Genomic DNA, 288,358 nt, shown 5'->3' with positions numbered 1-288,358 from the left:
TTTTGTGAAGGTGAGCGGTCACCAAAGTTGTAGGGTTTGGGAGGGGATATGGAGATTCAAATTCTTCTTGTAGACTGTCCACCTCCTCCTATTTTGAACCCAAGCTATCTCTCACTTTCAGAGGCACCCATGGCCTTCTGGAGTTCAGACAGGCAACTCCAGGTTGCATTTATCCTTTCCCCTCTGCAAGCTTGAGTTTCATTTCCCCCCCAACTTTCTTTTACAGTTACTCTTTCTCTTTTCAGATTCCCAAATTTGTTTCTATTATGACTTCCCGAAAATGGACTAATCTAGTACTAGTAAACTTCTCTGACTCTGTTTCCCAATCTACCAAATGAAAGAGCCATGTTTTCCTTTACAGCATCTGGATGCAAATCCTGCCACGTCCTTGCTTCACCCACATCATCACACATTCACCCTTTGCTGTGAGAGTCTCTGAGAGCTTCTGGCCAGAGCTGGGGATGTGCCAAAAATGCTAGTGCTTGACCTGAGCTGACAGTCAAGGCAGAAATGCATTGGTTTATTGGTGTTCCACGGAAAATTTCACAGAAAAAAGTGTTTCATATTTTTTTTATTACTGCTCCTTTTTCCAAGAGTCCTAGAAACAAATCCAGTCACCCACAAAGGGGATGAAGAAGGAAGAAGAGAAGAGAGATAAGCAAGGGAGAGAACAGGAAATGGGGGAGGGAAACACAAGGTAAGCTGCCTATTTTCCTGCTACATCCTTACTTTCCATTAAGGTGTCCTTGTCCCTTGTACATGTGACCATGCCCCAAGCGGGTAGACCTCACATCAAGGTGAACTCCCTGCGTGTTCCTTTCAGGCTCAGGCTAAAACTCCACAACACAAAGGTAAATAGTATGACAGCAAACTAATCACTCTCCTTGACTCAGTGGGACACAAATTTCATGTGTCTTTGATTCTTCTTACCCCCCTCTCCCTGATGAGCCTATTTCCATGATGATATCATTCCACAAGCTCAGTTTGCTGATGGATTGGGAAACTTACAAGACAAACCCCAGTGAGTTCTTTGAAGGAGATCAAAACACAGCTTTTGTAAACATGGATGTCATCTAGGCTCCCTGTTTCAAGGTTGGCAGCATAACTAACTTCCATATACAAGTCTTCACTTGGCAGTTTGGATTGCTTTGCCTCTGTCTGCAAATGAATTTCCTGCTCCCTTTGGGAACAGCTCACGCCACTCCCCTGTCCTACTACCTCTTTCCACACACACATGGAGTGTGGAGGGGCTGGTCCCATGGCTCTCAGGTCATGGAAGAAAAGCGAGTGGTGAGGCTAGTCATCCCAGGCCACCCCGATATGGGAATTGAAGTAGAAAGTTCACACAAGACACGTTGGAGAAGAAAGTGGGTTATATAAAAGGGTAGCAGTTGGAAGCTGAGAATAGAGAGAAAGGCAATAACTTTGGCCTTTGGGATCATTAAAGAAAAGTCAGTCTTGTTTATCATCAGTTGCCAGTCTCTGTGGATGACTTAGTGGAGAGATTTTAAAGGGTCTGGGGTTTGGGATAAAAATCCACGCAAATAGCCATGCTGGGGCTCACTCCCTTCCTAGCATACCTTCTAGAGGTCTCCCTGGAAGCCATATGTGCTTAGGTAAACCTGGAGAAACAGATAGGGGCTGGCATGAAGTTAACCTCACTTCTGTCAGCTCCTTCAGAATGTGTCTAACATTTTTCAGGCTACCATTATATCCAAAGCCTCTGAGATACTCCCCCACTGCCCTCCCATGACCATACCCAGAATCCTCAGCACAACACTGTCCCAAACAGTGTCTCAGTACCACATTCCAAAATATTCCATCTTTCCTAGATCCCAGGGATCTGATACCAAGCAATGATAAAAATGGTTTTAAACCATTACTCAGGATCACCATGGATTTTTTTCCCAGAAAAATAAGCTTACAACTAATTGATGGGAGTGTGGGAAGAAAGAGAAGCCAAGCATCATACTGTTATCTAAGAAAATTTGCAAGGATAACAGGTAGCTGCATGAGGGTCTACAAAACACAGCATGAACCAATCAAAAATCTTTCACTAATTGAAGAAAAGACAAAACTCCCAAGTCATAGAGATTGAAGTATCCCTTGGATAAGTCTCACCTGCTCAATGACATGGGATAAGTGGACAAAAATAAGTAACAATATAAAAGAAATTAACATTGTAATAAAAAACATACACTTTATGGGTAGGCATTAAACTTTAACCCTGATGATAGGAAATCCATTTTCTCAAGCACACATGGAATAGTAGTAAGAATAGATCATACTGTGTAACAAGAAAATATCAGTAAATAATAATAAACTTCATATGGAAAAGTAAGCATTCAATAATATCCAGGAAATCACCACAAAATAAAAACTTTGAGAGGCAACTAGCCCTATCAAATATTAAAATATACCACAAAGCTTTGATAATTAAAGCAGCTGTCATGCTGGTATATGAATGGAAAAACAGACCTGTGGAGTAGAATAGAATATTCAAAAATAGACACAAGTACATGTGGAATTTCAGTGTATAGTAAAGGTGACATCTCAAATCACTGGGGCAAAAATGGACTTTTTCTTCAGTGTTTTTATTGGGAGAGGCTGTTTAATTTGTTGAAGGTTTTTTCAGCATATATGAAGATAAGTATATATTACTTTTCATTCTCATTTCTTAATGTGGTGTATCATACTATGAATTTTTAAAAATTGAACCAACTTTGCATTCCTGAAATAAATCCCACTTGGCCACTGTGTATCGTCTTCTTAATATGGTGTTAGATCCTTTTTGCTAATATTTTATAGAGAGTATTTGCATGAGTATTCATAAGTGATTTAGGCCTATAAATTTTTTATTTGTATTATCTTTACCAAGTTTTAGTATCAATGTTATATTTCATACAAATAATTAGAAAAATATTTAAAGGCAAATTTACAACCTAGATTTTTCTTTAATATTTGTAGAATGCCAAATATTCTATTGGAATATGTTGGACTTTCCTGGATTGCTTCTTTGTATCTGAAATATATCTTATATTATTTATTCTCTCATTTCCTGTCTGACTATTCTAGTTTTAGGTTCTTATTCTGCATAGCATCTGGTCTCACTGATGATATTAGTTAGAACTATATAATCTCTATTTTCACCAAATTACCTATTTCCTTTGTATTCCCTTGTTCTGTTTATTCACCTTTTGATCCTTGTCTTATTTGGAGATCCTTAATAGTCATTCACATTTATAAAAAAGGGACTATGTTGCTTGATAAGGAAGGCTGATCTTATTTCTTCTGATATTGGTTGGTTTGTATCTCTGGCCTACCTATCCCACGTGACTTTGGTAACATGAACAGAATAACCCAAACCCTTCACTTTAAGTGTTTGGGTGTGGATCAGACAGGCTTGCTGGGTCCTCCCAAGGGCCCCCATAAGGAGAGTTTCACAACAGGATTGTGACTCCAGGGCAGTCTAATTACATAGCCTAATCAGTAAAAACTTTAAAATTTGCATATAACCTCAACATATGCATATTTATTCAATTTTAAATTGCAAGTTCAACTGTACTAGAAAATACATGAAAATATACAAATAGAAATTGTAAATGGATCTGCCAAAAATTCAGTAAATATGAGTAATTACTTTTAAAGATGTATTTGTAATGCTCTAAAAATATTTTTCTTGGGGCACTTGGATGGTTCAGTCAGTTAAGCCCCTGACTCTTGATTTCAACTCGGGTCATGATCTCACAGTTCTGAGATTGAGCCCCATGCTGGGCTCCACACTGGGCATGGAGCCTGCTCAAGATTCTGTCTCCGTCTCCCTCTGCCTCCTCCCACTCACTCTGTCTTTCAAAATTAATTAATTGATTAATTAAAAATTTCTTTGCTACCTATGATAAATGATCACAGAGAAGAAACTGAATGTGTACATCTGATGCAATTATCAGTATTCTCACCTGGCGACAAGTGCTGGCTTTGCTATATTCTGGTGGTGGATTTTCCTTTTATGGATTGGTATTATCTTTGATCTGTGATTTCTTTGAAGAAAATATTTGAAAACACTTGTCCATTTTGTGAGGGTTATATGAGATTAAACTAGACAATATAATGCATATATGCATTCAACAAGCCAATAGCAAACTGCACTATGCCACAATGTTCTGAAAGTGAATAACTAACTGAGTGAGGGCGCTGAAGACCTTTGCTGTTCTTATTCCCAATTTTTCCCTCAGGAGTTCTTGTGGGGCACCCATGACCCATAACTGTCAGACATAGACAGAAATTGAGGCTCCTGGGTTCAATACACATGGTAAATACTAATAAACCTTAATTTTTTATTTTCATAGAAATTGATATAAATTAAAGTCCTTCTTGCAGCCTAGTGGATTGCTTTGAACCTCATCTGGGATGCAGATTACCTTCTTTGGAGACCAGAACTATAGGAGGCCAACACCCACATGAGGAACCCTACTATTTTCAAGCAAATTATTATATTTCATTTCACCTTGGATCAAAGTCTGTTTCTTCTCCCTACACCTGCCCCCCTTCCCATTCATACACTAAGCCAGACTGAGCCACACACATGCTTTAGGAAAAAACTAACAGGGACCCCTGACATGGGGCCCGCACTCTTCAGTTTTCCACCCACCTCACTGCTCTCTACAGTCCTAGATTTATTCACATTTTTGCATTTTCTACCTTTGCTTCCAAGTTCAGTTCATCCAGTCTTTTTTTATTTTTTCATGTTTTTTATTTATTTCTGAGAGAGAGAAAGTGTGAGCAGGGGAGGGTCAGAGAGAGAGGGAGACACAGAAGCTGAAGCAGGCTCCAGGCTCTGAACTAGCTGTCAACACAGAGCCCAATGCGGGACTCGAACCTACAAACCGTGAGATCATGACCTGAGCCGAAATCAGACGCTTAACCGACTGAGCCACCCAGGCGCCCCCAGTTCATCCAGTTTTAACCAGCACATTGTTTCCATTTGCTCACACATCCATTCATATATTCAGCAAACACTAATTGAGGACCTACTATATGTTGCTCATTCCAAGCATGTAATGCTAAGGGTAATGAAGCCAGACCAGTCCCTGCTCTTACCGAGATTACACTCTAGATGAGAAGGTGATGGAGGTGGGGGTGATGAAATGAAAAATTAAGAAAGAAGGGGGACACAGTGATGATAGGAGAGTTTCCTCTGGATCAGTTGGGCAAAAAAGGCCTTTTGAAAGGTGACATTTGAACAGAAACCCGAATGACATAAGGGAGAGAGTTATGTGTGTATCTCAGGGAAAACGTTACAGGCAGGGAGAGCAGCAAGTGCAAAATCCCTGAAATGGGGATATGCCTTGTGTGTCTGAGGAGTGGCAAAGAGGCCAGTCGAAGGGAAGCTGTAAGGAATGCCATCCAAGAGGCTGATTGTTTAAGGGAACAGATCGCATAAAGTCTCGAACACAACGGTAGAAAGTTCGAGTTTTATGCCGGCTGGCATGAAAAGTCATTCAGAAGGCCTTCAGCCAAAAAGTTGATAAGGTTCAACTTAGCTTCTAAAAAGTTCACTCTGATTGCTCTGCAGAAAACTATAATTGGGGGCAGGGATGGGAAAAAAGGGAACCGGTTATCATATTTTTAAAATTCTAAGACACATATTCTTTTCACATTTTAACCTTTTCAACAATGTATGTCCTCTCTTGGCTGGTGGCACAGATGACACAGTTGTCCTGCCCCAAACCCACCCAGTTGGCAAAAGTGCCTGCATATACCTCCAAACAAGTGTCAACAGCTTATAAGAAAAACCTGATAGCACAAGCCATAGAGAGTAAAGGGCTGAGGAAAAGGGCAGTGGATGAGACGAATCAGAGACGGTTAACATTCTCAAGCAAAGATAAAAAGTGGGCTGGCTCAAATGGCTTTTTTGCAGAAACTGACAAGCTGATCTTAAAATTCATATGAAAATTCAAAAAGACCCAGAATAGACAAAACAATCTTTAAAAAGAACAGTTTGAGGAATTACATCTCCTGATTTTAAAACTTATTACAATGTTAACATGATATACTTTGCCAGTAAGTGGTACTGGCATTAAGAATAGATAGATCAATGGAAGGGAATTGAGATACAACCCCCGCCCCAAATCTCTACATTTACAGTCAACTGATTTTCAACAACGATGTCAAGAAATTTCAATGAAAACAGAATAGTTTTTTCCAACAAATGATGTTGGGAAAATTGTGTATCACAAGGAAAGAGGATAAATTTGGGGCGCTTCCTAACACTATATACAAAAATTAAATGAATCAATGATCTAAATGTAAGAGCTAAAACTCTAAAATTCTTAGATGATATAGGAGAACATCTTCATGATTTTGGGCTAGGCAACGTACAAGCAACTAAATAAAAAATAGATAAATTGGCCTCCATCAAAATTAAAATTTTTTGTGTTTCAAATGGTACCATTAGTAAGGTAAAGACAACCCATGAAGTGGCAGAATATGTTTGCAAATCATATAGCTGATAAGGGACTTGTGCCCAGAATATTCTTTAAGTTTTTAATTTTCATTCCTTTATAGTTAACATGCAGTGTTATATTGGTTTCAGGTGTACAATATAGTGATTCAGCAATTCCACACATTAACTCCATGCTCATCAAGATAAGTGTACTTTGAAACCTCTTCATCTATATTTACCCACTCACCCCCACCTATCTCTCCTCTGGTAACCATCAATTTGTTCTCTATAGTTAAAAGTCTGTTTCTTGATATCTCTCCCTCTCTCTCTCCTCTTTCTCTCTCTGCCTCCCTCCCCTCTTCCCTTTGTTCATTTGTTTTGTTTCTTAAATTCCACGTAGGAATGAAATCATATGATATTTGTCTTTCTCTGACCAACTTATATTGCTTAGCATTATACTCTCTAGCTCCATTCATGTCATTGAAAATGGCAAGATTTCATTCCTTTTCATGGCTAAATAATATTCCATTATAATATATATCATGTCTTCTTTGTCCATTCATCCATTGATCAACACTTGGGCTGCTTCCATAATTTGGCTATTGTAAATAATATATCAGTAAACATAGGGGGGCATGTATCCTCTTGAATTAGTGTTTTTGTATTCTTTGGGTAGATGCCCAGTAGTGTGACTGCTGGACCATAGGGTCATTCTATTTTTAATTATCTGAGGAATCTCCATACTCTTTTCCACAGTGGCTGCACGTTTGCATTCCCACTAACAATGCACAAGTGTTCTTATTTCTCTACATCCAGTTCTTTCTTGTGTTGTTGACTTTAGCCATTCTGTCAGATGTGATATCTCATTGTCATTTTGATTTGCATTTCTCTGATGATGAGTGATGATGAACATCTTTTCCTGTGTCTGTTGGCAATCTGTATGTCTTCTTTGGAGAAATATTTGTCAGGTCTTCTGCCCACTTTTTAATTGCATTATTTGATTTTTGGGTATAGAGTTTTGTAAGTTCTTTACATATATTGGATACTAACCCTTAATCAGTTATGTTATTTGTAAATACCTTGTTGATTGTTTTCTTGACTGTGCAGAAGCTTTTTATTTTAATAGATATGGTCCTAATAGTTTGGTTTTGCTTTTGTTTCCCTTGCCTCAGCAACATATCTAGAAAAGTTGCTACGGCAGTGTCAAAGAAGTTTCTACCTATGTTCTCTTCTAGGGTTTTCATGGTTTCAGGTCTCACATTTAGATCTTTAATTCATTTTAAACTTATTTCTGTGTATCATGTAAGAAAGTGATTCTCTGACCCTCCCCTGCTCATGCTGTCTCTCTCTCTCAGAAATTAAAAAAAAAAACAAAAAAACCCCCAAAGTTGCTTTGGCTATTCAGGGTCTTTTGTGGTTTCATACAAATTTTAGGATTATTTGTTCTAGTTCTGTAAAAAATGCCGATGGTATTTTGATAGGGATTGCATTAAATATGTAGATTGCTTTGATTAGTACAAACATTTTAACAATATTTGCTCTTCCAGTCCATGTGCATGAAATGTCTTTCCATTTCTTTGTGTCTTCTTCAATTTCTTTTATCAGTGTTCTAGAGTTTTCAGAGTACAGGTCTTTCACCTCTTTGGTTAAGTTTATTCCTAGGTATCTTATTATTTTTGGTGCATTTGTAAATGGAATTGTTTTCTTTTTTTATTAAAAATTTTTTTAACATTTATTCATTTTTGAGAGAGAGATAAAGTGTCAGTGGGGGAGGGGCAGAGACAGAGGGAGACACAGAACCCGAAGCAGGCTTCAGGCTCTGAGCTGTCAGCACAGAGCCCGACATGGAGCTTGAACCCATGAACTGTGAGATCATGACCTGAGCTGAAGTTGGATGCTCAACCGACTGAGCCACCCAGGTGCCCCGGGGTTGTTTTCTTAATTTCTTTTTCTGCTGCTTCATTATTGGTATCTAGAAATGTAACAGATTTCTATATATTGATTTTGTATCCTGTGACTTTACTGAATTCATGTATCAGTTCTAACAATTTTTTGGTACAGTCTTTCAGGTTTTCTATTTCAGGTTTTCTATATATCAAGTCATCTGCAAATTGTGAAGGTCTTACTTCTTCCTTACTGATATGGATGCCTTTTATTTCTTTCTGTTGTCTGATTGCTGTGTCTAGAACTTCCTGTACTATGTTGAATAAAAGTGGTATGAATGGGCATCCTTGTCTTGTTTCTGACCTTAAGGGAAAGGCTCTCAGTTTTTCCCCATTAAGAATGATGTTAGCTTTGGGGTTTATTTTATTTTATTTTTATTTTTTAATGTTTGTTTGTTTATTTATTTATTTATTTATTTATTTATTTTTGAGAGAGAGAGACAGCATGAGCAGGGGAGGGTCAGAGAGAGAGGGAGACATGGAATCTGAAGACAGGCTCCAGGCTCTGAGCTGGCTGTCAGCACAGATCCCAATGCGGGGCTCGAACCTACGAACTGTGAGATCATGACCTGAGCCGAAGTCTGACACTTAACCGACTGAGCCACCCAGGCGCCCCAACTGTGGGTTTTTCACAGATGGCCTTTTTATATACCTCTCTATTAGAGGTATGTTTCTTCTAAACTTCTGAGGGTTTTTTAAATCATGAAAGGATATTATACTTTGTCAAGTGCTTTTTCTATTGAAATGATCATATGGTCCTTATCCTTTTTCTTGTTGATGCAATGTATTATGTTGATTGATTTGCAAATATTGAAACACCCTTGCAACACAGGAATAAATCCCTCTTGATTGTGGTGAATGATTTAACGCATTGTTGGATTTAGTTTGCTAGCATTTTGTTGAGGATTTTTGCATCCATGTTTATCAGGGATATTGGCCTGCCGTTCTCTTTTTATAGCTGTGTCTTTATCTGGTTTTGGTATCAGGATAATGCTGGCCTCATAGAATGAGTTTGGAAGCTTTCCTCCCTTTTTTATTTTTTGGAATAGTTTGAGAAGATTAGGTCTGAACTTTTCTTTAAATGTTTGGTAGAATTTGCTGTGAAGCCAACTGATCCTGGACTTTTGTTTGTTTGGAGTTTTTAAATTACTGATTCAATTTCATTACAGGTGATCAGTCTGCTCAAATTTTCTATTATTTCCTCTTTCAGTTTTGGTAGTTTGTAATTTTCTAGGAATTTGTCCACTTTTTCTACTTCTAGTGTGTTGGCCTATAGTTTTTCATAATGTTCTCTTATAATTGTATTTTTGTGGTGTTGGTTGTTATTTCTCCTCTCTAATTTGTAATTTTATGTATTTGAGTCTTTTTTCCTTTTTTCTTGGTAAGTCTGGCTGGAGGTTTATTAATTTTACTGATTTTTTTCAAAGAACCAGTTCCTAGTTTCACTGATCTATTCTATTGTTAGTTTAGTTTCTATATAATATATTTCTGCTCCAATCTTTATTATTTCCTTCCTTCTGCTGTTTTAGGGGTTTTTTGTTGTTCTTTTTCTAGTTCCTCTAGGCGTAAGATTAAGTTATTTATTTGAGAATTTTCCTGCTTCTTTTTTTTTAAATTTTTGTTTATGTATTTATTTTGAGAGAGAAAGAGGGAGAGAGAGAGCAGGGGAGGGGCAGAAGGAGAGGGAGAGAATCCTAAGCAGGCTCTGTGCTAGAAAATGGACCATTTTCATTTTCATTTATTTCCATGTATTTTTTATTTCTCCTTTTGCTCCTTGATTGACTCATTCATTGTTTAGTAGCATGTTATTTAACTTCCATGTATTTGTGGTCTTTCAGATTTTTGCTTGTGGCTGACTTCTAGCTTCCTAGCACTGTGGTCAGAAACTATGCATGGTATATCTTCGATCTTCCTGAATCTGGTGAGGCTTGTTTTGTGGGCCCATATGTAATACATTCTGGAGAATGTCCTGTGTGCTCTTGAAAAGAATGTGTATTCTGCTGTTTTAGAATGGAATGCTCTGAATACATTTGTTAAATCCATCTGTTCCAGTGTGTCATTCAAAGTCATTGTTTCCTTGCTGATTTTCAGTTTAGATGATTTGTCCATTGACATAAATGGGATGTTAAAGTCCCCTACTATTGCTTTATTATTCTCAATTAGTTCCTTTGTTTGTTATTACTTGTTTTATGTATTTGGTTACTCTTATGTTGGGTGCATAAGTATTTGCAATTGTTCTATCTTCTTTTTGCATTATCCCCTTTACTACTATATAGTGTCCTTCTTTGTCTCTTGTTTGAATCTGTGTTAAAGTCTATTTTTTTCCAATATAAGTACTGCTACTATGACTTTCTTTTGATTTCTGCATGATAGATGTTTCTCCACCCTCTCATTTTCAATCTGCAGGTGCCTTTATGTCTAAAGTGAGTCTCTTGTAGGCAGCATGTAGCTGGGTCTTGCTTTTTATCCATTCTGTCACCCTATATCTTTTGATTGGAATGGTTAGTCCATTTACATTTGAGGTAATTAATTCAAGGTAAATACAGATATGTATTTATTGTCACTTTATGACTTGTTTTGTGGTTTTTTCTGAAGATTTTTCTCTGATCCTTTCTTGTTTTTCTCTTTCATGGTTTTCTGGTTTTCCTTAATGATATATTTGGACTTTTTTCTCTTTATTCTTTCCATATTCATTAGTGCTTTTGGGATTGTAGTTACAATTACGTTTGCATATAACCTCTTCTGCATATAGCAATCTATGTTAAGTTGATGGTTGTTTAAGTTTGAACCCATTCTTTGCTTCTCTTCTCCCCACATTTTAGTATATGGTGTCCTATTTTGCGAGTTCCTTGACGGGTTTTTATGTTTATTTTTTTAAATTTACATCCAAGTTAGTTAGCATATAGTGCAACAGTGATTTCAGAAGTAGATTCCTTAATTGTTCTTACCCATTTAGCCCATCCCCCCACACAACCCCTCCACTAACCATCTGTTTGTTCTCCATATTCAAGACTCTCTTCTGTTTTGTCCCCCTCCATGTTTTTATATTATTTTTGCTTCCCTTCCCTTATGTTCATCTGTTTTGTATCTTAAAGTCTTCATTTGAGTGAAGTCCTTGACTGATTTTTTTATAGAAATATTCATTTTTATTTTTTAGGGTTTCCTACTTCATGCTGTCACATTTGGTCTCTCCTTCCCACTCAAAAAGTCCCTTTTAACATTTCTCGTAGGGCTGGTGTAGTGGTCATGAACTTCTTTAGTTTTTGTTTGTTTAGGAAACTCTCATCTCCCTTTTATTCTGAATGATAGCCTTGCTGGATAGAGTATTCTTGGCTCCAGATTTTTCCCACTCAGCACTTTAAATATATTTTTCCCCTCCCTTCTGACTTAGAAAGTTTCTGCTAAAAAATCTGTTGATAGCCTTATGGGGTTTCCCTTGTATGTAATGTTTTCTTTTGTTTCGGTATTTTAATATTTTTTCTTTATCACTATATTTTGCCATTTTAATTACAATAAGTCTTGCTGTGGGTCTGCTTTGTTGATTTTTGGGGGGTTCTCTGCTTCCTGGATATCTGTTTCCTTCTCCAGATTAGGGAAGTTTTCAACCCCTCTTCTCTCTCTTCTGGGACTCCTATAATATGAACATTATTACGTTTCATGGAGTTACTGATTTCCCTACATCTATTCTCATTTTGCATAATTCTTTTTTCTCTCTTTTGTTCAGCTTGATTACTTTCCATTACTCTTCTAGGTCATTAACCTGTTCCTCTGCTTCCTTCAGCCTGCTTTTCATCCCACCCAGCATGTTTCTCGTTTCATTTATTAAAGCCTTGATCTCTGCTATTTTATTCCTTATCTCTGTGTTAAGGGTCTCACTGATGTGTTCCACTCTTTTCTCAATTCCAGTGAGTATCTTTATGAGCATTATCTTAAATTCTCTATCTGGCATATTACTTATATCCATTTCACTTAGTTCTCTTGCTGTGGTTTGGTCCTGGTCTTTCATTTTGGACATATTCCCCTGTATCTTCATTTTTGTCTAACACTCTACACCTGTTTCTGTGTTTTTGGGAACATCAGCAATGTCTCTTGCTCTTGAAGGTAATGGCTTTATGAGAAGTCCTGTAATGCCTTACGGTGCAGTGTTCTCTGCTCCCCAGGATCTGATGCTGCAAGCACTGTCTCCTATATGTATTGTGTGTGCCCTGCTATTGAGTCCTAGGCAAGTTTTTCTTCAGTCTTATAGTATACGGAAGCTCTCTTTGCCTGTTGTGGGCACTATTTGGTCCCCATTTGGCTCTCGTGCTTGTGCTTCTCTCAAAAATAAACCTTTTTTAAAAAAATAAATATAAAATTTCAGGCTTTATATTTAATTTTTAAATTTCTTGCTTGTTGTAAGAACTCATAAGATTTGCCCCATCTCTTCTTTTAAAAAATGTTTTATTTATTTCTGAAAGAGAGAGGGAGAGAGAGACAGCATGAACAGGGGAGGGTCAGAGAGAGAGGGAGACAAAGAATCTGAAACAGGCTCCAGGCTCTGAGCTAGCTGTCAGCACAGAGCTCGACGTGGGGCTGGAACCCACGAACTGTGAGATCATGACCTGAGCCAAAGTCAGACGCTTAACTGACTGAGCCACCCAGGCACCCCAAGATTTGGCCCATCTCAGTTTCAAAGCCAAATGTTATGGGGATTCACCTTCCCCATGAGGACTCCCTGGTGTGATACTGTATTTTCCCCTTCTCCAGGCACTAGCTCTCTCCCCACCACAAATGGTCACGGTCCATTTCACCCCCAAACTGTGTCTTTGCCCTTCCTACCTTCTTTGATGTGGTCTCTTCTCTACCTTTAGTTATGGAGTTTGCTCTGCCAGTCTTTAGGTCATTTTATGGGTGATGTGAGTGTTAGCTAGTTGTATCTGTGAGACGAGGTGAGCTTAGGGTCCTCCTATACTTCCATCTTCCCAGCTGCTGAGTCCAGAATATTTTAAGAACTCTTACAACTCAATAATAAAAAGATAAACAAGTCAATTAAAAATGCACTCTGTTCTTCCCCCAGAGAAATAAGAAAGTGGCCAATAAGCACACAGAAAGATGCTCAATATCATTAGTTATCAGGGAAATGCAAATCACAACTGCAATGAGATATTACTTCACACCCTTTGGGATGACTATAATCAGAAGGACTGAAAATAACTATCGACTTGAATGTGGAGAAACCAGAACCCTCATAACTTGCCAGTGAGAATGTAAAATGGTGCAGCCACCTTAGAAACCAGGCTGGCAGTTCCTCAAAATGCTCAATGTAGAGTTACCATGTGAGCCAGCAATTCCACCTCTAAGTGTATATCAGAGAAAAGTGAGAAAGTCTACAGAGAGTTATACTTAAATGCTCATAGCAGTATTATTCTTAATTTTTCTATTATTATCCCGTCAAAAAGTGAGGAAAACCCAAATATCTCTCAAATGGTGAATGGATAAACAACATATGGCATGTTCATATAATGAAATACTGTTCGGTAATAAAAGTAACAGTAACAAAGTACTGATACTTTGCTACAATGTGAATGAACCTCAAAAACATACTCAGTGGGGGAAAAAATCCAGATACATAAAGAATAGATACTGTTTGACTCCGTTTATACTGAATATCCAGAAAAGGCAAATCGATAGAGACAGAAAGCAAATCAGAATGGGGAGTGGATGTAAATAAGCATGAGATTTCTTTTGGAGCGATGGGAATATTCTAAGGTCAGTTGTGGCCATGGTTGCACAATTCTGTTAATATACTAACCATCATTAATTATGCATTTTAAATAGATGGGTTTTGTATTGTGTAAATTGCATTTTAATAAAGCTATTTTTTAAAGGAGACAGGGTCTGTATAATTGCAAAGCCAGTCAAGAAGTCCAGCACCAATGGCCCTTATTCTTTTATGGATTCTTGTTTAAAATGCTGCATCACCTAGACTTTTAATGGTTCAAGAAATTGTGGAAAAATCATGCACATTAATGGCTTTGAGTTAAAAAATGATTCAGAAGGGTAAAGTCTGAATATGATGAAGTATCAGTCATATCATAATCCATGTTTCTCGAAATGGGCCCCTGCACTAGCAGCACCGGCTCTGTGCCTGGGAACTTTACCTTGGAACAATGTAAATTTTGCCCCCCACCCCGAATCAGATGTCCTAAATCAGAAACTCTGGGGCTAAGGCCCAAGTATCTGTACTCAAACAACCCCTCCAAGTGATACTGATGCAGGCTTAAGTTTGAGAATCATTGCCTTATTGAATAGTTTCATATATATTTTTTTTTCATGTACGTGTAAGAGATAGGATTAAAGATATTTCAAAAAATTCTTTAAAAGATCTTTGTATAGGTGTAAAAATAAGAATTCTAAGTCTTCTTTTGAATGTTTATTTATTTTTGAGGACAGTGAGGAGGAGCAGAGAGAGAGAGAGAGAGAAAGGAAGACAGACCTGAAGTGGGCTCTGCGCTGACAGTAAAGAGCCAGATGCAGGGCTTGAACTCAAGAGCCACAAAATCATGACCTGAGCTGTAGTCAGACTCTTAACCAACTGAATCACCCAGGCATCCTAAGAATTCTAAGGGTTTTTCCCTCCTCTTTTTCTTTAATGTTTATTTATTTTTGAGAGAGAGACAGAGATAGAGTGCGAGTGGGGGAGGGGGAGGGAAAGGGGGAGACCCAGAATCTGAAGCAGGCCCCAGGCTCTGAGCTGTCAGCACAGAGCCAGACATGGGGCTCAAACCCACGAACTGCGAGGTCATGACCTGAGCCAAAGTCAGATGCTTAACAACCTTAGCCACCCAGGTGCCCCAAGAACTCGAAGTCTTAAGAAAGCGTTGCTTCATCACTTCATGAATGCTCCCTGAAGAGATGGTGGATCTCCCCGTAAGTGAAGTCTTGGGCGGATGAAATCTGTAGGCAGGCTGCTGCAGACGACACACAGGGCAGAGGACTGGGCAGCCATGGTGCAGCTACTCCATAGACTGACCTTGAGATTGTACCTGAATTTGCACCCTCACCCCCGTTGTTTGCCATCATTCACGCTAAGCTTGAGACTTCCTTGGGACCCCCAATGAGGAGAAGAGTTCCCCCATTTTACCATCTTTGGCACCAAGGCTGCAGAATCTTGCAGCAGTTGCTCAATATCTCTGGTTTTTCTCCATCTCCTTGCACTTCTTTATGCTCATTTCAAAAGGAATTAGGGGATAGCAAAGGCAAATGTGGGTTTAGTCTGACGTCTTGAACAAGAACACCCTATACTTTACAAGGAATAAATGGTTTTGACACTATACCAAAAAAACAAGAAAACAAACAAAAAATAAATAAATAAAACATAGAACCCTGATACCAAATCTGGAAGAAAAAAAGAAGGGAACAAAGAAGAAAGAAGGAAACCGCTACCCAAAACTCACTAGCAAATGTAGAATAAAAATAGCAGCAAATTAAATCTAACAACACAGTAAGAGTTGTGGCCGCCTAGAGTTTATCTCTGGAATGCAAGACAGTTGAATTACAATGTCTAATATTATGAAATGTCACAAAAACTAGGTCCAATAAGAAAATGATACCACATTTTCAAAAGACGCCTCAAAAGGCATATGTTGTTTAGTGCTTATTCTTAATAAAAGAAAATAACTAGAATTAATAACATTCTCCTTTTAGCATGATAAAGATTTTATATCTTGGGGCACCTGGGTGGCTCAGTAGGTTAAGCATCTGACTTTGGCTCAGCTCATGATCTCACAGTTTGTGAATTTGAGACCTGCATAGAGCTCTGTGCTGACAGCCCAGAGCCTGAGCCAGCTTCAGATTTTGTGTCTCCCTCTCTCTCTCTGCCCCAGCCCTGTCACTGCTCACATGCTATCTCTCTCTCAAAAACAAATAGACATTAAAAAACTTTTTAAAAGATTTTATATCTTACTTAAATAAGTCAACAGTAAAATTTACAGTATAGAATACTCTGGACTGGGGCATTTCCATAAAATCAAGAATAACACAAGCATGATTACTATTTTACAGTGCTGTGCAAGTTCTGCCTGATGCAAAATACATGACACAGACACAAATGCATAACTATAGTAAATATAATCACATATTGTCAATAAGAGTATTAGTACGTATTACCAAATACCTGCAAATTCCCAATGTGTCAAAAACAAACTGAAAGTTAACAAGAGAATTGAGTAAAGGAGGAAGAACTTTTAAAAATTAATCCTTTTTCCTTTAGAAAAAATAGTGTAGGAAGAGAATCTATTCAAAATGATCACAAGAAAACATCTCAAATAAACTGAAAAATTTTTTTTGATCAGATAATTATCAGTGTTGAGGTTGGATGCATTTTTGATGTTGAATCAGTTTTTTAAAATGTTTTTTATTTATTTTTGAGAGAGAGAGAGAGAGACAGCATGAGCAGTGGAGGGTCAGAGAGAGAGGGAGTTACAGAAGCTGAAACAGGCTCCAGGCTCTGAGCTGTCAGCACAGAGCCCGATGAGGGACTCAAACCCACGAACCGCGAGATCATGACCTGAGCCGAAGTCGGACGCTTAACCCACGGAGCCACCCAGGCGCCCCAACTTAGCGCTAATTCAAAACTAAATGCTCCTCCAACTGTCTACAACTCCATATGTTTTAATGTGACAGATATTTGTAAATTTCATAGTCTTGAAAATCTCTCTCCGGGTGTCTCCCGAACTGCTCCACTGGAGACCTGTTACCTTCTGGTCTTGGTGAAAGTGTCATTGTGGTATCCTCCGAATTATCATCGTTCTAAAGGGCCCCTTCACTTCCGTCCTGTGTTGGATGCCTGCTTTTTGGGTCCCAGCACATTCCCTGGTAGAACCATAAGAAAGCACATGGGTGGGGGTTGTATTCTGAGAACATTACCTGTCCAAAAATCTCATTTTCCCTTCACTTTAATGGATTGCTTATGGAATTGCTTGAAAAGCATGGCTGCTATTTTACAGTGTTGTGGCAGTTCTTCCTGAAGCAAAAACACTTGACGCAGAGTCAGAATGTATAACAATGGCAATAAAATAATAAATAGTTGCACACATTCTTATATACCTTAAAAGTCCAAGTGTGTCAAAATAAATCTTGCTATGAAATTCAATGTTGGGCATTCTTATGGACTGAATTGTGTTTCCCAAAAACTCACATATTAAAGTCCCAACCCGTAGTATAACTATATTTCAAGATAGGGCCTGTAAGGGGGTAATTAAGTTAAATGAGGTCATATAGGACCTAATCTGACAGGTCCGATGTCATTTTAAGAAGAGGAAGAGATGCCTGAGCTCTTTCTCTGTGCCTACGCAGAGGAAGGATCATGTGAGAACAGCGAGAAGAAAGCCAAGAAGAGAGGCCTCACCAGAAACTAACCCTGCGGGCATCATGATCTTGGACTTCCCAGCCTCCAGAGCAGGGAGAAAATAAACTTCTGCTGTATAAGCCATTTGGTCTGTGGTATCTTCTTATTTATGGCTGCGCAGGCAAATAATACAGAAGTCATTTTCCCTTTTCAAAGGAATTGCTCCATTTTTGTCCAGTAACCAGTCTTATATGGAGAAATTCACAGCCATTTTTTTCTCTGAAAACCTCTAGAATCTTATTTTTACCTTCAGTGTTCTGAAATTTCACAGTGAAAATTTCCCCCAGCCGTCCATCTAAAGTTTCAGCCCTCTCCTTTCTTGTTTAATTTTACTTGTTTATCTTGTTGCGTTTTGGCTGCTTAACTAGTCTGTGCCTGATGAGGGCAAGGACTTTGGTCTGTCTCTTCACTGTTGTGTTTCCAAAGCTAGACCAGCGCCTGTGTAGGGCAGGTGCTTGGGAAGCATCTGCTGGCAGAAGAAGGAAGGAAAGACCACGGTGTGGGCCTATTTGCATCTGTATCTTCAGTTCTGGGAATTCTTTGGAACTGTTTCTTCATTATATCCATTCTTTTTTTCTCTGTTCTCTGCCTCTAGAATTTCCATTATTGGGATATTGAACTTCTTCAACTAGTCCTTGAATTTTCTTATTTTTTCTCTCCTATTTTCAAACTCCTTTTGCTCTACTTTATGGCAGATCTCTTAATTTTATCTTCCAAACATTCCATTGAATTCGTCATATCTTCTACTTTGCTTCTAATTTCCAGGCATTCCTTTTTGTTCTTAGCCTTCTCCTCCTCCGCCTTCCTCTTCCCCTCCTCCTTCTTCTTAAACTTATTTATCTAAAGTGGGGGGGGGGGGGAATGTGCAAGTCGGGGAGGGGCAGAGACAGGAGAGAGAGAGAGGATCCCAAGCAGACTGCTCACTGCCAGTGCAGAGCCCCATGCAGGGCTTGAATTCATGAATCCCGAGATCATCACCTTGAGCCAAGGTTGGACACTTAACCTACTAAGCCACCAGGCTCCCCCTTCTTTTTTTTTTTTTTTAACAAAAAACAGCACCTTGTTCTATTCTTGCTTAACGAATGTATTACGCTCTCTCACTTCTCTGAGATTATTAGTGATGGCTCTTTTTAAAGTTTTCTTTTTCCCAGATTGTCTGTTTCCTCTGAGGTGCTTGCTGGTTGTCTGCATTATAATTTTTCATGTGAGCACATTTCCTTAGTCCATTCCTTAGTCCATCAGATGGGTCTTGATGTGACACTCGTGTTTAGAAGCTGGAGGCTAAGAAACTGGCTGGAACCTGGGAACTCTGTGACTATGACCTAACAAGGAAGGTGGTCTGGTTGGGCCGGTTCACCGGAAGTATCGTGATGTCAGGATCATAAATCTTTTTCCTGGGATGGTCAGGATCCTTAGCAGGAGGTTGCCTATAATATTGGAGCATTATTAGTAATATTAGTAAGAGAAGAAGGCTGAGGATGAGGCTCTGCATTCAGAATATAAATGTTCATTTTATTTCAGTATAGTTTACTTGCCTTAGATAGATTAGTGTTCGCTAACAACCACAATACTCTTCCCATATAATAAACGTCCAGTTGTCTGCTGGGGTGGAGGCGCAAAAGTGAGGACGCAATTGCTTTTTTTTTTTTTCTTTTAACTCTTTATGTTGAAATCATTTTAGATTTATATCAAAGTTGCTAAAATAGGGTAGACCATTCTTGTGCAGGCTTCATTCAGCTTCCCCTGATGTTACATGGTACTTAATCCTAGTACAGTGGTCAAAACCCGGATATTGGCATTGATACAATACTATCAACTGAACTACAGACCTTGTTTGGATTTTAACAGATTTCTATTTACTCAGTTGTTTTCTTTTCTTTGTTGATGTTTAGCTATATGAATTTAATGATACGTATAGATTTGTGCTACACCACAGCAATCAGGATACAGAACAGTTCTGTCACCCCTCAAAACTCTTTCATGCGATTTCTTTAAAATCACCCCCTCTTTCCTCTCCTACCCCTGGCAAACACAGCTCTGGCCTCCAATACTATAATTTGTCATTTGTAGAATGTTCTATAAGGGAGTCGTATAGTACATAACCTTTTGAGTTTGACTTTTCTCACTTAATGGAATGTCGTTGAGATCCACCCAATCTGTCCCATGCATCAATAGTTCCTCCCATATTATTTCTGAGCAGTATGCCACTACATAGACGTACCCTACTTCATGTGACCATTCATCTATTGAAGGACCTTTAGGTCTTTCACAGGTTTTGGCAATTGCAAAGAAAGGCTTTATAAACCTCTATGTGCAAGCTTGAGTGTGAACATACATTTCAATTCTCACAGGAGTAAAATTGCAGGGTCATTCAAACACTAAGATCAACTATTTAAGGATACCGACAAACTGTTTCCCTAAGTAGCTGTGTCATTTTGCATTCCTGCCAGCAGTGTGTGAGAGTTCCAGATTCTCCATATCCTCACCATCACTTGGTTTTGTCAGTATTTTTCATTTTGGTCATTTCTAACAGACCGATAGCGGTATCTCATTGTGGCTTTAATTTGCATTTCCCCAGTGGGTAATGCTATTGACAATTTTTCATATGCTTATTTCTTTTATCCTCGTATCTTCTTTTGGTGAAATATCTATTCCAGTCTTTTTCCCATTTTTAAATTGGGTTGTTTTCTTACTGTTGAGTTTAAAGAGCTCTTTGTATATTGAAGATTCAAGTCTGTTGTTGGATATGTGATATGCAAATATTTTTTAATTCTGTAGCTCTTTTAATTCTCTTAATACCATCTTTCACAGAACAAATTTTGATGAAGTCCAATTTATTTTGGTTTTTTCTTTTATTGATGGTGCTTTTCCTGTCATGTCTAAGAAACTCAAATATTCCAGATTACCAAGATTTTTTCCTATATTTTCATCCAAAAGTTTTACTTTTTCTCTTCATATAGATGATCAATTTTGAGTACCTTTTTAAAAAAATGAAGTGTGAGGTTGAGCTTGCATTTCATTTGTTGACCAATAGATGTCCAATGGCTCCAACATCATTTGTTGGAAAGATGCTCCATTGAATTCTTTTGCATCTTGTTCAAAATTCAATTGTACTTGTGACTGTTCTTGTGTGGGTTTAATCTACTAATATGTTTTCTATCTCCCTGACTATAGTTATAGTTATTGTAGTTTTTCTTTCTTTAATTGAGGTGTAACTGGCATACATTGTATCAGTTTCAGATGTACAACATGACAACTTGATATTTGTATATATTGTGAAATAACTACCGCAATAAGTCTAGTTAACATCTGAAATCATAGTTAGAGAATTCATTTTCTTGTGATGAGAACTTTTAAGACTTACTCTCTAAACAACTTTCAAATACATAATACAGTATTATTAATTATGGCTGCCATGCTGTATAATATATCTCATGGCATTTATTTTATAATTGGAAGTTTGTGCCTTTTAACTCCCTTAACCCATTTTGCCCATCTCTGACAATGCCAATCTGTTCTTATATCCATGAGTTATTTTGTTGTTGTTTTGGATTCAACATATAAATGAGATCAAACAGTATTCATATTTTGTGTCTGACTTATTTCCCTTAGCATGATGCTCTCAAGATAAATAGATACTTCACAACTTCTTTTCTTCTTATAATTTTTAATTTAAATTGTAGTTAGTGAACATATAGTGTAATATTGGTTTTATGAGTAGAATTTAGTATTTCATCACTTATATGTAACCCCCTGTGCTCATCATAACAAGTGCCATCCTAATAGCCATCACCCATCTAGACCATTCCCCACTCCCCTCCCTCCAAAAACCCTTAGTTTGTTCTCAATCATAAAGAGTCTCTTATGTTTATTTCCCACTCTCTTTTTTCTCTTTTCCCCCATCTTTCCCATTTGTTCATCTGATTTTTCCTTAAATTCCACATATGAGTGAAATCATATGGTATTTGTCTTTGCCTGACTGACTTATTTCATTTAGCATAATACATCGTAGTTCTATCCATGTCATTGCAAATGGTAAGATTTTATTCTTTTGGATGGCTGAGTAATATTCCTGTGTGTGTGTGTGTGTGTGTGTGTGTGTGTGTGTGTGTTCATTAGCCAATGGACATTTGGGCTCTTGTTTGGCTATTGTTGATAATGCTACAATAAACATAGGGATACGTGTACCTCTTCAAATCTGTATTTTTGTATCCTTTGGGTAAATACCTAGTAGTGTAATTACTGGATCATAGGGTATTTTTAAGTTTTTGCTGATTTGGATGCCTTTTATTTCTTCTTGTTGTCTGATTGCTGAAGCTAAGACATCCAGTACTATGTTAAATAGTAACGGTCAGAGTAGACATGCCTGACTTGTTCATACCATAGAGGGAAAGATTTTCCTCATTGAAGATGATATTAGCTGTGAGTCTATCATATTTGGCTTTTATGATGTTGAGGTATGTTCCATCTATCCCTACTTTGTTGAGAGTTTTTATCAAGAATGAATGCTGTATTTTGTCAAATCCTTTCTCTGCATCTATTGACAGGATCATATGGTTCTTTCCCTTTCTTTTATTAATGTGGTGTATCACGTTAATTGATTTGCAAATATTGAACCAGCCCTTCAGCCCAGGAATAAATCCTATTTGATCATGGTAAATAATTCTTTTAATGTACTGTAGGATTTGATTTGCCAGTATCTTGAGAATTTTTGCATCCATGTTCATCATTCACCTTTAATTCTCCTTTTTCGTGGGGTCTTTGGGAGTCTGGCCTTTTGTTTGTTGGGAGACTTTTGATTACTGATTCAATTTCTTTGCTAGCTATGGGTCTGTTCAAGTTTCCCACTTCTTCCTGTTTCAGTTTTGGTAGTTTGTATGTTTCTAGCAATTTGCCCATTTCTTCCAAATTTTCCAGTGTCTTTGGCATATAATTTTTCAGAATATTCCCTTGTGATTATTTGTATTTCTGCATATATCACAATTTCTTTATCCATTTATCTATTGATAGAGACTTAGATTTTTTCCATATCTTGACTACTACAAATAATGCTGCATTGAACATGGGTGTGCATGTGTCTTTTTAAGGCAATGTTTCCAATGTTTAAGGCAATACTATGGTAGTTCTATTTTTTTTTAATTTTTTGAGGTACCCCCATACTGTTTTTCATAGTGAGTGCACCTATTTACATTCCCACCAACAGTTCATGGGTGTTCCCTTTTCTCCATATCCTCACAAATTCTTGTTATTTCTTGTCTTTTTTATAGTAGCCATTTTAACAGATACAAGGTGATAGTTCATTGTGGTTTGCGTTTGCATTTCCTGATAATTAGTGATGTTGAACATCGTTCCATGTACTATTGGTTGTATGTAGTCCTTCTTTAGAAACATGTCTACTTAGATCTTCTGCCCACTTTTCAGATTAGGTTTTTTTTGCTATGGAGTTGAATGAGATCTTTCTATATTTTGAATATTATCAGATATGCGATTTGCAGATATTTTTGCCATTCAATAGGTTGCCTTTTCACTTTATGAATGATTTCTTTTGCTATGCAGATGTTTTTCAGTTTACCAAAATGTGACACAGAGCCGTGAAATGAGCAAATGCTACAGCAAAACAAATGCTCCTGAACCAATGGACTCCCTGATGCAGAGTTACCACAGACCTTCAATCGGTAAATAAGAATAATAAAAAAAAGCAATGTAAGTGAAGTGAAGCAAAATGAGATATGCCTGAATATTCATGGATACATTTTTCCCAGGGAGAGGATACAAATTTCAACCAGCCCAAGGAAGAGATACATACAGCAGAGTCTGGACCAAGTCATCCTCCGTCCACTGGACCATGGATACAGTTACATCTTCTGAGCCATTATGCTTGACAACACACACTCACACAATTGCCAGCAAAGGAAGTCCAGCCCAGCTTTGGTATCCAGGCTTGCTATTGAGATTTCATTAGGTAGATGTGACTGAATAATTCATTACCCATGGGATTTAACTCAGTCTCCAGCCCTCTCCACCACCCCCCCCTCGCCCCACACACACACTCTGGATATTGGGCTGATATCACATGTTCCAGGGAGCCTACCATGAGTAACCTCATCAGCGAAAACTATCAGGTGTGGTCTAAGGAGCTCGCCATAAATAACAAAGACACTGGGAAATGCCAAAGGTTTAGAAGTGAGCCTGTGACTATGGCCAGACCTCTTTTTGGGTGATTCCTTATTACACATACTACAGAACAATGTGGGGACAATTGACATCTTAACTATGTTGAATCTTCTAATTCATGAACATGATATGTCGCTCTATTTATTTAGCTCTTCTCTGATTTTTTTTTCATCACTATTTTGTACTTTTCAGCATACAAAGGTTGTACATGTTTGTCTAGAATTCTATTTGGGAGGAGCTATTGTACATGGTGTTATTTTAAACTTGGTTTTTGGTTGTTCATTGCTAATATAGAGACATACTATTATTTTTTATATGTTTGACTTGTACTGATGCTGCTAACTCAATTATAAGTTCTAAACTTTTTGTTGTAGATTTCTTGGGATTTTCTACATAAACAATTTTGTGGACAGTTTTATTTCTTCCTTTCTGATATGCTTTTTTTTATTTGTTTTTTACTTTTTCCTTGCCTTATTGCACTGGTTAAGATTTTTAGTACTATATTGAATAGGAGTGGAAAGAGCAGATGTTCTTGCTCTTCACTCAGTTTTAGAGGAAAAACATTCAGTCTTTCAGTATGAAGTATGATATTACCTCTGGATATTTTATAGATGCCCTTTATAAAGTTGAAAAAGATAGTTTCCTATTATTTCTAGTTTACTGAGATTTTTCATGAATACGTATTGAATTTAGTTAAACACCTTTATTCACACCAGTTTATAAGATCATATGGTTTTTCTTCCATGAACTGTTAAGATGGTGGATTAGCTTGATTGGTTGTTGAATGCTTAACCAGGTTTTCATTTCCAGAATAAAACCCACTTGATGATGTTTTACTATTCTTATGTATAGATGAAATTGATTTACCAATATTTTATTTGTATTTTATGTCCATATTTATGAGAGATATTGCTCTGTATTTTTTTCTTTGTACTGTCTTGATCTGGTTTTGTTTAAATTTTTTTTAATGTTTTATTTATTTCTGAGAGAGGGACAGTGTGAGCAGGGGAGGGTCAGAGAAAGAGGGAGACACGGAATCTGAAACAGGCTCCAGGCTCTGAGCTAGTTCTCAGCACAGAGCCCGATGAAGGGCTCCAACCCACAAACCATGAGATCATGACCTGAGTTGAAGTTGGACACTTAACCAACTGAGCCACCCGGGCGCCCCTGTCTTGATCTTGTTTTGATAGTATCCTGGCCTTATAAAATTAGTTGGGAAATATTTTCTCCCTATTTTCTAGGAAAAAGAAACGTACATAGATTTGGTGTTTTTTCTTCTATAAGTGTCTGGTATAAATCACAACTAATATCATCTGGACTGGTGTTATGGACTGAATTCTGTCCCAGCCCCCCCCCCCCTGCAAATTTCTATGTTGAAGTCCTAATCCCAAGTACCGAAAACATGGTTTTATTTTCAAGACATAATTAAGTGGAAATGAACTCATTAGAGTGGGTCTAATCTGATATGATTGACATCCTTACGAAAAGAGATTAAGACACAAACATACACAGAGGCAATACTGTAGTAAGATAGAGGGAGAAGACAGCCATCAGCAAGCCAAGGTAATAGGCCTCAGAAGAAACCAATCCTGCTGACATCTTGATCTCAGACCTCTAGGCTCCAGAATTTTAGGAAAATAAATTTTGGCTGTTTAAGCCACCAGGTCTATAATTCTTTTTATAGTAGCCCTAGCAAACTAATACAGCTGGGATTTATATTTTGGAAGATTTTGAACTACAAATTCAGTGTCTTTAATAGCTATAGGACTATTCTGAATATTGATTTCCTCTTGAACAAGTTTTAGTAGCCTAGTTTTTTAAAGAATTGGTCAATTTATTAATAAAATTTATAGATGTGAAGACTTTTGTGCTATTTCCTCTTAATTTTTTAAGCTTGTGTGGGGTATGTAGTGATATCCCCTCTTTCATTTATAATATTAGTCATTTGTGTCTTTTTTCTTTTTATCTCTGTCAGCATTGCTAGAAGTTTATTTTATTTATCTTTTCCAAAAACCTGTTATTAGTTTCATTGATTTTCTATTTGTTTATAATTTTATTGATTTTTACTCTTATCTTTATTATCATCCTCCTTCTCCTTGACTTGGGTTTGTTTTGGCTTTCTTTCTCTAGTTATTTGATGTGGGAAGTTTATATAATTGGTTTGAGATAGTTCTTCCTTTCTGACATAAATACTTATTGTTAGAAATATCCAGGCAAATAGTATAAATATCTAAGCAGAGCTTAGAATATCAACTGTTGATATGTCTCATTTTCATTTTAATTCAACTCAAAAATACTTTCTAATCTTCTAATTTCTTCTTTGAACTATGGGTTATTTAGAAGTATGACATTTAGTTTCCAAATATTTGGGGTTTTCCAGATATTTTTCTGTAAATCATTTGTAATTTAACTCCATTGTAATCAGGTACTATACTTTTTCTGACTTGCACCTTTTTAAATTTATCAAAACTTCTGGTCCAAAATATGGTTTATCCTGAAAACAATGTGTATTTTGTTATTGCAGGGATTCAGAACATGCCATCTCCAAATATGTCACCCTGGCATATTAATTATTTTGAGCTAAAGGCACTTGGGAAACAGCAGATGACAAGGGCTCTCTGACATTCTTTTTTACATTAAGCAGGTCATAAAATTTCCCATGAGAAAGGTGCCTTCTCTGTACCATGAAGAGAAGAACATTCTTATCACCAGAAACCTGTACAAACAAAGCTACTAAAATGACGCTTACCTTCTGTTAGTTTTCCATCTATTTCCTGGTCGCTTGTCCCACAATTTATTGCCCCTGGGCCAAGCCATTTTGCCTTATTATATTCTCACAATTTATTGTTTTTTGTGTAGCAAGGCATATAAGCTTTGGGACTAGTTGCTTCTTCAGGATTTTTTTTTTTTTTTTTAAGAATCCTGTCCTCACATAAAAATAGTAAATAAATCTGTGTGCTTTTTTCCTGTTAGCCTTTCTTATGTTAGTTTAATTCTTAGGTCAACCACAGAACCTAAGAGGGCAAAAGGAAGTTTCTTCTACTCTACAGTGTTGTTGGGGAGAGCATTTTATAAATATCAATTAAGTCAAGTTGACTGATAGTGTTGTTTAAGTTCTTATACATTCTTACTGATTTTCTGTCCACTTATTTATCAGTTATTGGGACGATTGTTGAAATATCCAACTATAATTGTGGTTATAGCTATTTCTGTCTGCATGGCCATTAATTTTTGCTTCATAAATTTCAGAGATCTCTTTTTTAATGCATGGTGCTTAGGATTTCTGGGTCCTAAGTCATTGAGCTCTTAATCATTATGAAATGACCTGTTAATCTTTAGTAATATTCTTTGAATATTCTGAAATCTACTTTGTTTGCCATCAATATAGCTACTCTAGCTTTTTAAAAATTGGAGTTAGTGTGGGGCGCCTGGGTGGCTTAGTCAGTTAAGCGTCCGACTTTCGCTTGGGTCATGATCTCGTGGTTCGTGGGTTCGAGCCCCACGTCGGGCTCTGTGCTGACTGCCAGCTCAGAGCCTGGAGCCTGTTTCAGTCTGTGACTCCCTCTCTCTCTGACCCTCCCCTGTTCACGCTGTCTCTCTCTCTCCTAGAAATAAATAAAACATTAAAAAAATTAAAAAAAAAAATTGGAGTTAGTGTGGACTATCTCTTTCCTTCTTTTTACTTTTAACCTATTTGTGTCTTTATATTTAAAGTTGGTCTCTTGAAGACACCAGACAAGTAGGTTATAACTTTTTGTCCAATCTGGCTCATTTGGTTGAGTGTCTGACTCTTGATTTCAGCTCAAGTCATGATCTCATAGTTCATGGGTTCAAGCCCTGCATTGGGCCCTGTGCTGTCAGTGGGGAGCCTGCTTGGGGTTCTCTCTGCCCCTCCCCCACTCACACTGTCTCTCTCAAAATAAATAAATTAACATAAAAAAGAGTATTTGATAGCATGCAAAATGTGTTCATAATAAGTTTAAGTGGAAAACATAGACTCAAAATTATTCCAATGTTTTAAAAAAAATTTTAATGTTTATTTATTTTTGAGAGAGAGAGAGACAGAGCATGTGTAGGGGAGGGGCAGAGAGACAGAAGTACAGAATGTGAAGCAGGCTCCAGGCTCTGAGCTAGCTGTCAGCACAGAGCCTGACACGGGGCTCGAACTCTCCAACCGTGAGATCATGACCTGAGCCGAAGTCGGACGCTTAACTGACTGAGCCACCCAGGCGCCCCGAATATTTCCTTTTAAAAAGTTTTAATTTCTGCATTACTTCCCTGTGGCTTATGGGACTGAAAATACGTTTCTCTTGTGCCAGTATAATTTTTGGTCCCAGTGCTCTTGTCTGTTGGGATCCCTCCTGCTGTGCAAATAATTAAGTGCATAGATTTTCTTTTGAATCAAGAGGAAATGTTTTCAAAAGTTCTTAGGAGATCAATCCAGAAGAACTGAACTAAATCTCTAAAGAAAAAGAATTAAAGGACTATGTGTGTTTGATGATGTCTCTCTCTCTCTCTCGCCTGTCTCTCTCTCTCTCTCTCTCTTTTCCTATCTCTACCCCTTGGCCCTTTCCCTCTCTCTTGTGTCCAGACTTGGAGCAAAGACCCAGGCCAAGCCTAGCAAACTAACCTGTTTGATAAGAAAGGAATTTGTAGTGTAAGGAGACCTAGGGAATGCCAGGGAGAAATTTCTGAACCATGAAAAAAGGCAAGACTTCAAAGGGCCATCAGAGGTCAACTTCTGTCCCAGAAGTGGGGCTGGACGGGGCTGGGCTAAATCTTTACAATATCCTGGAAAAATGATTTTGCTCCACATCTCTTAAAAACACATAAAGAGGGGCACCTGGGTGGCTAAGTTGTTAAGCATCCAATTCTTGATTTCAGCTCAGGTCATGATCTCAGTTTGTGAGTTTGAGCCCTGCACTGGGCTCTGCACTGACAGTGTGGAGCCTGCTTGGGATTCTCTCTTTCTCTCTTTTCCCCACCCCCACTTGCATGTGCATGTGTGCTCTTTCTTTCAAAACACACACACACACACACACACACACACACACAGAGCCTTTATAGATAATGTGGTCAGTGACTGCAAAATTTACCTTCCAAATTTGGGGAAGTCCCCATGTATATATTTTATCAGTGTTTGGTTCTCTATATTAGTGTTTCTCAAAGTAACCTGCAGGTCATCAAAATTAGAATCTTCTAGGATGCTGGTTCAACACACTTGAGAACCCCACCCTAGATCTACCAAAGATGAATCTCTGGGCAGTGGAAGCTGAGAAGCTGGGCTTTAATACACACCAAGAAGTCTAACACACATTAGACTGAGAATCATTTGTTCATATTCTGCTATTATCCATACATGAAAGACAATGGGCAAGGCTAGTCAGATGTACAGAGAATTTCATTTTTCATGCCTCATTCAATATGTATTTATACTCCATACTGTGTCAGGTAATGAGTCTAGTCCTATGAGATCACAGCCTAGGAGGAAAAGACATATCTGCCCATGGTGGGGAGAAATTAATTTTCCTTGGGAAGGTTGCATTAGTGAAGATGTATTTAGCTGCAAGCTTTAGAATATCCAGCCAAAAGCAGCTTTAAATTACAGATTTTAATTATCTGTTAAATCAAAACATGTAAAGAAAAAGGATTCTGGATTTGGTTAGCAGGTCAATAGTATCATCAAGGCTTTTGCCCCCTTGGTAGGCTGCTGGAGTGGAGACAATATCACCTCCTTTGTCTTAGCCATTACATTTAAGTCAGCCTGAGGTCACATTAGCTTCTTTTTTTGAGTATGAGTATCAGCTCTGACTCATATGATGTCAACCAATACTTAGTTTTTCTCACATGGACTACTTCTTAGCCATTTCACTCTGATGTGTATTTTGCACAGATTTGGTTTTATTTTGCTCGGGCTTTTTTAATTTAAATTTTTAAATTGATTTTAAATTTTTTTAATGTTTTATTTATTTCTGAGAGAGAGAGAGAGAGACAGCGTGAGCAGGGGAGGGTCAGAGAGAGAGGGAGACACAGATTGTGAAACAGGCTCCAGGCTCTGAGCTGGCAGTCAGCACAGAGCCCGACGCGGGGCTCGAACCCACGAACCACGAGATCATGACCCAAGCGAAAGTCGGACGCTTAACCGACTAAGCCACTCAGGCGCCCCTAAATTGATTTTAAAAATTAACTTTTCTGGGGCGCCTGGGTGGCTTAGTTGATTTTAAAAATTAACTTTTCTGGGGCGCCTGGGTGGCTTAGTTGATTTTAAAAATTAACTTTTCTGGGGCGCCTGGGTGGCTTAGTCGGTTAAGCGTCCGACTTTCGCTTGGGTCATGATCTCGTGGTTCGTGGGTTCGAGCCCCGCGTCGGGCTCTGTGCTGACTGCCAGCTCAGAGCCTGGAGCCTGTTTCAGTCTGTAACTCCCTTTCTCTCTGACCCTCCCCTGCTCACGCTGTCTCTCTCTCTCTCTCTCCTAGAAATAAATAAAACATTTAAAAAAAAATTTTTTTTAAATTAACTTTTCCAAGACTGATCCTTTGCAAGATAGCCTTGCAGAAACAGCTATCAATGGAGCTATAAAGCCGCACAGAAACTAACTACAGCTCAGTGCTTAAGGCAATCCATCCCATTCAACCATATGGCTTAGACCTCAGCCTTCTGATCGTGCAGTAAAGGAAGAGGGTGCTTCTTCCACTGTGAGCTCTCAAGTAGTAAATCCTGCCACTGGCAGCAGCCAAGGTGAATCCCCAGCCCCCTGATCATGTCAGGGCAGGGGCTGATGCCCATTCACCCCAATACACATCTTGAGCTGGTAGGATGGGATCAAATCTAAGATTCGATCGTGTCATATGGTTATTTTATCCTGGCCTCCGATTATGTGAAGCGTGTGTTGTGCCCAATGCTTTTCTAATCATTCAGCTTTAAAAACAGTCCAGTGAGATGAAGACCTAGTTTGCAGAGCAGAGTACACGAAAGGAGAGGAGAGAGCTACACAAGAAGAGAGCCTCAGAGAACCACAGGTTTCCCCAGAGAATTTAGTCAAATATTGATAAATCCATTAGTGTGAGGAAACTGCCTAAGGCCAGAGAAAGAACCATCCAAAAGGATCAGAGTGAGCAGCGCCTGGTGCTTACACAGACACAAGAATGATGCCTGTTCCTGCTAGTCAGACTGGAAAAAATTCATCATCTAGGGCATTGGGCAGTGAATTCAGGAAAGTCTTGCCTCAATAGTGGGAATCATTACCCTGAACTGAACACTGCTCTGGTTCTACTTAACAAATCTTAAAATCAAGACCCTAAGAGATCAATCTGTTCCCAAGTTACTTACCTGCCTAGTAGAACAAAAGTAAAAGATATAAGAATATAATGATATCTAGCACTTAGTAAGGTAAAATTTACAATGTCTTGCATCCAATCAAAGGTTACAAAATGAAGATTACAAAAAGTAGGAAAATAGGACTCATAAGGAGGAGAAAAGAGAATCAACTGAAAATTATGTAAACTAATATAATATTGTATGTTAATTATATTTCAATAAAGAAAGAAGCTGACTTAAAAAAATTTTTTTAATCTTATTTATTTTTGAGAGTGAGACAGAGAGAAACAGAGTGTGAGCAGGGGAGAGGCAGACACAGAATCTGAAACAGGCTCCAGGCTTCGAGCTGTCAGCACAGAGCCTGACTCACGGGCTCGAACCCATGAACTGTGAGATCATGACCTGAGCCAAAGTCTGACGCTTAACTGACCGAGCCACCCAGGCACCCCTAAGAAGCAGACTTTTAAAAAAGAAAAGGAAAATAACTTAGATCTGACAAAGATGTTAGAATTATCAGAGACTTTAAAAGTCATTATAGTTGTATTCCATAAGCTCAAAAGGTTAAGTAGAGGTATGGTATATGTATATATATATACATATATATATGTATGTAATGTATGTATTATATATTATATTAATATATTATATATATAATGCTTTATTTATTTTCGAGAGAGAGGGAGAGAGATGGAGTACAGCAAGGGAAGTGCAGAGAGAGAGGGAGACACAGAATCTGAAGCAGGCTCCAGGCTCCGAGCTGTCAGCACAGAGCCGGATGCCAGGCTTGAACTCATGGACCATGAGACCATGACTTGAGCCAAAGTTGGATGCTCAACTGACTGAGCCACCCAGGTGCCCCAGGATATTTATTTTATTTATTTTTTTAATTCTAGAGATGGAACTACAATGTCTAAGTTGAAAAATGCAGTGGATATATTAATGGCAGATTAGACAGAAGAAAAGAACAAACTTTGAAAACTTAGCTAGAAAAAGTATCCAAATAAAACATACAGAGAAAAAAAAAGAATTAAAAAAAATAAATACAGCCTCAGTAAGCTATGGGACAAATTCAAGTGACTAATAATACATGTAATTGTAGTCTCCAAAGTGAGGGAAGAGACAAAAAAATGTTAAATGTTTGAAGAAATAATAGCTGAAAAATTTCCAACTGTGATTAAAAAAAACAACTTATATTAACAAGAAACATGAAGAAAATGGTCAGAGGATTGGCAAATATACTTTACCAAAGAAGACATACAGATGACAAACAGGTGCATGAAGAGGGTGCTCAACACTGTTAATCAAGGAAACACAAATCAAAACCATAATGAAATATCACCTCATACATGTTAGAATGGCTATCGTCAAAGACAAGAAATAACAAGTTTTAGCAAGGTTGTGGGGCAAAGGGAACCCTTGTGTACTGTTGGTGGGAATGTAAATTGGTACAGCTACTACAGAAAACAGTATGGAAGTTCTTCAAAAAATTAAAAGTAGAACAACATATGACCCAGAAATCCCACTTCTGGTTATATATCTTAAGGAAATGAAATAACTATCTTGAAAAGTATATTCACCCATATGTTCATTGCAGAATTATTTACAATAGATAAGATATGGAAGTAATCTAAATACCTGTAGGCAGATGAACGGATATAGAAAATGGATACAGATGAATGGATAACATATAGATAGATAGATATATAGACAGATAGAGATAGATAGATAGAGATAATATTTATCCATGAGAAAAAGAATGTCTTGCCATTTTTAACATGGGTGGACCTTGAGGACATTATGCTAAGTGAAATAAATCCGATATAGAAGATAAATACTATACAATCTCACTGATATATGGAAAACTAAAACACACACACACACACACACACAGAGCAAAAACACAAACATGGGAAACAAACAAAAAACTAAGCTCATAGATATAGAAAACAGATTGGTGGTTGCCAGAGACATAGAGTAAGGAGTGGCAACATAAGTGAAGGGGATCAAAGGTATCAATTTACAGTCATAAAACAAGTAAGTCACAAGGATGTATAGAATGAGGAGTTATAGCATTAGAAGATGGTGACTATAGTTAATAATGCTATAGGAGTGCCTGGGTGGCTCAGTCAGTTAAATGCCCGACCGGCTCAGGTCATGATCTCATATCTCGTAGGTTCGAGCCCCATATCAGCCTCTGTGCTGACAGCTCAGAGCCTGGAGCCTGCTTCAGATTCTGTGAATCCCTCTCTTTCTGCCCCTCCCCTGCTCTCATTCTCTCTCTCTCTCTCTCTCTCTGAAAAATGAAAAAAAAATTTAAAAATTTTAATAAAAAATAATAATACTGTATTCCATATTTGAAAGTTGCCAAAAGAGTAGATCTTAAAGTTCAAATCACACACAAAAAAATGTTACACAATTGAACTAGTATAATGCCATGTCCCTTATTTAAATTAATTTTATTTATTGAATTATTAATTATTTAGTTTATTTAATTTAATTATGTGACTTAAATTATTGAAATTTTTTAAAAATAAATGCATTAATATGAACTAAGGGTAAAATCTGAAAAGACGTGCATAAGATATGTCCACTGAAAACCACAAAACATTGCTGAAAGAAATTACAGGAGATATAAGAGATATATCTTGTTTGTGGGTCGAAAGACTCAATGCCATGAATATGTCAACTCTCCCCAAACTGATCTACAGATTCAATGCAATTCCTATTGAAATCCCAACAGAACTTGAAGAGCCAATTCGCAAATTCATTGTGGAATTGCAAAGGGCCATGAATAGCCAAGACAAAACAACCAAGTTGGAGGACTAACACGTCTCAATTTCAAAACTTATTATAAAGATGCAATAATCAAAATACTGTCATAATGGAGTAGAGATAGACAAATAGATGAATGGAATTGAAATGAGTCCAGAAATAGACCCACATATATATGGACAACTGATTTTTTACCAAGATGCAAAGCCAATTCAAGGAAGAAAAGATAGTGGTTTCAACAAATGGGGCTGAAACAATTGGATATCTGTATGCAAAAGGACAGAAGAAGAGAGAGGGGAAAGAGAGAGAAAGAGAACTTTGACCCCATGTTGCCCCTTATGCAGAAAGTAATTCAAAATGGATTGGAGACCTAAATGTAAACTCTACATCTATAAAACTTCTTATAGAAGCTAGGAGAAAACTCTTGTGACCTAACATTAGGCAGGGGTTTCTTAAATACAACCCTGAAAGCACAAGCCATGAGAGAACAAAACGATACATTACTCTATCTACATTAAAAACTTCCAGGGACCCCTGGGTGGCTCAGTCACTTGAGCATCTGACTCTTGATTTTGGCTCAGGTCATGATCCCAGGGTTGTGGATTTGAGCCCTGCTTAAGATTCGCTCTCTCCCTCTGCCCCTTTCCCCTCTCAAAAAAAACCCTGCAAAAACAAAACAACAACAACAAAAACTTTTGCTCTTCAAAAGACGCTGTGAGGGGCTCTGGGTGACTCAGTTGGTTGAGTGCCCGACTTTGGCTCAGGTCATGATTTCACAGTTTGTGAATTCAAGCCCCTTGTTGGGCTTTGTGCTGACAGCTCAGAGCCTGGAGCTTGATTCATATTCTGTGTCTCCCCCTCTCTCTGACCCTCCCCTGCTCATGCTGTCTCTCTCTCAGAAAAAAATAAAACATTAAATTTTTTTTAAAAAAAGAGAAAAGAAAAAATATTCCACAGACTGAAAGAAAATATTCACAAGCATGTATTTACAAAGTACTTGTATCCAGAATATACAGAGAACTCTCAAAATTCAACAATGAAAAAACAACCCATTTTAAAGAAACCTTTATTTTCTTTAAAATAAGTTTTAATGTTTATTTATTTTTGAGACAGAGACAGAGAAAGAGGAGGAGGGGCAGAGAGAGAGGGAAAGAATCTCTCCGGAATTGGAGAGGCTCCAGGCTCTGAGATGCCAGCGCAGAGCCCCACTCAGGATTCAAATTCACAAACCGTGAGATCGTGACCAGAGCTGAAGTCAGACATTTAACCTACTGAGTCACCCAGGAGCCCCTAAAATGTTTATTTTCAAGAAAGAGAGCACCAAGCAGGGGAGGGGACAGAGAGAGAGAGAGAGAGAGAGAGATCCAAAGCAGCCTCTGGGCTGACAGCAGCGGCCCCGATGTAGGGCTCAAACTCACAAACTGTGAGATCATGACCTGAGCTGGAGTGGGACACTCAACGGACTGGGCCACCCAGGTGTCCCAGCAAACAACCCACTTTAAAAAAATAGGTAACAGGGGCGCCTGGGTGGCTTAGTCGGTTAAGCGTCCGACTTTCGCTTGGGTCATGATCTCGCGGTTCGTGTGTTCGAGCCCCGCATCGGGCTCTGTGCTGACTGCCAGCTCAGAGCCTGGAGCTTATTTCAGAGTCTGTGTCTCCCTCTCTCTCTGACCCTCCCCTGCTCACACTGTCTCGCTGTCTCTCTGTCTCTCTCTCCTAGAAATAAATAAAAATATTTTAAAAATAAATAAATAAATAAATAGGTAACAGACTTGAACTTCATTAAAGAAGAAATGTGTGGGGCACCTGGCTGGCTCAGTTGGAGGAGCATGCGACTCTTGATCTCAGGGTCGTGGGTTCAAGCCCAATGTTGGGTATAGAGATTACTTAAATTTTAAAAACCTTTAAAAAAACCCAAGACAACATGTGGATTGCAAATAGGCAGATAAAAAGATGCTCAGACATCATTAATCACTACTGAAAGGCAGATTAAAACTTTGGTGAAATACCACCACACACCTATTAAAATGGTGAAAGCAACCACATACAGGTACCAATATGGAGGAACCAAAACTCTTGTATGCCACTGGTAGAAATTTAAGATGGAAAGGGGTGGGCATTTTCCTTGAAAGTTAACGTATACCTTCTTTATGATCCAGCCATTCCATTTCTGGGGATTTTCCCAAGAGAAAAGATAGCATATGTCCATACAAAGATTTGTGCATGAATGTTCATAACATCTTTACTTTTAATAGCCCCAGACTGAAAACAATCCAAACAAGTGGAAAGATAAACAAATAGTGGTATATCCATACAATGGAATATCACCGGCAATCAAAAGGAATAATGATGTATTCAACATGGATGGATCTCAAAATAAATGTAGAAGAAGCCTGACACCCCTCCCAAAAAAGTACATCTCATCCCATAGAATTCCATTTATATAAAACACCATAAAATGCAAACAAATCTTTAATGACAGAAAGCAGAATAATGGTTATCTGAGAGGGAGAGGGACAGGTTATAAAGGGATACAGTAAAATTTTGGTGAGTGATGGACATGTCCACTATCTTGATGGAGGTGATAGTTTTGTGGCTGTACACATAGCATATTTATCCAATGGTATATTTATAAATATATGCAAGTTATTGTAGGTCTGTTGTATCTCAATAAATTCACTAATAATAGTTTTAAGAGGCCCTCAGTTCAAGGATCGGGGTACCCCTCCTGGAGTCTCAAGCCCTTGGCAGCCCCAATGTATACTACTTGGCCATTAACCCTCATTTGCACGTGTCTGTCCTGAGGAAGCAAGGGGGAGCTGTGGCCTGACAGAATGCAGAGTCCTGTGCTTTCCACACAGGCTGCTTCTCAAGTTCCCAAAGCGGAAGGACTGGCTGCCCAGCTCGGGAAACCTGGGCTCCTGGTTTTCCTCAGGGACCTGGGAGCACCTGGTGTGTTGATCTGGTGAATAGGGGAGAAGGGAACCTCAGTGAGCTGATTTGGCTGCTCTACACTTCCCAGAGGTAGACTGATAAGGAAAAACCTGTTATAAGATGGTCAACAGGACTGATAAGGAAATACCCGTCCCTGATCAAAGGCTCCCCCTTCCGGGTTCTTCTTCCCACCCTGCCTGTCGCATGCATTAATGAGATGTGGAAGTAACAGGCGATAAATTACTCCCTCTGCCCATTCTCCTAGCTCAGACCTCTGGAGATGATCTCCTCTGAGCCCACTGGTGTCAAATAAACCTCCTCCCTTCCAAGATCTCCGAGTGCTGCTTGGTTCTTCCACCGGGTGATCCAGACCAGATTCCGTAATAAGACGAGGGGATGACAGCCCTTGGGAGAGGGTTCCTTCAGCTCAACCAAAAGAATCTCTCCTTCGTGTTATTCCCGTCAAGCGTGTACCTTAGAGCGGTGGTAAGGCCTCCCTCACAAGCGGCTTTCCATTCTGGAAGGGACAAACCCAGGTTAGGATTCTGTAGAAATAATCAAAACACTGGCCGGGAGTTGAGTTCCAAGACTTCAAGGATCCTTTCCAACCCTTTAAACCTTTGATTTTCTGCCTAAAATCCCCATGTGTTTTGTGTGCAGTGGTTACTAGACAAGTTAATATTGCATTTACACTGGAGAGAGTCCATAGACTTCAGAGAATCTCACTCTCTCCACTTCTTTCTCTCTTTCCCTCTCTCCCTCACCCCCCCTCACACACACACACACACAGAGGCGGGAGTGTGCGCACGCGTGCACACACACCTCAATTTCAAATTACGCAGTTCACCGAATAACATATTTGCAAACAATTCCAGAATCTTTGGACGTTATTAAGTCTCATCACACTGCTTTCTTTCCACTTTAAGTCTGGATAGTTATTGTGGCAGAGATGTGCCTGCCACTCAACCAGCCCCAGGAGCTTGAGGAGCAGATGATGGGGGCTGCTAGCCCTGAGCCAGGCAGAACGACAGCAGGGGCTCGTTCCAAAGCTGTGACAGAGCCAAGGAACAGCATTCTGATGCCCAGACCAATCCCCCTGTTCCAAACGGAAGGGACAAAGGAATCTTCACTCCATCTCATAACCTAGAATACACTGCGCATCTCAGAATGGTCCAAACTTCACAATTGCTAAGACTCTCAGTCGAGACCTTCCGCCAGACATCTCCGCACAGGGAAAAGACCAGAGGAAAGTGATAGAAATTGATCACAAACAGGAACGCAAATCTCTCAGTATTCCTTCAGAGGTCACTAAATGCCTTTCAATTAATTGATGGAATTCATCTCTTTGCGAGGATAACAAAGGCTCTCTCTCGAAGGGGCACTTTGGTTTTGTTGGAGTAAGAGGACAGAGTCCAAGATCCCTCCCTCATCGATGTTCTCACATTGTGTTCCGTGGCAGCGATGAGATGACCAGACTCAGAGGGTGGCAGGGAATCAAATTAGAAAAACATCAGATAATTCTAGGTCATTTTATTCCATCTAATTTCCATTTGTACCTGAAAGGAAATGAACCTCTTAACAGCCCAGGAGAGTGAAGTTGTCAGATGGAGTTGCCAGGATGGGAGAAACCAGTGGGCTTTCTGAGTCAAGGTGGGGGCCGTGATGTTGTGGGCTCCCCTGTGTGTCTGGTGGCCTGGGAAGGACCATCCCACGGAATCCTTGAAGACCTGTGACGGCCAGGGCAGCCAGAAGGGGAGGCTGGAAGGGATCGCTCCACCAGAACTTCGGTCTCCCAACACTCTGGGGACAGCCGTGGGGACCCCAAAGCCGACAAGTCCCAGGGTCTTCCCGGTACATTTGTCCAGTGCAAATAGCCACAGGAAGTCTGCCTTGATTTCTCTTATGACACTCCAGGCAGGTCTGGCTGACAATGGATGACCCTGAGAGCACACTGTTGAGGCCACATGCTCCTGACGCGGGCTATCTACTTCCAGCCTTGCTGGGCCTCCCCAGCTGGGGTCTCCACTCCCCATGTCGTTTCAGCCTCCTGGCATTACCTAACGTACCCACTCCTCAGGCCAGCCTTCCATCCACTCTGGGCTCCCCTCCTGTGATGGTCCACTTTACGTGTCAACATGACTCGTCACGGACTGTCCAGATTCATGATTTCTGGGTGTGTCTGTAAGGATGTTTCTGGATAAGATTAGCATTTAAATCAGAGGACTGAGTGAAGAAGATGGCCCTCCCCACCGTGCATGGCAGCATCCAATCCCTGAGAGGCTGAATAGAATCCAAGGCGGAAGAAGGAAGAATTCACCATCCCCCTTTTTCTTATCTGCCTCACTCTTGAGCTGCAATTTCTCATCTCCTCTTCTGCCTTTGGATTGAGATTCACATCATCAGCCCCCTTTGTTTCTGGGCCTTCAGACTTGGACTGAATTGCACCAGCAGCTTTCCTGGGTCTCCAGCTCCCAGACAGCAGATCATGGGACATCTTAGTCCCTGTAATTGTGTAAGCTAGTTCCTCTTCATCTATCTGTCTGCCTATCTATCTATCTATCTAACAATTGGCTCTCTTTCTCTTGAGAACCCTGACTGATAGACCAACCCTGCAGGCCCATGTTGTTGAGCTCCTTCTGTGTCTCCTAAACGGGACACATACACACAATACTGGTGTAAAACATTGCTCGCATCTGCCCAGGTTTTGCTGAGTTGTGTGGGAACATGGGAAGTTAGCAGGGCATCTCTTTCCGAAGCCCAGTGTTGAAACACCTCCTTTAAAAAATTCCAGGCATAGCTCTTGGAAGATACAAATCCGCAGTGACAACCAAGGCTCCTGAGCAAGAAGGGAAGAATGCACGTGCCAGATCCTTCCTGACAGAGACAGAGGCAGTTTGCCCTGGTTTAGATTCAAAAACCTCAGTGTATCCATAATCCATGAAAACACCTGGGGTTGCTGGTTCCAGGATGGGAGTGATCCCAGATCAGGTCAGGCACTCAACAAAGTGCCACCTAGAAGCTGTTATACATGGATTTGGGGGAGCTCTCTGGAACTCATGTGTGCATACATGTATGCAATCTCCTTGCAATCGAACCTTCTCAGAACAAACTTTGTGGTGTCTCTCTCCATCTGATGGGGTTCCCCCAATGTGGGGCAATGATGGGGTGGAAGCCAGTGGTGTGAGTGGTAAGAGAGTCAGGGGACTGTATGGAATTTTTCCTTCCTTGGTAATTGTACCTGGTTTTAAGTAGCCCACTGGTCAGTTAGGGTCCACAGATATTTTGAGGTGGGTCACCTGATGGGCTTATCTCCCCCTTATGTCTTAGAGCATTTTACCTTAGTCTTCACCATAGATAATAACGCCACAGAAGAAAAGGTGAGGTTCTGAGGTCAGAGGAGGAAGTGAAAATTCCTTTCTGGTGCCTTTTAAGGACAGTCCAGGCCCTGTCCCAGAATGTCTGTTGTTATGATACCAGAAGCAAGGACACCAGAGCTGGAGATAGTGACATCTTCCAATAGGAAATGGGGTTGGAAGGTTTCACGAGTCCTCTTCGAAGCGGGCCTCATTTAGAGAGCTAGCAGGTGTTGCACGATCCCAAGGGCTAGTGAGAAAACCTCTGCAAAGTTTCCAGACACACGCGTCTCCCTCTGTGTATGGCCCGCAGCACGTGTATCTGTCAGCTCCTGCCACCGTAGGAACGAGCAACTCCCACATTGCAGGGGCCTCCAACCACACACTTCTTTGTGTTGTTCGTGCGACATGTTGATTTGGCCACAGTCAACGTGCCTTCTTCATTCTCGGGAGACGGGCGAAGAAGGGGTGGCTCTCCGGGGGGTAGGCCACTTTCTTGGCCAAGCAAGGGCAGGAAGAGAGCTGGCAGAAACACTCAGCAGTTGTTGAAACTTCCGCTGGGACGTACTGTCGGTCCTATCGGCTCACAACGCCGTTGGGCAAAGGAAGTGGGATAGCCACACCGGAAGTGAGCGGGACAGGGCAGAAGTCTGCTCCTCCCATAGGGGAGGTGCCAGGAAGAGTGCTCGTGTGATGGGCCCAGAGCCGGGCAGTGAATGCACAGGACAAATACCGCAGACCCCGAGGTGCAGGGGGTGGGGGGCAGGGGGGTGCATGGTCACTTAAAAGTGGACCCTGGATATCAGGGCAAAAATATCAAAGATACTAAAATATTTTGAAGAAAGCTACAATATAGACATTACAACTCACTTACAACATTCTCATTGCAGATTGCTATAACTTAAAAGGATAAATTGGTCCTGTTCAAACTCAGAAAACCATTTAGGGCTTTTCAAAATCAAAAGAGGTGCCAAGCAGGCCTTTTGAAAGAGGCCATTAATAATGGACATGGCAAGTTACCTTTGACTTATTAAAAAAAGAGAATGATTTTTATAAATGAGTCCATTAAAAAGTATTCATGAGATATTAGGGCTCTGAGAACTAGTTGAATAGGAGGGAAGGGAAGAGAATTAGGGCAGTTAGAAATCTGTTGTTTTGTGAGCTTGCCCAAAGAAAGAATTCCTACGGTCGTTCTTGGGCAGATAGTCCTACGGCTGTGGAAGGGGCCTGCGCAGAGCTGAGCAGGCCCAGGGGAAGGTGGCGGGGGCCCCGTCCCTGCTCCGGGGCTCACGTTTGGTTTAAACCAATAAAGTGCAACCCTATGTACAATGGACGATACTAAAAGTAGGTACAAAAGAAGGGCAGTGCCCTCAGGTGGGGGCACAGCAGGCATCTGAGGGGCCATGTGTCTTATGTACTGAGAGGTGAAGAGGCAGTGGAGAAAAGGGGAACGCTGAGAAAGTGCTCAAGGTGAAGGGTACAGCAAAGGCAAAGATAAAACTGCTCTGCATTAAGGGCTTTTTGCCACAAGCTGTGCAACGTGTATGTACAAAGCAGAAAAGACACCACCTTTGTATAGTTTTAAAAAGTCAGGTAGGGGGACGCCTGAGTGGCTTAGTCGGTTAAGCGTCCGACTTTCACTTAGGTCATGATCTCGCGGTTCGTGGGTTCGAGCCCCGCGTCGGGCTCTGCGCTGACTGCCAGCTCAGAGCCTGGAGCTTGTTTCAGTCTGTGACTCCCTCTCTCTCTGACCCTCCCCTGCTCACGCTGTCTCTCTCTTTCTCCTAGAAATAAATAAAACATTAAAAAAAATAATAATAAAACATTAAAAAAAAAAAAAGTCAGGTAGGAATTTTATTGTGAGCTCCCCGAAGTGTACCTGTGAGGGCACTTTTGATGGGCAGGCCTCTGTTCTTTTGTATAAATTAGTATACGTCCCTGCTGTGAGCCTCCTTACATGCAGCAGCTTATTCAAGTGCACAACCTGAACACCTGTACATGCAGGGCCTTGTTGGCAGGACTCCAAGGAGGTGGCGTTGCTAGAACATAAAGTATACATGGGAGGCTTGGCCCTGTGTGTTAGGGGACGGTGATGGAAGAGGGAAGCAGTGGTAGATGTGATTTAAAAGGTGCCTAGAGGGCTACCTGGGTGGCTGTCAGTTAAGTGACTGACTCCTGATTTTGGCTCATGCCAAGATCTCGCGGTACATGAGATGGAGCTTTCCTCTGGGCCCTGTGCTGACAGCATGGAGCTTTACTGGGATTCTCTCTGTGAGAAATAAGCCCATGGACCCAATCGAAGGAGGGATGTGGAGACAATGTTCTTGTAATTACGAGTAGGCGTCTGGTGGACAGGCACACTCAGGGCAGTTACAGCAGACAATTTATCTCCTAGCACGCAAGTCCCTCCCCTGGTTCCCCATTGGCTGAGTGCTACAGAAGCAAGTCCCTCCCCTGGTTCCCCATTGGCTGAGTGCTACAGAAGCAAGTCCCTCCCCTGGTTCCCCATTGGCTGAGTCTACAGAGGCAAGTCCTTCCCCTGATTCCTCATTGTTTTTTTGCTACAGATGCAAGTCCTTCCCCTGGTTCCCCATTGGCTGAGTGCTACAGAAGCAAGTCCCTCCCCTGGTTCCCCATTGGCTGAGTGCTACAGAGGTACAGCCTTACCCTGATGTCGCCCATCCCACCTAAGGCAAAAAGTAGTCTGACTGGAACAAACGCACATTCCATGAGGAGAGGCAGAGCCTTTCGGTCCCTCCTCCCTTTGTTCTTTGGCACATTTTCATTTCAAAGCCCAAGAAAAAAAGCCCTCGAATCGGAGAGGGAAAGAAGGATCTGGAAGTGAAGTGTTTAAGAGTTTAGGACTCCAGGGTGTGTGGGGGGGGCGGGGGGGGGGGACTTGTATATATTTCCAACAGGTTGTAAACATACTGTTAACTAGGGAGCACAGCCCTTACTTGGTGTTTCTGAAAATGAATCCTCTCCCTTACTTCTCACGTCTCTCTCCCTCTCTCTCTACTGCTCCCCAGCTCACGCTTCTGTGCATGCTCTCCCCCCCCACCCCCCGCTTTCAAAATAAATAAATATTAAAAAATAAAATGTTTGTCTTGGTGAGTGTGTAATAGTATACTAGCGGAAGTTTTATGCATCAAGTCACATGCATGCCCTGGGAGTGCCTGCGAGGGATGGGCGATCAATACAAGGGTGGAGACCCCGACCTAGAGGCAGGGAGGGCAGTGAGGAGACGTGCAAAGGCCCAACACAGCAGGGAGAAGGGCCTGGCCCCAGGTGGGGCAGCAGCCATTGAGGGCCAGCAAAGTCACGGAGGATGCACCTGACTTGCAGGCTGGTGGGGCCCCCGTCCCGAAGCCTCCAAGCACAGATTGGCTGAGTGTGGGGAGCCGGTGGGCATGTCCGCAGCTGGAGAAGCAGGCTTGTGGGTCAGAGGAGAAAGCAGAGTGAGCAACACCCGAGTGGGGGGGGTGGGGATGGGGAGGGGACGGCTGGGGTCGCTGTGGGTAGGGGATGGAGAGAGAGAGAGAGAGAGAGAGAGAGAAGGCAAAGAACGGCCTTGCCAGGCTGGAGGAGCAGGCCGAGGGGCCCGGACACCGGGCAGGTAAGGGAGAGTCAGGAGGGTTGGGGACAGGCGGGTGGGTTGGGTTGGGGGTCCCTGCTGACCTCGCTGAGGCAGATGCGGCCCTATGGCTGGGAGCGAAGCCAGGCTGGAGTGGACTCAGCAGGGGAACGATAGAAGATGACAAACGGGTCTCTTCGCCTCACCTTTTTGCTCATCAGACTGAGAGCAACAAAATGCACTTTTAGAGAGCAATGTCCGGCTGTGGTTTGAGGGACACAGTGAGGGATGGGCTCAGGGCTCATGAAACTGAGAATTTCTTTTTTTTTTTTTTTTAAGTTTATTTATTTTGAGGGGGGAGGGGCAGAGAGAGAGAGTGAGAGAGAGAGAGAATCACAAGCAGGCTCTGTGTTCTCAGCACAGAGCCCAACGCGGGGCTCGAACTCACAAACCATGAGATCATGACCTGAGCTGACATCAGGAGTTGGACGCTTAACCGACTGAGCCACCCAGGTGCCCCAAAACGGAGAATGTCTTTGATGGCTTTTTTTTTCAACCGAGGGAAGACCCTGGGGAGCACTGCGCCCCAGGGAGGGGCCGCCTGCCCACCCCCTGCGTGCTCGGAGAACTGTGCCGGAATCCCTTCATTAAGAGGCCGGAAGTGCTCCTTAATGAGCTAAAGCCGACAAGTATACAAACACTTGATTTTCTTTATAGGCGTGTTTATGTGAGGCAATGTTGCCTTGGCCTTTTCCTATTTTCCAATAAAACTAAATACATACACAAGAGCTTTAGTAAACAGAACACAGGAAAGAGTGCTCAGAGATGAGGGTTGATGGGTTGATGTGATTGCTCTTGGTTTTTCACGAAATAGGTTTTAGTCCTCTCCCTCCCCCACTCGGTCCTACTCCCCACCCCCCACCCCGGGGCATCGAGCTTTGTAATCTGGCACATTCCATCAGCACCCCCTCCTCTGGCCACTCTTGGAGGGGATGCTGGGAAGAGTGGCCAAAGCAATAACCAATTTGAGATTGTGAGTCATGAATTGTCACCATTAGAAGGCAGACAGAGTGCATTGCTGTTTCTCTATTTGCGGCCTGTTCCCTGTAAAAGCTTTGGGAATTAAAATAAAAAGCTTTTAAAACCAGAGCCCGGTCGGGCTCTACTTAATGGCTTGCACGGGGCGCATTCACTGCAGACAGACCCAGACACACTTGTGGCCCACTGGTCCTGGAGAGGCCAGATTGAAATGTCACCTCCACAGTCCCCTCCGGGCGAAGGAGCTAAAAGAATTCCAGAAGAGAAGACCCTCATTACTCATTGGAACAGGCCAAGAAGGGAGTCCCAGGCCCAAACGTCCGCACTGTAAACAATTTGTCCGGTAAAGTGTAGGAGTCGATGTGATCCCATTGAATGCCCTCCCAGGAGCGGTTCGAGGCTGTTCAGTTCCTCTTTCACTGACATCCTCCCGGCTGATGTATCATTCAAACTAATCTTCCCTCAAATAATTTATGAGCAAAAAGTACTCTTGGTTAAACTATCCCAGACTTTGAAGAACTTAAACCATTCGTTGGACATTGTTTGATTTTTCGTAACAGAAGCACCATTTAGGAAACCAGAAAAGAAAGCCAGGAGGCCCAGGAGCTGCCAGCAGTGACTGAGGATCAGGACTACCCACTGCGAAGTTTAACTTGGCAATGACAAAGGAAATCGCTCAAGGGCAAGCAGCAGACTCCAGGCCATCTTTTCCAGTGAGAGAAGCCCCCCCCCCAACCCAACTGAGAGAGGAGGTGCTGGTGGCTCGGGGAGGCCTGGGAGGAGGGGAGACTCGCCTGGGGAAAGGAAAGGAATAGTCTGGAAACCCGGCTCCACGGCATGGCGACAGCCTTGTGGGTGAGCAACACCAGCGAGTCGCTGACAGGGGCTCCCCCGTCACACGCTCAGCAGTTCATACTGGGGTAACGGGTGAAGCGGAAAGGAAGGCTGGGGATGGGGGGTGCCAAACCTTCCGGCCTTTCAGGCCCACACCCGACGATCTGAGTGTTCTTACCCTCAGCTGTGTGTGGGTGATCTCGCCAGCCCGGCTTTCGAAGGAGTTACTTTGGCTTGCAGCTTTCTGGTCGCCCCCTGCTGGCTGCACAGTGGACTCCCCTCTTCCCTGCAGGGCTCTGAGATGTGCCTAGAGCCTTAACATTGAGCTGCATCCCTGGTGCTCCCCACATCTCACTCTTTCTATAAGGAATGACTTGGACTTGGCCAGGAAAGAATAGAAGGGGCTGTTCTCTGGCTGGTCCCCAAAGTCCTTGGGTATCCCTTTCCCCTGTGTCCATCCAAGGAGGTGACCTCCAAGGCCGTGCCGTCCCATCTTCCTGCTAGTGCAACCCTGATTTGGGCGGAGTTCCTTTGTTCGAAGGTGGGCATACGGCCGTATCCAACGAGACATACGAGGAAGTCCGCCCGGAGGCTTCCGGGGTAGGCGTTCAGCCCCAGAGAGAAAGGGTAAGAGCCGAGCCAGCCTAAAGCATTCTGCTCCCTGGCCCTCCTGCCTTGGAATGCGGTTGCGATGGCTGGTGCTTTGGGGACCATATTGTGGAGACAGTCACATGGAAGGAGGGGAAGAGTCTGAATCTTGTGGACGTTGTTGAGAAACTGAAGCAAAAGCAGAACCCCGATGTCCAGACGGATTCCCTCCCACGTTTGTGCTTAAGCCACTGCAGGCATGGGATTGTCACAGCCGGTACACACTGGTGGACCTTTGTGACCTCATCCCTCCAGGTCAGCCCACCAGCGAAGTCACCTTCACCCCCTTCTAGTTCAGATGCTCCCCGGGGTCCCCACCTGACAGATCCACCTGTGCCCCTCGGATCCGCCAGACTTTTTCTTAATGTTTATTTATTTCAGAAAGAGAGATAGAGTGCTAGCAGGGGATGGACAGAGAGAGGGGCAGACACAGAATCCGAAGCAGGCTCCACGCTCTGAGCTGTCAGCACAGAGCCTGAGGCGGGGCTCAAACTCACAAGCCGGGAGATCACAACCTGAGCTGAAGTCAGACACTTGACCAACTGAGCCACCTGGGCGCCCCTCGGATCCGCCAGACTTAAGAGCAGGTGGCGGCACGTCTCAGGACTCGGAATGGGATCTGGGTAACCCTGCGTCGTGGTCAGGCAGCCCACGGTCTGATGATGTGGGTTTCCAGACCCCCAATTTAGTGGATGGTTGCCAATGGTGGCCCCCAAGACATCCTGGCCCAAGGTCCCTGTTAGTTTCCTGAACTCTCACAGTGAAGTACAAACAACGGGTGGCCCAGGAAAGGGGAGAATCGGGGGGCTTTTCTTTATCGAGCCAGGTGGGTGCCCCTAAGGCCAGTGCGCAGGCAACAGAATGTGAGGAACGGGCCGGGGGCGGGCCTGGGGGTGGCCTCTGCATCTGAACCACACGACATGCGTTGGCATTTGAAGGGTATCAGAAGCCCGGCCGACCTGTAAGAAGTCCCCTCAGAGGTCCAAAATGTCAGCACTAAGAGAGATCTCTTTGGTATTGAGCTGCAAGAGTGATAACACATCTCTTTTACGTCCCCCAGAAACTCGGAGTCTGCAAGTACACACAGCGCAACGAGAGTTCCTTTCTCTGAGGGATTTGGCTGGAACAGAAGTCACCGGAAAGCCAAAGGGACAGGGCAGACCAAGGTCTGCCAACTTTTCCTGTAAATGGTGAATGATTTAGTCACTGAAGGGCCATATGGTCTCTGTCACAGCCGATGACCCCGTGAAAGGCGGCCACAGAAAATACACAAGAGGTTAGGCGGTGTGAGGTCCGACAAATCTTTACTTACAGACATGGAAATTTGAATTTCATTTAATTTTCACATGTCAGGAAAAATTATTCTTCTGGGGTTTTTTTTCAATGAGTTTTTAAGATTTTATTTATTTTGAGAGAGAGAAAGCATCATGGGCAAGGGAGGGGCAGAGAGAGAGGGAGAGAAAGAATCCCAAGCAGGCTGTGGGCTGATAGTGGAGTTCCATCTCACAAACCGTGAGATCATGACCTGGGCCTAAATCAAGAGTTCTGCACTTCACTGACTGAGCCACCCAAGTGCCCCTCAACCATTTATTTTTTTAAAACATATTTTTTAAGTGTTTATTTTTGAGTGAGAGAGAGAGAGGACAGGGGAGAGGCAGGGAGAGCGGCGGACAGAGGATCCGAAGCAGGCTCTGTGCTGTTAGCACAGAGCCTGACGTGGGGCTCAGATCCAGACCCACGAACCGTGAGATCGTGACCTGAGCCAAAGCCTGACGCTTAACCGACTGAGCCACCCAGGCGCCCCCGCCCCTCAACCATCTAAAAACACAAAAACTATTCTTAGCTTGCAGCTGTACAAAATAGGTCACAGGCTGGATTTGGCTTCTGTGCGGATCCCGGAGGTAGAGCCCGGGAGGCCTGTGGCTCAGGAGAAGGAACTGCGGAGCAGAGCAGTCAGTGACTGCTTCCTGACTGTAGGACATTCTTGCTGCTGATGGTGTGGACACACCCCAGCTGGGCGGGCTGCCTGGGGAAGGAAGCTTTGGACATGAGGGGGGGGTGGTAAAAATGCAAATTTTGCCCTCACCTCTGTACCCTGGCCCACGTGCCAGCAAGTTCATGGGCTCCGATGGGCCATGACACCCAAGCACAGGGGAAGGTGTGAACACCATCTCAAGGGAGTGCCAGAGCTTTGCCACCTGCAGCAGGCTCTGGCGGCCCCCGGGGAGGGGGGGAGTGTCAGGGGTGGCGTGGGGTCCCCGTAGCTATCAAAGTGGAACTGCTGGGCATCCCGGGACTGCTGGGCCCGCAGGAGCTGGCCGATGGCTTGGAGTGAAAGGGGCCTTGGTGGAAAGGTCCCAGAGAAGTGGGAACAGAACCGGCGAGGCCAATCAGCCCGCACAGGACAGAAGACAGGGCGTCAGGGGCGCCTCGGTGGCTTAGTCGGTTAAGCGTCCAACTTTCGCTTAGGTCATGATCTCGCGGTTCGTGGGTTCGAGCCCCGCGTCGGGCTCTGCGCTGACTGCCAGCTCAGAGCCTGGAGCCTGTTTCAGTCTGTGACTCCCTCTCTCTCTGACCCTCCCCTGCTCACGCTGTCTCTCTCTCTCTCTCTCTCCTAGAAATAAATAAAACATTAAAAAAATAAAATCTTTACCAAAAAAAAAATTAATTTAAAAAAAAAAAAAAGAAGAAGACAGGGCGTCACTGGGTCCAGGACAGCAGACAACGGGCTTGCACTGATGACGTGCTCTTGCTTAGTCCCGACTTCCCGGCGAGAGGTAAAACCAGCTCTGACGCAGCACCCAGATAAAGCCAGGCGGCCTGTCGTTCCCGTGACTGGGCTGCATGGGGAAGCCTGAGTCTGGGGATCAAAAGCCCGCCAGGCCGTGTGCCTCTCCCATCCGCCTCTTCAGGCTCCCAGGGACCAGGGAGCTGGCAGCTCTGAACTTTCATCCTTCCGGGTTGTGCCCAAAGAGAAAAAGCAGCCCTTTCCTTCAGCCTGATGTGCCGAAACCCCGGGAGGGCCTTCAGCTGGCTCAGCCGGAGTCCTGCTCACATCTGGACCCATCGCCCTACCCGGGGCGGGGAGGTGGAGGGGGGGTGGAGGGCAGCTCTAGCAACTGGCCTGGCTCCGGATCATACGGCCAACTCAGGGCCGAGACGGGCGGAGACGAAGAGCGCAGACACCCCCGCTACAGTGGGTGAGGGCCAGCGTGTCCCCCCCAGGCGGGGTGTCACCAGGGGCTGAACAAGGAAGCAGTGCCCCACACAGGAGCCCGCACGCTGGCTGCAGGTCTGAAGGACTGCCCCCCCCCCAGCCGCCCCCCACCCTGAATGAAGAATCCCCGAGGGGAATGAGCACGGGTCCCTGCTGCTCTCAGAATAGCCAGATGGGCCGTGGAGACCGATCTGAGAATGGGTGGAACTCCTTCAGGGTCGAGGCAGCAGAGAAGAGAAGAGGTGGCCGCGGTCCATGGAACAAAACCAGGCTTTTGCGGTGCTCTGGATCTGCTGTGCTGTCCCTCGGCCAGAAACGGCCTTTCTTTGCACTGTTCTTCTGGTAAACTCTTATTCATGCCTCAAAACAGCTCAAATGCCACCACCTCCGTGAAGCTCACTATTCCCCCAGACTGAGCTTTGCTGCCAGGTTCCAAGAGTATTTTGCATTTACCTTGCTGAATTCGAATCTCTGGTTAATGGGTCCTGCTTCTGTCCTGGGCTGAGCAGGGTAGGGGACCAACTCTCACGCTATGAAGCTCCTCTTCCAGCCCCCAGAGCAAGAACCTAGCACTCAGCAGGTGCTCTGTTCCTGTTTGGCGGATACGTGAACTGCACAGGCAATATAGTCTCTGTGTCAAATGGCGTCCTTGTCTACCGTCTTCTCTTCTAATAGAGTCTAGTTCCCACAATAGAGGCTGAAAATGTCAGACATTTGTGTCCTCAGCCTCTTTTGTAACTGGGGTTTCCCAGGTGACCCGTTTATGGTTAATAAGACTTAAAGAGACGTCTCCAAGGGGCTTTTCCTCTCTCTTGGATATATAGAGCAAGAAAGAAGAGAGTTCTCTTCCTTGTCCTTTTCCTTCCTGTCTTGGAACCCGACAGGTAGAGAATGTGATGTCTGGAGCTGTGGCAGCCATCTTGAGACCATGAGGCCAACAGCCTGAAGACAAAAGCCATCGTGTTCAAAATGATGCAGTGGAAAGATTGGAATGTCCCTGGGTCTTTGATTCTTCATCTTTAGAACTAATGTGGGGACCTCTAACTTCCAGATTATTCAGATGAGACAATAAAAATGCCTATTGTTTAAAACCACTTTCAGTGGGTAGCTCTGTTACTGGCTGTGGAGAGCATGCTGATAAGTGCTGTTGTGCCTATGATAGCAGGTCGGTACTCTATGGCATAAACACATCTTTTCCCATCTTGGACCGGCTTAAAAATAATGAAAAGACGAAACCACTTCAAAATTTAAAAATTATCAAAATACTGTCCGTGTTTTGTGTCCAACAATCAATTATTTCAAGGCAAGTACAAAGTGAATAAAGATGCTCTGTGGCTTGAACATAAACCCAGAGGTCAGAGCTCCTGGGTCAGCCTCTCAAGCACATGCAGCCTCGCTCTTCCCCTTTGGGGGCCATTGTGCCCTTCCCCAAGGCTCCGGCCCTGAAGACGGAGCAATCAGGAATAAGAATGATGTGCCACCAGGGTAATATCTCAGTAACATCCTCAGATGCCATGAATTATGCAAATATGTTGAAAAGCTCTGTGCTAAGTTGCCTACGGAGAAGAAGAATCAAGGCAAATGTATACTTTCACCAGCAAGCCAATGAGGTAATCTGAATAAGGTTAGTCACAAATGACAAACTCAAAAGTTTAAGTTTAGAAACCGAACAGGGGTCGGAGGTGAGGACGGGAGTGACAGACAGAAGCGGCAGCACCAGTGAGGTTCCCAGAAATAAATGCTGCTTGGTGTGGCCAGGCAGTGAGGTGTGTCAGAGAGCAGAGGTCAGAGTGCGGGCGGCCTGTGTGTCCGGCTGAGGAGTCTGGACTTGCCAATAGGCTTGAGGGAGCCAGAGAAGGGTCTAGGGGGCAGGGATGTGGTCCGATGTGCATTCTAGAAGCCCCACTCTGGCAGCCTGTGCGGTGGCTGGGACTGAAGGAGGGGGACAGGGTTGCACACAATTCAAACCCTGAGTCTGGAGGGTTTAGGGTCATTCACAGCACCTGCTGTGCAGGCAGGGCTCAACTCATGGCCATTATTTCCAGGATTATGTTCCACCAGCACCATCTGCAAACTGGTGGCTAAATAGGGCGCATCCACCAGGGACCATCGCTGCTGACGCGCTTCTATCAGCTGCGCCCGATGACACAGCCACGCTTGCCAAACAACCCGCGACCCATGGCATCTCCGCCTGCGAGCGTGTCGGCGCCTCCCCCTTCCTGGCTTGTCTTACTGGCTCGCCTCCAGGTGCTACCCGACTCCGAGGGCCTCGCTTCTCTTCCCGAACCCCCCCCCTCCCCACCCCGGCTCTGGGGAGCAGAGGCGTCACAACCCGGCCACAGCCCTCCCGCGACGCCCGGCTGTGCCCGCACGCCCTCCACACGAGGCTGGGGTGACCGCCGAACAGTCCAGACTTCTCCCTCCTTGTCGCGTGTGCCCGGCTGCTCGGCGTGAACGGGACTGCGGAGGTACTGTTGACATTTCGTCCCCTTCCTGAGCAGGGGTCCCCGTGAGGGGGGCCCAGCCCAGTGATTGACCGCAGTGACCAGCACATCTGGGAACACAGGCTCTTCTTCCTTGAGGGGGCGAGGGGTGGGGGCTCGGTTGTTGAAAAGAACATTTCCGCTTTTCGACAGTCCAAGTCATTTTCCCCAGCTTCTCCTTAGCCAATAATCAGAGTGTAAATTTAATTAGGCCCCTCAGTTAGGAGGAAGGTGAAGGCATTCCCTGGGGCTTCAAGGTGCCCTGATAAGAATTCACAGGGCGATTGCTTGTTCAGATTTTCTGCAGGTATGCACTGTCTTTTTTTTTTTAATTTTTTAATGTTTTATTTATTTCTGAGAGAGAGAGAGAGACAGCGTGAGCAGGGGAGGGTCAGAGAGAGAAGGAGACACAGAATCCGAAGCAGGCTCCAGGCTCTGAGCTGGCTGTCAGCACAGAGCCCGATGCGGGGCTCAAACCCACGAACCATGAGATCATGACCTGAGCCGAAGTCAGACGCTCAACTGACTGAGCCACCCAGGCGTCCCTGAACTGTCTTTTCTGTCCCAGAAGTGGGTAGTTTCCCTCACAGCTGGTTGTAGACATTTTGCCGTATATTGAGGTCTGAGGGGTTTTTTCTTTTTCTCTAACACTGAGGCCAGAATTCCTGAAATCCTTGAGAAGAAACTTAAGCAGTAGGGTTCCTTCCAAATCAGAGGGCCTTCTTAATCGGGAAAATGCTATGGATTTTACAACCTGGTACCGAACACTTTCAAAACCGAGTCGTGGAAATAACATGCTTCATTACATTGCATGAAAAGAAACGGTAAAGGACGAAAGCCCTAAGCAGGCTAATAGCCAGCAAGGTCAGTCACTGTCAACTTGTATTAAATCAATAGTGCCCTGGGAAGAGTTTATCAATTTGTATTTCTTTTTCTTTCCTTCTTTTTTTTAATGTTTATTTATTTTTGAGACAGAGAGACAGAGAACGAGCAGGGAAGGGGCAGAGAGGGAGACTCAGAATCCAAAGCAGGCAGCTCTGAGCTGTCAGCACAGGGCCTGACGCAGGGCTTGAACTCACAGGCTGCGAGATCATGACCCGAGCCGAAGTCAGATGTTGAACCGACTGAGCTACCCAGGCGCCTCTTTTTATTTGTATTTCAATAAAAAGTGAGAAAAACAACTCAGCACACTGAAAGGACCACGGCAAAAAATTAAATGATCTTTCCGCTAACAAAATATGCTGTTTTGAATATGTATTTAACTCCAACTATAGGCGGATTTCAATTTCAGGATCTTATTTAAGGAAGAAGCTTAGAGCCTTACTCCACAAGGATGTAGGAAAAGTATCTCCTCATACCTTGTACTGTGTCCTTCTTGTTAAAATAATACATACTCAGTCGTATGTCACTTCATATGATTTTTATGTAATTAAAATAACTGTAATATTATAGTCTATATTTCAAACTTAGCATTATATGATAAACTGCCCTTAAAAATGCTTCAAAACCTTCCACTTGGGACCAGCACTCTGCTCAGTGTTGAGCAGGATGTGGGTGACCCCCATCTGAAAGACATCTGCCACGGTGTTCCTTGGTTCACTTCCTGCTGGCCTCTCCAGGGTCGACCAATCTCTTCTTTCTTTTTTCTTTTAAATGTTTATTTCTTTATTTTGAGAGAAAGAAAGAGAGAGCGTGTGAGCAGGGGAGGGGCAGAGAGAGGGAGAGAGAGAGAGAAAATTCCAAGCAGCCTCCACATTGTCAGCACACGGCCCAACACAGGGCTTGAACTCACAAACCTTGAGATTGTGACCCAAGCCAAAATCTAGATTTGGACACTCAACCAACTGAGCCACCCGGGCACCCTATGATCAGTCCTTTCTTGATTCACCCTCCTCCCTGAGTTTCTGTGTCTCCCCACCCCCCACCCCGCTGGTCTGTATCCTGACTCTCCAGTCAGTTGACCTTTCTTTTTCTGTCCCACCGCTACCCACTGGAGCTTCATGAGCAGAGCTGTGCCTCTTTTCATTGCGTTCTGTGTCCTTAGATGATCTCAGGTCTCCTTGAGGCTTTGATTATAACTTAAGATGGTGATTTGCACATTCCCCCCTCCCCTGAGATCTAGATGCCTGACCACTGCCTCAACCTTTCCCTAGACGGTGTTAAGATGCAAAATTGAACTAAGTTAAATGGAAGAGCTCTTTGCCTTTATTGAACGATCCATGAAATCAGGAAGCATTCCATCTAGCAGACAGATTGGTGCTCCATGGAGTTGTGCAAAATGGAAGGTTTTTAAAGGAAGGAGGGTGGGGCAAGAAAGTTATACACACAAGAAAAGAAAGGGTTGTTTCAGGCAAGAGCACCTTCCCTTAGGGGGAAGTGCAGGGAGACTTAATATGCAGGTGACCTCATCTTCCTTTGAGGATGAAGAAGAACCATGTGATAGATGACCTCACTGGTGCTTCTCCAGAAAATCCCCAGTGGAGAGGTTAAGACTTCACATTTCTGGGGGAGGTTGAGACTGCAAGTGAGTGAAGGATTAAGCCCTGGTTTGGTGACTTGGCCTAGCCCAAGTAATACCATTTGGGGGCTGTGATTTTCTTTTTAACAGAAGTCAAGCCTGTGTGTCCACAAATGACCCAGGATCGCCCCCTGGCCCTCTGCCAGGATTAAGCAGACTGAAGAATGACACCGTCATCCATCCTGTCCCCATGCCAGAAACCCAGGAGTCATCCTGGACATTTCTTGACCCCCTCCCCCCCAATCTATCCAATTTGTGGCCAAATCCGTGTTACCTTCCAAGGTCTTTTTCAAATCTACCTGTTGCTCTCCCTTCCCACCACCGTCAGGGTCAGCATGTAGGGGTGTGCACTGCATAAATGCCACCACCCAAGCCATTCCCTGGGAACACCTACCAACTCATCTCCCTGTAGGTCTCTCCAAGCCATTTGGCAACCCACAGCTAGAGTGCTTATTAACATGCAAATCTAATCACGTTGTCCCTTTGCACCATTGCTCTTAGGCCTGGTCTACATCCCCCTGAGTCATCACCCATTATGTTCCCCTGGTTTCCCTAAGTGGCCTGGCCCTCCCCGCTGCCCCCCCCCCCCACCTTCTGCAGCATCCTCCAGCCGCCATGGGCTTCCTGCAGCTACTCAGGTGTCTGTGACCCTCCGCCACACAGCCTTCAAATGTGCCCCATCCTCCACCTGCAGACGCTTTCCCCTGACCTCACCCCTGGAATGGGGACTCTTGTAGTCCCAGGACACATCTCCCTGACGAGGAAACCTCCCCGTTGACTCACTCACATCAAGATCCGTCCCTCTCGGTAGCACTTGCCACGGTGTGTTTGGTGACTCACATCTATTGTCTGACACTTTGTCTTTGGTGAATGTCAGCATCCTAATGATAAGAATGATGTTCCCTCTTTTTCTTTTACTTCCCAGTGAATCCTCAGCAGCTAGAACACAATCAGCATCTAACAGACATTTGTTGAAAGAATGAAATAGCTAGACAATGTGGTGTAATACAACTTTGCCATTCTTTCAAGAAATATTAAGCGCCTATCATATTTTACATTTAGGTTTCCTGAGTTTTGCTATTATAAAATGCTATCTATAATAAGTATCTTTAAACGTAAAACTATTTTTCTTTTTAAATCATTTCCTTTTTCAAAAATCAAGGCTCTTGGTATGCCTTGCCAAAATGCTTTTGGAACACCTGCAGTCCACCTTAATAGGATATAGAAATTTTGCTAATTTGATAAAAAAAAAATTGCATCTCTTTGCTGAAAGTGAAAAGTTGTTCATATTTTGTGACTACTGTAGCTCCTCATGGATGAAAATTTATGTTGTATGGCCTTTGCTTATTTAACCAGTCATGTCTTAACATTTTTAAAATGGAATGATGAGGGATGCCTGGGTGGCTCAGTCGGTTGAGCGTCCAACTTTGGCTCAGGTCATGATCTCACAGTTCGTAGGTTGGAGCCCCGCGTCGGGCTCTGTGCTGACAACTCAGAGCCTGGAGCCTGTTTCGGATTCTGTGTCTCCCTCTCTCTCTGCCCCTCCCCCACTCATGCTGTGTTTCTCTCTGCCTGAATAATAATATACATTAAAAAAATGTTTTTAGGGGCGCCTGGGTGGCTTAGTCGGTTAAGCGTCCGACTTTCACTTAGGTCATGATCTCGCGGTTCGTGGGTTCAAGCCCCACATCAGGCTCTGTGCTGACTGCCAGCTCAGAGCCTGGAGCCTGTTTCAGAGTCTGTGTCTCCCTCTCTCTCTGACCCTCCCCTGCTCACGCTGTCTCTCTCTCTCTCTCCTAGAAATAAATAAAAAAATATTTTAAAAAAAATGTTTTTAAATGGAATAATGAGACTTTAGAGTAAGGATGGGTCAATCGGTATTTCATGCAAATTGTTTTTCCCAATTTATGCCTTTTTAGTTTGTGATGTTTGATATTGTTAGATGCTTAAACATATTCTGCAAAGCTGTTGAGTTTTGCTTTATGAGTTCTTACACTGTTTTTATATCTGTAAGAGGTTCTGAAAGTATGTGCTCTCTTAGCATTTGTGTAACCAGAAACCTGTTAGCACATTGCTCTCTACTGTGTAACTACAATATCAGAAACTGTGGGATGGGACCCAGAATCTCTGTTGTAACAAGCCCTCCAGGTGACTCTGATGGATGAGAATGTTTGGGAGCCCCTGATCGAGAAAGGCCCTTTTTACCTAAGGTTTCTTCAGAGCCTTTTGTTTCGTTTGATTCTTCCTAGTATTTAGTATAAAGAATAGAACGAAATTATTTTTTCTCCCAAATCCCCATTGATTCCCATTGATTTATGAGGCTTCTCTGATGCTATATTAGTTTTAATAAACATTCAGGGTTTGTTTGCTCTTTGCTTTTTTAAAATAGCTTTATTGAGATATATTTTACATATCATAAAATTCACCCGCGTAAAGTGAATGGTATATACTGTATTATTAACCCAAAGAAAATGAAAACTGTAATTTGAAAAGATAGGTGCACCCCTATGTTTACTCTAAGTATTTACAAAGCCAAGATAATGGAAATATCCCAAGTGTCCATCTATGGAAGAATGGATAAAGAAGATGTGGGATGGATGGATGCATGGATGCATGGATGCATGGATGGAAGGATGTATGGATGGATGCATGGATGGGTGGATGGGTGGTTGGGTGGATGGAGAGAGAGAGAGAGAGAGAGAGAGAGAGATGGAATGGAATATTACACAGCCACAAAAAGGATGAGATGCTGCCATTTGCAACAACATGGATGGACCTAGAGAGTATTATTATGCTAAGTGAAATAAGTCACAGAAAGACAAATACCATATGATTTTATATGCATGTGGAATCTAAAAAAAACCCCAAATGAATAAAGAAACATAAAGCAGAGTCACATCTATACATACAGAAAACAAACTGATGTTTGTTCTAATTTCACCAGAGGGAAGGGATGTGAGAGATACAGGCTTCTGGTTTTGGAATGAGTAAGTCATCAGAATAAAAGGCACAGCAGGGGACATAGTCAATGGTGCTGTAATGGTGTTGTATAGTGGCAGCTACACTTTTAGTGAGCACAGCATAAGGTATAGAGATGTTGAATCACTATGTTGCATATCTAAAGCCAATACTGTATGTCGTCCATACTCATATGAAAAAATGAACAATAGGGGCGCCTGGGTGGCTTAGTCGGTTAAGCGGCCGACTTTCGCTTGGGTCATGATCTCGCGGTTCGTGGGTTCGGGCCCCGCGTCGGGCTCTGTGCTGACTGCCAGCTTGGAGCCTGGAGCCTGTTTCAGTCTGTGACTCCCTCTCTCTCTGACCCTCCCCTGCTCACGCTGTCTCTCTCTCTCTCTCCTAGAAATAAAAAAAAAAAAAAAATGAACAATAAAGGGTATAGTTTTTACAATTTTATATTCACAGGCTGTGCATTGATGAATTTAGTTATTCGCATCTTCATTTTTCTGGGTGAATCCAGCTAAAGGTTAATCAATTTGGATTTTTTTTCAAGAACCTAGTTAGTTTTATTAATTTTTTCTATTGTTTTCCTTTCCTTTCATTCATTATTTCTGCTGTAACATTTATTATTTTCTTCCTTTTGCTTGCTTTGGGCTTAATTGTTCTTCTAGTTTCTTAAGAAAGAAGGTTATGTTATTGATTTGATAGATCTTCTTTATAATGTAGGCATTTACACTATAAATTTCCCTTTAAAGGGTACAGTAGCAGCATTCAGTAAGTTTTCATATGTTGTTTTAATTTTCAATGATCTGAAAGCCTTTTCTAATTTTCCTCTTGATTTCTTCTTTGACCCACTGTTTTTTTGGGATGTTGGTTAATTTCTACGTATTGTGAATTTCCCAAATTTTCTTTTATTTCTAATTTCATTCCATTGGTCACAAAACATACTCTGTGTAATTTCAACCTTTTTAAATTTATTGAAACTTGTTTTATAATCTAACAAATGGTCTATGCTGAAGAATGTTCCATGTGTCTGAGGCTAAAGTGTTGTTGGGTGGAGTGCTCTCTGGAGACGTGGTAGGTATAGTTGGTTTATAGTGTTGCTCAGATCTTCTGTGTCCTTGGTGATCATCTGCCTAGTTCTTCTGACCATTGTTCAAAGTGATCATGTAAGTCTCCAGTTATTATTGAATTGTTTCTCCCTTCAGTTCTGTCAGGTTTTGCTTTATGTGTTTTGAGGCTCTGGGACTCTGTTGTTAGGTGCATATATGTTTATAATCATTACATCTTTCTAGTGAGATTAAATTACAAATAATTCTAATTCAATTATAACTTAGCATTATAAAATGTCCTTTTTCCTCCCTGGTTAACAATTTTTTTGTCTTAAAGTCTATTTTTTTGATATTAGTATAGCCACTCTAGCTCTTTTTTGGTTACTGCTTCCATGATACATCTTTTCCCATCTTTTTTAGGCTTTAATCTGACATGAGTTTCTTATAGATAACATATAATTGGATTTTAAAAATCCATTTTAGGGGCACCTGGTAGCTCAGTTGGGTAAGCATCCAACTTCGGCTCAGGTCATGATCTCAGTTTGTGGGTTCAAGCCTATGTCAGGCTCTGAGATGACAGCTTGGAGCCTGGAACCTGCTTTGGACTGTGTCTCCCTCTCTCTCTGCCTGTTCCCTCACTTGTGCTCTCTCAAAAATAAATAAGCATTAAAAATTTTTAAATAAATACATAAATCCATTATGCCATCTCTCTCTCTTGATTGGGGGTATTTAATACATTTACATAATATACTTACTGGTAGGATGTATGCCTGACATTTTTACTATTTGTTTTTTGAGTGTCTTAGGTCTTTGTTCTCTTCCTTACTGCCTTCCTTTGTGTTATTTTCTAGTGTACCTTTTCAGTTCCCTTGCTGTTTGTGATGCTGTGATTTATAATAAATATGTACTTGGTCTTTGTCCCTGTTCCTGGCACAGAGCTCCTAAAACCCTTGAAATTTCCTAAGTGATGAGAGCAGAAAAGATGTCTTTTGTTATATTAATGAAGTGACTTTTGGGAACCCCCTAGGCAACATGGCTGGCTGCCGATAACCGACCATTTGATTAGAGAACTGGAACTTTTATTCTCACCCCCAGAACCTCTGGGGAGTGGAGAGGAGCTAGAGATGGAGCTCAATCCCCAACAGCCAATGATTAAATTAATAATACAGCCTCTGTAAAAGCTCAAAAGGTCAGGGTTCAGAGAGCTTGGGGACTGGCAAACATATGTTGGTAATGGTAAAGTGGAGTGCTCAGAGAAGGCACGGAAGATCTGCACCCATTCCCCGTATCTTGCCCTGTGCATCTCTTCCACGTGGATGTGCCTGAGTTATTTCCTTTTATAATGAGCCAGTAATCTAGTAAGTAAAACATTTCTCAGTTCTGTGAGCTGCTCTAGCAAATTAATCAAACCTAAACAGGGGGTTGTGAGAACCTCCCATTCTATAGCCGTGGGTCAGAAGCCCAGGTGACGACCTAGGCTGGCTACTGGCATCTGAAGGGGACGGTGTGTAGCCCTGTGAGACTGAGCCCTTAACCTGTGGTCACCTCCCATTCTCTCTCTGCAGACGGTGTCAGGATTTAGTGATTTGTAGGAGACCCTGCTGGTGTGGCAGACGTGCTTGGCCTGGGGAAAAGCCCACACATACGGACTGGGAACAGAATCATATCCTTTTACCACATTTTAAAGATTTATTCTCTTAGTGGCTGCTCTTGGGAACAATCTACTTGGATTCACACTAACTTAATTTGACCAGTAGGCAGTCAATAGTTGCTCCAATATGCCTACGTTCCCTTGCGCTCTACTCCCTTGAGCTACTACTGTCATACAAATTACATCTTTACACACTGTAAGTCCATCAACACGGTTCTGTAATGATTGCTTTAGGCACTTGTTTTTTAAAATAGGAGGTACCAAGATATGTTGATAAAACCTGTGAAACTACTTTGCCAGTGCTCCTTTCTTCTTCGTGTGGTTTTGCATTAGAGTTTAGTGTACTTTCCATCAGAGCCTGAAGGGCTCCCTTCAGTACTCCTTGTAGGGTAGGTCTGCATGTGAATTCTCTCACTTTTTGTTTACCTAGAAATGTCTGAATTTCTCCTTTATTTGTGAAGGAGGATTCAGACAAAGAAGTGCTGATAGAAAGCCTTTTCTTTCGGCACCTTGGCCATCGTCTTCCAGCCTCCACGGTTTCTGATGAGAAGCCAAGTTCGTTTTATTGAGGTTTACTACTTTCTCTTAACAGATGATTTTCGGTTCCTTGCCAAAATTCTAAAATTCACGAATTTTAGTCACTTTGCCTGTGTCTTCGTTTTAGAGAGAAAGTGGGTTCCCTAAAGTCCTTGCTGTGGTTGAAAAAAGGTTTAGGGTGGTCCAAGGCCCCGCATGGTCTGCCTCCAGCCTCCCCACTCAGCGTGAGCTCTTGCTTTTGAACACTTCATTCTACTTTACAGTGTCTCTGCGCCTCAATTCAATGCACACGAACCCATCTGGGTTTCAGGGAGATCTTGCCTCACTGACCTGCACCACTCCTGTCCCTTGTCCATCTCATCAGTTACCAGGACAGGAGACCAAACACAAGCCTGAAGATGAGGTGGGTTCAAGAAAGGACAAAGGATTTCTGTGATACTCGGCAACTCTCCCATCTCATGTCACAGCAGAGAGAAGTGTTCTGGCTCTACCACTTAGAAATAATTAGAGCCTAGTTTTCAACGGGGTGAGTAGGGAGGTTACATTATGTATGAATTTTACCTCAGCAGAAAATGGAGGGTGTGACAAGACAGCTGGAATACAGGAGGAGGTCGATCTGATCGGGCTTAGCCCCATGGGACTAGAGCGTCTTTTTTTTTTTTTTATTAAAAAAATATTTTTTAATGTCTTATTTATTTCTGAGAGAGAGAGACAATGTGAGCAGGGGAGGGGCAGAGAGAGTCAGAGATAAAGACTCCAAAGCAGGCTCCAGGCTCTGAGCTGTCAGCACAGAGCCTGACGTGGAGCTGGAGCCCATGAACCATGAGATCACGACCTGAGCCGAAGTTGTACGCTTAACCGACTGAGCCACCCAGATGCCCCTAGAAGCATCATTAAAATAAACACTCAAAAGAAAACTCTAGTCTTTCCAAAAAGATTTTATTAATTAAAATTTTAGGATAAAGGAATTTTTAAAAAATAACTATGATATTTTAAAAAAAACGATTGGGTATTCGATGTTTTTGATTAGACAAAACTTGAACCTGAAGAACAGATTGTGTAAAGTAGCTCGGGATACAAGAGGGAAAAGAAGGTGGGCACCTACTCTGTATATAGGGCCAGGGGCTTGACCACTGACTTTTTGAACAAAAAGCAAACTGCACTCAAAGTCTGTCTGTGAGACTAATTGATGACATCACAGGGCCACTCTTCCAGAAGAGCGCTTTCACACTGGCGTGGCCCACAAATACCTTCTATGGCAACCTGTGTGAGAACGGAGTGAGATCTAGGACATTCAGATCCAATGCAAGTTCATAAAGGCTTGGCACTAAGTGAAACTTTAATCTATGCAGTATTTAAAAATAATTGAGAATTGTGACAACTTAAATGGCTTCTGGGAGGTGTTATCTTAAGATCTAAAGAAGGGATGGAGGTCTTGGAGGGAGCAGATCTACTTACCTCTACTTTGTAGTACAGTCCACAAAGGCCAACAGCCCGTGAAGGGAAGAGGAACGGACATTCATCCCTTGTAACACCCTCAGGAATAGCATTCTTGGGAGTCTTACAAGATATAATTCAAAACCGCCAGTTAAATTCTAATGGCCGTGTGCTTCCCTGGCAATGATGTTCCTCTCAGAAGTAAAATCACAAAAGGGACTGCGCTCTGAAAAGAAATGTGAGGCTGAGTCCCAGGCACTCAGAGTGTGGATGCCGCCTCTTCAACCCCGGGACAGAACTTGTGGCCCCGTGTGCAGCCTTCCAGCCTCCCCTACATGAAACACAAATCATGTAATGTGTCCTTGGAAAAACCCACAGTGGAGCGTGAGAACCTTCTGGGGCCGGGAGTTCTTGTCCGTCAGTACCCTAATACAGTCAGATAATCTCAACATCCCGAAATATCCTTTGACTTGTTCTTTCTCTGATATCTTGTGTCCTTGGGATCAAAGCCTCTTTCACTGGCACCAAATAATGCCCAGTGAGGGGTTTTGGCCATATAATCCTTTGCGCTGAAATCTGCTGATCCACCGCTGTCTTCATATTCCTGCACGAGCTCCTGGAAGCGGTTATAATCAATCCACGTCCACCATTCTCCATCAATCTTAAACTGAGAAGAAAAAGCATAGTTAGGTCAGAAACGTGAACATCCTTAAAAATAGCAAATAAATGTTTTAAACATTCAAAAATAAGCCTGCTCTCTTTCTCCCTATCAAGTTATAGAAAATTCTTTCATGCTCCAGATATGGTTTCCGTATCAAAGTGGAATGAGTTTCTTTTCCCCTGGGGCTGCTGCCAGGCTGGACTTGGACGGCCCAACGGCTGAAGACAGAAGATATCCTGAGCAAACCACAAGAGACTCTTAACGCCAGAGAACAAACTGAGGGTCAATGGTGGGAGGTGGGAAGGGGGGGACAGGCTAGCTGTGTGATGGGCATTGAGGAGGGCACTTGGGATGGGCACTGGGTATTGTATGTAAGTGATCAATCACTGAATTCTACTCCTGAAACCATACTGCACTGTATATGAACTAGAATTTAAATAAAAATTTGAAAAGAAAAAAAACACATCCTGGAATTCAAAGTCAAGTTTATCGTCAGCAGTCTCACTAAAAGAAGGTTAATTACATTTTTTTTGACATTATCATGCGTTAATGGAGAAGCTAATTGTAATTCCTGTTGTTGCCACTTTTGATTTGGTATGAATTTTCTTGGTTGTGTTAGTGGCACCTAGTGGAATCCATTTTATTATTAAACTTGGCTTGGAGTTATTAGTGAGGCTTTTAATCAATGACTTCTAATTCTGAAACACCAACGAAATGATTCAAACTGGCTTGTTTAACCTAACATGGATACAATATCTCATTAGCAGAAAGCCCTGTTAAGAATTTCAATTCAATAAAGGGGAAATAATCCAATTTGTACTCTTTTAAGAAAATCGCTTCTCAAAAGTCCCTGTAGAATAATGACCAGAAATGAAGGAAACAGGAAATAAACTGACGAAAGCTCTGAAAGAATTACTAATTGAACTGTGAAGGCTTTTGACTCAAAGCATCTATTTGGCACTCATTTGTGTAAGCAGATAATACATGATACTTGATTTATAAATGGACAAATCATTTTAAGCTGCTACCTTCTCAAAAACTCTGATTATAAATCCAAGGAAGTAACAATTTTGGGTTCTAGCTCAGAAAAATATGGAAAATGTAGTTTCCTGGATTCAGAATACTATTAAAATATGTTGGATTTCAAGGACATCTGATTTTTTTACCCAACAGCTAAGAGGTTTCTGGTGGACAAAAATTATCAAATAAATGGAAAAGTTGTCTACCTATGAATCATGAGAAATTTTCTTCTAATATGACCTTTCTTTGAAATGGTGCCCCAGGGGCCTCTCTGAACTCTACAACCCAAGATACAAAATCCACATCTCCCCATCAGTTTCTCTCCCAAGACAGACTGCTCGCGAATGTTCTCTGCTGCCCAGGAAAACAGTCAGTCATCCCTGAGTACAGAGCCTCAGAACTCAGAGTCAAAGGTGCCCCTCCCTTCCCTGGCCCCTCACATCCAGAAGACGTCAGGCCCCATGGATTCGTCCTTAGCAGCCTGCCTGCCTTCCTTCCTCCATCCCTCCCTCTTCCTCTCTCTCTCTCTCTCTTTTAATAAAGAGGTGTTTATTATTTTCTCTATTTATTTTGAGAAAGCGAGAGAAAGCAGAGGAGGGGCAGAGAGGAGATAGAGAGAACCCCAAGCAGGCTCTATGCTATCAGCACAGAGCCCAATGCGGGGCTCGAACTCATGAACTGTGAGATCATGACCTGAGCTGAAACCAAGAGTCGGACGCTTAACCGACTGAGCCCCCCGGATGCCCCCCGCAGCAGCATTTTGTCTCTGGAGAGACTCCTTTAAAAAGATGAACACAATAGAACCTCACAGCATCTGAAAGTCTGAGAGGAGATACAGGTGGCAGAGAGTTTGAAAGTTGATTTAGCTTAAGAATACAGACGTCTAGACAAGAAAACAATAAGATAAATAATAACACCAAGGAAAGCAAAACGTATCCTGGATACAAACAGCAATCACAGGAGACTGCACTGCTCAGCAGTGAACCGTGTCCATGTGGTCAAACAACGCCTAAAACTACTGTATACGTACATTGCAAAGGTGGGAGAGCAGGAGAGGGCAAGAGCAAAGGTAAGGGAGAGCTTCATCTCATCCTCCACAGTATATATAAAGAGACAACAAGAAAAAACATGAATAGCAGCAATATTAAGTATGTTATTTAGAGAGGTGAAGACAAATCCCTAAGTAATCAACCAAAAGCGGAAAGGGGCTGTTGGTTGAGAGGAGGGAAAGGAGGTATGTTTGAGGAAAATACAAGGAGCTGCTGAATTTGGTAATAAACTCTGACTTCTTAAACTATGTGGAATTCTGATAAAACTAAGGAACAAAATTAAAAATAGTAGTGAGCAATCTACCGAAGCAAGGGAAGAGTATATTAACAAGCCGAGCCAACAAAATAGGGTAGGGGAAAGGGGAAGACCTGTGCGACGATGGAAGCAACCACTACTCAGGAAGCACCCTCCTGTGCACTAAGCACTCTGTTTGCTTCTCTAGCAGATATAATGCACTCAACAAAACTTATGTGGTTGGAGGCCCATCTTTAAAATGGGTGGGGTGCGCCTGGGTGGCTCAGTTGGTACAGCATGTGACTCCTGGTCACTCGTGAGTTCAAGCCCCATGATGGGTGTGGAGTCTACTTAAAAAAATAAATAGGGGTGCCTGGGTGGCTCAGTTGGGTAAGGGGCCAGACTCTTGGTTTCAGTTCAGGTCATGATCTCACGGTCTGTGAGTTCAAGTCCCACATTGGGCTCTGTCCTCACAGCGGGGAGCCTGCTTGGGATCTTCTGTCTCCCTCTGCCCCTCCCCACTTGTGTAAGCACACATTCTCTCTCTTTCCTCCCTCTCTCTCTCTCTCCCTCCCTCTGTCTCAACAGTAAATGTTAAAAGAAAAACAAAGACGAAAAAGCTAAGTAACAAATCTGTCAAAGTCCCCACCCTCTGTAAGTAGACAGAGCCACATTTCACATTTGTGGGTGTTCAAGAGCCTATGGTCATTATATGATCGCACACTGTTAGCTGTGGAACTGGAAAATAACAGAACTAATAATAACCATTGTATCTTTCAAGTATTTTGGAGTGCAAAGAGATTGTTCTCACCCTTGGATTTATTCAAGTATAATATTTCTAAGTTAACTCCTTCTTTTAACCGATCTAAAAGCTAAAGAAAATAATCTGTATATCCCAAATTCTTCATGTCCTTCAACCTTCCTCAGCGCAGTCTCAACAATGAGCACACTGAGGAGAAGCCTGCTGTCTATTAATGATTCCTCTACCCAAGTACAGCATAATAGAGGCTGTCTGTTCCAAGGCTAATGCAGGGGAACCATGAGATTTATATGCAGACCTCTCAAGTCAGCCTGCTCTGCCTTTGATTGGTTCTGTTTTATTTACACAGCCTTCGTCCCTTCTGGCAAAATAATAATTAAACAAATAAAACTGCCATAGTGAGAGATATTCTTCCCATTATCTTAACTGGTTCCTAATAGTACAGGCAGTATAGGTGAGCACATTGCTACTTTTTTTATAGATGAAAACTGACTTCCCATTAGTTTCACAGTATCTTCCACACAGAAAGTCTGTATAGAGGATCCATAGCTACTTCAAACTCCAAATGTCACAGACGAAAATTCTTACCACTTGGCCTGTCAATCTCATGCTTCTCAACCATGCTGTGCTGAAGTGATTCCAGCTTTTAAATGATAAATACTCTGTAGCAACTGGGAAAGTTCTAATCACTCAAAGCCATCGTATTTCTACATATCTAAGAACTAAAAATAGGGAGGAAGATAAAAAATAAAAAAATAAATAAAAATAAGGAGGAAGTCCTGCATGAGTTGAAAAAGAGCAAGTCAAGAGCTATTTATTAATATCACGATTGGAGACCACTGGAAATAGTCTTTGCAAATATTCTTCCACATGCTACTGTAGTATTCTTTATGGAAAAGTCAAATGATCAGCACCTTTAGGAAAGAGCCTTTATTAGAAGCCTGTAACAGGCGAGGTCCCATTCCAGAAGCTTCGTATCTGTCACTTAACTCAGCCATCACAATAACCCTGTAAACAGAGTTACCACTATTTTTTTCAGATAAGAAAATGAGAAGTGGTGAGGCTGGGCTTTGAAAACAGATATACCACAACAAAGTTCAGGAGTCCCCCAGACCACCCCCACTTTTGTCACCAATTATAAATGTAGGGGTTCCCAAGACCACCTTCAGTGTGACCATTCACTAGGAGGACCCACAGAAGTCACTGAACACTGAATACTCAGTATGGTTTACTACAGCATAAGGACACAGATGAAAATCAGCCTAAGGAAGAGGCACATGGGACATGGTTGAGGGAAGTTCCAAGCCGGGAGCTTCCAGTTGTCCTCTGTCACTCGAGTAGTGGTCAGAGCTAATGGCACCCATCAATGATGTGTGAGAATAGGCATGGAGCGCTGCCAAGCTAGGAAGCTCACTTGAGCCTCGAGGTCCAGAGTTCTCCCAGGGCTCAGTCACCTACTCAGCCGATTGCTGAGTCGTTGACTTTAGTTTCCAGCTCCTCTGAAGGTCAAGCAAACAGAGTGTAGTCCAAAGCCTCCACTCTAAATCACATGCCTAGTGTAGACTCCCTAGTGTGACCCGAGGCCCCCAGATAAACAAAGACACTCTGACCAGAGAGGACATTCATTGCAAGAGCTTGAAAATCACCTCTTAAAAGCTGAGGGCAACGATCAGCCCTGTCTTTGGGTAAAATTACAGCCGGAACTCAAAGTTCACGTACAATGGATGAAGTAGAAAAATACAAAAATAAAAAAGAACACTAACAACAAAAAAAGACTCCTACATTTCATTTGAATTTTCACACTCCTAAGGAGGGCTCTTACATGATCTTAGTGTTAGTTCTTTTTGTTTGTTTGTTTGTTTGTTTATTAAGAGAGGGAGGGGCAGAGAGAGAGGGAGAAAGAGAATCCGAAGCAGCCCCCACATTATCAGTGCAGAGCCTGATGCAGGGCTCAAACCCATGAGCCGTGAAATCATGACGTGAGCTGAGATCAAGAGCTGGAACTTAACTGATGGAGCCCCTCAGGTGCCCCAGAATCAGCTATTTTCTTGATCTGGGAACACAGATCAAGAGTGCAAAGTAGTACTTCTTGAACTTCCCAGATTCATGGATTTTGTTCTTGACTATCCTAGCAATGACTGCGTCGTTTGTTCTGTGGGTGAGAGGAGGCACAGGTCACACAGACTCCCCAGTACACCTGACTGCCTGCGACAGCGGAGTCCCGAGCAGAGTCGCCTCCTTTTCCTGGGTTTGCTGGTGACAAGTGGAATTCTCATGGAACCACTTTGAGAAGCAAGACTACAACAATGCGACTGAATTCTAGATACATCCAAGTGCAATTAAAAAGCTTTTAAATCTGGAAACTCAATTTCTGGAATTTCTATCTTAATCTACAGTTTTGTTGGAATAGAACTAAGTCCTCTCAGCCAGGTCACCAAAATGCCAGTTTTCTCTGACATTTCTCTGCATGTAATTACTGGGAGCAACCAGGCCTCTCACAAGCATGAGCTCCACATGTATCACAGGAGGTAAAATATTCTGTCAGGAGGTTTTGTTAGGAAAACACTGCACAAAACCTAAATGGAGACACACGAGTCCCTTCCTCCTCCAAGAGAGGAGGGCTCAGGGAGGTGACGCCTCTTCCTTCCCTCCCTCTACAGACTGCAAGTTTATATGTCTAAGAGAAAGGCCTCCGTGATCAATACTGAATTTTGCAGAAGGCCTCAAATCCGGCAAAAGCTTTCCCAGAGCTGGCCTTGAAGGAGGTCCCCGGGACTGCTTCTCAGCAAGCTGGGAGGCGACCTGTGTGGTTTTCAATGGATATCTGCCTCTGTTTCCCTATCTTGTGATGGCTCAGTAGCATTTGAGAGACGGCATGATGTCATGGTCAAAGTAGGCTTTGTATTTTGAAACATCTGGGACTGGATTCTAACTCTGCTTGTATTCTCTTAGCCTGAGGTTTCTCCTTTATCTGGAAAAATAATATTTATAACACATCATATTTTTATAAGAATTAAATGAATTAATGCATGTGTAGCATTATCAAAGTGAACTTAATAACTGTTATTGGTTGTTAAGTTTATCAGCAGACATCAAACTAAGGAATGACACCCAGACAGCTCATCAGCGATGAACAGTTCTAGAAAATGATGCTGGAAGACAAAAGAATAATATCTGTAAAATGTTAGGAGGAAATACCTTCACTTAGAGTTATCCACTCTGATAATCTAATGCTCATGAGAGAAAGTAAAATAAAGACATTTCAGGGGGGACAAAGACTGAGTTTACTACTCTAAGCGAAAAGGAAATTGCACCCAGCAGAAAGAATGGATGCAAGAAACAAAGGGGAATCTAGAGAGAGTGGGATTTACATGGATCCATCAACACAAGCATTAACTGCACAAAAGAGTACTGGGAAGACCTTGTATTGTGCTGAAGGAGGATGGTGACATTGATTAACTTTAAACTAGGTATAAATTTCAAAATATAGGAGTACAAGATTCTGAGTAGATGGTAGAGTAGAAGAAGCATCAGGAATCCTTCTTCCCACCCACAGGATGCCCAGCAGGCTCAGTTGGTAGAACTTATGACTCTTGACTTTGGGGTTGTGAGTTCAAGCCCCATGTTGGATGTACAGATCACTTGAAAAGAAAAATAATAAAAATTTTAAAAAGGCATCTGTCTTGCTCGGTCAGAAGAGCATGCAACTCTTGATCTCAGGGTTGAGTTCAAGCCCCACAATGGGTGGAGAGATTACTTAAATAAATAAATAAGTCTTTAAAAAAAAAGATCCTTCTTCTCACCCAGACAAAAATTGTACCGGCAGAATCTGTCTGATGTAACTATTTTGGAACTCTGGAGTCTAGTGAAGGCTGGCAACTTTCAAGGAAAGGTTTGGACTGTAAAGTATGGTTAATTTCAGCCAATTTCAACTTGGATGGTGGTAGCTACCCACCCCCCAGGGCACACCCCCACAGCAGGCAACTGTGACCTGTTCTTGGGACAGCTTTCGTGCAGCCTGTAGGAGACAGGGTGGGCAGTAAGGACCCTGTCCTCCAAACACTGGAGACCTGTTCTCTGTTGCCTGCTGCTTCTAATCAGATACAGTGGCAGCCATCGGTGCCCCTCCCCTTCCTACTGAAGGGACTTCCAGGGGATATAAATGGCCAGTGGCCCCCTACCCCTTCCACTTTTCTCTTTTTCCCCTTTTGGGAGACAGACATTAAAGACTGGAAGATTCAAAAGTGGCAACAGATGGGTGGAAATTAGAAAGTAACCACATAGTCCCAGGGAAAGATGCAAGAATAAATTTAAATTACTGTTATATCTTTAGGATATTAGATGCAATCCCCATAGCCCACAAAGAAAAAGCCATAGAATATAAGCAGAAGGAAATGGGAAAGGAATTAAAATGTTTCAATACAAAACAAACAAACAACAACAACAACAACCCAACTAAACACAAAGGGAAAGAGGAATGCAGGCAATGAGGGACAAAGAAGCTCTAAGACATAGGGAAAACAAATAGTAAAATGACATAAGTCCCTTTTTATCAGTAATTATTTTAAATGTAAATGGATTAAACTCTCCACTAAAAAAAAAAAAACAACTCAAAGAGATTGACAGAATGGATTAAACACACACACACACACACACACACACACACACACACACACGACAATATGCTCTCTATAAGAGCCTTACTTTACTTTATATCCAAAGACACACACAGGTTGAAAACAAAAGGACAGAAAAAGATATTCCATTCAAACAGTAACCAAAAGAGAGCAGGACTGGCTATAGTAATATCACACAAAATAAACTTCAAGTTAAAAGGTTATAAGACAGAAAGAGAGACAAATAAACAATTTATATTAATTAAAGGTTCAATACAGCAAGACACAGTAATTATAAATATCTGTATATCTGGTATCAGATCATCAAAATACTGGAGCAGATATTGGTTGAACTGAAGGGAGGAACAGACAGCTCTACCATAATTGGAGAGTTCAGCACCCCATTCTCAATAATGGATAAAACAACGAGATAGAAGGAAACAAAGGACTTGATCAACACAATAAATCAACTGGATCTAACAGAACATTCTGCCCAACAACACAAAATATACATTCTTCTCAAAGCTTCACTGGACATCTTCTAGGACAGACTGCATGTTACACCACAAATGAAGTCTAAATAGATTTTAAGAGATAGACATCATATAAAGTATTTTCTCTCATCATAATGGGATGAGGCTAAATATCAGTAACAAAAGGAAAACTACAAAATGCATGCGTTTGTGGAAGTTAAACAACACACTCCTAAACAACCAATGGATCAAAGAAGAAATCATAATGGAAATTAGCAAATACATAAGAGACTAAGTGAAAATGAAAACACAATATACCAAAACTTCTGGGACACAGCAAAAGCAGCAGTGAGAGGAAAATTTATAGCTATAAATGTTTTCTTTAAAAAAGGAGAAAGATCTCAAATTAACAACCTAACTTTATAACTTCAGGAACAAGAAAAACAACAAATTAAGCCAAAAGGGAGTAAAAGAATGGAAATAATAATGGTTAGTGCAGAGATGAAAGAGAGTAGAAAAATAGGAAATAAAGCACTGAAACCAAAATCTGGTTCTTCAAAGAGACCAGCAAAATTGACAAACCTTTAGCTAGACTAAGAAAAAAAGACTCAAATTACTAAACTTAGAGATAAAAGTAGGGACATTACTACTGATTCTACAGAAATAAGAAGGATTATGAAAAATTAGTATGAATGTACACCAACAATCTATATGAAAGGAACAGATTCCTAAAAACACAAAACCTACCAAGACTAAATCACAAAGATACAGAAAATATGAATAGGCCAATAATTAGTACGGAGACTGAACCAGTAACAAAAAATCTCCCCTCCTCCCCCAAAAAAGCCCTGGACTTGATGGCTTCACTGCTGCATTCTATTAAACTTTAAAGAACTAATATCAATCTTTCCCAAACTTTTCCAACAACTGAAGAGGAGGGAACACTTTCTAACTCAGACTACGAAGTAAGCCTTCTAAAGCCAGATAAAGATACTAACAATAGGGACACCTGGGTGGCTCAGTTGGTTAAGCATCCAGCTTTGGCTCAGGTCATGATCTCATGGCTTGTGGGTTCGAGCCCCATGTCGGGCTCTGTGCTGACAGCTAGCTCAGAGCCTGGAGTCTGCTTCCGATTCTGTATCTCCTTCTCTCTCTGACAGTCCCCTGCTCACACTGTCTCTCTCTCTTAGAAATAAATAAAACATTTAAAAAAAAGGATACTAACAATAAACAAATAAGTAAATAAATAAAAATAAAAAGGATGCATCAATATTCCTTATGAGCATGATGCAAAAATCCTCAACAATATAATATCAAAGCAAACTCAGAAGCATATAAAAGGATCATACACCAGGGACACGTGGGGGGCTCAGTCGGTTAAACGTCTCACTCTGGATTTCAGCTCAGGTCATGATCTCACGGCCCGTGGGTTGGAGCCCCGTGTAGGGCTCTGTACTGACAGTGCAGAGCCATTTGGGATTCTCTCTCTCCCTCTCTCTCAAAATAAATAAACTTAAAAAAAAAAAAAAAACCTCCCCAAACCTAGTAAGATTTACTACTAGAAAGCAAAGATGGTTCAACACAGGAAAATCAATATAATACACCACAGCAACAGAACGAAGGGGGGAAAAAAAACACATGATCATCTCAATTGATGCAGAAAAAGCATTTGACAAATTTTAACATTCTTTCATGATAAAAAACTTAACAAACTAGGAATTGAAGGAAACTACACGGACATAAAAAAAGCTACGTGGACATAATAAAACTACATGGACATCATAAAAGCTACATATATATATAATCAACTGTATATATATATATATATATATATATACAGTTTTATATATATATATATATATATAAAATCAACAACTGTAGGGGCACCTGGGTGGCTCAGTCAGTTAAGTGTCTGACTTTAGCTCAGGTCATGATCTCATTGTTCATGGGTTAGAGCCCCATGTCAGGCTCTGTGTTGATAACTCAGAGCCTGGAACCTGCTTCAGATTCTGTGTCTTCCTCTCTCTCTCTGTGACTTCCTTCCTCTCTCTCTGACTATCCCCTACTCGTGCTCTGTCTGCCTCTCTCAAAAATAAATAAACATTAAAAATTAAAAAAAAACAACAACTGTAAACATCAGACTCAGTGGTGAAAGACTGAAAGCTCTTCCTCTAAGAACAGTTAACAAAGCAAGGATGCCTGCTTTCACCATTTCCATTCATCATACTACTGGAAGTCCTAGCCAGAGCAATTGGGCAAGAAAAATAAGTAAAAGGCATCCAAGTAAGGAAGGAAGAAGTAAAATTATCTCTGTTTGCAGATGATATGATCTTATATGTAGATGTGCCTTTTCTTGAAAATGTGGCACTTACTTGAGATTGAACCAAGTGGTGGTAGATGCTTGAGCTAAGTTGGGGTTACAGCAGCCATACCAGGGGATATGAAAACTGAAGAAGCAAAAGAAGCCAGGAAAAAAGGAAAAAGAGACACAGCTGGTCAGAAAGGCTGACAGATGAATGGATATGAGTAGTGGCTTGACAACTTCTTGTTCCAGACAGATTCACTAGTGAACTCAATCAACCATTTAAGGAAGAAATAACACCAATCCTCACTATCTATTCCAGAAAACAGAGGCAGAGAAAACACTTCTTAACTCATTCTAAGAGACCAGCATTGCCCTAATATCACAATGAGATAAAAACTTTACAAGAAAGGAAAACTACTAAACAGTAACTGTGATGAATGTATATGTAAAAAAAATCAACAAAGTATTAGTAAGTCAAATCTAACAATGTATAAAAAAAATTATACATCATGACCAATAAAACCAGTAAAACCATGGATTTATTCAGGTATGGCAAGGCTGGTTCAACATTTGAAAATCAATTAATGTAACACATCACATCAATAGGCTAAAAAAGAGAACTATAATCAATCATACCAATAATTGCAGAGAAAGTATTTGACCAAATCAATTTATGATTAAAAACTCTCAGCAGGGGCGCCTGGGTGGCTTAGTCGGTTAAGCGTCCGACTTTCGCTTAGGTCATGATCTCGCGGTTCGTGGGTTCGAGCCCCGCGTCGGGCTCTGTGCTGACTGCCAGCTCAGAACCTGGAGCCTGTTTCAGTCTGTGACACCCTCTCTCTCTGACCCTCCCCTCCTCACGCTGTCTCTCTCTCTCTCTCTCTCTCTCTCTCTCCTAGAAATAAATAAAAACATTAAAAAAAAAAATTTAAAAACTCTCAGCAAACCAGAAATAGAGGGAAATGTCTTCAACCTGATACATAGCTACCAAAAAACCTACAGTGAACATCATACTTAAGTGAGAGACCAGTTGCTTTCCCACTAAAATCAGAATCAAAGCAAGAATGTCACCTTTCACCATTTCTATTCAACATCATATGGAAATACTAGCCAATACAATAAGACTAAAAATGGAAATAAAAAAGATATACAGATTGGAAAGAAAGAGATACATAGATGACATGATTAATCGATGTAGAAAAATCCTAAGAATCAACAGTAACCAAATACCCTTCTGGAACTAATAAGGGATTATAGCATGGTTGAGAGATACGAGGTAGTACATAAAATCCCACTGCCTTCTCATATGCCAGCAATGAACAAGTGGAATTTGAAATTAAAAACACAGTACCATGCTCATTAGCATCAAAAAATGAAACAGTTATGTAAAAATCTAATGAAATAATGTATAGGATCTATATGAAAAAAGTCATGGGAGATCGAAATAAAAAAAGAGCTACTTCATATTCATGGACTGGAAGAGGTCAATTTTTCCTAGCTTAATCTGGAGATTCAACTCACTCCCAAACAAAATCCTAGTAAGTTAGTTTACAGGTATTAACAAATGGATTCTAAAGTTTTTATGAAAGGCAAAGACCTAGAATAGCCAACCAAAGAAGCCAGCCAAGAAGATGAACAAGTTGGAGGACTGACACCACCCAGTTTCAAGACGTGCAATAAAGCTAACAGAAATCAAGATTGTGTAGTATCGGTGAAAGAATGGATATATAGATGGATGTAACAATATAAAGTCCAGAAATAGACCCACACAAATGTAGTCTACTGATCTTTGAAAAAGGAAGAAGGGCATTTAGATGGAGAAAGAACAATCTTTCCAACAAATGGTACTTTGACAACTTGACATCCGCATGCAAAACAAACAACAAAATCTAGATATAAATCTTACAGTTTTCAAAACAGTTCTTAGACCCAAACATAAAATATAAAACTCTAAAACTTCTAGAAGATAACATAGGATGAAATCTAGCATCACCCATGAAAGAAGAAGTTGATAAGCCAGATTTTATTAATTAAAAATGTTTGCTCTCAGAAAGGTGCAGTTAAGAGAATGAAAAGTCATAGGCCAGAAGCAAATATTTGCAAAACACATCTGGTAAATGGCAAGTATCCAAAATATGTAAAGATTTCTTAAAACTCAACAATAAGAAAATAACCAACCCAACTTAAAAATGAGCAAAACATCTGAACAGACACCTCACCAAAGAAAATGTACCGATAGATGGCAAATAAACCTTCAAAAAGATGCTCCTCTTTTTATGACATTGCATGATGACACATGGTTTTCAAAACCCATACAGCTTTCTAGCACAAATACTGACCCTTAAGGTATGAAAATTTAAAAAAATCATTTAGGAGGTCAAGGGTCTCAGGAAGAGGTGCAGACTGCGTGTGAGAATCTAACTACACTACAGATGTATGAAATAACTTCACTGAAGTGGAGAAAGAGCAAAAGGTGCTGACCTAAATAATTCTGGAAATGAGTGGAGCCTCGAAGACTAGAGGCAAAAGGAACTACACACGAGCACTGTATTCTTGGGTTAAAAGTTCTGATATTACTATACATGTATATTGGAACGGAACAATTAAGTACACAGATGACTGATATTAGGAGCTAGATTTCTCACTGTTAGAGGGGGAGTTTACAAATAAGTAAAAGGAGGAGCCTAGAGTGAGTTATGTTATCAATGGACTAGAGTTTGAGATATCAGTATGTTTAGCTTAATCTAGACACAAATGGTTACAGGTAGAAATATTTACAGACACGTGTATTTACAAAGGCTAGAATATACATACAATGCCTTTGCTCTGTTACACCTTTTAGAAGAAATAACACCCTAGTCAGAAACAAGCACACCTTCACCCAGATCTTGGTTCCTAACACCATTCTTCAATAAAAAGAACCAGGGCTCCTGAAGAAATGACTGATTCTAGGACTGGAGCAGGAAAAATACAAGATGAGCCTGGAGCATCTTGTAGTGCCAGAAAGTAAGGAAGTGCTCCAAACAAAAACAAATAAAACCCCCAACCCTGATGGGGGTATGTTAAAAGAGCAAAAGAGGCAAATGGAAGAGATTACAGTGGCCAGGGCTAGAACACTTTGAGCAACAAAGGAAATTAGGTACAATTGGATTATAACCCAAAGCATAAAATTAATACCATAAATCCATTGTTATAAACATGATTGAATACCTTAATAAATGGGAAGAAGAGACAAACCTATTTATGTCACCCTCAAGGATGTGGAGCATAATCCTCACTCCTTACATATGGGCTGTAGATAAGCGACTTCTTTCCAAGGAGTCATGTACAGAAGGGGAGAGGGGAAAAGTAATTTAACAGTGGAGAAAGCTGACAGACACTGCCTTGGCTTGCTGACCAAGGTCAACATCACTAGTTACAAACCATGTTGGCAGGATGCATCCCTGATATAATATGATATTATCTCTGTGGTCTTCCTCCTAAAAACCCACAACCCAAGTCTTATGAGAAAAAATTTCAGTAGTGGTGCATCCTATAAAATACTTCATGAGCACTTCTCAAAGTTGTCAAAGTTATCAAAACCAAGGGAAGTCTAAGAAACTTCCATAGACAAGAGGAGCCAAAGAGACATGACAATGAAATGTAATACAGTATATTATCCTGGATGGGATCTGAGAACAGAAAAAGGATGTTAGGTAAAACCTAAGGAAATCTAAATAAACTATGGACTTTAGCTAGTAATGTAGCAAAATTGGTTCATTAATTGTAACATACGTACTATACCAGTGAAAGATGTTAATAACAGGAAAAATCCAGGGTCCAGGGGAAATCTTTATACTATCTTACCAATTTTGCTGTAAATCCCAATCCATATGTACTAAGACATAAAGTCTATTTATTTAAAAAAAAAAAAAAAAAAGGAAGGAATTACATTTTAAAGCAATGCTTTGTGGATTTCTGGAAGCTGTACATATGACCTACTACTTGGTTTCCACTGGTGGTGATCCACTATAATAGGATATCACCAATAAGCAGAGAGGAAGGAATTCACTGTTTCTGAACTAAAATCATCAAAGTGTATTGGATTCATCATGGTCTCATTAGTGTGCAGACTGACAGGTCCAAGGTTACATTTGAGCTGCTAATGAAAACACAGAAGCAGACGGGGGACTGCACCTCCTTGTCCTACCTGCTCCTTCCACAGCTCACAGGCAGGTCCACCCTCCTGAGTAGACTGTTTCCAGTGTGTGGCTGTACTTCTCTCTTTGTCCCTCAAGCTCGGCTTTAGAACCTAAATATGCTGACTTAACTTGAGTCTGTTTTCTTTGACTTGTTCAAAGTCAAAGAAACTCATTGAACTTTCTACCCACCCATTAAAGAAACAGCCTCTTATCAAGAGCAGAAACACCTTTATAAAGAGTCTAAACATCACCTTTAAATGATAAAACTGTTCAGCGGCTGGGTGGCTCAGTCTTTTTTTTTTTTAATGTTTATTTTTGAGAGGGGGGGCGGAGAATGAGTGGGGGAGGGGCAGAGCATCCAAGGCAGCCTCTATGGCAACAGCAGAAAGCCCAATACCAGGCTCAAATTCACGAACCAAAAGATCATGACCTGAGCTGAAGCCTGAGGCTCAAGCCGTCCAGGCACCCAAAGCAGCCGACTTGATTTTGGCTCAGGTCATGATCTAAATGATTTGCCCCACATGGGCTCAGTGCAGAGAGCGCTGCTTGGGATTTTCTCCTCTCTCTCTGCCTCCCCTCCACTCGTATGCTCTCTCTTTCAAAATAAATAAATGCACTATTAAACAAAAATGACGAAACTGTTCTACAGAGATGTGAAAAAAATAATCCACTAACAATTATGAAATGCTTTGTATGTGGAATAGCATATGGCAATAACAAGATCACTGGACTGCAAATGACCACAGAGTATTCTAGGTATGGAAAGGGTAATACAGATTATAATGGATTCTCCAGAGGCTGCTTCAATCTATGAAAACTTTACAAGTTAATGCAGAATCTTTAAAGGTCATCTAAATGTAAATGCTTGGAATTACTCTAGGAATTTTTTTTTTCTTTTAAAGAATTCACCTTACATTTTGGGCTATGTGGTATCCTGGATCAGAGAATTCAAAATTTTTGAAATGGATAAAGAAAGAAATGCCGCAATGGAGGGATTTTCAATGCTGCACTTTATGGCAATATTCTTATTTCTGCCAGCCAACTTCACTAGAATCAGAAAAGTACGGTGTAGTGGGTAGGAGAGACTTTTCCAAAAGCATGGATTGGCATCAGAGTTCTGCTATAGAAAAACACAGAGGAAACGGTGAATAGGAAAACAACTAGATTGGGGTGCCTGGGTGGCTCAGTCAGTTAAGCATCCGACTTTGGCTCAGGTCATGATCTCAGTTTGTGGGTTCGAGCCCCGCATTGGGCTCTGTGCTGACAGCTCGGAGCCTGGAGCCTGCTTCTGATTCTGTGTGTCCCTGTCTCTCTCTGCCCCTCCCCTGCTCATGATCTGTCTCTCTCTGTCTCTCAAAAATAAATAAATGTTAAAAAAAATTAAATAAAAAAGGAAAACAACTAGATTTAACAACTAGCAGGTCACTGATGGCCTATAAAACAGCAAACTCAGTAAAAACATGATGCCATGTGAATGAATGAATAAAGACTAAGGAAGAAGGCAGAGATATACCAAAACTAGCAAGGACGGTGGAAAAACTTCTCTGCTCTCGGAGAGTAGGACAGTGAAAAAGGGAAGGAGATGAAAGTGAAGAGGCTGTTCATTCACTAAACACGGAGCATTTACTATGTGTCAGCTCCTCTAGGCAGTGCTAGCGATGACAGTCCCTGTGTTCCAGGGACCCACAGCTCCTTAGGAAGGCAGCCTTTTCTATGCGCATATGGATGTGAGAGTGACCGCCCCTCCCCTCCGCACAAGGAGGTTTGTTTTACAGTTTTAAGGAGCAGAAATTCAGCCGGTGAACTGAGATGGGGCAGGGTGGTGAATACATTTCTGGCAGAAGAATGCCTATCTTGGGCAAATGCAGAGGAAAGAATTATGGGAGCACCTTGTGAAGGGCTGGGGTTGGGAGAGGCATGAAACAAAGCTAAAAATTGTGAAAAATTGTAAAAGTCCTAAATTGTGAAAGCCATTAGGAATCAAATAAAATATCTAGGTTTTTCTTTTACGTGCATTGTGAGATGTCCTGTGTTTCAAAAATATAGCAGGGAACAATTTATGAACTAAATGATTTGTTTTATGGATTTATCTATTCTTTAGGTTTTGTCTTTTTCTGTTTCTTTCTTCTGTTTGGATTTTGGTTGTAGTTTTGTTTTTAGTACCCTTAAAGAGGCATCCATCTGTAAGCTGCTAGCCCACTTATTAAATGGGATGTGATAGGCTCTGTTTAGGATCAGGCAAAGATGTTTTCACAGAAGGTTCAGGAAAATCTTTCCAGTAACACTGCAGGGGCAGCCTTGTAACCATACTGGGTGACACTTTTAACATAAAGAAAACCAGTTTATGTGGAAATGATCTACCGATAATTTGATCATTAGGCCACAGTGTGCCAAGTGGACCAGTATGCTGTTCACTGAGAAGACACTATACCCCAAACCCATAAAGGTCAAAACTGTGTGGTCACAGACTTCTGGTTCTAGACAAAATGGAGGAAATGTACTTCTTCCCATTTCTCCCACTATACAGCTAAAATCCCTCAATAGTATATTTAAAGCAAACATAAGAAGACTTTAGAGGTAGATATGAGGGGCGCCTGGGTGGCTTAGTTGGTTAAACGTCCGACTTTCGCTTAGGTCATGATCTCGCGGTTCGTGGGTTCGAGCCCCTTGTCTGGCTCTGTGCTGACTGCCAGCTCAGAGCCTGGAGCCTGTTTCAGAGTCTGTGACTCCCTCTCTCTCTGACCCTCCCCTGCTCATGCTGTCTCTCTCTCTCTCCTAGAAATAAATAAAGCATTAAAGCTTTAAATAAAATATTTAATATTTAATATTAATTAATTAGGAACAACACAGTGGTTGTATCCAGCTGGGTGCTGAAGCCCAGAAGCCTGGTTGAAGTCTGCAATCCAGAAACACCCATGGGCATAAACAATAAAAACACGATCTTACAGGGCCAAAAGAATCTGCTTTTCTTAGCCGAAGGACGAGGAAAAGGGCAGCCTAGCAAGACAGAAAACTTTTAGACAATAACCAACCGAGGCCATGAGAAAAATCCCTCATTCTCACCCCAGTCAGTCAGCAGCAAGTGGGGATCCCAGACTTCCACATTTGCCCAGCCGTGGTGAGCCATGCCCTCCCTCCTCACTGCTGGGGAGCTGTCAGAGAAGATGGGATGGAGGATCCAGCAACCTCAGCCCCTCTCTGTGGTCTCAGTGGAGACCCTGCAGGGAGCACTGACCTCCACCTGTGGTAGCAAGGTACCTCTCCGTACCCATGCCAGATGGGGACAGAGGAAGCTTAGCATAGGGCCAAGACTTTCACCACCGCCTGGGGACAAGTAGGCCCTTGTGTCCATCCCATACCGTCCCTGGGGAACAGGTCCTCCTTTCCTAATCAGAATGGTATCAGAGGCTATTGAGGGGAGAGCCTGAACTTGCATCCCCCAAATTAGCCACAACGAGGCTCGCCTCCCACAATAGGTCAATGGAGGCTGAGGGGGGAGCCTGAACTTCTACATCTACTTGGCAGTAATGAGTCAACACCTGCCCACAATAAACCTAGGAGGAAAGAGAGTGGCCTGCATTTAATACCTGACCATTCTGCTCTCTCTCCCTTTATACCCTTTGTTTCAGATCCTCATCATTTTACCCTCGGACTGTTGGGACTATTACAGCAATTCTGAACTGAACTGGTTTCTCTGTAGTATAGTCTTGCAATTCATCCTCTGTAATATCGCCAGAGAAATTTTTCTGAAACTCAAATCTGATTGTGTCACTTCTCCTATTTAAAACCCTTCAGTTCCCGTCCGTGCTGTATAGGAAACAGCACATTAGGATGCCACTCAGTGCCATCAGTGCTCTTGCCCCTGCCGAATCACCCCCTTCCATTCCCTTCAGTCCTTCTCTTGACCTCAGGCCATACCAAGCTATTCATTCTCCCAATGTGCCAGGCCTCTGCACTTCTCCGTGGACCTTTTCTTAGACTGTTTTCTGCTTAAATGTCCTTCCTACCTGGGCCGTCATTGAACATCCAGTCAAACAGCAACTCCTCTGTGAAACCTCTCCTGATAGTACCGTATGTTTCCAACTATGCCCCCTTGGGCTCAATTCTACTCTTCCATCTTACTCTGATAAAACTCCGAGGCATTTGTTTGTTTTGATAGTTATCTTTTTTTTTTCTGTTAAATCATTCTTTTTTCTTTTTTTAAAATTTATTTCTGAGAGAGAGACAGTGTGAGCAGGGAAGGGTCAGAGAGAGAGGGAAATACAGAATCAATCAGGCTCCAGGTTCTGAGCTAGCTGTCAGCACAGAGCCCAACGCGGGGCTCAAACCCACAAACCATGAGATCATGACCTGAGCTGAAGTCAGACGCTTAAGCGACTGAGCCACCCAGGCACCCCGTCTGTTAGACCATTCTTTTTTTTTTTTTTTTTAATTTTTTTTTTAATGTTTTATTATTTCTAGGAGAGAAAGAGAGAGACAGCGTGAGCAGGGGAGGGTCAGAGAGAGAGGGAGTCACAGACTGAAACAGGCTCCAGGCTCTGAGCTGGCAGTCAGCACAGAGCCCGACGCGGGGCTCGAACCCACGAACCGCGAGATCATGACCTAAGCGAAAGTCGGACGCTTAACCGACTAAGCCACCCAGGCGCCCCTGTTAGACCATTCTTAAAGGCAGGGAGGTTTTTTTTTTTTTTTAACTCAGGTTTGTATTCTTAGGACCCAGCATAGTGCCTGATACACCTTGGGTACACAACAAACATGAAAAAATGAAGGTCAATCTCAGACTGTCTCCTTATGTTGGCTTGTACCTTGCAGCTTTGTCTGTTATTGCATTTATCACACTAAAATTTCAGTTGTTTGTTTGGCCCCTTCTGAGAACTTCCTGTTGATATGGGGAGGACCATGAAAAGAAACCAGAAGGATGAAAATGGAAGATTATCTGAAAAGATGCAACAGACCAACAGCTGACTTACTTTATCAATGGAGTTTAAAAGATAAGAGATTATATTGTGTTGAAAAGCAACAAATGTCAACATAGAATTTTATACCCAGCCAAAATAGACATTTCCAGAACAAAAAGAACAGAATTTTCCATCAGCAGATGCCCACTAAAATGAATTTTAAAATGTCTTTTGGGGGCAGAAAGAACACAATCCCATTTGGAGGGTCAAAAATGAAGAAAGGAACAGAGCACAAAACAGCGGTAAAGATGCAGGTAAATCTAAATGAATAGTGACTACATACAGCAGTAACAATATTCTCCATACACACATTTGTAATTAATGTACACAACAATAACAGCGTGTTGAGTTGGGAAGGGAAAAATGGAGGTTAATAAGGTGTTCTAAGACCCTTGCATTGCAGGTAGAGGGTAAAAGTATTCTTTAACATTATACTTTGATTAGTCAAGGATCATATAGTCATTTCTAGTGCCACCACTAAAAAAAAAAAAAAAAGAAAAAAGAAAAGAGTAGATAATTCCAAAGTAACACCTACTGTGTCTGAGAAAATAAAGGAAGTGCAGAAAGAGAGGGAAGAACAGTTTAAGAAGCAGCTGGAGAGGTAGACAGCCTCATCAGGCAGGGCCCTAGGGTCACATTAAGGGCTTTGATTTTCATGCTAAAAGCAATGGGAGGTCACTGAGGCGTCTCAATGGAGTGAGAAAGAACTTTACCACCAGAGTCAGGATTATTCCCAGAGCACTGCCCCTTTAATCAAATAATTTTTTTAAATGCTTATTTATTTATTTTGAGAGAGGGAGAGTGCGTGTGCACATGTGTGTGCATGCCTGAGCAGGGGAGGGGCAGAGAGAGAGAGGGAGACTGAGAATCCCATGCTGGCTCGGTGCTGCCAGCGCAGAGCCTGACACAGGGCTCAATGCCACAAACCATGAGATCTTGACCTGAGCCAAAATCAAGAGTTGGATGCCCAACTGACTGAGCCACCCAGGCGACTCTCAAATAATTGTTTTAAAGGCACTATCTTACCTGAAAGGGTTAACTGTGAATGAAAAACTAGAAAATAAAATTAGGTCTTTGGCTTTAATTTTTAAGATTTGCTTTGTAAGTTGATTAGCTTTGTAGCTATAATTAACATTTCAAGTGCCAGGTGGCCTTTATTTCTTTGTTCCTTGATGTTCCAGAACATATTCTTCTAAATACTTATATCTGATAGACCACAAGTCAGCTACATACAATCTAACTGCAACCAAAGTGCGAGAGCCTTTTAACCTCATGGTTATTGACACTACAGGATGTGATATTTTGAGCAAATCTCGCATTATTAAATGTCATTAACTTGAGAAGCTGTTCAGGAAGTCATTTAGGTTTCTGGGGAGAACAAACGGAGTCTTTCATATTCAAATTGAGCCTGACTTTATTTGCATAAAAAAGAACTTATATAAGAAAAGGTAGCCCATCCTTATCCTTTATTATCATTTTGGTATTAATCTATCTTTGTTGTGATATAATTCACAGGCCATAATATTCACCCTTTTAAAGTGTACAATTGAGGGGCGCCTGGGTGGCTTAGTCGGTTAAGCGTCCGACTTTCGCTTAGGTCATGATCTCACAGTTCGTGGGTTCGAGCCCCGCGTCGGGCTCTGTGCTGACTGCCAGCTCAGAGCCTGGAGCCTGTTTCAGTCTGTGACTCCCTCTCTCTCTGACCCTCCCCTGCTCACGCTGTCTCTCTCTCTCTCTCCTAGAAATAAATAAAAAAAAAATTAAAAAAATTAAAAAAAGAGTATATAAAGTGTACAATTGAGTAACTTTTGGATTAGTTTCAAAGATGGGCAACCAACACCACACTATAATTCTAGAATATTTTCATCATCCCCCAAAGAAATCCCACACCTACTAGCAGTCACTTCCGAGTCTGTTCTTCCCCCAGCCCTTGGCTACCACCAACCTTTCCATCTCTATGGATTCACCTAGTCTGGATATTTCGTACAATCATACAATGTGCCCTTTTGTGTCTGGTTTTTTTTTTTTCCCCCACCTAGAATAATGTTTTTAGGGTTCATCCATGTCTTTTTTCTGCTTTTTTAAAATTGTTTATTGTCAAGTTGGTTTCCATATAACACCCAGTGCTCATCCCAACAAGTGCCCTCCTCCATGCCCATCACCCATTTTCCCTTCTCCCCCACCCCCATCAACCCTCAGTTTGTTCTTAGTATTTAAGAGTCTCTTATGGTTTGCCTCCCTCCCTCTCCTTAACTATTTTCCCCCTCCCCCTCCCCCATGGTCCTCTGTTAAGTTTCTCCTGTTCCACATGTGAATGAAAACATGGTATCTGTCCTTCTCTGCCTGACCTATTTCACTTAGCATAACACCCTCAAGTTCCTTTCCATGCCCACTTTTGTTTTGAAGTTTATTTATTTTGAGAGAGAGGGAGAGAAAGAATCCCAAGCAGGCTCCACACTGACAGAGTGCAGGTCTTGAACCCATGAACTGTGAGATCATGACCTGAGCTGAAGTCAGACACTTAACTGACTGAGCCACCCAGGTGCCCCATGTCTACTTAAAAAAAAAAAAAAAAGTACCTAGTAATGGAGAATTTGGACAGAAAACTAAGCAGAGTAGTATAACAAACTTCTGTGTGCCCATCATCTAGTCCTAACAACAGTCATCCTATCCACACACCCATGGAATTTCACCTCTTGTTATTTTAAATCAAATCCCAGATGCCATTTTATTTCTGTATAAATACTTCTGTAAGAACATATTGTGATCACTACTCCAACACTGGCCTTCTGATTAGTAGACTTTCCTTCTTATTTTCATGGCCTACCTTTACCAAGAGCTGAATTTTTCCTTTGCTGGGTATAAGAAATATGTGAGATTTGGGTACTTATTCTGTCTAATCAAAGCGCTAAGAGGGAAAAATGGAAACCAAAACTCCAGGAAAATTTCTCCAGAGGCTGTGATTCAAAGCAATCTAAAATTTGATAAACACTTCAATATTTCTTCTGGAAGTCATCTGGGGGGGTTTCTACTATTTCAGCTTTCTCTTGTCATTCTGAGGAAGGACTAGAGGTTATGACGAGGGTGTTTTGTGCTTTTCTTTTTCAGCATACACCAACTGCAAACCAGAAAGCACTTTAAGCGCCTCGCTGAGGGCTAAGAACAAAACAAAAGGGTTTGTGAGCCCAACAGACAGAACAGAGAGGGCCTTCTTTAATGTCTCTTTCCGGAAAGGTAGCAAACAGGCAGATATGCACTATAATAAAGAGAGGGGAGAATAAAGAGAAGGAAGGAGCAGAGAGAAGGCACAGCTGAGCTACGCTTACCCTTCTGTGAGCTATCAGGAGGCAGTTGGAATGTTCATGTTCACAAGCAATTTCATAGTCGGGGATGAGAGCCACCAATTCGCGGACAAAGTGCACCACCTCCTCGTGCCAGGGCACGTTGGCCATGGTAAGACTGCTTGCTGAACTCTCTCCACAGTAGGTGACACCCTGGGGGAGTGTGACAACAGTGAGAGACAATTACAGACCTAATTAAAATGAGATCTAGTAAGAGTTTCTGAGCCAGAGAGCCTTCTAGAGGTCATCGACCCCATCCCACCCAATCCAGTCCAAAAGTGAAGAAAGTAACAGTGAATGAGAGACAATAAAATCTGCTTAGCAGCGCCTATAAGTAGGCCGGAGGTCCCAGGCTGACGGCCTCCCCCCTGCGACTGCAGGTGCGTGGACACTGGGTCGTGTTGTCACAAGCTATGCTGTCTAGGCCCAACAACATGTTTGAACCAATAACACATCTTTTCATTCAGATCTCTTGATTTGCTGTAATGGGTTAATTCTCAAGAGATTATATATCTCCCGGACTAATAATTGAAGCATGGTTGATGCTCACAAAAATTCACTGAACAGTTTCTTCACTGGGAAAATTAAGATGAGCCCCCCATTTCCAATACTATTTAGGTTTGATAAAGGTGGGTAAGATTCTTCTGCAAAGGGCCAGCTAGGGATCCCTTTGAAAGTATTCTTTAAGGAGATGACTTTCTGTGTATGGATTTGTATAAACACAGGATTGTGCCAAACAGGAAATACATTTGTGGCTACACATGCATACCTTTCACACACTTACATGCATACACAGGCATCTCACCTCTACAGAAATTTCTGAGTTGTAAATATGTGGTATGGTAAATCTAACTCCTTAGAACTCTACCTGACAGCCCACTCATATAGGACCCCAAAGTTTCATAATTAAGTTTCTCTATTTGGTAAGTTACGTAATGATACATTTTCTGATAATAAGAGTTAGTACCTTCATTCTGCAGGCTCTTTAAATACTCCACAGTCAAACTTTCTTGACAAGTGTTTTGAATATTCTAGATATGTTGCTACTAAGGAGGGAATAACTAAAATAAAAAGACATGCACTCCCACTCTTTGTCTCTCTGTCTCTTTCTGTCTCTCTCTCTTTCTCTGTCTCTCTCTCTCTGTCTCTCTCTCTCTCTCTCTCTCTCTCTCTCACACACACACACACACACACACATACACAGAGTGGAGTGGATAGGATACCACTGAATAAAAACCCCACGGATGAGCAAGCACTCAGGGCTGGGAATTGGCTGAAGACTGAGATGAACTTTGCAAAATGCTCTACTCCGGATGGCTACTCAAGAAAAATCCCGGCATGCTAAACCGAGATGACCTTTGCTAAGCATAAACTAGAGGCAACCCAGCTTAGCTATAACAAACATCGTCTCTGTCAGCCCAGTGATTTTATAAAATTCATTAAACCAAGTTTGAGTTTTAGATGGATTAAAAAAAAAAAAAGCAAGTAATACAATAGCTCCAAAAACCTTTAGGAATGGCTGAAAAATTGTGCTCAACTTACCCGAATGTATACCAAACACAAAAATGATTTACTGACAGGTCAAATGAGTCATAAAAACGAACCTTAACTTCAATTTAAATACTTTTTATGATAACGTGAATTATATGAAAAAGCACGTACATAGTAGTTAATTCAAAGGAACTTATGTTTTATATTTAAAAAGCTTCTTTAAACAGAGGTTTTAGATAAGATCTTGTATTTATGACAATAGCTCTGGAAAATATTTTACTATTTCTTATTCACCAGTAATAAATTGTGAAACATCAAAGACAGATTGGGTTTGTGAAGGAAATGAGAGAATGAGAGTCGTGCTTCATTACTAGGCCTTCACATAATACATTCCCATGCACGTGAAGAACCAAGTTCTTCACATAAAAGTTCTCATTTTAGCCAGGCAAAGTCCTTTGGGGTAGGCAGTGTGGCTAGCTTTCTGAGCCTCTGTGACAGGAATGGGCTCCGTGAATTAGCCTATGGAGTCACCTCCAGAAACCCCTGAGCCCTCCCCCACAGCTGGCGCTCCCCTCTCTGCTCTGGCTACTGCATTCTACGCTCCAGTCAAATGGCTGACTTGCCCTGACTTTATTTCTGACCACACTTTACCTAGACTGTCTAAAAATGCTTCATTTTCAGGGAGCCTGGGTGGCTCAGTCAATTGAACGTCCGACTTCGGCTCAGGTCATGATCTCACGGTTCATGGGTTCGAGCCCCGTCGGGCTCTGTGCTGACAGTTCAGAGCCTGACGCCTGCTTCGGATTCTGTCTCCCTCTCTTTTTGACCCTCCCCTGCTCACACACTCTCTCTCTCAGAAATAAATAAAACAATAAAAAAAATTTTATTATAAGTGCTTCATTTTCTATGACATCACAGCTATCTGTCACCTTCTCATCCCACCACCACCCTGCCCCCCATTCATCCATCACCAGCACCAAGTTGTCCCGTCACAACTTTGAAAAAAGAATGAACTCAAGAAAACAGATGGGTACAGTGTGGCAACTGAAAAACACTCACTTCGCAATCTACAGGTTGAGGAGTGGCAAGCAGACCCAGAGAAAGCTCCTCAAGAACAAAATCACTTATGCACCCCTGAGTTTGTAGTGAAAAGCTTAACCCACACCATTATACTGGTGCCTTTCGGATGGATCACTCTGTTGTACGACACGGAGGCCATAAGGTCCTTTACTGGCTGCTTGGACACTTCATGTGGGGATTCAAGGTCTGGGGGAAGAGTAGTATTTTGGAAGTTTGGCTGTCTGATATTCTAATTAAACTGAACATCAAAAGACTCCTATTGTTTCATAAAAAAAATTTTTTTTAATATTTATTTTTGAGAGAGAGACACAGAGACAGAGCACGAGTAGGTGAGGGAGACACAGAATCCAAAGCAGGCTCCAGGCTCTTGAGCTGTCAGCACCAAGCCTGACATGAGGGTCAAACCCACGAACCATGAGATTATGACCTGAGCTGAAGTCGGACGCTTAACTGACTGAGCCACCCAGGTGCTCCTTGTTTTTGTCTCTTATAGTCTAATGAGAAATGCTGTTGTCTTCATGACTTTTTGCACAATATACCCAAAACATGTCACTCCTTTATCCTAAAAATGCTTCAAGAGCTCTTCCCTCACCCCCACCCACACAAACAAAAAAACCAAACCAAACCAAAACCAAACAGAAAACAGCCCAAGTGTCTCAGCATGGTGCATGAGGCCTTTTTTTTTTTAAGTTTATTTATGTATTTATTTTCAGAGAGAGAGAGAGAGAGAAAGAGAGAGAATCGTAAACAGGTTCTGCACTGTCAGCACAGAACTCAATGCAGGGCTAGAGCCCACAAACGGTGAGGTCATGATTTGAGCCAAAACCAAGAGTTGGGTGCTCAACCAACTGAGCCACTCACGAGGCCTTCAGTGGACTGCCTTCCTCAGCATCCAGTCTTTACCTGGCTAAATTCCCCACCATCTCTTTAATCTCTGTTCAGGAAGCCCTGCCTAACCTGATCCCGAGTTCATCATATCCGGTACATAGCTTTTACCAACTCGTATAATTATGTGTGTAAATTCCAAGCTTGTACAGGCAGGGGCTATGCTCTGTTCTTCTCTGTACCTCCAATCAATCTATGCTGAATGACCTAGAGATCAAGTCACATATTTTATATGACATTAAATTCCAGAACTCTTTTCTAATATAAAATTTCATTCACATTATTCTGGATTTTTCTACTCTTCCCCCCCCCCCCCCCCCCCCCCCCCCCCCCCCCGCCACCCACTCTTTAATGCCTGAAGACAAAGCAACTGAGGAACACCAGTCAGGGACTGCTACATGAATAACTGGTAATTTTCCTTACCTTTGTCTAGAGAAAGACAGTGAGGTCAGGCTAAAGCATTTGTTTTGCAAAACGCATGCTACAAAGATTGAGCTCTGAAGAGAGTTTCAGTGCCAACAGTATAAAATAAGTTTAAATAATCTGACAACAAATATTTACGGAGCACTTGCTATTCTCAAGGTGCAATGCAAGGCAGAGAATATAAAGACAGTATTTCATTTACAAACAGATTGTGCTATGAAAGTTTTTCAATAAGGCAGATGTTCAGAATGTGAAACACATTTTCACAAACAAGCAGGCAAATAATGATCACTAAGATTCTTGGGCTAGCAAATAAAGGCCTATTTAAGCCTAATGAAACTAAAATGTATGTTCATTTACAGGGAAGCAGACAGAAAAATAGTTTATCAGACTAGCAATGAAAGAAAAGGGGGAACCAATAAAATAAAGATTTAGCTTCTATTGATTTAGTTTAAATAAATGTGCTTCATGAAAAGTGATCCAAACATTTACTGAATCCAGGCATACATTATCCCACTGAATTCTCAAAACAAACCTACTAAAGGGATACTATTATTCTAATTCTAATACTGAAAAAATTTAGATTCTGAGAGGATCTACATCAGTACTTTTTCAGAGTGTATCAAAGCTGTGCCCTTCCCCATTTCCCGTGAGGCTCTGGCATATAGATAAGGAGAGAGCCCTGTGTATGCATGCTTGCACACACCTAGAAAACACACGACACGACCAGCACTTGTTTGCTTTTGCAGGGAGGCCAGGAACGTCCCTAGCCTAGGGTCAATTTGTATTATCAATTTCCTATCTTCTTTTTTTTGTATTTAAAAAAAAATTTGTTTTTAATGTTTTATTTATTTCTGAGAGAGAGAGAGAGACAGCTTGAGCAGAGGAGGGTCAGAGAGAGAGGGAGACACAGAATCTGAAACAAGCTCCAGGCTCTGAGCTGTAAGCACAGAGCCTGACACGGGACTTGAACCCACAAGCCTTGAGATCATGACCTGAGCCGAAGTTGGATGCCCAACATACTGAGCCATCCAGGCGCCCCTATCTTCGAGACATTTATTTACATGACCATGAGGTACTGTTCCATTTTTAATGCCAGGCCCTGGGACACTTTTCTTTGTCTTTTCTTTTTTTTTTTTTAAAGCAAGAGCATAGGTGAAAGACAAGCTTCCAGGGGCCATTCTGTCCTAATTTGTGCTCTCACTGAAGGTGAAAGGGCCTACTGTTCCATCCTTTAAACCCAAGTCCCATCTCTATTAGGGCTACAATGTACTGCCAGGGCGGTCTCTCTCTTTTTTGAGCCTCAGAGGAACTCCCTTACAGACCCGACAGACGGCTATGCTCTCAAAAGTATGTTTATCATAACACAGTTACTGCTAAGTGTTTGTTTTTAGAGGGTTACTTAGCCCAGCATATTGCTAGCTCTCATCAAATGTTTTTCAGAGAGGGTTTTTACTGTTATGATTTTTTTTATTTTATTATTTTAAGTAATAGTTAACCCCAATGTGGGGCTCAAACTCATGACCTGGAGATCGAGAGTTGCCAACTGGGCCAGCCAGGTGTCCCTGTTACTATTATTTTTAAAACTCCTCCAATTTAGAAAATTTTTAACTTTTTAATTTTAATTTTAGAGAGAGTGAGAATGAGAGAGAGAAAGAACATGCGTTTGCACTCAGTGCAGGGGGAGGGATGGAGGGAGGAGGGAAGAGAGAGAGCAAGAAAGAGAGAGAGTGAGAACGAGTAAGAGAGAAACCCAAGCAGGCTCCACTCTCAGCATGGAGCGGGATGCAGGGCTGGATCCCATGATCCTGAGATCATCAAGAGTCAGACACTCAACCCACTGAGCCACCCAAGCGCCGCCCCCCCTGCCCCCAAATTTAAATTTAACTACTAAGACAACAACAACAATGAAAATGCTTTTCAGACTGAAAACAGGAAAGCCTGCCTTCTCCTTTACTGATTTCATTTCAATCACTGGGATTACAAAAATGATGCCCACTCACTATAATAATTCGCATGGCAAGGAAACATGAAAAATAAAATTATTATGCCTTTCCTTGCCCTTCTTCCAAATTACAACGCTGTGAACAGTCTGATATAATCCTCCCATACTTTTCTTATATAACTATATCCAAACATATAGTGTTAAAAAATATAACCTGGGTGGCTTAGTTGGTTGAGCATCTAGCTCTTGATTTTGGCTCAGGTCATGATTTCACGGTTTGTGAGTTGGAACCCTGAGTCAAGACTCACAGCACAGGGCCTGCTTAGGATTCTCTCTCTCCCTCTTTCCCTGCCCCTCCCCTTACTCATGCTCTCAAAATAAATAAACCTGTAAAACCATATAATCAAATAATAAATTTCATTCTATAACTTGTTCTGTTTCTGAAGTACACTATGTTCCGCAAATATCCCTTTTGCTACGTCAGTGTAAAAGGAAGATACTTCATTACCCTGCAGGACAAATGAGAGCTGAATTTAACAAAGCAGGAGACCCAGTCCTCAGTGGCCCAGGTGCACTAACCACTAACAGAGGGCATCTCTCTCTCTCTCTTTCTCAGGCCTTCTATAAGAAACAAGATGATCCGCCAGTCAGAGTGGCTAAAATGAGCAAATCATACAACTCTAGATGCTGGCGAGGATGTGGAGAAACGGGCACCCTCCTATACTGTTGGTGGGAATGCAAACTGGTACAGCCCCTCTGGAAAACAGTGTGGAGGTTCCTAAGGAAACTAACAATAGAACTCCCCTATGACCCAGCAATAGCACTGCTAGGAATTTACCCAAGGGATACAGAAATGCTGATGCATAGGAGCACATGTACCCCAACGTTCATAGCAGCACTCTCCACAATAGCTAAAACATGGAAAGAGCTTAAGTGTCCATCAACAGACGAATGGATCAAGAAGATGTGGTTTATCTATACCATGGAATACTACATGGCAATGAGAAACAATGAAATCTGGCCATGTGTAGCAACATGGATGGACCTTGAGGGTGTTATGCTCAGCGAAATAAGTCAGGCAGAGAAGGACAAATATCACATGTTTGCACGTATAGGAGGATTAGGAGGAACTTGACGGAGGAACAAGGGGGAGAAGAAGGGGGGAAATGGTGGGGGAAAGGGAGAGAGGCAAACCATGAGAGACTCTCGAATGCTGACAAAAACTGAGGACTGATGGATGTGGGGGGAAGGAGGGATGGGCATGGAGGAGGGCACTTGTGGGGATAAGCACTGGGTGTTATGTGGAAACTAATTTGGCAATAAACTATTTGTAAAAAAATAAATAAATAAATAAAATAAAATTCTAAAAAAAAAAAAGAAACAAGCTGATCATCACCATGTTTTCCCCTGATACGACTGTTATCTGTGACACTGTATTTTATCATTTATGTAAGATAGTTTTTGTGTGATTATATTATACATTTCTTCAAGAACTTTTAAATAAAATCTCTCCAAGTGGCTGATTTTTACTTCTGTAGACTTGGCCTTGTTGAATAAGACCATACATTTCCCAAATAGCATATCCATATCAAATTGTCTATCTCTGGTGCCTTGATGAGGCCTAGCACATAGAAAGAGCTGAAAGGTATCTGTTGAATGCAGGAGTAAAACAGAAAAATGGAAATCTTGTTTGAAACAAACTATATTATTATAACATCTCAGCTGTAGACAGAGGGCATTACGTTAAAAGTCTGTCAAACTAAAAAATGCCCATCACAGAATTCTACTGTTTACAAAGCAGCCATCTTTCTTTTAAAAATAATACCAGGTGATTCTTTTCAGACTGCAAAATATGTTATGCATTATAGAAAACATGACTACAAGGAAGGAAGGAAGGAAAGGAGGGAGGGAGAAAAAAGGTGACCGTGTGATCCAGCCAACCTGCTTTATAATGGAAGTTTTACTCCAACATCACTGGGGATAGCACTCTTTAATAGCCAAATCATAAATTAAAACACCATTAATCCCTGACATTGGCAAGGTTTTCTTAAGCTGACACATATACTGCAGATGTAGTTTGCATCTCTGAATCATTAGCGTTCTGGCCAAGAGTAGCCTTTTAAAATTAAGAGCAATTTCAAAAGAAAAGAGTGTCTTTGACCTGACTAGGAATAAAATGCTGAACATTCAGATAGCAATATTTCATCTGTTCGCACCTCCCCACCCCTCCAGGCGGGAGGCATACCACCAGAAAGCTGAATTTACTAAAAGACAGCTGTAAGAATGAACTATCCTCTGAAATGACAGAGTACATTCCACTTCATACACATACACTCAAGGGTCAGGCTTTTGGAGGGAGACAGGGCAAATTTTCTGGTCACTTTTTCTCATTCTGTGCATTCTTAGCTGTCCAAAAAAGGCATTTGCCTCGTAACACTCCATGGCTTTAACTACCATGGCATGCCGATGACTTCCAAATGATTACTGCCAGCCCCATCTTATCCCCAGAACTCCAGGCTTATATAACCTCTGGCCTATTTGAACCTATACGTGGATATTTAAAAGATCTCTCAAATGATTAAGGCCAACAGAGAACTCGTGAAAGTGCTCCCCAAACTTGCCTCCCCTCCTCCACTAATCTTTTCCACCTCAGTGAACTGTTCCACATCCACACAACTGCTTAAGCCAAAATCCAGGTGCTGTTCTTGATTTCGTTTGTTCTTTCACTGCCTGCATCTCATCTGGCAACAAGCTCTATTGGTACCACTTCCACAATTTATCCCAAATGCACCCACTCCTCTCCAATTATATTGCCAATGACCTTCCCCCAAGCCGTAACATCTCTTGCTTTATAACTACCCTCACTCTGAGCTCTGTAATCCATGACAGCAGCAGGGTGAGCTTTTAAAACCATACATCAGACCACATCACTCTCAGCTTCAAACTTTTACCCAGTATACCTACTATTCAAAAAGCTTACCATTAAACTTAGTATAAAATCCAGTCTTCTTGCTGGAAAGTTCTAACAAAATTTGGCCCCGTCCCACCTCTGTGATACATCTTGTGTCTCTGCCAACTCCAACTGCCCCCCTGAGATCACACGGGAACCCTGACTTGTGCCATCTGCCCCAAATGCTCTGGTCCCCTGATTACTGCACTGCTTTTACTATTTAGGAATCAGTCGTAAAAAACTCATCTCCTCCATGAGATGAGCCATCTCAATATCTATCAAAACAATACCTGCCCTTTGGCACAGCAATCTACTTACAGGCATCCATCCCAAAGAAATCCTGCCCAAAACAGGCCAGGGACAACCAGATGTTACCGTCTCCTGCTGTAAGTATACAATAGCACCAACTAAATAATCTTAAACTGTAAGCACGTGCACACACACACACTCAACCTGATCAATTTTCTCTTGATCTAACTACCAACCTACAGGAAATACAGGGGGCAAAGGAACAAGCAATCAGCAAAATCTAATGGACATAGGGAAGTAGCCAAGATAAATGATACATTTTCTTCAACAAAATTACTGGTATGGGGGAGAGGGGAGCAGAGGAGAGAGAACACATGAAAGAGGAACTAACAGATTAAAAGAAATTTAAGAAAGAAATAATCCAATTGCAGTCAACGGTCCTTATTTGGATCCAGATTCACAAATACTGTTTTTTTTGTTTTGTTTTGTTTTTATTTCTAGGAGAGAGAGAGAGAGAGAGACAGCGCGAGCAGGGGAGGGTCAGAGAGAGAGGGAGTCACAGACTGAAACAGGCTCCAGGCTCCGAGCTGGCAGTCAGCACAGAGCCCGACGCGGGGCTCGAACCCACGAACCGCGAGATCATGACCTAAGCGAAAGTCGGACGCTTAACCGACTAAGCCACCCAGCGCCCCACACAAATACTGTTTAAATAAGAAGAAATAGTTAGTCAAGTCTGAAGCCTCCTATCTCTAGTACTTAAGAGACAATTGTTAAAACTAGTCAATTGTGAGAACAGTATTCTGAATAAGTGTTTATAGTGAGTGTGTACCTTTTAGAGGCATACACAGTCATAGATGAGTCTTATAATGTGGGCTGGTGGGGAGGGGGTTTGCTTCAAAATAATTAGGTAAGGCAGAGAAAATGGGCAGAGGTAGAGCGGAAACAAGACAGTTGTGAGCTGGTAGTTTTTGAAGCTGGGTAATGAATGGATGGAGGTCATTAGACCAGTCTCTCTACTTCTGTGTATGTTTGAAATGTTCCATGATAAAAGTTTATTTTTTTTAATTAAAAAATGTTTCTTAATGTTTATTTTTGAGAGAGTGTGAGTGGGGAGGGGCAGAGGGAGAGGCAGACACAGAATCTGAAGCAGGATCCAGGCTCTGAGCTGTCAGCACAGAGCCTGACGCAGGGCTTAAACCCAAGAACCACGAGATCATGACCTGAGCCAAAGTCAGACACTTAACTGACTGAGCCACCCAGGTGCCCCTAAAAGTTTATATTAAAGCCAACTAATTCCTCACTATAACAAAATTTTATTTCTCAGCATATTAATGTTGCTATGTAGTTTTTATTCATTTTGCATTGATTGTCTACCTCTGAATAAATATAAGCAAAGGCTCCGTCTCTACTGTTATTATCCCCATTGCCTAGAACAGTGCCAGGTTGCTGATTAATATTTCCGAACGAATAAATAAAACATGTGGGACTTCCTGTAGAGTTGTATAAGGTACTAACTTCACCACGGCAACAGAGCACTGCAGGAAGCGGGATGGCATTGGCCGGCAGGAGCTTACCTTCACTTCGATGAAGTCGGGACTCCCCAGGGACACCAGCTCAGCATAGGCCTGGAGTTCGTCTACATTCCACGCCTTCACTAGAGTCAGCCTGTACACAGTACGCTGTTGCTGAAACAAAGGAAAAGCCAGCTTTGTTTTTATCTTGGTGGAAGTCACACCTAGGAAGACTCTGAAATTTCTTCAATCCCATAGAGAACCCAGGTAATGTGAAATTCAGCCAGAACTTCGATAAGCCAGTCATATTTTGTGGCAAGATGAAAAAATTGAAAACAATATAGTAAGATTCCCATCAGCCTCTTAAAATCACAGATATTGGCATATATCTTTCCTCACTCATAATCTCTAATGCTGCTAGGCACCCAAATGTTTCTTGAAAATGACACACTGAATTAGATTTAGTAAGGAACAGTAAATTGACCAAAAAGTTTAAGACTGTTGAAAATTGATTCAAGTAACCTTCAGGCTTTCACATACCAATCACTCAGGTGTTTATGATAAGAATTTCTAACTAGTCTTCTTTCCTGCTTTCTTAACATTTTAATAATCTCTTATTGGCAGCAAAGTCACATTAATGAACTGTCAGTACTGTCATCTGTTTACCACTTAACCAAAAGAGGTAGTGGTTTTCTGAAAAGCAATTAGACAACAGACATCAAAGGCTTTAAAAAAGTTTATGCCCGGGGCGCCTGGGTGGCTTAGTCGGTTAAGCGTCCGACTTTCGCTTAGGTCATGATCTCACGGTTCGTGGGTTCGAGCCCCGCGTCGGGCTCTGTGCTGACTGCCAGTTCAGAGCCTGGAGCCTGTTTCAGTCTGTGACTCCCTCTCTCTCTGACCCTCCCCTGCTCGCACTGTCTCCCTCTCTCTCCTAGAAATAAATAAAATATTAAAAAAAAAAAAAAGTTTATGCCCTTTGACTTTGTAGCTCTCCCATCCAGGACCCAAGACAATTTTTCAAATGTTCAAAGCGTTATTGAAACATCTCGAATAAGAGGTTAAAATCTAAAGCAAGAGTGGGGAGTGGGATCTAGGGCTTGCCTATAAGCAGTACTGTGGGGCAGAGGTGGTGTCGTCTATCTGCGCATGGACGCAGGACTACATCCATCAGGAGCAAATTCCCAGCTAAAATGCACAGTGTACTTTAAGTAGCAAGGCTCAAAATACTTGAGAGAAGAAGTGAGGTGAGAGATGAACAAAATGATACCAACCTCCCTACTTCTGTCTATGTTTGAAGAGTTCCATAATCAGTGAAAACACTTGAGATCGGCAAGGAACAAAACGAAAAGATCTCCAATGAACAGTATTTGGCAGCCATACCAGAAAATGTTCTCAAAAATTATTTTAAAATATAGTATATAATGCATGAAAAGACAGAGATCTTCCAGATTCCCTTTACATAGCCAGAATTCACCTAACAAAAACGGTAGAGAAGGCAGACCAATCTCACTTGTACTTACAGATACAAGATCTTACAGAAACTTTAGCAGATAAGACTCAGCACTATGTTAAAAATTCTAGGAATGCAAAGGTGATTTGATATGTGTCTATGTATTAATTCGTCACACAGTTCAACAAAGAAAAGTACATGTGATCATCTTCACAGATACACAAAGGTATTTGATATAATTTAAAAGCCATCCCTAATTTGAAAACAAAACAATTAACAAATCAAAAGCCATCTGGCAAACTAAACAATTAAAAAACTTACATCCTTAACAGAAAATAGTCAATGTCATTCTCAGTGGCTTATAAAAAATATAGGCATTCCCATTTAGTCAGACTAACAGAAGAATGTCCACTCTGTTACTGTTATGAACACCTCCCTGAAAGTTAAAAATCAAAGCAATAAGGCAAGGCACCAAGAATTACTGGACACTCCTCAAGAAATAATTGCTTGCAAATGATGTAACTGGCTTCTTGGAAACCTAAGAAAATCAACTAAAAAATTATGTTAAGGAAAAGTATAAAAACGGACAGCCTAGCATGATCAGGGGAGTGAATATGGGTGCTGGGGCCAGACCACACACTTAGCTATCTTCATCTCCCTGCTCTCAGTTTCTAGCCTGTGTAACATGGGGGTCCTACACAGGATTAAAAGCTTCAATCCATGTAGAACTTAGAATCCAGCCTGATGGCAGTAAGCCCTAACAAGTATTAGCGACTCTATGCCAGCAACAGCCAATTATGAAATACAAGGCAAGGAAAATTCCACTTACAACTGTGAAATACATCTATAAAATATCTAGTGATTAGTTTATAAAATAACATGGACACTGAATAAAATAAACTTTTCTGAAAGACCTAAACAAAAACTCAAGACATGGAGAGCTATGATAGATTTATAATATAATGTTAACTCCAGTGGGAGTTTGTAATTCCTTTGGACAAAGAAACTGGCAATGGTACCAACAATAACACCAACAATAAGAAGAACAGGAGTCAGCAATTACTCAGCATTTTACTACATGCCAGCTGTTGTTGTAAGTGCTCAACATCGTAGCCAGGAGTCCAACATTTGTCCACTCTTTACAACGAATCTTACAAAATAGGTTTGATGATTATCTTCACATCACTATTGTGAAATCGAGGCCTCGAGCTGTCAAATAAATGTCCCAAAGTCACACAGCTGGAAAACAGCAAAGCAGGCATGTGAACCCAAGTAGTATGGCCGTCTCTCACTTTGCTAAACCTTTTTAAATTGGGAAACAAAACATACAAAGAGAAAGGTACAGAAGACACATCTGTACAGCGAAAGGGGTTAACGTAAAGAAAATACCCATCACCCAGATGCTAGCCGCTCCCTCTGTCCCAAAGATACCTAATATCCGGAGGTGAACATTGGACTTTTAGACTTTTGAAAAAGTTTGGAATTTATATAAATGGAACCACTATTCTTTTGTGTCTTGCTTCGGTCACCCACCATTTTTATAAAATCCACCCGTGTTGCTGCATGTTGACTTCTGCTCATTTTCTTCGTTAGCCAGTGGTCCATCATTTGAATATACAACAGTGTATTCGACCATTCGACCCCGCTGATAGACATCTGGATCATCTCCACTTTTTAGCTGTTCTAAAACAGTGCTGTTGTACTTTTATGACACTAGAGTTTAATTTTGCCTGTTTCAGGAAACTGCATAAAATGCTATTATAACTTACACTCTTTCAGGTCTGGCTTCTTTCACTGAATTTGACGCTTGTGAGATTAACCATACTGGTGTACGCAGCTGCAGATACATTCTCACTGCCAGTTATCTCCATTATATGAATATACTACTAGGGAAAGTTGCTGGGGTTTTTCCACTTTGGGTCCTACCAAAATAGTGTTGCCCTCCGTGTTGTTACACTTCACTCTTGAGACACACAAGAGCACGTATTTTTCTTGGATGCGTCTACGCGTGGAAATGCTGGGTCACAGGATGTGTATATTTGTGCCGTTTCAGCAGATCTTGTCAACCTGGTTTCCAAAGCGATTCTACAGTCCTTTCACCTGCAGGGTCTCAGGGCTCCAGCTGTTGCTCTTCCCTAGCTACACTTGGAGCTGTCAGTCTTTCAATTTTGCCACTTTTATATTCTCTTATTTTGTATCTTATTTTGTATTTGCCTGATTATTTAAAGAAGTTGATTATGTTTCTGGCCATTTGGAGGCCGGCCTTTGTGAAGTACTTGTTCAAGTGTTTTCAATATTTCTCTCTTGGGCTGTCTTTTTCCTACTAGTTGTTTTCTTCAAATGCTTTACATGTTCTGGCCGTAAGAGAGCTGTTATAAAGGTCTTGGAAATATTTCCATTCGCTTTATGGCTTCCCTTTTCCTTTTCTTCTTATCTTTTGATCAGCAGGAATAGCTAATTTTCATGCCTTTTTATCTATAGCATACTTATAATCACATTGTTACAAAGAGAAACATTATGGGGTTACCAGAAAAGGAATGTTACTGGATTTGATTCGCTTACTTCAAATTATCGACTTTGCATTCCGAGTTTTGCTGTGTCTGTGGGGAGCTTGTTCAGTGAAATCATTTCAGAGATTTTATTTAAAGTCTGTTTAAAATTAGTTAAAGCAGTTCCAAAGGTCTACAGAAGAACAAAAGGGTGGTAGACTCTAATTAGATTAGATTAAAACAAAAACTGGGTGCAGACGTTGCTTGAAAGGTGAAGGCTGGAATTTCCCTTGCAAAGGAAATACTTAACATTGTTATCTTCTGTTAAAAAAGAAAAAGAATTGGAGTATAAACTGGATTGTATTCATTTAATTTGAATTAAACTTATTTTTTTCAGTTTGTAGATTTAGTAATTTTAATTTGCATGGGTTCTGGAAAGGTTATTACTGCAGAATTTCCTGAAAGTGACATGTTATCTAGTAGGGACAGGTACAGGGTCATACCACAGAGTATAAAAATAGGATGAAGGTATTTAATTCAGGTAAACAGTTCAGCTACTTGCTGTTCAATGCACAATGTAAAAGGCTGTGATTTGTCAAAAATGTCAAGAAGTTGGCATCTTATAATTTCATATATTTTCTGTTTGAGGGTCTAAGATCCCCCCAACCTGCCCCAGTGGTACACACACGGGAACAGAATTTTGAAAGTAATATCACACCAAACGTGGTTGATCTCGAGCAAGAGACCTAGATGTTCACCTCGAAATTTTAGATCAGATCTTTGTACAGATTTTAAATTTGGGTTTTAACTTGTGCTGTTTCTTAGAGGGAAGTAATACACGAACTGAAAATACATGGGCTGAAAACTGAGGTCAAAATGCCTAAGGGAAATAGAAAATGCTTATCAAAGGGAACCGAGGCAGAGAAAGATTTAAGTGCAAAGTAGAAAAGGCCTGAGTAGTCAGGAAGGCTGGGAGAAAGGAGGAAAAAGAACCACAGGGTAACAAGTAAGCTACGGCTCTTGGTTCTGGAATCCACTGTGTGAGCTCAGGCAGGCACTCTCTGCCTCTGTAAAATGGGGAGAGTGCTAGTACCAGTATTTTGTAGCATGCGTGTAAAGTTAAAAGAACTATGAAACAAAGGTCTTAGAACATGGCCGGGCACAAAGAAAGGTATGAATACATTTCAGCTACCGTCACCACCACCGCCAGCAGCTCTACAGATTCATGGGTACACAGGGATCAATCAATAGTCACCGGGTCCCTCTCTATGCCAGGCCCAATTCTAGGTGCTGGCAAACAAAGCCAAGTGCCAATTGTTGTGTAATTTACATTCTACTCTGAGAAACAAACAAAACCAGAGTCAGAAAAACTAGTGACGGTAGTAATGCTAAAAGAGGAGAGGAACCAGGAAACCAGCAGGGGTTAAGACCCAACAATGGATGCCTTTTGCACTGTCTTCTCAATTTATAAAAACCAAACTGAGGGGTGCCTGGGTGGCTCAGTCAGTTAAGGGTCTGACTTCAGCTCAGGTCATGATCTCACAGTTTGTGGGTTCGAACCCCATGTCGGACTCTGTGCTGACTGCCAGCTCACGGCCTGGAGCCTGTTTCAGATTCTGTATCTCCCTCTCTCTCTGACCCTCCCTGCTCATGCTGTCTCTCTCTTAGAAATAAATAAAACATTAAAAAAAAAAAAACCAAACTGAATATTGGCCAAATTGTATGGTTGTGAAAAATTAATTCTGAATGACTTAAAGCCAAAAAAACCAACCTAAAATTAAAACAATCCCTCACTGGGGCACGTGGGTGGCTCAGCTGGTTAAGCATCCGACTCTTGATCTTGGCTCAGGTCACGATCTTGCAGTTTGTGAGATTGAGCCCCGTGTCGGGCTCTGCACTGAAGCCTGCTTGGGATTCTCTCTCCCCCTCTCTCTCTGCCCCATGTGTGCGCGCGCTCTCTCTCAAAAATAAATAAACTTAAAAAAAATACACACACAATCCCTCACTGATGACCATTGTTTCTAAAAGCAAAGAACATTTAATGCCTCTACCAGAAGTTGGGCAACCTATCAAATTCCTTAGAAACCATGCCTGTTGTTGAAACAGCTTTAAACTAAGCTTTATACTATCTGTGGAAGATAAAACAAAATGTATCAATCTGATAAGTCAAATAAACAAAGAATGAGAAAATAAACTCAAAGATATAACTCATGATGCAACCAAATGAAACATTCATTAAGTTCAAAGATAAGCAGGAAAACTGTGATTGTATTACTCTCTAAATAAAGTAACCAATTTCAACCTTAATGAACAACTGAAAATTCAGATAAAGGAAAGAGGGCAAAGACAAGATTATATGATTTAGTGCAGAAAATCTGATCCAGCAGGCAAAGAAATCATTTAAGGGAAACACTTCAAGTCACTAATAATGCTTACTTCCCAAAAAGGAAGAGAATGATTGTAGGCTTATTATTTACATTTCTTCTTAAAGACCCATAGAACATCACAAAGTATGTAACATACACATTACGAAAAAAAAGAGGAAAGAAAAAAACGGCAAAAGGAATATTTGAAAAGAGAATGGTCAAAAACTTCAAACATTTGATGAAAAACAAAAATATAACATCCAAGAAGCTCTTCAAACTCCAAAAATGATAAACTCAAAGAGACTCATATGAGACACGTTATAATCAAACTGTCAAAAGACAAAGAAAGAGGAGCAGCTGGATGGTTTAGTCGCTTAAGTGTCTGACTCTTGATTTCAGCTCAGGTCATGATCTCATGGTTTGTATGTTTGAGCCCTGCATCAGACTCTGCGCTGGCAGTACAGAGCCTACTTGGGATTCTCTCTCTCCCCCTCTCTCTGCCCTTCCCCTATGTACTTTCTCTTTCTCTCTCTCAAAATAAATAAATAAATAAACATTTTAAAAAAGACAAAAAATCTTGAAAGCAGCAAGACAGAAGTGACTCATCACGTACAAGAGATCCTCAATAAGATTAAAAGCCAATTTCTCTTATTTCCCATCACCAATCATAGTAGTCAGGAGGCAGTGGGATGACATATCTAAACTGCTGAGAGGAAAAACTGTCAACCAAGAATATTATACCTGGCAAAACTATCCTTCAAAAATAAAGTTGAAACCAAGCCACTCCCAGATGAAGAAAAGCTGAGGGAGTTCAGCTAGCAGACTTGTCCTAGAAGAAATGGTAAGGGGAGTCTTTTAGGATGACATGAAAGGACATCAGAACAACCTGAAACCATATGTAGAAATAAAGAACTCCAATAAAGGTAACTACATTGATAAATATAAAAGACAGTATTATTTTATTTTTGGTTGGTAACTCCTCTTTTTGTTTCCCATGTGATTTGTATTATTATACAAAACAATAACCACAAATCTATGTTACGGGCAGGCAATGTATAAAAATGTAACCTGTGAAATTAACAACATGAAGGAGGAAGACAAGAGATGTACAGAAAGTTTTTGGTTATTATTAATGTTAATCTAGGAGGAATTCAAACTAGACTGTTATAAAATTAGACATCTTTGTTGTAATCTCCAGAACTATTAAGAAAATAACTAAAAATATATACAAAAAATAAAATGAAAAGAGAATCAAAAGGAACACCGGGAAAAATAATTTTTTTAAATGGCAGTACTAGGGGCGCCTGGGTAGCTCAGTCAGTTGAGCGTCCGACTTCAGCTCAGGTCATGATCTCACGGTTCGTGGGTTCGAGCCCCGCATCGGGCTCTGTGCTGACAACTAGCTCAGAGCTGGGAGCTTGTTTCAGATTCTTTGTCTCCCTCTCTCTGTTACCCTCCCCTGATCACACTGTCTCTCTCTCTCAGAAATAAATAAAACATTTTTTAAAAATGGCAGTACTAGAGGAAATGAGAAATAAAAAAGATGCAAAATATAAAGAAAACAAAAATCATACAAGTCTTTCTCTATTAATAATCACTTTAAATGTAAGTTGACTAAACTACCCATTGAAAAATAGAATATATTTTTTTAAAATAACCACTTCTATGCTGTCTAGAAGAGATTCACTTTAGATCCAAATATACAGACAGGTTGAAAGTGAAAGGATGGGAAAATTACATTCCATGCAAATAGTAATCAAAAGAGAGCTGGGGTGGATATGCTAATAATAGCCAAAACAGACTTTAAGTAAAAAATTACTACAAGAGGCAAGAAAGGTCCTTATATATTAACAAAATAGTTAATTCATCAAGCTATAACAATTATAAACATATTTGCACCAAACAACGGGCACAGACAAGGGATCCTCATCTGAACAGCCAATTTCTCATCAGGAGTATCACCAACCAGAAAATCCCACATGAATTTTTACTGGGCCTCCATCACTTACTGTCCACAAGGTAGAACTTGGCTTTCCAGACTCTCTTGGAGGTTCAGGGACATACTTTTGGTTACTAGTTCCTTGGAGATTGGAACCAATAATGGAATTAATAATGAAACTAATAAGGTTCTAAAACCTCCAACATAAATCATATTTCTGGACTGTCCAGTGGCCAAAGCCCCCAGGCAAATGAAGATACTCCTATCAGATAGGATATTCTGAGAATCAGGAGATCATCTCCCAATACCCAAAGCCATACTTCTTTGGTAGAGCTATTTTTTTTTTTTTATGACTTTCTTCAACAGTTTAAAATACACTCAACAGAAAAGAAAGCATGTTTATCTGGACTACATTAAAATTAGCAACTTCTCCTTATCAAAAGATATGATAAAAGAAAGAGATAAGCTACAGAGTGAAAAAAGATATTTACTCACATCTACAATATATATAGAACTCTTGCACACCAATTAGAAAAAGATAATGCAAAATAAAAATTAACAAAAGCCATCAATGTTCTTGTATGGCCTTGAATAAGAGTGGTTTTTATGGTTTAATCTCAGAGAACACTAACCTGGAAACAAGTATCCTTCTCGTAATAGGGGATTCAAATGACAAATAAACAGATACTCATTGTTTTTTCTTCTGAGAAAGAGAGAGAGAGAGACAGAGCATTGGGGGCTGGGGGGAGTAGAGAAAGAGGGAGACACAGTATCTGAAGTAGGCTCCAGGCTCCAACCTGTCAGCACAGAGCCAGACGCAGGGCTTGAACTCACGAGCCATGAGATCATGACCTGAACTGAAGTTGGAGGCTTAACTGACTGAACTACCCAGGCGACCCAACAGAAATGCAAATTAGATCCACAAGAAAATATTATCTCAAAGAATGACAAAACCAGTTGGTGGCAAGGATGAAGAAAGAACAACTGGTCCACACTGCTATTTGGAGTATAAGCTCATACATTACTTTAGAAATTGTTTGGCATTATGTACTAAAGGTGAATGCGTGCAAACCAAATGACCCAGCAACTCCACTCCTAGATACACAGCCAACATTATCAAGCACATACATACCCCAAAAAACATGTACAGGAATATTACTAGTATGATTATCTGTAATAGCCAAAAATTGGAATGATGTGACTATTCTTCAACAGTAAAACAAATTAACTGTACCATATTCACATAATGAAATATAGCAATGAAATAGACTACAGCTGTATACAACAACACGGATTAATCTAAAAAGCATGTAAAGCAAAATACAGTTGACCCTTGAGCATGGGTTTGAACTGCGCAGATCCACTTATACATGAGTTTTTTACAGTACACTACTGTAAATGTTTTTTCTTCCTCACGATTTTCTCAATAACATTTGCCTTTCTCTAGCTTAATTTATTGTAAGAATACAGTCTATAATACATATAACATACAAAGTATGTGTTCATCGACTGTTTATGTTATCAGTAAGACTTCTAGTCTACAGCAGGCTAGTAGCTGGTTTTGGGGGGTGAAAGTTATACATGGATTTTCAACTGCACAAGGGGTCAGCACTTGTAACAGCCCCAGGGTTACTCAAGGGTCAATTCTATACTGTGATTCCATCTCTATAAAGTTCAAGAACAGGGAATCCTATCTTATAGTGTCAGAAGTCAAGACAGTGATTATAAAAATAAAGAAGAGGGGCTGATAACTAGGAGGGAACATGAACAGTGCAAAAGGGTGACTTGAAGGTGCTCTTCATATTGTATTCATATTCATATTGTATTCTTAAGCTTGTTGCTGAATACAGAGGTGTGTTCATTTTGTAATGATTCACCAAGCTGTCTACTTAAGCTCTATGCACTTTTCTGTACCTATGAGATACTCCAGTAATAAATCCTATTAGAGATAAAATATATGCAAAGTTCTGGGAAGAGGCATTCTCTACATAAGTATTCACGGGTAAAGTAATATATTTATTTGACTTGACATATTCCAATGCCTCCTCCACTCCAAAAACAGAGGGGAGACAGGTGAAACAAGATATGAAGAGTGTCGGTAGTGGCCAAAGTGAAGACTGTGGTTACACAGGAATTCATTCTATTATTTTCTTTTCTCTTGGGTGTTTTAAAAATCTATAATAAAAAGTTTAAAAAATATATATAGCTGTGAGTTGGACAGACTTCTGTTGTTTCTAATTAGGCAGCTTTCAGTGCTACATATTCTGGCTGAGGTTATTATATCCCAGGACTACAGCTCTTAATTTCAGTGATTTATCTTGACAGTTGCAATTCAAGACGATCTCGAGTTGAAGCTGTGTCAAAACAAGATAAAATGGTCTCCTAAAATATGGTACTGAGTTACTAGTAATCAAAGAAATGCAAATTGAAGCAGTAATGAGGTACCATTTTGGGTTATCATATCGGCAAAGATTTTTCAAAATAGCAATATTCAATGCTGCCTAGAGTTTAGCAAGACAGCATACGCATTCACTGACAGTGAAAGCGAAATCCGGTAAAAACATTTTGGAAAGTAACACAGCAACATGATTAAAGAATCTGAAAAATACTTAAATCGGTTGACCCAATAATTGCATTTCTAAAAATGTCACCTTTGGGAATGATAAAAATTGTGGACAAATACTGAGAAATAAGAATGTTCATTCCAGCTTTATTCATAATAATGAGAGATTATTCTCAAGAGCTTCAATCCCAAGAAAGAACAAGATGATTTAGGACACAGCTATTTAACACTAAACATGATATTTCAGAACAGTGGTTATGAATCCTAACATAGCAGAGAAACACACTCCTAACAAAAGAAGAGCTCAATGGAGATGTGATTTTCAGAAATGGGCAGGAAATGAGGAGGGGGCTTATTTTTTTGTACTTGTTCCTACCGGGAATAACTGGTGTGAGAAGAATGCTTAATGATGAGGGATAATTTTTACATAACAGTGTTGAATTTTTAAAAAGCTGAAAACAGGGGCGCCTGGGTGGCTTAGTCGGTTAAGCGTCCGACTTTTGCTTAGGTCATGATCTCGCGGTTCGTGGGTTCGAGCCCCGTGTCGGGCTCTGTGCTGACTGCCAGCTCAGAACCTGGAGCCTGTTTCAGAGTCTGAGTCTCCCTCTCTCTCTGACCCTCCCTGCTCACGCTGTCTCTCTCTCTCTCTCCTAGAAATAAATAAAAACATTAAAAAAATAAATAAATAAATAAAAAATAAAAAGCTGAAAACAAAACTGTACCTATATGATGGTATTAATGACTTAAATAAGGCTTGGAAGGAAACATAACAAAAGTTTTGGGATCAGAAAACATGTATACACACACACACACACACACACACACACATTTTTAAATAGTACTGACTCTTGAGAGGAGACTCAATCAGCTTAACAGTCTCTTGATATTTCTGATCTCAACTCTCCATTATAGCAGATGGCTTAAACAAAATTCTGCTGCTCAAAAACCAGAAATTCGGTAATAAAGGATATAGAAAAAGATTTGCCTTAGGTTCACTAAAGCCTCAGAAGACCACGCACATCAATGGACTACTAGACAGTGTGCACCCAGAGTCAGATGGGCCATGTACCTCCACAAGTTACTTACAATAGCAAAAAAAGAAAGAAGGACTTGACGTCCTCCTGGCAACGTGGTTAATATGCAGGAAGATGTTGCCTGTGTGAAGGAGGAAGAAGAGGGTGAAACCGTATATGTGATATACATATAGACACAGAATAGTCCATACACACAACAACATATTATAATGCAATAACAGACAAATGGGCAAAAATGGTTCATCTCCTGAGAAACCACAAAAAGAGAAAGCTCAGAAGTGCAAAAGGCAAAAGACAACAGGGGCTAAGAGCATTGGCAACTGAAGGAAACATGGAAAGATTGTAAAATAAATACTCAATAGCAGGGGGGGGAATTACCATTAGAGGGGTTTTTTAAAAAGCAGAATATATGCACTTGCGAAAAGCCTAAGAGTAGTAGGGAGCAGTGCTTCTCCATCCTTTGGAGGGTGCGAGAAAGTGGAAGGGGCAGCTTCACGGGCATTTTAACAGGACAGTTTTCACCATGTGAACATGCCCTGTGTCCTGAGAGCCACTAACATAGAAACTTACAACCTGGGAATGCAAGGAAAAGGAATGGGAATAATAATTTTGGAAACAGATTAAGAAAAGAGAGAGAATGTAAAGAAAAAAGACAAAACAAAACTAAGAGAAGAAGAAGAAATAAATGGCAAGGCTTCTGCAGGAAGCAAGAGCTGAGCACAAAACCCTAGGGCCACTCTTTCCGGTTTTCACATGAGAGAACAACTGTACTGAGAAGTTTAAAGCCACAACCACATGGTGAATGACAGGTAGCCTATCTACAGAGGAGTAAATACAAGGCAGATAAACAATGTCATAAAAATCAAGAGGCAGAAGATCATGTTACTGCCTACAACCGGAGTGCGTACACAGACTCCTATCACTGAAGCAACGCATCGACTTGGATGTCTGCAGATATTGACAAGAAAGTATAATCTCTGGCAACGTTCCCACAGGCAGAGTCTATCCATCATCCTCCAGACACAGACAGAAACACCTGAATCCAAAGCGTGACGATGGAATGAGAAGGTTACCTCAATATAGCCAAACCGCATCTCACAGAACTATTGAGAGAAGGTAAATCTGGAAGGAATATGGAACAGCCAAAAACCATACAGCCCTAAAAAAATCAATAAATCCCATAGATCCATTTCTCCAGAAATATCACTTGTAACAATTCATGGGTTTAAGTACCAAATGTTAGATATTAAAAGCTCCCTTCCTGGGGAATTAACGGTCCAAATGCAAACTTTTTGTAGTTAAGAAATGTTCGAATTGTTTTAACCCACCAATTACCCTCCCTGTGCCTAAACTTGGCTCCAGAGGAAAAAAATGACTCATTAGAAGGTGAGTAAGTCCTTGAAGTAAACCTATAAAATTTCCTCCCTGCAAAGCTTAACAGTGACAAGATGTGCCTGTGTATACAGCACTCTACCTCAGGTCTGACTCATAAGAAAGTGAGTCTGGAATGACAGCAAGATGAGCCTGGAAGAAGGGTGGATGGCACTTGCTATACAAATACTAAACTGCCAAAAATTTAGTCTTCCATCCAAAATCCTTACTTATCTAATTTGCATTATTTACCAAATAGTACATACAATGGACACATAGTCAAAAGGATACTTCAAGTTCATCTCTTGAACCATCCCCATGGCAATATAGGTAAAATGACAAATGAAAAGTAAATTAGATAGGGGCGCCTGGGTGGCTCAGTCCGTTAAGCGTCTGACTTCAGCTCAGGTCATGATCTCACGGTTCATGGGTTCGAGCCCCGCGTTGGGCTCTGTGCTGACAGCTAGCTCAGAGCCTGGAGCCTGTTTCAGATTCTGTGACTCCCTCTCTCTCTGACTCTCCCCTGCTCACGCTGTCTCTCTCAAAAATAAATAAAACATTTAAAAAAAAAAGAAAAGTAAAGTAAATTAGATAAAACTAACTAAAAAAATATAATGAAACAGCCTTGTGAGCAGGAACTGGACATAGCAGCCTCCTAGGGGAACACTTAGGGGCAAAAATAACCTTGTACTCAAGAAGAGCCTGCAAATAGTTCCAAAGGGTGTGTGGAAATCTAACATCCCCCAAGACAGCCAACGTAATCTACAATCAGAAGATAGACTTTAGTAAAAGAAAATGAAAGTGATAGCACAGGCAACTTTAAAATAAGTGATAAACAGAAGACATGACTTCATAAAAATGGCAACTTTCCCAAATTAAATGCAATTCCAATCAATATCCCCAAGTTGTGTGTGTATATGAGAATTGACAAATTGATTCTAAAATAAATATGAAAACGTAGCAAGGCAGTAAAAATAAGCAAGACAATTTTGAAGAAAAATCATTTTGAAGAAGGAAGAGGGGTCTTTGGTGCTAAATATCAAGTCTTATAGAGCTATAGTAACCACGTGGCAATGAGACAAGAAAGAATAATCAATATAACACAGTAGAAAGTTTAGAAATATCCATGAATACGTGAAAACTTGATTACAACAGGCAGCCATTACAAATCGTGGGGTAGAGAATGAATTATTCAACAACTAATGTTGCTGCAGTCAATTAACACAGGGGGAAAAGAATCCCCACCTTTAAAAAACTCAACAGATAGGACGCCTGAGTGGCTCAGTCGGTTAAGTGTCCGACTTCGGCTCAGGTCATGATCTTGTGATTTGTGGGTTCAAGCCTCGCATCAGGTACTGTGCTGACAGCTCAGAGCCTGGAGCCTGTTTCAGACTCTGTGTGTGTGTCTTTCTCTCTGCCCCTCCCCCACTCATGTTCTTCTCTCTCTGTCTCAAAAATAAACTATAAAAAAAATAGATATGCACACATATATACGTGTATGTGTGTATACATATGCACATAGAAAGAGATCTTCGGTCCTTAATAAAAATCATTTGCAAGTTAATGAAAATCATAAACATCTCAAAAGAAAATAATGGTTAAGAACTGAAACAGTATTTCACAAAAGAATACATACAAAGGGTCAATTAAAATATAGCAAATTATTTTAATGTCACAATTAAATGCACATTAAAACAATGGGCATTGGTAAAAAAAAAAAAAAAAAAGGAAAGAAAGAAAAAGTTCAAAGTAGCAATGTTCACAATAGACACAAGCTGATGAGCTGATGAGCATACCTTGATGCTCATCGGCAGTTCAATGAATTAAAAAACTGTGAAATATTTACAATGGAATTCTATAGATCAGTGAAAAAACTACTTATTGCTATGTACAATTACATGGATAAATTTGATGGATCTAATGCTACTAAAGAAGCTAGACCAAATAAAAGAGGGCATATTTAATGATTCAGAATAGTGGTTACTTTGGGAGATGAAGGATAGTGTGGAAGGGACATGAAAGAGACCTTTAGGGTATTAATTATACAGGTGGATTGACTTTATTTAAAAATTCATCAAGCTGTACACTTAGGATTTGCATGCTTTAGTGATCTATGTTACACATCAACAAAAAGAAAATTACATTAAAAATAAGACTGACAAGAATACACATAAAATAAGAAAACTTTCTTGTTTCATAAAGCTGAGTAATGATAGAATATTAATATGCGAAGTTGGCAAGAATGCACAGAAATGACCAGTCCATGTGATACAAGCTTATTACTACACAGTAAATTTGGCAATATCTTCTTGAAACCTTTATAACTGTAGTCTTTTGCCCCAGGAATTTGTCTTCTAGAATTTATTCTAAGGAATCAGAAATATGAGCAAAGATGTACATAGGTTTTTACAGTATTTATTAGTAGATGGGTTAAAAAAAATAACAGCAAACCCACTTGATGAATGACTATGTACCAATTAAACTCAGTATAATAGAATATTGCACAAAGGATCATGACATAGTCCTAAATTAAAAAAAATCAATAACCTAAGTCTTCATCTTAGTAAAGTAGAAAATGATGAGCAATTTAAGCCTAAACCAAGTAGAAGAAAAGAAATAATAAAAATTAGAGCAGAAATCAATGACAGTGAAAAGAGAAAACCAATGGAGAAAAATCAACAAACCAAAACACAGTTCTCTGAAGAAAGAAAACTCACTTAAAATCAATAAGCCTCCACCTACATGAACCAAGAAAAAAAGACAGAAGACATAATTTACTGAGATCAAAAAAAGAGGGATCATCATTACTGATCTGACAGACAACAAAATAATAATAAAAGTAATACTCAACACTATGCCCATGAATTTGATAACATGGATGAAATGGACAAATTCTGTGAAGACCAAAAATATACAAGAAGAAATCATATGATTAGGGCTATGTATATTAAAGAAATTGAATGAATAATGAATAACCTCCTAAGCCCAAATGAGTTCTACCAAACATCTATGCCAGAAATGCTATCAATTCTCCACAATCTCTTCCAGAAAAACAGAAGCAGAGGTACCACTTCTCATGGAATGCTGAGGCCAGAATTACTCTAATATCAAAACCAGATAAAGGCATTTAAAAAAGGAAAAGTGAGGTGAATATCTCTCATGAGCATAGATTTAAAAAGAAAGCATTAGCAATCAAACCACGTTTAAAAATAATTATACACATGCTGACCAGCTGGTTCAGTATTCAAAAAATTCAACATCATACATCGATAGGCTAGTGTAGAAAAACCATAGGATCATATAAATTAATGCAGTAAAGTGTTTGAGAGAAGCCAACATTTATTCATGATAAAATCCTCAGCAAACCAGAAATTAAGGGGAATTTCCACAAAACAATAAAGGAATCTACAAAGAACCTACAGCTAATATGACACTTTATTGTGAGGAACTGGATATTTCTCCCCTCCTCGAAGACTGGGAATAAGGCTAGGATGCTCCTTCTTGCCACTCCTATTCAACAGGGTACCAGAAGACCCAACCAATACAATAAGACAAAAAAAAGAAATAAAAGGTATATAAATGGGAAAGGAATAAAACTGTTTCTATTTGAAAAAAATGAACAAAATACCCACCTAGAACTACTAAGTGAGAAAAGCAAGATCACAGGATATAAGATTTATATATAAGCCAACGGCTTTCCTATATGCCAGCAATGAATAACTGGAATTTGAAATTTAAAAAAAAATGACAACAGCACCACAAAAATACAAGGCAGATACATAAATCTAATAAAATTATACATAACATCTAGATGCAAAAAAACTATAAAAGTCTGATTATAGAAATAAAAATATGTTTTAAAAAAAAGGAGAAATATTCTGTGTTCATGAATCGGAGGACTCAATATTGTTTTAAGATGTCACTTCCTCCGAACTTGATCCACAGATTCAACATAATCTCAAACAAAATGTCAGCAAGCTATTCCATAGATCCTGACAAACTGGCTATAGGGTTTATGCAGAACATTAAAGACTTATAACAACCTACACAATTCTCAAGGAGAACAAAGTTGGAGAACTCACATGACACATTTTCAAGATTTACCATAAAGCCATAGTAAGACAGTACAACGCTGGCAATAGAAGACATGCAGATCATTGGAATAGCTAAGAAATGGACCCAGACAAATAGAATTAACTGGTCTTTAGTAAAGGAACAAGGGCAATTCAATTGAGAAAAGACAGTCTTTTCAACGAAATGGTGCTAGGATATTTGGATGTCCACAGTAATTAATTAATTAATTAAACAAACAAACAAATGGATTTAGATACAAACCTTACATCTTTCACACATACAAGACGCGCGCGCGCACACACACACACACACACACACAAAACCAATGTAAAATGCAAACATATAAAACTTCTAGAAGAAAAAAAAGAAAACCTATGTGACTTTGGGTTTGGTAAAGAGTTTATAGATTCAATACCAAAAGCATAATCCATGAAAGAAAGAATTGGTAACTGACTTTATTAATACTAAAAATTTCTATTCTGAAAGAGACGCTGTTAAGAGAACGAAAGATAAATCAGACTGAAAGAAAGTGTTTGCAAAGCTTATATCTGATAAAAATTTCATATCCAAAATATATAAGGAAATCTTGAAACTCAACAATTAAAAAAACAATTAGGAGATGGGCAAAAGATCAGAACAAACTCAAGAAAAAAGATGTACAGGTGGCAAACAGGCATCCTGAAAGATGCTCAACAGCATTTACCATTAGAGAACCACAAATTAAAACAACAACGAGATCTTTGTGGCTCCTAGAAGGTCTAAAACGAAACAACCAACAATACCAGATGCTGATGAGAATGAACTGTGAAAGGAACTCTCCGTTGCTAGGGGAAACGCAAAATGTTAGAGCCAATTCGGAAGACAGCTCAAGAAGTTCATTGGAACCTTAAACAGGGACTCGCCATCAACGCAGCAATAGAGCTCCTAGATATTCACTCAAGAGTTGTGTTCACCCAGGGGCGCCTGGGTGGCTCAGTTGGTTAAGCGTCCGACTTTGGCTCAGGTCATGATCTCACGGTTCGTGGGCTTAAGCCCCGCGTCGCGCTTTGTGTTGACAGCTCACTCAGAGCCTGGAGCCTGCTGTAGGTTCTGTATCTCCCTCTCTCTGACCCTCCTCTGCTCGTTCTCTCTCTCTCTCTCTCTCTCAGAAATAAAACATTTTTAAAAATTTTAAAAAAAGAGTTGTGTTCACCCAGAAACCTGCATGCAAATGTTTATAGTATCACCAAAATCTGGAAGCAACCAAGATGCCCTTCAATAGAGGAACAGATAATCTGTGCTATATCGATTTAATGAAATATTGGTGATAAAAGGAAATGAATTATGAAGCCATGAAAAGACATGGAGGAACCTTAAAGGAATATACACAGAAGGGAAAAAAGAAAAAAAAACCAGTCTGAAAGGGCTACGTACGGTATGATTCCAATTGTATGACATACCGAAGACACAAAACTATAGAGTTAGATCAGTGGTTGCCAGGGATTTGGGGGAAGGTGAGGAATTTCGAATAGGCGAAGCACAGGGGATTTTTTAGAGCAGTGAAATTGTTTTATATGATACTGTAATGGTGGATACACAGCACTGTGCATTTATCAAAACCATAGAACTTTACAGCTCAAAAAGAGACTCTTAATGTATACAAATCTTGGCTCTGTGATCATCCCAAAGACATGTAACTGAAGTCAAATCACAAGAAAAACATCAGACAAATCCCAATCACGGGACATTCTACAAAATACCTGACCAGTATTCCTAAAAACTGTCAAGGCAATGAAAACAAGGAAGGTCTGAAAAAAGAACCAGCCAAGAGAAGCCTAAGGAGACAAGACTACTAAATATAATGTGGGATCCTGGAACAGGAAAGGGAAATTGGGATAAAATGTGAATGTAATGTATCAGTGTTAGTTCGTGAACTATGACAAAGGTACCATAAAATGTAACATGTTAATAATAGAGAAATAATAGTAGAGGTTCATGGGAACTCTCTGTACTGTCTTCTTTTTAATTTTTCTGTAGCTCTACAACTGTTCTAAAATACAAGTTCATTGAAAAATAAAAACATACTCAATTGGTTATAATAATAAACAAACAGAAACAGCCATCAAATAGGAAATGGTTAAGCAACATAGCCATATGGGTGCAGCTATGTAAAAGAACGAGGGAGAATTATTCACATTCAAACACAAAGAGGTACCGTATATACTGATAAACAAAAAAGGCAACCTACAGACACTATGTAAAGCAAGATCCTATTTGTATTTTTAACATTCAAGTATAGTTCATATGCACCAAATATGTCGATGAAGATACTTCTAAACGTAAGTCCCTTTGGGAAATAAGGTTTAAGGTGAGAAGGGAGGTGGGGGCTTAAACAGGGAGGTTTTTAGTTTTTATACTTCTGCATCTTTTATGAGAGTAAACTTGACAAGTAATTTTTTTATCTTAAAAACACAAACTATAAAACGATACATACAGTATGATACTTAAAAAAATGCTAGTACATAGGGGTGTACATAAACATAAGGTTAAAAGGACTTACACTCCTCACGTATTGCTTTGGTAGGTAGAGGGAAAGCCGGAGAAACCTAAGATGCTGATCTCCACTGTGGTAGGTGTGAAGGAAGTGTAAAAATGACTTCTTCCTGGTGCAGGGGGGCTGCACAACAGCTGTGCTAATGAGCAGGGAGATGAGGGGAAAGCGGGCTGGAGGGAAAACACAGACGAAGCTGGTTTGGCCCAGGAGTCAGCAGAGCAAAGGTGAGTATGTCTGGAGGCACATTTAGTTGGAAAACAGGAAACAGAACTCAGGAGCAGGGATGGGGCTGGGAGGGACACAGAAGGCTGTGCTCCAGCAAGATCATGAGAGACAAAGGAAGGCTGAGGACTGAAGTACGGAGAAACACCTCCAGAATCCCAAACAGGGTCCATGCTGTCAGCACAGAGCCTGATGCGGGGCTCGATCCCATGAATCGTGAGATCATGACCTGAGTTGAAATCAAGAGCCGGATGCTTAACTGACTGAGTCCCCCAGGCTGCCCCAAGCGTCCAACTCTTGATTTCGGCTCAGGTCATAATCTCAGAGTTCTAAGACGGAGCCATGCATTGGCCTCTGCGCTGACAGTGTGGAGCCTGCTTGGGATTCTCAGTCTCCCTCTCTTTCTCTCTCTCTCTCTGCCCCTCCCCTGCTCTATTTCAAAATAAAACAAATGTAAGTAAACATTCAAAAAAGGGGAGGGGCAAGTCAGGTTTGGGCCAAGGGCTGTAGTCTCCCACCCCCACACCAGTCTCCACAATGTCTGCTGGGAAACAAGGGCCTTCAGATGCTGCCTCTAGAGGCAGTAAGACCTGCTGGGTCACCAGTTCCTTGTTTCTAAAATTCCACCGCTTGTACATTTACTCCTGTATATATTTCCCTTAACTGTGAACATTTACAGAAGGATGTACAGGAGCTTTTGAATCACTAAGGGAGATGTTACAAAAAAGAGAGACCTAGGTATTAGTAAGAGAAAAAAAAGGACAGAAAATAAAAGGTAGAGCAGTGGATGTTTTTGGATTAGAGTCATGAGTAAGAATTAAAGGGACAAAACAAATCCAGGCCTGGGGCGCCTGGGTGGCTCAGTCGGTTGAGCATTCGACTTCGGCTCAGGTCGTGATCTCAGGTTTGTGAGTTCAAGCCCTGCGTCGGGCTCTGTGCTGACAGCTCAGAGCCTGGAGCCTGCTTTGGATTCTGTGTCTTCCCTTCTCTCTGCCACTGCCCTGCTCATGCTCTCTCTCTCTCTCTGTCTCTCAATGATAAATAAACATTAAAAAAAATTTTTTTTTAATCCAGGCCTTAAACTGCACTTTAGAACCTATTAGGAGGCTGGGATTCTAATTTCAATAAATCCTGGGGAGATCTGGTATAAAGTAACCTCAGGTAGCACAACAGGTAGCTAACTCTATGTGTTAAGGAGAACATTTTTAAATCATGATAAATTAAATGAATTAAATAAAATTTACCCCCAGGCTTTTAATTTCTAGGAACCTATGGTCTGGGTTTCTTGAACCACAGTGGAACTCAAAAAGTCAACAATTTGTCATAAGTTGAACCGGAAGGAAAAAGCAAAGGCTTTATTTACTATGCGTAAACACAGAACAGGACCAATTTGCAATTATGTGGCTACTGCAGGGGTCTGAAAATATTACTGCAAGCCAGGAACAGAGAAATAGAAAATAACTGAATAGTGCCCATTACTAACTAAAGTTATATGACATGCCATTAATATTCTCTACGAACATAGTATTTATAAGAGCTTTCGCCGATTCACTATAATTCCGAACTTCAATCTGAATTTCACTCTAAGTGCTAAATTCTTCAAATGTGACCTTTCCTACTATGTGGACTTTTTAAGGATATGATCTTTACTTTTGGTAAGGAAACCAATGTGTTCAAAATGCAACTCTACTAAGTGGGACCATCTAAAAAGATGGGCAGGAGGGGATTTGCTCCCTTCTCTACTCCATCCTTGTCCCCAGCCCCTTACATCCAAGTGCACCCAGGCACTGGAAACCAGCAATCTCCAAAGCACATAAAATCAAAAGACAGTAATTTTCCATCCTGAGGCAGGAATAGAAAGAAATAGAAATGCTCTTTATGGTAATGTAAAAGAGAGGTTTCGCTGGGTCACTGCACGAGGTCGAAGTCTCCCGACGTCTAGAGCCACGACTCTAAGCTCCAAAGCTATAGAAGCTATCTCATCAGAAAGACTCTTAAAACTGGTGGAGATGAAGCTAATACACTCTAAGGGCTGCTCAAATTCTATTTCTGTGGCTTTTAACATTTCTAACTTGTTACAGGCAAAACACCTTTTTTTCTTCCCCCACTGCGTGGCTGGAGGAAGTGAAGGTGCAAATGACTGCATATAAATGGTATTTATTTCAATCCAGTATCTCAGACTAGGAAGGAACTAACGGCATAAAATTTTTTTTTTTCCTATGAAGGTGGCAAATGAGTTTCTGCCACATACACGGGCTTCTTAGGGCCACGTCCGAGGAGCAGGTTAGCTTCCTACTGCTATAAATCAAACCGAACTCAGAGTCTCCACTATCTTCATTTCCCAAATGCACTAATAAAGGTCTTCAAATGTCAATTTGAGAAAGCGCTTCCTTCTTTCTGGTTTCAATAAGCAGAAGAAATTAGCTTCTGACCATTCTTTTAATTTGCCTTTCCTCCAAACTCCTTTCATAAATCAAACACAATGATTCTCATAAAGGTTCAACTCTGATCTCCAAAATGGCAATACCTAAGCTAAATTTTTTTAAATGAGCCTTGAGGTGAAAACGGCTTTGAATTATTCCATTCAAAGGAAATTGGAGAGGACGAAGTCTACGAAGTGGCGGGAAAGAGACCCATCGGTCTCTTAGTGATGGAGGGCTGATGAGTTCTGGGATGGATACCCATTTGTGGTAGAAGATCTCGACCACTTCTAATGCCGAACCACTTCTGATTAACAAGCAAACGTTCCCTTACTACTATCTGAAAATTCAAAGTAAATATCAGTTAAAACAAATTGAAAATGATGGTCATTTTTTCAATTGTCTGTTCAAACCACCTGGGTCTCTTTGCTGTGTCCCTCCCCAGTCCTTTGGCAGGTAAAAATCCATGATGTACACTAGAACAAATAATTCGAACTCTCAAATAAGCCTCGTTAAGTGACCTCAGTTCCAACATGGTGTCCAGAACTATCACTAACTTAAAAAAAAAAAAAAATCTTACTAAAAACACTGTGCTGAATGAGTATAAAGAATACTATTTAGCCTAGTAACACATACACATATGTCACAATAACACAAGAATCCTAAGGCACTGATGAAACCATTGGTCTAGATATTAGAAATAAAAACACACTGCTATTTAAGATAGGGATATAAACATCATCTCCCCCTGCATCTACATGTTCACGTTCAGGCCTCCTCCACTTCAAACCAAGCGACAAATAACACCCCCCACCCCAAACAAAGCCCAAAGCTTTCTGTCTCCTTTCTCCTCCCGAGACGTCATTTGTTCTCTGTCCTTTTCAGAAATGTCATGCAATCTGCCTTCCATCTCCACCAAACCATTGAAATTACTTCAGTAATGGGCATCAATAATCTTCTATATGTAAATATTTGGGGGTCTTTCCCTCAAATTAACTGACTTCTTTTATCTTGACTATTTTCTTCTTCTTCAGCTTATTTTGCTGTCACTTGTAATACTTAGTTCACTGGTGTAGATTACTAGTCGCCTGCTAATACCCATTCCCCACTTCCTCCTTATCAAGCAGAATGCCTGAACTACTTAGGGACAACAGTGCACTCAGCTGTTGTCAGATAATACTTCCCAGCCTCCCTCAGCAGGATGTACCAAGGGACCAAGTTTTTGCCAACAGTAAAGGGAAGAGTTATGCAAATCATCTTAAAAAGATGTGGGGTGCCTGAATGGCTCATTCCGTTAGGTGTCCCGACTTTGGCTCAGGTCATGATCGCATGGTTCATTCGTGGGTTCGAGCTCCGTGTTGGGCTCTGTGCTGACAATGCAGGACCTGCTTGGGATTCTCTGTCTCTCCCTTTCTCACCGCCCCACCCCTACTTGCACTTTCTCTCTCTCCAAATAAATAAATAAGCTGGAAGGAAGGAAGGAAGGAAGGAAGGAAGGAAGGAAGGAAGGAAGGAAGGGAGGGAGGGAGGGAGGGAGGGAGGGAGGGAGGGAGGGAGAAGAAGAGCCGCCCTTCTTGCATCCATCCTCATAGTGCCTCCTCAAAATGAAGGCTGGAATGCCATCATGATGACTAGAGCTCTAGCAAGCATTTTGGACAACTGAAGTAAACTTCAGAATCAAAGTCCTACACTGAATGTCAGAGGAGAAAGATAGGAACTTGGGTGTCTAATGATAAGACACTTTACTTTTTTACTGTGAAGTCCTGGGTAAAACTCTCTCTTTCCTGTGTTTCTCCTTTACCATCACACTACTACTACTACGACATTCATAACGTTCCAACCCCAGATGTCGGGGAATTTTTCCCACACTAAGCTACTAATGTGACACCAGTTGGGTATCTTACAATTTAACTCAATTCTGACACCATCTACCTGGAGACAGAGTCAGATCCCACAGGTCAAGGGCTCAGTCCCACAAAACTGTCCCATTTCAGATGCCAACCGCCAAGTCCAGGTGCTTCTGACTGATCAGCCATAAATCAGCAATTCCCATAACCTCCTTGGGTTCGATTAATTTGCTATAGCAGCTCAGAGAACTCAGAAAAATCATTTACCTACTCTATACCGGTTTATTATACAAGAATATGATAAAGGGTACAGATGAACAACGAGACGAAGAGAAGTGTAGCACAAGGCGTGTGAGAAGGGGCAAGGAGCTTCCGTGCCCTCCCCAAGTGTCTCCTCTCCTAGCCCCTCCATGTATTCAGAACCCAGAAGCTTCCGGAACACACACCCATACCTCTGGGATTTTACGAAGGCCTCCTCACATAGGCACGATAGATCATTAACTCCATTTTCAGCCCTTCTCCCTTCTCCAGAGAATGAGATATGGGGCTGAAAATTCCAAGCTTCTAATCATGGCTTGGTCTTTCTGGGGACCAGCCCCCCCTACTGAGGAGCCCATTGAGAGTGACCTCATTAGGACAAAAGACACCGCTGTCACCCAGGAAATTCCAGGGGATTTTGGAGCTGTGTCAGGAAATGGGGTCAAAGACCAAATATCAGAACAAAAGATGCTCTCAGTCTCAGTGCTTTTACCATTTTAGAAAATTACAAGGGTTTTAGGTGCTCTGTGCCTGGAAGCAGGGACAGAGGCCAACATACATATTTTCTCTTATTTCATAGACACCATATCAGCCCTTGGGTCACCTATATTTGGGGTTCTGTTGACAACAGAAGAAAAGGCATTTCTAACATGATTATCTCGTTCACTATTTGGGGACCTGTTACATGCAGCTAATCTGAATCCCAAGTGATATGATTCACCTTTGGTTCAATTCTGGATATTGATCCAATATTCTGATTTTAACAATTTTATTTTTTGTTTGTTATTTTTAAAGTTTATTTATTTATTGTGTGTGTGTGTGTGTTTGTGTATAAGAGAGAGAGAGGACGGATGAATGAATGAATGAATGAATGAATGAATGTTGTCAGTGCAGGGCCTGATGCAGGGCTGTATCTCATCAAGTGTGAAATCATGACCTGAGCTGAAATCAAGTCAGATGCTTAACTGACTGAGCCATCCAGATGCTCCTGATTTACACTACTTTACAAACATCTGTAATTGTACTTTTGATTTTCTTTTACTCAATAAAAATTGAAAGTTACTCTTCTGTTTCCCAAGTGGTTGGGCTTTGTTTCTTTAAAATTTTTTGGTCTTACCATGTTGTGTTCAGTGTTCTATAAATGGCATATCTTTATTTTCTGTCTCTACTACCAAAGAATAGAGATCTCATATGCCTTATTCACTGATTTTCAGTGGCCAGAAAAATCATGACCAAATATTAAGCACTCAATAAATATTTGTTGAATGAATGAATGAATGTATGAATGAATGCAGTCTGTGCAGGTTAGATTTCCTAAACATTTGTTTACGGTCTAGTATATTACATTTTATGCACACATAAAAGGGGATAATAATAAAAATACAAAGGAAAAAATAATAGAGTGCCAGCAAATAATAAAGCAAGATTGCATCACAGGACTGAAAAACACGTTGCAAAGGAGATAAAGTTATACATGCAGTATGATTACAACTATTTATCCAAAACTCAAATTTATACCTAAGAACTATAAAGATAATAAAAGAGAATATAAAGGCATCTGGGTAGCTCGGTCAGCTATGCGTCTGACTTAAGCTTGGGTCATGATCTCACGATTTTTGAGTTTGAGCCCCACATCGGGCTCTGTGCTGACAGCTCAGAGCCTGGAGACTGCTTCGGATTCTGCGTCTCCCTCTCCCTCTGCCCCTCCCCTGCTCACACTCTGTCTCTCTCTCTCAAAAATAATCAAATAAACATTAGAAAAATTTTTAAAGAGAATATAAGTTGTGCTTCCCTAAATACTATGAATTTCAAAAATGTAATTTAAAATGCGATGGGCAGCAAAAAAACATCCAGAAAAAGTGGCCATTGGGCAAACCAAGAAATAGGCTCTTAACTATAGAGAATATAGTGAAGGCTACCAGAGAAGAGGTGGATAAGGGGATGAGGGAAGCAGATGATGGGGGTTAAAAGGCACTCACTTGTCATGATGAGCACTGGGTGTTGTATGTAAATGCTAAATCACTATATTGTACACCTGAAACTAATATTACACTGTATGTTAACTGGAATTTAAATAAAAATTGAAAAAAGAAAAAAAGCTGTGACATACATACCACACACACACACACGAATATTATTTAGCCGTGAAAAATAATGTAATTTTTGTACTGTAATTTTTGTAATGTAAATTTTGCCATTTGCAATGACACAGATGGAGCTAGAAAGTATTATGCTAAGCGAAACAAGTCAGAGAAAGACGAATACCCATATGATTTCACTCATGTGGAATTTAAGAAACAAAACAAGCAAATCAAAAAAAGAGAGAGAGAGAAAGGCAAAACAAGAAACAGACTTTTAACTATAGAGAACAAACTGATGGTTATGGGGGGAGGAGGGGTGGAGCAGTGGGGAAGGGGATGAAGGAAACAGGTGATGGGGATTAAGGAGGGCACTTGTCCTGAGGAGCAATGGGTCACATACAGAAGTGCTGCATCACTAAATTGTACACCTGAAACTAACATTATACTATATGTTAACTACTAGAGTCTAAGTAAAAACTTAAAAAAAAAGTGGCCATAGGAAACACATACCCACTACATTTCAAGATCCATCCCAACTAACATCTCCCAGCTAACAGCAATAATCTGTTCCTGAAACCTAACATCATACACAAAATGCTAAATAAAGCATATTTTCCATTATTTTAAGTGAGAAAAATTAAAATGCTACCCATCAACTCAAAACCGCCAAAGACTTTCTTAAAATGAAACTAAAACAAGGTACAGTGCCCATACATACAATAACCCTTGTACCAGTCTCAAATATGTGTTAAGCACTACTTGCCAATTTAACACGGGAAAACAAACAAGAAAACAGCAACTGCACAGTAAAGCACAGTGGCCTCTCACACTGCCGGCATGATCCAGAAGCCAAGCCCCCTCAGCCGCCACCTGGCAAGCTCTTCAAATCATCTACACTCGACTCTGATGATCTACTGAGTGTATCTGGAATGTCATTTGGGACTTGCCTCGCAACATCATTTTATTTTAAATGCTATATTGTGTTTTGAAAAAATATATAGATTTTGCCCTGTAGATACACCAATTAAAAACACTGTAGTGAAAGCAGCGTATGCTCTATGAAATCTGGATATTAAAAGCAAAAAGATGTTGTACGGGGAAACCAGCACCCTATAGGGAGTGGTTTGTGGGTTATACCTATTTTGGGAAGAGGTGTCTCTTCCTGTATCCTTCACATAATCTGATGATATATGAGTCGAAGGTCAAAGGGTAGGTAAAATTCTATTAACTTGTGGATAGCTAGATCTTTAAAAACCATTTATCATTTCTTGAGCTACAGTGTGTCATTACTATTCACTATCATTCAAGCCACAATCTACTCAGGGCTGACCTTAATATACATCAGGCTTCATATAAAAGACACTTGCTCAAATGGAAAAAGGCTGGCCCCGAAAGTCATCTGTCCAGAATGAAGACTACTCTATTTAGTTATTTAATAAGACCATCAAGTTCTAGAAATTTCTATGGGATAAATTATCCATTGCCACATTAATGATCTCCATAAAATTACAGCTAACTTTAAAGATTAAATATGGCACAAAAACAGACATATAGACCAATGGAATAAAATAGAGAACTCAGAATTGGACCCACAAATGTATGGCCAACTAATCTTTGACAAAGCAGGAAAGAGTATCCAATGGAAAAAAGACAGCCTCTTTAACAGATGGTGCTGGGAGAACTGGACAGCAACATGCAGAAGAATGAAACTAGACCATTTTCTCACACCATACACAAAAGTAAACTCAAAATGGATAAAGGACCTGAACGTGAGACAGGAAACCATCAAAATCCTAGAGAAGAAAGCAGGAAACAACCTCCTTGACCTCAACCGCAGCAATTTCTTACTTGACACATCTCCAAAGGCAAGGGAATCAAGAGCAAAAACGAACTACTGGGACCTCATCAAGATAAAAAGCTTCTGCACAGCAAAGGAAACAACCCAGAAAACTAATAGGCAACCAACAGAATGGGAAAAGATAGTTGCAAATGACATATCAGATAAAGGGTTAATATCCAGAATCTATAAGGAACTCCCCAAACTCCACACCCGAAAAACAAATAATCCAGTGAAGAAATGGGCAGAAGATATGAACAAACATTTCTCCAAAGAGGACATCCAGATGGCCAACAGACACATGAAACGATGCTCATCAGGGAAATACAAATCAAAACCACACTGAGATACCACCTCACACCAGTCCGAGTGGCTAAAATGAGCAAATCAGAGAACTCTAGATGCTGGCGAGGATGTGGAGAAACGGGCACCCTCCTACACTGTTGGTGGGAATGCAAACTGGTACAGCCCCTCTGGAAAACAGTGTGGAGGTTCCTCAAAAAATTAACAATTGCTATGACCCAGCAATTGCACTGCTAGGAATTTAACCCAAGGGATACAGGAGTGTTTGATGCATAGGAGCACATGTACCCCAATGTTCATAGCAGCACTCTCAACAACAGCCAAAACATGGAAAGAGCCTAAGTGTCCATCAACTGATGAATGGATCAAGAAGATGTGGTTTATCTATACCATGGAATACTACATGGCAATGAGAAAGAATGAAATCTGGCCATGTGTAGCAATGAGGATGGGAACTTGAGGGTGTTTTGATGAGCGAAATAAGTCAGGCAGAGAAGGACAGATACCATATGCTTGCATGTATAGGAGGATTAGGAGGAACTTAACGGAGGACCATGGGGGAGAAGAAGGGAAAAAACAGTGGGGGAGAGGGAGGGAGGCAAACCATGAGAGACATGGAGGAGGGCACTTGTGGGGATGAGCACTGGGTGTTATTTGGAAACCAATTTGACAATAAACTATTAAAAAAAAACCACTTAGCAAAAATAAATACATACATACATACATACATACATACAATAAACATGACAGCATAAAAAAATAAAATAAAGATAAAATACACATTTTTCTTCTCTAATGTTATCACAGATTTTATTTTTAATGAAAAGTAGAAAACTTGTTAAAATATAACTCATGACCCCATAGTTACACAGCCGTTATAAATGTTTTTGCTCAACATAATTTTTAACTCAAAAAAGTATCTAATTGGAATATACATATAAACTGCTTTTTTGCCTTCAAATGACTATCTGAGCATGTTTTTAGAACAGATTTTAACAAAATTTTTAAAACTGTTGGTGTGCTAGGCACTATAAATCTGTGGACAGCGAAATCTCTAAGACCATTTTGCATTTTTTGATTCGGAGAAATCAGGTTTGGTTTTTTTTGTTTTTTTGTTTTTTTGTTTTTTTTTTTTTTTACCACAGTTGAGGAATGAGGAACCTCCTTCCCAACACTGGTTCTATCTCTTGTCATTCCACTCGTCACCCTACCAGTCCTCTTGCTCTTGGATTCCTGCAGAACTGAACCTGTAAACAAGCCACAAAGGCTTTCCCTATCTTCAAGCTCCACTCTTCTTTCCCACTGGGAATGGACCTTCGTGGTCAGTGGTGGCTCTGGGCAGCTGGGAGGCCAGGGTTGGAGGGAAGCTTACTTTGAACTAAGGGTCATTGTGACCCTTACAGATTATGCCCTAATAGTAACTGATGGGTAACTCTCGGGCTCAGTTCCCGTCACCTCCCGCAGGAAGCTTCTGATCCCAGCGTCTCCCCATGTTCTTGCAGCCTTTGTGGGTCCTCCTACCCCAGCACCTGTCACCTCTAAAATGTTGACAATCATTTGTAATAAAAAATCATTCTAAGAGGCAGATGATCACTATTTAAGTCTGAACTAATTTCATTAATAACAGCATTAACATTAGTGAGCTCATGTGCCAACCAACAAACGTACTAAGAATTTTATATGCATAATGTCATTTAATCCCTAAACGCCATCTGGCACGTAACCCCATTTAACTGACGGGGAAGCAAAGGCTTTACGGACGTTCAGCAGTTTAGCCAAGGTCACAAGCTGCTATGGGGCTGCAGTGGCATCAAGTACCTCCATGACGCTCACTTTCTGAGGACTGGAAAGATACCCCTGGGGTTCAGTCAACCACTTTGACTAAGCACTAACTGCAAACATAATCACTGTCCCAAAAGCCTCCAAAAGGTAAAACGCTAAAAAGCAACAAGAAAAGAAAACTGGAGACAGAACGTGAAAGAAAAGCCAATGGTTTTTAGTAAGCACTGTAAGAAATGTTAATCAAATAACAAGTTTAAGATGACCAATCACTTCGTGTTGGTCAGAATATTTAGGAAAAACAAATATACATAATGTTGCAAAATGCTTAAGATGAGAATGTCTGTACATGAGACAATTAACATGCCCTACCTTCTATACCCCACTGTGTCCCGATTTACAATCCTATTTTAGCTCCTACAACACCTTCCCTGCTTTGGTCAAGCAGTAATGACTGTTAATACTACAAAGAAGAGGAATATAACACGGTATTTACAATTCTTTTCCCTAGAAAAATCATCCTCTTGGGGCAGCTTCTGATGGTTACCCTTTCCAAAAGTAAGCACACTATGAAAAGAGACATAGAGGAAAACGGCCAAAGATCTCCCTCCCCCTTCAGACACTCAGATCAAAAAGAATTCCATTGTACGGCTGTACCATAATTTATTTAACTGGTTCCCTACTGATGGATATTTAGTTTGCTTCCAATCTTTTGCTATTATAAATAATGTCACAATGAATAATCTCACATATATTTTACTTCACGTGGATGTAACTATGTCTCAGGGTAAATCTTCAGATATGAACCACTTGCTCAAAGGGCACATGCATTTTTTATTTTAATAGATACCATAAAAGTGTCCTTCAAAGATGAGGTTGGACCAATTTATATTCTCACCAGAGATGTATGAGAGTAGTGGTTTTCTCACTAATATTTTTATCTATATTTATGGGCCATTTGTATTTCATTTTCCATTAAGCGTTCGTTATATTTTTGGCTTATTTCTCTACTGGGTTTATTGCTCTTTTACATAATAATTGGTAGTAGCATTTTCATTGAGTTTAAAATAGTCTGGTACTTTTTAAACTTTACTAACTCTATTTACTAACTCTTTACTAACTTTACTTCGCTCTATTAACTTTATTTTATTTTATTTTATTTTTTTACAAATAGTTTATTGTCAAATTAGTTTCCACATAACACTCAGTGCTCATCCCCACTAGTGCCCTCCTCCATGCCCATCCCTCCTCCCCCCCACATCCATCAGTCCTCAGTTTTTGTCAGCATTCAAGAGTCTCTCATGGTTTGCCTCTCTCCCTTTCCCCCACCATTTCCGCCCTTCTTCTCCCCCTTGTTCCTCCGTCAAGTTCCTCCTAATCCTCCTATACGTGCAAACATATGGTATTTGTCCTTCTCTGCCTGACTTATTTCGCTCAGCATAACACCCTCAAGGTCCATCCATGTTGCTACACATGGCCAGATTTCATTCTTTCTCATTGCCATGTAGTATTCCATGGTATAGATAAACCACATCTTCTTGATCCATTCATCTGTTGATAGACACTTAGGCTCTTTCCATGTTTTAGCTATTGTGGAGAGTGCTGCTATGAACATTGGGGTACATGTGCTCCTATGCCTCAGCATTTCTGTATCCCTTGGGTAAATTCCTAGCAGTGCTACTGCTGGGTCATAGGGGAGTTCTACTGTTAGTTTCCTGAGGAACCTCCACACTGTTTTCCAGAGGGGCTGTACCATCTATTAACTTTATTTTAAACTTTGATTTATAAGTCTTTTTTCCAAAACTATCCCCACTCCAAAACACACCATCATATAACTGAGAAAAATTCAAGGAAAGAAATGAGAGGTCTGACTAGTAATTCGTAAGTTCTAAAGGTAAAAAAGAAGGGATCTTTTCCCTCTTATGTTAACAGGTCACAAAGGAACGTAATGATTTACAAAGAAAAGAATCCTAAGATAGAGAAACAGAACTTTCTTTTCATATAGTGAGCGTTATAGTTTCTCGTGTTTTGAGACTTAAAGGTTTTATTTGGAGATACTGCAAAATACATACATATGTACGTGTGTATTTTATATACACGTAAATAAACACAAAGATACCACAAAAATATACATGCACATACATGTGTATAAATATATATGTGTATGTGTGTGTCTAAGTATACTTGCATTAAGTTTTAAAAATATTTGTTCCATTTTAAAACCTAAGATAAAAAAGGATCCACAGATGACACACAAGAAGAAAAGCAATAGGTTACATTATGTGGTGCAGATGTTTGTATCAAAACTCTTTTTACTTATTTAAAACAAATTTTTTTTAACATTTTGTTTTTTAGAGACAGAGAGAGACAGAGTGCAAGTGGGGGAGGGACAGAGAGAGGGGGAGACACAGAATCCAAAGCAGGCTCCAGGCTCCGAGCTGTCAGCACAGAGTCTGGCACGGGGCTTGAACTCATGAATGCGAGATCATGACCTGAGCTGAAGTTGGATGCTTAACTGACTGAGCCACCCAGGTGCCCCTCAAAACTCATTTTTGGAACCTCCCCCCTATACTGAATTTGTCTGGTCTCTAAAGAGTTAGAGTTAAAAAAAAAGAAAAGTTATTTTTGGTCTAAATAGTCAAAGCAGGTAAACCTGGAATGCTTTAAAATGCACAAATCGAGAATAGATATAAATTTAAGTCTGTGTTTACATGGAGTAATTTTTATTTAAAATAACATACATATTAAAAAGTCGAGACATATATAATCCTCAACATGAAATACAGATTATAGATGCCCATTCAACCTTTGTGGAGAGTTAGAAGTCTGTTAGCACTTATTAAGTCTTACTCTGTTTTCTAGGCCTTTCCAGTAACACTTTCTGTAATAACTCATTTAATCCTTACAATAATCCAGTCAGGTGGGTGCCCTATTATCCCCATTTTACAGATAGAAGATGTGAAGCACAAGGGTGCTGCCAAAGATCACAAAGCTCTCCAGGGTGGAGCCAGTGTTCAAAGACACAAGCTCTATCAAAAGCCTGCGGCAGTCCACGCGGGTACCTACCCCAATATCTTGCTTGTCTATCAGTGCTGAGAATCAGGGTCAATCTTAACAGCAAAGAAGCGCACGCTAACAAAAGCATCCAACTGTCCAACTTAGAACCTCTTCCACCTTGAATGTGTGCGGCAGCCCTGGACCATGTGAAGAGTGCGGTGCCAGTGCAAGATGGCCAGGGTCCCCATTTACATATTCTCACGGCTTTTGATTACGGCCGAGGACAACTGTATACAAGCATCTGACCCTATCCTTGTCAGATTTTTCTCAATCACTTTCAACTGATACTCAGCGGCTAGAGGTTAGACCTTTATTTAGAAGGTCTACCAACGTGTTCAGCTGGATGGACACAGGATGATCTGCCAGCCGTTCCCTACAGAGTCTCAGAAATCACTGGATGTCCTTGACTGGCCAGGACGGCTACCCAGCTTCTTACCCCACATTCCCTGTTCGGCATTATATGGATGCCTTGGCTAAATACTACACTTCCTAGGGTTCATACAAAGCAGGGAGCCAGAGCTCGTCGAAGGCAGCCCAACCTACGAGGCCTGCAGAATCCAAGATAAACAGTTACAGAAGGGTACTGACAGCAATAGTGATACCCTGGTCTAGAGGGTCACATACGATTTGTCACCCTCTTGGGTTTAGGAGTGGCTACACATGCTCTAGAAATCAAGGCTCAAGACAGCCAAGGCCCCATAGAACAGGGTGTCAGCACAGAGGCCCTAGCAGCTGGGAAGGAACTCTCTACTCCTGTCTGTGAAGTGCAGCCCTCAGCCATGGTGAGGAAGCTGCCCAGAGGCCTTCTCAAGAGCTGCTTCAACTATTTCATAAGAACACAAGGCGGATTCCAGATGAGCGGCCATCTCCCAGGTTTCTCGGTCCTAACGTATTTCTCAGTGCTCTGAGGTGACAAAGAGGGGCAGGGGGCAAGCACATGGGACTCTGTGCTGCTGAGACAAGGTCATTCTCAGCAGTGGCTGTGGGCACTTACTGAGCACCACAGTGATGAAGATGCAGGCCTCCCTGGCAGGATGCCTGACGCAGGGGGCTTCACGGACTCCTCCGACAGGCCTCCTCACAGGCTTCTTTTTCAAGGCTAGGTCTCGATGCCCACCTCTGGATGTACAATCTATCCAATGGGGAAGCTGCAACGTTACGCTCTGCAGACTAAGTCACCCACCAATGGCTCCCAGAGGCTCTGTTTAGACTGGAAATGGGGTGTTGAATTAGTCCACCCCTGCCAAGTGGGAGTTCCTTTTATGCGGGTTTAAGAGCATTTCACCCAGTAGAAACAGCAAAGGCCATTTTACCATGATTGTCCAGGTAGTGCTATCAAATACATGGTTTAAAAAGTTCAGTTTGGAATAGTCCGTGTTCTCCCCTCAGAAAAGGGTAAAGAAAAAGCCTTAGTCTTAGAAGTGAATAACAATAAAGGGGTACAGTAAAGACAGTAGGAATTCTTTTTTTGTTTGAGAGTAGGAATTTTTTTCTTTTTTTTTTTTTAATGTTTTTGTCTATTTCTGAGAGACAGAGAGACAGTGTGAGCAGGGGAGGGTCAGAGAGAGATGGAGATACAGAATCTGAAGTAGGCTCCAGACTCTGAGCTAGCTGTCAGCACAGAGCCTGACGCGGGACTCAAACCCACGAACTGTGTGATCATGACCTGAGCCAAAGTCGGATGCCCAACCAACTGAGCCACCCAGGAGCCCCTAGGTAGAAATTCTTAAGACTTGATTAGAATAATCTTTAGTCCCAGTCGCTCTCTTTCTAAAAGTCGTGGAGGAAGGTTATTTGAACCAACCAATTCTCAGCCAAAAACACCTTTAAGAAAACAGGAAAATGTGCAATTTTTTCCACTCACCAAAAGATATTAGTTTCAACAGTCAATTGTGTTTACATTTCCATGATGATTTCACTATAATATACTGATACATAGTATATAGACCTACATTTCCTCAAATTACAAAGACTACTGTCAGTCTTCATAGGTCATCAGGGAGCACTCTGAATTACACATTAATATGAGGATTAAATCCATATATATTTCCCCTCCCATGTGAAACAAGAGGCAAATTATAACTTACAACGTTATTCAGGTCAGATGAAATCTTCCCTCAGTACTAGTAATATCTTGGCAACAGACCATTACAGAGCTACCTAATGTAATGTTTTCATAAACTTTTGCCAACCCATGAAAATCTCCACCTCTTCACATCATATAATATAGAAATAAATACATCTTACTGTCCCAGTTCAAAGAATAAATTAAAGAAGGGAAAATGGAATTTTAGGCAACAGGACTAACTCCTATCTGCTGGATACAGAGTAATGACTGACAAAATGAAGCACTTTGGATCCAAACCAGAGCTCAAAAACCAGTGTTTAGGTTCTGGTATTCCGTAGCTGTATCCAGATTCTCAGAAATGGTGGCCTCTACTGTGGCTATGCAGGATAAACAAATGCCAACAGGTAACAGGCCAAACAAGTTCATAAGCCTCTGTTTTCTCATCTGTAAAATGAGGGCAATATCACTACCTTATAAAAGGTGTGCGAAGATAAAGCAGAACGATACACATAAACAATCAGCAGGACTAGAACTTGGCAATCATTTAACAGATGTTAGCTGTCGGCGCTTCATTATTAAACACAGGAACTTGCAGTAATAACGCTCTCTGCAAGATCAAGGGTCTGCCTTATATTTATTTCAATTCTGAACCTAGCCTCCAGTCTCACCAGCTAGGCTGGAGTGGCGCAGACCTGGCTCCCAGGGGCAAACACCCCAAGAGCCGCTGATCGAAGGCCGCACTCGTAAGCCTGTGCGGGTTTGCTGGGCAGACCCTGGAGGCAGCTGGCACTTTCCAGAGAAACACAGGTATTTGGAGACCTAAGCACGAAACGCAAAGGCATTTTTTAAAAAGTGTTTTAAGGGGCGCTGGGTGGCTCAGTTGGTTAAGCAGCCGACTTCGGTTCAGGTCATGATCTCACGGTTCGTGAGCCGGAGCCCTGAGTCAGGCTCTGTGCTGACAGCTCGGAGCCTGAAGCCTGCTTCGGATTCTGTGTCTCCCTCTCTCTCTGCCCTTCCCCTGCTCACTCTGTCTCTCAAAAATAAATGAATGTTAAAAAAAAAAGGGGGGGGTGTGTTAACATCATAAATACAAAGGAAACTTGGCTGGGGCGAGGGAAATGTTTCGAAACGAAAGAGTAGTGATGGCTGCACAGCACCGTGAATGTACTAAAATCAGTGAATTGCACACTTCGGAAGGGAGAATGTCATAGTGTGTAAAGATATATCTCAAGTAAAGAAAGAAACATGGACATAGAACATCTCTCTCTCCACTTCATTGGTTCTGAGGAGTTTTTTATCCAGTTGTTGCCAGGAGGGGTAGGGGGCAGACACTGGGGGGTTAGACAGAACTAGGAGTACTTATCTGTATCTTTGTCAACTTTAGTTTCTCTGGCCCAGCAGAAATCTCTAGCGCTCTTCTCTAGGTTCTCTGATAAACTGGATGTATCTACCCTGTGAAGGCTCACAAAGATGGATGAATGGTATCTTTTTATTATCTCTTAGCATTCGTTTGCACAGCTTGCGGTGGGGGTAATCATTTCTGGAAACCTGAATACCAGCATACATGTGGTCTTATATTCATTCTCTATATTCATTAAATGCGCACTACAAGGCAAAGTACAATGGGAGGCGCTGAGGATACAGCAGAGAATGAGACAACGTCCCTGCCCTCGAGAGCCTGTGTACATATGTCCGAACTGGTGAAGAGACAGACGATAAACACACAAGTCAGGTAGCGACCTGCGCTATTTGACAAACAAGCAGGGGAGAGAGGGACAGGCCACTGAGGCGGGGCACTCCTTTACCCAGGATGGTCAGCGACTAACTCTGATGACGCGGTATCTGAACGGAGTCTTGAAGGAAGTGAGAAAACAAACCGTACCAATGTTAGGGAGAGAACGTTACTGAAAGAAATAATCAACAAACGTATATAAACAATCAATGGAAAAATAAGCAAGGTATGTAAAGGTGATTAAGGAAATGGCCCAAAACATGAAAAGATGCTCACCCCGCTAATTAGAGGAACACAAAGGAAAACCACAGACAGACACCAAGTTGTATCCATCTGCTCGGCAAAATTTTAAAAGCTGACAATACTACATGCTTGTGAGGACAGAAAGTGGGAACTCTCATACACTAGCCTCTGAGGTACAGCCAGTCTCCTGAGTACTTTGTGGGGGGAAAAAAACAAATCTAGTTGAAGATGTGTATATCCTACAATCCAGCAATGTTCCTGCCTGGGTACAGACCCGAAAAAAACTACTGCCCAGGTACACAAGACTCACTTTCACTAATGTTCACTGCAGAGCTGAAAACTTCAGAGAAACCTAAATGCCCATCTGCAGGAGAATGATTAATACCTTGTGGGATATTTATAGGGCGGATTGCTATGTAGCAGTTACAGGGTCTCAAAAGTAAAATGTAGCAAAACACGGTCAAATATAATATTAAACAAACAAGCACAAACTGCAAGGAGGGGAGGGTTAGGGGTTATTGTTTACTGGGTGTACAGGTTCAGTTTGGGAAGTTAAAAATGTCCTGGAAATGGATGGTGGTGACGGTTACAAAACAATATGACTGTACTGAATGCCACTGAACTGTACCTGTAAAAATAATTAAAATGGTAAATTTTATTTTTTAAATGGCCCAAAAAGAGGAAAATTTGCAGAACGATATTTATAGGATGATAATATTACGTAAATAGTTTTAAAATATGGAAAACAGCTGTTTATGGAGTTGTAAATATACAGTACAGTATAAAAATAGCATGGAAAGATAAACACAAAATACATATTGATTACCTCTGCAAGTGACAGAAAGAAAGGAAATATAATAGAAAAGAGGTTCACAGGGGCTGCAACTGCTTTTGTAACATTTTATTTCTTAAGCCAGATGGTAGTTACATTAGTATTTACCACCTCATATATGGTATCTTTTAAAATGTCCAAAATCAATCATGTACACAAGATACAGGGCATTGTATTTTAAAATTTGAACACAAGTACTCCATGATATTTTTAGATGTTTCTATCTAGACCGTATGAGGAAGGCACTGTTATTAACCCCATTTTACAGATGAGAAAACTGAATCCCATGACCAATATTACACAGCCAAGTGGTGGTAGGAGGTAGGATTCAAACCTACTGAGTAGTCTTGTTTCAGAATCCCAAGCTCATACCTACTACACACAACAGACCATTGGGAAACAACTAAATACACATCAAGAGGGGAGTGGATCAGTCCCGTTCTGGTCATGTGGCAATTGTGTGTCACCCTGTGATTAGAGCTGGGAATACCATGGTGGGCAGAAAGCCATGGCATACTCTCAGGGATCTTTCAAGTTCGTAAGTGCTGGGTATGGGCAGCGTGGGGTATAAATCAGGGAGGAGGAGGGAGGGAGTCAGGGAAGGCCGCCAAAGGCAAAATTAAATTGTTATATCCAGGAAATAGGCACAATTAATCTAGGCTGACAGAAGTTGATATTTTAAATAAATATTTTAAATATGGCATTATAAATAAAAAGTACAGTTGTAAAAATATGTATGGTATGATTCCATTTTTTAAGTAAAATACACATACATATACATACACAGAGGAGTTAAACCTCTGGAAGATACGCATTATAGGGGCGCCTGGGTGGCTTAGTCGGTTAAGCGTCCGACTTTCGCTTGGGTCATGATCTCGCGGTTCGTGGGTTCGAGCCCCGCGTCGGGCTCTGTGCTGACTGCCAGCTCAGAGTCTGGAGCCTGTTTCAGTCTGTGACTCCCTCTCTCTCTGACCCTCCCCTGCTCATGCTGTCTCTCTCTCTCTCTCTCTCATAGAAATAAATAAAAACATTAAAAAAAAAAAAAAGATACGCATTATAGCAATAGTTTGTTTGTTTGTTTGTTTTTTACCTTTGACTTTGGTGGCATAGGAATCATCTTATTTTCTTCATTATAGTAATATTTATTTTCAACTTGGTGTTTAGCAGATAAGCTTAGGTAAATTTTTATCTGAAAAAAGGAAATACCTTTAATTTCTTCATTAAGTAATATGTTGCTCTTGGTTCAAAGGGTTAGTATTTATTAACATTAATATCTATTGTCCCCATTCAACCCACTACACAATGGCTTCTACACGAACACTGTACTCTACTTCTTTTTGACATAGTCATTAGAGACTAACTGAAAAACCAAGTTTCTTTCTCACCATACCTTAACCTTCCCCTTCTCTTTCTGGAACCGAACTGTTTCTGTGAATTGTATGTCACGTACCACACTTGCATGAAACTGAACCGACACCACTATCAAATTCTTCCCAGACTCACTTTCTATACGCTCCCCATTTTGAAAGCTTCAAAATTTGTTTTCCCTAAGGCCCCTTCTTTGGCCTTCTCTAGACCCTTCTTGGCCAATTCCATCCACTTATTTGGCTTTGACAGCAACTGACTGCTTCAGAGATGACTTTCACGCCTGCATTTTCATATGTGACATTCTCGAGTCCCCAAGCCATTGAAGCAACTCTCTGCCTGACCTGATCACCCAATGCCTCAACATGATCCCAAGACGCAACATGTTCATCTCTCCCTAAAGTGAGCTTAGGCAGACGTCACGTCTGGAGAAAAATCTACTTGTTACGGAACTTCCTGGCACTGGAGGGGACCAGATTGTAGACCCTGGCTTTGGAGGACATCACCCGAGAGATTAAGCACAGCAGTCTTAGTCTGACTTCAAGTGGCTAAAACCAAGACATCCTTTCCAATCTAGCAGAGGAGGGTAAAGTGGCATTAAACCCGGGCTGGGGGGCATCCACAGCCTGGGTGGCCCATTCCGTGGAGAGGCCTCATGGGTTACATGAAGGTAAAGGGCAAGATAAAGCCTAAAATAAGATGGCAACAAAAAAACATATGCAGACCACAGCCAGATGGACTAAGGCTCAAGAGTAGACTTTAGCATCAATGCCGGGAGGCGGAATTCAAGAAAATAGGTCAATAAGCAGCAGAACTAGTCAGGACAATGGAGGGGAGACTTGCTCATCCTAAACAGGAAGTAAGGGAGAAGATACGCTGTTTCATTTCCTCTAAGATACCCTAGATTGTAAGACACACAATAATGAAAATAGCAACACTACCAACTAGGACATGCCATCTCTGGCTGCACGTGACTTGATCACAGAAATGATCTAAAACATGTGTATGTTGCAACTCAAGAGCAGCAGAGCCATCAAGGCTCCCTCTCGAGTGGGATAAAGACAGGAAGCTGACTTACCGTCAGACCCACACAATTAAGGAAGTGTGCCAGAACATGGCACACCCTCGCCAGACCCCCTACCGGCCAACAGGCAGGAAACCAAGTGAGTAGGAAACAACGCAGTGCTCTCTCCTGTGTGTCTCCCTCACTGCTCAGACAGAACACATCTGCTCACCGAACATGTGGGCCGTTTGCCTCCACCAAGCACTTCCCTGAGACACTAGCTGGGTGTTCTACAATCTAACTCATTTCTGACTCTGCAGCACGCTTTAGATAACGCCGAGTCTAGGTTGTCACGTGTGCTTCTGATCTTCCTCCCTCAGGTTCGATTAATTGGCCAGAGCAGCTTAGAGAACTCAGGGAAACACTTACTTCTATCTGCCAGTTTATGAAAGGATACGGATGAACAACCAGATGAGGAGAGACACAGGGTGAGGTCTGGGAGGGTCCCAAGCACAGGAGCTTCTGTCGCCATGGAGCTGGGGCGTGTTACCCTCCTGGTGTGCAGGTGTTCACCAACCTGGAAGCTTCCCAGACTCCCTACTGGGATTTTTATGGAGGCTTCCTCACATAGGTATGATCAATTATTCACTCCATTTCCAGGCCCTCTCCCCGCTCTAGGGGAGTGGGGAAACGCAGGAGGTTGGGGGGGTGAAGGGGACTCACAGAAAATTCCAGGCTTCTAATCAGCTTCATCTTTCTGGTGATGAAGCCCTAAATCTAGGAGCCACTTAGGAGTCTCCACCCAGAGTCACCTCATTAGAACAAGAGATGGTCTTGTTCTCAGGAATTTACAAGGGTTTTAGGAGCTCTGTGTTAAGTATGGGGTCAAACATGAAACATTAAAACAAGAGATGTTCCTTATGGCCTTACCACTTACAGCACTACAAGGGTTCTAGGCTTTCCATGCCAGGAACTGGGTGCGGAAATCAATATATGTATTCTCCATTATCTTGCAGTGAGATGAAAGACAACTGTCTAACACGAAGGTCATATAGAAATATTAATAGCATGAAAAAATGCTATGACCCCATGTTAACAACAAAAAGCAACATACTAAATTGAGTTACATATGTAAAAATGCAGCCCCCTTCCACCAAAGGATGAAATAGAAGTACTTTAAATGTTAGCAGCAGGTGTCTTGAGGTCCTGGACTTATAAGTAACATTTTTCCTTGCTTCTTTATATTTCTCTTTACTTCCCCCCACGTTTCCATGATGAGCACACAATATTTTTCTTTTATAATCAGAGATAAGGAAGTCATAAATATTAAATGTTTGTTTCTTAACCTGCAAATTGTGGGCCATGTGGATACATTGGTTTACCTCTATGTTAGATACAAATCCACCTCATTCGTGTACAATAAGCCTTTCTTAACAATGAAACTATATTAACTCTAATAACATCAGGTCAGAGAAGGCTCACATCTGCGGAAAGAGTGCTAATGTTCACTCTTGAGACCTAAGAATGTGTAATGCAGACAACGATTTTTGTCTTTCTTTTCAAAGATAAGGGTTCAGGAATATCAATACCACTGCTTATCCTGCTAGATCTTCAACCTGGCGTAACAACGCGCAACAAACACATCTGGGCGCCCAGCTCACAAATGTCTCCTGCCAAAGGCAGTCAGTGTTGTCATTTACAAGATGGATTTCTCTGTTTTTAAAAACAGACTGTTTGACAAGTAGCTGTCGTGGACGGAAATGGAAGCTAACACATTCTTTGCTGTTGTTATCTTGATGGAATTGCTTTTTAGCTCCATATACTCAAGTACCAATATATCTCTCTCCTCACATTTGAAGCAGAACAATTTGACAAAGGATAAAGATCTGGAAATGTAAACATTATACTTGCCATGAGTAAAAAAACCCAAGATATCCTACCTCCTTCTACCAAGGGTTACACTAGCTCATAAACAGGCTGAAAATCTTGGGACAAATCAAATTTCTTCTGTTTGTAAAGTTCAAGAAATCCTTTCTCTTCAAATGCCTTTCCTTGCTAAGCCTACAGCAAGTAACAAAAGGTACTAAAGCTCTAAATCAAGATAATAGTATAATAAAGATAATAGTATAAATGCATAGATGTTCTAATTAAAAAATCTAAAGTCACTTCCATTTAAAAATTTTTATTTAAAAACTCAAATGATGCCAGATTACAGTAATAATATGCTTAACCCTAGCTCATAAGTATACTTACAACATAAGTGTTTTATTTTTGAGTCTTAAATGGCAGTAATGCAGAACTTTCTTGATAGTATCTACTGTACCAAGAATATCAGATACTCAGAAGAAAGTAACATAGCTAGTTCATTTAGGAGAAGGGCAGCTCCCTATCACAGATCTTTCTTAAATGGCAACATAAACAATACAATAAGAAACATGAACTCTAAATGCTCCAAAATGCTTAGCAAGCGCTTGCCCTAATCTCCCAGCGGAGAGTCTAACAGCCCAAGGAAACTTTTCCAACCAGAGTTACATGGACACAATTTATGATATTATATGTAAGAAGCGCACAGGATAGAAACCACTGCTTCAAATTATTGCATTACTCTCAATGAATCAACCCAGAGTACTTAAAATTGAATAGGACATCTAAAGGCTTATAGCTCCAAGCAAGAATGCATTTTGTGGAAAATTTTGGCCAAAAAAAGCGCTATTAAGTCAGTCTATTAATGTCCACCCCTCATCGTCCACATCTGACTCAGAATACAGCCTAGGTAACAATCTCGGATGGGTCCGATAATGCCAGCCCCTAGTGTCTGGCTTCTACCTAAGTGCGTTCTGACTTGTCTGCCATGTATCTATCTCTCCTATCTCAGCAGTAAGTGAAGGGGATATGCTAAGGGCGAAGTCCAGAGACGAAGAGATTTTAGAAACCCAAGAAGCACCTAGCTTGCCAGCTTTATAAATAATCCAAGACAGGTCAGATCCGAAACGAAATCCCTATTTTGCAATACCTAAATAATGTCAGTGCTAACTGCCAAAAAAGGCATGGATTTAACGTCTCAAGCACAAAATGGGGGAAGGGGGAGCTTTAATCATCTGAACAACCCAGAAAATGTATATATACATCTTACCACTACAGGGCTCTGTTGAGTTTCCACCCATTTATTCTTTCGAGAAACACTTTTCAAGTACCATAAAACGCGCTGTGCTAGACTTTGTGTGGAATTAAGACATGAGTAAGGAATTCAGTCGAGGAGAGAGAAGCTGAGATAAAACAGAAGAAATAATGTGTTTATAGATATAAAACTTCAGGGAGACACAGGCAGCTGTTTGCAACTAGAAAGGGCTTCAAAACTGAGGTAATAATGAAGTTCAGCCTGGAAGGTCAAATACAATTTCTACAAGTGAAAGAAATGGAAAGAAAACAATCTCGGCTCTGAGGAGGTAACCAAAGACTTGGAAAAAGTAGTAGGCGCCTCTTCAGAAATCCCAACACAGGCAGGGAAGTCTTGTCTTCCCAGGGCCAGACAGTGATGGGGTAGGATTGGTAAAGTGAGTGGGGGGCGAAGGAGAGAAGGGGAGGCTTTCTGGGACACTGCGCCCCAGATGCGGCCTGCACATCAAAAGTCACTTGCGATGTTTAAAATGCAGATTCTCAAATCCTGCTGGGAATAGGAAATTGTAATTTTTGAAGCTTCTGTAGTGATTCTCATTTTCTGTCATGTTTGTGAAGAACTGCAAGGCACAAAGCAAAGAGAACAGGAAAAGGTGGGTGGCTATGAGAGAAGAAGACAGGCAGAACTAACAGAGAACACCAACTGTTAAGATACGGGGTTAATGGAAAAGAAGAATCAGAAGGTTACTTTAGGTCTAAAAGAATGCTTAGGGCGCTTGGGTGGCTCAGTCAGTTAAGTGTCAGACTCTTGCTTTTGGCTCAGGTCATGATCCCAGGGGTAGTGGGACTGAGCCCTGCGTTGGAAGCCTGCTTGGGATTCTCTCTCCCCTTCTCCCTACCCCTCCCCTGCTCATTCTCTCTCTCTCCCCCTCCCTCTCCCTCTCCGCCCTTACCCTGCTTACACAGGCTCACTCTTTCAAAATAAATAAACTTTAAAAAAAATAAAAGACTAAGAAAGTAAATATGACCTAAGAGAAGACATAAAAAAGGGCAAAAGCTGGAAGAAAAAGGCATTGAATTTGGACATTCTGAGGCTGATTTCCTTATGGGTAGGAAATTTGGTCTTAGAAATTCAAGAAAATGGGGGCACCTGGTGGCTCAGTCGGTTAAGCGTCTGACCGGCTCAGGTCATGAGCTCACGGTTTGTGGGTTCGAGACCCGCGTCAGGCTCTGGGCTGACAGCTCAGAGCCTGGAACCTGCCTCGGATCCCGTGTCTCCCTCTCTCTTTGCCCCTCCCCCACTCATGCTCTGTCTCTCAAAAATAAACACTAAAAAACTAAATAAAAAATAAAAAGAAATTCAAGAAAATGAACTGTGTATTTAAACATATACTATTTGCTGGCATCTCTTTTAGGGTAGCTACGAACTGGTACTTTACCACGTTTTTTATTAATGAGCTTTGGGAGTGTGTATCTCTCTCCCTAAATACATGAAGGACAAGTTATACATACAAGGCAGAGCGCTACAAACTTAAGAGAAACTCAGTAAATATTTATTGAATAATCAAAGTGGGTGGAAGTCTAAAACAAGGTTGAAGGTTTTCTTTTTTTTTTTTTTTTTTAAAGAAAAAAAATCACCTCTCTCCACTTTTTTTTTCCCCTTCTCAAAAGAGAGAGCCATAATTCTTACCTTTGCTGCCAAGGCTTTTAAGCTGTTAAGGAATCTGTGCCAGAAATCCTTGAAGAGTGGGCGGTCAATTTTCTTCAGGCTGTCTTTGGTGCTAGCATCCACACTGACATACAGCTGTGTGACTGGTTTGAGGTTCCTTCATAATTAAAAACAAAACAAAACAAAAAACAATACGGAAAAAAATTATGCCTCTGTCAGGCTTTTCATGATGTAAAATTTACAATCTATAATACATGGGGTAATTCAACATGTCACGGGGTCTACAGGCTTCTACCTCTCCCAGAGGGCTGAAGCAATGATTTTAATGATGTGATAGAAGGGGCTGTCAGTTGATTATTTCAAAAAATGACTGGACACCATCCTTAATAACCTGAACACATGCCATTATTTAAAACTGGTCCCTCTTCAACCAGTAGTTTTTAGTGGAAAATAAACAAAATGAGATCTAGCTTCAGGTCAGGCACCATCAGCCCAGTGCAATTAGAAGGGGCCCTCAGACTGAAGTGTCCCCATGAACTCTGCCATTCAAGAATTATACAGTTGACATGTCACAGCCACATGGGGTCCGTGCTGACAGGCCTCCTCCCACCATCACTTCCCTGATGGAAGTTCCTAAGGAACAAGAAACAACCCAAAAAAGCTCAGGCCTTCCTAGAAAGGCACAAAGCCACACCAGTACCCCACTGATGCCTCCAAGAGCCAGAGTGAGTATAAAGTCCAGCCTTGCATGGGCAAAGCTCCCTACCCAGGGAGACTTAAGCAATGCAGAGTTAAACAACAACAACCAAGCCCTTACAAAGGGGCACAGCCCTCAAGAAAACTGTATGTTGCAGATTGTTTTTCTTCACCTTCTTGATCAGTTTCCATGAATACCACTCATTCTCCACTCTCAAATTCACGGACTCATTTCATTAAGTCAGTCTGACTTACTATACTATTTGCCAGTTATGCATTAAGCCCAGATTGTGCTCTTTCCAAAACCTCTCCGCTCTCCCTTCAAATGGGTCTCATAATTCATTCCCTTCAATAAACGTGCAACAAGAAAGAAATTTCCCTTGAGTAATCCTTTGACCAAATTTTCCCACTATTAACTTTCAATAACTATTCCAGGATTTGTATTTACCCCTAGAATGTTAGTTACATGTTTTTTGGTCTCAAAGTCTCTGCACTTTCAAAAACTGAAATATAATTCGCATGCCATAAAATTCATCATCGAAGTGGTTTTATGCTTTTTGTATCTATCAACACCGGCCTCATCAATCTTTGAGTGTAAGACGTTCAAGGGCAGGCACCGTAGTTGTCTTTGTGTCCAGCCTTACAGGCAGATACTTGGAGCTACTTTTTTTTTTTTTTTTTTTTACAAATAGTTTATTGTCAAATTAGTTTCTACATAACACTCAGTGCTCATCCCCAAAGTGCCCTTGGAGCTACTTTTTACTTGACATTGTTGACTTCAGCTAGAAGAACTTCTGAGGGCATGCAAGCCAAACAAATGCTTATTATGATCTGGCTTAGTGACATATGGAAAAATCACAAGGGTCTGAACCCGAACTTACTAAAAGTGATGAAGGTCTGACCAAAGTTAAGAAACAACTGATTAGCATATTGGCAGACTCATTGCTTTAATCCCTCTCCAATGCTGGCTACAAAGGGAATCCTTAAAAGTTCAATTCTGTGTCACTACTGAGCAAAGGACAGCAATTACTGAAAATGAAAAACAGGAGCATGCTGTAAATGGCAGCATTCTGTCTCATCATTCCTTTTTCTGGGAGCCTCTTTAATAACAGACAGGCTATGTTACCTTAAATGGACTCATGTTTTATAAAAAATAAAAATAAAAGAGGTCTGTCTTAATGGATACTGCTGGCTATCATTATCTGATTCTTAAGGACTTGGTCATAAAGCTGTCTAATGCAAAATGGGAACTGACCTGACCTTTTCACTATGCCTCCATAACTACTTAAGATTATGAACAGCAAATTCCAAAGGCCATAGTTATTTTTGCAAACCTCCATCATTTGCAAAATGGGAAGCCTGAGACACTGACAGTACCAATAAGAAATTTTAGTCAATACTAAATATCTGAGATATCTTGATTATAATCAAGCAAGTTGATTATATATCTCTAACCAAGGAGCAGATGAAGAATGGAAAAGAGGAAAAGTCCCTAGGAATTACAGAACTTATTCCTAAGGGACTCAAAAAATTAAAAGCACTTGGAAAAATTTTCTAAGCCTCAGGGATCTTATGCCTGCCTAGTACTGGCCACTATTCCCCAGGACAAGTAATATGGTTCTCAGCATGGTCATCTATCTGTCTCCGTTCTATTCAATGATAGTTAACATTTTAGTTCCCCCAAAGCAAGAGGATGTTATAACCTTAAAGTCATCATAATAATTTGTGTTTCAGAATCTAACATTGCTGCTGAGAACAATTAAAAAGGACAATATAATAAAAGGGAAATACCACTGTAAGCTCAAACCCCAGTGAAAATGCCCAATGAATCTTGACATGATTATTGTGATGATCCTTTGTCTTGCTCATTTTTAAAAATTTTTTAATGTTTATTTATTTATGAGAGACAGAGTGTGAGCAGGAAAGGAGCAGAGAGAGGGAAACACAGAATCTGAAGCAGGGTCCAGGCTCCTAGCTGCAAGGTGTCAGCATAGAGCCTGACAAGGGGCTTGAACTCACTAACTGTGAGACCATGACCTGAGCCGAAGTCAGATGCTTAACCACTGAGCCACCCAAGCACCCTTCGTCCTGCTCATTTTATGTGTCTAAGAATGATCAAATAAATATATAGGAGTGCCTGGGTGGCTTAGTCAGTTAAGTGTCCAGCTCTTGATCTTGGCTCAGGTCACGATCTCATGGTTTGTGAGATCAAACCCCACATCAGGCTCTACCTTGACAGCACAGAGCCTGCTTGGGACTCTCTCTCCCTCTCTCTTTGTCCCTCCCTAACTCGTGCAAGGGCACACTCTCTCTCTCAAAATAATTAAACATTTAAAAAAAATGATCTTATATAGAAATGCATTGACAACTGAGCATAAAAATTCTTCCTTTTATCCTTTCTGTACAGAAAGACCTCAGCCCTACTAATCTGTACAGAAAGGAAAAAAGGAAGAGAGATTTATGTTTGCAAGAAATCAAGTGGCTTATAGAATAAGTCTGATGCTCCTATTGGACTAAATAAATAAATAACCAAAATGGCCCAAATATCCAATAATATTAAAACCAGAATCTCTAAGATAATCTGGGGCTGTTAGGTCTGGTCAAATAATTTAGGAGTTAAAGAGAAGAAGGAAAAAGAGGAAGGAGAAAATACCATCCACTGAGTATTCATCATAGGCTAGGTGCACTGTACTATGTGCCTTACCCTTCTCATCCAGTTCATTGAATACTCACAGTAAAATAACAAGGTAGTTGCCAGTTTTGCCCATTTTAGATACGCTGAAACTGTGACTCAAAGGGTTAAGTGGTTAAGTAGCTTGTTCAAGAATCCACAAGCATCAACAATAAGAGTTAAGCCTAGAGATTCAAAGCCTGTTCACCTAGGCTTGCACCACAACGTCTCCATCAAAATGGCCTTTCACAGGCAGTGCTGGCCGGGCCTCTTGTCACAGAAAGCCAAGAGCAGTATTTCAAGTCTCACAGCAGAATGTCTCCAACTGTGGTCAGGACAACTGGTATCAGAAGGATCTGCAAACTCAGGTTCTTGAGCCTCTCCTGAAACTGAATCACTCTCCAAGAATGGAGCCTTAGAAAGTGTACTGTTTGATGAATGGATCAAGAAGATGTGGTTTATCTATACCATGGAATACTACATGGCAATGAGAAACAATGAAATCTGGCCATGTGTAGCAACATGGATGGACCTTGAGGGTGTTATGCTGAGCGAAATAAGTCAGGCAGAGAAGGACAAATATCATATGTTTGCACGTATAGGAGGATTAGGAGGAACTTGACGGAGGAACAAGGGGGAGAAGAAGGGCTGAAATGGTGGGGGAAAGGGAGAGAGGCAAACCATGAGAGACTCTTGAATGCTGACAAAAACTGAGGACTGATGGATGTGGGGGGGGAGGGGGGGATGGGCATGGAGGAGGACACTTATGGGGATGAGCACTGAGTGTTATGTAGAAACAAATTTGACAATAAACTTTGTAAAAACTAAATAAATAAATAAATAAAATTTAAAAAAAAATAAATAAAAATAAAAATAAAAATAAAGAAAGTGTACTGTTCTATCAGTTTCAAGAACTTCTCAAAACTGATCAAAGAAATTGAAGACATAAATAAATGGGAAGACATCCCATGTTCAGCGATCAGAAGAATTAATACTGTGAAAATGTCTGTAATACCCAAAGCCATCTACAGAATCAGTGCAATCCGTATCAAAATTCCAAAGGCACATTTTGCAGAAATAGAAAAAACAATCCTAAAATTCATATGGAACCACAAAAGACTCCAAACAGCAAAAGCAATCCTGAGGAAAAAATAACACTTGGGAGGCTTCACACTTCTTGATTTCAAATTAAAATACAAATCTATAGTATGGTACTGCCACTAAAACAAATACAGATGGAACAGAATCAGGAGTCCAGAAACAAACCCATGTATATATATGGTCAACTAATATTTGACAAGGGAGCCAAGACTACTCCATACGGAAAAGATGGTCTCTTTACTAAATGGCACTGGGAAAACTGGATTCACTTGCAAAAAAATAGTTAGACCCCTATCTTATATCACTCACAAAAATTAAGTCAAAATGGATTAAAGACTTAAATGTAAGTCCTAAAACTGTAAAACTCCTAGAAGAAAACATAGGGAAAAGGTTCTTGACACTGGTCTTGGCAACAATTTTTTTTGGATATGATACCAGAAGTGCAAGCAATGAAAACAAAAATAAACAAGTGGAACTACATCACATTAAAAAGCTTCTGCACAACAAAGAAATGATCAACAAAATGAAAAAGCAATCTACAGAATGTTAGAAAATATGTGCAAATCATATATCTGATTAATCTCCAAGATACATAAGAACTCATAAACTGAAGAGCAAAAAAAGAAAAGAAAAAAGAAAAAAAGAAAGAAAGAAAGAAACCCAAAAACTTACTCTGAATTTTAAAAATGGGCAAAGGACTAGAACGGACATTTTTCCAAAGAAGATACACAAATGGTCATCAGGTACTTGAGAAGGTGCTCCACACTACTAATCATCAGGGAAATGCAATTCAAAACATCAGTGAGATATCACCTCTCTCATTAGAGTGGCTATTAATCACAAAGTCAGAAGATAACCACAAGTGTCAGTGAGGATGTACAGAGAACCCTTGTGCACTGCTGGTGGGAATGTAAATTGGTACAGTCACTATGGAGGTTCCTCAACAAATTAAATATAGAACTATATGATACAGCAATCCCACTTCTAGGTATTTACCCAAAAGAAATGAAATCGGTATCTTGAACAGGTATCTGCACCCCCACATTTACTGCAGCATTATTCACAATAGCCAAGACATGGAAACAACATTTCTATCAACAGACAAATGGATAAAGAAAACGGGGAGAAATGGATAAAGAAAAGCTATATATAGACACAGGCCATATTAGTCAGCCATGAGATGAAAGGAAATTCTGTCATTTACAACATGGATGAAGGTGGAGAACATTATGCTAAGTGAGATAAGCTGAACACAGGAAGACAAATACTGTATAAGCTCACTTACGTGTGGAAATCTACAAAGGATAGTTTCCAGGAGTTGTTTTCTTCTCCGTGTATGGGCCATACTCTCATTTGTCTATTTCGTGACTTTTTTAAATAAACATTTAACATTTTAAATAATATTATGTGACAGCTCTGTAGATTAGACACCATCCAAGCCAAGAGTTGCTGTTTTGTTTGCTTATTGCTGCTTTTGTTGTTACTGAACTACTTTGGTAAATTCTGTATTCTTTCTTGTGTTCAGCCTGTTGGGTTAGCTTAGTGGTCTGCTGATGACTGGCCAGAGATATCTTATACGCCTTTAACTAGTAAGGCTCCCAGACTTTGCTAAGGGAGTGTGTGTGTGTGTGTGTGTGTGTGTGTGTGTGTGTGTGTGTTGGGGCACGCCTTCAATGCCCAGGCAGGCGGTTTTCACTGTCTGCTTGCTCAAGACATCAACATCGGGCAGGGGTGAGAACACAGAGCCTCGTCAAATCTCCCTGGCAAGCCCATAGCCCTGCCCACGTGTGTGCTCTTCCAACTTCCCAGGAACACACTGGAGCTTTTCAAAGTTCCCTATGAACATCTCACTCCCCAGATTTTCCTTTTAAGTTCTTCAGTCAATTTCCTGTTTGCCCCAACCATTACTACTGCTTCGGGCAGCCGTGAAGTTCAACAACTGCCCATGACTGTTTATGAGAAACACCCCACAGAAAGGCTTTTTCACTGGACAAAATGAAAGTCACCTCAAATAAAGACAGCCCCTGTGTATGAGGGGCTCCAGGGAACTGCCACACAACCCATATGATGACAATTCTCTGGAAATGGGACTCTGAGGGAGTTCCAACTCTGTTTTGCCCCCTCCCCTGGCTACCAGGCTGCTGGGTTTTACTGGGACTATAAGCTCTTAGATTTTAAGGCTACTGCAGAGCCAGGAAGTTAGGAGGGAACAGGACCTATTAAGACACCAAGAAACCCAGGACATGAAATAGGACATATTAACATACCACAAAGCTTACTGTTCTTATTGAGATTCAACCATTTCTCTAGAATAAATGCTCCTCAGATTGCTGTGGACCTTTGGTTAAAAAAGTTGACTCTGACAATTTTTGCCAGAGTTCTCATTGTCGTTTATAGAGAAGCAGGTTTTGAAGGTCTGTACTGTTATTCCTGCTGACATTCATCACAGAAATTTTGTTTTTATTTCCACCATTATTCATCACAACATTTTCAATGTCCGTTGTGATTTCATCTTTAACCCATACATGAATGAAAAGAGCACTGCTTAAATTAAAAGACTTTTTGGGGCACGTGGGTGGCTCAGTGGGGTAAGCATCTGACTTCAGCTCAGGTCATGATCTCACGGTTCGTGGGTTTAAGCCCCACGTCGGGCTCTGTGCTGACAGCTCAGAGCCTGGAGCCTGCTTCAGATTCCGTGTCTCCATTGCTCTCTGTACCTTCCCTGCACACACTCTTGTCTCTTTCTCAAAAAATAAAACATAAAATATTTTTCTAAAAAATTTACAAACATATTGGAATATTCAAGTAATCTTTCTGTGCTGATTTATAGTTTAATTCCAGTGTGTTCAGATATCATGCTCTATATGATTTCAATATTTTGTTGAAACCTGCTATAATGTCCAGCATCTGGCCATTTGGTAATTGTTCTGCAAAGCAAGTTCCATGCTCTTGAAAGAAATTATTAAGTTTTCTGGTTCCAATGCTCTTTCTGTAACATAGGCTAAATTTGTTGATTTAGTTGTTCAAATCTTCACTACTGCTATTGATTTTAATTCGCTTGTTTTATCAGTTTGAGAGAAATGTGTTAAAAACCTACTATTTCTCCTTATAGTTCTTTCCATTTTGAGATTATGTTATTGAGTGTTTACCAGTTTTAAGTTGTTAAATTGTTTTATGTTCCTGGTGGGTTTACTATTTTATTAAGAATTGTCCATCTTATCTCAAGTAATGGTTCTTGGCTTAAAGTATACTTCAACCAATTATTATTTAGCCTACCTTTCAAAAAGTGAAACTTCTGAGTGCTTCCATGCGTTATCTCATGTACTCACAACACCACACTAATACCAAATCAGCTCACAGGTTACTAAACTAGGCCCCAAGCAGTCATCTTCCCAACGTTACAAAGACAGCAAGAAATCCAGTTAAGATTCAAAGCCTATTTTAGACCAGAGCCCAGCTCTTACCCCTTTACTGTACTTCCTCTCTCTCTCTTTTCTTTTTTTTAGCTTATCTAGGCATGCATATTTCTGAAAAGTGTTCTATCAATGCACAGAGAGAAGAGAAGACTGTATTTTAAATTTAACATGCTTGCTACAAACAAAACAGGCTTGGGGGGGGAGCTTCTACTGAAAGGATCAGGTGGTATTTATCATTTTTATTTCATTGTAAGCAGTTTCTTGTAACCACCTGGAGCTAACAAATACATGAAAACTTTATTTTTATTAAAACTCATACATTTCTTTAAACATTCAATAAGCATCTAATATGTGAAAAACTATACAATTTACAGAGGTTCTCTAACATCTGGTGAATGTCTTAGCAAAAACTAAAGAAAACAGGGACGTCTGGGTGGCTCAGTCAGTTGAGTGTCTGACTCGATTTTGGCTCAGGTCATGATCCCAGGATGGTGCGATTGAGCCCTGCATCAACCCTGCAACCACATACTTAGCATGGAGCTGCTTATTATTCTCCCTCTCCCTTTGCCCTTCCCCTGCTTACTCCCTCTCTCTCTCAAAAACAAAAAACAAAGAAAACAAAACACACCAAACAAAAAACCAGAAATACCACTGGAAGAAGCAACACAGAATGAAGTTCACACATGGTTTCAGAAGGAGCTCAAAGGTAAATGAACATAAAGACAAATCTGGTGGGGGGGAGGGCTGAGAAGCAAAGTGTTAATTGTGCCATAGTTACATATGGAACATAGTTTTATATTCGTATGATCAGCCACTAGTGCACAGAAAGCTTTGCATAGACACTATTTTACCAAAAAAGAAAAAAATAAGATTTTAAATGTAAACTTAAAAATAACACAAAACAAACAGATAAGAAAGTAATGATAAAATAAAAATAAAGGGGGACTCAAGACGAAGCTAAGAATGTGCCGGCCTACAAAGAGTCGCTAACCCCAACACATTTATAAAGGGGGGGGGGGGGGGGGACACAACACAGTCATGGGTTTCAAACAAAGGAAGAACAAACCAGTTAGTTCTCTGCAAGTCCTTGGAGAAAAGAAGACTGCTCAGTGCTGTAGGACATCACTCTCAACAACTTCATTACCTTACAACACGATGACTTTCAGAGGTCTGCGTTTAACAAGGTGTCTTTCTGTAGGCCACCGGCATCACATCACAGAGCAATTTATAAGAAGGAATGACATGGTGTGCTCTGGTAGACAAACGGTGTGATGGATCTTTCTGATTGCAGGGTTGAATGCAAGCACAAACTATCCAGTACCGGAATAAGGGTCCTAAATTCCCATGTCGGTAGAAGCCGAGGACATTGTGACTCAAGCAGCCACTCTTAAAGGAAAAAGTTATTTGGACACCAAAACACAGACTGCATGCGAAACGCACAGTCTACCCTCTGTTGTTCCACTTTTATTGGAAATGGTGACAGAAATTTCTCTGCTATAAGAGAATGAATGGTGTGACCCCTCTGACAAGGGCCAGGTGCTACTTACTTAGTCTCACGGTGGAGGAGACGACAAAATGGAGAACAGTCGGGCACGCTGAAAATCACAGACTTCATTGTAAAGATAACCATTACATGGTTTGATACTGTATAAGAAGATATATATATTTGATCTTTGTCCCTAGTTCCTGGCATGAAGCTCCTAGAACCCTGGGAACTTCCTGAGTGGCAGGGGTGAGGGAAGCATCTTTTGTTATCCATAATGGCCGCCTACAAGCATAAAGAATTACTAATGAGGTGACTCCCGATGCATCCCTAGACCGCTTCAGGACAGGGGCTGGTTGCCAGAAGAACCAACCAGGTGATTGTAGGGTTGGAATTTTCAGCCCCACCCCACCCCCAACCTCTAGGGAGGGGAAACAGGCTAGAGACTGAGCTAATCACCATTGGCAACAATTGAATCAATTATGACAATGTGATGGAACCTTCATAAAACCCCCGAAATGATGGGGCTCAGAAAGCTTCCAGGTTGGTTAACACACGGAGGTCCTGGGGGGTTGGGGGGTAGTGTTCCGGGAGGTGGTATAGAAGTGTAGCACCCCTTCCCCCGGGCCTTGTCCCATGCCGCTCTTCCACGTGGCTATCTCTGAGTTGTATCCTTCATAATAAACCAATAATCATACGTAAACAGCTTTCCCTGATTTCTGCGAGCTGTTCAATACTGACCCTGGGGAGCAAGTCATGGGAAGCCCCAGTCTATAACTGGTTGGTCAGAAGTATGGGCACAATCTGGGGTTACAACTGGTGTCTGAAGTGGGGCAGCCTTGTGAGACTGAGTCTTGAACCCACGTGGTCTGCACTAACTCCAGGCAGTGTCATAGCTGAACTGTAGGACACCCAGGTGGTGTCCGCGGAGAACTAGCGAATTGCTTGATGTAGAAAAATCCACACATCTGGGGGTCAGAAGTGCAGTGAGTAATAAAACCGGGTAAGAGTGAGGTGTTATAGTGAGGTAAAAACAGTGCTTTATACTCGGCCTTTGACAATTTTTGCCAGATTGTCTTTTCCGAAAGTCAGAAATTCAGAATTATACGAAATCTCTGGATGTTAAATGTTGGCTCAAAAAATAAGCAACGGGCTCAAAAAACAAACAAACAAACAAACAAGCTTTTGAACATGGGGCAGGACAAATAAGACCTACTTCTGATAAACTGCCAATGTGAAGCCTCTGGTCTTAATGACCCTCCAACCATCCCCATATAACTATAATTTTTTTTTTCAATGGAGTTCCTGAAAAATACTGGGTCCCGGTGGTTCAGGTTTATCCTCCTGGACAACTACAGCCTGTTGTGCCACAGAGTGGACTGCAAACGTGGACATAAATTCCTCCTCTCCCCAGATCCATGTCCCCTTGCCCTGCAGCTATGAGTGCCCTCTCGCTGACTCTAAGCTCAGCTGTGACTTGCTCTGGTCAATGGAAGTGAGCAAGTATGACCCAAGCAGGGGCTCAAAAGATGCTTGTGCATTTGAAGCTTGACCTCTGCCGCTGTTCTTTGAATCCCTGCCACCGTGCAATGAAGTTCAGAAGAACTTGCTGGACAGTGAGCTACATGAGTAGAAGCCCCAGTTGCCCTAGCCACGGCCATCATAATCCGGCCAGCCCAGCAGATCTGCCAACTGACACGCGAACAGCACTGAGGCCAGCCAAGTCAGACGAGTTCAAAAGGCCTCCCAGCTGACCCAGAATTCTGAGCTAAATAAAACTGTTGTGAGTTTGAGCGACTCAGTTTTAAGATGAGTGGTTATAAGAAAAGATAACTGATAAGATGCTATAATATATCAGTAATATGCCCATCAATAATACCATTATAAAACCACTTGTTTTGGTGGAATGAAGAGGGCTTTTCCTCAAGAGAAAGGATTTTATGGTCCAATGACTACCGGTCCGGTTATTAATACTAAGTGTCTACATATTTTCATCACAAAATCATAAAGCTACACTGAGTCTCATAACTTTCTCATTTGCCTGAGGTGTTTGCTTCTGTCCTCCATAATCCTTGAGGACCACTCACTGTAAAAACCCCCCTCAGCGGCAAAGAGCCACATACTTTGGAGTTGGAGGGGAAACTGAAATTCTCTTAAGGAAAAGTTGAATGTCCTGAAAAGGCAAGTAGCCCGAAAGTAACACCTGCATGTGGGTCAAGGGAAGGCCAACTGACAGAGTCAAGAATCTCCTTAGAAGTTATCAGGGGGTAGAGGATATGAGGGGTACTGCAGTAACCTAGAAAAAAACATTTAATAAAATAAAATAACTTGATAAACCCCCAGTCACTCAGACAGCTTCATTACTTCCTAGTGCATGCTCAATGATAAAATGGTTGCAAGATGTCCACTTGATAGCTCAACTGAAGGAGCTGAACTTTTTTAAAAAAATTTTTAATGTTTATTTATTTTTGGAGGGGAGAGTGAGAAAAACAGAGAATGAGTGGGGGAGGGGCAGAAAGAGGGAGACACAGAATCCAAAGCGGGCTCCAGGCTCTGAGCTGTCACAGAGCCCGATACTGGGCTTGAACTCACAAACCGTGAGATTATGACCTGAGCCAAAGTCGGACACTTAACCGACAGAGCCACCCAGGCACTCCTGAAGAAGCTGAACTTCTGTACAGAATTAGCAGTATAAACATTGGGCGGACGGGGGGAACTTCCAAAATTCATGACCTCTATGCTATGTTCATAGATCTACTGCCTTGTTTTTCTGAAAGGCACGACACCCGAGACAATTGCTATTTGGACTCGTCCACATACCATCTGTACTTGGAGAAGTGGTTCTCTTTCCATTTTCTCTTGAGCCACAGGGGTCAAAGTGAGAGAGTGCTTGGCTCAATTCAAAGAGGCCTCAAGTCAGGAAAGTATTATTTTAAAAATAGGAGCATCTCAGCACTATATTGTTTCACTACTCTACAGCCCAGAGTATTTGAAACTCGTAGTTTTATAACACACTGTACTATTTGGTATGTCAAATCTTGGTGCTGTTCTTTTAAAATTTTTCTGAACTATTTACATATTTCTTTTGAGAAATGTGGGGTAGGAAGTTACCTTATATTTAGGACCCCTAACATATCACTGCCACGCCAGTAGGATTGCTCTGTTTCAGAGAAAAGTACACCTAAACATTAAGCTCTTTAATCCATTTCTATTAGGGTATCAATTATCAGAAATTCTTCTCAGATCTCAGCAATAATCAGTCAGTCTCAACTTTGGGTTTTTTCCTCTCTAGACAGATATTTCAATAAATAACCAAATATGCCAACTCTTTGAGGTCCAAACCTGAAATGGCTGCTTCCCGCATATTCTCTCCTTTGCCCAGATAAGGACATAACTCAAGAAAAGATACACCCCCTTGAACCATGGCACCCTTAACATAGGAGCTTAAAGAATGCTTTAGAAATCCAACACAGGAACTTCCCTTTTCCGAGCACTCTTTCTTTCTTGAGTATTCTGCACAGGGTGTACCCTTCCATTTTTTTAAATTCTTGTGTTCAACGTCAGAGAAATGTGCTAATTTCCCTTTCCCCCACCCATGCCACTTCACCACGTCCTCTCTGCCTCCCTCCCGATTTACCAGTGTCATTCTAAAAGGCTGGTTAATCAATGCCTTTGTAGCCATTTGTTCACTGATGGCAGTCAAGACCAGTACCAGCATCGTGTTGTGTCATGTCGTATGATCCTCCTGCTGACAAGAGAAGGCTCACCAGCCAGAGTGGGGAAGAGAGACCCAGTAACATTTCCTGAATGTTCGCCATGCGTCAAGCATTTTGCTGGACGCTTTTGAGTATGCAGCTTATGTACTTCTGTGTCATTCTCCTCGGTCCACAATGGCATTCACAAATACTGCGCATGAGCAAACAATGAATTATCTTCTCTGGTTATCATTTTGTAGGGAATCGCCTACATCCTACTTTGAGCAGATTTACTTCTTTTTACACATATATAATATGGCTTAAATTTGGGATAGACTCCCTTTTTGTAAATGCTGTGTGTGTGTGTGTGTATGTGTGTGTGTGTGTGATAACACCTCTCTATCCCAACTTCTCCCTTATGAGCCATCTGAAAACCCAGGGGTTTTAAACCTAATAGAAGTTTTTTTAAAAAAGAATGGTAACCCTATGTAAAATGTGTACACTGACATTTTTAAAACATTTTCCTTTTAACTTTATCTTTTTATACACCTTCAAAAAGTAATATTTTAGTGATTATTGTGACAATGTGGCTGGTTTTCATATTATTGCTCAGTGGCCAATAATTTTAACCAGCTCTCTGATTTCCTATGATGTTAAATTTCAAACTTTGTGCATGCCTGTGTGTATGATCATTCCTTTTACAAACAACAGTGTCTCTTTTATTTACTAAGTTGGACATGTGACCTTGTGTAAGTTTAAGGTATATAGCATGTTACATTTACATATTGTAATCTGACTGACAAAATAATATTACATAATTATAGTACATTATTATTATTATATGTACACATTAGACTACTCATTAGATCTCTATGGCTTACTTACTATTTGTAACAAGTTTGTACTGTTAACCCCATCAATCTTACACTCCCCCCCTTGTTCCCTGGTCACCACCATTTTTTTTTTAAAACAGATTTAACTTTTTTAGATTCCACATGTAAGTACTTGTCTTTGTCTGACTTGCATAGCATAATGTGCTTGAAATCCATCCAACTTGTTGCAAATGGCAGCATATCCTGATTTCTCATGGATGAATATATTTCATTGTGTACTGTACCACACTTTTTTTTTATCCATTCATCTGTTGATGGGTATTTGGGTTGTCTCCAGATCTTGGCTATTGTGAATAATGCTGCAGTAAACATGGGAGTACATATCTCATCAAAATCCTGTTTTCATTTCCTTTGCGTATACATCCAGAAGTAGAATCCCTGGATCATATGGTAGATCTATTTTTCATTTTTTGACAAACATCTATATCCTTTTCTATGGTGGGTGGACCAATTTACATTCTTGCCAATAATGTATAAAGGTCTCCTTTTCACCACATTCTCACCAGCATTTGTTGTCTCTCGTCTTCTCGATGATAGCCAATTTAACAGGTGTGAGGTGGGATCTCATTATGGTTTTGATTTGCAGCTTCCTGATTAGTGATGTTGAGCATCTTTTCATGCACCTGTGGGCCATTTTGATGTCCTCTTTGCAAAAATGTCTATTTAGTTCTTCTGCCCATTTTTTAATCAGATTGTTTTTGTTACTAAGTTGACTGACTTCTTTATTTATTTTGGAATGTTCTGTGTATGTCTGTTAAGTCCATTTGTTCTAAAGCATGGTTCAATTCCAAGTTTCCCTATTGACTTCCTATCTCAACGATCTATCCACTGCTGACAGTGGGGTATTTAGGTCCCTTACTATTACTGAATTATTTATTTATACCTCAAGATCTCTTAGTATTTGCTTAATATATTTCAGTGCTTGGATTCTAGGACTATATAGATTTACAAGTGTCCTATCTTCTTGATGTAATGATTTATCATTACATAATGGCTTTCTTTGTCTCTTGTTACCGTTTTTGGCTTGAAGTCTATTTTGTCTGATACCAGTATTGTTCCACCTACTTTCTTTTGATTTCCATTACATCATGGAATATCACCTTCCACCTTTTCACTTTGAGTCTGTGTGAGTCTTTAGAGCTGAAATAAGTCTACTGTAGGTGGCATATAGTTAAGTCTTGTGGTCTTTTAAATCCATTCAGCCCCTCTGAGCCTTGTGATTGGTGGGTTCAGTCCATTTACATTTTGGGTGATTACTGATATGTAAGGATTTACTAGTGCCATTTTATCTCTGGCCTTCCCATTGTTTCTTTTTCCTTCTGTTCCTACCTTGTAAGTTGGTAGTTTTCCATGGAGATTTGCTCAGGCTTCTTTTTCTTTATGTTTCATGTATATGCTCTACATTTTTGCTTAGTGGTTACCATGAGGGTTACAAAACCCATCTCATAGATAAAACACTCATTTTTATTTCTGCTGATATCAATTTATCTTGATTTGCCTATAAAGATTCTCATCCTTTTATTTCATTTTTTCTAAGTAGGCTCCATGGGGAGCACAGAGCACAATGGGGGGCTTGAACTCACAACCCTGAGATCAAGACCTGAGCTGAGATCAAGAGTCGGATGCTTAACCAACTGAACCACTCAGGTGCCCCATTTTATTCAGAATTTTTGATGTCACAAATCATCTTTTCATGTTGTGGTTACAAAGTTGTAGTAGCTATATTTATTTTTAATGTTTTTCCTTTAACCTTTATACTATAACTAAGAGTATAATATGCTATTCTAAAACAGAGTTACGGTTTTCTAATCCTGATTGTCTATTTACCACCTTAATCAGAGTTATGTGTGTACTTTCATCTTCTCATTTCAGCTTGAAGAGCCCCTTGCAACATATCTTGTAAGGCAGGTCTAGTGGTGGTGAACTCCCTTCAGTTTTTGTTTGCCTGGGAAAGACTATCTTTCCTTCATATCTGAAGGATAACTTTGCCAGGTATTCTTGGCTGGTAGTTTTTATCTTTCATTATTCTAAAAAGTCATTCCTCTCCCTGAGGCTATAGAGTTTCTGCTGAGAAATAGCCTAATGCAGGTTCCTTTTTAAGTTACTATCTTTTATCCCCCTACCTACCTTTAAGATTCTTTTATCATTGACTTTTGACAGTTTCAATATAATGTGTTTTGAAGAAGGTCTTTTCATACTGAGTTGAGTGTTTTATTAGTTTCATGGACTTGGATGTCCAGTTCCTTTCCCAGGTTTGGGAAGTCCTCAATATTAATTTATCTAAATACATTCTCTGCTCCCTTCTCCCCCCTCTTCTCCCTCTGGTATACCAATTCATCTAGTGGAGTCTGATAGTTCTCACAGAGTTTCTTAAAATTTTTTAAATGTTTATTTATTTTTTTGAAAGAGAGAGAGAAAGAGTGCAAGCAAGGGAGGGGTAGAGAGAGACTGAGCCACCCACGCGACCTCAGAGTTTCTTTACGTTCCTGAATCTTAAAATCTTACTTCTTGGAAGGGAAGGAGAAAAAAATAGTTTCAGAGAGGGAAGCAAACCATAAGAGACTCTTAAGTACAGAGAACAAACTGAGGGTTGAAGGGGGTACAGGGGAGATGGGTAAGTGAATGATGGGCACTGAGGAGGGCACTTGCTGGGATGAGCACTGGGACATAAGTGGTCAATCATGGGAATCTACTCCCAAAGCCAAGAGCACAGTGTATACACTGTATGTGAGCTAACTTGACAACAAATTATATTTTTTAAAAAATGATTAATGTCGATGTTATAATTCTGAGGAGAAAATAAACGATTGTAAATATTTAAAAATCATTTCCAGATTCCTTTCTTCCAGCTCACTAATTCTCTCTTCCATTTGATCTGTTCTGTTGCTGGTGTTTTCTAAATGCATTCTTCATGTCATTTATTGGGTTCTTTGGTTCCAGAGTTTCTGTTTGGTTCTCCTTTAGAATTTCAATATCATTAGTAAAGTACTCTTTTGTTTTGTTTTGTTTTGTTTTGTTTTGTTTTGTTTTGTTTTAGTAGGCTTCACACCCAGTGCAGAGCCTAAAGCAGAGCTTGAACTCACACCCCGGAGATCAAACCTGGGCTCAGATCAAGAGTTGGATGCTTAACCAACTGAGCCACCCAGGTATCCCAGTAAAGTACTCCTTCTATTCATTAATTTTATTCCTGAGGTCATTGTATTGCCTTTCTAAGTCTTCTTGTAGCTTGTTGAATTTTGTCATAATAGCTAGTTTAAATTATGTCATCAGTGAGAGTGGAATAGTCTGTGTTTGGGGGTCTAGTTGCTGGAAAATTGTCATTTTCCTTTTGTGATATCATCTTGCCATGATTTTTCACAGTGATTCGTGATAAGTGCTTCTGCCAATGAGTCTGAAGTAGGAAACACTTTTCTTACTTTAGGTAAAGCCTTTACTTTTATTCTAACAGTTTAGACAGGTTGGTAATGGGGAGTCCTCCTTTTCTCTTCCAGAAGGTGGTGCTAAAGCACAAGATTTTGGTTTCTCTTACCAGAAAGGACTCCCCACTAAGGTGGGGAGAGTAGTGCATTTAAAGGGGGTGGGACAGCGGGGGCAACAAAATGGAAGGAGGTGTTTGTTTAGCACCTGGGGCTGTGGGTATGCTCAGGACCAGGTAGGAGGATCTTCAAAGTGGGGAGTTCCCAGAGCTCCAGGGCAGTCCTTTGGCCCAAACCTGCCCCCCTCCCCCCCCCCCGCCCCGGGGCAGACAGCAGGAGACACTGTCCTTCAGTTCTGTGTCTGCCTTCTTCCTTTCCCTCTCCCTTCCCCTAGTTACCACTGTCTCTCAGAGAGAGCAATGGGTCCCCCAGCTGTGTAGCAAACGCCTTCAGCCTCCACCTCCTCTCCCAGCAGGGTGGTCCCTGTCTCTGCAGCCTCTGCTGCCACTCCCCTCACTCCACAGCCTCCTCCAACACCCAATCTACCCACTTTGGGGTACACACATGAATGACACCTCTTGGATGTCCTGGTGTGCTGCACAGAGGTGTGTTTTTGTTTGGTTACGGATATCTCAGCAGTTGTAAATGGAAGGCAAGAGAAAAAAGGAACAAGGCAGGCTGCCATGACTCTGAGGTCATTCCAATAGTGTCTTTTTATATTTGACAATTATTTTCTTTTTGTTCATGTGGTACTTTTAGCCAAGAGCATCTACAAAACAGCTTTGAATTTTAAAAGTTCATTCTTGGGGTGCGTGGGTGGCTCAGTCGGTTGAGTGTCCAACTTCAGCTCAGCTCATGATCCCACGGTTCATGGGTTCCAGCCCTGTGTCAGGCTCCGTGCTACAGCTCAGAGCCTGGAGCCTGCTTCAGATTCTGCGTCTCCCTCTCTCTCTGCCCCTCCCCGACTCGCTCTCTGTCTCTGTCTCTCAAAATAAAATAAAGACATTAAAAAAATTTTTTTTAATAAATAAAAGTTCATTGTCTTGTTTTTTTGTGTGGGAATTTCCCCAATATTTCACCAGCTGGGAACCTACAGGCATTATACTGGTGACATGAAGATAAATAAGCAGGGGTTACCAAGCTCAAGCAACTCAGTCTAAGGGGGAAAACAGGGGTACATAAATAAAATGCAATATTTTCGGTATTATAATATGTGCATAGTTCAAGTGGAGTACAAAAACCGGTCATTTCCAGGTCCCAGAAGATGGTCCTCTCAATCTGGAAAGTGCACCCTCTAAGTCATCCAAACTAACTCATCACCTTACCTATGAAACCTGTTCCTTCCTTATGTGATCCGCTACTGTTCTGGGGGCCCATAATCCTAGCAATCAGCATGGCTGGAACCCTCCTGGTTGGTAATTGGTCCTCTTCTATGCTGGGCTCTCAGAGCCACGCAGTTTGCCAAGCTGCTCTATTATGTCCCGATGACATCTTTTTCAGGACTCCTCATTCTCACTGTCCTACTTTCATCTTTATGACTCTTACCTAAACGAACACTCTATCTAGTTGCCTGCTTTTTGGCTCTCCCGTTTTATGCCACGCTGGCAGACTGCTCTGCAGGAAGCAAGATCTTTCCAAAGAACAGAACTTGAAATGCTCTACAATCTACCCCCAACCTTTTCAACTTGGTTTCCGGTTGCCAGTCTCCTTCATCTGCTCTGTGGTCCAGAACTCTATTTACATAATGGTGTCACAAATACTCTCACTTCCTACCTTTCTCGGGAGGTCCTTATTAAAAATTACAGCTTCCTACTTTCAAGATTCCAATTAAATGATGGCTTCCCCGAGACATTTTACTCTATTTCTCCCATCTGGAAAAAATATTGCATTCTCTTTTGAACTCCCCCAGCAACTTATTTGTGACTCTAATGTTATCTTCCTCAATAGAATGAATTTTTGCTAATGTTATCTTCCCTAATAGAATGACTTTTTAAGAGGAGGCCCATCTCTTTTCCCAAAATGCCAACATCTGTATGTAGCTTATTTCCCAGTCGATAAGTCCTTATTTCCCAGTCAAACACAGATCCAAACAGACTATCTTAATGAGCTGGAAGTCTCACCTGATTTCCACAGGGAATTGTGCATTTGTGACCAGGAAACTGGAGATTTTACACTCATGGAGTAACTTCAAAAACCTATTGATTTCCGGGTACATGATGGGTTCTCCCACAAGGGACAATGCACAGTGCTTTACCATCATCCCTTCTTCAAAACGATCTTCTTTGACACCCGGGACTCCTGGAGAACACAGGGAAAAGGAACAAGCTCAGTAAGGCCCAGCGACAGGCTATCACTTTTATTTTTCTAAATGGCTCTTTGGTTAGAGAAGGAAAATCCATTTGGGATACCATTCAAAAAATACAAAACAAGGGCCGGGAGGGGAAAAAACTAGAAAAATCGGCAATCCCATCTCGGTTTTAATACTAATTAAACTACATCAATACAAGCAGGAGAAATGAACTCTGATAGCTAATTATCTGAAATGCAGAACATATTACTTTCCATAATTTGCTTAGCTCTGTATTCTTTCATGTTGGTTTAAGGAAATGAACTCTAATGTTTATCAACAGATAAATGGATAAACAAAACTTAGTATAAACATGCAATGGAAGGTTATTTAGCCTTGCAAAGAAATGCAATGCTGACGGCCGACAACTTGGATGAATCTGTGCTAAGTGAAATAAGCCCAACACACAGGGACAAATATTGTATGCTTCCACTTATCTGAAGCACTCAGAATAGGTTAATTCAGAGAGACAGAAAGTAGAAGGTTATCAGAGGCTGGGAAGAGAGAGAAATGAGGAGTTATTTTTTTCTTGGGTACAGAACTTCTGTTAGGAATGATGACAAAGTTCTGAAAATGGATAGTGCTGACAGTTGCCCCATATTCACAAGGTACCTAATGACACCGAATCATACACTTTCAAATGGCTGCAATGAGGCCAGTCTGGTAGGTGTCCAACTTCGGCTCAGGTCATGTTCTCACAGATCCATGGGTTCGAGCCCCCCGTTGTGTGCTGTGCTGAAAGCTCAGAGCCCGGAGCCTGCTTCAGATTCTTTCTCCATCTCTCTCTGACCCTCCCCTGCTCACGCTGTCTCTCTCTCTCTCAAATATAAATAAACATTCAAAAAATATTTTTAAAAATGGCAGCAATGGTAAACTTTGTGATGTCTATTTTACCACAAAAACATGGGAGGTGAGGGTAATGAACTTGGTATAATGAAAAGCGTCTTCTAGACCAGTTATTTCCCCCTTCATTCCTCAAGTATTCTGAATTGTGAAACTAAATGACGTTGGTCCAAAAGTATATAGGAGAGAAAAAGGAACCTGAAGTTCTCACCTTTGGCTACATGTTAGAATCACCTGTCAAAATGTCAAAAACTAAGTCCACTGCCAAAGATTCCATTTAATTGGGGTGGGTGTAAGCCAGGAAAATGGGAGCTTTTAAAATTCCTCAAGTGATCCTGGGGCGCCTGGGTGGCCCAGTCATTTGGGCGGCTGACTTTGGCTCAGGTCATGATCTCGTGGTCCGTGGGTTCGAGCCCCGCATTGGGCTCTGTGCTGACAGCTAGCTCAGAGCCTGGAGCCTGCTTCGGATTCTATGTCTCCCTCTCTCTCTGCCCCTCCTCCACTCATGCTGTCTCTCTCTCTCTCTCTCAAAAATAAACCTTTAAAAAATTTTTTTAAATAAAGTAAGCTTCCTCAAGTGATCCTAATGTGCAGCCAAGGTTTAAAAGCATAAAACCAGAGGTCTACAAATTTAGAATCATCTGGGAAACCTTAACACTTCAAACTCCAGACCCCAACACAGACCAAGTCACAATCCCTGGGGGAGAAACATGGCCATCAGCAGCTTCTGAGGCTCCCTGGGTGATTCCAACATGCAAACAAAAAGTTTGGGGACGATTTCCAACAGTGAGGATTTTCAACCCTTACTGGACATTGGAACTACCCAAAATACTTTTTTTTTTTTTTTTTTTGTAAAATGTTTTTTATTTCTAGGAGAGAGAGAGAGAGAGAGAGAGAGCGTGAGCAGGGGAGGGTCAGAGAGAGAGGGAGTCACAGACTGAAACAGGCTCCAGGCNAGCGTGAGCAGGGGAGGGTCAGAGAGAGAGGGAGTCACAGACTGAAACAGGCTCCAGGCTCTGAGCTGGCAGTCAGCGCAGAGCCCGATGCGGGGCTTGAACCCACGAACCGTGAGATCATGACCTAAGCGAAAGTCGGACGCTTAACCGACTAAGCCACCCAGATGCCCCGGAACTACCCAAAATACTTTTAAAAAATCTTGATGTCCACATAGTATCTCAAACCAATTAAATGAAAACCTCTGGGGATGGGACTCCAGCATTTTTCAAACACTCCCCATTTGATTCTGGTGTACAGTGGGGGTTGAGAAAAACTGTTATCACTTCTAATGCAGAAAACACTCCTGACAGTCCCTCAATCTAAGAATCTGGAAGACTTGGAAAGAGTATAAAAAGGGAAATGCGGGGAACCTGGGCGGCTCATTCGGTTAAGCATTGGACTCTTGATTTTGGCTCAGGTCATGATCTCAGGGTTCAAGAGTTTGAACTGCAACAGGCTCTGTCCTGACAGTGCGGAGCCTGCTTGGGATTCTCTCTCCCTCCCTCTCTCTCTGCCCTCCCCACTCATGGGCGTGCATGTGTGAACGTGCTCTCTCTCTCTCTCTCTCAAAATAAATAAACATTTTTTTAAAAAGGAATAGGCGCCTGGGTGGCTTAGTCAGTTAAATATCCAACTTTCGCTCAGGTCATCACCTTGTGGTTCGTGGGTTCAAGCCCCGCATCAGGCTCTGTGCTGATAGCTCAGAGCCTGGAGCCTGCGTCAGATTTTGTCTCCCTCTCTCTCTGGTCCTTCCCCACTCATGCTCTGTCTCTCTCAAAAATAAACATTTTTTAAAAATTTTAATAAATAAACATTAAAAAATTTTAAGGGAAAGGAAATATCTCCTTTACTTCAGATATTTCTATCAATTTTCTCTAGGTTCTTTTCAAAGGCAAGTCTCCAAAGGCTACAGATTCCTTGTGGAAACTAGGGGTGTGAGGGAGCAATTAGCCACCTCTGACACACAGTTTCTTTAATTATGCACAGTCCACCTCAAAGAGTTTTTGTTGGCATTAACTGAGATAATGCACGTAAAAGGCTTTAGCAGAGTGCCTGACGCAAAAGAAACTTTCATTAAAAATTGGCGATTACTGCCCTTACCCTGGGTTCTTAAAATTATTAAATCCCAGTCAATATCGCCTTAACAATTAATAAACCAGGATAAAATAAAGTCAGCTTTCAATGCTCACTTGTGCCCTGGTTTACAGGAAGTGATTTCATTTTTATACACATGCAGACACACACACACACACACACACACACACACACACACACAAAATCTATGTGGACATAAGTAACTGCAACTAAATACCCAAGAGATCAAACCAACACAATACAGGCTAAAATCAGAACAATCTCAGTGTGGCAGGTGATATCTTCTTTGATCACTACTTAACTGCAATTCTGAGAATGTACTTCATATTTCCACATCAGTGTTTTTAAATGAATAATTTTTTAGGTGACTGAAATCTAAGATCTTAACTCAGCGAATCAAGATTTTAACTATAACCTGATCCTTGATTTACTCTATGTTGCCAAAACAACTCAGCATTAAGCATACAATTTCCTTTTTATAAAAAACAAAAAATCATTAATTTTAATCCCCCTATGAGCAGAGGAGTAGAAGAGCAGATTTAACCTGAAACTCAGAATAATTGAGCACTGACTAGGCCCTAACCACTGGATGTCATGTGAAACCGATCTAAATTCTGGTTCTACCAGTTAAGTTGCTTTGTGTCCTTGGTCAAGCCACTTGACCTTTTTATACCCATTCCCTGAGCTATGCATGGGGATTGCACACATGCGCGTGTGCTCACACAGCTTTTGTAAGAACTCAACGAAATACCTAGTGCAGTGCCAGGCCCAGCACAAAAGCATTCCAAAAATGTTAGCCAAAAATATTTTTTTCAATAATAATTATGTATTTTGTGCACTGAAACAGAAACTCAATCCCTCAATTATCTTAATTATAATGGTAATTCCACTCAATTCAACATGTATTTATTGATCACCTACTATGTGCCAAATAGTGTTCTAGGCAAGTTTTCTATAGTAAATAGTTTTATAAATAATTTTGTAAATAACTTCTCTATTTAGAGAAAACCCTCTGCCTTTGTGAAGTTTATATTCTTGTGAGAGACAGAGAATAAACATAAACATAATAAATCTGTGAATTCTATACCAGTATGGTCCAAGAAAATGTTCTAAGATGAGGCAAATGTTTTCTGTCCGTTCAATCCAACACAGCCTCCACATGTCTCTCATGCACTTAAAATGTGGTGTCACTGATGACGAACCAAATTTTTTATTTTATTTAATTTTCATTAATTAAAATAGAAAGGGCCACATGTAGCTAAGGGCTACCACCCAGGACATGCGTACCTTTAGTACATTAGAAGGTGACAAGCATATGGAACAGAAAAGGTAGAGCTGGGTAAAGAAAATGGGGGTCCAAAGAGGCAGGCTGCCTCGTAAAACAGGGTGGTGAGAAGATGCTCACTGAAAAGGTGAGATCTGACTTGAAGGAGATGAAGGAGGGGCGCAGAGAATAAAGAAGGAAAGACCACTCCAGGCACGGGCAGCAGAGCAAAGGCCCTGTGGAGGGAGCAAGCTGACATCCTGGAATCTGAGAAACGCGGTGGGGGGGTGGGGGGGCGGGGGAAGGGGAGGGCGGGGAAGTGGGGGTAATCAACACCCTGGGCGCTATGCTGAGAACCAAGGGGCAGAGAGCGGCTCGACAGGCAAGAGGCTGCTGTATCATCTAAGAATGATGGTGGCTTCCAAGGCGGTGGGGACAGCGAGGCTGCAGGAAGAGATGGATCTTGAAGATCTAATCAGTAGAACTTCTAATGGATTGGGTGCAGGATATGAGACAAAGAGGGATGTCGATGATGTCTACAAAGCTTTAGGCCAGAGCGACAGAGCTGCCACCACCTGAGACCAACAAAAAGCCTTGGGGGTGACAGGTATCGCAGGGAGGGCATAGCCTGTGTTCACAGTCAGACTTTTGAGGTTTGATATTTCTGTTACATGTGTGAATGAGTGGCCAACGTTCAAGTTCGAACCCTGGATGAATGGACTGGGTGGAAACTTGACATCTGGCAGACATACTGTATTTCCATTCCGGGCCTGGACAAGACTGCCAGACAGTGAGTGTAGACAAAGAAGAGAAGCGAGTGCTCGGACAGTCACATATCTAGAGAAAGCAAGAGGGGTCGGGGTCGGCAGAGGATACGACCAAGGAGCAGCCAGCCAAGGAGGAAGATGTAAAAGCAAAGGGACCGGCTGTCATCTTTCCTGAACTAAAAACATCAACTTGCCCATTTACACCAGGACAACAATAAAAACCAAGACAGAAAAGAAGCCCCATGGATAAATCTAAGAGTAATGATTCCGGGATTTAAAAATCATCCTAACTTTCTCAAAAGTAAGGTATTGAGGAGAATACGTAAAGTCATGGTTCTCTCCTTCATAAAAGCACACTTCTATTTTATGCTCACTGCCAGAGGCTATTATAGTGATCTTTCCTGAAACAAGGCCCTCAGGGACGCAATCTCCTGCCTGCCTTCACTGTCCTCGAGGAAATAGGTCAGAAAAGAAGACATCCTCTAAATTTCTAATAGAAAGAAGCTCTGGAGCAGGAAGATAGTCCAGGGAACAGCAGATGCTACATTTCAGTAACACATCTACAGAGATATTTCCCATGGGGTCTCTCCCTCCTTCCCTCCCTCCATCTCTCTCTCTCGCTCTCGCTCTCTCTCTCTCTCTCTCTCTCTCTCACACACACACACACACACACACTCTATTCTCATGTTTCCCTAAACCTTAGCCCCTTCACTATTAAACTATACTTTGTCGTTCTGATTTTTTCCCCCGTTAGCAAGTTTCTGACATTTCTCTTACCTTAACTGCTTCCTGATCCTGGACCATCACTAGCCATCAGATGAACCACAGAGCACACCTTATCTCAGGCAAAGATGCCAAAGCAGAAACTTAAGATGCCAGAAGCGTTATCCTCATGTCAGAGAAACAAAACCAAGTGACACAAAAATAAGCCACAGACACATTGCTCAGCACAGAGTATTCATGCCTATTTGTAACGTGTGTGTCAGACAGAAAATATTCTCTCCTTTCTTCTCATAATAATATAGCTCCTGGCCAAAGATCTTCCTAAGAACCCTCCTGCTTGAACGCCATAGATATCTTTGCTGTCGTCACTTCTGCTGTGAGGTTTCTCACTGACAAGAACAGGTGATGCTCTGCTCCTCACGGCCCCCACGTTTCTTTCAGATGTGTACCTTAACGTACCTCATCTGTGAAAAACATCTGTTGGAGACCCTTGAATTCTTTGGCATTACTTCAGTTTGAAACTGTAGATGAATAACATCTAGGAACAAATACTGTCTTTTCCATCTCTGCACCTTCAGGACTAAGGACATTCCTGACAAAGAGTGTGCACCCACTCAACTGCTGAACTGATGGGAAACTGAGCTACGGAGACCTCCCCCCACCCCCTGGAACTATTTCTTCTGCCGTGGGGGTATTTTGGGGGGGGGGGGACAGGCATCCTTCTGAAAAGATGCTGAGCTGCACTGAGATTCTGACCCACTTGTAATCAATATAAACTCAGTTTCGCATGTGTATAAAGCGGAAGCTAATGAAGGTCATGAGAAGAAAGATATTTTAATGATTCAATTAAAAAACTGAAAAGACAATGATTGCCCTTGGAACCGAGAACAGAAGCACAAAAGGGAAGCATTTAAAAACTCAGAAGCTCTTTAAAAAGCGGGGCTGGCCACTCAGCTAAAGGTTGACACTCAGAGGGAATAAGCAACATCACCCACAGCAAGTATTATCCTCCACAAAAATAAAATCATAAAATGATTGAACCAGATCCATAGGAGAAGCAGGTATTCGCCATGGGGTAGAAACGCACACTAATAAATAAAGGACTCCAAGCCGGAATAAGGGAAATGATTTCAGTGTTACCTAATCAAACACAAAATGTTTTCCTATAGGAAAATGTAACCCAAATTCCAACTAAGGAAACCGTTAATATCCTAATTCCTCTGGTTTTTTACTCTGCTTTGCTCTTTTCAAGCCACAAGGGGGCACAGGCACTGGTGCTCTAACAAGGAAACTAATATGGGTATGGAAGCAAAAGGGAACTTTCCTGAAGGGCCTCGGAAAGTGAGTAATTATAACACGTGAGTTAAGCCACGTCTCCAGACCAATCCCTACTGAGGAGTTCAGATTTGGGGGAGAGAATAGACTCCACCAGGAGCGAGAATGAAACCTAGAGTTACGTCTCTGCACCTAAGAGTCCAAACTCAGCATCCACAGCAGGACTGCACCCTGGTACGGGGTTCAGAAGCAGCAGCGTGACTTGTATTAACCTCACCCTCCTCACTCCACAGCTTACTATTCAGAAAGGAAAGGGACCAGTTTTCTTTATGTCCTTTCCCCTAGGGATGAATGAAAGCTAGAACACAGAGCTTTCCCTCATTGCAGCAAGAATTCAGGTTCATAAAGAAAGAACATCTTACACTATAACCACTGATAAAGATGGAGTGATGTTATAAATTAAAATCTCATTGTGTGATGAATATCTACAATAAAATAAACAACCATGAATTTGAAGGCTGAGATTACTTTCTGCTGAGTCAAGAAGACAGAAAACATAACCAATATTCTGAAACACTAAAATACCATAATTTTGTCCCAAGTTATGATATTTTTAAAAAGAAAACAATTAACATGTTTGTCTGTTGAGGGTTGCAGACTACCAGCAGTTTTCTAGAAGAGTCCGGATTCTCACAATGTATTTCATCCTTTAACAATTAGGTTTCTTTCCCTTATATAATACTATAGTATCAGAGCCAGGTTTACTATAATTATTGTAGTAATAAGGGCCACCTGAGTGGCTCAGTCGGTTAGGTGAACGACTCTTGATTTTGGCTCAGGTCATGATCTCATGGTTCATAAGTTCAAGCTCTACACTGGGCTCTGCACTAACAGTGCTGAGCCTGCTTGGGATTCTCTTCCTCTCTCTCTGCCCCTCCCCTGCGCCTGCTCTCTCTCAAAATAAATAAACTTTAAAATATTTTTAAAAACTATTATAGCAATAAGACAGAGCTTCAAAAAAAGCCAATGTCTTATTTAAGCCTGGAATGAAATAAAAAGCATTTACAAATAGTTACCAAAATCTAAAAATTGGTAATGAACGGAGCTCTCACTCTTTAAGAAAACAAAAAATGTAACAAATGAGACCTCCTTTATGCTCATGTGTGAGCCTTTCTACGCCCACCCCACTTTCAAATATAAATCCATTTTCTACTACTACTACTACTACTACTACTACTACTACTTTAAAGAAAAACTGCTTTGGTACCCTGAAGAGTGTCGGTATACAAATGTCAACCAGCTCCGATTTGAAAACCTTTGTAGAAAATGTATTGTTGATTATATGAACAGCTGTTTTGCTGTCAAGGTAACATTGGTAACCTTCCCTCCCCTTTATGCATTTAAACCCCTCTTCAGGATTCACTTGTCCACAGATACACTCTATTCTTTCTCTCTGCAACCCATTCTCTATCTTCCCCCTACAAGATAATATACTTTTTTAAAAAAACTCTTGTTTCTTACCCCATGGGAACCTGAAGACAAACCATTTGAGATGCCTACTGCTTAGAGTCAGTACAAGGGAATGAATCAGATACACTGGCCGGCACAGGACAAACCCTTCAGACCAGCAAGGCAGACAATAAAGAACATGTGCTCACTGAGTTCACCTAACACATGTTATTAATACGAATAAAGTCAGCCTTATGATTTATTCATTACTTATTTCCATTTAAAGTGAATTTGCAAAAATGTTCCTGTCAGAAAAATTACTATCAAAACTCAAAATGTCACCCTACATCAAGGACATCTCAGAATGAAAGACTGAATGCCTCATCCGAAGGGCTGCTTCCTCCCCACGCGAACTGTCTGGGACACAACTCACTCAGGGAGACTACCAGATGTGTGGGACACACACAGCCTCACAGTCATCGTCCCATTACTGAAAAGCACAACTGGCTCTTTAGGAATTAAAACAAACTTACTAGAATCTAAAGATAAATTACTGGCATCTGTCGGCTTCTGATGTTACGATCTGTGATGATTAATTTTATCTGTCAACGTGGCTGAACCACAGTGCCCAGAGATTTGGTCAAATATTATTCTGGATGTTTCTGTGAAGTTGTCTTTTGGATGAGATTAACATTTAAATCAGTGGACTTTGTATAAAAGCAGACTGCCCCCCGTAAGGATGGGTGGACCTCATCCAAACAGCTGAAGGCTTTAATAGAACAGAGATTGACTTTGCCCAAGCAAGAAAGGATTATGCCAGCAGACTGCCTCTGGATTTGAACCGCAACTTTTCCCTGAGTTCCCAGCCTGCTGGTCTACACCAAACCTATACAATCATGTGAGCCTGTTCCCCAAATCAATCTCTCACTCTCAGTCTCTGCACACACAATCTCACACACACACACACACACACACACACACACACACACACACCCCATCCTGTAGACTCTGTTTCTCTAGAAAACTCTAACCAATACATTATCCAAAAGAAAACAAGACTTCGCCTTGAAATTTTTTAAGAAGGCATATGGTTTGTTTGGAGATCAATAATCAATATTAATGAAATCAACAATGACTATTATTGGTCCGATACCAGATGCGAAGACTTAATTCTTTACCAGTTTCATCGAATTTTCCTAAACACTGATAAAAGACACTGCTTTATCCAAACAAGGGAAAGTAATTTGTTAAAAAATAAATAAATAAGGCATGCTTGAGACTCAAAGCCAAGGTGTAAATTTAAGTATTTATGAGCATCTGTGCAGATGTACAAAAATAAGTCAGCACATACACCGACACATATAAACACACACAGGTCCACTTTCCATAGAAAAGTCATAAAAAAATAAAATAAAGGCATAATTATTGACTGATTATCCTCAATAAATTACTATTGATCTTAATCATTATTTGCATCACCTTTCTCAATTTCTCATAAGAAAATAAGAACAGTAATAAAAGTACTGAGGCATAATAAGCAATACATTTGGTCTTTGGTCCTGATTCCTGGCACAAAGTTCCTAAAACTTCCCTGATGGAAAGTAGCGTCTTTAGTCTTTCGTTAGGAGCCCCTTTTGAGCACACCCGGGTTTACACTAATGAGGTGACTTGGGGCCCCTAAACAGCCTCAGGACAGGGCTGGTCACAAGAAAGACCAAGTGTTTAGAGGGCTGGAATTTTCAACCACACCATGGACCTCTTGGAAGGGGAAAGGGGCAGGGTATTAAGCTCTATAAAAACTCGTGAACAAGAGTAGATGGGCTTCCAGGTTAGTGAGTGCATCCAAGTGCCAGGGGTGTGATGTACCCCAGTTCCGCTGGGACAGAAGCTCTGGCGCTTGGGACGTTTGCAGACTTTGCCTTATGTTACTCTGCCTCTAGCCGTCCATCTGAATCCTCTAAAATACCCTTTTTAATACACTAGTAAATGTAAGTAAGTGTTTCTGAGTTCTGTGACCCACCCCAATAAATTAATCAAATCCAAAGAACAGGGTGCGGGAACGTCCAATTATCTGCCAGCCAGTCAGAAGCACAGGTAACAACCCGGACTTGCGATTGGGGTCTGATGTGGGGCAGTCTTACAGGACTGAATGCTTACCCTGTGGGGCCTGATGCAACCGCCAGATAGTGTTAGAACTGAACTAAATCTGTAGGACACCCACTCCGTGTCTACTGAGAACTGAAGAATTGCTTGGTGTGCTAAAAAAGAAAAAAAGCACTGATTGGAAGTACTAGAATATAACCTTAAGAAGCAGTGACCTGACACAAGTGTCTTCACATAAAAGAATCACCTGATCTTCAAAATGCTAATTACTGGAGTTTATAAAGACCCCCCACACACACATACGAAGTTAGCATCACAAGGGTGCCTTTATCAACACAACCTCGGTTAAAATTCATTTTTTATTGTTGCACAGCAAAGGAAAGGAAGATGCAGGACAGGAGGACTTACAAGTAGTAGGTGGAGATACACACACAGATTAAACACGGAACCTAACAAATTTCAGTTCAGTATATGCAGCTATGATTTTACCAGACCAACACTTTGTAAGTCCACCATGTCTATCTACAGCCCTGGGCCTCGAGGTGTGGTCCCCAGCTCAACAACAGCGACACCACCTGGAAGGCCGCAGAAATGCACATGCCTGGGCTCCACCTCAGCCCTACTGAACAATCTCTGGAAAAGGAAACCAGGAATCTGTGTCTTAACAAGCCTTCTAGATGATTCTGAATTACACTAAAGCCTGAGAACCAGTAACCTCCAGTAAAGTCATTTACCTTTAAGTATGAAACAGAACTAATCAGGAAATTCAGAAACTGGGTGGCAGAATTTTTACATCACTATGGATCTCGTGTAGGGCATTTTTATTAACAGCATCCCTCCTTTTTTGTAAGGCATTAATATAACTAATACTATATAACTGATATTATTTAAGATTTTTCCAATGACCTAAACTTTTCAGTCCATTAATGAATGAATGAAAAAGCCTAATGAGGCTGCTTTGTGCTTACTGAGACAGAACAATATCAAGTGTTTAGGATGGATGATAATACACTCCCAGGCAAAACATAAGGCCTAGGGCATCATGTTCGCAATTTCTAAGCTCTGAATTATGTTTGCTTAGTTCTTCCATCATATGGGATATGAGAGTTGTCAGTAGAAACTAAAAAAGCCAAAATGTATATAGTATTCCTACAAAGTTTTCACTTCCCTGTAAGAAAAGTGGCTAGTGGAGACAAATCCTGTGAAAGAGGCAATTCTGCTGCCCATTTAATTCGCACTAATTAGCATTCCTTTGTAGAAGGTAGATAAATACCTTTAAACTGCTTAATCATGCTCTGATGGTTTTCAATGGCTTCCTTTAAGATCATTTCAGGCTGGTCCATCTTCCACCGCCATTCAGTGCCCACTGGATTGGTGTGGTGCCTGAGAATGAGAGGCAAAAGTTCTAGAGAATTCTGTGTAAAAACATCTCAGCTAGTCATCTGCTATGCCACAGTCCATAAAATCACAAAATCAGAGTTGGTTTCCCCCTAGGAGCTCAGCTATTTATAGCAGTGTTTTCCAGCTTATTTGTAAGTCATGATATCTAGCAGAGAAGGTTAGATAGCAGAGAAGTGCCTGGGTAAGACCAGGGGTTTAATCAGAACAGTATGAAAGGTGCAACCTTTTCTCCCAGCCACCCACCATCAGGCTAATAGGCATCCATTAATGACTGATAGAATACTTCTGGAAGAGTTGCAAAATCACAGTAACTGACTGACCCTCCCTGAGAGGCAGCACAGTAGGAGCACCTACTGCTTAGGATGGATCAGATATTAAGAAAAACCTGTCGGGGCGCCTGGGTGGCCTAGTCCATTGAACATCCGACTTCGGCTCAGGCTATGATCTTGTGGTTCATAGTTTCAAGCCCCACATCGGGCTCTGCACTGACAGCATGGAGCCTGCTTCAGGTTTTCTGTCTCCCTCTCTCTGCCCCTCCCCCACATGTTCTCTCTCCTCTCTCTCTTCCCCCCCCAAAAAAATAAACATTAAAAACTAAAAAGAAAAAACCTGTCAAACCAGCCCCCATGCTACACACAAGGACCCCCCAAGGGGAACTTTAGGCCAGCCGTACGATGCAGGTCAGCAGAGAAACAGTAAATCTCAACTCAAGCCCAACCCCCGATGGTCCTCCGTTACATTTGGAGCTTAATTTCTAAATGGGCAGAGGACTTGACATTTCTCCAAAGAAGACATACAAATGACCAACAGCTATATAAAATTTCTCCACAGTACTAATCATCAGGAAAATGGCAAATCACAGTCTCAGTAAGGTATCACCTCATAACCATGACTATGGCCACTATCAGACAAAATAATAAAGTATAATAAAATAAAGTAAAATAAAATAACATGTTGGCAAGCATATGGAGAAATCAGAACCCCAGGCACTATTAGAAATGCAAAATGGTATACCCACTATGGAAAGCAGTATGGAAATTATAAAAAGAATTAAAAAGAGAACTACCATTTGATATAGGAATCCTACTTCTGTGTATTTTTCTAAAAGAATGAAAAACCATCTCGAAGGGATATACCCACTTCCATGTTTACTGCAGCATTAATAGCCAGATGTGTGAATAAAGAAAATATGGTGTCTACATACAATGGAATATTATTCAGCCATAAAAAAGAAAATGCTGCCATATGTGACAACGCAGACTAACCCAGGGGACATCCTGCTAAAATGAAATAAGCTGGCTACAGAAGGACAAATACTGCATAATACCACTTATACGGGGCATATAAAATAGTCAAATACACAGAGGCAGTGGTGTCAGGGGCTAAAGGGTGGGGGGGGGGGACTGGAAATTGCTATTTAACAAATATAAAGCTTCAGTTAAGTAAGATTATTAAGTTCTAGAGTGCCTCTCATTATGCTGAACGATGCTGTATTGTACACTTAAAATTCTGTCAAGGGAGCAGATCTCATGTTAGGTATTCTTACCACAGTCATAACAACAACAATAATAAAAACATTACCATTACTTTGGAGCAAAATTAAATTACAATCCCACTAAATGTGGGGAATGAGGAAATATTGTGGAAGAGACACACCTTAGTAATTACTTTAAAGACAAAGGCCCTTTGAACATATTTCTTTTTACCCATCCAAACAATAGTTTGATGTAACGGATAGAAATTTGATTCTAGATCTGTACACGTTGGGATATGAAAAGATCTCTATTAAGTAGGAAAAAAAAAAAAAAAAAAAAACAAGATGCAGAACACTGTAAAGCAGCCTGCCACTTGTGTGTGTGTATTTACACACACACACACACACACACACACACACACACACATCTATTAGCACGGTGCAGAATAGCTCTGAAAACCTAAGTGACTGGAAGACAAAGATGAAACAAGGATGATTTTCACACTCTAAGCTTTTATATATTTTGAATTTTCACTGTAGGCAAACGTGACCTTTCAAAATACATTTAAAATATATTTTTAAAACTCGTGTTTACCATTCAAGCAAAACTTTTTTTAACAGGTTTATTCAAATATAATTCACACACCGTGAAATTCCACTTAGGGTGAACAATCCAAAGGCATTCAGTACGTATATTCACAGAATTGTGTGCCCATCACCACAAAGCTATGTTGGAACATTTTTGTCGTCCTCCAGAAGAAATCCTGCTCTGCTTCGGTACCACTCTTCAATCCACACAACCTCCCAAGCCCTAAGCAACCACTGATCGACTTTCTGTCTCTACAGCTTTCTCTATCCTGAACATTTCATAGAAATAAATGATATGATTATACCATATATGTATTTTTGTAATTCACTTCTTTCACTTTGTAAATGACAAACAGTGTCATGTTTTCAAGGTTCATCAATTTGTACTATGTATCATTATTTCATTCCTTTTTTATTTCCTAATAATATTCCATTGGGTGAGTATTTTGTTTACCCATTCATCAGCTGATGACCATTTCATTTATTTCCAATTTGGGAATATTATTACCTTTTCATGTGTTTATTGGACATTTGTATATCCTCTTTTAACAAGTCTGTTCAGATCCTTTGCTTGTTTTTATAATCAGTTTATTTGTTCAAGACAGATATAACCTTTTAAAAAATTTTTTTTAACATTTTTTTTTATTTTTTGAGAGATAAACAGAGACAGAGCCCAAGCAGGGGAGGAGCGGAGAGAGAGGGAGACATGGAATCCAAACAGGCTTCAGGCTCTGGACTCTCAGTACAGAGCCCGACATGGGACTCAAACCCACGAACACAAGGATCATGACCTGAGCAATGTCAGATGCTCAATCAACTGAGCTACCCAGGTACCCCAAGACAGATATAACTCTTGACATTTCAAAGTAAAAATTTTCACTTACATAGACAGAAACAGGAGACAAACAACGGTAAATGTGGGCTATCTATACCCATAACACTCAATAACTCTTTCTGAAAATGAGCAGAATAATATTTTATCTATCTCAAGCCATCTGCTACCCATATTATCCAAATGAAGTTAGAAAAATTCATTTAGGAAAACTCACATCTGCACATCATGTTGTAGTTTAAAGTACTTTCATATGCCTCACAGCAACCTCGTAAGGAACGTATTACTGCTTTTATTTTATAGGTAGAAAACTGAGGCTCAGAGACCATTTTTAAGAACCTGTAAAATGAAACAAAAGTAAACAAAATGCTCACCTAAGCATTTAAATCAATTTTTGTAGGCCTTTTCTAACATCTGTATTAAATTATTTATAACTGAAACAGATGGTGAATTCTAATCTTAAAAGGTAGTTTATTAGCACTTCTCTATCAGAAGCCACAGTATGAGAGACCTCTCCACGTACTTTTATCTTTCTAAAATCTCACTAATGAATTTGTTACGTATATTGTTTGCTTTTTTAAAAACTGGGTAAAAGTATTGCCTCAGAAACTAAAGAACTGCATTACTGGCTATAACCAGGTCATACAGGTAAGGGGTATTACCGACTAAATCCTTCCTTGAATCCTGACCTTCAAAAACAACGACACACACACACACACACACACACACACACACACACAACTACTTATGTCAAGAATCTTAGGGAGAGATTAGAAGAGACTGTAAAATGTGCAGCCATGAAACTAAGACACAACACACTTGGTTCTTTCCTCTACAAGCTATGTATTGGGTGATCCAAATATTTCATGCCACAAAATCATATGGCTTTTGGTTTGCAGATGTTCATCCTATATTTTAAGATTTGTAAGCACAGACTCTATCACTAAGCAGATGGAATGAGACACCCAGGTGGCTCAGGTGGTTGAGCACCGACTCGTGATTTCAGCTCAAGTCATGATCCCAGAGTCCCAGGATCAAGCCCCACGTTGAGCTCTGCGTTGAACATGGAGACTGCTTAAGATTCTGTCTCCCCCTCCCTCTGCCCCTCTCCCCTGCTTGCATTTTCTCTCTAAAATAAACAGATAGAAGGATACAGTAATTGATTTAATCAAATACAAAGGAGACGTGATGTATCATTTTATTTCAATGCCACCATGTTTCAGCAATCTCCCGGACTGAAATAGTAGCCGTGGACCACTACACACAGGACTCCTCAACCTCAGCACAACTGACATTTTGGACACAGTAATTCTTTGTTGTATAGGTCTGTCCTGTGCAATACAGGATGTTTAGGTGCATCTCTGACCTCTGCCCAAAAGACGCCAGAAGCACCTCCCTCAAATATAACAATCCAAAATGTTTCAGGACATTGTCAAATGGCCCAGGATTCACCCCAGAGTGAAAAACAGCAATCTTGCTCCAGCTGAGAATCACTGATTTAACAAGATGTCCAAAGAGATACTTTTCAGTTGTTGTTGTTTTCCACTATATCCCTGCATAACTAGACAAGGGAATACATGTACTCTCTTTAATAGGAGATGATGAGAATTTAATGAGATGATGATACTATGGGTTTATTCTTTCTTAAAAGGTCTTATTTTTTATATTAACCTTCAACTGAATTATGTATAGACAGAATAATATGATGACTGGAATTTGCATCAAAATAGTAAGAATAAATGGGTAAATAGTAAGATAAATGGAACACGACTGGCTTTGTGTTAATAAAATGTACACAAAGGCTTATTATACTATTTACCTATATTCAAAAAACCCTGCAATCAAAGTTAAAAAAAAAAAAAGAACTCTGCACAGATCTCGGTAGATAAACAATCTGCTGCTGACTGTACCAAAGTGAGAAAACAACAGGTGGCTGACAGCCTGTGAAGAAATGCTGGGAGATGGGGTGTGGGTGAGTCAAAGCATGAGAAGCGCTCACACAAACCAGGGAATAAAAGAAGCCTGAACCAGGCCCAGGACAAAATGCATGCGAGGAAAAGCCCTGAGAAGACACTAAACTGCTACCTACATCTTATTTTCAGGCTCAGCACATGCAGGCAGTGAAGGCAAAGGCAGAGATGTCAATAAGGAGCCTGGCCAACCTCTGAAGGAATACCCCAACACAGAATCTATCTGCAAAACGGGGGGGTGGGGGGAGGGCAGGATATTCCTTTTGTTCTTTGGTTCCATGTGCTCAAGGAAATTTCTGTTAACACATCCCCTGGCCACTAAAACAAGCCTTCACAGCCAATACACGATATAGAATAGAGTCTGTACAAAAATAGTCTAGAAAACTCACTACACAAACAAACAACTAAAACCCAGAACAAACAACAAAAACCTGAAGAATGGGAAGAATCTGATTTTCAGAGTTAGCACATAATATCCAAAATGTACAGTTCTCAATAAAACATTATAAAGCATATGAAGAAACAAGAAAAATATGGCCCATTCACCAGAGAAATGAACAAAAACTCTCCTTAAAGAAACACAAACGTGACACTCACTAGAAAAAGACTAAGTCAGCTGTCTTAAACATGCTCAAAGAGCTAAATGAAACCACAGACAAAGAGCTGAAGAAAACCAGGAGAAATGTCTCAACAGATACCGACTATAAATTAAGAAATACAAAAGATAAAAAAAAAAAAAACTATAAAGAAGTTCTAGAACTGAAATGAACATCTGAAATGAAATATTCAGCAGAGGGCTGTGCCACAGATTGAGTAGGCTTTGAGAAGAAAGAATCATTAAACTTGAAGATATGTCAATTATCCAGTCTGAGGAGCTGGAAAAGAAAAAGTGTGAAGAAAAGTGCACACCGCCTTAAAAGACCTGTGGGACAAGAATACCAACATATGGGGCACATGGGTGGCTCAGTAGGTTAGGTGTCCAAATTCTGCTTGGGTCATGACCTCATTATTTGTGGGTTTGAGCCCTGCATTGGGCTCTGTACTGACAGCTCAGAGCCTGGAGCATGTTTCAGATTCTGTGTCTCCCTCTTTCTCTGCCCCTCCCCTGCTCGTTCTCTCCCTCTCTCCCCCTCTCTCTCCCTCTCTCTCTGTCTTTCAAAAATAAATAATAAACATTTAAAAAATTCTTTTAAAAAACCAACATATGCTTAATGGAAGTCCTAGAAGGAGAGGAAAGGGAAAAAGGGGCAGAAAGAACATGTGAAAAAATAACGTAAAAACCTCCCAAATTAAAGACATGAATATACACATCCAACAAGCTCAAAGAACTCAAGAATTCAAAGAAATCCACACCAAGATACATTACAACCAAACTGCTGAAAAACTAAGGATTGAAGAATCTTGAAGGAAGCAAGAGAAGATATTCATCACATACAAGGGATTCTCAGTACGATTAACAGTCAATTTCTCAGCAGAAACAATCGAGGTCAGGACACAGTGGGATGATGTATTTAAAATGTTAAAAAAAGTGCTAAATGCTAAAAATGCTTTAAAAAATCCAATTTTTGGATTCTAATCCCTCTTTTTTTTCCTATACAATTTAAAAGACAAATGTATATAACAATAATCACAAATGTTAATAAGCACACAATGCATAAAGTTGTAATTTGTGACAACAACATAAAGGAAAGGGAATGAAGCTCTGCAGGAGCAAAGTTTTTGAATAGTGTTGAACCAAAGGTGGTAACAGTTCAAAATAAAGTCAATCCTCACTATTTGCAGATTCCGTATTTGCAAAATTACATACTCGCTAAAATGGATCTGTAACCCCAAAATCAATACTTGAGGCATATTTGTGGTCATTCATGACCACTCAGAGAGTAGCAAAAAATCTGAGTCACCCAGTACACACATTCCCAACTGAGGTCAAACAAGGCAATGCTCTCTCTGCCTTCCAGTTTAAGCTCTCATACTACAAACAAGCATTCTTTTGGCAGTCAACTTAATGTCCCATTTTTTGCACTTTGTGCTTTTTGTTAATGATGTTGCAATTTAAAATAGTTTCCAAGCACAGTGCTAACGTGCCATGTACTGTTCTTAAGTACAAGACTGTCATGTGCCTTGCAGGGAAAATACGTGTGTTAGGTAAGCTTCATTCGGGTGTGAATTGTAGTGCTGTTGGCCATAAGTTCAATGTTAACGAATCAACAGTATAAATAAAATAAGGAATCTTTAAACAGAAACACACATAAAACAAAGTTATGTGCTGATAAGATGGCAAATACGTTGTGCCAAGAGAAGTGCAAGAACCTAATCCTTTATTTCCCCTAAAAGTCACAGTTTAGTATTTGCTAATGCAGGATTCCTGCCAACTTTCCAGAACTGCCACAAATAAAGAAAATTAAATGTAGAATGTTGTAAGTTTAAGAGGTTAGTTTTAATCCTGAGAGGAATAACCACCAAGAAAATAACTAAAAAATGTACAGAAAGGGAAACATAATGGAGTCAAATTGCACACAACAAAAAATCAAACACAAAAGGCAGTAATAAAGTGTGCAACCAAAAATATATAAAACTTATAAAAACAAAGAGCAAAAGCGAATGGATTAAATGCTCTAATTAAAAGCCAGAGATTAGAGTGCCTGGGTGGCTCAGTTGGTTAAGCATCTGACTTCAGTTCAGGTCAGGATCTCAAGGTTCATGAGTTCAAGCTCTGTGTCAGGCTCTGTGCCAGCTCAGAGCCTGGAGCCTGCTTCAGATTTTGTGTCTCCCTCTCTCCCTGTCCCTCCCCTGTTCTCTCTCTCTCTCTCAAAAAATAAACAAACAACAACAATAAAAAAAACAAAGATTGGCAAATGGACTTAAAAAAAAAATCTAGGGGCACCTGAATGGCTGAGTCGGTTAAGCATCTGACTCTTGGTTTCAGCTCAGGTCATGATCTCACAATTCGTGAGTTCGAGCCCTGCTTTGGGCTCTTCACTGATAGTGTGGTCTGACTGGGATTCCCTCGATCTCTCTCTCTCTCTTTCTGCCCTTCCTTCCTCAACTCTCTCTCAGACAATAAATACATTTTTTAAAAAAATCTAACAATATGCTGCCTACAAGAGATTCACTTTAGATCCAAAGACACAAATAGAAGTGAAAGGAAGAAAAAACATTTAATGCAAATAGTAACCAAAAGAGAGCTGAAGCAACTATATTAATATAACACAAAATAGACTTTAAGTCAAAAACGGCTACAAAAGACAAAGAACATTATATATTCATAAACAGGTTAATCCATCAAGAATATGTTAACAACTAAATCAAATACATAGGTAATAAAAGAACACCAAAATATATGAAGCAGAAATTTATAAGCTAAGGAGAAAATATGGTTCTAAATTAATAATTATAAAATTCAAATACACATTTTAAATAATGGACAGAACAACTAGGCAGAAGATCAATAAAGAAATAATACATTTGAGCAATATGATAAACCAGTATTACCTATGACATAAACAAAACAATACAAGCAAAAACATCAGAATACACATTTTTCCCAAGTGCACATAGCACATTTTGTAAGATGTACCATATGTTAGGCCATAAGAAAAGGGCCAACAAATTTTAAAAGACTGAAATCATGCAAAATATTTGCTTCAACCACAATGGAACAAAAATCAGAAACGAAGAACAGAAAGAAAACTGAAATATTAATATGTGGAAATTAAATGTAACACTTTTAAACAACCAATGGATCAAAGAAGAAAACAGGAAAATTACAAAATACTTAAGAGATGGATGGAATGTAGCTAAAACAGTGCTCAGAGGGAAATTTATAGCTATAAACACCAACATTAAAAAAAAAAATCAATTTCTTAACTGTATACCATAAAATACTAGAAAAAGAAAAGCAAACTAAGCTCAAGGCAGCAAAAGGAAGGATATAAGAAAGACCAGAATAGAAAGAAAAACATTAGAGAAAAATGAGTGAACCCAAAAGCTGGTTCTTGCAAAGATTGACAACACTGACAAACCTAGATTGAAAAAAAAAAAAAGACTCAAATTAGTAAATTCAGAAATGAAACTTAACACCTTACTACCAACCTTACAGAAATAAAAGAGGATTATGAAAAGACAAATTAGATAAACTAGACAAAATGAACACATTCTTAGAAATATGTAAGTTCCCAAAACTGACTCATGTAGAAATGGAAAATCTAAACCAACTTATGACAAGTGAATCAGTAATTAAAACCTCCCTGCAGAGAAAAGCCCCAAAACAGGTTTTATTGGCAAATTCCTCTAACCATTCAAAGAATCAACACGAATTCATCCCAAACTTTTCCAAAAAATAAAAGAGGAGGGAACACTTCCTATCTCATTCTAGGAGACTAGCAACATCCTGATAAGAAAGCCAGAAAAAGCCATCCTAAAACAAATTTATTTCTCACAAACGTGTCAGTTTGCATTTCTAAAAGTCCTTCACATTCATATAACTACGTCTGAAGTTAATATGTTGTAGACAATAACAGCCAGGCCAGGTTTCTTACTGCCCAAGAAAAAAGTTACAAATAAGCAATAAAGGAATACTAGAATGAGCTCAATGATGCTGACAAGAGTTGAAGGTATCATTAAAAATTCATTGTTCTGTATTTTAATATACACATACATATATTTTCTACTTTTTTTAAAAAAAATTTAATGTTTCTTTCTTTTTGAAGAAGAGAGAGACAGAGTATGAGAGGGGAAGGGGCAGAGAGAGAGGGAGACACAGAATCAGAAGCAGGCTCCAGGCTCCAAGCTGTCAGCACAGAGCCTGATGCAAGGCTCAAACTCACAATCCGTGAGATCATGACCTGAGCCAAAGTCAGACACTTAACCGACTGAGCCACCCAGGTGCCCCAAATGTTTTCTACTTCTATCTGCTGAGAAGGCCTGGAAGCACTAACTCTTCAATAAAAACGAGGGTGGCAAGAATCCAAATTTTAGACTCTAAATATCATTCTTCAATAAGAGGAACTAAGGTTCTTTAGAGAAGTGGTTGATTCCAAAGCTGGGCAGGGAAAACACAAATTGAGCCTGAAACCTCTCTGGAGTCAGACAATACAGTGTTTCTAGATCAAAGAAAAGCCATGAAGTCAACCCAACAGAACTCCTAATGGCCAAAGCTAGAAAAATATGAGCAGTAAATAATAATAGTATTGGGTTATAACCAAAGGAATAAATATCCTTGGGTCCAAACTAATAAAATATAATAAATTTTTAAATGAAGGAGAAATGATTCTTCCTTAGAGAAAAATTCCGATTATTGTATGTTAAAAAAAAGGAAATAAAAAATAATCATTAGAACGCCAAAGTAACAATTTGATGCAGGCAAAAAATCCACAAACGAACGAAAAATTTAGTGGGCAAATGCTTAGAGACACAGCGTATTTGCATAGGCTCAAAGTATCTTCCCAAAATATTTATTAATTACAAAGAAGAAATAAATTTTAAGGTGGAACTTTACACTTGAAAGCCTGGCAAACACTACCTTAATCAAGTGATAAAGGTTAAGACCACCAGTAATAGGACATATTGATATCATATATCCCTAATAGGACCTGCTGGGAAGGTGACATTCCTTCTATGGTAGTCCTCCCCAAATCCGTAATTTCACCTTAACCATGAGAATACATCAGACAAAATATCTGACCAAAACTCTTCAAAGGTGTCGAGGTCATGAAAAACAAGGAAAAACTGAAGAACTATGGCAGACTAGAGAAAACTAAAGAGACATGACAACTCAATGTGATGTGGGATCCCAAACTGAATCCTGAAAGAAAAAGGACATTAGTGGGAAAGTTGATGAAACTCAAATCGTTTCCAGTTTCATTAATAGCATTGCATCAATATTAATTTCTTGGTTTTGATCATTGTTCTAGGGATAAGTAAAGTCTTTCTTAACATTAAGGAATGTTAGGTGAAAGATATACAGAAACTCTACTATCTTTGTAACTCTTCTTTACATAAATCTATAATTACTTTAATTTTTTTTAATGTTTATTTTTGAGAGACAGAGCATGAACAGGGAGGGGCAGAAAGAGACAGACACACAGAATCAGAAGCAGGCTCCAGGCTCTGAGCTCAGCACAGAGCCCGACTCAGGGCTCAAACCCATTAACCGCAAGATCATGACCTGAACTGAAGTTGGATGCTTAACCAACTAAGCCACTCAGGCACATCGCCCCTAGAATTATTTAAAATCATTTTTAATGTGTATTCATTTTTGAGGGACAGAAAGACAGAGCACAAATGGGGAAGAGGTAGAGAGAAAGGGAGACACAGTATCCAAAGCAGGCTCCAGGCTCTGAGCTATCAGCCCAGAGCCCGATGTGGGGCTCTAACTCATGAATCTGAGCCAAAGATAGATGTTTAACAGACTAAGCCACACAAGCACCCCTAGAATTATTTTAGAACAAAAAGTTTATGCTTATGAGATTTTAGTGATAGAACAAGAGTCATATTTTAAAGACTAAAAACAGGATGTAAAACAGAAAGAGAATGACTTCAACTACATTTTTAAAAAAGTGAGAAGACTCAGAAAAAAAAAAGAATGAAAGAAAATACAGCAGAGCATTAACTATGATTTGTTTTGATTCTGGAACTGTAGATAGTTGTTTCTCTTTATACTTTTTGGTATTTTCCAAAAGTTATAATAAACATGGATTACTTTTATGACCAATGATATAATAAAACCCTTTTTAAAAGAAAGAATTATAGCTCTTGTACCAATATGATAGATAAATCAAGAAATGGCATAGACTGGAAAGTATTAAATCATTTTGCTAAAGGGTGAAATACTGAGAATCTAAAATGGAATTAATTATACAAATGGATATAGTGAGTTAGAGGAAGAAGAGCTTTGCAGCCTAAGCCACTGGATAACTGATGGTGCCATTACCAAAATAGGAAGAAGAGTTTAACAGTATAACAGATTCCACTGTGGACAAATGGAGCTTAAAGTACCTGTGGATCATGTGAGACAACATATCCAATAGGCAACTGCAAACAAAGGATGAAAACTCAGAAGGAAGACAGACTAGAGATAAAGAATATAAAGGTGTCAAACTCCAGGTATTTAATGAAGCCACAGAGATGGTTTACTACTCTTCCCATCAAAACATAGAACAACAAAAGAAAGTCAAAGACAGAATCAGGAAGAATTCATCAGGCAAACAATAAGCCAAAGAGCTAAAAGGGGAAATTAAAAAGAAACTGTCAAAGAGTTGGGAGAAAACACTAGAAAAGACAGGTGTGTCTGAATCCAATAGAAGTAGAGGTCCTTGTGTTCTAGCATGTTTTCCTGGAGTTCATTTTAGAGGAGAATTAAGTCACTTCTATTTGATTTGATAGTAAGGAAGTCACTAGTTATCAAAAGCAAAATGAGCTAAAATGGAGACATTAGCCATTGAGCAGAGAATTGAGACAGTGAAAAGCAAACAGGTGTTAGCGAAAGAGAAAAATGGATTAGTAGCAAGTACAAATGATTTCTGCAATTTAGACATTTTCTTTCACTTAAAATTTCCAACTTTAAAAGATTCAGTTCTACAGATGATGGACTGTAGTCGGCTTAAAGACAACATTTGAATTCAACAGCTTGAATTTCCAGCAAGATAAATAAAAAAGCCTCCTAAAACAAAGCACCCAAACTGATACTTTAGCATTAAAGTAGTCTTAAAAACAAAAAGACAAAGAATAAAATGTAGAAAAGCAAGTTAAAAACAAATCACAAAATGAAAGTAAATATTTTGTCAATTTACTAACTTATCAATATTTATCAATATGAATAATCACAATAAGTAACACCAACTAAACTCCAAACAGATTTCTAAAATTCCAGCAATTCCAGGGGTGCCTGGGTGGCTCAGTCAGTTAGGCATTTCTCTCTCTCTCTCTCAAAATAAATGAATAAACTTAAGAAAAAAGTACCCTCTTCACAAGTACATGATAAACTTATAAACTCTAACCATTTCTACTAGCATATGGTACTTCTCAGTAAATTTTAAATAACTTGTATTAAAAAACATGTAGTATAGCTTGGTTGAATTTCTTTTTAAGTTTACTTACTTTGAGAAAGAGAGAAAGAGCATGTGTGTGCATGCACACACGTGAGTAGGGAGAGGGGCAGAGAGAGGGAGAGAGAATCCCAAGCAGGCTTCATGCTGTCAGTGCAGAGCCCAATGCAGGGCTTGAACTCACAATCCTTGAAATCATGACCTGAGCGGAAAGAGTCAGATATTTAACTAAATGAGCCACTCTGGTACCTTCAATTTGGTTGAAATTTAAAAATAAAAATATAATCTAACAAATCTAATTTATGTGTAATTTTTTAAAACACATCTTTGGAAACCATAATAGAAATTAGAAAATATTTACAACTGAATAATAAAATTAATCAAGTTACAGGATACAAAATTAATACCCAGAACTTGGTTTTGTTTCTATATACTAATAACAAAGTAGCAGAAAGAGAAATTAAGAAAACAATCCCATTTACAATGGTACCGAAAGAATAAAATATGTAGGAATAAAGTTAACCAATGAGGTGAAACACCTGTCCTCTGAAAACCATAATACACTTAGGAAAGAAATTGAAGATGACACAAACAAATGGAAAGATATCCCATGCTCATAGATTGGAAGAATTAGTATTGTCAAAATGTCCCTACTATCCAAAGCTATCTACTGATTCAATATAATACCAGCTGCATTTTTCACAGAACTACAACAAATAATACTAAAATTTATATGGAACTATAAAATTTAAATGGAGTTTATATGCAACCACAAAAGACCGAATACCCAAAATAATCTTGAGAGAAAAGAAAAAAGCTAGAGGTATCACAATTCCAGATTTCAAGATATATTACAAGCTGCAGAATAATCAAAACAGCGCAGACACAAAAACAGACACATAGCTCAATGGAACACGATAGAGTCCAGAAACGAACCCAGGCTTCAGTGGTCAGTTAATCAATGAAAAGGCAGGAAAGACTATACAATGGGGAAAGGACAGTGTCTTCAATAAATGGTGCTGGGAAAACTGGACAGCCACATGCAAAAGAACGAATCTGGATCGCTTACTAACACCATAAACAAAAAGAAACTCAAAGTGAATTAAAGACCTAAATGTGAGACCTGAAACCATAAAAAAGTCCTAGAAGAAAGCATAGGCAATAATTTCTTTGACATCGGCCATAACAACCTTTTTCTAGATATGTCTTCTCAAGAGAGGTTAACAAAAAGCTAAATTAAACTACTGGGACTACAGCAAAAAAAAAAAACAAAAAAACAAAAAAACAAAAAACTTCTGCACAGCAAAGGAAACAATCAATAAAACTAAAAGGCAACCTACTCACTTGGCTATTGTGCATAATTCTTTTTATACATTCTTGAATTTCCTTTGATATTTTGTTGATGATTTTGCATCTATGCTTTTGAGAGACTTTGAAATATAGTCTTTTTTGTAATTTTTTTCTGGTTTGTTATCAGGGTAATACTGCCCTCAAATAATGAGTTGGTAAATGTTCCCACCTCTTTATTTTTTGAAAGAGACTGTATAAAGGTGGTGGAGTTTTTTTTCCACAAATACTTGGTAGAATTCTTCAGTAGAAACATCTAGGTCTAAAAATGTGTTTTTCAAAACAACTCATTGAAGAAATGGGCAGAAGATATGAACAGACACTTCTCCAAAGAGGACATCCAGATGGCCAACAGACACATGAAACGATGCTCAGCATCCCTCCTCATCAGGGAAATACAAATCAAAACCACACTGAGATACCACCTCACGCTGGTCAGGGTGGCTAAAATGAGCAAATCAGAGGACTCTAGATGCCGGGGAGGATGTGGAGAAACGGGCACCCTCCTACACTGTTGGTGGGAATGTAAACTGGTGCAGCCCCTCTGGAGAACAGCATGGAGGTTCCTCAAAAAATTAACAATAAAACTCCCCTATGACCCAGCAATAGCACTGCTAGGAACTTACCCAAGGGATACTGAAATGCTGGTGCATAGGAGCAATGTACCCCAATGTTCATAGCAGCACTCTCAACAATAGCTAAAACATGGAAAGAGCCTAAGTGTCCATCAACTGACGAATGGATCAAGAAGATGTGGTTTAGCTATACCATGGAATACTACATGGCAATGAGAAAGAATGAAATCTGGCCATGTGTAGCAACATGGATAGACCTTGAGGGTGTTATGCTGAGTGAAATAACCTAAGTAAACATCAAAAAGCAAATAATCTGACTTAAAATGGGCAGAGGACCTGAATAGGCATTTTTTTAAAAAAAGACATCCAGATGGCCAACATGAAAAGATGCTCAACGTCACCAATCATCAAGGAAATGCAAATCAACACATAAATGAGATATCACCTCACACCTGTCAGAATAGCTAGAATAAAAAAGACAAGAAATAACAAGCATTTGTGAGGGTGTGGAGAAAAAGGGACTCTTGTGCACAGTTGTTGGTAATGTAAATTGGCACAGCCACTGTGGAAAACAGAATGGAGATTCTTTAAAAAATTATAAATAAAATCACCATATGATTCAATAATTCCACTACTGGGTATTTATTAACCAAAGGAAATGAAAGGATACATTCACCCCAGTTTATTGCAGCGTTATTTACGACAGCCACAATATGGAAGCAGCCCAAGTGTCCATCAACAGATGCTTGGGTAAAGAAGATATGCTGTATCTGGCCAGTGGAATATTACTCTGCCATCAAAAAGAATGAGGTATTGCTATGTGCTAAAACTTGGACGGACCTCAAGGGTATTATGGTACGTGACATAAGGCAGACAGAGACAGACAATGACCATATATGATTTCATTTATGTATAGCATCTAAAAACAAAACAAATGAATAAACAAAGATACAAACAAAAAGAATCAGAGCTATAAATACAGAGAACAAACTGATTGAGGTTGTCAGAGAGGAGAGGGATAGGGGATGAGCAAAATGGGTGAAGGAGAGTGAGAGATACAGGCTTCCACTTATGGAATGAATAAGTCACAAGAATAAAAGGTGCAGACTAGGGAATACATTCAAGTGCACTGTAACAGTGTTGTATGGTCACAGACGGGAGCTATGCTTGTGAGCACAGCATAAAGTATCAACCTGCTGGGTCACTACATTGCATACCTGAATCTACCATGTGTGTCAACTATATGCAAATAAAAAAAATTTTTTTAAATAATTGACTAATCAAAATCTATGGAACACAGCTGAAGAAGTACTTAGATGAAAATTCCTGATTAAGGATTTACAGAAGACTGAATATTCATGAGCTAATAGTCTAATTTAAGTTAGAAAAAGAACAAGGCATATAAAAATGGTAGATTATTGAAGGAGAAAACAAAGCTATAATGCAAAGGATTCACAAAACTAAAATCTATGTCTTCAAAAAGACAAAAACTTGGCAAACCCCTGACAAAACTGGTCGAGGAAAAACAAATGCATAAATATATAATATTAGAAATGGAAGTGGGGATTACCCCTAAAACCAGCAGAGCTTTAGGTAAATTTGAATGCAATGCTGAACAGAAACTGATTATTACCGATGGTGACAGATTCAGTCACCACAGCCATTCATTTTTACTTACCGCCAACAGAAGACACATTTATTTGCACATGCCAAGCTTGGGGTAGTTTCCATGCAACGATGGCTTTCGATGCCATAGAATGTATGTTTGTAGCAACCTCCTCTCCCTCGGAGCATCGACTGCGAAAGCAAAAAACAAATGATAACTTGAATAAAATCCTCACGGCAAAGAAACAAAACACCAAGGCATCATTTTTAAGAAAAGAACGAGCATTTCATAACCATAAATGTCCCTATGGTACCCACATGATGCAGAAAATTAACATTATAGTGTTTTGATGGTGCTTTAAGTTTTCTAAAACCCAATGAAATAAACCTATGATCCATTAACTCTGAAAGCCCTATAGAGAAGACCGCACTGATGCTTTCTCATTTCCAAATCCATTCAACCGCCTCAAATAATATTCGTACAATAATATATAATACCAAGGGATAGATAAGATAGGCTCCTAGAGGGGAAGAGCACTCCTAAGAGTATCTCTGCTTGGAAAAAGGGAGGGTGGGTAAGGGGATGCGTCCTGGAGCACGGTCTATGTGAACTGAATGGCAGAACTTGAACATACTGAAACTGCTGTGGGGACAAGCGACATGTATATAAGAGACAGATTTTCCCCAAAATAGGACACTATTTAATATGTGAGTGGTAAAACCACAGTGAGTCTAGTAAGAGTGAATAACTTGAAGAAATACTGTAAGATAAGCCTGAAGCGGAATCACAAGATATTATCAAGCTTTTTCGGGTCTCATCAGAAAAATCCATCTACAAAGTCTGCAAGACAGGCTTGATTCTAGTAACAGTGAAACCTGTGAGGAGGCTATGCAAGAAAGGTCATGGTGACCTGGAGGAAAGGGGAAGGGTGCTAAGGAGGTACAATCAAAAGAATTCCCCATTAGAGAGGCAAAACAAAGTCATCCAGGCAAAACGAAGTCATCCAAGATAATGGAGATGTTGCCTCATCTCAACTGTGACAGACATGTTGGAATTAACAGGAACAAAAGAGGAGACACAACGAACCCATATATGCGTGCAAGCATGAGTGTGTGTGTGTGTGTCTGTACTATACATCAGCGTGCTCTAACATTACAATGCTATCCACAATCAAAAAAAGTTACCAAAAAATCTTCCAGCTTGATTACTATGTTGGTTAATCACAAAGTCTTTTATTTTACTTTGTCCTGATAGAAAAGTGTACTCTGGTCCATCTCATTTGGTACTTGCATTAGGAAAACTAAAGAGTAAAGGAAAAATATTGTTCAAGATAACTACAAATTCTCTTCCAAGTTGCCTATAAAAGGCAAATAAAACATTCAAATCTTGCAAACAGCTCTGAAAACTAAAAATAAAAGCCACTAAATGCCAAAATCACAGGGTATTACCACTAAATATCACGCCAATGGAAAAACAAAGTTGAAGTCCTGCACATTTCATTATTTACTGAAAGGTTAATATACCTGAAGCAAGCTGTGTGTTGAATGTACAATAATGAACAAGACAGAGCCCCTGACCATGATCTAGTTTGAGGAGGAAATGGCAAGTAAACGGGCAAAATGTGCAATATTACTATGCTAGGTGATTGAATCAATCAAGATTCTTTTGCAACCAACAGAAACTGACTGGCTAAAGAAAAGGGATTTATCAAAAGGACCCCACTGATTATAGAATCTTTAGAAAGGGTGGAATGAAGGAAGGCTGGCCACAGGACCACCTCTCAATCCCTCAGAAGCGATCTACTGTAGATGCCACCACTCTGTGGCCACACCATCACCAGGACCACCCCCTGAAATGTAGAGGCTACTGCCATGAGCCCAAGAATGAATCTCCCATGTCCCAGGCCCTTTCCATCCCTCACTCCATACTCAAAGTCTCGGGCAAAGAGAATGACCATCCTCGATGACACTGTTATACCCATGTTGCCAGCCCGTGGTACCAGGAAACAGTATCTCTCCTCCTTAGCTTCTGAAGCAGGCGGTGGGCCCCTGCCCTAAACAGACCTACTTCCCCAAAAGGGAATTCCCCAAACATGAAAAGACCCAGATGCCGGGCAGGGCAAGCCGAGAAAAGACAAATGTCCAGCGTGGTATTACGGGAGCCTGTGAGGTAAACAGATGACTGACCCAGCCAGCCTCACAGGACAAGTGACGACTGTGCTGTCCAAACAGTACTGAAGTACTCATGAAAGGATAAAAGGATTCAAGGGACAGAGTCACGTGAGAAGAGAGATGGCATGTTTCTCTCTTTTTTTTTTTTTTTAAATGTTTTATTTATTTCTAGGAGAGAGAGAGAGAGACAGCGTGAGCAGGGGAGGGTCAGAGAGAGAGACAGTCACAGACTGAAACAGGCTCCAGGCTCTGAGCTGGCAGTCAGCACAGAGCCCGACGCGGGGCTCGAACCCACGAACCGCGAGATCATGACCTGAGCGAAAGTCGGACGCTTAACCGACTAAGCCACCCAGGCGCCCCGGCATGTTTCTCTTTTAAAAACTCTTTTTTTTTTTTTCTGGGCCGCCTGGGTGGCTCAGTCATTTGAGCGTCCCACTCTTGGTTTGGGCTCAGGTCATGATCTCACGGTTGAGTTCGAGTCCTGCATTCTCTCCCTCTCTCGTCGCCCTCGCCCACTCACGCTGTCTCTGTCTCTCCTAAAATAAACGTAAAATTTTTAAAACTTTTCCTTCTAAAAGCTCTACAGTTTTACTTTATTTACTTTCGTTCATGATCTAAGTTCCGTTAACTTTCATGTGAGATGTGAAGTTTAAAAGAAACGTGTGTGTGTGTGCGTGTACTTCAGGTGAGTGTGGTTTGGTGGTGGTTTTCTGCCTGTGGGATGTCTAATTATCCCAACATCTGTTGAAAAGGTTATCCTTCCTCCAAGGAATTGCTTTTGCACCTTTGTAAAAAGTCACTTAGGTATGTCTGTGGGTTTCTTTCTGGGATCGCTACTCTGTTCTATCGATCTATGGGTCCAATCCATCGCTCCACCAGTACCACTTTGTCTTGATTACTGCAGCAATACAGTAAGCTATAACATCGGAATGTGGGACTCCTCCCAGTTGATTCTTCTTCTTCAACGCTGTTTAGGCTATTTTATGCCGAGGGCCATAAAGCGTATTCCTTACTAATTTTAGAATACGCTTCTCTAGTCTACAAAAACCTTACTGGGATTTTAATAGTAATTGCATCAAACCTACAGATCAGTTTGGGGGAAACTGACATTTTACTATACTGAGTCTTCTAATTCATCAACATTTACTTAGATTTACACTTCGATTTTTATTTACATTTACACTTATTTAGATTTTCATTGATTTCTCATTTGATACCTTGCCTCATTTCTAATGTAAACATTTACTGCTGTAAACTTCCCTCAGAGCACTGCTTGAGCTATAACCCACATACAGTTTGTTTTGTTTTTATTATCATTCAGTTGTACCGGGGTTTGTTTTTTTTTTTTCATTTCTTTTGAGACTTCTTTGACCCAGGGCTTATTTAGAAATGTGTTGTTTAAACTCAAAAAACAACAGACGTTGGTGAGGATGCAGAGAAAGGGGAACACTTTTGCACTGTTGGTGGGAATGCAAACTGGTGCAGCCACTCTGGAAAACAGTATGAAGGTCCCTCAAAATATTAATAGGCAATCCCTATCAAAATAACACCCGTATTCTTCACAGAGCTAGAACAAACAATCCTAAAATTTGTATGGAACCAGAAAAGACCCTGAATAGCCAAAACAATCTTGAAAAAGAAAACCAAAGCTGGAGGCATCACAATCCCAGTCTTCAAGATGTATTACAAAGCTGTAATCATCAAGACTCTATGGTACTGGCATAAAAACAGACACTCGGATCAAAAGAACAGAATAGAGAACCCAGAAATGGACCCACAAACATAAGGCCAACTAATTTTCAACAAAGCAGGAAAGAATACCCAATGGAATAAAAACAGTCTCTTCAGCAAATGATGCTGGGAAAACAACAGTGACATACAGAAAAATGAACCTGGACCACTTTCTTATACCGTACACAAAAATAAACTCAAAATAAGACAGGAAGTCATCAAAATCCTAGAGGAGAAAGCAGGCAGCAACTGTCTGACCTCAGCCACGGCAACTTCTTATTCAACACATCTCCAAAGGCAAGGGAAACAAAATCAAAAATGAACTATTGGGATCTCATCAAAATAAAATGCTTCTGCACAGTGAAGGAAACAATTAGCAAAACTAAAAGGCAGCAGGTGGAATAGAAGATATTTGCAAGTGACATATCAGATAAAGGGTTAGTAGATTTCCAAAATCTATAAAGAACTTATCAAATACAACACCCAAAAAACAAACAATCCAGTGAAGAAATGGGCAAAAGACATGAAAAGACACTTCTCTAAAGAAGACATCCAGATGGCCAACCAACACATGAAAAAGTGATCAACATCACTCATTATCTGGGGAATACAAATCAAAACCACAAATGAAATACCACCTCACACCTGTCATTAACAACTCAGGCAATAGATGTTGCCGAGAATGCAGAGAAAGAGGATCTCTTTTTGCACTGCTGGTGGGAATGTAAGCTGGTGCAGCCACTCTGGAAAACAGAATGGAAGTTCCTCAAAAAATTAAAAATACAACTACCCTACGACCCAGCAACTGCATTACTACATATTTACCCAAAGGATACAAAAAAGCCGATTCAAAGGGGCATATGCAGGGGCGCCTGGGTGGTTCAGTTGGTTAAGCGTCCGACTTTGGCTCAGGTCATGATCTCGCGGTTCGTGGGTTCGAGCCCCGCGTCGGGCTCTGTGCCGACAGCTCAGAGCCTGGAGCCTGTTTCGGATTCTGTGTCTCCCTCTCTCTCTGCCCCTCCCCTGCTCACACTGTCTCTCTCGCTTTCTCTCAGAAATAAATAAAAACATTTTAAAAAAACAAAAAAAAAGGGCATATGCACCCCCAATGTTTACAGCAGCGCTATCAACAACAGCCAAATTATGGAAAGAGCTCAAACGTCTACCAACTGATGAATGGATAAAGAAGATATAGTGTATATATACAATGGAATATTACTGAAATCTTGTCATTTAGAACAACGTGGATGGAACTAGATAAGAGTGTATTATCCTAAGCAAAATAAGTCAGAGAAAGACAAATATGGTATGAGTTCACTCATGTGAGGAATTTAAGAAACAAAACAGATGAACACAGTGGAAGGAAGGGAAAATAAGATAAAAACAGAGAGGGAGGCAAACCATAAGAGACTCTTAAATACAGAGAACTGAGAGTTGCTGGAGAGGAGGTGGGTAGAGAGAATGGGTTAAATGGGTCATGGTTATTAAAAAGGACACTTGTTGGGATGAGCAGTGGGTGTTATATGTAAATCATGAATCACTATGAAACCAATACAAGAAAGAAAGAAAGAAAGAAAGAAAGAAAGAAAGAAAGAAAGAAGGGGAAGGGAAGGGAAGGGAAGGGAAGGGAAGGGAAGGGAAGAAAAGAAAAGAAAAGAAAAGAAAAGAAAAGAAAAGAAAAGAAAAGAAAAGAAAAGAAAAGAAAAAAGAAAGAAGGAAATTGTTTAATTTCTATATAGAGATTTACCTTTTGTTCCTAATAACTTCTAGCTTAATTCCATTACAGTCAGAGAACAAACTATATGATTTCAATTCTTGTAAATCCTGGTCAATGTTCCAAAGGCACTTGAAGAAGTATTTATTCTGCTGTTGCTGCGTGGTATATTCTTTATCTGTCAATTAGATCTTATTAATTATGTTACTCAGATTTTCTAGAACCTTGTGATTTTCAGTCAAGTAGTTCTAACAGAGGTTGAGAGGGGGTTTCAACGTCCCCAACAATAACTATGAAGTTTTACTTTTAAAAATTTCTCCATTCAACTATGTCAGTTTTGAGCCTCCAATGTTTGGTATATACTCACTTAGTGTGGATAATCCTTTTCTCATTATGAAATGTCATTCTCTGTCTCTAGTATGTGTCTAGAGGTCTGAGGTCAACTTAATCTGATATTGATATAGGCAGTCCTGCTTTTTGGATTACTGTCAGCATGATATATAGCTTTCTATCATTTTACTCAACCTACCCATGTCACCAAATTTGAAGTGAGCTTCTTACAGACATCATCTCTTGGGGTCCTATTTTTTTACCCACTCTGCCAATAGCTATCATTTGATTGGTATATTTGGAATCATATTTGAAGCCCTTAAGTCTGGTATTTTACTATGTTTCCTTTCGTTCCCATACCTGTTACTCTTTCCCTGATTTCCTGCAGGTTACTTGAAAAACACTTTTTACAATTCCATCTTAATTTATCTTGTTGTTTGGTGTATCCTTTTGTAAATATTTGTAGTTAGTTGTTTGTAGCTCTTTGTATAGTGGTTGCAGTGGTTATTCTGAGTCTTACATACATACACAGGACATGTATATACTGTGTATGTATGTAGTATACTTACATATATACATGACTTATTATTAACATTTTACACCTCAAGTGGAGTATGGAAACATCACTGCCATTCAGGTCCCTTCAACTTTCCCTCTTTTAAGTTAAACGTTGTTGCCCTGAGTATTACGTAGTATCCTAATTTTTGTTTCAATCATCAAATACAATTTATAAGAATCCTGAGGAAAATTATCATCTTCTGCATGGAGGAGATATTTCCGATCTTTCCATCACTCTTTCTGACTTCCTAGTGCTCTAATAATCTTTCTTCTATCATTTCAGTAGGTTAGAAGAGCTTCATTTAAGTCAGTTTTTAAGGGCAGATTAGCCAACAACAAATTATTTGTTCTCTTGAATGCATGTCTTTACTCAATCTTCATTCTGGAAGGACAGTGTGGTCAGACACAGAATTAATGGTCGCCAGTTCTCTTCTTACATTTGAAAACTGTACCACCTCACTCTGGCCTCCATGAATTCAGATGAGAAATCTGGTGTCAAATTGATGTTAATATATCATTTATCTGTAGCATCTTTCACGATTTTTTCTTTTTTACTTTTCAGATCCATTAATTCTAAGATGTCTTGGTGTGGATTTCTTTTGTTTCATCCCACTTGGGTTTGTGCTCTTTCTTGTTCAGATGGGGTAAATTCTATTGACCTGTCTGTCTACAGATCATTCTATTGATCTGCTAAGGCCACTGACTCTACCCTCTGTCATCTCCACCCTACTATTGATCAGGCCCATCCGGGGTTTTGTTAACTGTATTTTTTAATTTAAAAATTCCTCCTTGGTTCTTTTGATGACTTCCATTTCTTTGTTGGGATTTTTTATTTTTTCATTGGTTTCCAGGGAATCTGTAATTGATTGCTGAAGCATTTGTATGGCAGCCGCTTTAAAGTCCTTGTCAGATTATTCCAGCATCTGATTCATCTGGTGTTGGTATCCGTTCATTATCTTTTCTTGTTCAAGTTGTGATTTTCCTCGTTCTTGGTATGATAGGTGATTTTTATTGCATCCTAGACATTCTGTCTACTATGTCATGGGACTCTAGATCCTATTTAATTATCTTATTTCAGCAGGCAGTCACTTGAGCATACAGGTCTGGGACCACTTTTGTGTGCCGTGGTTCCAGTGTCAAAGTTTAATTTTCCAAACTATGCTGTGTAATTTTGCTTGGGATCCCACTCACTGGTCTCTGCTGTTACCGTCTGAGGAGGCAGAAGGGCTTTCTCTAGGATGGCTCACTGGGGGTCTCTAAGGGGTGAGGAGGCAAGCATTGTGTCAGCTGGCTTCCCAGGGTAACACTAACCCATGAATTCTTGGCCTCAAAAGGCAAATGAGAGCCTGAGAAACTACCACCGCAGCCCAGCAGCCACACAGAGGGAACGCGGGACACCGCCACCAGGCAGGCTCTGGGCACGTCAATTTGGAGATGGGGGCGCAGGGAGAGGAATGGAAGCAGGGTGTTGGGAAACAGATCTCCATGGGTCTCTCTCTCTGAATGTCTTGCAAGCAGCACTAACTGCCTCCGAGACTATCTTTTCCAAAAGGTTTTTACAGTGAAGAGCCTTAGAGGATATACTGTGTCTCTAGAGCAAACCACAAATCTGTTTATTGCCCAGGATAATAAAGATGCATCCCTATACGCCAAAGGTCAGGCAGGAATATCGTCAATTATAAAAGCTTCATTTTCCCTAAACCTGGGGCTCCTCTCCTATAACATACATACACATGTGACCCGGCTCCCCTACAGCTGCTTCACGGGAACTGGGGGCTCAGGGATGAGAGCAAATAATGATATTCTGGCCACACCTATTACTGTCCTGACCATTTCTTGCTCAAGGGATTCCTGCGGGTGAAATAAAAGGACATAGGAAGCAACTCAAAGCCAGACGGAGAGGTAAAGATCTCAATAAAGGGAGCACTCTCAACAAGAGCCAAAGCATGGGAAGAGCCCAAATGCCCATCGATGGATGAATGGATGGGTAAAGAAGATGTGGTATATATATATATACAATGGAGTATTACTCAGCAATCAAAAAGAATGAAATCTTGCCACTTGCAACTATGTGGATGGAACTAGAAGGTATTATGCTAAGCAAAATTGGCCAGTCAGGGAAAGAAATATATCATATGACTTCACTCTGTGAGGACTTTAAGATACAAAACAAATGAATATAAGGGAAGGGAAGCAAAAATAATATTAAATACAGGGAGGGAAACAAAACGTAAGAGACCGTTAAACATACAGAATAAACAGAGGGGTCCTGGAGGGGTTGTGGGAGGGGGGGATGGGCTAAATGGATCAGGGGCATTAAGGAATCTACTCCTGAAATCATTGTACCATATGCTAACTAACTTGGATGTAAATTATAAGAAAATTTTTTAAAAATTTTAAAAAGATCTCAATAAAGGTAAATATAGGGGAGTGTGAAAGCTGGTATTATTGTTAACAATGGTTTGTAACTTTTTCTTTCTACTTGATTTAAGAGACTAATATGTTTAAAGAAAAAAATTATTAGAGTGCAGCTGGCATTACTGTAACTTTGGTTTGCAATTCCAAATCTTCTCCTCTACATAATTTAGGAGATGACTGCATTTAAAGGAGTTATTAGTTTATGTTTCTAGGCTCACAATATATAAAGATGTAATTTTGTGGCACCAATAACTGAAAGGAGTGGGGATAGAGCTATATAGGTACAGTCTTTGCATGTTATTGAAGTTAAGCTGCAATACATTGAAATTAAAATGTTATAACTTTAAGATGTAAAATGTTATCCCCATGGTAACCACAAAGAGAACAGCTGTAGAATATACACAAAAGGAAATTAAGAAGGAATTTAAACATTTCACTACAAAAAATCAACTAAGAAAGACAAAAAGGTAGGAAATGAGGGACAAAAATGCAATGGGGCTTACAGAAAAAAAAGAGAGCGCGAGGACAGAAATAATCCCCTCCTCATTGGTAATTACTTTAAATTTAAATGGATTACCCTCTAATCAAAAGATGGAGATGGGCGGAATGCATAACAATCCATGATGCAGGGGGCGCCTGGGTGGCTCAGTCAGTTAAGCATCTGACTTCGGCTCAGGTCATAATCTCACGGTTCGTGGGTTTGAACCCCATGTCGGGCTCTGTGCTGACAGCTAGCTCAGAGCCTGGAGGCTGCTTCAGATTCTTGTCTCCCTCTCTCTCTGACCCTCCCCCTGCTCACACTGTCTCTCTCTCAGAAATAAATAAAAACATTTTTTAAAAAATTACATGATCCAGGAGCACCTGGGTAGCTCGCTTGGTTAAGACTTTGACTAGTGGTTATGGCTCACGTCATGATTTCATGCTTCTTGAGTTTGAGCCCCGCATTACGCTCTGTGGGATCCACAGAGCCTGGGATTCTCGCTCTCCCTCCTCACCTCACTCAAAATAAACTTAAAAAATACATGATCCAACTTTGCTATATACAGGAGACTCACTTTACATCCAAAGATATACACAAGTTGGAAGTTAAAGGATGGAAAGATATTCTCTGCAAAAAGAGAGAAGTTGCTATATTATCATCAGAGAAAAAAGACTTTAAATAGAAAAAAACATTACAATGGGGCGTCTGACTTCGGCTCTGGTCATAATCTCACAGCTCGTGGGTTCGAGCCCTACATCAGACTCCGTCAGCACAGAGCCTGGGCCCTGCTTCAGCTTCTGTGTCTCCCTCTCTATGCCCCTCCTCTCCTCGTGCTGTGTGTGTGTGTGTGTGTGTGTGTGTCTCAAAAATAAACATTTAAAAAAATATTACAAGGAACCAAAGACATTATATATTAATAAAAGACTCAAAACGGAAAGAAGATATAACAATTAAAGAAATTTATACACCAAATGACAGATGAAAATATATGAAGCAGAAATGGACAGAGTTGGAGGGAGGAAAAGACAGCTCTACAATCATCGTTGGAGACTTCAATGGAGAGAACAACCAGAGAGAAGACAGGAAGGAAACACAGGACTTCACAAAATAGAGCAGCTAGATCTAAGAGACATGTGCAGAACACTCCACACAATTAAGAATAGCATATACATGCAATTGCACGTGGGACATTCTAGGATAAGACAATTAATTAGGCCAAAAAATGAAGTCTTCATAGATTTTAAAAGATAGAGATTACACCAACAACTTCTCTGACCCCAATGCAATGAAGTTCGAAATCAGTAACACAAAGAAAACTCGAAAGTTCACAAAATTATGGATATTAAACTGCACACTTTACACTTTTAAGCAACCAATGTATCAAAGAAGGAATCACAAGGGAAATTAGACAATACTTAAGAGATGAATGAAAATGAAAAAACAAACATACCAAAATTTATGGGATGCATCAAAAACAGTGCTAAGGGAGTAATTTACAGCTATAAATGCTTATATTAGGAAGGAAGGAAGGAAGGAGTTTAAATCAACAGCCTAAGTTTACAACTTAAGAAATTAGACAAAGAATGAACAAATACAAAACTAGCAAAAGGAATGAATTGATGAAGATTAGATCAATGAAAAAAGACAACAGGAAAACAGCAAAGAAAAATCAATGAAACAAAAGGTCATTTTTCAAAAAAACTGACAAAAATCAACAAACCTTTAGCTACATGGGACTAAAATAAAGAGAAGACTCAAATTACTAAAATCAGTAATGAAACTGGGGACATTACTACCAATTCTACAGAAATAAAAAAGATATGAGAGTACTATGAACAAATGTACCCCAAGAAACTGGATAAACTAGTTGAAATGGACAAATTTCTAGACACCCTAAAACTACCAAGAAATCATCAAGAAAAAGAAAAGCTGAAGAAGACCTATCATTAATAGAAGACTGAGTCCGTAATCACCAATCCCCCAGCAACCACAACAAAAGCCTGAGATCTGATTTCTCCACTGGGTGAATTCTACCAAACATCTGAAGAACTAATACCAATCCAAATATCGGCAAAGAATAGACATTTCTCCAAGGAAAACACACAACTGACCAATACGCACATGAAAAGATGCTCACCAACATGAACAATCAGGGAAAGCAAATCAGAACTACAGTGATACCTCAACACCCATTAGGATGGCTACCATCAGAAACCAAAAACAAAACAAGTGTTGGTTAGGATGTAGCAAAACTGGAACCCTTGTATACTGTTGATGGGAATGTCAAATGGCACAGCTCCAGGGTTAAACAGTATGCAGTTTCCTCAAACAATTAAAAATTGATTTACCATATAACCCAGCAATTCCACTTTTATGGATATACTCAAGAGACTTGAAAACAGGGCCAAAGAGTTTGTACACCCACGTTCATAGCAGCATTAGTCACAATAGCTGAAACATGGAAGCACATAAGTGGATAAAGAAAAATATGAGATAGTCATACAATGGAATATTATTCAGATGTAAAAAAGGAAAGAAACTCTAACACATGCCGCAACATGGATGAACCTTAGGACACTATGCTAAGTAAAATAAGCCAGTCACAAAAAGACCAATACTGCATGATTTCACTTATTTGAGATACTCGTAGTAGTCAAAAACACAGAACCAGAAAATATAATGGTGGTTGCCGGGGGCTGTGGGGAGGGAAGAATGAGAAGTTATTGTTTAATAGGTATAAAATTTGTTTTGCAAGATTAGGAGTTAGGGGGATGGATGGTGCTGATAGCTTCCTAAGGTAAAAACCACTGAACTATATACTTAAAAATGGTTAAGCTGGTAAACTTAAACAGAATTAAAAAAATAGTCTTAAAAAGTAGTACAAAGACAGAGGTCACTAGGGACGCCTGGTTGGCTCGCTCAGTTAACCATCGGACTTCGGCTCAGGTTATGATCTCACGGTTCGTGGGTTTGAGCCCCGCGTCGGGCTCTGTGCTGACAGTTCAGAGCCCGGAGCCTGGAGCCTGCTTTGGATTCTGTGACTCCTCTCTCTGCCCCTCCCACACTCTCTCTCTCAAAAATAAATAAACATTAAAAATTTTTTAATGTTAACTATTTTCTAAATCCCTGAATGAAAAAGAATTCCATAAGATTAAAAAATTAGAAAAAAAACACAAAGGCAACATTAAGTGGATCAAAACAAACAAAAATATAAAATTTAAGGACATCAAACAATAGCCACCACCACCACCACTGAAGGGGTAAAAAACAGACAGGGAAAAAATGTTTCTTAATTTTCTTTTTTTAAGCTTATTTAGTTATTTTGAGAGAGATAGAAATAGCACAAATAAAGGAGGACCAGAAAGAGAGAGAATCCCAAATCCCCAACGTGGGGCTTGAACCCATGAAGATGCAAGGCCACAACCTGAGCCAAAACCAAGAGTCAGACGCTTAACCGACTGAGCCACGGAGGCACCCCTAGGAAAAATTTTTTCAGTAAATGAGAGATCCAGACTTTGTTAACAGCTTTACAAACAGTTCAAAGGAAATTACAAGGAAAGATAGTTAGCAAGCCTTTTCCATTTGTAACATCATTTCTAGGACTCTAAGTAACTAATCTAAATGCACACAAAGCTTTATATAAAAACACATTCTTCACATAACTGTTTACATTAGAGGGAAAAAAACCACACATCACCAAGTGAATGGCAAATTAAATTATGGTACTTTTATCAATAATTACATAGTCACTCTGCTTCAGGAAGATTTTTCAGTAGGAAAATGGTTGTTATAATGTTCAGTGAAATACACTGATACAAAATTTCATATACAATATGATCTCAAATACATAAAACATACTTAAAGGTGAATAGTAAAAACGGCTGAAAGAAAATACACTTTTAAGAATTTCTGTAAGGTTGAATGTAAGTTTTATTTCATATATTTTTCTTATTTTTTACAAAGGACATGTTATTTTAATAATAAAAGCAGTTTTGCTAAGGGCAAATGATCTGAATGAGAAACTTGAAATAGCATCACCCACGAGTCTGTGAATCTTTTCACTAAATATAAGGTCACAGATTTAAGCACTGTCTGATTATATTTTTTCACCAGAATGTGATAGCTTTTCCAACTGCTACCTGCATAATTCAGTGCCATACACCCTACTTCACACTATTCTCAAGTGCTGATGAGGTGCTTTTTCACCATGTACTTGTGGCTGAGCATTTCAGTAAGACTTACAGACACTCCCCTCCCACAACTGTGTTCTGGCAGAACCCACTGCATGGGAAGAATTACATGAACTACTGGGAATTTCTCATCAGAAACCAATGAAGGCCAGACAAGAATGGGGCAGTATCTCTGAAGCACTAAAAGAAAGGCTGTTAATCCACAATTCTACATGCAGCATAAACAAACAATGAAAGCAAAATACAGACATCCTCAGGTCAGGAAAAACTAAGAGAATTCACTGCCAGCTGACCTGCTCTGAGACAAATACTAAAGAAGTTAAGGCAGACAGATGGGGAAAGGACAGAATGCAACCACTAACCAAAGGAAAGCTGGGATGGCTGAATTAACATCAGACAACTGAACTTCTAAACAAGGCCCCCTACCATACATAACAGGGACATTACTACATACCAATGAAAGCACAGACTCACCATGAAGACCTGACAATCCTAAGTGTGAATGCACCTAACATCAGAGCTTCAACGTGCATGAGGCAAAAACTGATACAAAAGAAATGAGAAATGGGCAAATCCACCATAAGAGCTGGAGTTTTCCACACTCTTCTCTAAGTAATAGAACGACGAGACCAAAAATCACTAAGGATATAAAAACTGTTACCAAGTCAATCTCTGATCTGGGTTTGGGTTTACAGGAGTTTTATCTGGGGCTGGGGAGAGGGAAACAGGAAAGACATACAAAGGAAAAGACAGGAGCAGAACCCTTTTCACCAAGCTGAATTACAAAATCAGTGAGGGCAGGCATCTCTCACATTCCCATTACCCTGCACTTGTCTCTAAGCACAGAGAATATATGCCGACCGACTGACCATGATATAGCACGGCCACGTTTCCATTTCTCCTACTTGCTGTGCCATGTGACTTGTGATTTTTCTATAATACCACCATCACTTAACAGTAATAAAGCCACATTCACAATGGAAAGTAAAAGGGCTATGTCATACATGATATATGCTACACACAAATGCTATACACAACATATATGGTTTATGTATATGTTTATGTTCCAGACTGCAGTGATAAAGACAGGAAAATATACTCTCAATTAAAGTGACCATCAAATAGGCAAGTCCCCCTCCATCAGTATCCTTACAAGGTCATGTCTTCCTGGCTGAAAGAAACTCCTACTCCCCACGACTCCATTCAGATGATAGAGGTTTAGAAAACGAGGATGGCAAAGCCACTTGATAGAATGCTTGCCAGGCCCTTAATCTTTCAAGCAAATACCCCTTTCACACAGAACCAAGAAAAAAAAAAAAAAAAAAGAATAAACCACACTTGCTGTGCTGTTCTCCACGTTCTCATCTATATCCACATCTACACAATGAGAGCTGCCACACAGGTGTGTAAGACCCACCAAGTCAGCACAAACCATGACCACTCCTTATAAGGAGCCAATATCATGGGTTCCAGTATCTACTGTTGCATAATGCAGTGACCCAAAACTCAGTGGCTTAATACACCGCCGATCTGTTCTTTTCTCTGTTAATTCCATGGGTCATTTGGGTGGCCTCCACTCCCTATGGTGTGTGCTAATGTCACTCATGCAGCTGGAACAAGAGGGAGTTTGGCTGGGGCTACACATCCCAGAAGACCTCGCTCACATGTCTGATGGTGGATGTTAGCTGGCGGGTCGGGGAGTGGGGGGGGCTTGCTCCTTCGCCCCATTAGTTTAGACTGGCTTCTTTACAACAGTTGGGTTCTCAGAGGAAACCTTCCAAAAGGAGAAGCCTCAATGTCCAAGCACTTATCAAGCCTCCGCTTGCACTGTGCTTGCTAACAGCCCATCAGCCCAAGCTGGTCCAATGGCCAAGCCTAGAGTCCTTGTGAGAGAGGGCTGTAGGAGCATGACTACTAGGAGCCACGGTTCACCGAGGGCTACCCAGTTAATAGACTCCTACATCATTTATACTAATTATGTTCACTCCAAGCCTGAAGGCAAAAATTCCTCACATCATAATTTATTAGTTTTCAAAGAGCTTTCACACTCAATATAACAGCTAATAGCTCGATCAAATTTTTGGCTTATTACAACAAAATCCTTTCAATATATGGTGATTACTGCAGCTCTCTGGGTAGACAGGCAACTATCCGGACTTTAGATATTGAAGACATATTTACTTAGTACACAATCACCATATTCTGTGCTAAGTGATCTAGAGGAAAAATGAATGATTCTGACTTCGCTGATATGTTTTTTATATAACCCTAAAGTTCTTAACCTTGAAAAACATAAAAGCTTTCTAGCCTATTCAAAAACACAAATAAATTTTTAAAATTCTTTAAATTGAAATCAAATGGAAATATGTTGAGAAATAACGAATTACCACCAAAGTCACACAGATATACAATTTACTGCAAAGAACTTTAGAACACAAATTTGGAATGTACGCTCTTAGTGGGACGCATTCTATTGATAGAAGGAGCTACAATGTATCTATTTCTCCTCTTCAAAATTATGGAAGACCCTAAAAAACTTTCATTTATGTGGTTTATTTCAATCAATATTTACATAAAAGAAATCAGGACCAAGAAATGTTTAAAATATTTATTCTTTCATTTACGATAACAAGCCTATTACACAATAGCATGGTTTTATGAAAAATATATTTTCCAAGACAAAAGAAAGCATAAAACTGTTGGATTCTTATAGATGTTTCTACATTCCAACTGTTGTGATATGTTATTTTGGTTATGGTATATGAACAAAATCCAGCCTCACCCAGTTATGCAGCTGGAAAAAAGTATTTTTATAGCCTTTTCAGAAAATTGTAAATGTTCTACTTTAATAGTAAACCAAAAGTTCACAAGTTTCATTAAATAGTAACTGCATTACGGAATCTGAAAACCTATTAATGAACTTTTCATATTTTGTTACATTAAAAATATATTTGTCTATCTTGCCCTTTGAATTTGATTTTATAACATCATGCATTGAAAACACTGGTTCACAAAGTCATGCAGATCTTCCAAATACTGACACATTTCATTGTATAATATTTTTAAAATCACACTTGTTAATAGTACAACTGATCTCATCATTAAACTCTCTCTAAGTATTGGGAGGCTGCCAAACTTAATGGCAACTAATACAAGTTTTCCAAAATTTCTACTTTGCCTTTATTACTGGCAATAACTACTTTCAGTGGTTTTACTTCAAGTGTCAGGCTGACTTTGGTTATTAAAAACATATATATAATATATATAAATGGGTTATATATATTATATATATATGAGCTATATATAATATATATAAAGGTTATATATATTATATATATATGAGCTATATATAATATATATATGAGTTATATATATTATATATATGAGCTATATATAATATATATATGGGTTATATATATTATATATATATATGAGCTATATATATTATATATGTATATATTTAGGCCAAATACCAAGCCCTGAACAACCATACTTAATTGTTTTCATATGTTAAAATGGCATTCCATGAACATAGCAACTTACAATTAACTGCAAAAATGCTTTCCTAAAGACAACTGTAGGGGCATCTTGGTGGCTCAGCCAGTTAAGTGTCCATCTTTGGCTCGGGTCATGATCTTGCAGTTTATGAGTTCAAGCCCCATGTCGGGCTCTGTGCTGACAGGTCAGAGCCAGCAGCCTGCTTTGGATTCTGCATCCCCTTCTCTCTCTGCCCCTTCCCCACCCACACTCTGTCTCTCTCTCTCTTTCTCAAAAATAAATAAACATTAAAAGAACAAAACAAAAAAAGACAACTGTATATTTGGTATGCAACAAAAGTGCTTTATGCATACTTGCATTTCTTCATACAGAATATTAATAACAAGTATTCACAGGTAGAGATTTTTAAAAATTAATAATTTCTGCAATTTCATCAAGGTAATTCTTAAGTATAACTGACATTAAAAAAGAAAACAGAGTGAAAGTACTTTGACTACTTAGTATAGTTTGGTTTATTGCCTTAATTCCTACTGAGGGGTTGGCCTTTTAACCAACAGTGCTTCTGTACCACTAATGCAAATGTCCACACAATTACAAAATCAAAGAAATTAACTGAAAACTACTATTGAAATGAAGAGTTCAACCACTTTAGAAAACTATTCGTAAGTCTACAAAAATTGAATACATGTTTAAGCACTTCTATTCCAAGGTATACAGCCAAGAAAAATGAGTGTTTTGTCCAAAGACTGTACGTGAATGTTCACAGCACTGACTTTATATGAGCGAACAGAATAACAAAAACCTAGAAACAATCCATTGTCCATTAACAAGTGAATGAATAAATGATGGCCTATCTGTACAACAGAATATATTCACCAAGAAATGAAGTATTGATTCACACAGAAACATGGAAGAATATCAATAATGATGCCAAAAGAATGAAGCCAGATCAAAAAGAAAACTTAATGCATAACTATATTAAAGTCTAGAAAATATAAATTTTATATGCAGAGACAGAAAGCAAATCAGTGGTTTCCTGGAGACAGAAATAAAGAGAAAGATGGATTACAAAGAAGCACAAGGAAATCTCGGGGCTGTTCATTACCTTGATTTTGATGTGTATTTTCACTAATACACACAAAGGTCAAAACCCATCGAATTGTATACTTCATATACAACTTCTTGTATGTCAATTATACTTCAATTAATGTTAAAAATATTTTAACTAGAAAAGGGGGGGCGGAGAGGGAAGATGTAGGAGTCAACTAGAAAAGTTCCCAGCAGCCAAAGTGTGAAAATTTAGGATCAATAAAATGACTATGATGGGCTGAACGGATGAAAATACATCACTACATAATGATATTCCAAAACAGAGAAGAAAATTTGTTGCCATTTCAGGCAGCTAGTAAAATAACATCCACTTTGAAACCTGGTAACCACAGGGAAAGAATTAAACATTTACCCTGCCTTGCCAATTGGAACAATATTTCAGAGTAACCAAATATCTGTAGTTAATAATAAAATTTTTCTTCTTCACAGAATAATGCTAGTAAATAAACACAGAAGAAATAACAGAATTGAAGATATAATTTTACAAAATCTAATTATGTATTGCCTCAGACAAGTACTACCAATTGGTGTTAAAGAAAAAAAAAAAAAGCAGGTCGCCTGGGTGGCTCAGTCAGTTGAGCATCCGACTTCGGCTCAGGTCATGATCTCACGGTTCGTGGATTTGGGCCCCGCGTCGGGCTCTGTGCTGACAGCCAGCTCAGAGCCTGGAGCCTGTTTCGGATTCTGTATCTCCCTCTCTCTCTGACCCTCCCTGCTCATGCTGTCTTTCTCTTTCTCGCTCAGAAATAAATAAAACATTAAAAAAAAATTTTTTTAAAGAAAAAGAAAGCAAAACCATAGCTTAATAGTTGACAGGAGTCAGGATTTTTTTTATTAATTTTTAGTTCCACTATAATTAATATTCAGTGCTATATTAGTTTCAGGTGTACAATGCTGTGATTCAACAGTGATTACTCAGTTCTCATCATGGTAAGTGTACTTTTAATCCCCCTCTATTTCACCCACTCCCCTCTGGCAACCACCAGTTCATTCTCTGTACTTAAGTGTCTTGTTTTTTGTCTCTTTTTTGTCTGTTTTGCTTCTTAAATTCCACATGCATGAAATTATTACTTAGCAGTATACCTTCTAGATCCATCTATATGGTTGCAAATGGCAAGATTTCATTCCTTTTTATGACTGTGTAATATTCCTGTGTGTGTGTGTGTGTGTGTGTGTGTGTGTGTGTGTATACACACACACCACTTCTTTCTCCATTCATCTGTGGATGGACACTTAAAAGTTGCTTCCATAATTTGACTATTGTAAATAACACTGCAATAAACTTAAGAGTGCAAGCAACTTTTCAAATTAGTGTTTTCGTATTCTTTGGGTAAAGACCCAGTAGTGCGATTACTGGCTCATATGGTAATTCTAGTTTTAGTTTTTTGAGGAACATCCATACCGTTTTCCGCAGTGGCTGCACCAGTTTGCATTCCCACCAACAGTACAAGAGCGTTTCCTTTTTCTCCACATCCTCACCAACACCTGTTGCTTGCGTTTTTTATTTTAGCCATTCTGACAGGTGTGAGGTGATATCTCATTGTGGTTTTGATTTGCATTCCCCTGATAATGAGTGATATTGAGCATCTTTGCATGTGTCTGTTGCCCATCTGGATATATTCTTTGGAGAAATGCCTGTTCATGTCTTCTGCTTAATTTTTAAATGGATTATGGGGGGGGGGTTGTCTTTTAGTTGTATAAGTTTTTTATATATTTGGGATACTAACCCTTTATCAGATATGTCATTTGCAAATTTCTTCTCCCATTCAGTATGCTGTCTTTTAGTTGTATTGTTTCCTTTGCTGTGCAGAAACTTTTTATTTTGATGTAGACCCAACAGTTTATTTTTGCTTTTGTTTCCCTTGCCTCCGGAGATGTGTCTAGTAAGAAGCTGCTGCGGCTAAGGTCAAAAGAGTTTGCTGCCTGTTCTCTCCTGTAGGATAGGATTCCAATAGTTTCCTATCTCAAATTCAGGTCTTTAACCCATTTTGAGTGCACTTTTGTGTGTGGTACAAGAAAGTAGTTGAGGGACAGCCAAGTGACTCAGTCAGAGCACTGGACTTCGGCTCAGGTCACAATCTCCTGGTTCGGGAGTTCAGGCCCCACATCAGGCTTCCTGCTGTCAGTGAAGAGCCTGCTTTGGATCCTCTGTCCCCCTCTGTCTGCACCCATTCCCTGACCTGCACTTTCTCAAACATAAATAAAAAAATTTTTTTAATTGAAAAAAAAAGAAAGTGGTCAAGTTTCATTCTTTTGCACGTAGCTGTCTAGTTTTCATGGCACCATTTGTTGAGGAGACTGTCTTTTTCCCATTGCATAGTCTTGCCTCCTTTGTCAAAGATTAATTCACCATATAATCATGGGTTTCTTTCTGGGCTTCCTATTCTGTCCCATTGATCCATGTGTCTATTTTTGTTCTATACCATACTGTTTTGATGTAGTATGTCTTAAAATCTGGAGTTGTGATACCTCCAGCTCTATTTTTTTTTCTTTTTCAAGATTCAGGGTCTTTTGTGGTCCCATACAAATTTGAAAGTTTTTCCTTCAAGTTCTGTGAAAAATGCTGTTGGTATTTTGATAGGGATAGCATTAAAGCTGTACATTGTTTTGGGTAGTATGGACATTTTAACAATACCCGTTTTTCCAACACATGAGCATGGAATAGCTTTCCATTAGTTTGTGTTGTCTTCAATTTCTTTCATCAATATTTTATAGTTTTCAGAGTACAAGTCTTTTACCTCATTGGAGTTTATTCCTAGGTATTTTACTCCTTTTGGTACGACTATAAATGGTATTGCTTTCTTAATTTCTCTGCTACTTCATTATTAGTGGGGAGGCTGTATGTTTTAACAATGCCAAAGTCAAGTTCCAGCAGCAAGGAGAAAAACATAACTGGATAAAAGAGAGAGTAGACTGTCATTATCCTGTTTCAGTGGTCAATACTAGCATCATTAATGGTAGGTCAACCAGATACCAAGTCTGCTGATGTAATGCAGCATACATCAATGGATGCAATCAATTTGACCTGTAGCAGATACTCAAAAGTGTTAAATATCAATCAAGCCTTTCAATGCAGTTTCTCCTTCACAAGAAATATTGGGAATAAGGAAATATGCCCCCCAAAAAAGAAACACCAGATAAACCTGGAAGGTTGGATATTGTACAAAACTGGCCTAAAGAAGTCAGCATGTTTAAAATACTAGACTGGGGCGCCTGGGTGGCTCAGTTGGTTAAGCATCCGACTTCAGCTCAGGTCATGATCTCACGGTTTGTGGGTTCGAGCCCCACATCAGGCTCTGTGCTGACGGCTCAGAGCCTGTTTCAGATTCTGTGTCTCCCTCTCTCTCTGCCCCTTCCCCACTCATTCTCTGTCTCTCAAAACTGAGTAAATGTTAAAAAAAATTTTTTTTAATAAAATAAAATACTAGACTTGTTTATCAAAGAGAAAACAGACATAAATAGAGGAAATGTTGAGGATAAACCAGTTATAATGCTCACTTGGGAGCTAATTCAGGAAATATGAATATGTTCTGGGTAATAGATGAGATGAAGATTTAATGAAAACTAGAAATTCACTGCCAGGAAAAACCAGGTTATAAAACAGTATGATCTCATTGTATATACAGTCTGACCTCATTGAGGTTAAAATGAACATATATACACAGAAAGCTTATGTATTAAGGTGTTAGTGCAGAAACGATGGTGGAAGTATGTTTCACTTTATTTTTATTCCTCTAAATTTTCTCATTTTCTAAACATACAGTGTTTCTACAATAATAAATTATTATTTTTTAAAATAAATCAGAATATGGGACACCTGGGTGGCTCAGTCAGTTAGGCGTCCAACTTTGACTCAGGTCATGATCTCACAGTTTGTGAATTTGAGCCCTGTATCGGACTCTGTGCTGACAGCTTGGAGCTGGACCCTGCTTCTATTTCTGTGACTACCTCTCTCTCTATATACCTTCCCCTCCCCCACCTTCTCTCTCTCCCTCAAAAATAAACAAACATTTAAAACAATTTTTTGAATAAAAATAAAATGAATCAGAGCAAACATTTCAATGGGCCGATAAGGGATAAGCATAACATTTGTATTATGAAGAAGGCACTGATAACTGCTTTCAGAGATACAGAACAACAGCTTTGGAATCAAGAGTAGTCAAAGCCACTTCCCATTATGGAAAACAGGAAAAGCTTCCTTAAGTAAGTATAAAGGATGAGCAAAGACCTAGAACTGCACTACCCAATGCAGTAGCTAGTAGCCATGTGGGGCTATTTAAGCTTAAATGAATTAAAATTAAATAAAAGTTATAATTTAATTCCTTAGTCACACCAGCCATGTTTCAAGTGTTCAAAAGCCATATGTGATTAATAGCTGTATCAGGTTCATGGTCAGGCAGGTATGCGGTTAGGTATGAAGTACTGCATTAGGTGTTAGGTACACGGTTAGTATGCTGCACTGTATAGTGCAGACAAAGAACCTTCCCGTCGCTACAGAAAAGTCCGACTGGAGAGAGCTAAAGACGTGGATGTCTCCTTTCACTACCACTGGCAATACACCACTCACTCCACTGCTGCCTTCCATCCCTTGAACACTGACTCCAGTTTACAGGTTCCCAAGGGAAGAGTGCTTCCACCAGATTCCAGGGAGGTTGTGTTAATGGACAATTCTCCATGGTGGTTCTGCACCTCTTACATCAGCTTCGGTTCCAGGCTATGCTTTCAAAGGATACCTGTAGAGCAAACAGCCTTGGAAGATTGTTTTCTGTCCAGCATAACAGAGACAACGCCTCCCTCCCAGCTAAAGGCTGGGCAGGTTTGCAAGCAACCTTCTTGTAAGACTGGGGATTTCCGCACTTGGGTTGCTCAGCCGTAACGTAAATCTGACGTGCATCCAGGGTTCCCTTGGGCCCATTTCCACATCAGACTCATAGCACGTGGGGGACAAGGAAACCAACATGACATTCAAGCTGCGTGCTATGCTTTGCCTTTGACCCAAGAGCTCTGTATCCTCTGCCAACATCCATGCAACTATGCCAGGCTGTTAGCTTGTAAGATAAAGCAGCATACTCTCCACAGTTGTTGTTGCTGTTGTTTTTAATGTTTATTTATTTTTGAGAGGGAGAGAGTGCACAAAAGTGGGGAAGGGATGCGGGGCAGCAGGACAGAGGATCTGAAGCAGGCTCTATGCTGACAGCAGAGCCCGATGCTGGGCTCAAACTCACAAACGGTAAGATCATGACCTGAACTGAAGTCAGACGCTTAACTGACTGAGCCACCCGGGCGCCCCCACAGTTTTCAATGGTTAACACTATCACCTGGCTCCTTGGAGCCATAGAAACAAGAATCTTGTCAGAAACCAAGGGGATTTCTAGGGCGTCTCTTCGGACCCGTGGACAACCATGGACAACAGTAAAAGTTAAGATAAGGGTGCAGCAGGGCCCGCTACCTGCCTAAACTCTTCACTGGCAGACTGGACCACCACTTGGTAAGGAACCATCACATCAAGGCATTCATTGAGCACAAAGGACATGTGACCTGCCTAGTGGAAGAAAAAAGTTATAAATACCAACTGGGACCAGGTGCAAATGAGGATAGTTGTATCTATGCATGTGTATCTTTCCCGTCTCCAACTAACTACTTCCAGAAGATGCGTCGGTGGTAGGTAACCTTATGATTTCATCCCTAGGTATAGGGTCTCAAAAGAGTGTTCTCCCTTTTAAAGGAACAGCGTAAATGAATACAGCCTCCCGGGCGTGAGTAGTGGCTGCAACGGATTGGACAGAAACAAATGTTCTGTTCCTATTATTGTTTGGAAAAGTAACTGCAGGCAGAAAGGTGTATGGAGGTGCTGAACATCCAAAGAGGCAGACTGTACCCTACTCGCTCCCATGCCTACCTGTCTCAGCAGGGGCTCAACGCCCCTCTACACTTCTCAGACTCCCTTGTCTGAAGGAACGTCACCAATGAGAGGCATTTATGCAAGAGTTAGAAGACGAAAAAGGAGAGACTATGGTCCCTCTCTGGCAGCCGCTGGCAGACACAAAGGCATACAGCAAACGCCAAGTCTGCAGCGGCGTCCGAGCGGGCTCCTGGGAAACATTCGCTTTACTGCTGCAACAGCTCAGGTCACTCAAAGCAGTGTCCTGTGAGCCCAGAACTTTCGATTTCCCCAAAGCCAGAAGCAATTCTCTCTGACCTTTGCTACCGCGGGCCTTTCAACGGCTTTGTAAACGTTTAGTTAATTTACTTTATTAAATCTGTTCTTGCTAAGATACCCAGGGTGCTTTCTGTTTTCCTGACCGACACAGATGGGTAGGATTTGGTCAGGTGGAGATTACAGTGGCGGAGAGAAGCCACACACAATGAATGGAGATTATAACAGGAAAAAAAAAAAAAGTTGAACACGTGAGTCAGAACTATACTAAGTGGGCTCTTTCTCGAGGTTCAGGCCTCTATCCTACTAATGCTCTGATCCAGCAAATGTTTACAAAGCAATTATTACATGCCAGGCTCCATTCTTGCTACTGGAAAGAAAAACAAAGATGCTCAGGTTGGGGTGGGGCTGAGAGGAGAAGGGAAGAGACAGATAATGAACAAAGGTATGATCTAGTAAATGGTAATAAGAGCGACTGAGAAATTCCGAGCAGCAAAAGTCACTCTGATAGAAGCTCTCTGAGCAGAGATCTAGGAGACAGAGGCCAGACCGCTAGGGAGGAGTTTGGGCTCGGCGCATTCAGGGACCGGGGACCGGCAAGCGGGCTGGGGCTGCTGGACTAAAGCAGGGAAGGCCAGATCACACGAGGCCTTGAAGGCCACGGTAAGGACTCGGGCTTCTATTCCGTGAGTGAGACGGAAGCCCCTGGAAGTTCTGAGCAAAAAAAGTGACAGGATGTGACCTGTCTGGCTGCTGTGCAGGGAACAGACAAGAGTGAGACCAGAACAAGCACTCACATCTCTGAAACAGTGTAAGGAACACACAACAGGGACGTGGACGAAGGTAGTATGAGCGGTGGAAAGTAGTCACACTCTGGATATATTCTGAAAAGAGAATATGGTCATGGAGTAGATGTGGGAGGGGGAAAAAAAAAACCAGGGGTAAAACTGACTCCCAGGTTTCTGGCCTGAGCCAATGACACAGTTGCCGTTAACTGACAGAATAAAGACTGAGGGGAACAGATTTAGGAGAGAAAATCAAGTATTCCATTTCTGATATGTTAAAGTTCAAGATGCCTGTTATACACCCAAATGGATATGCTGAATAAGAGGTGATGGAGAGCCAGGACAAGCATCTGGGAAGGGAGCGGCTAGAGAAGTGCACTTCAGAGATTAGCCAGGTTAATGTCACATAAATTGAGCAGGGGAGACAGAGTTGGGGGTTCGCTAGAAGCTGGTACTAAGGGGAAAGAAAACTAGCTGCAATGTTCAAGAGGACAACCTGAACTTGGGGAGGCGGCAATGAAAATGGATTGGGGCAGAGGTTCTCAATGGGCCGACACCACCCCAAGAGGGTATGGAAATCTGTGGAAATATTTTTGTTATTGCAATGGTTGGGAGGCACTACTGGCAATAAGCAGGTGGGGCCAAGGGCTTCCCACCTCCTGGATCGCTCAGGATAAATCTCCTGCCAAAAAAAAAAAAAAGGCTCCACTTCCTTTCAAATGATTCACCAGACCCCCTTACTGGTGAAAAGTCCGATTATAATTATCTGAGCCTAGATTCCAACTTCATTTTGCTAATAAAGTATTTTTTGCACAGTTTTACCATATACTAAATTTTCCAGGAATGCAGCTATCATGTAAGTTAAGGAAAAAGAACACTTTCTCTTAGGCAAAACTTTCTCCAAGAAATTTCACCATTTTGAAAAACCATGGCACAGAAAATAATGCTGTTTTCTAGTGTTTAAGTCATGAGCAAAATACCTGTGTCTGTGTTATATTTGTAGGTATCACCTACAAATACATTACTGGAGAGATTCGAGATGCTTTTGGTAGACTTAGAGCCAGATATTAAATTAAGAGATATATGAAATGCAAGATTCTCACTCATCAAAGTTGTTTTAAAGTTATTACAGTCATTCTAGGGTACCTGGGTAGCTCAGTTGGTCAAGCATCCAATACTGGAGACATGATCCCAGCTGGGGGATCCAGGGATCATTAGATTGAGCCCTGTGTCAGGCTCCATGCTGAGTGTGGAGCCTCCTTAAGATTCTCTCCCTCTCTCTCTCCCTCTGCCCCTCCCTCTACTCACATACACATGTGCTCTCTTTCTCAAAAAATAAAAATAAGAAAAAATAATAAAATTATTACAGCCATTATATTGTTAATTTTTATAGTATAAGGACAAAGTATTTACCTTGCAATAAATATTTGAAATGGAACTTGTTTTTGGGGGGTTGCCTGCCATTTTCAAATCTTACTCAGAAACTGTCACCAGAAGTCCACCACACCTCTTGGCCACTCGCACTGCCATTTCTGCTTCTCTGATCCATCCTCTGTTCCTATTGTCACTTAAAGGGTATGGTCTCCAAGGTTTGGTTACAAATTAAAGACAGGATATGGATCTCAACAAGATGTGGAATTTCAAGGCAGGGGATGTGTTTTCTATGACAATTCATCTCGACTCCTCCCAAGTTGCTACATAAAAGCTTTTTCTGTCTCAACACTTATAAATGAGACACCACCCATTTGCAAGCACATCCTACTTTCCCATTTTTCCAATTTGATAATCGGTAATTGCTTGGCATGTGAGCCTTGCTTCAATTAGGGTTGTTGTCCTTTTTCTGTTATTATACCTACATAAGTCTGGCTCGTTATTCCTTCTTGTACAGAATAACTTCTAATCTGTTTACCTCTGTTAACTACAAACTCGCCTCTTATAAGCAAGTGCAAGCAGTTCCGTTTCACCAAGCCTTCTAATGTCGTAGTGCCGGAGGATTCTATACAGAAATACAAACTGTTTTAATACAAAGTACTTCCTCTTCTTTCTCCTTACATTACAGCTAGAGCAGAACACTACCTTTTTAAATTATGAAATTATATTTGTAAATCTGTACATTTGATCTAGCAGTAGTAAAAGGGATGTTGTAAAATGCTGGTTATAAGCAGAAGGCATTGAGTCTGACATTACTGAAAATCACTGGATTGGAAGAAACAAATATTGGGTGTTAAAAGGGTTAAAAAAAAAAAAAAAAAAAAAAAAAACTTGAGCACAGTATGTTGAGTGACGAAGCTGCCAGGAGTGTCATCAGAACGTTCGTGCCCCGAAGGGTGAAGGCAGAAAAACAATGGTGAAAAGAAGAAAGAGTTTTTCTTTCCCCCACCATTTCCCCCCTTCTTCTCCCCCTTGTTCCTCCGTCAAGTTCCTCCTAATCCTCCTATACGTGCAAACATATGATAAGGGAGAGAGGCAAACCATGAGAGACTCTTGAATGCTGACAAAAACTGAGGACCAATGGATGTAGGGGGGAGGGGGGATGGGCATGGAGGAGGGCACTCGTGGGCATGAGCACTGAGTGTTATGTGGAAACTAATTTGACAATAAACTATTTGTAAAAAAAAAAAAAAAAAAAAGTTTCTCAAATACTAATAAATAATAGCAACAGGCCTTGGGGCAGACGGCACCGAAAGAATGCTCAGGGAAGTAAGGAGCAGACAGGACAATGCCTCCCTCTCGGGGAGGGCCAGCAAGGCCCCGGGGCACCATGCAGTGGCCACTGTGGACGATGGCAGTGAGGGAGGGACACTCAGGAGAAAGATGAAGCCAGGAGGAGGCTCCCTGCCAAGAACAAGAGGGCACACTGTTAAAGGCTGGTTTTAGAAGAGGCAGAAGCATGATGGACAGAACATAGAGAAATGGAAAGTCCAAAACAGACAAGAGGAGGCAGCAGTGTGAACTGAGGACAGAAATTTGTAAGAACAGGAATAAAGAAAATTTAAAAAGTCAAGTGTGCCTGGGGAAGAAAAGCTGGTTTATTTAGAACAGTCAGGTTTGAGCTAGCCAAAACCGCAACAAGAGTAGCTCTTTGTGCAGAACACTCATTCTGGGGACGGGACTGGCTGGAAGAAGGCCTGGGAGGCAGCAGTGGGGCTACCGCGACACCAGCAGCCAAGTTCCTGGAGGCCTGCAGCGACTCGGCTCTTGGCGACGCAGCCTGCAACACCAGGAGAGTCAAACCATACACGTGACAAAGAACCAGTATCCAGCACGTATGAGCCGCTCTTACCAGCGAACAGGATAAAGGCAAATAACCCAGGGCGCCTGGGTGGCTTAGTCGGTTAAGCGTCCGACTTTCGCTTAGGTCATGATCTCGCGGTTCGTGGGTTCGAGCCCCGCATCGGGCTCTGTGCTGACTGCCAGCTCAGAGCCTGGAGCCTATTTCAGAGTCTGTGACTCCCTCTCTCTCTGACCCTCCCCTGCTCACGCTGTCTCTCTCTCTCTCCTAGAAATAAATAAAACATAAAAAAAAAAAAAGGCAAATAACCCAATGTTAAAATGGCAAAGGATTTGAATAGACACTCCTCCAAAGAGTCACCGATGGCCAATAAGTAAACACAGTCAACAACATTTCCATGAGTGGAAATGCAAATGCAAATCAAAATCACGGTAGGATAACCATTTCACACCCACAGGATGGCTATGATCCAACAGATGGACAACAACAAACATTAGCAGGTTGTGAAGGAACTAGGACCCTCATACGCTGCAGGTGAAAACATAAAATACGCTCAGTTTTGCAGTCCCTCAAATGATTTAAACATAATTACCATGACCCACAAATTCCACTCGTAGGCATATAGCCAAAGCACATAAAAACATGTGCATGAAAAACTGTACATATAATAATGTTCATAGAAGCATTATTCATAATAACCAAAAAAGGGGAAGCAAACCAAATGTCCATCAAGTGACGGACAACAAAAAAATGGGATATATCTATACATGGAATATTACTGACCATAAAAAGGAATGGAATATTGATCAGTATTATCACGTGGATGTGCCTTGAAAACATTATGCTAAAGGAGAGAAGCCAAACACAAAAGGCCATGTCACGTACAAACATCCAGATTAGGGGACTTCAGAGAGATAATAAGTAGATTAATGGTGCTTTAGGGAAGGGAGGAGAAGCGTGAATGAAGATGGACTATTAATGGGTGCAGGACATCTTTCAGAGGGGACAAAAATGCTTGAAAATTAGATTGTGTAACGGTTGCAAAGCCCTGTGAATATACAAAAACATACTCAACTGTACACTTGAAATGTGGGAGTTGTATCATAGGTAAATTATACCTCAATAAAGCTATTTTTAAATGTTATCTTGTTTGTACCCATGGGATTTTAATTTATGGAAGTGAGTACCAACCTGGGAAGGCCAATGCCAGTGAGAGAATATCTCACTTGCGTTTCCAAGACAAGGAGGCCCCCACACCACACAGGGTGACAGAGGAGCAGCAGGTTTGTTCAGGGGGCAGAGCCAGGAGAGAGGGGAAAGCCTAAGCTAGAGCTTTTACTGGGGATCCGCTGGGAAAGGTAGGCAGGACAGGGTAAACAAGGCAGGACTGGTTTGTCTGAATGATTCAGGCTATAGCGCTGTCCTACTTGATGGGTACCTGGCCCTGGGATGATACAGAGCAGGGAAGATACTGGAATGGTGTGTGAGTGAGATAAGGAGGTAAGTGAAGGCTACAGATTCAGGATTCGTTGGTTGGCAAACTGAAGGTTGTCTTTAGGAATTAGCTAGTCCTGGGAGAGGCAGTTTCTTCCCAGATCTGAAAGGCCCTCAAAAGTCAGAGCATCAAGAATACAAAATGGGGCACCTGGGTGGCTCAGTTGGTTAAGTGTCTGACTCTTGATTTCGGCTCTGGTCCTGATGTCACAGTTTTGTAAGTTTGAGCCCCACAATGGGCTCTGTGCTGACAGTGCAGAGCCTACCTGGGATTCTTTCTCTCTCCCTCTCTCTGCCCCTTCCCCACTCACACTGTCTCTGTCTCTCTCAAATAAATAAATAAGCCTTAAAAACTTAAAAAATATATGAAATAAGAAAATATAGTTAATATATATAATTGGCCCTTTCATGAATGAATGCCAAATAGACATATACAGAATCTAAGGAACCAGAGCAAATATATAAAATAGAAATTCACAAGCTGATTCTAAAATTGATATGGAAATACAAAGGACCCGGGAGAGTGGAAACTATCTTGGAAGTAAATAAACAAACAAACCAAGACAGAAAACTTATACTGCCAAATTTCAGACTTATTACAAAGATAAAATTATCAAGACCATGTGGTATTGGCATGAGGGTAAACAAACAGATCGATGGAACAGAATAAGGAGTCTAGAAATCAGCCTACCCATACACACATGACTGATATTCTACAAAAGCCTAAAGGAATTCAATGGTAAAGGGAAAGTCTTTTCAACAGCTGAAACACCTGAATATCCACATGGGGGACAGGGAAGGAATGAATCTTGACCTTTACCTCATGCCATTCATAAAAATCAATTCATGATGAAGTCAAAGACCTAAACATTAAAGTTAAAACTATGCTGGGGCACCTGGGTGGCTCAGTCGGTTAAGCGTCCAACTTCGACTCACGTCAGGATCTCACCGTTGCTGAGTTTGGGCTCCACATCAGGCTCAGTGCCGACAGCTCAGAGCCTAGATCTTGCTTCGGATTCTGCATCTCCCTCTCTCTCTACCCTCTTCCACTGCCCCCCCCCCCCCGCCTCTCAAAAATAAACATTAAAAAAAATTTTTTTAATTTAAAACAAAAGTTAAGGGGCGCCTGGGTGGCTTAGTCGGTTAAGCGTCCGACTTTCGCTTGGGTCATGATCTCGCAGTTCGTGGGTTCGAGCCCCGCGTCAGGCTCTGTGCTGACTGCCAGCTCAGAGCCTGGAGCCTGTTTCAGTCTGTGACTCCCTCTCTCTCTGACCCTCCCCAGCTCACGCTGTCTCTCTCTCCCCTAAAAATAAAAATAAAAAAAATAAAATAAAAAAATTAAAAACATTTAAAAAAAAACAAAAAAAACAAAAGTTAAAACTATGTATGAAGCTTCCATAAAAAAAAAAAAATGACTCTGAAGTTGGCAAAGATTTCTTAACATACAAAGAATGCTAACCATTAACAAAAGAAAAAGATAAATTGGACCTTATTCAAATTTAAAACTTTTTAAAAGATACCATTAGGGGAATGAAAAAAGGAAATACTCACAATGCATATTGGGCAAAAGACTCATTTCCACAATATACAAAGAACTCTAACAAATCAACGATATAAAGTCAAACAACCTAATTTGGGGAAAAGATCTGAGCAGACGCTTGACAAATATGAACAACCAACAGGCACAAGAAAAGGTATGCCTCACCATCAGTAGTCGTCAGCAAAATACAAAGCCACGTGATACCACTGCACACTCACCAGAATGGCTAAATTAAAAAGACTTTCAATACCACAGGAGAGGGAGAAAATGGTCCACCTGGAACTTTCATAAACTGACAATCCAAGTATAAAAGAATACAGCCACACTGAAACCAGACAGGGAGCTCCGTACCTACCCTGTGACCTAGCGATTCCACTCGCAGGGATATACCCAAAGGAAACTGAAACATATGTTCATAACAAAGTGCTATCGTAAGAATGCTCAGGGTAGTTTTACTTTGGAATAGCCAAAAACTGAAAGCAACCCACTGTCTATCAACAGATTAAACATTGTGGTATGTTCATAGTGTTGAATAGTACTCAGCAATAAAAAATGAATAAAGTACTGAAATGTACTACAACATGGATGAATGTGAAAAACAGTATGTTGAGTTTAAGAATCTACATGCAGAAAAATACACAACATGATTCCATTCATATGAAATTCTAGAATAGGCAAAACTAAACTAGTGACAGCAACTAGAACAACTATGTACTGGCTGATGGGGAGGGACTTTATTGGTTAGAAATCAATAAAGTGAATTTATCAGGAGGAGAAAAGTGGCCTATATGTATCTTAATTTTGGAGGTAGATAAGGGTTTTTTATATCTATCAATACAGGTTGAACTCATTTAACAAATTCATTCAAAATCATTACATTAAATGTAAATTATACCTTTAAAATGGTAAAATTCACTGGCTACATAGAATAGCCATATAAAAGTTGCATAAAACAGAAATAATATTTAAGTAAAAACAAATACCTTTGTCCATCTGCAAAGCTTCACCCCAGAGTGGCTCCCAATCAACTGATAACCTGAATAGAAAAACAAGGAACACAAAATTGAATTGATTCAAACCCTCATATTAAAAGGTGATTAAAGGGCACCTGGGTAGCTCTGTCGATTAAGCATCTGACCCCTGATCTCAGTACAGGTCATGATCTCACAGTTTGTGTGATCAAGTCCCATGTCCACCTCTGTGCTAACAGTGCAGAGGCTGCCTAGGATTCTCTCTTTCCCCCTCTCTCTGCCCTCCCCCGCTCACATGTGCACACATATACTCTCTCTCGAAATAAATAATAAACTTAAAAAAAATGGCGATCCAAAAACTGTAACAAAATCATTCTTCTTTTCTAAATAATGGTAGGCAACAACCCAATGGCAGAAATCACCGGGATGATGAAACAACTTAAAATGTGTATATATCTAATAACACAGACTCAAAATACATAAATAAACAATAGGCTAATCCAAAGTTATAGGGAAAGGTTTTAACATCTTTCAGTATCTAACAGATTCCACAGACAAAAACGCTGTAGAGCTCTCTGATCTAATCCATACTGTAAATGTGATCGAGAACAGAGTATTGCCCTCAACAATTACAGAATGCACATGTTTTTCAAGGACCCAAGGAAACTCTGTAAAAAGAAACCAAATCTTGGGCCATAAAGCAAAAGCAAGTAACAGTATACTTCAAACAAACAACTGGGGAACTCTCATTAGTAATCTATAAAAAAAGATGAAGAATCAGATAGGCAAAAGAAGATTAAAATAAAGAAATACTGGGGTATCTGGGTAGCTCAGTTGGTTGAGCGTCCAACTTCAGTAGGGTCATGATCACACAGTTCATGAGCTCAAGCCCAGGGCCCAGAGCCTACTTTGGATTCTGTGTGTTCCCCTCTCCTGTTCCTCCCCTACTCACGCTCTATCTCTCTCTCTCTCTCTCTCAATAATAAACATTTAAAAAATGTTTTGGGGGCACTTGGGTGGCTCAGTTGGTTAAGCGTCCAACTTTGGCTCAGGGCATGATCTCACAGTTCGTGGATTTGAGCCCTGCGTCGGGCTCTGTGCTGACAGCTGGCTCAGAGCCTGCTTCTGATTCTGTATCTCCCTCTCTCTCTGACCCTTCCCTGTTCATGCTACCTCTCTCTCTCTCTCTCTCTCAGAAATAAGTGAAACAGACACTTCTCCAAAAAGGACATCCAGATGGCCGACAGACACATGAAACGATGCTCAGCATCCCTCCTCATCAGGGAAATACAAATCAAAACCACACTGAGATACCACCTCACGCCAGTCAGAGTGGCTAAAATGAGCAAATCAGAGAACTCTAGATGCTGGCGAGGATGTGGAGAAACGGGCACCCTCCTACACTGTTGGTGGGAATGTAAACTGGTACAGCCCCTCTGGAAAACAGTGTGGAGGTTCCTCAGGAAACTAACAATAGAACTCCCCTATGACCCAGCAATAGCACTGCTAGGAATTTACCCAAGGGAAACAGAAATGCTGATGCATAGGAGCACATGTACCCCAATGTTCATAGCAGCACTCTCCACAATAGCTAAAACATGGAAAGAGCCTAAGTGTCCATCAACAGATGAATGGATCAAGAAGATGTGGTTTATCTATACAATGGAATACTACATGGCAATGAGAAAGAATAAAATCTGGCCATGTGTAGCAACATAGATGGAACTTGAGGATGTTATGCTGAGCGAAGTAAGTTAGGCAGAGAAGGACAAATACCATATGTTTGCACATATAGGAGGATTAGGAGGAGCTTAACGAAGGACCGTGAAAGAGAAGGGAAAAAATAGTGGGGAAGAGGGAGGGAGGCAAACCATGAGAGACTCTTGAATGCCAAGAACAAACTGAGGGCAGATGGAGTGGGGGAGGGGGAGGGGAAAAATGGGCATGGAGGAGGGCACTTGTGGGGATGAGCACTGGGTGTTATATGGAAACCAACTTGGCAAAAAACTATTAAAAATTTTTTTTTAATTTTTAAAAAGGTTTTTAACAAATGACTAAATAAATAATAATAAAGAAATACTGCCCCAAAAAGAGAAAAAACAAAATTCGAGGAACCAACAACCCAACATGAATTCTCAGGACGAGTCCACAACCTAGCATTTAAAATGCATGAGCTACAGAAGATATGAGAAGCATGGAAAAGCCATGCCAAAGTAATGACATTTCCTTTTTTAATAAGCTAGTAGAGTAAACTAGTAGAACATTCTGATTTCGGAAAGCACTTAATGAAGTTTCTCACGAGGCTTCAAGTAATAAGCCACAATTATCATGAGTCTCTTGTACCAAACAACTCTTGACTTGCAGACAAATGAGGCAAATGGAGAAATACAGTCTGGATGGTGGCATAAGTGGATCGGTGGTTGGTTAAACAACCATATTCACAGTGTGATGATTAATGGAACAATGTCAATTTGGATTATAAGTCTCTAGTGGCAATATTACAGGGCTTTGTCTTTTATCCACTTCCACATTTATGTAAACATCTTGCATATAAATAAACAAAGCACTGCTTATCTATATGAAGACGGAACAGAGTGCAGCCAAATAGCTAATCTCAGATGCAGAATAAGCACTGAAGAGATTCCCAGAGAAAATTCCAGTTCTTCTTTTGGAAGAACTACACTCTACACTCTACACTCTACATTGCTCATACCATTATAATAGAAATCACACTCTATTAATTCTTCACATCCTTCTCTTCCAAGATACATAGGGTTTTATAAAATTTCGCATTGAGGTAGGTATGAGAAAAAGTGCCGAGTACAGGATGGACAGACCACAATGCCAAGATAAGCCAATGGTACGCAGCTGCTAGAAATCAGAGTGCACAATTCTAACCAAGATAAACTCACAGAGGACTTACTCTCCCACCTGAAATACCAAAAATGGACAAAATATATGGACAGTTTCCGAGAAAATGAAACATCAGCCAGCAAGGGACAATAATCGCAAAGAAGATGGAAAACACATAAGGTGACCCCGACCATTACCAGAGCTTACTGCCTTCAAAATTTCCAGGCTGTGTGGCAGGGAGAGGCAACCCACACACAGCTGGGTATTTCCTCAGAGTTGAGGACGTGGAAGCAGGAGTCTGGGGAGCCCACACGGCTAGAGTTTGCAGAACTGAGTACCAGAGAGTCAAAGCTACACAGAGCTTAAACTCAAGAATCTGTAGAGGATTCCTAGAAATATCTGCCTGAATGCCGCTTCATGAATATGTGAGAGAAAAGCTAACCAAGAATGGGAAAGAACCATCTTAAAAGACTGGAGGGGTGCCTGGTGCTCACAGCCAGCTGGGAACTGTGACTATTCACACCAGTCAGAAGCTTAAGATTCACAAGGCGTCGAGCAGAGTACACAGTAGAGTTTTGCCCCAATAGTCTTAAGTAATTAGCCATATTCTGAGTCAGCTCTGGTCTCACTTAACAAGTCATAAAAGCCAGATTAAAAGGCTCAAACTTGTTTTCAAGTAACTGCTCTTCATCCTAGAACAAAGCTCAAGAATGTTTTACAGGAACACAAAAATATAGCACCCAACAGGGTAAAATGAGATCTGGCATCTAATCACATTAACCAAGCATGCAGCATGACCAATGGGGAAATAATCCAGCAACCAAACTGACCCAGAAATGACACAAATGTTAGAATTACATTAAAACATTTGTCTAACTGTAATCCGTAGGCTCAAAAAGTTAAGTAGAGATATGGAGAATATAAAAAGACTGACATTAAACTTCTAGAGATGAAAGCTGTAATGTCGAAGCTGAAAAAAAAAACACTGGATAGAATAAATGGAAGATTAGACATTAGGAAAGATTACTAAATTATACCTGAAAACACAGCAATAGAAGTTATCCTAAAATGAAAAGTAGAACAGAAAAAAGAATTTTTTAAAAATTTTCTTTAATGTTTATTTATTTTTGAGAGACAGAGTGTGAGCAGGGGAGGGGCAGAGAGAGAGGGAGACAAAGAATCCAAAGCAGGCTCCAGGCCCCGAGCTCACAGAGCCCAACGCAGGGCCTGAACCCACAAACAGTGAGATCACGATCGGAGCTGAAGTTGGATGTTCAACCAACTGAGTCACCCAGGCGTCCCAAAAAAAGAATTTTAAAAAATAATGAAAATAGTATCAGTGAGATGTAGGTCAAATTCATGTAATTAAAGTCCCCAATGAAGAGAGAGAGAGGGAGTGGCAGATAAATATTTGAAGAAATAATGGCCAGAATCTGTCCAAATTTGATTAAAATTATAAATCTACAAAACCAGGAAGCTCAACAAATCCCAAGTAAAAGCAACATGAAGAAAACTATGTTGAAACACATTATACTTAAATTGCTCAAAATCCATAATTAAAAGAAAATAGAAAATCTTAAGAGTATCAGGGGCTAAAAACATTACTTCCAAAGGAACAAACAAAAGATGACAACACAGGCCTCATCAGAAGCCATGGGAGCGAAGTGGAATACCTTTAAAGCATCGTAAGAAAAATAGTTATCAACCTATGATTCCAAATCCATCAAATAATATCCTTCAAAGATGAAGGCAAAATAAAGTCTTTTTTCAGATACACAAAAGCTGAAAAAATTCAGCACCCACAAACCCGCACTACACAAAATGCTAAATGAAGCCCTTCAGGCAGAAGGAAAAGGCTGTCAGAGGGAACACAGAGCTACACGAAGGAATGAGAAACATCAACACAAGTAATACCTATGGGGGCGCCTCAGTGGTTCAGTCGGTAAAGCCTCTGACATCGGCTCAGGTCATGATCTCATGGCTCATGAGTTCAGGCCCCACGTCTGGCTCTGGGCTGACAGCTCAGGGCCTAGAGCCTGGAGCCTGCTTTGGATTCTGTGTCTCCCCCTCTCTCTAACTGCTCATGCTTTGTCTCTCTCTCTCTCTCTCTCTCTCTCTCAAAAATAAACAGGGGCGCCTGGGTGGCTCAGACAGTTAAGCGTCCCACTTTGGCTCAGGTCATGATCTCACAGTTCATGAGTTTGACCCCCGCAATGGGCTCTGTGCTGACAGCTCAGAGCCTGGAGCCTTCTTCAGATCCTCTCTCTACCTCTCTCCCACTCACGCTCTGTCTCTCTCTCTTTCTTTCTCAAAAATAAACACTTAAACGTTTAAAAAAAAAACAAAAAACTTAAAGGAGACGGAAGACTGGAGAAAGGAAATCAAAAAACACAAGATAAGTAGAAAACATATGGCTACATGAAAGATATAAGCCTATCATAAAATCACTTTAAATAGTCTGAATATCCTTATTAAAAGGCAGATTACACATATATATATATGTAATGTACACACACATATATTTATGATCTGAAAATTCTTGTCTGTCTCCTCTAAGAGGCTGGTGGCTCCTTGAAGAAGATACTGCATCTTCAGTTCCTCTGCATGGCCAGAACTATCACACAAAAGCATCTCGATAAATACAGAAAGATGGAGGGAGGGAAGGAAGTCAGTCCACTGACTCTCAACTGACCACTCTTCTTCTATAGGAAATCAGTATTTTCATTTCTTCTCAAGTATGGCCTCCTTAATAAGTTAGGACCACAAAAACCCAGATGCGTGTCTACACGAAACATTTCTAACGGACCCAGCCTAATGTTGATACAAGCTTTTTTTTTTCTGCATTTAATAAATTTCCCTTAACAAACGATCTGTGAAGAGGCCGGTGGTGGCATTTTCTGTCCGCGTGCCTGAGCCATGCTGATGCCAACATCCCAATAAACCCAGCACGGGGGGTGGGGGAGAACACCAGTGACCCGCAGGAACGAGACAGGCTCCCTCGATGCAGCTGCCGGGCCTTCCCTCCCGGCAATCCTTACATCACGCTCCTCATGGGGGTATCAGATGGGTGCCTGGGAGCGCGGTCCAGCGACAGCGCCTCCGGAGGGTCCTCACCTTGTTTAGTAAGAGCTTCCCGGAGAGCAGGGGTGATCATGGCCCTTCTTTCAGGGGCTTCACCCTTCGCGGTGTTCCTGACCAGAGCGCTGTTCCCCTGCTGGTGCTCCTTCTCTCTCTGCATTGAAATTAAAAGAACAAAATTCAGAGCTGGCAGTGAGCGAGGAGAATGACAGCACAACGGGCACGGACGCGCGGCATGGGTAAGACGGTGCGTCGCGAACCAGGGTCCGTACAGGCCAGTCTCCTGCAAAGTGGCCGCGTTCCCAGGCAGACAGTGAGCAGAAGGCCTGCCAGTCTTTTTTCTCTCTGCTTTCCCAAAAAAGGAACCACATACTCAAACACATACACCCGCAAAATGTAAATCAACAATCCACTTATCTAGATGTCAATTATTTTTAGCAATCTGAGTACCGACAGCTGCCGAAATTCATCAAGTTATTTCTCTGAATTTCAATTTCCTCACCTGAAAAAGGAGGAAAGTAACATCAATAAAGCAGAAGTGTTGCAGTTAAATGAAATAAATCACCAGGTATAATGCCTGATATATAAGAGGAGTTCAATAAAATAGAACACTGCTGGTTATATATCTACAAACCCCCAAAACAAGTTAAAATAGTGCCCTGAGCTGCTCAGCCAGCCATTTGTTTGGAGACCAAATTACTCCTCCACCTGCCATCTCAGTGCCTCTTCTAGACGATCCTGTGGGGAAAATGTGTCTTCAGTGATAGAAAGAAATCTGAAGGATAACATAAGGCTGGCTGTGTTTCCTTTTGACTTTGGGCCCTAGAAAATTCAGCAGCAGGCTGATGGCTGTGTAAAGTCTCACATCGGGCTTATCTTGAACTCTCTGTAAGTGGCTTCACACTACATGATGACCTTCACCCTTTACACTGATTTCTTCCTTTATTTAAAAAAAATTTTTTTTGTTTATTTATTTTTGAGAGAGAGAGAGAGAGAGAGAGAGCACAAGCAGAGGAGGGGCAGAGAGAGAGGAAGACACAGAATCTGAAGCAGGCTCCAGGCTCTGAGCTGTCAGTGCAGAGCCCAATGCGGGGCTTGAACCCACAAACTATGAGATCATGACCTGAGCCGAAGTGGGATGCTTAACTAACTGAGCCTCCCAGGCGTCCCAGCCTTCTTCCTCTATTTTTAAATCTTACTCTATGTACATATATTTTAAACTTATTTCAATGCCTTTCTGCAAGATGGTAGAAGGCTAATCAATAATTCCAAGGCAACACACAAAGTCTGTGCTACACTTTAGAGGAAGCAGCTGCCAGGTCTTACTAAGAGCTGCAGAAATTCAAAATCACTCACCTTGGCAGCGGCCCTACACCAAGCCCTAGACTACCCTCAGTGCCTGTCCATTTTCAATGCCCCGCCCCCAGATAATCAGTAGTGAGAACACCTCACAGGTCCCTGGATGTCTGAAATCTGCCTCCAACTAATACAGATGGGAGGATGGTCCTTATTTGAAGCTGGACAACAGGTGACAGGGATTCACTAGATCATTCTACTTGTGTGAATATTCAAAGTTCTCTATACAAAAAATATAAAACAGATTTAAAAAAAAAAAAAAAAAAAACCCAGAAAGGTGAACCAATGAAATCTGGAGTTAACTTCTCTACCTTGTCTGTTACTTCAGAGATTTGCTCCAAAATTAGAAGTCAGTGAAAAACTACTTTAGAGACTCAAAGGTATCAAATGAGAAACATAAATCCAGAGTTACTTCTGTCCTAAAGGCAGCATTCCTAATTACTAAATATAATCAAAATGCAAAGCTAATGAACAATTTTGCTTCTGTTAATATGGTTTTCAACTACACATTTCCACATAGAACTGAAAACATTTACAAACATCAAGAAATTGTTCTCATCAAATATAAAAGTAATCAGTGTATTACTAGGCATTTAAAAGTTTTAAGTTTCAGCTATTCTTTGAAAATATTTAAAAACAAAAGTATCCTTTGGCTTTTTTTTTTTTTTTAAGTCTATTTCACACCTAAAAAGATGTCAACTTAAAAAGGAAGTCTGTGGAAGGGGCACCTGGGTGGCTCAGTCAGTTAATTAAGTATCTGACCTCAGCTCAGGTCACAATCTCACGGTCAGGGAGTTCGGGCCCACACCAGGCTTTATGCTGACGGATCAGAGCCTGGAGCCAGCTTCACATTCTGTGTCTTCCTCTCTCTCTCCCTCTGCCCGTCCCCCATATGTGCTCTATCTCTCCTAAATAAATAAACGTTTAAAAAATTTTTAAAAAAATGTCTGTGGTAGAGCAAGGTGAACTGCCCTTGAACTTGACAGCGTTTAAATGTCTCTAAGGTAATTCCACAGCAAGTTACTAGAACTCCCTACTAATCATGCAAGAATTGCTCTCAAAAGCCTGTCACCACAAAACAGCACCAAGCATAGCTGCTTATCCCAAAGGCCACATAAATCCAAAACTGGACCCACCCATGACACTGGCCTCTGATCACTGTGCTCAGAGATCCAGAGACACCCTCTTGTGGTTAAACACACACACACACACACACACACACCCCAAAAAACCAAATTCTGACTCCCATGAAAGGAACTCTATTTTTTTTAATGTTTTATTTATTTGAGAAAGAGAAGGAGAGAGAGAGAACATGAGTAGGGGAGGGTCAGAGAGAGAGAGAGATACAGAATCCAAAGACAGGCTTCAGGCTCTGAGCCAGCTGTCAGCACAGAGCCCAGCGCAGGGCTCGAACCCATGAACCGCGAGTTCGTGACCTGAGCCGAAGTCAGACGCTCAACTGACTGAGCCATTCGGGTGCCCCAAATGAACACTCTTTTTTTTTTTTTTTTTTTTTTTTAATTTATTTCTAGGCGAGAGAGAGACAGCATGAGCAGGGGAGGGTCAGAGAGAGAGGGAGTCACAGACTGAAACAGGCTCCAGGCTCTGAGCTGGCAGTCAGCACAGAGCCCGACGCGGGGCTCGAACCCACGAACCGTGAGATCATGACCTAAGCGAAAGTCGGACGCTTACCCAACTAAGCCACCCAGGCGCCCCCCCAAATGAACACTCTTAAAGAACGGTCATGGAACATTATCCATGTCCCATCACTAGAGAAATTATCCATCATAAAACAGGAGTGTGGCTCCTCCATTTCAACCATTCAGATACAAAATTTATATAGGAAAGCGCTCAGAGGCCACAATGAGAGACCCTGAGCATTCAGGACAAACATTCACCATTCTCTGTCTCTACAGCAGTTTAGTCACATCTTCCATATGCAGCAGTAACTTCATTTCTAAAAAGAAATATGATGGCCGATAACATTCCCCAAGGAAGCGCAAAGCACCCTCCGAATTCTAATCTGGTAGGTGCAGACACTGTTCACTGTTTGCCCAGAATATAACATATATAGCTGCTACACGGCCTGAACAGAAATTAATGAAGAGCCCACAACTGCTTCCTCCCTCTCCTGTATGCCCCGTTTGACGAGTAACCAAGCTTTAAAGGTTTAATGCCCACAGACTGGCTCCCTCCATCCACAATGCCATTGCCTCTGCACACCAGCCTTGGTTCCTCCTAAGTGCAGCAGCCAAACTAAACGGTCTTCCCGTCTCCAACTTGTAATTTCATCCCTTCGCAGCTCCCGAACCCATCACATCTGCCCTGAAGGAAAACGAATGTCCTCTCCAAGCTGCTGCTTCCCAGCATGCAAAAAGGAAAACCAATTATAAGCTAAGTTCCCAGGCACTTTGAAAAATGACTATAGGTAAGTGAAAAGTCCTTTATAAACAAACAGAACTACGTTAAACTTACATAATCATGGGAGCAAAAGTGGTACCAATTTTCTAAAAAAAAAAAAATTATACAATATGACCTAATTCATTTTCGTACCATTGTCCCAGAAACCACAGTACCATCCCAAATAACACCTGGGAAATAAGACACGGCACAAAAGGCATCCGTTAAAGATTTTAAGGTAAAATTCCACCTAGCCGGGTAAGTGCCAAACAGGTGTTTTGCCACAAACGAGCTTTTCATTACCAAAGCAAACACACATTTCTTCTGGGAAAAAGCCCTTCTGATTGTTTCAATCTGTTTATTTCATTGATCCATCAGGTGATTCCCTTCCTTATCAAGTCATGCAGAGAAGAGAAGCGCCAGGTTCTCTCCCAAGGTCATTTTTCTATACAGTCGGCGCGCCTAAGCCTGGAGCCTTGCCTGCACACGGTGGGAATTCGGTAAATGCTGACCAAAGGACAAATGCTTCCGAGCTACCAGACGGCCATCCCTAGCTCTAAAAAAGTAGATCTCCCTTCTTTTGGCAACTGATTCTAGATCTGGCAACTTTCAACATTAAAAAATCTCCTTTGGGTACGGAAACTAAAACTGCTGCAATTTAACCCGGCTTCTGCAGGTTCCTTTTCTTTAAAGGAACCACCTATGGGCCACTTACTTGTCACAGCTCCGTTTTTAAATGACAAATTTTCAACAGGACTCGAAGTTTTTCTGTTTACTAGGTTTTAGGGAAGCTTTCTGAACTTTCTGAAAAGCGGTTTGACCAGATGTGTCAAGTGCTTCCAAATGGTTTTCCTCTGACCTGGTGACTCTATTCTGGATAACCTGACTTACAGAGACAATTCCAGAAGGCATCACAAGTGGCCTTCTGTGCTCCTGGCCGCACAGGCCATGGGTGGAACAGCTGGTTTAAAGGCGTTTGCAGGAATGGGTCGCCTTGTATTTCTGGGTGAATCAGACACCCAAAGCCTTAGACATAAGAAAGAAAGAACAGCTTTGTGGTATCCGCTGCAGTACTAAGAACTGGACCCACCGAGATCCTGTCATAAACTGAAATGCTTCTCTGGTGAGTAATTACCAAGCATTGACCATTTATTTCCAAAACTACTGATACTCATATCACTGTCTGTCTGCTTCACCGGAACATGCTGTGGGGAGTATTTAACATTTATTTACTGCAGGAAAAAAAAAAAAAGAAACATCCTGCTCTACATTTACAAATCACAACCACGAGAAAAACCAAAAAACAACCTAAGAACTTGCCAGGCTCTTGCAGACTCCCTGTGCTCTACCCAATTCTTCAGATTCTCTTCTAAAAACCACTTCTCTCCCGGGAGCTGAAACAAAGAGATGGACTCCAGGCTTGACCCCACCACCTTCAAGCCTATCAGCCATCTGACTTCAGACAAATGTCTTTACTTCTCAAAACCTACTTCCTACCCTGTAAACTGGTAAAGCGGACATCATAATAGTATGGATATCAAGGTGAATGCGAGGATTACATGAGATAATCCGATGTGTACTTTGATTTCTCCAATACCCTGAATCTGTACTGGAACTACCCTCCTTCCCTACACCCCCAACCCATCCGTCGTATTCAATCAAATCACACCGCTTCCCAATGCCGGTAGGGTAAAGCTCACACCCCCATGACGGAGAATGAAAAGGCCTCCAGGACCCTGCCCCTGCCTTCCTTCTCTAGTTCATTCTCCACACACCCCCACCCCTACTTGAAACCACAGACACACCAAACTGTTCCCCAAACGTGCTGTTCGCCCTAGCACCCCATCGCTCTGCATCTGCACCTGCCCTCCTAACCTTCCAATGTTTCCCACTTAGCTCTCTTGTTCTTGGACATCGCTCCCACCCCTCGAATCCTCTTCAGCCCTAGAACTACCGCCTTGGACCTTGCTACAGACGGAGGGAGGTAGAACACCACAGTGGGACACCAGTCGGAGCAAACCCATCCTATTTGAAGATAGCTGCTTGTACAGTAATAGTTCATAGTTACCAAGTACACACTATGTGGCAGGCAACAAAATAAAGGGTGTCAGCGAATGAACTTAGTTAAGCTTCCTAACAACTTTATAAGAGGCTACTTTTATTATCTCCTACTTTAGAGACGAGAAAACAAGAGCAGAGAGTAAAATAATTTGCCAAAGACCCACAGGCTGAGACAGCATACTCCACAAAACTCAGTTGAGTTTTACTCAGAAAGAGGTCATATAATAGGTGTACTTTGGCCCAACCCTCGAGCCAATGCTAACAAGCACTAGTGCCTCCTCTACGGCAGCATCTGGGGAGATTTTGTGCAATGCCTGGTAACGACCGGGCAGAAAGCAACACGGGAATATGTATGAATGGACCCCAACGAAAATGCCAAAAAAATTCATGGGGGGAAAAAAGCCAAGCAGTAGATCAGCGTGTTCTATCCAATATAAAATGAGAGACATACTTGGAAACTCTACCATAAGCTAACAGTAAAGAAAAACAGAGAAACTGGTGGTTTCATTTTCATGTCACACTGAAGGTGGAAAAATATTTATTTTTGCCCCTAATCTAATGATCTTATGAGAAATCTAAAATGTCCCAAATCAACTGCTTCAAGTTCATAAAGTCCAAAATCATTTCATTTCAAAAAATTCACACAGATGTTCAAAATCTTCATTTGTTCTTTCTCTCCAGTGCCCCCTAATGGACAGAGATGAAAAGCAAAGAGAAAATGAACCCACAAATTATTCCAAACTTACCATACACTTGAAATTTGCTGAAATTAGATCTGAAATGTTCACACACACACACACACACACACACACACACACACAAGAGGTAACTATGTGAGGTGATGGATTGCTTAATTTGATTGTGGTAATCGTTTCACAATGTATACACATATCAAATCATATTACACACCTTTTAAAAAATCAGTGTACAACCCTAACACATACAATTTGTCAATCATGCCTCACTAAAGTTGGAGAAACAATTATTACAAACCTCACTCACTACAAACAAAGCTTTAAATATCTTCTCTGGGCAAACCATGAGAGACTCTTGAATGCTGACAAAAACTGAGGACTGATGGATGTGGGGGGAAGGGGGGGATGGGCATGGAGGAGGGCACTTTGGGGATGAACACTGAGTGTTATGTAGAAACTAATTTGACAATAAACTATTTGTAAAAAAAATAAATAAATAAATAAATATCTTCTCTGTAAAAATCCAGAAATCTACCCAAATCAGGTATCTCATGCACTGAAATCTATCCTGTTTTAAGACCGTTTTGCCACTAAAAAATACTCCAGATTCTTAATTAAGAGTCATAAAACTATACATTTGCTTTGACCCAATACATCAATTTGGGGGAAATATAACCTAAGAACTGTTAATACATTTTTAAAAATAAAAAGGTCTCAGGCACCTGGGTGGCTTATTCAGTTGAGTGTCCAGCTCTGGCTCAGGTTGTGATCTCGCAGTTTGTGATTTCAAGCCTCATACCAGGCTCTCTGCTGTCACCGTAGAGCCCACTTCGGATCCTCTGTCCCCCTCTCTTTCTGCACCTCCCCCACTCGCACTCTCTCTCAAAATAAATAAACATTTTTTTTTTTAAAAAGTAGAAAGGTCTCAAACCAGTGCTAATTTTACCAGCAGAAAACCTGACTCAGCCTAAATGGCCAGCTCTAGGAAAATGTATAAACCAGTTTAAAATATCTAACCAAACTTCCTTCTCACTTTGACATCTGTCAGGCTTTTAGAGGTGATGACACACAGTCAGGTGCATGTTTGCATCTGACTCATACCTGTAAGGAAGGGAGAGGCCCCTGTTCCTCAGACAAGGGGATTAAGGCTGGGAAAGGTGAAGCTGTGCCCTCAGACCACTGAGTTACACACAGGCTGGGCCAATCCCGGAACCCACACTCCACGCACTTGTCATTCTTAATAGCTCCTCTGCCAGGGGCTTCTGAAATACAGGAGCTACTAAAAATGACAGACACAACCCACACATGGAAGTATTCAGAAATACAGAACAAAAGTGCTACAACCACAGGGAAGATGGACAGCAATTTTAATTTTTTTTTTCATTTCTGAGAGAGAGAGAGAAACAGCGTGAGCAGGGGAGGGTCAGTGAGAGAGGGAGACACAGAATCCAAAACAGGCTCCAGGCTCTGAGCTGGCTGTCAGCACAGAGCTGGACGCGGGGCTCAAACCCACGAACTGTGTGATCATGACCTCAGCCAAAGTTGGACGCTTAACCGACTGAGCCACCCAGGCGCCCCAGATGGAGAGCAATTTTAAACTGAGAAGCAATTTTGGATACATTGGCTTAGAGTTTTACACCCAGCCAAGAATTTTTTGGTTATGAGCCTTACAAAAGAAGCCAACCCACCCAATATAAAAATGCACACAGGACAGGGCATAGGGAAAAATTTGGCCTTGCCCAAAGGGGAATCTGGCCATCATCCCCAGTTCCTGGAAAGTAACATGGAATCCCTTGGAATTTCCTGAGTGACAGCACCAACTCACAGTGGGCCCCTCAGATCGCACCTGACTTCAAGTGGGGGGAAGGTGCCGGAGATTGAGTTCAACCCAGGGGCAGTCAATCAGTCATGGCTACAGAACGAAGCCCCAGTAAACACTGGACACCAAAGCTCAGGTGTCACCTCATCCTGATGAGGACAAAAGAATGCTTCTTGAATCTATTCTATGCGTTTCCTCCTTTGGCTGATGTTCTGTACCCCTTCCCAGCAACAAACCACAGCATGAGGACAACAGCTTCGAGGTTGTTCTGTGATTCTTTCTAGCAAAGTATCAGACCTAAGGGTAGTTTTCAGGAGCCCCCTTTCCCGAAACTTGCTATTGGTGTCAGACGTGAAAGCAGTCTTGGGGACTATGCCCTGAGACCTTGTAGTTTATCTAAGTAGGGAGAAAGAGGTGGTTCACGGGAAAACATGTTCAACCTCACTCAAAATGAAAGAAATACAAATTAAAATCAGGTCATTATTTCTCACTTTTCAGGCTGGCAAGACTTAAAAGAGTGATCACGCCTGAGGGTTGGCAAAGGTATAGAGAAATAGGCTATCTCATCTCTCTCCTATTAGAAGAACTAAAAATGTTTTCAATTTTGTATAGGGCAATTTGGAAACATCTATTAATACTATAAAATCCCAGAGTGCCTGGGTGGCTCAGCTGGTTAAGCGTCCAACTCTTGACCTCCACTCAGGTCTTGATCTCAGGGTTGTAAGTTCAAGGCCCAAACTGGGCTCTGCTGAGCATGGAGCTTACTTTAAAAAAAAAAAAAAAAAAAAAAAAAAGGTCCCTGGCTGGCTCAGTTGGTAGAACATACGACTCTTGATCTCGGGGTTGTAAGTTCAAGCCCCATGTTGGATACAGAGATTACTTTAAAAAAAATGCGTGTGTGTGTGTGTGTGTGTGTGTGTGTGTGTAAATGTAGACACAGATATAAAATCTCCTGTGATCCAGAAATTTCAATTTTATGAACTTATTCTTAAGATAAATTTATACCAGCCACAAAAAATATAAGAGCAAGAGTGTTCAAACTCTTGACTAAATGTTAATCAAGAGCCAAATACATTATGGGACATATTCCTAGACCACTATATAAACATTACAGTGAACCGGGTAACTCTGTATGACAGCACTGGAAAGCTGTCGTGTTAGATGAAAACAAGCAGTCTGCAGACTTGGGAGAACAAAATGATCCTGTCTGTGTAGCCAGAAAATCAAAGTCAGACCAAAACGCAGGTGTGTTTTTAAGAGCAGTAAAACACCCGGACCAATACTGCCCAACTAGAAAGTCTGGCTTCCTGTGAAAAGCAGATTTAGGAAGAACAGGGGCAGGGAGCTGTATTCTTGGAATCTTTTAAACATATGTGAAGAGGGTATGAAATCAAGTGAAACTCCAAAGGGAGGGTCAGATCAAGTTATGAATTTTCAAAGGGACTAGCTGAGAACCAGAAACTTTAAAAACACCTCCCTCACATCAAGGATGTGAAAGGATAGAGCATACAGAGGTAAAGACAGAGATTTTTGAAAATATCTTTGGAGAATGTTGGTAAGGTATTTTGAGATTCCACTTCCCCTCCTCACATGGCTGGGGGATGGGGGGAGGGAGAAGGTGCCTTGTCACACCAGCGGGGCCCCTCAAAGAAGCTGCCTGTATGCCCTGCACTCAGGGGCATCACTGATCGGTGTAGGACTCCTGCCCAGCAAATCCAGACACCAAAGGACTGACTAGTGTCCTTAGCAAGTGAGCACTGTGGCTGGGTAGAAATCAGCCTGTCCTCCCAGAATAAAGAACTCAGGAGTGTTCCCCTGAGAATGCACACAAGTGAAGGCAGGGGTGATCTTAGACGCTGACCAACTGGGCAACCAGAGAGGAAAACAGAGGGCAGACTTCAAAGAGAGGAAGCCAGAGGCACAGGGCTCAGAGGAAGCAGGGGCTACCACCAGCAGCACGCTTCTCAGGGTGCACCTGCTCAGTGCAAGGAACCTGGCAGGAGACGCCATGGATAAAGAAGCAGTGATGGGGCACCTGGGTGGCTCAATCGGTTGAGCGTCCAACTTCGGCTCAGGTCATGATCTCGTGGTTCGTGAGTTCGAGCCCCTCATCGGCCTCTGTACTGATAGCTAGCTGAGACCCTGGAGTCTGTTTCAGATTCTGTATCTCCCTCTCTCTGACCCTCCCCTGCTCATGCTGTCTCTCTCTCTTTCTCTCTCTCAGAAATAAATAAAACATTAAAAAAATGTTTTAATAAAATTAAGTTAAAAAAAGAAGCAGTGAGCATGCCAGCTGGAGGAAAAGTCAACTTTAAACTGGACGAGGGGAGAGAGCACACAGTCATCACCTTAGGACAGTGCCACGTAAGAACTGCCTACTTTTCTCTCTCTCCTGCTCCCCATCCAGCCCCTAAGCAGATCCAAAACAGCAGGTAGCAAACAGGCCAGAAAGCAGACAAGAGGGGAGGAGTTTCACATTTGAGTTAAATAGGAAACTTTGACTTAGTTTCTTTAGGATTACTTACTACATATTACATAGGCTTGAGCATCCTACTGTCAATTTATTAAGACTTTGTGTCTTAGGGGAGCCTGGGTGGCTCAGTGGGCTAAGCACCCGACTCTTGGTTTCAGCTCAGGTCATGATCTCACAGTTCATGAGTTTGAGCTCCACATCCGGCTCTACGCTAACAGTGGGGAGCCTGCTTGGGATTCTCTCTCCCTCTCCCTCTGCCTGCCTCTCTCTCTCTCTCAAAATAAATAAATAAACTTAAAAAAAAGAAATGACTTTGTGTCTTCAAGTGTCTGTAACACTTTATTACCAAAAATGACCAGAAGTGTCATGAAATCTGCCAGTTCTTCCTCCTGTGCAAGCTGAAAGGGACAGTAAAACTCAAAACAAAGCAGTTTCTATAACGTCCCAAAAGTAATCCTTGTTTATAACACTGGCTATACCAGTATTTACTACTTTTAAAAGATTTTTCTGGGGGCACCTGGGTGGCTCAGTCAGTTAAGCGGCCGACTTTGGCTCAGGTCATGATCTCATGGTTGTGGATTCGAGCCCCACGTCAGGCTCTGCTGATGGCTCAGAGCCTGGAGCCTGCTTCAGATTCTGTGTCTCCCCCTCTTTCTCTGACCCTCCCCTCGTACCCACACTCTCTCTCTTTCTCAAATATAAATAAAACATTTAAAACATTAATTTTAAAAAAGGTTTCCCTGGGAGAAAAAAAGTCTGTAAGATTTTTAAGTGAGATTGTAAAAAATACTTGAAAATATCACAAAGATTTTTATAATAGATTTGGGTGCATGGGAAACAAAGTTAAAATAAACATTCCAAATGCTAATAGTGATTTTTCTGGGGTGATAGAATTATTAGATTTTGGCCCTTTATTTTCTAAATTTTTATTTTTTAACTATGTTAATTTGCAGTGAAAAAAATTTTAACCAGGCAAAATTAAATAAACATTAAATTTGTTTCCTTATATTACCATTTGTTAGAGTATGGGACCACCCTGAGTAAAATGAGAGTCCTAATGTTTTATGCAGTAAATAAGTTCTTAGGACCTTATATAATTCAAAACTGACCCTACCAAAAACTGGGAGATAGTCTCATATGGCAATATCATAAATTGTTTACTTTATAATTCAGTTGATACTAGATTTTTTTGTTTTGTTTTGGGAGCATGGAGAGAAAGTAGTTCCTTGCATACTTTCTATTTCATATCCTCAGAAAAGCTAAAAGGTACAATGAAGACTGAGAGTCCCTTCCCCGAGATTCACCACTTCTGCTTGATCGTTACTGTCTACCCTTCCATGCACACACATACACATCTATAAAATACACGTGTGTGTATGTGTAGAAAGAAAATTTTGCTGAACCACTGATAGACACTATAACACTTCACTCTTAAACACTATGGAACGCATCTCCTAAAAAGCGATGTGACAGAACGGTAGAACTACAACACCATCATTACAACAAGGGAAATCAACGAAAATCCAATATTATCTAATAAAAAATCTATTTCAAATATCCTCAAATGTCCAGTCAATGACCTTTTCTCTTTGATTCAAGATCATAGGTTACACAATGCATTTAGTCATGTTTCATTAGTCTTTTTCAACCTTGGACCCATCCTCACCCCATGTATTGTTATTGCTTTTGTCTATGACATTGACTCTTTTTTTAAAGAGTCTGGACTGTCCCACTTTTTGGATTTGTCTGAGTGTTTCCCCATAATTAGATGTAGGCTAAACATTTTTGACACAAAACTACAGAGCTGATATTGTATACATCTCACTACCCATCATATCAGGAGGGACACAAGGTCATTTTAATACAAATGATGAAACTAAATTTGACTGTTTGGTATAGGTGAAAATCACCTAGTCACTCCATTTGTAAAGGTATATTTTATCCTTTGTAATTAGCAATTAATCTGTAGGGCATTTTTCCCCCAGTGATGTATCTATTTTTGGCAGGTCTAAGTGGGTTAGCTTCTGGGATGATATTTTGAGAATATGTGCCTATATGTTCCCCAAAGGCATATCATGCAATCCTTGCTTAAATTAATTATTATACTAGGGACAGAAAACAAATGATTATCTAATTCTATCATGCCCTCTGTATTTCTTATCCAGAAACCTTCTATGAAGACTTTCTCCTGGGGCGCCTGGGTGGCTCAAGTCATTATCTCATGGTTCAGGGTTCAAGCCCCGCATCGAGCTCTGCTGACAGCTAGCTCAGAGCCTGGAGCCTGTTTTAGATTCTGTATCTCCCTCTCTCTCTGAGCCTCCCCTGCTTATGCTGTCTCTCACTCTCTCAGAAATAAATAAAACATTTTAAAAAATTAAATAATTTAAAAAAAAAAAAGACTTTCCCCTGTAGCTCCCTTTTGTTGAGTAGCAAAAGGACTGATTTTTTTTTTTGGATGCAATACAATCCATTATGTCCATTATATAATCATTATGTTCATTTTTGGTGCTCAAAGTGTCCCCAGTGTGGCCTGTGGGAAACTCTTCAAGCTGGTTCCTAGGTCCTGTTGCCAGGTCTCCGTCAGTCGTTGAGGATCTACTTGCCCAACAAGATGTCCCAGGCCCATCTGTTACTCTCCCTTCCTCAACCCTTGAATCAGTTATTTCTCCAAGAAACCCGGATTCCTTTCAATGAGGTAGGATATTTAGAAAACAAGATCTGGGTGCTCACCATGTTTGTTTCTAGGTCTGTGGCCTAACAAAGAATACATCTGTTCTTTGTCCCCAGTTCCTGGCACAGAGTTTCAAAAAACCTTGGCATTTTCTACATTCCAGAAGGGTCATTGTTGTGCAAATGAGGTGACTGAGGGGGTGAGCCTAGATAGCTTTAGCACACAGGCTGGCCACCAGAAAGACAAACTCTGGGCCAGCTGGATCTCCAGGGAAAGAAACAGAGGAGGAGGTCAGCTGGAGAATCACATGGCCCAAGTCTAATCAATCGAGCCTACACGACAAAACCCCAATAAAAATTCTGGATGCTGAGACGCCTGGGTGGCTCAGTTGGTTGGGTGTCCAACTTCAGCTCAGGTCATGATCTCGCAGTTCGTGGGTTCAGGCTCTGCATCAGACTCTGTGCTGACAGCTCAGAGCCTGCAGCCTGTTTCAGATTCTGTCTCCCTCTCTCTCTGCCCCTCCTTTGCTTGTGCTCTGTCTCAAAAATAAATAAACATTAAAAAAAATTTTTTTTAAATTCTGGATGCTAACTAACTAGCTTCCTAGGTAGTGAACACACAGATATGATGGGAAGGGAGGATGTGCCTGGAATTCCACATGGTGAGGGCATGGAAACTCCCCAGTCTCCTCCCCACCCCTCTACTCTCAAAATTCCCTGTGTGTCTTTTCCACCTGGATGTTTCTAATTTGTATCCTCTGAAACTTAAGTATAGTGCTTTCAGTGAGCTCTGAGTCACTCTAGCAAATTACCGAAACTGAGGGCAATCACAAGACCCCAAAAGTAGGCCAGTTGGTCGGAAGTGCACGGGGCCCCTACTTAGAGCTGCCGTCTGTGGTGGAGGCAGTCTTGTTGCAAGACTATGCCCTAAATCTGCAAAGTCTGATGCTAACTCTAGGTAGCTAGTGTCAGAACTGAACAGAACTGGGTGTTCAGTGTTGTCAGAACATGAAAGTTTCTTTCTGTAAACACAGCCACAAAATACTGTTTTGTACACACATACCACTCAAATTACAAATGTGCAAATGAGCCATGACAATATAAACATACTTTTTTAGAAAAAACTCTTATGTTCAGATCAACCTCCAAAGGAAATCCAACACCACATGAAAATCACATAAATACACTCGAATCCACCTTATTTTTCGCAGATGCACAACAGGGTCTATATTGTGGGGATGTATCTTGTTTTTCTCAACCAGTCTCTGGCAGCTGTTTGCTATATATCCTTGTGGCATAACCTTGTGCGCCTGCTGTTTGGTATGTGGAAAGATGGATCTTCGAGGCAAATTCACACAGTCAGGCCTGCTGCATCATGAATAAATGTGTGTGAATCCAAAGCCCCTCCACACAGGTCACACCGTTCTGGACTCCCCTCGGCAAGGTGTGAGCACCTGTTTTCCCAAAGCCTCACCAGCTACGGAAGCTGTCCGATTTCTGAACTGCTGCTATTTTGGTAGGTGAGAAATGTATGCCAGAATAGTTTTAATGTGTATGTCTTTTATTAGGAGTGAATTTGAGCATTTTTTTCAGATGCTTAAAGTCTATTTGTAGAGCTTTTTCTGAGACTTGCCTATTCAGATGTTTGGCCAATGTCTTCTATTAGGTTTTAGGACTTTTTTCTTTTGATTTTTAAGAGTGCTCTGTATAGTAGAAAAATAAACCCCTTCTTTATTACATAAGAAGCAAATATTTCCCCTTTTGTAATTTTTTTGAAGTTTATTTATTTTTTAAAGAGAGAAAAAGAGCACACGTGCAAGCAGCAAAAGGGCAGAGAAGAAAAGAGAGAGAGAGAATCTCAAGCAGGCTCCATGCTTAGCACAGAGCCCAATGCCGGGCTTGATCCCACTACTGCAAGGTCAGGACCTGAGTCAGTATCAAAGAGTCAGATGCTTACCCGAAGGATGACTGAGCCACCCAGGAGCCCCATACTTTCCTATCATTTGTCTTTTGATATGCTTATAACCATGCAAATCTTTTTAAAACTCATTGGTAAATTCAACCTTTTCTTGCTTCTAGATCTTGAATCATACAGAAAACTTTTATCTAAGTTATAAAATAATGAGTCTGATTCTATTACTTATAAATTTTTTTCAACAAGTTCTCTGACCCAATTGGGAGTACATTGTGATGTATGTGAGAGGCACAGAGCCAAGAAAACATTCATAGATAGCTTTCTGGTTGTCATGTGATTCCCCTGCCAGGGAAAAGAGATGCCACCTTTATTATATATGAAATCCCCATATATTCTTGGATCTACTCCTGGTATTTTATTCTGCTGCATCAATCTGTCTCAACAGGAGTCAAAACACAGGGTTTTTTTTGTTGTTTTGTTTTTGTTTTTTTAATGTTTATTTTTGAGAGAGAGAGAGAGAGAGACAGACCAAGTGTGAGCAGGGGAGGGGCAGAGAGAGAGAGAGAGAGACAGAGAGACAGAATCCAAAGCAGACTCCAGGCTCCGAGCTGTCAGCACAGGGCCTGATAAGGGACTTGAACTCACAAACGGTGAGATCATGACCTCAGCTTAAGTCAGACACTTAACCAACTGAGCCACCCAGGCACCCCCAAAACACAGTTTTAATTACAGATGCCTCGTTGTAAGTTTCACTATCTGGTAGCGCTAGTCTTTCTCATCATTATACCAAGGATTTCCTAACTATTCTTGCATGTTTATTTTTCCACATGAATCAACCAGGCTAGCTCTAGGGAAAAAACAGTTACTGAAACTTATAATGAGATTTCATCAAATTTACATATTAACTTAAAGAGAAGTGGCATCTTTAGAACAGTGAGTGAGTCACTGCATCTAAAAACAAGAGATATCTCTGTTCAGGAATGTTTTCGGTTTCCATCATACAGATTTAGGATCTTTCTTTCTAAATTTATTTTTAAGTACTTATTTATCTGTTATACAGCTGTTGTAAATGGGGCCTTCTCTTCCACTACGGCTTCTAACTGGTTATTGCTTGGAAATATAAAGGCTATTGGCTTTTTACATTATATCCTGCTACCTTCCGGATTTCTTTCATCTGAGTTTGTGTCAATTTTATCATTGATTTTCTTGGATTTTTCTGTAGTTTTACTTCTTTTGTTTCTAAAGCTTGGGCACTGGGCACAATTCCAGTGTAGTATATTCTCATTTCCCAAAACTCACACATAAATGGAGTCTATACACTTTTATGCGATTGGGTATATCATACGACTTCCATTTCACATCACTGGAATCTGCGTGGACTCCTGCTTCACCGTAGTCTCGCACTCATCTCAGCAAGGACAGCCCCAACTGATGTTTCCTACATTCCTAGGGCCCCCAACCACACTGATCTCAACACCCACAGACCAATGTGCTTCCCTAAGCCCAATACCACTCCATCTATGTGAGGCGGAAGCAGGTTTAAGAGAGTTCCACTTGGGGGGGGAGGGGGGGGTGCCTGGGTGGCTCAGTCGGTTAAAGGTCCGACTTTGGCTCAGTTTGTGATCTTGCAGTTCATAAGTTCAAGCCCCATGTCAGGCTCTGGGCTGACAGCTCAGAGACTAGAGCCTGCTTCAGATTCTGGGTCTCTCTGCCCCTCCCCAGCTTGTGTGCTCGCACTCTCTCTCTGTCTCTTTCTGTCTCTCTCTCTCAAAAATAATTATAAACATTAAAAAAAAGGAAAGAGAGTTCCACTTAGAATCTCAGCACAAGTCCATCGTCACACTGTTCACCCTGTCTCCTCAGCCACAACACTTGACGTCCCTCTAACCATCCACCCTTCCCTCAAGTCCTGCCCTAAAATCTGCCTGTCCTACTACAAGCTCATTTTCACAGGGCTTAGAGGGAAGATTTTCACAAAGCTCATGTGAAAATGGCAAAGAAGTATAAAACTCTCAAGACAGGAGGCAAACGTTAGATGTTAGCTAACAGCGGGATCCAGGTTCACGATTTCCCAAAGTTACAGTACCTTTTCCTTCTTCACACAATTCATAATTCTGCCGAGGTCCTCGACATCAACGACAGAATTGAGATTCTGGTGGTCCTCAGCACCAGACTCCTCCTCACTGGTGCTCTCAAAGGGCTCTTCCTCCTGGAACATCAATGTTTCAGAAATACATTGTTCAAAGCAGCAAGCCTCCCAAACTGTTGAGTTCACGGGACAGATCTGAGATAGTTTCAGCTACAGGTTTAACAAAGTATGGCCCCCAAGCCATATGCAGCCAGCCTCCACCCAAATCTAAAGGCAGCCATCACTTACACATTATCATCACTACGTTCTTAGTACGGTGGCAGGACAGACAGCTGTAACAGAAACGATGTGGCCCACAAAGATGGAAATATTTACTAGCTGGCCCTTTACAGAAAAGCTTCCTGACCTCTGTTTTAGACACAGAACCAACCAGGCTTCATGAAGAGCTAAATGCAGGAATGAGGAAAAGGAAGGAACTAAGCATGGCTCTTAAGTTTCTTTTTTAAGTAATTGAGATGGTGGTGCTGTTCACTGAGATGAGAAAGATTTGGGGAGAAACAGGCCAGAAGAGTAGAAATGAAAAGCTCCATTTTGATTTTGTAAAGTATGAGATGCCTCAGACCCCTGAGCAGAGATTTTGAAGAGGATGCACATAAGAGAACAAAATTTAAGGCAGACCTCAGAGACGGAAATATAAACCTGGGAATAACTAGCATACGGACAGTACTTAACAGCCATGAGACGAGGGAAGATCACCCAGGAAGAAAGTATCAACAAAGAAAAGAACCTCATGCCGAGCTCTGAATCATTTCAACACGCAGAGGTTAGATTAGGAAAGAAGACCACAGGTGATAGAGGAGGAAAACCACGAGAATGGTACCGTGAAAGTCAAGAGAAGAGTTATTCAAAGAAGGAGTCAGTGGTATCAAATCCTGGTGAGAGGCCAAGCAAAATGAAGGCAGAAAACTACCCATGGGTAGGTCCTTGGGGTCAACACGATGCCCTCGGACCTAGAAAGAAGCAGCCACCATGGGGCAGAGAGCCAACGCGGAGTGGACAAGCATGCACTGGGGCTTCTGCTTCCAGCTACAGGGTGTGAGGGACACTGAACACCCTTCCCGTGGCAAATCAGCAACACAGAGTTAACAATATTCCAGTAGCATAATTTTAGGTGTATCACTGAGTTGACAGACATGAGGAATTGAAAGTGGACCAGCGTGAACTGAAAAGGGAATCCTAAGAGGTAAGTGAGAGATGGAGTGGGGAGCATCTGCTGAACTTCAGAGAAGCTACTCTGACAGCTGGACAGGACCAGGGAAGAGGAAAGTCGAGGAAAGAATCTAGGAGGAGAGTCTAACACAGAAGACCAAAGTCAAAGCTGGGGCCCCACAAGGCTGCAGCTCTCATGAACACGTAAACCAGAAATAAACGTCCCAGGCAAGAGGAGAAAGCAGGAAGTCTTGGGGGAAAAAGAAGAGCCAAGGATAGGTGGAGGGATTTTATTCAAAGATTCTAAAGTTTCTGGGAGGGATAGAGAAGGATTTTATTTAAAAAAAAAAAAAATGCAGAACCAAATTAAACCGAAATTCCCAAAAGCAGCACTCTAACTAGAAGACAACAGATCACTGTGTTTAACTTTGGGGGGGGGTGGGGGCGGGGAATTACTCCCAGCTACGACTCTGTACTCAGTGAAGCATCAATCAACTATGAAGGCAAGATAAAGACATGTAGATACAAACATTCTGAAAATCTACTTCCAAAACAACCTTTCTCGGAGAACTACTAGAGAGCGTGCTCCCAAAACAAGACTCAACCAAGAAATTAGAAGACAGGAGAGACCAGATGCAGGAAATCAAACCCAGGAAACCAGTGAGAGGACGGCCGTGGGTTCCAGCAGAGAGAAGACACAGGACTGCGGCCGCAGCAAGGCAGGGACAGCAGCCACGCCAAGGAGGAGGAGGAAGGACTCATGAGAAGCCCCCAGGGAATCAACAAAAACTATAGAACACTATATAATAATAATCAGTTCCATTAGAATCTGAGAATGAATCAGTGATGATTACAGAGAAATCAAAACTGACGTAGCTATTACCTAAGGGAAATAAATGTGTAAGAATGAAAGTGTGGGGGCACCTGGATGGCTCGGTAGTAGGTTAAGCCTTTGACTTCGGCTCAGGTCATGATCTCATGGCTCGTGGGTTCAAGCCCTGCATCGGGCTCTGTGCTGACAGCTCAGGGCCTGGAGCCTGCTTGGGATTCTGTGTCTCCCTCTCTCTCTCTCCCTCCCCTGCTCACACTCTGACTCTGTCTCTCTCACTCTCTCTCTCTCTCTCTCAGAAATAAACGTTAAAAAATTTTTTTAAACAATGAAACTGCAATAACACAGTATACAGCACAGATGCGAGCACATACACAGTCACAACAATGAAACAACAGTCTAGCCAGAAAACGTGCTACAAGCACAAGAAAATGAGAGGAAGGGAAGTGACACTGGGTGTGTATCCGTGAGAGGGAGAGAGACTGTGAAGTGTTGTAAAAATCAAGAAAGAGCAAGAAGAGCCTATTATTTAGGAACATAGAGGTAAAGGTAGAATTTAAGTGACTACCCAGGGAAAATAAAATCAGAAAAAGGCAAGAAGGAATAGTTTTTAATGATAAGCCTAGAAGTACTACTTGAAGTTTTAAAAGTACAAGTGTTACTTCTGATTAAAAAAATTCTTTCCTTAAATCTGTTTATGTGTTAAGAACCAAGAGTGATGTCGCAAAATGGCAGGACAGAGAACCACAGAAACACCTAAAAATTAAGCAAAACTCAACAGATTCAACTCTAATTCCCAGAGTTCTGACAAAGGCTTACAAGACCCAAGTAAACACTGAATCGAGAAAAAGGAAACCCAAAAATGACACTCAAGGAAACCTGTCACAACACTAGCTGAATACAAACTAAAGAAACCACATACAATAAACAGTCTTTACCAAGATAGTTTTTAAAGTCTCCAAACCAGCAATTATAAGCCATAGGAAACTATAAAAATAAACCCTGAGGAGGGGAAAGAATCTGATTTCCAGAGTTAATATGTTGTAATATTCAAAACTCGTGGTTTTCAACACAATATAATGAAGCATGCAAAGAAATAAAAAAGTCTGGCCTATCTGCAGAACAAATCAACTGAAACCATCCCTGCCACTGGGCTTCACTGGATAAAAGATTTTAAGCCAGTGGTCTTATATATGGTCCAAGAAACCAAGAGAACAATGTCGAAATAGAGAATATCGACACAGAGACAGAGAATATCCTTATAAAAAGGAAACAAAGAAATTCCTGATCTGAAAAGTGTAAGAACCAAACTAAAATCTCCCTGGAGGGTTTCAGCAGCTGACTAGAGCCTGCGGAAGAGCCAGCAAGCATGGACACAGATCAGCTGGAAACTGGCGAGTCTGCAAACCGAACAAGCATAGCGACACGTACAGAACTGGTCACCCAGGACTGACGGTACTAAACGCCACTGGGCTGTATCCTCTACAACGGGTAATGGTAATTCTAAGTGAATTTTACCTTTGTTTAAACACTGTAAAAAAAAAAAAAAGAAAAGAAAAAAAAGAAAAGATTAAGGACCAACTGGCAGGAAGGGAAGCAAACATAAGCAAAAAAAAAAAAAGGCTATAAAAGAGAAGAGAAAAACAAAATAGCACCTGAAACACACAGAACAAAGGAAACATTTGTTTTGTATTTGCTTTTCCTATTTGTTTAAACACAGGTGATTCCAGGACACGTCCATAAACTGATGGGAACAAGCTGGTAGAATGGGAGAGGCTAACAATGCAGGAGAGACGCAATAAACAAGGGAACAAAGGCCTTGATTCCAGCGTGAAGAACGGCTCTCACAGGACTCAGACCCTCGGTCTCCCACCGCATAAGAGACGGGGGAAGATGTGTAGGTGGGTTGGGGGCTACGGGAGATCTCTGATGGCCTCCTACAAGAGCCGGAAGAAGGGGCAGAGAGAGGTCTTTTTTAGGTTTATTTATTTTTGAGAGACAGAGTGCACGCACACATGAGCACACCAGTAGGGAAGGGACAGAGAGAGGAGGAGAGAGGATCTTTTTTTTTTTAAGTTTATTCATTTTGAGCAAGAGAGAGAGAGAGAGAACAAACAGGAGAGGGGCAGAGAGAGGAACAGAGAATCCCAAGCAGGCTCCATACTGCCAGCCTGGAGCCTGATATGGGGCTTGAACTCATGAACTGGGAGATCATGACCTGAGCCGTAATCAAGAGTCAGACACTTAACCAACTGAGCCACACAGGCGCTCCGTGAGAAAGAGAATCTTAAGCAGGCTCCACACTGTCAGCGCAGAGCCAGCTGTGGGGCTCGAACCCACGAACCGTGAGATTATGACCTGAGCTGAAATCAAGAGTCAGATGCTCACCAGGGTGCCTGGGTGGCTCTGTCGGTTAGGCATCTGACTTCGGCTCAGGTCACGATCTCACGGTTCGTGGGTTCGAGCCCCGCGCTGGGCTCTGTGCTGACAGCTAGCTCAGAGCCTGGAGCCTGTTTCGGATTCTGTGTCTCCCTCTCTCTCTGACCCTCCCCTACTCACGCTGTCCCTCTCTCTCTCTCAGAAATAAATTAAAAATTAAAAAAAAAAGAGCCAGATGCTCACCTAACTGAGCCACCCAGGCACCCTTGGGTGTGGAGAGGATTAATCTGTCACCTTGGAGAGTGAGAAAGGGAACTCACACAAGAGCGCTGGAGACTGCAGGGCAGGTCTGGGTGCACACGTGGGCCTGTGGTCATGAATCCGGGGTCAAAGAGTAAGCAGCAGACAATGGGGAAGGCAGGTGGGAGGTCAAGAGCTGGCTTAGAGTTTGGCCATTTGGGGAGAAAAGGGAGTGGATGGCAAGGCAACTGAAGATGTCTGTAAAGGAATGAGCATGACATCTAACCTGGGTGAGGGCAGAAGTGAAGGAAGCAGTTTTCACTCTCCAACGAAAAAGGCATGGATGGGATCAAAAGACTTTTAAATAAAGTAGGACGCCTGAGGCAGGTGAGAGCTCAGGTCATAGGAACACGAAATTTCAGAGGTGACCACGGAAGAGACCAAGGTGAGTGAAGAAGGCGGCTGCTGGGGGTGTGAAGGCCAGGCAACGGGCAGGCCGGGCTGCCAGAACCATCACCTCAACAGAGGGCTTTGCCCCAAAGGGTAATGACGGGAACAAGGGAGGAGAGAAAGTAAGTCAGAATGTAAAGTGGTTCCTGAATGACACAGTGACTCGGTGGCCAAAGGACAGCCCGCCAACCATGAAACAGCCTGGTGACACCAGCTTCCAAGGAACTAGGTACCCGAACAAGGAACCGAGAGACTTGTTTAGAACGTGAGGGACAAAAGACAGGAATCTAGGCTGGGGCAGCCTTCCAGCCTGAGCGACTAAAGGAACCGTTCGGGCAGGTCAGGAGGAGGACGTGGTGAGGGGACATGAGAACAGGAGCTCAGCCTGGGACATCCCTAACGTCAGCCTCGCTCCTACCTGCTGCCCATGCGACTGCTAAATAAGAGAGGTGGGAAGGCACTCAGCACAAGCTGGCTTCCCTCTGCAGGCCGCGCTCTCTCTAGACGGCCACCACGTGAGTCTCAGATCACCCTTCTAACTGGAAGCCAGAGAAGGCGTTTCTCCGGGCAGAGGTGAGGTTCAGGGGGACAGAAGCGAGACAGGGACACAGAGGCTCCGTACCGCGGATGATTCACACTGGCCTTTCTTGCAGTTGCCGCCACACGGCTTTTTCTCTCCTTTCTGAAGTGCCTGCAGCCGGGAGATGAACTTGGTCTTCCAAACTCTAAAGTCGGCTTCAATGCTGCCGTGTTTGCTTCTGACCACATCACAGTCCCCCTCCCCTCTAGCCACCACACGATGAGCGCCAAGCATCCAGAGCCACTTGTCAACATTCTTGCCGACCTGCAAGAAGACAGATGAGCTTAAACACAATCCTCTACATCACAGGCTTCTAGACTGCGCTGCAAAAGGCCCGTGTTCCTCCGGGACCCGTCGCTGGCTGCTGCTGGGAAGAGGGAGCTTAGCCCAAGGGCTGCAGGCCCTCCAGCCCCAGCCACAACCTGAAGCACTACACGGGTTACATTCTGACAAGATTCTGCAGAAGACTTTTTTTAATTTTTTATTATGTTTTGGGGCACCTGGGTGGCTCAGTCAGTTAAGAGTCTGACTTCGGCTCAGGACACGATCTCATAGTTTGTGGGTTCAACCCCCGCACTGGGCACTGTGCTGACAGCTCAGAGCTTGGAGCCTGCTTCAGATTCTGTGTCTCCCTCTCTCTCTGTCCCTACCCTACTCAAGCTCTGCTTCTCTCTCTCAAAAATAAATATTTAATATTTACATAATATTAGTATTATATAAATATGACTATTAATAAATATTAATATTAATATATAAATATCAATACTTATCAAGTATTTCTTTAAATAAACAATTAAGATGTTTATTTTTGCGCTAGAGTGCAAGCGAGGGAAGGGCAAAAAGGGGAGGTACAGAAGATCTGAAACTGACAGCAGTGAGCCCCATGCAAGGTTCAGACTCATGAACCACAAGATTATCCTAAGCTGAAATCGGACGCTCAACCAAGCTACTGGGGCACCTTGCAAAAGACTTTTTTTAAATAAAGGAACAGAAAAACCTTTTATTAAGGTTAGGATTACTACCTAAAAAAAGACTCTGAAAACTCTTATTCTAAGTCATGGTCAGAATAAAATAACTCATTAGCAAAATGAGTTTCAAAATGTAGCAAAGCTCATTTTAATAAGAAAGTGCAAATGCAGCCCATTTGGCAAGAATCACGACTTCATAAACTCAGAACTTTAAGAGTAGGAAGCAATTAGGCTGAGGCACAGGGACTGCCAAGAAGCACAGTTAAGAGTTCAAACACTTAAGGGGAGCCTGGGTCAGTTAACTGTACAACTCAATTTCGGCTCCGTTTGTGGTATCACAGTTGCGTGGGGCTCTGCACGGACAGCAAGGAGCCTGCTCGGGATTCTTTTTCTCTCTCTCTCTTTCTCTCTCTCTGTCCCTCCTCTGCTCACACTTCTGTTCTTTCCCTCTCTCTCACAAAGTAAATCATTAAAAAAAAGAGAGTTCAAAACTTAGCAACCTTCTTGAGTGGAAAGGCATTAAACATTTACATATCTGAATTTTACCTTTTTTTTTTCTAGTTGCTTTGAAAATATAGGCAGAAATACACATCTTGATATAACTGAATGAAAACAAGTTTAAAGAAAGATCTCTACTTTCACCTTTACTCACAACCTACCAAAGATAGGTGAGCGTGCCTGGATCCAATATTGGGAAGCAGTACATAAACAAAAGTTCTAGTAACTGTTTAGAACCTCAAGGAACAGAGAGGCTCTATATTTTTATTATTTAAAGTATAGAGAATAGGACGCAAAAGAAAAGGAGCCCAAGGTAATTGCATTTAGAAAAAAGATCTAGGAAAACAAAACAATGTTTTATTAACATAAAAGGCAGCAAATATTTGTCTTTTATTTCCCTTTAAAAATTAATGATTGGGGTGCCCAGGTGGCTTAGTCGGTTAAGCATCCAACTTCAGCCTATGTCATGACCTCGCCGTTCCTGAGTTGGAGTCCCGCATCGGGCTCTGTGCTGACAGCTCAGAGCCTGGAGCCTGCTTCAGATTCTGGGTCTCCCTCTCTCTCTGCCCCTCCCCCACTCACGCTCTGTCTCTCTCTCTCTCAAAATTAAATAAGCATTAAAACATATTAATCATTAAAAGATAAGGAGCTCAACTGTATTCAGAGTTAGCTTCAGTTGTAAAGGTTGTTCAACTATAGACCAGGTAGCTGAGAAAGTCCAAAGAACCATTGACCTTCCATCCACAAGGTCCTACCTGGGGACAGCAGACTGGACTCAGTGGCCTTGAGTTCAGGCCACTAAGACACTAGACGATAGAGGGTTATAAGCATTTTATTCAATAAAAATGTACCGAGAGTCCACTATGCACCCAGCTTGGATACATAGGTGTAGCAATTCCCCACTAGAATAGAGTTAACACAAGTTTATTATGAAGTACCAAAGTGTGTGGATTATTTCACACGTTGTGTGTGAATTTTTTTTAATTAAAAGAGAATTTATCCTTACAATTCAGCATACGCCTACCTTGCACCTACCTTGTTGAAGTGGCTTGCATAGGCAGAATTTCCCAGGCCAAACACAGCGTATCTCATACCCTTCAGGTAAGTGTTGCCAAATCGGAAATCACTGGATGCCTCCTCTAGCCATCTGCAGAACCACTCCGCGCTTTCAGTGGGTCGACCGTCAGTATACGTTGCAACCACGAAGGCACAAACGTTTTTACTAGTAACCTAACCGAGAAAGTAATTACTTCAGAAGAATATTCACGATATAACTTAATCAGTGAATAAAACCCTTTTTCAAAATGCTGACATCCGCATTAATACTAATCTCTAAGGACGAAGGGTGCTTTCAAAATGTTACTCACTTTCAAAAGTGGAAGAAAACAGAGCAAGGACGCTGTGCACAGGGAGAAAACCCAGTCCCTCGCCCCTGCCGATATGCCCCCGGTGCCCTTAACCATACACTCCATTCCAGTCCTCAGACTATAAGCTCCTATCATCTCCAACTGTCGTACTAGAAACAAAATCAAGTCAGTCAGGAAGAAAACCAGAAAGATCTCTTTAAAACTACGTGAAAAATTAATGCAGTAAAACGTTTTAAATGTAAGGTAACTTAACACCTGGCACCATCATCTGCATGGGGGCACGAAACACGCCTTCAGGCCTGCAGGCCGTGGGAGTCCATCTGCTTGAAAGCACCTCAGAAATTCCAAGTCACAGGGTGCCCGGGGGGCTAAGTCGGTTAAGTGGCCAACTCTTGGATATCGGCGTAGGTCATGAAATCAAGTGTGGAGCCTGCTTGGGATCCTCTCTCCCTCTTTCTCTGCCCCTCCCTCATTCACATTCTTTCTCTCTCTCTCAAAATAAATAAATAAACCTTAAAAAAATGTTGTTTTTAAGTTCCAAGTCATGAGGTAGGTTATAAGAAATCCTTTATTAACAATGAAATCTCAATAAAATAATTTGATGGCAAAAAAATAATAATAATTAAATCTCAAAGTTTGCTAATAATTTTTCACAAGTAATTCTGAGCATATCCAAGGTCACTCATCTGCACCCCATTATTTTCTCAGGGGAGAAAGAAATGAACAGTTACAGCTACGAGGTTATCCACTAAGAGGCTGCCGGCAAACTATGTCCCAGAGGCCCAGTCCAGCTCACTGCCTGTTTTTTTATAAAAATAGAGTGTTATCAGAGCACAGCAGGCTCATCTGTTTACACATCTGTTTTGTGCCTCAAAGGCAGAACTGTGGGCACGGTCCCCAAATCGGATATTTACTATCCGGCCCTTTACGGAAAGAAGTAGTCCGTTAACCCCTGCTCTACGTGCTTCGGCAACTTCCGCTCCTTCAGAATCTCCCGGAGCACCTGTAAACATACAGTCCCACATCCAGACTGTAGTTCGCCGGGGCTGGCCTGCACTTCTAACAAGTTCCCGGGAGTTGCAGGAGCATGCCTCGAGAACCTCCGCTGGGGGCAAACTGCCCTGACATAACTAGAGAGGAAGGGGCACTTCTCAGGTGAAGAAATTAAACCCACACAGATATTAAGTAATGCACGGAGGTCACGCAGGGAGTGAGAGATCTCTGTGACCCCCAAACCCATGCTCTTTCTGCTACCCCAGCAGCTCCTGACCTCCCCACAAGCTCTCACGTGGTTCACAGGCTCCGCACGCTGCCATCGGTCACAACCTTCCCTGGGTTATGAGATGGGCTCAGGGGGGAGGAGGGAACTTCAAGCCACCCAAGCTTCCCCACCTTCACCCCCGCCCCAGGAGAGACCACAGGCCAGGGGGACAGGTCCCACACCACACAGTCAACACCTCTGACTGACATGGCAAGCTCAGCCAAATGAAATTCCTTGGCATGAAAATTAAATTTATTCTGAAGATTCTATGTATCCCAGAACACAGGAGGTCAGTTACATTTGAGAGTCTGGACTGAAGAAAAACTAACACAATTACCAACCTCTTCTACTAGATGATCGTCTGGATCGTATTCTTGGAGATTAATAACTGCCACAGGCAGATCTAGGGAGGTAACTGCTTCAGCAAGACTTGCTGCAAATCCCTAATGGGAAAAAAAGAAAAAACTCTTTAATGAGCTAAATAAGCAAAGCACAGTCTTCATTTACCCCCGTTGGCAAGCGACTAGGCATTTATCATGAAAAACTTTTTGCAGTGACTGACATTTATCATCATAAACACAAACTCTATTCTCACATCTACCATTTTCTCAAGCATCTTTATGGAGATCAATCATTCAACCGTGCTGTTCTCACTCTGTAAGTACATATTCGGGACTAAATCTAAATTGGCTTTTTGACACTCCGGATGCTTTGCCCCGCCAGAGCAAACATATAGGTGATAAAAAATACTGAATAGGGAAGAGACTGTGGTATGTAAGAAAGATGACATATTTCTGGAAGATAAAAAGCAAACAGAACCAGGTTGACAGGGAGGAGAAAGCTGTAGGGGAGGGTCCATATTCCTGACAGAACCCCAGAGGGCCTCTGGGCTCAGAGTCGGCCGCTAGAGCACAGCTGGGGGGTGGGGGGGGGACCCTAGGGCAGGGAAGAACCCATCAGCAATCTGTACACGGGACAAGTGAACACACAGCCGAGGCAACATCTGCCCTTTACCCCCAGACAAAATACCTGTTTTCCCAACAAAATGAACCCAACGTGTGGGGAAAGCTCGGACCTCTAGCAAGGTGTTGGCACTCTGGAAAAACGCCTTCCTATTTTTTGCTTAGTGGTCTACACTTGGCTCCCCACCTCCCAGGACTAAAGCCAGGCCTGCCAAGCATCCATTAATTGACTGGGCATCTACTCTGCCAGTCTCAGTTCTGGGCACTATTACACAACAGTGCACAAGACACAGGTGGTCCCTGCCTTCAGGGAGCTTACGTTCTAAGGGACAGAGACAGAACAAAGAAATGAGAAAACACGCAGGTAATCAGAGGATGACTAGTGCTACGGAAGAAAATAAATCAGGGTGAAGGGTAAGAATACAGAGTTATAGGTATGGGGACAGATGTTATTATACACAGGGAGAGTCAGGACAGGTGCGTAAGATAAAAATATATCTATACATATTCAGTCTTTGTCCCTAGATCCTGGCACAAAGCTCCTAAAACCCCTGGAACTTACTGACTTTGGTATGCTACTGAAACAACTCATGGGGAGACAGGCCCCGGGTAGCTTCAGGACGGGGGCTGCTCACCCCCAAATCAGCAACATGATTAGAGGTTTAGAACTTTCCGTACCATCATTCCCAGTGAGTTCTGTAATCAATGGCCAATGATTTGAAATGTCCATTCCTACCACTAAATGACAGGATTCGGGGCGTTTCTGGGTTGGTGAGCACACTGATACGCTGAGGAGGTGGTGCACAGAGAGGGGCCCGGAAGCTCCGAGCCGCCCCTCCCCACCGTACCTTGCCCTATGCGTGTCTGCCATTTGTCTGTTCCTGCCTTGTATCCTTTACAAGAAACCAGTAAACGTAGCCAGTCGGGCAATTTCCTGAGTTCTGTGAATCATCCTAGGAAATGATGGAACCTGAGGAGGACCCTGGGATCGAATTTATAGCTGGTCGAGCCACAACACAGGTGGCCCCTGGGACTAGTGGCCCCGGGCATCTGACATGGAGACAAGTCTGGTAGACCGGGCCCTTACACCTGTGGGATCTGACAAAAACTCCGGGTAGACGGTGTCAGAACTGGAGAAGTGGTCTCGAAGAAGATTCGAGGCAACGTGCAGGACATGAGGGAGCAAGCCATGAGGCTACCCCAAACTGAGGCAACATGGAAGTGAAAAGGTCCTAAGGAGGGAGCAGGCTTGGCCAGGAGGTTAACAAGGCTGGAGAGCAGGGGACCAAGGACATGAGGTGAAAGAGATCATGGAAAACCAGAGGTGAGGGCCTCCTGGCCACGGTGAGGGCTTTAGCATTTACTCTAAGTGAATGAGAAGGTTGCTGCTGGGAATGTGGGTTTACTTAAGTTTTCAGAGTCCCTGTGGCTGCTGAGCTGAGAGGTCCTAAAGCTGGGGGAGGGGCCAAGCGGCGCTGAATAGAGGGACACGACCGTGACCGCAATGATCTAGACAAAATCTGAGGGTGCCCCGAACCACAGTGCTGAGAAGTGGCTGGCACCTGGATCCATTCTGGAAGTAGAATAAACAGCATTTGCAGACAAACTGCATGGGGGAGGGGGAGGAGGAAAAAGAGAGAAGTCAACGGGTGTTTTTGAACTAGGCAACTGGAAAGATGGAAGTCAGTCAAGATTGTAAGTGAAAAAGGTGTGGATCAAAAAACTGGGAGTTTAACTTGAGCATCTTAATTCTGAGATGCCCACTAGACATCCATGAAGATCTAAGACAGGTAAGTGAATAAGAGAGTCTGCAGTTGAGGGGAACAGTTCAGATGAAAGCCCTGAATCCCGGCGCCATCACTGCCTGCAAACTAAGGCCTGCAGGTCAAACCCAGCCCTCCATTTGGTTCTGCAGGTGCAAGTTACTGCAACACAGTCAGGCCGCCTATTTACATATTGCCTGTGGCTGCATCCACGCCGAGGCAGCAGCGCTGAGAAGCTGCAACAAAGACTGTTTGGCTCACAGAAACTAAAAGCCTAAACATATAGCATAAAAAATAAAATACCTTGCCCTTCATAGAGAAAGTTTGCCAAACTGTATCTACCAGGTAAGAACATAAAGGTCTAGGTAATAAGATCCCTTAGGGAGCGCAGTGAGTGCAAATAAAAACATGGCCTCAAGGACTGTGCCTTGGGCCCCTCCTACCTTTGGAGGCCAAGCAGGTGAGGAGAAATTAGCAGATGGTAAGTGAGGAAGACTAGCCTTGGCCAAGTAGGAGGATGGCCTAGAGAAGGGTGTCCAATAAGATGAAGGGTGAGAACTAATTAGCGATACGGAAATCACTGGGGACACATCAGGGCATACAAGCCTAACAAGAGTGGTCCAAGAAAAACAGGGGTAAGGAAACTGGACACTTAGAGAGTAGCAGACACTTTCAAAGAGTTTAACTCTTTAAAAAAAAAAAAAGGAGGTGGGTTTTCAGGGGCGCCTGGGTGGCTTAGTCGGTTAAGCGTCCGACTTTCGCTTAGGTCATGATCTCGCGGTTTGTAGGTTCGAGCCCCGCGTCGGGCTCTGTGCTGACTGCCAGCTCAGAGCCTGGAGCCTGTTTCAGTCTGTGACTCCCTCTTTCTCTGACCCTCCCCTACTCACGCTGTCTCTCTCTCTCCTAGAAATAAATAAAACATTAAAAAAATTTTGAAAAAAAAAAAAAAAAGGAGGTGGTAGTTAGAGGGAGATATGGGGCCAATGGGTCACGTGGCACGCCCTGACCACCCCCCTGCACAGAACATTGGTGAAAAATTTATAATGAGATAACACAAATCTGTTCACACAAGAACAGAGAAAACCCACACCAGCTAGCCCATCTTTCAGTCTAAATATGAACAGAAAACCACAGATGACCAAGAACTTGATGAGAACAAGCAGGAGGAAAGAAAAATAGCAGCGTCAGAAAGCGTCTGACGTGGGCTCAGGTCCTAATCTCACAGTTCCTGAGACTGAGCCCCACATAGCACTTCCACAGTCAGCATGGTGCCTTCTTAGGATCCTCTGTCCCCCTCTCTCGGCTTCTCCCCCACTCGCTCATGTGCACGAGCTCCCTCTCAAAAATAAATAAAGGTGTTTTTAAAATGAACAAAATGGACCTTTTGCAATTAAAAACATAAGCACCAAAATAAAACATTCAAAAAGAGGTTTGGAATTGAAATCCTAGAACCTAGAGTGGAAAAAAAAAGAGTTACAAAAGTCAGAGAAAAGATTTAAGACAAAGAACCCATCCAAAAGCTCTAGCATCCAACTAACACGAGTGCCAGAAAGAAAAAAAAAAAAACAAAAAAAACAGAGAAAATGGAAGGCAAAAAAATATGTCCAAAAATGTTAGCAGAAATGTTCACAAATCTTCAAAAGAGCCCAAGTGTCTGGCACAATAGCTGAAAAAAGATCCAACCCAGACACTATCTCAAAAAGTTCCAAACCTCAAGGACAGAGACATGACTCTAAAAACTTCCAGAAACCTAAGAATCAAATCATCGACAAAGGAATGAGGAGACTAGCCATTTCATCAACAACACTGCCTGGTGTAAGACAATGAAGTGATGCCTTCAAAGCTGTAATGAAAAACTAATCTACACTCAGCAAATACGAATCCATTAAATGTGAAAGCAGAATAAAGAAATTCAGATGGCATAGCTATAAGGAGGCTCATCTCACCCGTATCAACCGTGAGGTGGCCTCAACAACATTACGCCAACAGGCCAACAAGTGATATTTGAGGAAAGTCTGTGTTAACTAATATAAAAAGTCAAGAACTTTTATCTAACATTGATCAACCTAGAAACACAGCATAGATAAATATAGCCATCAGAGGAATCAAAAATAAGAAACACTGAAAAGAGATTCACTAGAAAGTACTTTTCATGGGGCACCTGGGTGGCTCAGTCAGTTGGGCATCTGACTTCAGCTCAGGTCATGATCTCACTGTTCGTGGGTTCGAGCCTCACGTCGGGCTCTGTACTGACAGCTAGCTCAGAGCCTGGAGCCTGTTTCAGATTCTGTGTCTCCCTCACTCTCTGACCCTCCTCTGCTCACACTGCCTCTCTCTCTCTCTCTCTCTCAGAAATAAATAAAACGTATGGGGCGCCTGGGTGGCTTAGTCGGTTGAGCGTCCGACTTTCGCTTAGGTCATGATCTCGCGGTTCGTGGGTTCGGGCCCCGCTTCGGGCTCTGTGCTGACTGTCAGCTCAGAGCCTGGAGCCTGTTTCAGTCTGTGACTCCCTCTCTCTCTGACCCTCCCCTGCTCGCGCTGTCTCTCTCTCTCTCTTTCCTAGAAATAAATAAAAATATGTTAAAAAAAAAAAAAAGAAAAGAAAGAAATAAAACGTTAAAAATATACATATATATAAAAGAAAGTACTTTTCATTATGAACCCTCCATACACCTGGATTTGCTACACTCTTCAAGTGTCGATTTGACTTCTTAAAAAAATTAAAAACATACATAAAAAGAGGCTATGAGATCTTTTATGAGTAACATAAAAGGACTTTGTTTGGGCTGCTCAGATGCCTTTTTCACACGTCTTCCGATTTCCCACCTCGGTTGCCTAATGCGGAACTTGATATGAGTGACCTTCAACTAGGATATGCAGCAAAGCCTGGGCTGGAGCTCTGAAACACGAAGAAATATTGTTCTACAAAACATCCACAAGGGGGCAGTACAACCCTCTTTAGGACACACAAAAATAAGTTGCCCTTGATTTTTTAACTTCATTTTCATGTTCATCTTAGAATCTTTTCCTAGAAAGCACTAAATAGGTGTGACCTTCACAACAAAGAAGCCGACAGCAGATATATCTGCAGCATATATTACTTTAAACAGTGCTCGATGTCCATTGTTAACACTTTTAATACTAGGAAATCAAGACACATTTTATTAAGTAGATGTGTGAAGTGAAAGTCAGGGCCCATCCCACACTGGACGCTACTGCTGACATTCCCTTTTCACTATCCCCTACTTCTGCACCCACCATCAATAATAGGCTTAGAACTCTCCATTCTGCTGAGGCAGAAGAAAGCTTCAGCACAAAAACCCCTCATGACAATGACCATCAGACACCACCAATCAGCTGGAATTGGGCACAAGGGTTAACAACGTACCCAACACCCCAGAAAGGGAAAAGGTATGCTAGAGAAGGAAAAAAGAAGATGAAAAAGAAAATTAGAAGACCAATTCAGTTCACTGTGAATGGACACCTTTAAGGGATCTTCTAAAAAATCAAGAAACCTAAAGAAAAATATATAAAGTTCTCACCTTTGCTGTTCCAGTCTGGGAACCATAGAAAATCTTCACTCCAGACACAAAGATGTCCTTCTTTTGCAGAGCAATATAACCATTTGTCATCAAATCCCGAGTTGCTTTTGGAACAGATTTATCCTTTGAGTTCTTCTCCTTAAAGATAAACAACTACACAAAATCCATCAAGTTTGAATCTTTTCCCAACTTTGATACTGATAACAGCATAGACACTGACTGATTTTACTATTCTCTTAATCTTTGTGTACTCCCCCAAATATTAACCCCTTGGTATAATTAGGTCCTTTAAAGGCTGGACCTCCAATTCTTAAGACTATAAAGATTCCCTGGGGTGCCTGAGGAGCTCAGTAGGTTAAGCATCCAACTTTGGCTCAGGTCATGATCTCACGGTTCGTGGGTTCAAGCCCCACATTGGGCTCTGTGCTGATAGCTCAGAGCCTGGAGCCTGCTTCAGATTCTGTCTCCCTCTCTCTCTGCCCCTCCCCCGATCATGCTCTGTCTCTCTCTCTCTCTCTCTCTCAAAAATAGACATTAAAAAAAAAAAGACTATAAAGATTCCCAATTCCTCCACGACAAAAGTACTCATACATTCATCCATAATGTGCTTTATTAAAATAAGACTAGGAACTTCTTTTTTGATCCTTAATTAATGGTAAGAAAACAGAAGAGGACTACTCTTTAAAGGTGCTAAATAGACTTTTCTTATGAAGGTTTAATTTTTCATCATGAACTCTTCCTATATCTTAAGAGTAAAACATCCACAGCCCATCAAAGAAAACATAAACAACTTAGTCCATAATAAATTAGTCTCTAAAAACTGAGAATAAAATTTTTAGACATGGAAAAAAAAAGAAAACTTTGTAGAGACCAAACATAAAAGTGACTGAAAGTTCCTTTTAGCTTTTCTGAAAACCTTAGAAAATCTGCACTGTAAATTCGCTATAAATCTAATGTCTTAATACTCTTATATAAAAACCAACTCCACTTACCTGCTTCCTGATGACAATCTGGAAACAAATCCAAAGGCTAATGCCAAAGGCAAAGCCCAAATATATGTAAAACCTGTTTATCCATAATGATATTAAAGGTGAAGAGAAGTCCCATGTATCCAAAGAAGGATCTAAATTTAAAATGATACATACATGTAAGTTTATACAAAGTTACATATACGAAGCTGCCCATCCTTATGTTAAGAATAAAAATTAAAACCAACCTTCACATGCAACAACCCAGCTAAGAAATCTAAAAAAATCAACTCTAATAAAAAGAATATACCACTGCATGTGGTCATGTGACATAATTATCGTAACAGTACTAACTCCGAAAAATACACAAAACTGTACCTTCATTTGGATATAGCACTTGGAAGCTAGAGAAGTGAACAAAGTCAAAACACTTTATGTGGAATTAACTCTGCTGTGCTTTGTGTGCTCCATAAGAAACGCTTTAAAAATTACTAAGCTATTCTCTTTGCTCTAGTTTTATCTTAAAAACACACTGCTACTTGCAACTGACTTCACATCCCGTTTTCTGGAGACCTATGAATGGCCCTGGCCTCAAATGCTGAACTGGAGGCAACTTCAAAATGCTAAGCCTAAATTCTGGGGTTTACAGGCGCTGCTCCACCGTGGAAAAGACCAAAAGCCCTCAGCACACGCGGGTTAAGAGAGTGGGCAGTTCTCTATGCGTTTTCCTTGAGGTTAGAATCATTGTTCAGTCTGAACTCATCCCCTGGCCTCATGAGGCAAAAGCCAGGACAAAAGCAAGGATCGATCTTCCCTTGCCGTCAGCGGCTGCGGTCCCGGGCTGACAAGTGGAACAATCTCTGAAGGACGGTCCCCGAGGACGCCACTCCGCCAGGAGAATCCGAAAAACGGTTTCCCTTCCCCTCTCCCTCCACGATTTTGCCTGCCGCCCTCCGGGGGGGGGGGGGGGGGGCGCTTACCCATTCTCCTCAGAGCCCAGGCCCTGCGCCCCGACAGAGGAGGACTGCAGACCTGAAGAACCTGGCGGCGTGCTCGGACACCAGGAGACGATCAGAACTACCCTGAAGCATTACCAGTATACCAGGAGCCTGTAGAGCTGGGGGCAGCCATGCCACTGGCCGGCCCGTCCGGATTGGTCCAGAGGGGGAAGGGGCGGGCCCAGAGGGAAGCCCCGCCTAGAGATCCAAGCTAGGAAGCCAGAGCACTCCCGGCTCCGCTCGGATTGGTTCAGAGGTGCAAGGGGCGGGTCTAGAGGGAAGAAGGGTCAAGACAGGCGTAGCATAGGAATAAAACCTGGGAAAGATGCACGGGTTCAAAGCGTGTCATCTAAATTTACGCAATCTGGGGTCTTGTTTGGACCTCACTTGAAACACATTGATTGTAAAAAGGCATTATTTCGAGAAGTTGGGTTATGGGCTGGCTATTAGTTGCTATTAAGGAATTATGGTTAATCTTGTTGCGTTCATCTGTGAGGAATACAGATTATTTAAAGCTAAAACTTTATGATTTGCTTTAAACTACTCTGACAAAAAAAAAAGAGGGAGAATGGAACGTGAACGGCAAAATGTTGATAATTGTTGAAGAAGGGCGATGGGTTCCTGGGGGTTCATCACGCTTTTTTCTCAAGTTTTTTATTTATTTCTGAGAGAGACAGAGAGAGAGAGAGAGAGAGCAGGGGAGGGTCAGAGAGAGGGAGAGACAGAATCTGAAGCCAGCTTCAGGCTCTGAGGTGGCTGTCAGCACAGAGCCCGATGCGGGGCTCGAATCCACTAACCGTGAGATCATGACCTGAGCTGAAGTCGGCCGCCCAACCGACTAAGCCACCCAGGCGCCCCTCAACTTTTTTATTCTACAATTTTTTCGTAAGAGAAGTTTAAGGAGAATACAACTCCGAAATCTGCGGAACTCTGAAGAGACGACGCTACGTTTCCAGCCGGTAGCTAAACCATCTGCATCACCAGCCAATCAGGCTCTTTAGCTCATTGGCGGAAGTAAATTACGTCAAGGAAAAGCGCTTCTCTTGTCGCGAGCAGATCGATGTCGTAAAAGCCACAACGCGCAGGCGTCGTTGCTCACTTTTCCCTCGCCTGGTTTCCGCCACACCTGACGCCTGCGCAATAAGAACCGGGTGTATTGTGGCGGCCGTCCGGGCAGGTAGTGGTCGTGCCGCGCGCCGCCGGGTCGTTACAGCGAGGCTCAGGTGGTCCTCAGCCGGCGGCACCGGTCTGCCCTGGTCACCAGACCCAAGGGCTGTGAGCAGCCACCATGTCGATCTTCACCCCCACCAACCAGATCCGCCTAACCAATGTGGCCGTGGTACGGATGAAGCGCGCCGGGAAGCGCTTCGAAATCGCCTGCTACAAGAACAAAGTCGTCGGCTGGCGGAGCGGCGTGTGAGTGACCCTCACCATGGGAGCTCTGGCGGGAGCTTGCCGCCTCCGAGGCGGCCAGCCCCTAGTCTTCGAGCTGGTGGCTTGACAGGGAAGGAAATGGACAGTTTATTCCTGCAGTGAGCTTGAAAAGTCACTGTCTTACCCGAGCTTAGCGCCTAAATCCAGGGTTCCCTTTTTGTTGAGTTGGCGTGGTTTGGGTTGTTGCTTTGGAGCTTTGTTTTAATTGGTGTCATAAAAGCCACAGCCAAGAAATCCCAAAAATGTGCTCCTTTTGCCAAAATCCTGTTAAAGGGTTCGGACGTAGTCTTCCGAATACTTCCGTGGCTATCATACATCCTGATGTCACAGATCTTTGCCCTGTAAGTTTCACCAAGTGCGTAGTGTCTTCGCTGCTGCCATCTAGGGATCGGTATTCCCTGGCAGCAGCTCGCCCTCTGCCCCCACGGCTCAGGGTTTCATACGTGATCCCGTGACGTTTTTCTCCAATGAGTAAGTGGGAATACGGATGCGGTTCTGAGTTTTGAAGATGTTCCCTCACACTGAGGGTCAGTTAGGAGTATTTGTTGTTTCTTGTTGTTCACGTCACTGCCATCTTGTATTTAAATGTGAATGAATTTCCAAGTTTCAAGTGTGTTCACTGAGGACTTTTCTCTCCTGCTGTCACAAGGGAAAAAGACCTTGATGAAGTTCTACAGACCCACTCAGTGTTTGTAAATGTTTCTAAAGGTCAAGTTGCAAAGAAGGAAGATCTGATCAGTGCATTCGGAACAGATGACCAGACAGAAATCTGTAAGCAGGTGAGTTCTAAGAGCTGCAGCATAAGCCACCCCTTAACGTCCTTTGTATTAGAAGTACTTATAGGTATGTTAAACTTGAAGCATTATTTTTTAGGTATGAATAGTTATACAATAGTTCGATCTGAGTAACATCACTTTTTTAATTGACGTATAATTAACATACAATATTAGAATTAGTTTCAGGTGTACAACGTAGTGATTCAACAATATATGTTACAATACATTGTTTTGTATACATTCTATACTTTAGCGCTCACCATGGTAAGTGTCGTCACCACTTGTCCCCAATGTTATTAGTCTTATTGACTATATTCCATATGCCATTTTTTCATCTCTGGACTTACTTATTTTATAACTGGAAATGTGTACCTCTTAATCTTCTTTATCTATTTCACCCATTCTCTACCCACCTCCTCTCTGGCAGCCACTGTAGATAAGAGTCTTTTTTTTGTTTATGCCCTTTTTTGTTTCTTTGTTTCTTAAATTCCAAGTATGAGTTAAGTCATATGGCATTAGTCTCTCTCTGACTTATTTCACTTAGCATTATACCATTTAGGTCCATCCGTGTCATTGCAAATGGCAAGATCTCATTCTTTTCTATGGCTGAGTAATATTCCATTGTGTATGTATACTACTTCTTTATCTATTCATCTCTCAGTGGACCCCTAGGTTGGGTCATGGCTGTTGAAAATAATACTGCAGTAAACATTGGGGTGCAAATATCTTTTCAAATTAGTGTTTCCATTTTCTTTGGGTAAGTTCCCAGTGGTGAAATTACAAGATCTCATGGTAGTTCTAGTTTTATTATTTTGAGGAACCTCCATACTGCCTTCCACAGTGGCTGTACCAGTTTGCATTCCCACCAACAGTGCCATTTTTCTCCACATCCTCGCCAGCACTTGTTGGTTTCTTGGTTTTTTTATTTCTAGCCATTCTGATAGGTGTGAGGTAACTCATTTTGTTTTTGATTTGCATTCCCTTGACAATGAGTGATGTTGGAGTGATGCTGAGCATCTTTTCATGTGTCTGTTGGCCATCTGTATGTCTTGCTTGAGAAAATGTCTATTCAGGTTCTCTGCTCATTTCAGTCAGATTATCTGGGGAGTTTTTTTGTGTGGCATCACTTTTTGTAATTCAGGACATGAATATATTTTGTCAAAGCCTCCTCCCAAAATTAAGTTTTCTACTAAGTTACCTTATTTTTGTCCATTTATATATTTTTGGTGTAATACACCTGAAAATAGAATTTCTTTTCAAGGAGTTCACAATTTGCAATTTTTGCCTAGATTACCTTTTCCCCTTCCCCCATCTCAATAAGTAATATCTTAGAGCACAAGATAACCCAACATATCATTTTAGGCAAAGCCCAGATTATTACCTATGTATGAGTAGCTGAAGAGGATGGAATTTAATTTTTTCTCCAAGTAATTAATTCTTGTGACCAGTTAACAAATTATGTGCAATAAAGACATTTAAGTCTTGAGGCGCCTGGGTGGCTTAGTCGGTTAAGCGTCCGACTTTCGCTTAGGTCATGATCTCGCTGTTCGTGGGTTCGAGCCCCGCGTCGGGCTCTGTGCTGACTGCCAGCTCAGAGCCTGAAGCCTATTTCAGAGTCTGTGTCTCCCTCTCTCTCTGACCCTCCCCTGCTCACGCTGTCTTTCTCTCTCTCCTAGAAATAAAAATATTAAAAAAAAAAAAAAAAGACATTTAAGTCTTAGGGGGTTTTTGTTTTTAGATTTTGACTAAAGGAGAGGTTCAAGTGTCCGATAAAGAACGGCATACACAGCTGGAGCAGATGTTTAGGGACATTGCGACTATCGTGGCCGACAAGTGTGTGAACCCTGAGACAAAGAGACCATACACTGTCATCCTTATAGAGAGGGCCATGAAGGACATCCACTATTCAGTCAAAGCCAACAAGAGTACAAAACAGCAGGTGAGTGGTTTTTAATGTCCAAAAGTATCCAAATGAAAATCTATTTTCTCTGAAGAAAACATGGAAAATGTTCTGTGATAATAAAGTGACACTACCTGGCAGCAGTAGGTTAGGAGGTTTTGGGGAGGAAGGAAGAAAACAATGGGGCTTATTGGGAAAAGTAACGGAATTTTTTTTTAACTAAACACAAATGTACCATAGCTCTCATCTTCCTATCCAAATCAAACCTTTAAAGATAAAACCTGGATTCTCACCTCCTTTCAACTCCACATTTTAGATTTTTTTAATTTCTATCTAATTCACAGGACTATAAGTCGCCTTTTTACAGTGAACAGTTGAGTGACATATTCAACGAAGTTTTTGCAGCCTTCGCGACCACTAATTTGAGAACATTTCCATCACACACACACACACACACACACACCGAGGAAACCTTGTAGCCATTAGCACTCACTCCTCATACCCTCCTCCTCACCACTGTTGGGGAAACATATTTTCCATTTCTATGGACTTTTGTATTCCGGGCATTTCATATAAATGGACTCATATAATATGTGGCCCTTTGAAAGTTCATACGTGTTGTAGTGCATATCCGTGCCTCATTCCTTTTTAGGACTCAACAATAACCCTTTTTATGGAAATAGCATATTCTGTTGATTCATCCTTCTGTTGATGGATATTTGGGTTGTTTCTACTTTTTAGCTATCATGAATAATGCTGCTGTGAAATTCATTACAAGTTTTTGTGTGGACGTGTTTCATTTCTCTGTACCCAGGAATGGAATTCCTAGGTCATATGGTAACTCTATTTAATCTTTTGAGGAACTGCCAAACCATTTTCCAAAACAGCTGAGGCATTTTATGTTCCCACAATCTGTGTTTAAGGGCTCTGATTTCTCCACGTCTTTGATGGTATTTGTTATTAATCCACGCCATCGTGGGCATACTGTTCTGGTTTTGACTTGCATTTCCCTAATAACTAGTGATTTCAGCATATTTCCAAGTGGTTGTTGACCCTCGGTCATCTTTGGAGAAATCACTATTTAGATTCTTTGACCATTCTTTGTTTCTTCATTATCAAATTGTAAGAGTTCTGGATACTAGTACCTCATCAAATGTATGATTTACTAATATTTTCACCTATTTAATGGGTTGCCTTTTTGCTTCGCCAGTAGTTCTTTGAAACCTAACAGTTTGTAATCTTTAAGTCCAATTTATCTTTTCTGCAGTTGGTTATGTTCTCTGTGTCCTATCTAAGAACAGCAACTACTTCAGCTAGATGGTAACTGCTTTGTTCTGAATACCTTACAAAGTAATGCAGCAAAAGTAGCAAAGGAATTGCCAACGTTTTCCATTTCGTCTTGCCAGGCTTTGGAAGTGATCAAACAGTTAAAGGAGAAAATGAAGATCGAACGTGCTCACATGCGACTTCGGTTCCTTCTTCCAGTGAATGAAGGGAAGAAGCTGAAAGAAAAGCTGAAACCCCTGATCAAGGTTATAGAAAGTGAAGACTACAGTCAGCAGTTAGAAATTGTAAGATGAAAACATTCTTATTCTTTTGCTTCCGTGTTCCCAGAATCATGTATTCTGTAGTCATAAATGTGTCACAGACATTTAAAGGTGTGAACAATTAAGACATTTCCAGAAACATCTAAACCTAGAATTCAGTAAAAATGTCAAGGTCTGACTAAAACTAAATTACAGTTAAGCACACTTGGGATTTTGGGGGGTTTGTTTGTTTTTTGGTTAGATCCATGCTCCATTTAGATAAGGGAATGTCTTTTACAGTGAGTCTTCGATTATGAGGAAATTGGAGATAAGACTAAAAGTTAGACAGCGCCCATTGCCCACAGAGCATTTTAAAGACGTGGCAAAAGCATGGCGTCTTTGGGCCCTGCCCGCACAGTGTCAGACATGGTGGAGATTCAGCTGTCTGCACACCCAGGCCCTGGGACTTGCCTCCAGCCTCAGCATAAATGAGCTCTGGCCTGGGAGTGTTAAGCATTCCACCCTCAGTGGAAGTTCTGTGATCTTTTCACAACTTCACACATGATTTCTAAGTAGGCCTTCATGCTTCCTTTTCTCCCTCGATGTGGCTAAAAAGAGGTGCTTTCACCAAACTGTAAATCCTCATGCTAAATTTTGATACCAAAAAAACCACACTCTCTTAGTCCAGCCACTTCACTTGATATACGAGGAGTCCAGAGATGTCCTCAGACAGGGAGGTTCTCCCCTGTCGCAGAGCCTGTGTGTGTCCTGTAAGCGAGCAAGGCTGGACTAGAACCCTGCCTGCTGCCCTGCGCGTCGTCTTCACTCTCGCACTATAGGCAGTAGCTGTAGAGACACCCGGAAAGTGCTGTGTGTCTGAGAGGAAGTGAGGGCTGCGTCCGACCGTTGGCACGCGCTCGTCTTCCAGTGGTGAGCCGCTGTGTTCCGTGTTTCAGGTGTGTCTCATTGACCCAGGCTGCTTCAGAGAAATCGATGAGCTCATAAAAAAGGAGACAAAAGGCAAAGGTTCTTTGGAAGTGCTCAACCTGAAGGACGTGGAAGAAGGGGATGAGAAATTTGAATGACGTCCGCCAAGCTCTTCAGCTCTAAAACACTAAAGCATTTTCTTTTCCGACGGTCCTCTTTCCTTTCTGCAGTCTGCCAAACGCTCGGACTGTTTGACGTTTCCCGTCTTCGTGGTAATGTGTACACAAAAAGACTTTTCTGATAAGTATTACACTGTGGGATTCATGTAGTTTTAACGATAAAGCAGGGTTTTAGGCAAAGATGAAAAATCCAGTTGCACAGGGCAGAGTGACATTTAGCTGCTGTCTCATGCCTTGCGCTTTCGAACGTGCACGTTCTCTGATGCGACGTTTGGGGGTGAAAAGTTAAACTTTGTACATTACAGTAAGATAAATGTGGGAAGATAGGACGATGTGACAAAAAGGGAGTATTTGCTGAAGAAAACATGATGTCTTATTTCTACTTAATGAAACATGTGGCCTGAGACAAAGCTTGTATGATGACTTCCTGATTATATGAAAAATAGATCTAGGACCGCTGTGCGGGGGCTTAAATAAGATTCATCGAACATATGGCCATAACCCAGATTATTCTCGGTAAAGAATAAAGTTGTTTGTTTCTAATCCTTAAAGTTTATAATATGTATTAATATAGCTGAAATTATATGTTATCAATAAAACCACTCTTTATTTTATTAAACCGTGGCTTGTGTTTCTAGACAGCTCCTGAGCTTCCTTCTTTTCTCTGCCTCTTGTCCAGTAGGGTTGGAGAGTTCGCAGCAGGGTTAAATAAGTCCTGTGAGGAGTGGGTAGAACAGGGCCTGTTCTGATGAATGCCCGATAAATCTTGGAGATTTGGGATGTGATTGAATGTAACTATTTTAGTACTTAAGCACTTCAGTGGGCAACATGCAAGTGTTTTTAAATCTGCTTATCTTCAAAACAGATATTCTAGAATGTAAATTAGGGTTTCACTCACTATTAACATCAAAGGCACCTGAGTGGCTCAGTCAGTTAAGCATCTGATTCTTGATCTCAGGGCCATGACTTTGAGCCCTGCGTTGGGCTCTGCGCTGGGGGTGAAGCCTACTTAAAAAAAACTTCACATACCGACATACTTTATGGACGAACTGGAAGGGTTTTGACTGGAAGAGGACCAGATGGGTTTTAAACACATTCAGAATTCACTGCTAATAGAAGTTCTCGATTAAAGTGGATCATTTTAAAAGAATTCAATCAAAATTATGAAGTCAAAATTGTTGCTTCCCGTGTTAGAAGTACTCCTGCTTGAGAACTTGGGAACACACCACTTTCTGTAATGCTGACATTGAATTACTGCTCTGATCCCAGTCCTTAAGACAGCTCTCACCGGTTCCAGTTTGTGGTTTCAGGTGGACGATCTAAATCCAAAGGCCCAAGAAGTAATTCTAAGTAATCAGGTTTACACTTCATCCGCAGCGTAGTTAAAGCGGTGTGTCGGGTTGGAAGTCCTGGTCACCAGAAGAGGTCATAGCTGCACCTTGAGCAGGAAAGTTAGAACATCGCCATGTTTCTTTCTCATTCTCGTTATCAGTCTTCTAAAAAGCCGGAACCTCTAGAAATGTCAACTGTAGATCACACGTGAGCCATGCTTCTGAACCTATAAAAAATAAATTGTACCTCCTATGAATCTCATTACTCAAAAGTAGTTAAAGCATCATGATCCTCGGTCATGCTCTCCATGGCCAGTGCTATTATGGGTTGCTCCAAGGATGGAGCTGTTTCTTCTGTTTTGTCAACACAGGCTGTGTTGTGTGCTCTTGGTCAGAATGACGGTTCAGAATCAACCCTCTTCTGTTAACGCAGCGGCTTTTTTCTGTGAAGCGTCACCTATACCCATAACACAATTGCTCCTCCAGCCCATGGGACCTCACACCACTTTGAAACCCCCTCCCAGGCCTGCTTAAGTACCTGTCTGGCATGCTAGATGCTGAGCTCCACAAGGGCAGGATGAGCCATTGTGCTTTTGCACCCAGGAGCTGTGGAATAGACTTCTGTAGAGTAATGCATGCCATCTCCGGGAGGGGAGGGGAGGGCAGGTGCATCTCCTAATGACTTTCAAGTCATCTTCAAAGCTGGAATAGGTGTCAAGCCTTCGAGCGAAAGCTTCCCACCCTTCATGCTGATGGTGCTGTTGTGGCCACTTGGTGGCTTCTGAGCTGCACAGATGCCCTTGGCCTGAGGGCGTTCGTCTCTGCCTGCAGCCAGCCCCTCGCACTTATCTGTCCCCGGCTCTCTTACACACATTCGATGGGCTGTGATGGGGGTAAACGGGGACACTCAGAAGCAGGAGCCGCACACATAATTTTCCTGCATGCTGCACTCAAGGCCACTTCATGAAGTCCCTATAACTTCAGTAGTAATGGGGCTCATTAGTATCTTTATGAGCTGGTTGTTTTGTTTATTTTTTTGTTTTTTGTGGGGTTTTTTTGTCATCTGCTCTTACTGAAATTCAAGATGCTGATTATTGGAAAACATTTTCCTGCTTCTGTCTCATGGAGACAGTTGTGCATACATACTTTGCCACTGGCAGCATTTAATAGTGATTTTCATCTCCACATGTATATATCCATGATGAAACCTGCAAAACTAAGGAGTCTACATGGAATTTCATGGCAACAATTCTTAGCTGAAAGTATAATCTTGACCTAAGTATCAGGGATATTCCAGCTCCTACCTAGGAATGATCTCACAAGAATGAGTACACGTAGTTGAATTGCCCAGGGCCCCACCCAAACACCTCTGGAAGAGGCCTCCGTTTCACCAGATTCGTAGTTGAATCTCCGCAGATTTCTGGTTAGCAGAGAATGGAGGTGAATGAGTTATGAAATTGAAGAATGCAGTCTTTTACTGCAGAGAAAAGTAGACCTGACTCCTACACTCAATGCTATTGAATATCTCAGGAGGTTTTTTGGTCTGGTGAGCTACTTGAATGCCCAAAGATTCTTGGTGGAGCTCTTCCTGTGGTCAACAAGCATAGTTGACATGCTTTTCAAGGGAAGAGGTCCACAGGCTTATTCTTACTGTCATGTGGAGACAGAATCAAGACTGGAAATCTTGCATGTAATTAAGGTAAAATCATCTGCAGATTTATAGTTAAAACTTTGCAGATTATACAGATGCAAGTGTGGCTCGATATTCACAAAATCAGTCAACATGATACCTCAAAAAGAGAAAGAATAAAAACCGTAGGATCAAAAATCAAATCATTCCTGGGTAGAAGCTACAATATCCAAGCTGAGATTTAAGCCAAGATTATACTTTTAGCTTAGAATTGTTGCCATGAAATTCCATTTAGACTCTAATTTTGCAGGTACCATCATGGATATAAACACATAGAGATGACAATCACTGGCCCTTGTCCCTTCAGCGATTAAATGCTGCTAATAAGAAAAAGTATTTGACAAAGTACAACCTCCATTCATGATAAAAACCCTCAACAAAGTGGGTCTGGAGGGAACATACCTCAACATAATAAAGGTCTTCTATGAAAAGCCCATGGCTAATGTCATACACAATGGGGAAAAACAGAGCTTTCCCCCAAAAGTCAGGAACAAGACAAGGATGTCCACTCCCACCACTTTTATTCAACTTAGTACTGGAAGTCCTAGCCACAGCAATCAGATTAGACAAAATAAAATAAAATACAAAATAAAAGGACAAAAACAAATAAATTAGACAAAAACAAAATAAAAGGAATCCAAATTGGTAAGGAAGAAGAACCACAGTCACTATTTGCACATGACAGGATACGACATAGAGAAAACCCAAAAGACTCCACCAAAACATTTCTAGAACTGATGAATAGTTCAGTAAGGTACAGGATACAAAATCAATATACAGAAATCCATTGCATTTCTATATGCTAACGATAAAGCAGCAGAAAGAAATTAAGAAAGCAACCCCATTTACAGTTGCACTCAAAATAATAAAATACCCAGGAATAAACTTAACCATGGATGTGAAAGACCTATGCTCTGAAAACTATAAAACACCGATGAAAGAAATTGAAGATGACCCAAAGAAATGGAAAGACATGCTCATGCATGGGAAGAACAAATACTGTTAAAATATCCATACTATCCACAGCAATCTACACATTTAATGCATTTTTCACAGAACAAAAACAATCTTAAAATCTGTATGGAACTACAAAAGACCCTAACTAGCCAAAACAATCTTGAAAAAGAAGAAAAAAACTGGAGGTATCACAATCCCAGATTTCAAGATATACTACAAAGGGCACTGGCAAAAAGTAGAAAATAGATCATTGGAACAGAATAGAAAGTGCAGAAATAAACCACGATTACATAGTCAATTAATCTTTGACAAAGGAAGCAAGAATAGGCAATAGAAAGAAGAGAAGTCCCTTCAATGAATGATGCTGGGAAAACTGGACAGCCACGAGCAAAATAATGAAACTCAAACTCAAATGAAACTAGACATGAGACCTGAAACCATTAACAATCCTAGTAGAGAGCACAGGCATCTTTCTAGATATTTCTCCCGAGGCAAGGAAAACCAAGGCAAAAATGAACTATTGGGATTTCATCAATATAAAGAGCTGCACAGGAAAGGAAACAATCAACAAAGCTAAAAGACAACATAATGAGAGAAGATATTTGCAAATGACATATCCGATAAAAGGCTAGTATCCAAAACATATAAAGAACTCAACACCCAAAAAACAAATATTCAGGTAAGTAATGAGCAGAAGATATGAACACACATTTTTCCAAGTTCTGCGCTGTTCTGGAAACAGAGCAAGCAAAGTTCCCGCCCTGTTGGAACAGATGTGGATGGACATCAGCCTCTTAGCTTGAGCCTCTTTCCTCACTGATAAAATATGCCCACACCAGAGGGTAAACAGATGTGAGGATCAGACATGAGCAAGGTACCTGCCCAGATTACACTGGGAAGCCAGGCCTTGGTTCTAGTAATCTAGAATGAGGCTCCCAGGAGGACAGGAGCTTAATATGGTAAGCACTTGATAATTCAATGGATGATTCCCTGAATGTCTCCTCAAATCACACATCTGTCTCCTATTTCCTCATAGGTTATGAAAATCTAGCTCCCTACTATGTTAGGTTTTGAAACTATCAGCAGCATTTTAATTAAATCTAAGTTTGTAAATATCTCCACAAGAGAGGCTGTTAATTATAGTGGTCATCTTACAACGAAAAGTGATGCTGGGGTTTTCATAGCTTTTTACAGATGAAAAACCCAGAAAGGCAAGGAAAAAAATTAAATTCAAAATGTTCATTTGCCATCAGTGAATGAGGGACCACTATTATCTATTACCCCAACAGATTACTGTGCCTCTTCACAATTATCTAAAACACTGGCAGAAACTTTGACATTAATATGACTTTAAAGGTTTAAAAATCTATAAAGCTCAGGGCGCCTGAGTGACTCAGTCGGTTGAGCATCCAGCTCTTGATTTCCACTCAAGTCATGATCCCAGGGTCTTGAGATCAAGCCCTGGGTCAGGCTCTGCCCTGAGCATGAAGCTTGCTGAAGATTCTCTCTCTCTCTCCCACTCCTCCTCTCACGCTCTCTCTCTCTCTCAACTAAAATTAAAAAAAAAAAAAAAAAAGGTTTAAAGTTTATAAAGCTCTGTAACTAAAACAGTTTGACAATAAGAGTCTTTATTTCTTTATATTAAGTATAAGGAGGAAAACCACAGAACATAATTAAGTTTGGTCTTGCTCTGGACCTTCCCTGGAGATTGGACCATCAGTGAGCCCAAGCTCTTGATAGAGTTCAGACGCTTGTAAATTTCATTTTTGTATCAGCACAAACTAAGCCATTTCATGGCACGGCATTAATAAGCACTTGAGTCAGTGATTTGATTCAGAGTTTCATTTTGAAGATAATTCCTTTCTTGGAGGGAGATGCATATCTCTGATCCCATATTTCCCTTTTTATAACAGAGAGCTTACACCATTCTCTTTGTACATGGTCATACTGTGTTACTTTTGACCAAAAATTATTACCAGGCAGTTAGTAGACAAGAAGTATCTTCCAGGTAAGTTACCATGTTAGATGAGGTTTCCAAGCAGGAAGATAAGTAACTTCTCAGAAGACATGTCAGGGGAGGAGGGGTGAGGGGTTTTTTGTTAAGTTTATTTACTTATTTAGAGAGAAACAGCATGAGTGGAGAAGGGGCAGAGAGAGAGGGAGAGAGAGAATGCAGAGCAGCCTCTATACCATCAGCACAGAGGCTTGAACACGGGGCTTGAACCCATGAACCATAAGATCATGACTTGAGCTAAAACCAAGAATCAGACGCTTAACCCACTGAGCCATCCTGGCACACCAGAAGATATTTCAATTTTAAAATTGGTCCTTCTTGGGGTCCCTGGGTAGCTCAGTTGGTTAAGCATCCGAACTCGGCTCAGGTCATGATCCCCCAGTTTATGGGTTCAAGCCCCTCGTCAGGCTTTGTGCTGACAGCTTGGAGCCTAGAACCTGCCTCAGATTTTGTGTCTCCCTCTCTCTGCCTCTCTCTCTCAATCTCTCTCTCTCTCTCTCTCTCCCTCTCTCTCTCTCAAAAATAAAATAAACACTACAAAAAAAATTTCTATTAGTCCTTCCCCTTCAGAAGGAATACCAAGCAAATGGCGTAGAAACAAAGTCTATGGTAAAACCCCAAATTTCTAACAAGAACGAACTCACTTTTTTCTGAGCCCTTATTTCCTTGGCCTCTGCATTTGCTGCCTCTCCGAAGAGGCCACTTTCATAGAGACGATCTGATTTCCAAAACGCAGCTGTAGAATCTGTGACATGCAGTGTTCTCCGGCTCTGCCTGCCACCCAGCCTTTTTCCTCATGACCTCCAGAGTCCCACAAACACTTCACTCGGAAGCCACCATGGGGGTGCAGGCAGGGTGCAGGGGTGATTTACCCCTGCAGAGCTCATGGGCATCTTGCAGTCTTAAATGTGCTCGTAGGACAATACTTTTCCTTTTCAAAAGACCAAAGAAGAGCCAATGACAAACTTCTCTCTCTCGTATACTTCTTTATCATTTTACAAATTCAGCTCAGTGGTTTCATGTTTCGACTCCAGCTCTCTACATTAAGAATTAATAAATTTCCATTTCCAAGGTCTGCAGAAAAATTGAGTGTGTATGCAGAGCTTTTCAGAGAACTTGCTTGGAGCAATTTCTTTACCGAATTTGCTCAAATAAAATCATGAAGCTGGCCGAATTTTTCCTGCATGTTTGTTGATTCAGTCTTTTCTATTGGTACGGTGGACCTTTCGATAACCCAGAGGTTAGAAGTGCCAACTCCCCTCCCAGCCCCACCCACTCCCCTCCCCACTCCACCGTCTCCACCAGGGAAAAAAATACCCTTATAACTTTTGACTCCCCAAACGCATAACTACTGAGAGCATACTGTTCACCAGAAGCCCAGTAACATAAACAGTTGATTAACACGTGTTTGGTACATTACATGCATTATATACTGTACGTTTAAAACAAGCTGGAGAAAAGTGTTAAGAAAATCATAAGAAGAGAAAACATATTTACAGCGTGGTGCTGTGCTTACTGGGGAAAATCCACATATGAGTGGACGCACACAATTCCATATGTTGTTCCAGAGTCAACTGTACAACGTGCACAACTGTGTGTTTGGAGTGTGGTTCAGACATCATTTCACTTTACCCTGTCTTCAAAGTCATCCTGGTTTTAGGCATCCTTCATATATGGAGAAGGTGAAGTTAAATAGGCGCTCGGGGCACAATTCCATTACAGGGTCGAGAATTTGGATATAAATGTTTGTGTTCGGATATGACTGTTATTTTAGAACATGAATTCAGCGTGGGTGGGCTGGCGGCTGGGCGGCGGGCTCTGGGCAGTATAGGGGACTCCAGGCTGAGTCCATGCACCCCGGGAGTGGTGGGGAAAGGCCGCTTCGGGGGAGGGGGCAGGCATCTGCTTGGCTGTGGCACTTCTCAAAATATTTCAGGTGCCAGCCACAGCGGCGACCCCTGGGCACAGATTGTCCCTGATCTCCTGAGCAACGCCTAGAAAGAAGAATGCCTTTTCTCCAGTAGGGCTGGGTGGTGGAGGGGGTGGCAACCACAGACCCTCCAGGAAGCTGCCTCTGCTGGCGAATGCATGGAACTCGCTACCACAGCCACCACTAGTCTAGCCTAGCATCACAGCAGCAGCAGTTTCCGTTTCAATGACTCGCCTGAGATTTGGAAGTGGAGAGGCAGATCATTGCCAGTCAGCTAGAAAGACACAGGCTTGGGGCAGAATCACCAAGTATGGCCAGCCACCCGCTCAACTGAGAAGTCAGTTCCTTGGAGACCGACAGGTGTGCCAAATACTGGTGTACACAAACCTAGCGTCTGGTGCTGTCCACCACAACAACTATCTCAATGGCCCAGAGCCAGAATATTCACCAGAACACCCCTCTCTCCATGAAAGATCACTGGGTAACTCCAGTTCAACACAAATTCTGACAGTGGATCTCAGGAAGCAGGAAGTTTCCACAACAGCCAGAATTTGAGTAAGTCAGATAACAGACCGCAGCCTTCATTCATCGGATCAACTAACAACCATTCCGTGAAGAATTCAAGAGCTGAAGGCTGAACGCCGGTCAGCCATCAGTAGCCGCTGGGGCCATGAGAAGAGTTGGTTCAGTTCCATCTAGAGCGCAGTCTCCTTCCTATGTTATCAGCACAGGTGTGGCTCCCTCAGGGGGGTCACTGAGAACTTCTCTGGGTGGTGACTTTGGTTCTCAGCCTCCCAACCACTGAACCCTAGTGCACATTCCTCCACCACATTACCAGCTCACAGGCAGATGCTCTGCACAGAGACTCAGCTCTGCAACAGCTGTAAGTCAGACTGGCTCAGTCACCAATTGGAGGCAGCAGACCTCCAATCCCCACAGACCAGCCCCTCGGTACTAAACCACCAGCAGAGTAGGGTCCCCACTGACCCTGGTGGCTGCACAGAATCAGCCAGCTTCACCATCCCAAGGGTAAGCAGTGTCATTATCCCTCAAGCACCCAGGGATCAGTGCCATACCACGACACGTGGGCCCTTCCTTCAAAGGACTGTTCACACCATGGAACAATTTGGACAGCAGCAGCGTGAAATTTATAGAAAGATGATTCCAACACAGCCTGACAGGCTTACGTTCCTATGCTAGTCCGCACAGCCAGCTTGAGCAAGACCTTCATTCAGCTCTGTCTCCTGAGTTGCACACCACTCCTATGCACATAGGGAGGACCTCTTACAGCCCAGTGTAGCGCAGCCCAAGCCACAGGACTGTGGAGCCCCAAGGATCACAGACAGCATCGCTTAGCGCAGCCTCAGTAGGTGTTGGAAATCTGCAAAGCACATCCAGCCCACGAAGCACCCTTACATACCAAAGGAATAATTACACTCTGAAACACAGCAGCTGCCAATGCAGACCCCGACAAGCCAATACAATACAGAGGGCAGGAGAGCAATTGTAACAGGCTTCAGCACACAGCATTCAGAAGGACCCTAGGGAGCTCACCTGGTGTGATCCCCAGTTACCCAAAGTCATTCGCCGGCTACAGCACCACTTCCCATCAGCCCAGGGAGCCCACGTCCGCCTGCAGCACCTGCACTGTGGTGACACCCACATGAAACCGGAGGTGTGTAGGGTAGGGGGAATCAAGCATCTGGTTGATCTCTTGGACCACAGATTTGGGGAAGTTCGGCAGAATGCTTCTGGTACCATCTGAAACCTTGTTTGGGCAAGTCTACAGATGAAAAAAAAATAGCAATGAAAGAATGTTGGTGAGGATGCCTGCCTTGCTCCAACTGTTGAGAAAATCGGGTGCAGAAGTGAGGGAGCTTGTTACCCTACAGGCGTTCTCTGGAATTTATCCTCATTTGAGGCTGCAAAGAAGGCAATCATTCGAGATGCTCTCTTGGCCTCAACCAACATTGTGACCGTCCCACACTCAGATGGAGCAACTCTTCTTTTGATGATGATCACAAAATTAAATTCCAGATGTCATTCGTTCTGCGTGACACTACAGGTTGCCTGAGGACCCTCAGCTCTTCAGAGGAGGAGGCGAGGAAGCGAATGCACTCCTGTTGAAGGGGCTGGTGGGCTCGCTGCTGCACGCAATCCCCACACCCATGAACACCCCCCGATTACGGCAGCCAGGCTGCGGAGAGCTGCGTGTGCACCCGGAGGAACCTGTGCCGTCGGCCGGCTCCTGGGGCTGAGTGAGCCGGATGACTCCCTAGGAAAATCTCCTGGCAGGGACTCGAGGCCAAGCTCCTGGGGGAGGAAGAAGAAAAAGAAAGAGAGCACCACAAGAAGATCAATGAGATGGAGTCGGTCCTATCCCGGGACTGTCAAAGCCCCCTTAAAGATGCCGTGGCATCGGTCAGTGGTTAAAACCATTTCTGACCCTTCTAGATAGTTCCAACCCAGCCGCCTTGGAAGGCTCTGCCGAGTCTCTCCAGAAACCGTCTGCTGGAAACTGGAAGTTTGCGGCATACATCCGGGCAGCCTTCTGCAAAGAAAAAGGCTCCCGTCCTTATAGAACTTCTGAGAATGGATTTGATAGAGTTGTATTTTCTGTGGCAACTGCCTTGAGGAATGTGGCGCTGGATCTTCACAACAAGGAGCTCTGCGTAAATATGCCGTGCGACACCTGGTCAACAGGTTTCCTGGTGGCACTGGCCCCCGTGTGCCGTCTGATAAGACCATGGTGGCCATCTGCTGTGCTCTGCACGAGGTCACCAGCAAAAACATGGAGAATGCCAAAACCCTGGCTGATGCAGGGAGTATAGAGAAGCTGATGAACAGGACCCAGGGCAGAGAGACAGCTCATCTCTAAGAGTGATGAAGGCATTAGGACCAAAAAATAAAAATAAAAATAAATAAATAAATAAAAGTGATGAAGGCAGCAGCCCAGGTCTTGCATATGTTATGACAATATCGGGACCTACAGAGCATTTATAAAAAGGATGGTGGCATCAGGACCATTTTATTACACCTGTGTCTATGTTAGAGCAAGTCCGATTCAAATCACATCCTTCCTTGTCTACCACCAACCAACATTCAGGCATCAGCAGCTGTATTGCAGTCAAGACGACTCCAACAGAAAGAGCTTCAACACAGAGATTGTATGTGCTGTCTCCTCATAGCCAGGAAGATCCTTATCTTAATGACGGAGCTCACTTCCCAGCTTCGACTGATTATTCAACACAGTATGGGCTGAAACCAACCACAAATTATGTAAGCAAATCCATGAAATGACCTTCTTTTTTTTTTTTAATGTTATTCATTTTTTGAGAGACAGAGCACGAGCAGGGGAAGGTCACAGAGAGAAAGGGAGACAAAGGATCCAAAGCAGGTTCCAGGCTCTGAGCTGTCAGCACAGAGCCTGACGCAGGGCCTGAACTCACAAACAGCAAGATCATAACCCGAGTGAAAGTCAGCCCAACCACCTGAGCCACCCAGGGGCCTCTAAATGACCTTCTTATAAGCAAAACAGGATCCAGGGTCCCCGGATTCGCGAGGGAGCAAGGAGGTGCTCAGTAGAGGAACTCTCTTTCTTTTTAAAAAAATTTTTTAATGTTTTATTTATTTCTGAGAGAAAGAGAGAGACAGTGTGACCAGGGTAGGGTCAGAGAGAGAGGGAGACACAGAATCCAAAACAGGCTCCAGGCTCTGAGCCGGCAGTCAGCACAGAGCCGCACACGGGGCTCAAACCCACGAACTGTGAGATCATGACCTGAGCTGAAGTCGGACGCTTAACCAACTGAGCCACCCAGGCGTCCCAAAGATGATTCTTTAAATGTGAACAAAGTTATGTACAGAAAAAACAATGTTTGTACAGAAAAAAACCATGTTTTTTATTTATCTTGTTTTGTTGCTACTACTAAATGTCAAGATTGGGGGCGTCTGGCTGGCTCAGTCAGTTAAGCAGCCGACTTTGGCTCAGGTCATGATCTCACGGTTGGTGAGTTCAAAGCCCACATTGGGCTCTGGGCTGACAGTTTGGACCTTTGGAGCCTGCTTCAGATTCTGTGTTTCCCTCTCTCTCTGCCCTCCCCTGCTCATGCTCTGTCTCTCTGTCTTTCAAAAATAAATAAATATTTAAAAAATTAAAAATAAAATAAAAGGAGTATTTAAAAAATAAATGTCAAGATTGTATGCTATTATGCCTTGTGAATTTCTTTTGTTGGTGTAAACATGGAAATGCTACAGTAGTTAAGTGCCATCGTTTGTAATGCAGTGTGTCGCCATCGTTTGTAATGCAGTGTGTCGTTTGAAAACGGATTGGAAGAAACTAACAGTATAAAAAACAAATGGGAGCCCCAAGGAATTGTTAGCAATTAAAATCAAGCTATAACATCTTTTGTTTTCAAAAGGAGTAGTGTACCTTTGAAGCACAAAGTCCAGGCTGGTATAGAAGCACCACACCCATTCCGTCTCTTTCCTAGGACACTTCACTGCCATTTTTTATGTACGTGAAAGAAAAATAAATGTGGAAATTTCATCCTGGGGGAGAAAAAAAAAGAACATGAATTCAGTAAGTGGCAGACATGGACTAACCAGTTCATTCATTTTCCTGTGTGAAAAGAAGAATTTTAAAACTAGCATTTTTGTCAACTTATTTTTTAAAATGTTTATTTATTTGGGGGAAAGAGAGAGACAGCATAGGTGAGGGAAGGGCAGAGAGAGAGAGAGGGAGACATAGACTCCGAAGCAGGCTCCAGGCTGTCGGCACAGAGCCCCAAGCAGGGCTCAAACCCACAAGCCGTGAGATCATGACCCAAACTGTAATTGTACACTAAACCGACTGAGCCACCCAGGTGTCCCTCAAGTAATTAATAGTTACCTGAAGATGAAAGAAGGGGAGGAAGAATTAAATGAGACATTTTTAAAGGTGCTAAAAGTATCCCAAATCTTTTGACAAATAAAGCTTTGAAAGCAAGGAAGGGAAATTTCATTTCTGTTTGCAGCAGACGAGCATCCCACCAGGCTGCCACATGTGGTTGCACACGTTGAGCACTGAACAATTCCCAAAGTGGTGTCACATTATCTACATTTGTAGTTCAGTGGCTACCAAGATAGCTCTTTATGACAGTAGAAAGTATTTTCTTTTCTTTTTTTTTTAAATGTAATTGATTTTTAAACATTTTTTAAGTGTTTATTTAATTTTGAAGGAAAGAGAAAGACAGAGCGTGAGTGGGGGAGGAGCAGAGAGGGACAGAGACAGCAGTCTCCAGGCTCTGAGCTGTTAGCACGGTGCCTGACTCGGGCTTTGAACTCACAAGCCGTGAGATCATGACGTGAGCTGAAGTCAGACGCTTAACCAACTGAGCCACCAAGGTGCCCAATGTTTGTTTATTTTTGAGAGAGAGAGAAAGCAGGGAAGGGGCAGAGAGGGAGGGAGACAGAGGATCCAAAGGAGGCTCAGTACTGACAGAAGAGAACCCAATACAGGGCTCAAACTCACAAACTGTGAGATCATGACCTGAGCAAATATTAGGCGCTTAACAAACAGAGCCATACAGGCACCCCTAGGAAGAGCTTTTTTTTTAGAGAAAGAGAAAGCATGAGTGGGGTGAGGGGCGGACAGAGAGGATAAAAACTGAAGCAGGCTCTGTGCTCTGCTGATGCAGAGCCTGACTTGGGGCTCAATCCCATGAAGCATGAGACCATGACCTGAGCTGAAATCAAGTGTCAGACGCTTAACTGACAGCGAGCCAGGTGACCTTAGGCAAAGAGCTATTTATTACAGTTTTCTAACATAATTTAAAAGCAGCATGTTGTAGACAAGAACTCAAATCTGAATAGCTGAATATATGTGAAGAAGTAATGAAAAAATGCATTTTCTGCATTAAGAAGTTCATCCCATACAATAATGTGAGGCATTATGCTAGTGGCTTTGTTCATGACTTTGGCTTTTCCTGGTAAGCAGGTCCCAAAGTGTGGTCCCCAGGACAGCAGAGTTGGAATCTCTTGGAAACTTGTTAAAAATGCACCGCCTGGGGCTCCAGGATGGCTCAGTTGGTTGGGTGTCCAACTTCAGCTCAGGTCATAATCTCACAGTTCGTGGGTTCGAGCCCTGCGTCGGGCTCTGTGCTGACAGCTAGCTCAGAGCCTGGAGCCTGTTTCAGATTCTGGGCTTCCCTCTCTCTCTGACCCTACCCTGCTCACGCTGTCTCTCTCTCTCTCTCTCTCTCTCTCTCTCTCTCTCTCTCTCTCTCTCTTTCTCTCTCTCTCAGAAATAAATAAAACATTAAAAAAAAATTTTTAGGATGCACCACCTGGGTGGTTCAGTTGGTTAAGTGTCTGACTTCATCTCAGGTAATGATCTCATGGTTTCTGGGCTCAAGCCCCATGTTGGGCTCTGTGCTGATGGCTCAGGAGCCTGGATCCTGCTTGGGATGCTGTGTCTCCCTCTCTCTGACCCATCCCCCCTCTCACTCTGTCTCTCTCTGTCTCAAAAAATAACTAAAACATTTTAAAAAAATTTTAAATGCACATTCTTGAACTTCACTCCAAACCTAATAAATTAGAAACTCAAGGTGGGGACACAGCAGTGTGTTTCAATAAACTCCCCCAATGGATCCTGATGCACAGTGAAGCTTGTAAGTGAATATTTTAAGCTAAGACCTAGAGTTTGGATAGCTCAAAGCTGGGAGGAAGGTGCAGGAATGCCAAGAGACCAAACACACATGCAGGAAAGACTTTTATCCAGAAAGCTTTCCGCAACAAATTTTCTAGAAATCTGATAATTTTTTTGGGAGGCTAAAGAAATCCCAAAAAGAAAGGACCAAACAGATTTGTTTGGAAGCCTCATAGGAATAGAACAAGCCCAGAGTCTGGAATAAATTCAGATACACAAGAATTTAAATCTTACGAGCTGCATGGACTTGGTACACAACAGGTGCCTTTTTTGTGTTTGTCGATCCCACTTGCCTAGAAGCCATTGCTCAGTCTTTCTGGAGCCGGAGCACAGGGGCCTGAGAGCACCTGGTTCTGGGGGTCCCAAACGGACCGGGTTCAGTCACTTGAAGAGAGAAAGGTGGCTGTGACACAAGAAAGGGATTTATTTCAGTGAGGCGGACACCGGGAAGAGAGCGGGCTAGCATCTCAAAGACTGTCTGCAAAGGGCCCACAATACGTCCAGGTTTATACAAGGCAAATGTGAGACAAAGGGCCCTGGCTGCCTGCAGGTGGGCAGTGAAGGTCAGATTGATCATTGTCTTGGGCTCAGTCAGGGTCTTGCTGACTCAGGCCCGTCTTCACCGCTCGAGCTGGTATTTTCGGTGCCCATCAAGGGATGCTTTCCCTGTGGGACCTTTTGCCGAGGTCAGACATAAGCTGGAAAGAACTTAATCAATTAGAAATTTGAGGCCAGCATGGAGGTGGTTGAAATCGTCTTTCACCTCCACACATGGAGAAACTCTTACAACCATACGCGCGTGGTTGCAGACCCTACGAGGAAGATACAGACGTCCCTGTAAAGGGTTTAGAATGGAGACCCTGCAACAGTCAGATTCGGCAGGTGGCCGACCCTGTAGCACGTGACTTCCACAGCTGTGGACCAGCCATCATCCTCCACAAGGGCGAAGAAACCAAGAGAAAGAGACCATGCCGCAGCCAGCGAGAAGGACGCATCAGGGGTGTGCTTGCTGGGCTCCCAGCTCTTTCCTGATCCACGTTCACCACCTTCCTGAGTCTAGAGGCAGGGCCTGTCCGTTCAGCAAAACAATCCTGGATCCTCCTTGCACCTCCCTTTGCAAAATTGAGCTCCAGTTGGCTGTGACTCACAACCAGGAAAGTGTTGCTAAGACTTGTGAGCAATTTACCTAATTTCACTAACCCTCAATGTTTATGTTTGTGCAAGGAGGGCTCATGATACCTCCCACATCGACTGGTGATAGTCGAAGTGAGATAATGTGTTTAAAATACTTAGAACAGCGTCTAAAACACAGTGGGCTCAGTGACACTGCCCCTTCAAGTCTTTAGAATGAGCTCTGTCCGCCCTTCTTCTGGTCCACGACCGGCCAAGGGTGGCTCCCATGACTATTGCCCGGTCCCCACCCACCGCCCCGAAGCCGGAGGCATCCACAGATAACGTGTGCTGACTGGCAAGGAAATGAGGACAAGCATCTGTCGGAGATTTCAGTATCTGAAGGCGTTAAGTTCCCCAAATGCTTCTTTCCTTTTCAGTGATGAGTTTTCCCAGGCCTTTTAGGACAAACCTTTAAAATGACAAAAACAGAGCTTTTTCTTCCTCAGTTCAAAATAAATCAATAGGGGCGCCTGGGTGGCCCAGTCGGTTAAGCTTCTAATTTCAGTTCAGGTCATGATCTCAGGGCTCATGAGTTTGAGCCCCACGTCGGGCTCTGGGCTGACAGCCCAGAGCCTGGAGCCTGCTTCGGATTCTGTGTCTCCCTCTCTCTCTGCTCCTTCCCCACTCGTGCTCTGTTTCTCTCTCTCTCAACAGCAATAAACATTAATAAATATTTTCAAAACAAATTAATAGACAATGCCAGATGCTGAAGGCACAATGGCAAGCAAGGGACACCCTTTGGTGTTCCTCAAGGAGCCCAAGATAATAAGGAGATACATCTAAAAGTACATCATTATGTGGCAGTGGCATAGATGCAGATTTTACTTTATTGTGCTCAAGTCTGTCCCATTGACTCCTAAAAAACACTGAGAAACCGGATGTGCCTACTTCTTTCTCCCTGTAGAATACAGGGCCCCCTGGATGGCTCAGTCGGTTAGGCATCCGACTTCAGCTCAGGTCATGATCTCACGGTTCGTGGGTTCTTGGCTTCCTCCATGTACAAGTCATTTTGTGTTTCCAAAAATGTCTAGGGTCTATTCTCCATAGTTTTGTTTTAAAGCCATTATTTTGCCCTTAATAGTATTCCTGAAATTAGTTTTGAGAGGGCACATTTTGTATTGTGTATTAGTTTCATGGGTATAGTATTTTTATGTCCACGAAGTTTGTGGAATATTTTTATATTTTAGATACAGTAGATCATCTATGGAAAAGGGGGAGATAGGAAGTAATGGCCACCATAGCCTCAGCCACGCCTTGTAAGTCTGTCTTTTATAGTGTTTAATGACTGTTAAATACTTCCATGAACAATCTCCCCAGCAGCCTCAGGGCTGTTTGTTTATCTCCATGCTACACAGGAGGGAGGCACAGCTCTTTAAAGAGTAACAACTTCTTGCGGTGCCTGAGTGGCTCAGTTGGTTGAGTGTCCAACTTTGGCTCAGGTCACGATCTCAGGGTCCATGAGTTCAGGCCCTGCGTTGGGCTCTGTGCTGACAGCTCAGAGCCTGAAGCCTGCTTCAGATTCTGGGTCTCCCTCTCTCTCTGCGCCTCCCTGTTCATGCTCTGTCTCTCTCTCTCTCTCTCTCTAAGATAAATAAACATTATAAAAAATTTCTTTAAAAAGTTAATGAACTTCTTTATTTTTTTAAAGATTTTTGTTTGTTTGTTTTGTTTTGTTTTGTTTGAGAGAGAGAGAGAAAGAGAGAATCCTAAGCAGACCCCACGCTCAATGTGGGGTCAGTCCCACAACCCTGGGATCATGACCTGAACCAAAATCAAGAGTTGGATGCTCAACCTGATGAGCCACCCAGGAGCCCCATGATTTTTTTTTTTTTTTTAATTTTAAAGTAATCTTTACTTATGTGAGGCTCAAATTCACAACCTTGCGATTAAGAGTCATACATTCCACT

The 288,358-nt window shown here is 41.2% G+C and overlaps 2 protein-coding genes and 1 pseudogene across 2 annotated transcripts; 2 read left to right on the top strand and 1 right to left on the bottom strand.

The window, feature by feature from the left end:
- Nucleotides 1-62,147: 62,147 nt before the first annotated feature.
- On the bottom strand, nucleotides 62,148-264,086 carry LOC120235688 (S-adenosyl-L-methionine-dependent tRNA 4-demethylwyosine synthase TYW1). The gene is made up of 16 exons (XM_039238105.1): nucleotides 263,912-264,086; nucleotides 262,956-263,086; nucleotides 261,964-262,116; nucleotides 256,038-256,139; nucleotides 254,104-254,298; nucleotides 251,645-251,866; nucleotides 245,913-246,035; nucleotides 228,474-228,591; nucleotides 222,519-222,571; nucleotides 190,199-190,317; nucleotides 173,562-173,671; nucleotides 161,547-161,724; nucleotides 142,077-142,212; nucleotides 96,467-96,577; nucleotides 85,855-86,022; nucleotides 62,148-62,937 (listed from the first exon to the last, which is right to left on the bottom strand). The coding sequence occupies exons 1-16, from the start codon at nucleotides 263,913-263,915 to the stop codon at nucleotides 62,716-62,718; spliced, it is 2,145 nt and encodes a 714-aa protein (XP_039094036.1). The 5' UTR covers nucleotides 263,916-264,086; the 3' UTR covers nucleotides 62,148-62,715.
- Nucleotides 264,087-265,018: 932 nt separating this feature from the next.
- On the top strand, nucleotides 265,019-271,290 carry SBDS (SBDS ribosome maturation factor). Its single transcript, XM_039238096.1, has 5 exons — nucleotides 265,019-265,345; nucleotides 266,013-266,142; nucleotides 267,878-268,078; nucleotides 269,446-269,610; nucleotides 270,522-271,290. Exons 1-5 carry the CDS (start codon nucleotides 265,218-265,220, stop codon nucleotides 270,648-270,650), a joined length of 753 nt encoding a protein of 250 aa, XP_039094027.1. The 5' UTR covers nucleotides 265,019-265,217; the 3' UTR covers nucleotides 270,651-271,290.
- A 4,224-nt stretch (nucleotides 271,291-275,514) lies between these two features.
- Nucleotides 275,515-286,332, top strand: LOC120235653 (annotated as a pseudogene).
- Nucleotides 286,333-288,358: the final 2,026 nt, after the last annotated feature.

The sequence above is a fragment of the Hyaena hyaena genome, unplaced genomic scaffold, assembly GCF_003009895.1.
Source record: "Hyaena hyaena isolate Hyena2069 unplaced genomic scaffold, ASM300989v1 scaffold_135, whole genome shotgun sequence".
NCBI classification, from domain to species: domain Eukaryota; kingdom Metazoa; phylum Chordata; class Mammalia; order Carnivora; family Hyaenidae; genus Hyaena; species Hyaena hyaena.
Note: the sequence above shows the minus strand (reverse complement) of the source record. Positions and strands in the feature narration are given on the sequence as shown.

Bases quoted from the DNA above. Each gene is read 5' to 3' on its own strand.
- LOC120235688 (XM_039238105.1), bottom strand. The intron at 262,117-262,955 runs GTAAGTGGAGTT...GATTTTGTGTAG, and splicing joins AGATTGTCATCAGGAAGCAG to TTGTTTATCTTTAAGGAGAA. The intron at 228,592-245,912 runs GTACTGTAACTT...ATTTCAATGCAG, and splicing joins ATTGTGTGAAGAAGGAAAAG to AGAGAGAAGGAGCACCAGCA.
- SBDS (XM_039238096.1), top strand. From the start codon at position 265,218: ATGTCGATCTTCACCCCCACCAACCAGATCCGCCTAACCAATGTGGCC. The intron at 268,079-269,445 runs GTGAGTGGTTTT...TCGTCTTGCCAG, and splicing joins ACAAGAGTACAAAACAGCAG to GCTTTGGAAGTGATCAAACA. The intron at 269,611-270,521 runs GTAAGATGAAAA...TCCGTGTTTCAG, and splicing joins ACAGTCAGCAGTTAGAAATT to GTGTGTCTCATTGACCCAGG.